This window comes from Microtus pennsylvanicus, chromosome 8 (assembly GCF_037038515.1).
Source record: "Microtus pennsylvanicus isolate mMicPen1 chromosome 8, mMicPen1.hap1, whole genome shotgun sequence".
Classification (NCBI taxonomy): domain Eukaryota; kingdom Metazoa; phylum Chordata; class Mammalia; order Rodentia; family Cricetidae; genus Microtus; species Microtus pennsylvanicus.
The window spans coordinates 62,548,074-62,783,928 of NC_134586.1; the positions used below are offsets into that span (position 1 = coordinate 62,548,074).

Consider the following 235,855-nt stretch of genomic DNA (forward strand, 5'->3'; position numbering starts at 1 on the left):
ATGTAGATAAGATCCATGTATGTCTCTCTTTGGGTCCTCTTTGTTGTCTAGGTTCTCTGGAATTGTGAATTGTAGGCTGGTTTTTCTTTGTTTTATGTCTTAAAGCCACTTATGGTGATTATATATTATATTTGTCTTTCTGGATCTGGGTTACCTCACTCAATATGATGTTTTCTAGATCCATCCATTAGCCCGCAAATTTCAAGATGTCAGTATTTTTTTTCTGCTGTGTATTACTCCATTGTGTAAATAGACCACATTTTCCTTATCCATTCTTTGGTTGAGGGGCATTAGGTTGTTTCCAGGTCCTGGCTGTGACAAATAGCTGCCGTAACATAGTTGAGCACATGTCCTTATGGTATGATGTAGCATCTTTTGGGTATATACCCAAAAGTGGTATTGGTGGGTCTTGAGATATGTTTTTTTTTTTACTAATTTTCTGAGAAATCACCATACTGATATCCAGAGCAGCTGTACCAGTTTGCATTCCCACCAGCAATGCAGGAATGTTCCATGTACTCCACAACCTCTCCAGCATAAGTTGTCATCAGTGTTTTTGATCTTGGCCATTCTTACAGGTATAAGATGGAATCTCAGAGTGGTTTTGTTGTTGAAATAGGGGTGGCGGGCTACGTCCCTGGCACCCGGCTGCCCGCACGGCTAGCTTTACAGTTTGTCCCAGTTGGGATCTGCAAATATTTTTAGAAGTAGGAAGAAGAAAGTAACAATTACTCAAAATTCTTCCCTCCATCCTACGTGCACTTGTCTTGTTTTTTAGCTCCTCTCAGCTTGAAGTTAGGGGCACTGAGCCCTATCTGTGTAGGATGAAGTGTAAGTTCCACATGACTGCAGCCCACCTCAGCCTCTCCCCGCCTGTTTCCCTGTACCACAACTCTGTAGCTCCGTGTCTACCAGTGCACAATCCCCAGCTCGTATACTTTGCTCCCTTCTCTGTCTCTAGTCCTAATGATTCTTCATTCCTAACGTAAGCCTAAGCTCCTGAAGCCTGCTTGGCCCTTTCCACAGAGTCAGTGTCCCTTCTCCGTTAACTGTGTATTTTACAGGGACAGCTGTTCTAGTACTTTCTGTTTCCCTGTGTTTTTTTTTTTATTTAACTTTATTATGTTCGTTGGTGTGAAGGTGTCAGATCTCATGGAACTGCATTTTTCAGACAGTTGTGAGCTGCCATGTGGGTGCTGGGAATCGAACCCGGGTCCTCTGGAAGAGCAGTCAGTGCTCTTAACCGCTGAGCCATCTCTCCAGCCCCTCCCTGTGTTTTAAATACAGTGGTAACTGAAACTGCTAGAGGCCAAGCACATCAAGATAACAGGGAGATGTGAAGACTTTCTGAAAAGCACAGAAAATAATCCTAAGAATTAAAAATGAAGTTTCATGAAATTGAAGTTTCTGTTCTCATAGCAAAGAAAGAAACATCAGCAGAGTGAAGAGATGGCTACAGAATGGAAGGAAATCTTTGCTGTTGTATATCTGACTTAGTTATATTTTTGTTGCTGTAAGGAACAAAGGGTTTGTTTTAGCCTATAGTTCCAGGGGGATAAGGGCCATCTTAGTGCCAGGCAGCAGGGAAGCCATGGTGACAAGGGCGGGAGGCTGGGTGACCCGTCACATTGCACCCCTCAGGAAGTAGGTCCAAGCTCAAGGCTCATCCCTTTTGATGATCCACATCTTCCAGTGAGGTTCCACAACCTTTCTAGACAGTGCCACCAGCTGGGGACCCAGTGGTCAAACATATGAGACAAGAGTAACGTTTCATAACACCATGCGACACAGGATTATTACCTGAAATCTAAGAATAACATTTCATAACACCATGCAACACAGGATTATTACCTGAAATCTAAGGAAACTCTAAAAAGATTAAATACGTTAAAAGAGTCATCCAACCATTAAATAGGCTAATGAACTAAATAGACAAGTCACAACAGGAAAATCAGATGGCCAATAAATACTTGAAAATGTGTTCAACATCTTTAGCTATCAGCGAAATGCAAATCAAGACCCTTCTTGAGATTTCGTCTCCAGTCAGAATGAAATGTTTCTGAATTTTTCCAGTCAGGAAACAAATGACAGCCGGTGAGGGCTTGGGGAGAGGAAGTGCACTGTGGGAGGGGGTGTAAACCACTACAGCCACCGTAGACTCAGTATGAAAACTATCATGTGACCCAGCTATACCACCTGAGGATGTACACCTGAAGGGCTTTATTCAACATATCACAGAAATAATTGCATGCCCATGCATATCACAGTTCACAGTAGCCAGCAAATGGAATCAGCTCCAGTATTCATCAGCAGATGAGTGGGTAAAGAAAATTGGGGCATATATACAATGGGGTTTTTTTTCAGCTGTAAAGACAGATAGTATATTTCCAGGAAAGTGGGTAAAACTAGAAATCATTGTGTTAAGCAAAATAAGCTATACTCAGACAAATGCGGTATTTTCTTCATATGTAGAACATGAAGTAGAAAGGCGTACTTGAAGAATGGGGAGACTACAAGCTAAGGACTGTGAATGTCATGAAAACAGAAAGGGGGAGCTATTTTGGAAAGAAGGGGACCAGCAAGAGGAGTAGAGAGGACGAGAAGGGCAAATGAGAGAAGCAATGATACAGTGTGACGTGCCACAGTCCAGTCCATTTCTTTGTACGTTAACCAAAAAGGTTTTTAAAGATGCAATAATAAGCTGGATATGGTGTTGCATATCCATATAATCCCAGCATTTAGTAAACTAAGGCTAGACTGAGTTCTAGACTAGTCTGGGACACCTCGGCTGATCCTGATATTGCATACATAGGGGTGTGTGTCTGTGTACTCTGTGTATCTACTTAGTTCTACCTTTTTGTTATATTGAAACTATATAGTTTTGCAGATAGCATGGAAAACATAATTTTACCTTTTTCCTTTTGAGGAAATAAGCAGTATTATCAATGTATGATATTTTCATTCATCTCTCTTCCAGATTGAGGGCACCCCAGGGCCAGACTCCACATCCATAGACATGGGTGCTTATCAGGGGCTGGCTCTGTGCACAGGCTGGATGCCTGGGCAGCATAGGACCAGAGGTGTTGGGAGAGCCATCATGTACCTTCACGCCAAATAACTGTGCTGCTTTCTGTCTTCTCATGAATGCCATTTCTTAGGATTTATGAGCGGCTTCCAGAAGTGAAGAAGAAGAGAGAAGAGGAGAAGAGGAAATCAGAATATAAATCCTACCGACTGCGAGCTCAGCACTTTAAAACGGTTAGCTGGGTTGACGCTCTGTCCATGAAGGGATGGATCAGGCCTATAGCGGAGGGAATAGAAGCAGCCTGACTGACACTTGAATACAGCGGCTGAGTGCTGAGACTTCAAACCTAGGCATTCTTCATGTGTCCGCAGCTAAACCAGACCTCACACAGGCGATTTAGCCCTCATGGCTGAGCTGCATTTCCAGTGTAAATGACAATGTCTATGAGTCGGCAGGGAGTTAGAGGATGGAGCCCGCCAAGAGCCTCCTAGGGCAGGGTACCAGTTAGTTTCCTTAGACGCCACACTGGACACTGCTTAAAGGGTCATGTTCTTCACAGCTCTGATTTTTCTCCCAGGCTTCTCACTATGTAGAGGGCTCTGAAAGGCAGAAACTAAAGACCAGACCATACTAATGTGAGACTTGCAAACCGTGTCTCGAGCACCCAGGAGCCTGGGCATTGGGGAGATCCTAGGAGCTACATGGCCTTCCTGCTGTGTTAGCATCCCATGGGCCTTTGCTGTGCTGGGTGTTGTCAGCCCTGGTCAGTCCATCACCATCCTAGCATCTGTTTCTATAGAGAAGGTGTGCTTATTGACATCTTTCCAAAGCACTTTAAGGAACACAATGTTCCTAATTTCCATATGTCTATAAATGAGTAACATACACAAGATGTAGGAGTCTCCTCAGCAGTGTGCCGAGGTGGGGATGGCCAGCCGCCCAGTGACTGCGTCTGACTTCAAATCCTGTGTTTTCTTCCACAGAAAGTGACCAACCAGCTCCTGGGGAGAAAAGTGCCTTGGGACTGACATAAGACTACTTTCCTCAGAGCCTAGGAATACTTTTTTATAAGCCTAAAGAAGCCTAATTTATTCTTTAATGAGTGATTTAATAAAGCTTTCTCTTTGTCTGTGTGTAGCTTAGTACTCTGGGGTATGGGCAGTGGTGACTGGAGCAACTGTAGTTGGGAATCTGCCCTCCCTTTCTCCGTCGAGGCCATGCCCACAGGCCCTTCCGCAGGGTGGACTCTGGGTTCTAGCCAAGGAGGAGTCCCTGTTGTGTGTGTTCTATACTTTCAGAAAGCAAAGCACTACCGGGTGGACTCCTAGGGGACAAGCAGCACGAGGTCGTTTCTTCCGCATCGGGAGAGGAGCAGGCAGCTGGGCAGCATCTGGCCTGCTGTGTGGAGGGATGTGGGTCTCAGAACATGAAATGTGGCTTCTTTTTGAATCACAGCATAGTGCATAAGGTCTGCTCATCACGGGCTTGTGTGAAATCTGCATCACCAGAGGCTCCCAGCAAGGCTCCCAGCCTTCTCCAGCAGGTCTCCCTTCACTTGCTCATTTTTCTGTGAAATTGAAGCCTCAGACCATCCATCATCTCATAATAGAAATATGAAACAATATTTACAACACAGGACAGTTTTTGGAAAAGAAGTGTTGATAAATGATTCCCACTCTGGTCTTAATCCAGTACCTGGGCAGAATACAGGAAGCTTTCTTCCCCTTATAACTGGGAATCGCAGCTAAATCGCAAAGCCAAGGAAAGAATGTGCTGTACTTTCAGCAGACACCTCCCAGCCCCTGCAGAGGGAGCGGCAGCATGGCCAGTGGCTACCTCAGAAGACTCCCTGAGAGTTTAGGAAGGCAGGTCCTGCCCCCAGTGCCCCATGAGCCCGAACTTGTGCTTGTACCCTTAAGATATCAGAAGATGCAGGGGAAGGGTGCTCGGCCACCTATAAATTGAGAACATCAATACTCTTAAACCCTTTTCAGCTCCAAAATGCTGTGACTTGTGGGTTCCCATTCATAATAGAATTCCTTTGCAAGGCAACTTAGGCATGGTGGAAATCATGATTGCTTGGGCCCGATACTGGGTTGTTCGGATGTCTTCCAAGAGCATTCAGATCTAACACCCCAGGGTTCATGGAAACAGGACCAGGGAACAGTTCTCAGAGCTGAGGTCTCCCTGCTTTTCTATGCAAAGGTCTTTCGTAGCCGCCACCTTGTGGGCAGTACTTTGTACCGCCTGCAGACTCTTCTGCTCCCAGAGCACAAGATGGCTTCCCTGCTGTTTATAGCTCCAGTTGTGCTTTGTACTGGGCAAAAGCCAGAGTCCCCACTTCAGGCCTCATTCCTCAGGTGATGAAACTGGCCTGCCCCTTTCCCACCACCACACACTTGCCCTAACCGTATTCTGCTGCTGCTTCTGTGTTACTGTGATTTGCTTAACACAGCCCAGTTTTGCAGTGATCACCAGGCCTACAGTTTGGAGTGAGGGTTTGGGCAAAGAGGACAGAATTTGAATGCAAAGCCAGGCCTGGTGGAGTGGAAGTGCAGCTCTCAAAATCAACAACAATCATCCCTGGCCTCCCAAATACTGGGATTTCAGGCATGTCAAACCATGTTTGTGTCTCAAGTGATTGTTCTGTCTAGCTATGAAATTAGACCACTCTGAATCATTATTGTGACCTGCATCTTTGCTTGCTAGGAGCTAGGTGATTTCAGCCTATGTAGTTTGGTTGCTTAGAGCAGTCTACAGGTGGTCACAAAACACTTGCCAGGGGCAGCTGGTCAGAGAGCTCACAGGGAAAGGTTTTACAAAATAATGTTGCCCTCCAGGGGGCACTCTTGTTGTTAGGGGATTACATTTCTTAGGAACATGAACATGCACTCAGTTCTCTTAGTCTGAGCAGCACTAGCTCTGAGTTCCTTCCCTAATTTTCAGAGAGCTAAGGTATCCAGAAATACCCAGGAATCCAAGCTGTCTCCTAGACTCTACGGTCAAATCTGCACAAGGGTGCCTGCTCTCTCTGTCCAGCACCATTTCTTGGTCAGCCTAGGTTGCTAGGTTTCTCTTCTACAGAGGACCCGTGGCCAAGTTCCGAAGTGGGCTTGGTCAAATGTACATACACACTCCTCCAATTCCTTGCCCAGTCTATCAGTATTCATCCTCATCTTTGCTCCCCAAATCCAGAATCAGCTTAAGACAGATGGAGCAAGACTGAAAAAACCCTCCACTTGATTCCATGATTTAAGACCTGAGAAATAGTAAAAGGAGCTTTAGGACATTTCTGCTGCCTTCAGAACATGGAGACCAAGCACCTTGGCCAGACTAGATAGTACTATCACCCGTGACAGGCACAGGAGTGCTGTCACCTAACAGGAAGGCTCCAAGCAAGCTCAGAACAGAGCTAGAAATATAAAGCTTGTTGCTTCGGAAGTTGTTGCTCACTTTTTTTGTTGTTGTTTTGTTTTCCTGAATTGCCCACTAAAGTCTCTAGAAAGGCAGGGGGCTGGAGAGATGGCTCAGAGGTTAAGAGCACTGACTGCTCTTCTAGAGGTCCTGAGTTCAATTCCCAGCAACTACATGGTGGCTCACAGCATCTATAATGAGATCTAGTGTCCTCTTCTGGCCTGCAGGCATGCATGGAAGGAATGTTGTATACATAATAAAAAATAAATGTTAAAAAAAAAGACTATGTTCGCGCTCTCCCCTGAAAGAAAAAAAATTAATTAAAAAAAAAGACTCTAGAAAGGCAGTCAACGCCATTGTCTTCTTGTTATTGGCTCTCGTACACCTGTAACTTATGGTTGGCTCTGTGCGAATCTGCACAGTGCTTCACAGAGAGTGATCAATCCAGATTAGAAGTCAGGGGCTTTGGAAAGAGGGTGATGGTGAAGGAGATTTATGACAGTTGGAGATCGAATAACCAATAAATATACAATGAAAACAAAAACCTAGGGGAAGAATAAGGAACTAGTTTTACTATGTAGCTCAACTTAAAACTAAACATACTATATATGTTTATATATCCTTGTAAAATTGACTGGCTTTGGAATCCAGGAGAAACATCTTGGGCATGTCTTCTTCAGAGGCATTTCCAGGGAAGCTTAAGTGAGAGAGAAATGTAAATGGAATTTTTCTGTCCCATAGTCACTCTCAAATAAGCACTCAGAGGCTTAATATAAATTATAAATGCTCAGTCAATGGCTCAAGCTTATTGCTAACTAGCTTGTACATTTTAAGTTAACTCATATTCCTTATTTACACTGTCACATGGTGGGACCTTTATTAGCATGGCATGTTTATCTCTGCATCTGGCTGGTGGCTTCTGACTCTGCCCTTCTCCTTCCCATCATCCTTAGGTTGGTCACCCTGCCACTACTTCCTGCCTGGCTACTTGTCAATCAACTTTTTATTAAACCAATTCTAGTGACAAATCTTTGTAGTGTACATGGTCCTCCTCTGCCTCCCTGATCTTTCAAGGTTTACCCTGATATCTAACTCCTGGTTTTTACTGATAAGATTAATTATTTTACATTTCAAGAAATCCCACTGTGAATGTGGATGATACAATCCCATGGGCTGGAGTTCCAGCAGAATAAAAAGGAAGTGAGCTGAATACCATGACTCATTTTATCTGCTTCCCACCACAGCTGAACCCGTACTTACCACCCTGCGTTCCTCCACATGATAGACTGCACCCTCAAACTCTGAGACCAAACAAGCCATGATACTGCTTTTTTGTCAGCTCTTTGATCACAGAAATAAGACAATAATACCCCAAATAGCACTCCCTGTACAGGGGACTGGGAGAAGGAATTGTGCACATGCGTGTGGATACTTGACACTTATTCTCAGCCTTGCTGATGAGGAAGCAGCACAAAGCCATGACTGAACAGCAGAGGAGTCACAGAAATTCTTTACAGGAGCACGGGATGTCCTGCACAACAAACCCACAGATTTCGTTATAGGTATATGTATTTTTATAAAAATCAAAACTAGGGCTTGGTATATTGCTCATTTAGTAAAGTACTTGCCCTGTAGCATGAGAACCTGAGTTCAAGCCCCAGCACTTAGATAAAAAGCCAGGGCAATGTTTGCTGTAATCCGAGTGCCAGGAAGGTGACAGGTTTATCCCAGGAACTTGATGGGGCCAGCCTCAATTAGCTCCAGGGTGTAGTAAGAGATCCTTTCAGAAATGAAGTGGAGGTCTGGAGAGATGGTTCGGTGGAGAGGACCCGTATTTCCTTCCCAGAAGCCACGTGGCGGCTCACACTAACTCCAGTCCCAGGGGGTTTGAGGCCCTCTGGCCTCCTCAATCACTGCCTGTCCATGCTGTACAACATATAAACATATAAAACATAAAAAAATAAAAGTTACACATAAGAGAGTCATGTTTATACCTGAGAAATTAAGGATGAGACAATTCCAACATGTTTGCTTTTTCATTAGTTTAAAGTAATGATAACTATAACTCAACATAAAAATGTAAAGTTATGAGTTGCATGTTATAATAAATACTTTTAATAAAAGGATGCATTTTTCAAAAATAAAAAAAAAAGAATGAAGGTTAAAAATGTTTTTGAGTATCAAAAGTTTATCTAGCAAGGCTTCATATGGAAATGTACATGACCTGATGCTATGTCATAGTCAAAGGACAAATCAGTCTGATGGATGGGACTGAAAGGTTTGCATTGTATGCCAGTTGGCAATGATGGGCCACACAGGGAAAGTCCCTAATCTTTAACTTCTGATTGGTGAAAATTGGGATTTTTGTACTTATAAACCTGCTTTTGCCCCTGCTTGGGACTGTCAGGAGAAACAAGACCCCAAGTCCTTGTCCTGCCGCCCTGATCCATCAATGACTCTGCTTATGTGGAAACTGTTGTCTCTCTCCTTCCTCACGACACATAGGGGGCTTAGTGTAACAGTGGTATTCCTTGTGCACGTCTGTCATCATCTGATGTCCACTAATGTCTTCAGGTCTGGAGGGGGGTCTTGCTCATGGCAGGAGCAGGTGGCCTCACCTCTACACACATGGCATGTTCTTTAAAAGTTTTTTTAAAGCCAGGCGGTGGTGGCACACGCCTTTAATCCCAGCACTCAGGAGGCAGAGGCAGGTGGATCTCTGTGAGTTCGAGGCCAGCCTGGTCTACAAGAGCTAGTGCCAGGACAGGCTCCAAAGCTACAGAGAAACCCTGTCTCAAAAAACTAAAATAAATAAATAAAAGTTTTTTTAAATGAAGTGGGAAGCAACTGAGGAAGATACCTGTGCATATACACATATGCCCTCCGAGGTAGTTTGAATGTACTTGGCCCCCATAATCTCATAGGGAGTGGCACTATTAGGAGGTGTGGCTTTGTTAGGGTGGGTGGGGCCTTGTTGGATCAAATGTCACTGAGGGGCAGGCCTTGAGGGTTCCTTTGCTCAGGATACCATCCAGTGACTTGTTGCCTACAGGATATAGGACTCAGCTGCTATTCCAGCACCATGTCTGCCTGCATGCTGCCATGCTTCCCATCCTGATGATAATGGACTGAACCTCTGCAGCTGTAAGCGAGCCACCCCAATTAAGTGTTTCCTTTATGGGAGTTGTCATGGTCATGGTGTCTTTTCATCCTAATTTAGACACCTCCCCCACCCCCAAAATTAAAAAGAAATACTAAAGGTTAAAAGAAAACATTTTGGGAGAAAATAAGAATTTCTCTAGGAATTTAAATGTGCACCACACATATACCTGGTATTTGTGAATGACAAAAGAGGACATTGAATTCCCCAGAACTGGAGTTACGGATAATTGTGTTGATGAAAGAAGCAACTCTCACCTCAAAAGGAATAAAGAACATAGCTTATTCTGGAGTGTATGTGAATGACCATGAACACAGACTCAGCTTACTCCAAAATTTTGTGCTCCCGTGTGGAAGCAGTTTCATGAAGATTTTATAGTCTTACAGAACAAAAAACGTGCTGTGGGATAATGCTCTTGAACGTTAAAGATTTGCCCCTTGTATTGGTTTAATAAAATGCTGGTTGGCCAGTAGTCAGGCAGGAAGTATATGCGGCCAGACTAGGAGAATTCTGGGAAGAGGAAAGGCCAAGATGCAGTCACCAGCCAAACGCAAAGGAAGCAAGATGAGAATGCCTTACTGAGAAAAGGTACAAAGACACGTGGTTAAACATAGATAAGAGTTATGGGTTAATTTAAGTTGTGAGAACTAGTTAATAATAAGCCTGAACTAATAGGCCAAACAGTTTATAAATAATCTGCAGGACCAGGCGGGACAGAAACTTCTGTCTATAAGACAAGTTTAAAATACATTGGTGGGTACACTAAAGAGCAGCTACAGCGAGATGGGAGGACCTATTCCATAGGTCTAGATGGTACTTGATGACAGATGACACCCTTAGCTTTGGGGTTGATGGAAGTTGTTTGTCTGCTATGTTAACAGATTCTAAAAGGCTTTTTTTAAAATCTATTGTCACAAGATGTTAGTTCCCGTACAGAGGGGTCAAGGAATGGCTGTTCCAGAAGCTAAAACTAGCCCAAGATAAGGTAATTAGCTTCTGAACCCGCAACATTCCAATTTCTCCAAGACTGGAGTGCCAGGCTGTTGATCAGTGTCTGCACACAGACTCCTTCCAGGAGCTTTTTCATTTGCCGTCACACAGCTTCTTTTCAGGAATCTTTGTTCACGATTATGAACTGTCGTGGGGTCACTGGGATCGCCCGGGTCCTCTGTAAAAGCAGCAAATGCTCTTAATCATGGAGCCACCCTTCCAGATCCCTTGTGGGAGCCAAAGTTACATTTTAAGTTTTAATTACTATGCCTAAGAGATTCGTGAAACAATACAGTTGAGTCCTAAGGCTGCACTCTGGGACAGTGTACCCTACTGCCCACCCAGGAAGGTTAAAGGCAGCATCTTCACACCAGTGCAAAGAGCAGGAGCAACTCAAGTTTTTGCATGGGAGAATAGGTAATGATTTATTTACATAAAAGAATTTTAGATAAGGGAACATGGTTAGCAGTCACCCGCTTCCACTGTGGATAATCTTAGAAACAACACAGAATTCATTCAAAATCTGGGAGACTGAGATAGGAGAATCTTTAATTTGAGGTTATTCTGGGCTATAAGGATAGATAACTTTTCTCAGAAACCAATATATATATATTGTCATATATATATAACAGGGCTTTTAGAGACAGGGTTTCTCTTTGTGCTGGGATTAAAGGTGTGTGTCACCACAGCCCCACTGACAAGATTGTCAATAGATTAAATAAAGTTTAAAAAGCTAAAATAAATGTATTGCCTAGGAATATGTGGACTCAAGTAGATAGACAGATAGATAGATGATAGGTAGATGGATGATAGAGACGGATAGATAACAGAGGTACCAAAGTGGGGGAGGGATTGGAGCAATAGGGCAATGTGTAAAAGTACTGAGTGTTCTTGTACAAGACCTAGGTTTGGTTACCAGAATCCACTTGGCAGCTCACAACCATCCATCCATAACCCCAGTTCCAGGGGTTTCAGTACCCTCTTTTGGCTTCTACACACATGATACATATACACATACCCAGGCAAAACTCTCATACACATAAAAATAAATTTAAGAGTTTAAAGATATGACATAAAGCTAGAATGGTTAAGTTAAAGCCTTTAGAGGGATGAGAAATGAGAAATCAGGAATTCCAAGAGATCATAAATCAAACAAAAACAATGAAAAAAGACAAAAACATACTTGTGAATAATGAGAACATAAATCTAAAAGTTTCAAAAAGAAAGCAAGATAGAAATGAGAAATGGGGGAAAGGCGGTAGAATGGGAAGAAAGGGAGGAAAAGATAAGGGAGGATATGCATGGGGCAGTCAGGGAAGGGGTAGCTGTGTGACTGTTGACAGAGGTTTCTGTCCCACAGGGTCCCACAACCATTCAGTTGCAAAGAAACACAGAGGTCTACATTAATCATAGGCTGATTGGCCTACTAGCTCAGGCTTCTTATTAACTCTTATATCTTATATCTTATTATATTAACCCATAATTCTTGTCTGTGTTAGCCACATGGCTTGGAACGTTTTATTAGTGAGGCATTCTCATCTTGCTTCTTCTGTGTTTTAGTGATAACTGCAGACTGAACCTTTCCTCTTCCAAGAATTCTCCTATTCTGGTCTCCCTACCTATACTTCCTGCCTGGCTACTGGTCAATCAGCGTTTTATTAAAATACAAGTGAAAAATGTTTACAGTGTAGAAGACCATGGTCCCACAGCATGTGACTCTCCCAGACACAGAATGGGCACAACATGTATATTGGGAAGAACCCAGTTCACACTTTGTTTTTTACTGATGGAAGGTGGTACATGCCTCAATCTCAGGCTGAGACAGGAAGAAAGCGAGTTTGAGGAATAGGATCCTCTGCCCTTTTCTTCCTGCTTACCTTCCTGTCTCTCACCAGGGAGGCAAGGGCTGCAGATTCAGCCTCATCTGCCCACTCCAGAGCCCCTCATATCCATCCTACATTAAGTCCAAGCACATCCAGGTTACTCAACATAGTCACCACGCTCCCTGACTGCTTCTGCATGTCTCCCAAGTAGAGCCTCTCACATCTGCAGTATCTGGGGGAAAGTACTCCGAGTTGTTCAGGGTCACACCCACTCCCTTCTCAGAATGCTCCCAATCTCATGCACCATATGAGTTCCCCAGGCACCATCTTTCTGCCAAGCCATGCTTTCCTGAAGGAGCCACCGGTTTTTAAGTTAAGGCTGAGACTTCTCTGCCTCCCTGTTTCTTAGTCCCCACAAGCTTGGGGCATGCTCACCTAATTCTGCTTATCTCTATGTGACAGGCAATGCCCCTCCCTCCTTCACACAGGGCTGAAGCAAGATGTGACTGACAGGAAACATTAACTGGTAAGAAAAATGCCCCCTTAACCTTCTCCTGCAACATCTGTGCTTAACGCAAAGAAGCCTTAACCCACTGTTTTGTCTAGTCAGGCTAATTCTAAAACTCAAGCCTTCTACTGGTCATGAGTCTCCATTAAGTCTAAATAATTGTTCCTAAAACAACTTGATTTAACAATGCCCACATTAGATTTTATTTTTGTTTTTGAGATAGCCTTTCACTGTGTCGCTTAAAGTGACCTGAAACTCGCTATCTTCGTGCTTCAGCCTGGGATTATAACCATGCCCAGCCATACTGGCAAAATTTAAACTGGATCCTCCCTACAGAATACTTTCACATTGATTTTATTGGAAAGGTTAACCAGGGCTGGAGAGATTGTCAGCAATGAAGAGCATTTGTGGTTCTTCCAGAAGACCTGGGTTTGATTCCCAGCACCCACATGATGGCTCACAACAGTTCCAGTGGATCTGACACCCTATTCTGATCTCCAATGGACACAAAAACCACAGCTCTCATCTTAAAGGAATCAGAGATTTATTCTGGAGTCATTTTGGATGACCATGGCCTGGGAGCACAGATTTAGGTTACCCCAAATTCCATATTCCAATATGGAAACAGTTTCATAAAGTTTGTATAGTTTTCCAGAATAAAGAACATCAAGAATCAAAGCATGTTTAAAATGTATAGGAACTAAGCCACAGAGAAAAGGGTCCTGTAGTCAGACTGATGATTATCTTAAATATCACTATAGAACCTTCATCCAACAACAGATGGGAACAGAGGCAATGACCCACATCGGAGCTTAAGAAAGGGAGGAGTCACAGACCCATGAAATTCTCCCCCTAGCCAAATGGTGCCAGCAGCCGGCTTACCTGCTAACAGGTGACTGCACTCCCATACCAGCTTGACTGTCCCCTGGCACCCAAGCCACCTGTCACCGGGCAGGTGGTCAGGCAGAGGGACTGTCACCCGGCAGGTGGTCAGGCAGAGGGACTGTCACCGGGCAGATGGTCAGGCAGAGGGACTGTCACCAGGCAGGTGGTCAGGCAGAGGGACTGTCACCGGGCAGGTGGTCAGGCAGAGGGACTGTCACCGGGCAGGTGGTCAGGCAGAGGGACTGTCACCGGGCAGATGGTCAGGCAGAGGGACTGTCACCGGGCAGGTGGTCAGGCAGAGGGACTGTCACCGGGCAGATGGTCAGGCAGAGGGACTGTCACCGGGCAGATGGTCAGGCAGAGGGACTGTCACCAGGCAGGTGGTCAGGCAGAGGGACTGTCACCTGGCAGGTGGTCAGGCAGAGGGACTGTCACCTGGCAGGTGGTCAGGCAGAGGGACTGTCACCTGGCAGGTGGTCAGGCAGAGGGACTGTCACCGGGCAGGTGGTCAGGCAGAGGGACTGTCACCGGGCAGGTGGTCAGGCAGAGGGACTGTCACCGGGCAGGTGGTCTGGCAAAGGGACTGTCACCTGGCAGGTGGTCAGGCAGAGGTATACACAAAGGCTGCGTACTGTACACGTACAAGGCTGTGGCGGCCTTTGTGCAAGGGTTGCTCTAGCAGGATTTTTGGTATTTCTTGCTTTAGGGCACACAACCTTGACATGTTTCTGTCATAACCAACCAAATTTCTTTATTGACTTATCCATTGGTAACAAATAGACTTAAGTGATTCTGTTTTTTGTTTTTCTTTTTTGACACCAGATACAGAAAAGCTGGGGTTTCCTAGCACAGTTCAGCAGGGTAAGGACATTCCTAACACTGGGATGGGAACCAGATTCCATGTCTGCTGTCTCAGTCCAGCCCTGGGATTGGAGGCTTCCATCAAACTCCAAGGAAAACCCAGGACTCAGAGCTAAGATCAGGACATAAAGCTGTCTGGATGAAGCTGACTGAGCAGGCTTCTCTGCCTCTGGACAGAAGAGAAATCCTTCTGAGGTGATAGTGATTCGGGTGTGGAGACAAGTGTAGTGTGGGAAGAAACTGGGAACTCCAGAACCAGTTTGGGGGAGTTGGAATTTCCAAGCAGAGCAGAGAGAATACAGGGGACTTTGTGCTGAGGGTAGCTTCAGGCTCGGCTTCCTCTGAGTGTTTCTGGTAATGTGGGCTAGCCTAACTTTGGACAGATTCCACATCTCTAGGGAAGTTGCTGGTTTGCCTGTGCCAACCTGGGTTAATTTTCTACATACTGGATTTTTCAGATGTTTATGATTAAAAAGTTGAACTTTTTCTATCTTTTAGACATTTGACACCCCCATGTGTCCTTTTAGACACTCAGAATTGCTGACCATTACAAAGGCTGTGTACTGATTAGACAACAAAGGCGACATGTATTCTTGGCCGGAGCAGAAGTGGAATAAGTTCTTTGTCCGTGTTGATCTGGGGACAATGGCTGTAGAGTAAAGAGGAAGGGAGCTCTAGACTAATGAAGAGGTGGAATTCCATGTCTCTGGGAAGGTAGAGGCCTTGCAGGATTTGGCATGTCACTGCCTTTTGCTTGTTGTACAGTTCTTTTGTCACCATGGCAATGCCAGCTGTCTTGGGGATGGGTGGGGGTATCAGTAGAATGCAGATTACAGTGAAGGTAGAGACAGTCTGGTGAACATTCTGATGGCCTCCTTTAGACTCAGCTTGTCTCAGCCAGCCCACCTAAACTAATGCCGCCTTAGGAAGCAGAAAGTACGAATAATCTAGGACCTTATGCTATCTCAGCAAGTTTACTCTCTCAGACCTATGATTTCTCTGAATGAACATATAGATTTATAAAACATACCAACCATGCTCATTGTTTCAGTAATTTAGAGGAGAAAGCTTCATTCACAGTCTTAGTGTTGGGCTGGTATAACAGCTTAGAACTGGAGCGTTCCTGTGTTGGCTTTGTCACCAGCTGGCGACACTATTGGGAGGTTGTAGTTTTTTAGGAGGTAGGAGACAGTGGTTGACTATACTAGCTCTCTAATCTGTTCCTTTCTCTTTCTATTTTTGGACCCAGCAGTTTACACTGCCACTCGTTGCTGGTGCATTAGCGGCATCGCTGTTATGAAGGCTACAAAGCACCCTGTGTTTGGATCTAGATGTACAATAACCAGAGCTGCCCCACCATAGCAGTCTCCCTGCCACAGGACACATTGAAATCTCTGGAACTGTGCACCAAGGTCACTCTCCTCCTCGCATGTTGGTAGAAGCTGAAAAGAAACCTATCTCTGAAGTTCTAGATGTCTGAAAGAGAAGTCTAGAAACATTGATCTCAGAATCCGGGTAAGTAAAAGAGAAAAAGAAAACTGTGGACACCTCCATTAGGTTTTGAAAGGTAAAGAAGGAACATTTGTTCGTTGTCCTTTTTCTTATGACAATTTTTTGCAAAGACTGCTTTATTGGTGGCAGTTAGTGCTCATCAATAAATACCGGTGCCCACAGAAGAGCTCGTTCATCAGATTCTGGTCCATCGAGCACCGGATGAAACTGAGCCACATGAAGACTGGGGTGATGAAGTCAGTTCTGCTTCCTGGGCCAAGAAGATGAAGCCACAGCTAACTGATCAATGGCTTACAGTGTTCCATGGACTGTCTAAAGACTGGGATGATGAAATCAGTTCTTCTTCTTGGGTAATGAAGATGAAGCCAGAGCTAACTGATCAATGGCATACAGCATTCCACGAACTGTCTAAAGACTAGGATGATGCCGTCAGTTCTGCATCTTGGGTAATGAAGATGAAGGAAGAGCTAATTGATCAGTCACATACGGTGTTCCATGATCTGTCAGAGCCGCTGTGAGCCTGCAGAGGAGGACATCAGGTGCCCCACTCTTCAGATGCACTAAGATCCCATTATTCTCCTGAAACAACTTTTGTTTCTCTAGAACTTTGCTTTCAAAATGCCTTCGTGAAGTAGTGCTGATGGTTCTTTGGGGAGTCTGATCTCTGGATGGCCAGTAGATTCCGCAACTTCTTTTTTTTAATGTTTATTTTTTTATTATGTATATAATATTCTGTCTGTGTGTGTGTGTGTGCAGGCCAGAAGAGGGCACCAGACCTCATTATAGATGGTTGTGAGCCACCATGTGGTTGCCGGGAATTGAACTCAGGACCTTTGGAAAAGCAGGCAATGCTCTTAACCACTGAGCCATCTCTCCAGCCCCGATTCCACAACTTCTTGACTCAATTGCTGACCATCGTATAATACAACTGAACACCAAAATTGGAGACCACTAAGCCAGAAATGATAACATTGCCTTTTTTATTTCATTAAGTTTTTAAAAGGATATAAAACTGGATTTTGTTATGACTTTTTAATGCATGAGTATCATTATACTCTTTGCTAATATTTGCTTCTCATAACCCTTGGCTCCTGAGTGTTGAAAATTTCCATTTCTCCTTAGAACTATGCATTAATCGTAAGAGTCAACAAAGCCTCTTCTAACTGAATATCTGCACTGTCCTCCTAGGGATCTGGCTAGTTAGAGAGAAACACTGGGGATTGAACTCTGAGAAGGATATGTTTTGCAGGGGATTGTGACACTGTCCAAGATCCTGGGGTCTCCCTCTGGGGCCGGAGGAGGATGACCATGGGGGAAGAATATGTCATTTTCCTCTGTGTACCTCATGGAGGAGGAGATGTGATCAAGAAGTCCAGGAACTCATATCACCAATTATTAAACCTCTCACATGCCTCAACTAGTGGGCTCACACGTCACACCCCACCTCACATAGAATTTTACTCTGTCAAACCTGATTTGCAAACAAGACAAAAGTTACAATCAATGGCAGGGTCAAGCTGAACAGCGAGAGAGTCTCAGAGTTCCTTCTTCATCTGCCCAGCTGGGCACAATTCTTGGGGACACCTGTGGGCCTCCACAAGGAACAAAGGCCTGAGATCAGCAAAGGCTCTGGTGTTTGTGACCATCCTCAGAAGAAGACCTCTATAGCACCTGGACAGGCATTGGACTAGACCCTACGCCAGGCTAGCTAATACTTGGCTCTAAACATTGTTACCTACCTTTTCCTAGTTCTCAATGAACCCATGCCATCTGCTTAGCTCCTTTGGGTAATGGAAAACGGCACCTCCACTCCTTGTCTTAGTATTCGTTCAGACATGAATTGGAGTCAGCTCCTGGGGTGGTTACTATTCTTCAGTTGTTCGTGAACAGTTCAGACCTCACTGTGGCTGTAACTGGAACACGAGGCCCTGGAATCCAGTGTGGCCCCACTAGGGAAGGTAGAGAAGACCTACATAGTGGCCTCTCCCCTAGGATTATCTTTGCACGTGTGTGTTTTTATGGATGTATGTGGTGTATACTCACATTCATGGACTTACAACATACTACATGTGTATGTTTGGTTAGACTCCAGATAGATGACAGATATCACTCCCTGATTAGTCCCGGTTTTAATTTTGAGATAGGATATCTCTGTGAACTTGAAGAGGTGAACTTGACTAGTTTGGTTGGTCAGTAGGTTGTAGTAATCTATGTTCCTCTACTCCTGCTTCACCAACCTCCATGGTTGGCACCTCCCCTGAATTTTGAAAGTGTCTCCTAATCCCAAAACTGTTACAGACACAAGTTTGGCCTCTTTGGTAAGCTTTTTAGGTCTTATTGTGATTTTAGAGTACTCTAAATGCTTTTCTTATTTCCTGATGAAATCTGTTTAATGTGAAATTGCCCTTTTACACTGTGAAACTTTGCAGCATTTGGCCTGCTGACAATATTTTGGTAGCAGCTGCTTCTCAAATCCTAAATGTTCTTCAGACAGCTCTCTACATGTTTACTGGCAGCTGTGGCTCCTTGGTTTCCGAGTCTGTAAACCTGGACTAACCTGGTCTGCCCCAAGCTCTCAGCATGCTCTGGTCTGGGTCTCCAGGTTTTGCCTCAACTCTCCTGGCACAATTTCTACCAACCACATGGAATTACGGCAGTCTGCGGTACCAAAGAACCTTCCTACTGCTCTAAACACGTGGTGTGACATGATTTGAGGTCTCTTGTTTGTTTCACTGCTGCCTGGCAGCTCAGACTCAAAATAATTACACAAAAACTTTATTAATTAAATCACTGCTTGGTCCATTAGCTCTAGCTTCTTATTGGCTAACTCTTACAGATTAATTTAACCCATCTTCCATTAATCTGTGTATTGCCACATGGCAGTGGCTTACTGGCAATATTTTGGCATATCTGTCTCTGGTGGTGGCTCCATGGCTCCTCCTCACTCCCCTTTCTTCCTCCCAGCATTCCTTTTAATTTTTTTCCTCCTAGCTCTGTTTATACTATCAGTACAAGCCAGTTTTCTTTATTCATTAATGGAAACCACAGCATACAGAGGGAAATCTCACATCAGTGTGACTTTAACACAGTATCTCTGTGCACACATGAATGCAGGTTCCCCACACAGCCTCTCCTCTGCACTCTCTTGGAAGATCTGAACTAGCCTTAACATTGGAGTATGTGGACCTGGCCTCAGAGAACACAGTACAAGAGGAGACTGTCTCTGGCTCTCCCTGCAGCTTCTCCACATAACATCTTGGACACCTACCCATGTTTCTGAACATGGAACTTTTGAGAAAAAATGTACCCATGTTGTTATTTGCTTTGTGACAGAAGTTTGTGTCCACTCTTGTTTTAAACATCCCCCCATCAAAGTCCCTGAAAATGTACTTCTGCCCTCAAAGGGAGCACATTTGGGACAGGCACACCTGCTGTCCACCTCTGGCTGGAAAGACTGGTAGAAATGATTATAAAGGAACTGATGGTGATCGTGGTATTAAAAGCCCAGTCCTCTGAGCGGATGGGGCTGTGTGCACCAGAGAGTTAAATAAGAAAGTTAAGGGCTCTATTCTATTTAGATTCTAACCATTGGAGGCCTGAGTAACTTTGCCGTGCCCAGTGTGGGGCATGAGCATTACAAGTGGGAACATTGATGGATCTGACTGACTGGACTAGCCTGTGAATGGTGCTGAGTTTGAGAGAAAGGGAAACCAGGTTTGTTTTTAAAGGCTTGTTCACTTGAAGACAAACGTGACAGGACTTGAGTTGAGAAATAATTTCCATGACAGACGGCCAAAGTAGATACGCTTGGGAGCTTCTGATGACTTTCTGCCTGGAATGTCTGCTCAAGAGAAGGGGTGAAGACAGGGGGATGGTGGTGATCCCCATGACACCTGCTGCTGCAGAAAAGATGTCAACAGCTCCCTGGATAAGGTGGCCAAGGCTGCTTGCAGGGGAGGGCTGTGCAGGGCAACTGGAGGTCCTGTGTTGAACTGCAGGTCTGTTGTGCCCTCACTGATGGCAGAGCGGACGGACATTGGTGGATGCTGGGTCAGTGTGTGTTGACTCATGGGAACTCCCCAAATTACCAAGGCAACAGAAGCAGTGTGTAGATACAGAAACAGAGCTGTGGAGGTGAAAAGGAGCCAGCTAGCCCCAGCAATGGATAGCTGTCCCTGACTGTGAGCGTTCCTTCCCAACAAGAGAACATACCCGGTGTGCGGGTCATTCCTGGAACTCAAGGGCCCCTTTAAAACCCAGGTGCAGCCAGTGGGGAAACAGTGGCAACGGAGCCAGCTTGGATCCTGTCACATCTGGGAAGACTGCTCAAGCAGAGGGCAAGACAGGCATGAGAGCAGGCTTCCTTCTTGGTTCTGGACAAAGCCACGCAGTTTAAGCCCTTCATTCCAGGCTCAGTGGGGTAGAGATACAAGGCATCCCTGAGTCAGTGCGCCATGGTAAGAAAGCCATATGCGCTTGGAGAATGACGGTGGGTGGGAGAGGGTTAAATAACAAACAACATGGTAGCCCTCATCCATGAGACACTGTTCCCAATGTTCCTCGTGAGGAAACACGTAATAAAAACAATGGGAAGAAAGGTCATACTGTATTCGAACCCATTAACATTTTTTTTGCTATCTCATTAACTGCTAAATCCCAAGACCAACTGAAACTGTTTTTCCTTAGGTAGAAGGTTTCATTATATAATGTGAACATGAGACCGTCTTACAGATCTGTAACAGCATCTAGGAAAACTGTAAAAACAGAAGTTCAATAATTTGAACCTAGGAACATCATAACGTGTCTGATATCCCAGAACCTAGAGGCAGAGGCAGGAAGATCACTGCAAGTTTGAGCCAGCCTGGTATACATAGTGATTTCTAGGCTAGTCTGGAGTACAAAGTGAGATCCTGTCTCAAAAACGTAAGAACTTGAAAGAAGGTACCTATATGGGTATAAAACATGATTCCCAGGCGTCATAAGGCTGTTGGGTCAAAGCCTCATTGTGAGATGTGGTTTGCCTCCTCCTAGGTGCCAGGGAAGCACCTGTGTCCTCAGTGTGTGGCCACGGCTGCTGGCTGCACGGGAAATACACTGCTGTGCGTTGAATTCCCTCTCAAGCGGTAGGCACTGACAGAGCTGGAAAGGGCTACCTGGGCCGCTGAAGGAAGAAGTGTTACCAACAGAGCCGGATTGTCACACACAATACCTCTCTGGTCAGACTGAAGGCCTTCCACAGAGGAGAAACTCGTGTTTGGTGCTGTAAGTGGTCAAACATCTACGGGGAAGCAGCTCCTAGTACTGTTTTCTCAAATGGGTGTCACGTGCCCGACAAAGTGCCTTCTGAACATTTGTGTTTACACCCACAGACTGCGACTGCTCACCAGGACAGTAGACATGTCTTTTTCACAATGGGCAGCAGTTCTACAGGGATTCCTGCCTGGTTAAACTGTGGAAAATAAGCATCCAGTGCTGTGGGCTTGAGTGTTAGAACTGATATCATTCCATCCATGGCCTGGGGGACACTGAGGAAGAAGCTTAAGCACCGGAAGCGGGTGAGGAGTGTAGTGGAGCTATCTCTTCCAGACGGAAGCATTTCCGTGTGGAAGAAAAGGGGAGGCTCATGGACTCCTAAGAGAGCTTGAAGGTTCAGAAGGCCATCTCTAATGTTCACAATTGCCAAGGTGATGGACTCTTGGGGACGCTGTAGCCTGCTAGTTGTGCAAGACATTCCCGGGGAAACATGCCCACCAGTCATTGTCCTTGTCAGTGTTGATTTTGAGTATGCAGCTGCCCAAGCACCCATGGTGTTAGAAGCAAAGCCAGTGAGCGCATTGGCTCATCAGATAGCATGGAAGGAATCGTTTCTTTCAGCTATCATGTTCAGCTATGGTGAAAGATGTCACTACATGTGTGCACAGGAAGCTTCACATCAGCAGCGGTGCCCTGATCCTGGCTGGAACGGCAAGAGCTGTCCTCCAGTATTCAACTCTCCATCATCTCACTATGGAAGTTTACGCCTTGCTGACCTTCCCATAGCTGCCCTTTGGTCCCCACTATCCGGGGCCCATGTGCATCCTAAATGTTTAAGAGTTCTCCCTTGCTATTGGGTATGTGTTTCAAAGAATAGGGACCATTAGACCATGCCTGGTGCCCATGGAGGAGAGAGCACCAGATGCCCTGAACTGGAGTTAATGGTGGTAATCCACTGTGTCCATACTGGGAATTGAACCCAGGGCTTCTGCAGGAACAGCCAGTGCTCTTAACCACATAGCCAATCTCTCTAGGCCCATCTTTCCATGATTTTGGAGCTGTTTGTGGAAAACCTGGTCTCACTGCATGAGGAAAGCAGGAGACACTTGAGGGAGCAAGTCCTAAGCATCCCCGACACAGGGCTATCTGGAGAGGCCCACGGTTGCATGTGAAGCATCAACAAGTTCCTTGGTTTGGGCAGTGGCCTGGGTGGAATGACTCGGGAGCAGATGTGGATGGCTGAGTTGTCAGAGGAGCCTAGGGGGGCTGGCCAGAGGGAGATGGACCTCAAGAGGAACTGTGGGATTGTTGTAGGCAATGAAAGGCAGAGCACTGTACAGGAGGCCCAGAGTAGGGGGCCACAGTCACAGATGATACATGACTTGGGATTGGAACCACTCCATGTGGCTATGAATGGGCCTGTGACAAGGCCAGTTGGCAGGATGACAATCACCCGTCAAATCCCTTGGAACGAAATGACAGGCTGAACAGTAGCCCTGGATCTTCCTGAATGTCACAAGTGATTGTATGAGGGAAACCTGGACAACTGTGTCCAGCAGGACTCTCGGAGCTGGGGAAATGCAACTAGGGACTCCAGACAGCTAGGGTGGTAGAGATGAAAGACACAGAATCTGGACGGAAACACATTCTATTCGCCAGAGTGCTGGAGACTTGTGTGAAGGAAAGATCAGGCCTATGGCACCTGTTTCTTGAGCCCCCAGTTCTTGCCATGCATGATGGGTGCAGCTAAGTTGCAAGAAGTGGTAGGAGTGAAATTGCTCTCCAACCACACTGCCTCTTTCTGGATCCACAAAAACACTCCACGCATGGCCTGCAGAGACTCACACGGTCCATAGATTGAAGCTAGCCAGTGCCAGTGGCAACTACACAGGCTAGTCAGGCCACGTAAGTTACCCAACTGAATCACTGGCCACCACAGCCCTTCTCTAGGAAGGAAAATAGAGCACAAAGGAAATAGAGCACTTCCTTGCCTTAGTTCTTTATCTACAGCAAACAGAGAGGAATACAATGAAAATGACAAAGGAATTTTGTGATTTGTCCACTGCAATATCAGGGCTGTTTGTTCCACAGCACAGTGAGCTGGACTGACAGACACACAGAGGAAGAAGGTCACAGCTCATGTTCGGGAACAGAAGGGAATGAGTATGTGAAACAAATTACAGAGAGATCCAGGAGCCACAGGAGTGTGTCCATAAAATATTCACGTGTCTTCTGGAAGCCCATGCTGTAGTAAAGGGTCACAGCACCTTGCTGGATGGCACCTGTTCCAAGGACAACATCACTGTAACCCTGGTCCCGTGCAAACTGGAGGACAGTTCTGACCAGTGCTTTCGCTATCCCCTGTCCACGATGCTGTGAGGACACAGACAGGCGAAAGAGCTCCAGCTGCTTCCTCCCTAATGGGGGATCCTTGACTGGTAGACCACCCACGATGCCCACCACCTCTCCCCCAGACTCAGCCACCCAGAAGCAGGAACCACGTGCATTCAGGTAGAACTTGGGGATGTCAGCCATGTCTGTGTGCAAACTGTTGGACACATACTTGTTCCAGGCATGACTGACAAGGAACCAAAAGAATAGAAGCATGAAGAAGATGCATATAACAGCCAGGAGCCAGGAGTCAGACAGCAGGACTATGGCAAGAGGCACCCCAACTAAGACCAGGAGGGTTCTGGGCAGTGTCAGCAGGTGGCGGAAGGAGGCAGGGATGTGCTCCTTCAAGCCCCTGGAGAACAAATCCACGACTTTTTCATAGTCTCTCTCCTGGAACTGGCGGATGTGAAAAGAAGCCATTGGAGAACTTCGTCTCAAATCTCAGCATCCACAAGACATATCCCGGTCTGCTTGCACTGCTTCCTTACAGCCCTACAGGAGTCAGAGAGAGCCTCGTGAGTTTCCCCAACCTCCACTCACCACCCAGATCCCAGCCTCCAGACTCACAGGTGCACATTGCCACTGCCACCGAGGAGGAAACAGAACACCAACAGTGGGAGATAGCATTAGTTTCCAGAACATTGCACCCCTGACCCTTCCAGTGCCAAGTCATGTGAACCTAGGCATGCCAACCTCTCTGAGGCTGTGTACACTCATCTGTGGATCAGTGTAAAGCAATACCTGGTGTCTAGGGTAATTTTGAGGACAGCAAGCTTGATACAGCACAGGCAATTGCGGTCTCCTTTCCACTTCTCCAGTCTTCAGTACATTGAGATGGTTCCCCATGGAAGGAAGATGGGGTGTCCCCAACTGTGTTTTCTCTTCAGGATTTATGGTTTCAGAACCCCATGTTCCCAATGGCAGTTGTCAGCAAGTATTTCCTTAGTTAGAAATATCTAATCCACGAAATAGCAAAGGCCAAGCCCCAAAGCTAGTGACTCTTGAACACCCAAGAAGGATATGGGCCTTAGAGTGAGAGACACCGACTTTGCCTCTCTGTCCTCTTAGCTGCCTCCACATCAGAGTGTCCAGGATGACATCCGGAACCTGCCAGGGTCTGTCCCACTCTGGGGAACAGAGCTGGGCTGGTGCCCTATAGGCAGGCTCTTGGATAATCATAAACCAGAGGTCCAAAAGCTGGAATGGGACAGAGGAGAGAGCCTGGTCCCTTCACTGTGTATTTCCTCACAGCTTTAGCACAGAGAAGCAAGCCCTGGGATGGTCCTTACCCTTATGGAAGTCTGCTATCTCTCTTCCTGATTTCTTCATGTTATACCATCTCTCACCCAGGATGCTTGATCTTGTCTCAAGCCCAAGACACTGCTGTTAGGAGAACCATGGGACAGTGTAACTACCCTTGGACTCACTTGGGTAGAAGTCTCATTGGCTGGCACCTGCATGTTTGATAATCATAAACCCGGGGTGAAGAAGCTGGGTTATTACAAGGCAGGGCCCAAAGTCCAGCTAATTTTGTGATTCCCACTGAATTAACCTGGAAAGGAAGGGGGACTCTAGATGACTCAGGCTTCCTTACCCTCATGGTAAGCTGCCACCCATCTCCTTGTCCCTTTCAACCTATAACCTTTGTCCTGTCTCACTTGTCCTCACTGATGCCACCTTGGTCTCTACAAGTTCCTCCTAGGAGGAACTAGAAACTGAACCACTCATTTTGACCTCACTTGTCACAAGCAAGAATCCAGGTCTAAGGGCTCGGGAACAAGAGCCTCATTACAGAGTGTCTCCCTCCAAGCTCTGCCTGCTCCTTGACAGAGGGTCTGGGTGGTCCTCACTGACTTCTGCCCCTTTCTTACCAACAGGCTCTCACTCAATCATCCATCTTTTTAGGGACATCAGGGTGGGATGCTGTGAGACAATGATCTTGTTCCCTGTAAAGATTTCTCACTTGTATTGGTTTAATAAAATGCTGGTTGGCCATCAGCCAGGCAGGAATATAGGTGGGGTGACAAGAATAGGAGAATTCTGGGAAGAGGAAAGGCTCAGTCTACAGTCATCACCCAGACCAAGAGGAAGCAAGATGAGCATGCTCACTGATGAAAGGTACCAAGCCCATGGCTAACACAGACAGGAATTATGGGTTAATGTAAGATGTAAGAGTTTGTTAATGAAAAGTCTGAGCAACTAGGCTAACCAGTTTATAATTAATGTAGGCCTCTGTGTGTTTTTTGGGGACTGAGTGGCTGTGGGACTGGATGGGACAGAATCTTCTCTCAACAGTGGTAGACCTGGACGAAGGATATTTGCATGAACTCTAGGGATTGCTTCCAGGTGAAGCATCACACACCATCCCCACCCCTGCTGACACACAGCAGTTTCAAATGTAGACTGTATAGAGGTGCTGTACAAGTAAGGATTTCAGATATTTAATGTGCAAGTTAAAAAGTTCCAACAACTGGGGGCTATTCTCATTCAAACCAATCACATTTGATGATTTTTTTGTTTTGTCTTAAAGGAAATTAAGGTTTATTAGGGAAAAAAAACAACCAGAAAACGAGGTCAGGCTGAAGGACAGGAGCTTGTGTGCTTTCCCTTCCATCTATGCGCACTGTGCTCACTGCGGGTTTCTCAAAACCCAGTAGTCTAACTCCCAGGTGACTTGAATGTGTGTTGGACTATGGACTTTTCTGCTGTTCTGAGTGCAGGGTGAACCTTCTTCTACCAATGCTCTCCTGACACAAGGCTGTAGCCTCCTAGTTTCCCTCTGATTCAGCTGCTCAGTTCAAGTTCACCTGTATTTTCTGAGGACAGGAAGTGTGGATCTGCCATTAAGAGCCAGTTCCTTGCCATCTTGAAAAGGTTCAGTCCCAGGGACACCAGGTTGATGGAGATTCAAGCCATTGCAATCTCAGGTAGCTGGTACTCCAAAGACACTGATGACTTCTAATAATGGGATTACTAGTGACTCTCAGGGATGTTTATGGTGGCAAGAGCATACACACTCCACAAGGATGGAGCTCCTCAGGGAGGACAAGGGCCAAAGCAGCCCAATGCAGAAGGGGTGGTACCACCAAGGCCCCCAGAGACCTACCATCATAATTCAAGGTTCGTACCTGAAACAGGGTATGGACCACTACTTGTCCAATAACCTAAGCACCCCAAGAGATAAAGGACCCCGGGAACTCAGGAAACCTACATAGAGATGTAGATGTAAGATATACTGGAACCCCAAAAGAACGAGAGATTACAATGCATTAAAGGGTACAAACACCCTGATAGGGATGAAGGACCTCTGTGTATGCAGGACTGAGGGGTGAGTCATGGGTGCACATCACCTACTCTAAGCGCCACAGTACTGTTCGAGAGCCGGGCAAGGACCTAGAGATTGAAACACACAGAGAGAGACACGGGTAACGCCAAGAATGCCCTATTATTGTGTTCCAAAGCAGCTTATATAGGGTCTCCTTGACTAATATCCACACCCTAACTCTCAGCTATAATCCCACCAGAAACCACTCCCCTGCCATCAGGTACTCCTCAGGGTCTCGTGCCCAGAGCAGCTGCAAAACAAGTTGTTTGCTCAGAGCAGCTGCAAGCATAGGAAAACAAGCTGTTTACTCTGACAGGCAGAGAGTCACAGGAAATTCAGGGTCTGGGGTCCACAGTCCCCGACAGGTGGGCTCTAGCCACCATGAGGGTAACAGTGGAGATACCATGGGGGTGTGCAGAAGACCCAGAGGCTTACAGTGGAGACAGAGACTGTATAAAGTAGGTAAGGAGGGCTGCAGAGACGGCTCCGTGGTTAAGATGCTGGCTCCTTCGACCTCCGTGGGGGCTTTATTCACACGGCACATAGGCACACATACACGGCACACAGGCACACATACAGGCAAAGCACCCACACACAGAAAATCATATATTTCTTTTTTTTTTTTTGGTTTTTCGAGACAGGGTTTCTCTGTGGTTTTGGAGCCTGTCCTGGAACTAGCTCTTGTAGACCAGGCTGGTCTCGAACTCACAGAGATCCGCCTGCCTCTGCCTCCCGAGTGCTGGGATTAAAGGCGTGCGCCACCACCGCCCGGCTCATATATTTCTTTATAAAGTGAATTTTCAAGGATGATGAGGCTCCAGAGTTTGTGTTTTGAGGGTTCTGTTCCCTTCCTATCCTGTTCAGCTGATTATGGGATGGACAGTTAATAGAATTCTAATTTTATCCTGACTTCCACAGATACCTTCCTGGTAGATTATGATGCTCAGACAGGTCCTGAGATAGAGGCAACAGAGGCCTCTGTCTCTCCTTCTGGTCTGCACTAAACATCCCACCCGTGAGCCCTAGCATCCCTTCCTCACTCTCACCATGCGGCCACCCTGTTCCAAGTTCAAACTGACAGCAGTGTCTACAGTAAGAAGTGGTGGGAAGGTCTAGACTAGGAGGGCCCTTCCTCTCGCGCGTGGTGTTAGAATGACAAGCAGAGGCTGCGTCTCCAAACACAAGTCTAGTGCAGTGGGGACTCACAGAGCATTGCAATGGTGTGTGTGTGTGTGTGTGTGTGTGTGTGTGTGTGTGTGTGTTACGGCACACACTGCCTGCTTTCCAATGGCTGCTGGAAATTGAGAAGGAGGACTACATAACACTCTTACATAACCTTTCTTGGCAACAAAGATGAAAATTGAGATGGATCAAGGATTAGCATCCAGAACAGTACCACACCCACAGTGAACTACGTAGAGGCAGTACCAGATTAAGGTGATCTTTTGGCAAGATGTAGCTCTAGTTGAGTCTCTGCTGCGTATTACTAGCTTGGGGACACATATCTCTTCTATGCAACCAACCAGCTTTCTTTGCTGAAGCATCATCTGGTGAGGAATTGCCCGAAGTGAGTCTGGGTAGATTGGGACAACTCACACAGAGGCTCTGGGGTTTGCCAGCCCGTCTGTGTCTTTGGAGTTCAGTGGAGTAGAGAACATTCAGTGGTGTGGGCTGTGGCTTTAGTGCTTGTCCTGTCTGGCCCTTGGTCTCAGTTCCTAGAGTGGAAGCTTCCAGACAAACTCCATCCAGGATTGGGACAGCATCCATCTGGAAGAAGCTAGCTTGACTGGCTTCCTGCCTCATGGGAGCTGATGAATTCTTCCTGGTCTTTGTTTCTAATGCTCTGGAGTTGAAGTCAAGTGTGCACTGGGGAGAACAGAAGTCCCACATAGCCAGCCCTGGGGAGTTTGGAACATCCAAGCATAGCAGAGAGAGTACAAAGATCTTGTACTTTCTTACTGCTGAGAGCAGCCGTACCGCCCCCCCCCACTCTGCTGAGTGCTGAAGTCCACAGTTCATATCTTCAGGTTGTTATGGACTCACCCAACCCTAGCAGATTCCACATCTCTAGTGAAGTTGTTATGTCAAATTTTGAGGTTCATTTTCTCTGTCAATCTTTGAGGTCTGTGATACTAAAAAGGCTAAATCCTGTAGTAATAAGGGTGGTGGGGCTGCGTCCCCAGCAACCCGGCTGCCTGCTCGGCTAGCTTTACCTGAAATAACAACACACAAACTGTATTCATTTAATCACTGCTTGGCCCATTAGCTCTAGCCCTTACTGGCTAATTCTGATATCCCGATCAACCCATTTTTAATAAACTGTAGCACCAGTCTTACCGGGAAGATTCTAGCCTAAGTCCATCCTGGGTCAGAGCTTCATGCGTGCATCTTCCCTGGATCGGGGAGCATGGCGTCTCTCTGAGGCGTCTGCTCCCGAGAGGAGAGCTGTTGAGTCTGAGCTCACTTCCTTTTCCTCCCAGCATTCTATTCTGTTTACTCCACCTACCTATGTTCTAACCAATAAAATGGGCCAAGGCAGTTCCTTTATTAGCCAATGACCTTCCTCCATCAAAATCCTTTTGATCTTTTACTGATTTTGACCCCCAAATAGGTGGAGTTTTTTGTTTGTTTGTTTGTTTTTCTTCTTGGAATTGTGGAACAGCTGTGTGTTCAAGCTAAGGAGACTTGTATTCTGAGCATGTGCCCTTCTGAGAAATCCTATTTGATTTCCTGTTTATAGTTTGATGGTAGGACCTAGGTGGCCTATGCCTCAGGCCACACAGCCAAAGGGAATGCTGAGGGTGGAGCTTCGAGTGGGAAGAGGTGTTACACTGTAACCCATCAGGGGTCATATCCTAGTTCTACCTCTGGGGAATATCTTCAGCTCTTGGTCTCCTTTCCTACAGTTGGGGAAGCCACACCCCACCCCCAACCCTGCTCTGGGTTCTCTTTCCCAATCCCCAAGAACTTTGCACACACGGGTTTGGTCTCTTTGACTTTTTTAAGTCTTATTGTGACTTTAGACCTATTTAAATGCCCTTATTTCTTGGTGAAATGTATTTAACATAAAATTAACCTTTTACACTGTGAAAACTTGCAGCTGCTGACAACGTTTTGGTGGTAGATATTTCTCAAATGCTAAATGTTCCCAGGACAGGTCTCAACCTGTGTTCTGACAGCTGTGGCTCCTTGGTTCCTGTCTCTGTAAACCTGGGATAACCTGGGCTACCCCCAAGCTCTCAGCATGGGCGGGTCTGGACCTACAGGTTTTGTCTCAGCTCTCCCGGCACAATTCCTGCATACCACATTCTGAGTACCACAGTCTGAGGTACCACGGAACCTTCCTGCTGCTCTTTGCCCACCATGTGATCCAACAACAGTCTCCCCGTGCTTGTAGGGTGCTAGAGCTGCGCAGCAGAGGCTCCTTCTATCTGCTCTTCAGCTGGCACACTGGACTATAATTTGATACCAGACCTCTTCCAGGATGCGCCACCCCTACAACAACCTGGAAACTGATCTCATATTTCCAGAAAAACTTGAATCATGTTACTTGCCTTGGGCACTGAAGATACTTTGGATCCACTTCTGAGCTGAATAGACTTTAGGCAATATAGCAGGTGGTTGGGGAAAGAGGCTCTCAGGAACACAGGGCTAAATCTCCGTGATCGCCACGATGCAAGTATTTGTCTGGATTAAAGAGCTGACAATTCTCCTCTTTTAGCCTTGAAGAGTCCGTGCACCAGAGAGGCAGTCTTCACACTCGCCCAGCTCTAGGGACTATGAAGCTCGTTCCTTGGCCTCTGAAGTTCCCAGAGAACTTCACTGAGGATGAAGAGAAGGTCACTTTGTCCCAATCAACTCCCAGGAACATGCGAAGCTGTGATGGCCACCTTATACTTTAAGGCTCAGCAGCAGGGACGCTGCCATAGTCAGCGTCCCCTCCCAGGAGGGTCTTGCAGGTCTCCTGGTGTATATATATATAGTGAGTTCTAGGCTAGTCTGGAGTACAAAGTGAGATCTTTTCTCCAGAACTTCCCTTCCGACCAAAGATTCCTGGGATACGGGGGAGTCGCCTGCAGTAAGAAGTACTCAACTCATGGTGGCGCTCTTCCCAAAGAAGACGCTCTTCCTGCTCCTGCTCTGGGACGCTGGCGTGGGAAGAACTGTTTGTTTCCTTTCTTATTTTTCTCAGAAAATGCCTTTAATGCTACTTTTATTCCCAGACTAAGAATAGTCTTTAAGATTAAAATAGAGAAGTTATAAGAAAAAAAAAAATCAAGTTACTGATAGGGGTCCAGCAGGCCAGTAGTGACTTCACCTTCACAGCTTCCTGTAGAGAATGGGTAGGTGTTGTGCTGGGACATGACATCACCAACGGAAAAAGTTGGAACCAATAGGGAGTAGCTTAGAATCGCAGATGAGCCTGCAAGTGGACTTGCAGAAAGAAGGTTGCTAGGAAAATGTGATATGGATGATGAAAGAGTTGAACATTATTATAGACAAAGACCAGCTAGCAAATGAATGTGGCATTATGGTTTGGGAGACCACCGCAAAAGCAATATAAACAGCAAAAAGGTGTCCCTTACTTGAGCTGAAACTATCCTTCCAAAGACCCCTGTAAAAGAGTCCCAGAGTGAACATGTAGACAGAGCTGTGGACAGGGTGTGTCTAGATGTGTTATAGCCAAGTTCTTATCCACACCAGACCTGTAACAGTCATTCAACCCTGTTCTGCAGGTTGTGTAGGAATAATTGCAGGGACTAGGAGATGGCTCCGTGGATAAAGTGTTTGCCACGCAAAGTGTGAAGACGGGAGTTTGGATGCCTAGAATCCACGTGAAAGCAGAGCAAGCGTGCTGACTGACTAAAATGGGGTCAGGAACCCTCAGAGCAAGCTGACCAACCAGTACGGCCAAATTCATAGGTTCCAAGTTCAACCAGGCACTCTGCCTTGATAAATAAGAGTTAAAGAGATTGAGAAGGCTCATGTCAACTTCAAGCCTCACATGTATGCACACACATGTGCACCTGTGGCAAGCACATGCATACACATGCCAGGTGAGCTTTGATAGTTCACCTGTAATCCTGGTGAGTAGCAGAGATAGGCTCCCCAGGTTGAGCTAGCTAGTTGTACTCCCCAAACCAGCAAACTCCTGGTCCAAGTGACAGAGTCCGCCTCAACACACATGAGAGTGTTATGGAATAATCCTTTTGTACACTGTGAAGAAGTGACATTCTGGTTGGTTTAATAAAGAGCTGAACAGTCAATAACTAGAATTTCCAGGCATTGAAGATGCCGGGAAGAAGAAGAAGGACAGAGATGTGAGAAAACACGGAGGATGTAGAGCAAGCAGGATGGGCACTACAGAGATGTGGTACTAAAGCCACAAGGCAGGAAGTAAATTAATAGAAACGGGTTAATTTAAGGTATAAGATCTAATTAGAAAAAAATCTAAGCTATTGGCTGAGTTTTCCTAATTAATAATAAGTCTCTGTGTTTGGGAGCTGGCTAGCAGGACAGAGAGTAATTGAAGGAGACAGCTAATGATGTCAGCGTCTGGCCATGCGCATACGTGTGGATATGCATGTGTGCTTGGATGCACTAGACATACAAAAGTAAAACACAACACAGATGGCTCTGGATAAACTCCGGGGGTCACAAGATAAGCTAAAAAAGTCGTGATTCTGGGAAAGGGACTTGTGGGAAGGAGGGCAGTTTGACAGAAACTGAAGGAAAATAAAAGAGGGTAGGAGGAAAGAATAAACATAATAAACCACACACTTGCAAGAAAATTGTCGAGCTGGGTGGTGATGGCACACATCTTTAATCCCAGCTCTCGGGAGGTAGAGACAGGCAGATCTCTGTGAGTTTGAGGCCAACCTGGTCTACAGAGCGAGTTTCAGGACAGCCTCCAAAGCTACACAGAGAAACCCTATCTCAAAAAAAAAAGTCAAAAAATAAGTCTAATTAATTTAAAAAGCACAACATAAAACTAGAGCACAGGGGGCTGGAAAGATGAAAGATGACTCAGCAGTTATGATCCCTTGCTTCTGCAGACAACCCAAGTTTGGTTCCTAGCACCCACATGAGTGCTTATAACCATCTGTAACTTCACTTATAGGGACTCCAAAACTCTCGCAAAACTCCACAGACATTAGGCATGCCTGTGGTGTGTGTGTGTGTGTGTGTGTGTGTGTGTGTGTGTGTGTGTGTGTATAGTTCAGGCCACACGTTAAAACACATCAAATTTAAGAAGTAAGTTATAAAATTAAAATTTAAGGCATGCCCTTTTATGAACAGAAACAGAGGAGGAGTGGATGGGGAAGGGGCAGTGGGGAGACAGGGAGGGGATGGGAGGAGAGAAGGAAGGAGAACTTCGGTAGGGATGTAAAATAAATAAGTGCAATTTTTAAAAAGATAAAAATGAAGAATAAAGCAAATATGTTACTCAGAAAAAAATACTTTTAAAGCAGGAAAGAAGAGTGGGTTTTATTAACATGTTTCCAGGTGTATTGAGATTTGGCCCCGGAAGAACACTTGTTTTCTTCTTCTTCTCTCATACTGACCACAATTTCCCCTCCTTCCACTCCCCCCTCCCAGTCCCCCTGAACCTCCCCTCTCCCCCGGATCCATTGCTTCTCTTTCCTCCTTCAGAGAAGAGCAGGCCTCCCAGGGATATCAAGTGAACATAGCATCACAGATTACAGCAAGACTAGACTCAAACCTTCATATCAAGATGGAAGGAGGCAACCCAGTGGGAGGAGAAGGGTCCCAAGAACAGGCAGAGCAGTCAGAGATAGTCCACTCCCCCTGTTAGGAGTCCCACAGGAACACCAAGCAACACAACCGTAACATACACAGATGGTCTGGCTCAGGCGCACACAGGCTCCCTGACTGTCACTTCAGTCTCCACGAGCCCCTATGAGCCCTGCTTAGTGGACTCTGTGGGTCATGTTCTTGTGGTGTCCTTGATCCCTCTGGCTCCTACAATCCTTCCTTCCCCTCTTCCGAGGGATCCCCCAAGCTCCATCTAATGTTTGGCTGTGGGCCTCTGCATCTGTTTCCATCCGTTGCTGGATGAAGGCTCTCTGATGATGACGGGGCTAGGCTCCAGTCTGTGAGTATAGCAGGGTATCTGAAGAACACTTTCAATGCTGCCTTCACCTTAAGATTTAGAAATACTTGGCCTACTTAACTGGCTGTAGTGCTGCACACCTTTAGGTGAATCTGTGTTTGAGGCCAGTCTGGTCTACATAGTGAGTTCCTGGACATCCAGGCTACACAGAGAAACCCAGTCTCAGGCCTTGAACCCGCAGAGATCCACCTCCTGATTGCTGAGTTTAAAGGCGTGCGCCCTCACCATGGCCCAGCATCACAGATTTTTTAAAAGGCCCACAAAGGCTTCTCGTGCACGGTTGGAACCTCTGACTCTTTCTAATCCATCCCCCATCTTTCTAATTCAGCTTTTTTGCTTCCTTTAGGGCTTGGGTATTTTGCTAAGTTGCTAGTGTGCCAAGAGGAAACCTTTAGGGAGACAATTGTGAATAGCACAGTTCATTCCAAGCAGTGGTTGAGTTTAGAACAGCAGCTTCCCTTGAAAAGATTTCTGCATCATGACTTGCATTTTAATGACCTCTCGGTTTACAAAAACAACAGCCCAGGGAGTTTTTCAGATTGCACCCTAAAGACAACTTTGTAAGCCTCCCCTGTTGAATGGAGCTGCGGGTTGCATTCCTGCCACCCAGCTCCCAGCCACCCGGCTACCTTATGCCCCGAAATAACAAGACACAAACTGTATTCATATAAACACTGCTTGGCCCATTTCTATTAATGTGTGTAGCGCCATGAGGCAGTAGCTTACTCACAGGAGCTCTGTGAGTCTCTATACAATACGGTCATTGTCACTGCGTTTGGTTGCATGTCAGAACTAGATAGCGAAGATTTTGCATGTTTCTTGTGATAAGACATAGGAAAATGTGCTGAGTTGAATACTCTGTTCCTATCAATTAACATTTCCAGTGTCAGAAAAGGGCTGCTCAAGGCTCTGCAGGAGAATTGTTTCACTCTTGGTACCAGCACATGCCAGGGTAGTTGGTTCTGCTGGTAATGATAGTGGTATAGCTATGAGCACAACTAACTGCTTTCTGGTTGAATGCAAAGCCAACTTCACAGGGCAGAACCTGGGGTTGGTACTATAGTGAGCAAATCCCATGGCTTTGGAGGGGAGTCTACTTCTAGTGTGTCTAATTGATACATGTGTCTATCAAATCGCCTTCCAAGCACGTGTATCCATACCCAAAGAGTGCAGCTTCTGTGAGTCCCTGTTGTGGAGAGGAGTTTCTTCTCTTTCAGTGGGCCGAGGTTACTGTGGAGGCTCACAGCTAACCAAAGTGAGTGTGTTACTACAGTCTACTATTGACAACTCTTTTTCGGTCCATGGCTCAGGGAACATTGCGAGAGCTGTGTGGATGTAAGAACTGGAGGAGGAGGTGGAATGTTGTGTAATTATTTACTCCCGATTAAAACATTCTCTCGCTGGAGAGAAAGAGACATTTCTGGAACTCTCAAGAAAGCTGAAGTCCCAAGAGTTCCCTCCCCAGGGTTACACAAACAGCTAATGATTACTTGTGCTTAGGAACACTTTGATAACACAGCTTCTCACAGGTTGTTCAAAGAACCCAGTGATGCAGCCTCCATAGTCATTGCCATGTCGAGGGGGTTTCCGGTGACACAAGCCAAGTCTCCCACAGTGATGTAAGCAACCCATCCCTACGCTGCTCTAAGCAACTCAGATGAACTCATTGCCTGATCAAGATAGACTAGGGGAGTTTGCTTGTTTACTCTGTCTTTGGTGTGATAGCTGGAGGCAAAGATGCTATTGTTTCAAGTCTCCCTCAAAGCAGAAACCCTGGCCCTAATGGGGCTCACCAGTGACAAGCTGGAGTTTGCACATGTTACCATGAGCTCAGGCCTCCCATAACCTCACAATGAAATGTTTCCATTGTCCTGATTACCCTTTCCATCATCATCACCATAGTCATCATTGTCATTGTCATTGTCATCGTCATCATCATCCTCATCATCATCACATCATCATCACCATCATCATCACCATCATCATCATCATCCTCATCACATCATCATCATCATCATCATCGTCATCATCATCATCATCCTCATCACATCATCATCACCATCATCATCGTCATCATCATCATCATCCTCATCACATCATCATCATCATCATCATCGTCATCATCATCATCATCCTCATCACATCATCATCGTCGTCATCATCATCATCATCATCGTCATCATCATCATCATCCTCATCACATCATCATCACCATCATCATCGTCATCATCATCATCATCCTCATCACATCATCATCATCATCATCATCGTCATCATCATCATCATCCTCATCACATCATCATCATCATCATCATCATCATCCTCATCACATCATCATCATCATCATCATCCTCATCACATCATCATCATCATCGTCATCATCATCATCATCCTCATCACATCATCATCATCATCGTCATCATCATCATCATCCTCATCACATCATCATCATCATCATCATCGTCATCATCATCATCATCCTCATCACATCATCATCATCATCGTCGTCATCATCATCATCCTCATCACATCATCATCATCATCATCCTCATCACATCATCATCGTCATCATCATCATCATCCTCATCACATCATCATCATCATCATCATCATCATCCTCATCACATCATCATCATCATCATCATCGTCATCATCATCATCATCCTCATCACATCATCGTCACCATCATCATCTTCATCATCATCATCATCCTCATCACATCATCATCATCATCATCATCGTCATCATCATCATCATCCTCATCACATCATCATCATCATCGTCATCATCATCATCATCATCGTCATCATCATCATCATCCTCATCACATCATCATCACCATCATCATCGTCATCATCATCATCATCCTCATCACATCATCATCATCATCATCATCGTCATCATCATCATCATCCTCATCACATCATCATCATCATCATCATCATCACATCATCATCATCATCGTCATCATCATCATCATCCTCATCACATCATCATCATCATCGTCATCATCATCATCATCCTCATCACATCATCATCATCATCATCATCGTCATCATCATCATCATCCTCATCACATCATCATCATCATCGTCGTCATCATCATCATCCTCATCACATCATCATCATCATCATCCTCATCACATCATCATCGTCATCATCATCATCATCCTCATCACATCATCATCATCATCATCATCATCATCATCATCATCGTCATCATCATCCTCATCACATCATCATCATCATCATCATCGTCATCATCATCATCATCCTCATCACATCATCATCCTCATCACATCATCATCATCATCATCATCCTCATCACATCATCATCCTCATCATCATCATCATCCTCATCACATCATCATCATCATCATCATCATCATCCTCATCACATCATCATCATCATCATCATCGTCATCATCATCATCATCCTCATCACATCATCATCATCATCGTCATCATCATCATCATCCTCATCACATCATCATCCTCATCACATCATCATCATCATCATCATCATCATCGTCATCACATCATCATCCTCATCACATCATCATCATCATCGTCATCATCATCATCATCCTCATCACATCATCATCATCATCATCATCGTCATCATCATCATCATCCTCATCACATCATCATCATCATCGTCATCATCATCATCATCCTCATCACATCATCATCCTCATCACATCATCATCATCATCATCATCATCGTCATCACATCATCATCCTCATCACATCATCATCATCATCGTCATCATCATCATCATCCTCATCACATCATCATCATCATCATCATCATCGTCATCATCATCATCATCCTCATCACATCATCATCATCATCATCATCGTCATCATCATCCTCATCACATCATCATCATCATCCTCATCACATCATCATCATCATCGTCATCATCATCATCATCCTCATCATCATCGTCATCATCATCATCATCCTCATCACATCATCATCATCATCGTCATCATCATCATCATCCTCATCACATCATCATCATCATCGTCATCATCATCATCATCCTCATCACATCATCATCATCATCATCATCGTCATCATCATCATCATCCTCATCACATCATCATCCTCATCACATCATCATCATCATCATCATCCTCATCACATCATCATCCTCATCACATCATCATCATCGTCATCATCATCATCATCCTCATCACATCATCATCATCATCATCATCGTCATCATCATCATCATCCTCATCACATCATCATCATCATCATCATCGTCATCATCATCATCATCCTCATCACATCATCATCATCATCATCATCGTCATCATCATCATCATCCTCATCACATCATCATCATCATCGTCATCATCATCATCATCCTCATCACATCATCATCATCATCATCATCGTCATCATCATCATCCTCATCACATCATCATCATCATCATCATCATCGTCATCATCATCATCATCCTCATCACATCATCATCATCATCATCATCGTCATCATCATCATCATCCTCATCACATCATCATCATCATCATCATCGTCATCATCATCATCATCGTCATCATCATCATCATCGTCATCATCGTCATCATCATCGTCATCATCATCATCACATCATCATCATCATCGTCATCATCATCATCATCGTCATCATCATCATCATCGTCATCATCATCATCATCATCGTCATCATCATCATCATCACATCATCATCATCATCGTCATCATCATCATCATCGTCGTCATCATCATCATCATCATCATCGTCATCATCGTCATCAAGTTCTGTCAGTTTCAGCGGTCAACTTGGCATTGCCTGGCTGCATCTTCTGAAGGCGTCTCAGCTGAGGTATTGCTCAGATCAGACTGCTCTGTGGGCACATCTGTAAGGGACTGTCTTAATTTATGATTGATGAAGGAGGACTGAGCCTACTGTGGACAGCACAAGGAACCAGCCAGCAAGCAGCAGCCCCTAGGGTTCCTGCTGTACCTCCTTGTCTGTGAGTGAGTTCTCTAGTCAGAGCGAAGGCCCTGAGGGTCAGCAAGCCATCAGTCTTGCCTTGAGCTGCTGGCCCGACTTCCCTCCGTTGTTTGTGATCATTCTTATTATGGCAGCAGAAAAGCACACTAGAACAGGTTCACAGAACCCAAAGTCCATGTGTGTTCTTTTAGGTGAGGAAAAACCATCTCTCTGCTTTGTATGCACATTACAAGGACAGCAACAATCTTGAATCACCCCTGTGTCCTTCCCCGGGGCCCCTGGAAGTGCTCCTGGAATTGCTGCATAAGGAGAGCCTGGGCAATCGGAGCAGTAGAGGCTTGGGAAGGGCAATTCTTGTACTTCCCTGACTCATAAAGCAGTCTGAGGGCCTCCATTTGAGAAGGAACTGCTCTAGAGATCAACAGTCACAGACATCTTTGTAGCTGTAGCTTTGTGGGTGAGCAGGAGAAAAATGGTGGACTGTTGTGCCTTAGAGAGGCATGGGGGGAGGAAAAAGATAGGCCTGAGGATGGGGGTGGGTCTGAAGAGGGGGCTGTGGGCACACTGCAAGGTCTGAAAATACACCTAGTCATAGAGTTTTGCCTTACTGTACCAAACCCAGGCTCTCTCTATGGAGTGATCCTTTTTTTTTTTCTTTTTCTTTTTAAACAATCTTTTCTCACTTTACACAGTCACCCCCGTTTCTGCTCCCTTCCCTTCTCCTGCTCTATCCTTCCTTCCACCTCCCCCCATTCCACTCCTCAGAAGGGGTAGGGGAGGGGAGACAGCCTTGGTCTTGTCTCCAAGTGAAGTGTCAGACTTTGTTGATTCCCCCATGGAGTGATATTAAATCCATTCAGAAAGTTGGCTGTAGCTATAGCAACCATGACACTATCACACCAGCAAGAATATCTTGCCTGATGTGATAAAACAGCCCTCCCTTCTACCCCTGATAGCCTCCATAGCACTTTCCAACGTTGGACATGCCACCTAGTAAGGAGAAAGCTTTTGTGTTGGTCTGTGTGGAAGTTCCAGAGGGAGGCACATGTTCCTGGGAAACAAGTCGCTTTAGTTTGGAGCCACTTTAGGATTTACCAAAAAGACACCATGACAATATATGAGCCTGGGACAAGACTAGTCGGCAGGTTGGCAGAGAATTGCCTTTTGGGTCCCTCAAAGACAGCTGTGAGCAGAATGCAATGCCAAGGGTAGGCAGTAGTTCCAGGGCTGACTGGATGAGGACACCCTCGACAGTTGTGATCTGTGGGTCCTCCTGGGTTGGTGATGTCCAACGTGAGACGGTGTCAGACCTATGTTAGTATGTCAGGGCTAGAGATGAAGCTGCAAACAGTCTTGCAAACATCAGACCATAGCTGAAGCACCTAAGTGAAGGCATAAGTCACAAACAATCCCACACCAGTTTGGAATTATGATTAATAGGGTGGTATTTATTTAAAGGGGAAAAAACTTAGAGATCACCGTCCCAGACAACAGCCCTCTGTGCAATCAGGAAGGAGTCTAGTCGCCAGAAACGGAGCAGGAAGCAAAGAGAGAGAGAGGAGGGAAGTGGCCACTTTTTTAAAGAGAGAGACCACGCCCCAATGGGCTGGTATCTCAGTGGCTATTGGCTGGAGGAGCAGAAGGACCTCCCACAACACCTCCCCCTTTTGTTTAAGTAAGAGAGTTCTAAACCTACTACGAAATTATATACAATAAGTACAAATATCCTATTCTAACTAGCTTAGGTCTTGTATAATAAATAGCTTGGCCAAGTCATGAGAGAAAAGTAACTACATTTATATAGTCTTCAACCCCATCGAAGATCTGAGAAGGGAAATAATGTTACTTGGGTAATTAGGAAGTTCAGTAAAACAACTTCCAAAACATGCAACAAATCACAGAGACAACTAGCAAACTGGGCAATCACCCAAAGTCACGTTTGCAGCATTGAAGCAACCAACTTTGGCTAAGGCCTAACATAACTGACATACCATTTTCAAAGGCAAGCAACTTTTCAAAACTATCTTACCCTGTCTTGGCAGGATATGACAATCCTGTTTTATCTATTGATGCACGCTCTGTATCTCTGTCAGTGGTTGAGGTATGGGCATTTCTTTGCCCAAAGGCCAGTTCTGCCAAAAAGAAAGGCTCCAGGTGGAGTGTCTTTGGTGCTCAACATTCTCTCGGGAATAGAGTGGTGCTGCCAGGAGCAATAGTGTCTCACTATCACAAAACTCTGAGTTAGATTAAAGGCCATTTTCTACAGCTCTTTGAAGAGGTTGAAGATTATCTATCTATACTGAGTATAATCTCTATGTATCTAAAGAACCTGATTAGTCTAATAAATGACAAACTTAGACGACTATTGATCTATATAATTCTCAATATCTATCTAACTTAAAGACTAAGACAATAAACAACTGTGTAACAAATGAGGATAATGACCTCCAAATATAAACAATGTACAAATATACATTGCAATATGGTAAATATATATCAATACACAAACAATATATAAGTATCTTAATCAGAGGTAGAAATGTGTCACGCCCCACCTCGTCCAGCAAGGATGACGCGCGACACACCGGAGCTCTTCTCATTGCAGTTTATTCCAGGACTTTATTCACTTTCTCTCTCTCTTTCTCTCTTCCCCTCTCTCCCCGGGCAAACCTCTCCCAGCCCTTAAGAAGGCAAGGGCTACCAACCCCGGATTGCCAGGTGGGCACTGCCCATAGGTCCACGCATACACAAGCAGCTGATGATCATTGCATGATCATAGCATAGGTCAGGCCTTAGCCATCTCAGGAGCTGATTATACATCTCCATCAGGTGTGACTCCACGCAGCTCGCTACAGAAATGTACACTGCAATATGGTAAATATATACAATATATATCAATACAATATATGTCAATACATAAAAATGTTTTAAACAGAGGTAGAAGCATGCATGCATACAATAGTCAATATAATTTAACTTTGTATCAATATATAAGAATCAATACCAATATATTTGTCTAAAAACAGTAACTCACAATTACAAATCTATTATCCCATCATCCCTCTTTTTTTTTCAAAATGATCTCTGAGCTTATAAAATTCCTCCCCCAACATCCCAACCCCTAAATGATATCCCTAAACCCAACGGCAAACTTTACTGGGAGAGGGGACGTCGTCCTCTAGAATTACTTCCAGCTGTCATGGGGGCGACATTCTTTCTGGGGGATTCTGTGAAAGTAAAATGATGGTTAAATTTCAAGATCAATGTCTTTTAAGATTGCAAATAGTCTCTGAGTATTTTGTCCAGGTCTGGCCAGAATGTTGTACAAGATGTGCACCATTTCAGCTAACCAAGTGGGGATCGTCTTGTGCAGCTGGTACCCAAAACGGGTCTTGTAGTAGCGCTATCAGTATCATGACATCATATCAACCAGGTGGAGTTGTTGTTATGGGGCCCCATCTTCTTCCTGGGAACTTCAAATGTCACTTCAGGAAAAACTCATTGTTCATTGTGAAAAACTTAAACATTAATCATATAGACATATATAGGCATATATATATTCAATGAAAGGCATGAGATATATATATATATATTCAATGAAAAGTATGATAGATATGAAGAAAAGCAAAGATGTTTTCTAAACTCATATTTCTTTTTGTCCCATATCATGGCTCTTGACATGAGACAGAAACTCCAGAAACTCTGGGTTTTTCTCTTACCAACAGGCTTGGAATTGGAGAGGGACTGAGCCAGAGTCCAACTTCAAAACCAGCTCTATATATTTATAAATAAATACACATTAATACATATTTAAAGATAAGAGTAGAATAAGTTTACTTACGAGACCTGTTTGATTTTCTTGCTGATTCTTATTGGGTTGTAAATAGTTTTCATCTGTCAGTATTCAAACATCCAGGGTCCCTTGAATTTTCTGAAGATGAGTGTTTTCCTGCAGAGATAAGAAGAGAACCCTGCCCCCATTCTATATGTTTTTCTTACCACCTGTATAAATATCATCATTGTGGATGAGCTGTTATTTCTCCTTTCCAAGAGGTTTCTCCTCTTTAAATCGAAACTTTATTAATTTTGATGGTATCCACAATTTTTCTTCTCCTGTGAAAACAAGAGCAAAACCCCTTCCCCAATGTAGCACATCTCCTGGCTTCCATTGAGAGGTCAGCACATTTTTGAAATAAATTGGTTGATTTAGTTCAGCAGACTTTTCCATTATCCAATGTCTTTCTGCTGCTGTCATTCCTTTCTCATTAGCATTAAGAAAATTCAAGGTTAATAAAGCATTATGTAATCTGTTTCTGGGGGGTATTTTCTGTCCCTTTCTGTTTGTTCAGCATGTCCTTTATAGTACGATTTGATCTTTCTATAACTGCCTGACCTGTAGGATTATTTGGTATACCTGTAATATGTTTTATATTATAATAATCAAAAAAGCATTTCATTTTCTTAGATACATATGCTGGACCATTGTCTGTCTTTATTTGTGCAGGTATACCCATGATGGCCACAACTTCCAATAAATGTGTGATTACTGAATCAGCCTTTTCTGAGCTCAGGGCAGTAGCCCATTGAAAACCTGAATTCGTGTCTATGGTGTGGTGTACATATTTTAATTTACCAAATTCCATAAAGCAGTAAAGGAACTGACAATGATTGAGGAAAAATTACAGGAGGCACATGTGGATACGGTGAACCCAAATCTTAGCTGCATCCTAGTCATATTGCCTTCCAGAATTTCTCCTACAGGGATTCTAATGCAGAGGAAAGATATTATTTTAGAGTGGATATTTATATCCACATCCATCTGCCAGATTTCATTTTTCTTAGTACCCTTTGGGTTACTCCCTGCGGGCAACAGTGTTTGATTATAGAAAGAACAAGTAGGACATCTCTTTATAATGTTCTTAGCTTGTTGCCATGTAATGGAAAATTCTTTCTTTAGGCCTTTACTATTGACATGATGCTTTTTATGAAATTCTGAGGCCTGCAACACACTTCCAAATAATAATTGATCAATCTCAGCGTTACCTTGAGCTAGAGGACCAGGCAGACCTGTATGGGACCGGATGTGTGTTATGTACATCAGACAAAGCCTATTACTGATTATGTCTTGTACCTGGATAAACAATGAAGTCAACTCTGTGTCATCTGGTATAAATTCAGCTGTCTCAATATGCAAGATAACTCTTTCTGCATATTGTGAATCTGTAACTATATTAAGAGGTTCTTTAAAATCCCTAAGCACCATAAAAATGGCATATAATTCTGCCTTCTGGACAGAATTATAAGGGCTTTGTTCCACCTTACTCAATTCATCTGACTTGTAACCTGCTTTCCCTGATTTATTTGCATCAGTATAGAACGTACGGGCTCCAGTTATTGGAGCATCACGTACAATTCTAGGAAGAATCCAAGAAGTTCTCTTTATGAGGTTAAGTCTACCACTTTTGGGATAGTTGCTATTAATTTCTCCCAAAAAATTAGCACAAGCTCTTTGCCATGGTTCATTGTCTCTCATAACTTTTTTATTTCTTCAGTAGCAAAAGGCACTATAATTTCTGCTGGGTCTATACCTGCTAGTTGACGAAGTCTCAGCTTACCTTTTATAATTAATTCAGAGACTTTTTCCACATAAGTTTTTAATTTTTTTACTTGGTTTATTAGGTATAAATATCCACTCTAAAATAATATCTTTCCTCTGCATTAGAATCCCTGTAGGAGAAATTCTGGAAGGCAATATGACTAGGATGCAGCTAAGATTTGGGTTCACCGTATCCACATGTGCCTCCTGTAATTTTTCCTCAATCATTGTCAGTTCCTTTACTGCTTCAGCTGTCAGTTTTCTTGGACTATTCAAATCTTTATCACCATCTAAGGTTTTGTTTAAATGAACTATTAGATCAGATGTTATCCCAACAGCTGGTCGTAGACTGGAAATGTCTCCTAACAATCTTTGGAAGTCATTAAGAGTCTTTAACCGGTCTCTCCTAATTTGTGCCTTTTGCGTTTTAATTTTCTCTAACCCTATTCTGTAACCTAGGTAATTAATAGAATTTCCTCTTTGAATCTTTTCAGGGGCAATTTGTAATCCCCACCTAGACTTTCTTTACTTCTTCAAACATCCTTTCTAAAGTATCTTTATTTGAATCAGATAACAAGATGTTATCCATGTAATGATAAATTATGGACTTGGGGAATTGTTTATGAATTATTTCCAATGGTTTACTTACAAAATATTGGCACAATGTAGGACTATTGAGCATACCCTGTGGGAGAATAGTCCATTGATATCTCCTATTGGGCTGAGAATTATTATAAGTAGGCACTGTGAAGGCAAATTTTTCTCTATCCTTTTCTTGTAACGGTATAGTGAAAAAACAATCTTTCAAATTAGTAAGTATAAGAGGCCATCCTTTTGGTAATAGAGAAGCAAAGGAATTCCAGATTGTAGTGGGCCCATAGGTTGAATTACCTTGTTGACAGCTCTTAGATCTGTCACCATTCTCCATTTACCAGATTTCTTTTTTACAACAAACACAGGAGAATTACAAGGGCTGGTTGATTCTTCAATATGGTGAGCATCTAGTTGCTCTTGCACCAGCTGTTCCAATGCCTGTAATTTATCTTCAGATAGAGGCCACTGTTTGATCCATATTGGCTTCTCAGTTAGCCATTTTAAAGTTAAGGCTATTGGTACCTCTAAAGGTTTGGTATTTGCTGTATGTTCTTGTACAGCCTGAATGGCTGGTGACCTTTTTCCATAATACCTCATCATCTCCTTCCCAGAATTATGAGTTCCTGGAACTACAGGAATGTTAATCTGGGTATTCCATTGCTGTAGCAGGTCATGGCCCCATAAATTTATGGCAATATTGGCTATATATGGCCTTAGTCTTCCTATCTGCCCTTTGGGCCCTATGCATTCAACCCATCTTGTGCTTTGTTTTACACGATATAGGGTTCCAATTCCCAGGAACTGAACATCTACCTCTTGAAGAGGCCAATTCGGATGCCAAGATTCTGGAGTAATGATACTTACATCCGCACCTGTGTCTAATAAGCCTTCAATAAAAGTGCCATTTATACAGACTCTTAGCTTTGGTCTTTGATCATTAATAGAAATCTGCCAAAATATACGTTTACTCTGTCCTACTGGGTTTTTTGACTCATCCTCCACGCATAATTCATCATTTAGACCAGTATTACTTTTTACAACAGAAATTGGAGCTTTTAATTTTCTTGGTGAGGAACGTTCTCCACTGTGACTGGGAATGACTGAGCCACTGTTAGCTTGGGGGCCTGAGAGAGGCCCCTCAAGGAGTTTCCCAACGGTATCGGATTGCCTTGTCTGTCTGTTGTTGACCTGCATTCGTTAGACCAATGTCGGCCTTTACCGCATCTCCTACATATATCTGCAGCACCTTTGGCCCCTCCCCTTCAGCTGCCCTGTGGCTTTACTTGTTGTGCAGCCTTTTCAGCCCCAGAAGTGATGCCTTCCCGCTGACAGACTCTGGATGAGAGCAGGGAAGACTCCTCCATCTCACACTTTAGCTGCGGGGCAAGAGCAAATCCGAGGGACACCCAGCTCTACGGAGCTGTCCCTGGTAGAAGCAATGCTCCTCTGCCCCCCAAATGTGACCAGCAGACTTGTGAAGGTCCTATTGTCCCCTCCCATGACTCCCTGTGCAGGTGGAGTTTCATGGGAGCTTTGGGGCTAAGGAAAAGTGGGACACCCTCACAGTAGTGACAAGAACCACAGGAGGAGGCTGCTGAGAAGTCAGGACAGAGGACGGATGGTTGGTCTCTGAGCAGTGAAGGCAGCTGGTCAGGGTGAAGGGGCAGAAGTGGGGATGGATGCTCCTGAGGATAGTCGAGTGACTAGTGCTAGTAGAGACCTGGGTATACTGGACCCATATCCCTGCCGAGTAGTATAGACATTACATTCCAGATGGGCAAGGCTAGGGATGTCCTTTCAGCTGGGATACTGAATGACAATGAAAGACCCCCAGTGTGGGGAGACTCTCACTCAAGTCTCAGGATAACACGACCCCCCCCCCCCCAGTAACTCATGAGAGACCATCCTTGCTGCAATCACACGAGGTTTATTTGACAGGTACCAGTGCACTGGGGCCGAGACTCATAACCCACGCAGGGGAGGAGTTCGACCCCGAGTAACAGGGAGAAGGGGTTTTTAAGGGAAGAAACCACAGCCCAGTAATCCAAAGGGGTAAGGGGGGGACATCATAGAAAATTCCAAAAATACCAATGATAATCACTTGTGGGCAACTCCCTGTTTCTCAAGATTATTCTCAAGATTACAGTCTAATTTTATCTTCAGCTAGTTCCTGAAACTGAACCGGCTAATCCTAGATTTCTGGATTCTTTTCTCCCTGCTTAGATTTTTGGCTCTGTTTTTTCCTGCTGGGGGCAGGGGGTCTGGATTTATCCAGGTCTTTCAACAAGTGTTGTGGTGAAGCCACATTTGTCTTTATTCACTTGGAACAGGAGTCAGTCGTGGCAGGACGAGAAGCTGTGCATAGGGGTGTCTGGATGGCCTTGGCAAGACAAGGGTCCCCCCAGTGTGCAGGCTGCACGCTGCAGAAGCCTGTGCTCAACGAGATGTCCTGGAAAATAACACGCAGAGCTGGCTTCCAAGAGGAACCCGCACACAGCTGGGTTGGGGATGTCACGCCCAAATCTGTGGGTCCCCACAAAAGCCAACAAAGGAGACCCGAGTCTCATATGTAAAAGCAAAGAGCCTTTATTTTAATCAAGTTTGCAAACTTGGTCTCTCTGCATGTCCAACATATTGGAATATCCGGAGAGCCCCAAGCTCAATTAGAATTGGGTTTTTATAGTAGTAAAGGTGGGGGTGATGGGTCTCTGGGGTTCAGGACCCCTGATTGGCAGACATTTGTCTAGGGGTGTCCTGGTGAAGTACTGGCAGGTGTTTCTAGCTACAGTGCTTGGAATGCCAGGAATTTTCTTTGACTGGTCTGCTCTTGGGTGGGGGTCGGGTAATCTCTGCCTGCCAGCCATTGTCTCAGGGTAAACTATTGAGACTCTAGACTCCATTTAAATTTCTCGGTGGCCTGAGTCCCAGGTGATAATGGTTGGAGGAAGTAAAGACCTTCCTTCCTGCCCAGACTTAGATTATCATGGCTGGCCCTCACAGGGACAAGTTCAAAGTATATTTTTTTAATTGCTAAAAGATCTTATTTGCCTGCAATGCTGAGGACCTAGTGGCTTTATTGTTTCCAAGGGATCATTGTTCACTGTTGGCTAAGAAGATAGCAGCCAGAACAGCTGGCCTTTTAGCCTGTCCAGCAAGTCACAGGCCAGACAGTAATCTGCACCACCTTGAGGTGCATTGGGGGTAGAAAGCGAAGGTCAGCACTGCTCAGCCAGCAGTGAGCAGGAAGAAGGCTTCAGAGATGCAGAGAGGGCTGGGCAGAATGGCTAAGCTCCTGTTGGGAGAGGCTAGTTTTAGAAAGCTCAGGGAAGGTCTGTAAGTGATATCTGCAGATTCTTCATGACCAACCAGAGGCTGGAACTCAGGTCCTGGAGGAGGCTGTGGCAATTCCAGATGCCAATCTTCAAGCTAGGGTTCCAGGTTAACCATATTCATAATTGTTAGGAATATTTTTTAATATTAGCTCCCTGACGACACAAAAATTCCCAATCAAGCCAAATGAAAACAAGCCAAATTAAGAAATATCCAGGTTTAATGGGAGATCTGTGCTCTCCGGTGGCGCCGAGGGGGAAACCGGGAAGCCGAAGGAACGCTACCCTCGGGAGGAAGAAAGAGAGACCACGTGTTCTTCTTTTGGGGTATCACTTAAGTACCCTGGGGAGTGGTCCTGGCGGTCAGGACCAGGCCTGCTGGGATTTGAAGTCCAGACCAGGCCTGGGGGCTGGGATAGATGCGAGGGGCTGGGGCCTACGCTCCCAACTTAGCAATAATGCTCGTGAGAAAATAGGTGTTATGTAGCAGCTTCCAATACAAGATGTTTATAGGAAGGCAGAACAATGAAATGTTGCAAGAGGAGGAGAATTACTTCACTTGCTAGAAGCTTCTTAAACTTAGAAATTAAGCAACTCAAGAACTTCAGGAAGCCCCTGAAACTGACCAGACTGACCACAGTTTCCTTCTTAAGCATATAAGTATATACGAGCAGTGGGCAGACTGCTGGGAGACAAGATGCACTTCCTGAAAGAAATGGAGATCAGCCACATTACCCAGAGATTTAGACCTACTGGACCTACAATATAGGACAATGAAGGACACTCTCCAACCTGCTGAAGTGGTGGAGTACAGTTTGCTCAAGTTTTCCTGTATTTGTTATCTGTCACACACGATGGGGTGAGTTTTGATGATGCAGCTGTTTCTGAATCATTCCTGCTATGGTAAGGGACTATGAGCCAATAAAACTCATTGGTTCGCTAAGCTGGACTTTGATGGTTTCTGTACTTTGGTCTGCCATCAGCCCTATCTGTGGTAAGTAGGTGTGTGTGTGTGTGTGCGTGTGTGTGTGTGTATGTGTGTGAGGGACTCTAGTCAGTCTGAGCATGACAGACATGACTTGGCAGACCTTGCCCTTCTCCTCCATTTCCTCTGTCTTGCTAAAAACTGTTAGATTGTATCCCTATAGCTAGCCACCAAGGTCTAGTCCCTTCTTTGGCCACTTCCTTCTCCCTAGACTGATTTCCAAAATCCAGCTATCAAATATGAGCAATCAGAAGCCCCCTTTGGCACACCCAATTAACATGCCCAATTAAAATGAAAGGCACCCATCCTAATATGAGATCCCCCCTTGTACCTTTGTAAACTGCCATTTTCCCATGGGCCATGTCTGTTTCCCCTCTATCCAGAGGCGGTCCTTTGTTCCTGTCTGGGACAGATATCCCCGCCCCCTCCCCTTGTTCCCTTCCCCTTCTCTCTCATCCTCTATCTCCTAGTTTTCTCTCTTATTCCCTGCCCTTTCCTCCCACCCAACCTGTGGGTTAGGGGCCACTCTCCAGCCCTAATGGAAGTTGTACCTGTTGTTGCCTGCCAGCGGAAAGGGGGAAGCTTATGCCTCACAACCCCTAGGGCCAGGATGTCTTAGAGGGTTTTATCCTATGAAGAGACATCATGATAATGACTACGGCAGCTCTTTATTTTTTTTTATTGAGCTATACATTTTCTCCTACTCTCCCTTCTTCCTCTCCTCTCCTGTTCACCCTTGTCCCCATCCCTTCCCTTGTCCCCCATACTCCCAATTTACTCAGGAGATCTTGTCTTTTTATCCATGCATGTCTCTCTTGTCTAGGTTCTCTGGGGTTATGGACTGGAGGCTGGCTATCTTTTGCTTTATGTCTAAAAGCCACTTATGGGTAATGCATACTATATTTGTCTTTCTGGATATGGTTACCTCGTTCAGTATGTTTTTGCTTAGTTCTGTTCATTTGCTTGAGAATTTCAAGATAGTGTGAGATGCCATGTGGAGAATGGAATTGAACCTGCTCTGGATGAGCATCCAGCACACTTAGTCATGGAACCATCTCTCCAGCCCCTGGAATAACCCTTAAGGTAGCACATGACGGCACATGTCCACTCTTTCGTTCAGGAGGCAGTGGCTTTTCCTTGGTGGTTCCAGTGCTACTGTAACATTGCCTCTTCCCAAAGCAGCACTGTAGAAAGAGAAGGCTGGCATTAGAGGCACGAGCCGCCACGCCCGGACTCACTTCTTTTCACTTTGTTTACGGGGAGGAGAACAAGTGTGCCTCGGTGTGCACGTGGAGTCAGAGCACAGTTCTGATCATCAGTTCTTTAATGTCACTGGGGCTGTAGGGTCCTGGCATTCAGCTTAGCTTCCCTTTAATGGAGAGTGGGATGAAGAAAGGCACAAACGCCCAGTGATTGATTTTTCCATATTCCAGACTGATGCTGTCTGTACTAACGTCAGAGCAGAGATGAGGGTTCCCACAACCCTCCTAATGCCAACACAGGGGTGAGTCTGCCCCACAGGGCTACTAATGCCAGTGCAGGGGCAAGGCTGCCCCACAGCAGTCTTGCAAGCAATGCAGTTACTAAACACGGTTTTGAAAATACAGTCACTATGAATTGTGGTGATGTAAAACAACAGGATTGGAGTGCACGGAGCGCAAGTGTGCTCTGTTTATTCTCTGGTAGATCCTGTCTCAGTGAGGGTAGGGGGTGACGGAGAGGTGGCTCATAGGTCAGGAGCACCACATGCTATCCAGAGGTCTCAAGTGCAATTCCCAGCATCCACATGGCAACTCACAACAAGCTAAACTCTAGCTCGTGGAGCTGATGGCTTAGACAAGTCAACGGTGCACAGACATGAATTCAGACCAAACACCCATCACATAAAAATAAAAATAAAGCGAAGCCATGAATGTCCTTAAATATTAAGCATGTGTTGGGGGCTGGGAATATAGCATAAAGCACTTCCCTAGCATATGTGAGGCCTTTAATACTTTAATAATAATAATAATAACAATCTTCTAAGGTACATTTAGAATATACTATGAAGTTAGTATCTAGATATGTGTTTTTAAACTTGTCCTCTTCCCCATCAAGATCACACAGACCTGCAAGAAACCCACTGGACAAGTGTTCCTGGTTGCCATGAGTGTGTACCTTTTGGTCTTTGTGAAGATCAGCTTGCCTCAGCAGATGGGGGAGGGAGTGGGCGTGGCTTGTCTCTTAAAGAGTTCATTACATTCCCATCTCTTTTTTATAATAAAAAGGTGGGAGGTTAGGCACCACAGGTTAAAGGAATTGGGATGACAGATTCTTAAGACTTCTTCCTGCTTATTTGTGGGTGTTGTCTTTGGGGGAACCTGAGAAGGCTGGGTACTGGTCATATCCTGGCATAGTTGGTCTCTTTGCTCCTGTCTGGTGTTTGTGGTATGGAAATATTTGGTATCTCTTACACCTGTTTAAGGTATTGGCAGAACAGAGGACAAAGTTAAGTTAAGGAAAAACAATTTTAGGACCAGGGAATTGAGGGGGATGTATCTGACCTGTTTAAGGTGGTCTGTGATTTTAGAGTTTCATCAAACAACCGTGTATTGTGTAGCTGTGTCCTCCAGACTGAGACATATCCTAGAGAGAGAAGGGCTCACATGACTCTGGAAGCTCTCAAACCCTAATCATGCCCATGAGGCTCTCTCTAGGGTTATATAGACAGTAAGCAGTTGTTGGGGGTGGTGAGGGAACAACCTGCTGTTCAGGGGCTTTCGGTGATGCTATTTTCACAAATCATTCTCTGTGCTGATGTGGGCACCAGTCCACTCCCTGATTCATTGTGGTACTTGTGCTTGTTTGAATGAAAGTGGCCCTCATAAGCTCATAGATTTGAATGCTTGGTTACTAAAGACCAGCACTATTTGAAAGGATTAGGAAGTGTGTCTGCAGGTCCCTTGGGTAAAAGCCGTTTTACAACCCACACTTTCGGTATTTACCATTTTATTAAGTCTGTTTGGGGCGCCAATTATAGGGAGCCTTACTCCACATATGTTGGTGCAGCGAAGAAACTATGACCACCCATTTCAAACAAGTGGCTCCGGATAGCTTGGACCGTTTTTATAAATAAAATTTCAATAGTTTGTATAAACAGTTTTACAATCAAATTTATTTTCACTTGTATTTAATAATGTCTGTGGGATAATGATCTTGTACACTGTAAAGATCTGTCAATTATTTTGGCTTAATAAAATGCTGACTGACCAGTAGCTAGGCAGGAAGTATTGGTGGAGCAACCAGACTAAGAGAATTCTGGGAAGAAGAAAGCCAAACACAGTCATCAGCCAGAAGCAGTGGAAGCACGATGAGAATGCCTTACTGAGAAAAGGTACCATTCTACGTGGCTAAACACAGACAGGAATTATGGGTTTAAGTTGTAAGAGTTAAAAAATAATCCTGAGCTAACAGTTTTATAATTTTTTTAAAAAATGCTGCAAGATCCCCGGCGGCAGTAGGCAGCAGAAATGCTGTAGGTCCCAAATGGTGGTAGCAGGCCATGTGGCAGCAGACAGGGGGCCCTGGAAGCAGCCAGTCCCAGGCTGAGACTGCTGCCAGTCCCAGAGTGGTGGCCCGAGCGGTGGTGGTGGGCCATGTGGTGGCAGGCAGTGGGCTCTGGGAGCAGCCAGTGATGGCTGCCGGTCCTCGAGCAGTGGCTGGTCGCAGGCAGGGCGATACATGGCAGGCAGGAAGGAGACAGAGACATGGATAGACACGACTTGCAGAATGAGGTTGAATATTTATTCAGGGGGTTGTGAAGGGGAAAGGGCGAAGGGGGGACAGAGAGAGAGAGGGAGAGAAGAGAGAGAGAGAAGAGGAGAAAGAGACAGAGAAGGGGGGAAGCGGAGAAGTGGGGAGAGAGGCAGAAGTGGAGCTGCCTCTCTGAGAGGAAGATGGAAAAGAGAGCGAGCTCAGGCAGGAAGCTGAAGATCAGTCTGCCTCAGTGGATGGGGGAGGGAGTGGGCATGGCTTGTCTCTTAAAGGGACCAGGGGCCAAAACCATAACAAACAGGACAAACAGTTTGTAATTAATGTGAGCCTCTGTGTGTTTCTTTGGTACTGAATGGCTGTGGGACCAGGAGGGACAGAAACATCTATCCACAAATAATGATTATGATAATTGCCAGCTGTCTCTTTACCTCATTCCTGTCTGTCCCCCGACTTTCCTACCAGTAACCATTGAAGTAAGCTACCGGATTCACAGCACTATTGTTAGAAGCAGAAGCAGTGTTGCAAACACAGGAGGAAGTTGTCTAACTAGGCACACCTACAGGTAGAGCAGTGTGCCCAGTTGGCAGCATTTGCAGTTACAGCATTATGCAAAGTGAAAGAGATTTTACCTCTAGTGATTCATATTTACTTCTGGCAAAAATCTAAGTTCCCACAATCAACTCACTAGCCAAGGCTAGATCAATTGTTCTTTATTCTGCTCCTAAGGGGACTCTACCAGGCTTTTTCCTATCATCTTGTAAACTACATAACTTAAAAGCTTACTCTCAATAGTTGGCACCGCTTATCTCTTGTTCTCATATCCCCTCTCTCTCAGCTTCCTACTGTATTGGCACAAATGAGGGCACTGTGGGTTTCTAAGATTCTGCTTCATTGCCTGTACCTAGACTGTTCCTATTAACATCTGACATCATCTGCTATTAGAATTTCTTCTCCTAGACTCTTGTGGTTAAAATCATTCTCTCCAGAACAGTTAAGTGTTGTTGGTAGTTGTTTTACCTTTTTGGCTCTTTTCTCTTTTGGGGGGCTGCCACCCAGCTCCCAAATAAACACACACGGAGACTTCTTCTTACTTAGGAATGCCTAGCCTTAGTTTGGGTTGTTTCTTAACAGCTTTTCTTAATTAACCGGACTACCTTTGCTTCTGGGCTTTTTCTTTTTTTTTAATTCTGTATCTTACTTTCCTTCTTACTCAGTGGATGGCTGGCTGACTGGCTGGCTGGCCCCTAATATTGTCTCTCCTTGTTCTCCTTGTTCCTCTCTCCCTTTCTGATGCCTTCTTCTATTTACACCCTCTGCCAGCCAGCCCCGCCTATCCCTTCCCCTGCTTCACTGCTGGCCGACCATCAGGTGTTTTAGACAGGCAAAGAATCACAGCTTCCCAGAGTTAAACAAATGCAGCATAAATAAAAGCAACAAGTTTTTACATCGTTAAACAAATGTTCCACAGCATAAACAAATGTAACACACCTTAAAATAATATTCTATGACAGTTATGCAAGTTTTTAATGTCATGAACGGCTGTGATTCTTTTATACTAGTTACAAGATACATTGGAAAGGCAACATCCTATTCTTGAGAATACTGAATTTATGGTCAAAGTTGAAACATCAAAGGTATTATAAGCCGAATTTGGTCCACTGTATATTTTTAACAGCATCCTCTCTGGCTCATCCAAAGAAGAGTCATCAGGAAGACGTTTTCCTTATACAATAGCCGTTTCATCCATAGCTCTAAGAAAATAAAACTAGAGGCAGCCAGCAATATGATTTGTACAAAGAAAGCAAGAAGAGCAGGTAGCACATATGCTCCTGGGTCATGCCAAGAGTTATCCGGGGAACTATCCATCAGTCTTGCCTAAATGGGTTAGATTCTCCAGGGCCTTGCCACAAGGAGAATTCGTTCTGTTGTGCCTGAGTCCTAGGACCCCCCAAGAAGACCACCCCAGAGCCATAAACAATTGTGGGCTGCAGTCAGCAACTATGTAACTTAGGTCTCTCCATTAACTACTGCTTCCCCTAAAGAGGGGTCCTACAGCCTTCAGTTTATCCTGGGCACTTGGGGGTGGGGTCGGCCTTCAGCTCTTCTGCAGCCTTCAGCTTATCCTGGGTCCCAAAAGGGCCCAACATAGAAATGGTATCTCATTCATGCTATTCTCAGGCCTCATACCCTGAAGAAGTCACATGACTGCCGACACTTAAAACCTCCCTTGGAGCTGGAGAGATGGGAGGGTTGTTAAGAGAACTTGTGGCTTTTGCAGAAGACCTGGGTTCAGTTACTAGCACCCACATTGTGCCTTACAACCATCTTTAATTCCAGTTACAGGGATCTGACATCTTTTGACCTCCATGAGCACCAGGCATGCATGGAGTACGAAGAATCATATAGGCAGAGACTCTTACACAAAATATGTTCTAAACAATTTTGACTGAGATTGAAACATTCCATCCTGCAGGGATGCTCCTTAACCAGGGAGGTAAACAACTGATAATAGCTTCAGAAAGTCCCTGAAACCTATGGAATTCATTCCTCCCACACCCACCTCCAAAGAGTAAGCAATAAAGCTGCAAAAACAGACTCAAACAACCCAAGCCACAAAGAAAACTGAGACCAGGCCAGCAGTTGAGAGAGCGCAGAAACCAGCAAGCTGCATGGAAGAGATTTACACAAGACTCACTTGGCAAGGACTCTCTCCAATCTCTTGGATTGCCGGTCTGCGAGTCATTTCTGCTCCTATAAGTGCTCCTCACCCATAGAGCTCACAATAAAATACTCATTAGTTCATCGGGTTGGACTTGGGTGGTGTCTGTACTTCATCCATCATGGACTCCATATCTGGGGCAAGTAACATGTGTTGCATCTCCCCAGAGAAATGTTTCTCACACAACAAATAAATCCAACCTTGTCCCTGCCTCCACCATCGGAAGCACGGTTTGGCCCAGCACACGTGTACTTTGCCATTGAGAGAGTTAAATTCCTCACCTGGATCTGGCTGACTTCCGTGTTTGCTAAAGGATTGCTTGAATCTCCCTAAGTAAAGCAAAAGTAAAAACATTTGCCTTAGGAATTATAAAACATGGGATTGTAAAGCCTGCCCCAGCAGGGATGTGATCTTAGCGATGGCTAAGTGTGAGGTGGTAAAACCTGCCACACTGGTGATTAACACACGACACTGAATGTGAACTAATCTCGGATTATAAAGGTGCTGCCTGTTCTAACGGGCTGGCCCTTAGTTAAACTCTTTTGTAAACGTGCAGTTCCTCTCTTGTGACTTTTGTGTGCTGTGCCCAGATTACGACCCCCAGAGAGAGACCACCAGAGAGGCCCAGACTGTAATAAGCAAGGTTTAATCAGCATAATACAAACATGTTTGGAACTCATCTCCATCCCCATTACAGCGCTACCCTCTGTGGGGTAAGCTTTTAAAGGCATAACTACAAAAAGAATCTTTGTCACAGGTGCAAGGACTTTTGCTTCCTCCCATTCTGCTAAATCAGCTTTTTCCTTGATCTTAGAGTAAGGCCACTGTTTCTGGGTCAGGCCATCTTTATCAGCCTGTACCAGGTGGCTGGCTGGGCTGAGCTAAGTGACCTTGTGCTTGGAATCTCCCAGGTGGGAGAGGGGAAGGCCGCTATCTTTCTGGGAAAACATTTTGCTAGGAAATTTCTTCTCGCCCCTTTGAGAATAAGGGGTGAGGGTTCCACATTCCCCACTCCTCTTGGTCCTAAGTTTAATCATGAACTGGCTTTGCTAACTTTGGCCAAATTGTCTCTTAAAATTACAGAGTCTTTTTATGTTTCTTTTGACTTAGCATTTTAACCAGGGACTATTGGACAATGTATTCTTTTAAGTGCTTCTAGCTGACTTTGGGTCGTCATTGTCAAGAGTTAACAAAGGTGAAATACTAGTCAAAAAGAGAAAATTTTAGGAACATTTGGTTTGTGGACTTTGTTGAAGAGCCAGGGAGCATTTACATTGGCTAGACTGGTCCACGTCAGATTTTTAGCAAGTCCACGGTCCACAGTCATTTGGAGCAGGTTGTAGTCAGCAATTAATGTTTGTTTGTATCCACCAACCAAGGGGAAACCTGTTGAGACAAATTTAAACTAGGAACAGAAGTTAATGCATCTGAAACTTTTAGGCCCATATTAAAATCTATATTATAGAAATAGCAAATAACAGATATCTATAAAACAGTAAAAATAGACTCATACCTTTGAGTCCCAGCAAAAACACAGAAAATCCTGAGCTTGTAACCCAAACAGTATATCGTCATTGTTTTATTGTTTATTAGAACTATCTTCAATTATTTTTTAGACCCTTAATGTTAATGAACTTTTATATCCTTAGACCTTTATATATAATGAGCTAACAAGCTGGCTATAGCTTTGTGGAAGGATCTGAATATCCTTTTTGCTCTTAGGCTGATATTATAGCTGGCCTAGCCATTAATACAATCAGAGATCTTAGAAGGATAAATAAATTATACTTAAGTACAGACAAAACAGAAAAATGACAGAGACCAGCCCATATACAGTCATACCCAGGTCTCCATAGCATTGGAGGCAGAAGTATCAGAATAGCAGGCTTTACCAGACCCACAAGGTGATTGGTTTCTGCGGAAGAGGGACATGGAAAAGACTGACCTTATTTTGTCTAGGCAAAAGTGGTGCGATTAATTCTCCAAGATCCTACTGTCCACAGTCTGGGCTGGGTCCTGGTAGCAGGGTCGTAGCATTGGGGCATCTTGCCCAGTGGTCAGCATCGTCGTTATCCAGGTGGAGACATTGTGGTGTCCCATAGTCTTCTTTGGAGACCTTGGGTCACTGTTAGGATCTCAGAGTCTCTGAGCTAAGTGACCTTGTGCTCCGAATCTCAGGGAATCTTCCGGGTGGGAGAGGGGAAGGCCATTATCTTCCTGGGAAAACAATTTGCTAGGAAATTTCTTCTCACCCCTTTGAGAATAAGTGGTGAGGGTTCCACATTGTGAACATTTTGTCTGTCCTAATTGGTTGACCTGTGGTTGAACCCAACACCTCTGTATTTCCTGTGTGTTGCCTATGTTCCAGTCTTGCCGCAGCCCCTCTCCTGTGCCAGTGTGGAGGGAGTAGCCCAGGTGTCGTGACACAAAATTTTTTACTTTTGGAACACTACTGCCTCTGAGAACTCTTTGATCTAAAATTAGGGCTACAACAGCAATGGTCGGTGGCTCCTCACGAACTTCACTCATCTTTGGAGAATATACCTTTCTTGCTGGTTTACCAAGATGAGAAAAAAAGAAACAAACTCTTGGGTTAACCCTTTCTGAAGCATCTCACCACGACAGCACTGTCACGGTCTCGGAACTGGGTGGTGACAGTGAGGAAGGGGCCTACCAAAGGGATGTCAGAAATCATAGACAGGACATGTGGTCAGGGTTAGAAAGAGGGACCTAGGTCCTAACGCCCCTGGCTCTAAGTCTTGTCAGAGCTTCATGGCCTCCCAGGAAGCCAGAGTAACCGTGGAGTTCAAGCAAGCCCACATTGGGGCCCTATTAACAGGTGTATGGCTGTTCTCTGGAAATGAACAGGATGAGGGACACGAACTGGACACCAGACCATCAAGCATGTGGCAGGCCTTGCCCCTCTCTCCCAGGCCCTCTGCTGCTGGGGAATATTATTTCCAGGTGTGTGACATTCGTTTATGCTGCATTTGACTAACTGTGAAGCTTTGATTCTTTTCCTGTCTAAAATGCCTGTTGGTCATAATAAAGAGTTGAATGGCCAATAGTAAGGTAGGAGCAAGGATAGGCAGGGCTGGCAGGCAGAGTATAAATAAAGAATGAGGCACAAAGAAAGAACAAGGGGAGGGGGACAACAGGGGACAGCCACCCAGCTACACAGCAAGTCACAGAGAAGGAAGGAAAGAAAGCTATACAGAAATAGAGAAAGATAAAAGCCTAGATGTAAAAGGTAGTCAGGATAATTTAAGAAAAGTTGGCAAGAAACAAGCCAAGTTAAGGTGAGGCATTCATAACTGAAAATAAGTCTCTCTGTGTGATTTATTTGAGAGCTGGGTGGCGAGCCCCTCAAAAAGCCAAGAGTAAAATACCCTACAATAGTCTGCCTTGCTAAAACTGTTAGACTACATTCCTAAAGCTAGTCATCAAGGTCTAGTCCCTTATTTGGCCACTTGCTCCTCCTGAGCTTGACTACCAAGGTTCAGCTATCAAAGCATTGAAGTCCAGCAATCAAAAGCCCCTTTGGGCTCGGCTAATTAATATGCCCAATTAAAATTAAACACCTCGCCGGGTGGTGGTGATGCACACTTTTAATCTCAGCACTTGGGAGGCAGAGGCAGGTGAATCTCTGTGAGTTCGAGGCCAGTCTGATCTACAAAATGAGTTCCAGGATGGCCAATACTGTTTCACATAGAAACTCTGTCTTGACAAGCCAAAAAAGAAGAAGAAGGAAGAGGAGGAGAAGGAAGAAGAGGAGGAGAGGAAGAGAAGGAGGAAGAGGAGGAGGAGGAAATAAACATTAAACACCTCATCCTAGCACAGGCTTTCCCATTTTACCTTTATAAACTGCCATTTTCCTATAGGCCATGCCTGTCTCCCCTCTATCTAGAAGCAGTCCTTTGTTCCTGTGTGACAGACACCCCTTTCCCCTTCCCCTGCTCCTTTATCACTGCACCCCAGCCCATTCTAACAGAGACCTCCCCTTCTTTTCCTTCTCTTAAAAATTTCACCTGCAAGGTCATTTGCTGCTGTTTCCGCCTGAGTCAGAAAGCAGCCACTTTAGCTTGCCTTTCTGGCCTAATATTAAGGATCTCTCTGTGAAAACAGGATTTTGGGTGAGATTTGTACCTATTCTAGGGTCCGGAGGAAGCCCCTGCTGTGCAGGAATCCTCTTCGCCATCTCTCTCCCTTATTTCAGAAATCACCGAAGAATGCATTGAAGTTGGTTAGTTTGCTCTTCATTCTTTCTGAGCATCTATCACTATGACCTTCCTTCTCTTTGTCTTTTCTCTTTCCTGTGTTTAATTTAACAAGAGAGCTGAGCAGCAGGACTCAATATTTGGATCCCAGGGTCCTGCTTTTGTCAAAGCTTCTTCCCATATGCACATATAGACACTATATAGCACTCATTTCCTTCTGGCTATGGGCACTAGGACTCTCGCTATAGGTACTGTCAACCCCTGGAGTCTCAGTAAAAGCACACACATGAAATGTGTGTGTGTCTGTGTGTCTGTGTGTGTGCATGCGCACGCGCTCATCTGTGGACATACATGTGTAGAGGCCAAGAGTCCATACCATATGGATGTACTCTTGAGTTACTTCTCCACTTGCTGAGACAGTGTTTCTCACTCGCTGATTGGCTAGACTGATTAGCTGGTCTGCCTCAGGGAGCTGCCTGTTTCCATTTCCCTGACATACACTGTGCTCCAGCACCTGACTTCATATGACTACGTAACTGAGCTCAGGTCTTCACGTTTGTGCCAACTCAGTCATCTCCTCGGTCCCTCCTGCACTTCCGGTGAGGACCAGATGAGTGCGTACCACAGTGGGAGCCAGAATGAACTGGGTTTTCTTATGGGCACCCACATCAGCACAGAGCGTGACTTACCAAAGCTGCATCAAAGGAAACCCCTGAACAACAGGCTGATAGCCCCATCACAGTCCCCTCTTCACCCCCAACAATTTGCTACTCATAGAATCCTAGAGGGAGCCCCACCGGCCTTGTTAAATTTAATCTGAGACATCTAATCCCGCAGATTTCAGGACCCCAACAGAAATACAAAATATCTTTCAATGCATTGAGAAGCAATGAGAGAGCCACTTGAGTCCAAAGACACTTATGCTTCATAGACACGGTGCTAGAAATGGAACTGCGAGAACAAGTTCTTTTAACTACTCAGCCATCTCTCCAGCCCCATGGGAGGTTTTGAGGATCATGGGAACTGTTATAAAGCCTTAGTGATCAGATGCCCGTGACCACAAATCATAAAATCTAAGTAGTTCTCAAGTTCAGCTATCAGAACAAGGCCACTCCCACCTTGAGCTAGCAGTCACTGGCAGGTGGCCAGGCAGAGGAATTCACTGTGCAGGGTGTGGCTTTAGGAGTCTTTGCTCATTACTTCATGCTTTAGGATGCTCATTCCTGAACTCTTTTCAGGACCAACCAGCTTTCTACACTAAGGTACTTGGTTAGGGACTGGAAAATGACTGGTCTGACTCTTACCACTTGCACAAAACAGCTGGAATCTACTAAATGACCATTTTTTGCTTGTTGTTTATTATATTTTGTTTTTAAAGTGTATCACATTAATTTACCTGGTGTGTATGTGTGTGTACGTGAGCACATGCATGCACACATGCATGAGTACATGCAAGCGCCACGATGTGCAGGTGAGGGTCAGAGAAAAACTTGCTGGAATAGGTTCTTTTCTTCCACCCTGTGGGTCCTGGAGAGTGAACTCAGGCCATCAGGCTTGGCCACAGGAGCCTTTTCCTGCTGAGCCATCTTGCTAGTCCTACAGCCATTTTCAAGTACATAGTCCCACAGTATGAAGGGTGTCTGCAGGTGGGGGGAACTGGCTCTTGAGCCTTCCCTTCTTCAGTCCCTCAGTTCAGCTTTGAGTCTATGTCATGGTCGGAAACTTGCAGCTGAACTCCAAGGAGGCCAGGACTCAACAACATAATTTGTACTTCTCAGGCTTTGAAAAAACGACACAATTTATGTGAGGAATAGGCTCAGTGGGCTCTCATGCCTCTGTGGAGGGGACAAAATGCTCCGATTTATTCAACCACCCACTTCAAGCTACAGAGTTGAAGCTTCAGGTCCCTCTCAGGCCTGCACCGGTTCTTTCAGCGAACCCTGTCTGAATTTGTAAGTTATTCTCCTTAACATAGAATCCAAACTATTAATGCCTCAAGTTCCACAAGTCTAATATAGATGCCGAGGACAGAGACTCTGTTGAGAAAAGTAGGCTAGGCTTCACAGCCTGGCTGGTGCTCCATTTGTGTCTTCACCTCTGTCCCTGGGGGAGGGGGGTGGAGTCATCCAGTCGGAGCCAAAGTGGACATTCCATGATAAAGAAAACTGTGCCCACAGTTGTCTTAGCCCACTCTGTCTTAGAGGTGCCAGTCCCATGCACACATACACAGCCATCAGCACAGCATGGCCCCACGTTTGCATCGTTTTGGAAGAGATGGAGAAGCCTTATGTGGATGTGGTTCAAGACCACTAAGAGAGGGCTCTTTGGCCCCTGCACAAGGCCCTGTTCAGGTGGACATGTAAGGGCTGGTATTAGCCTTGGGGAGTAAGGAGCTCCATGTCCCCTCTTCTAATCAGCAGGCAATGCAGCAGCTGATGGTCGTGGAGCAAAGAAATAACTCTCCATGGAAGCCAGGATACCTAAAGGACAGGATTCTTCTCTGCTCACAGGCATCCTTTTGTCTGAGCTGAAGTGCAGTTGCTGAACCCATAATGATCATGGCAGGGGAGTGGGAAAAGAGGAGAATGTCAGTGGTCAGCAGTGTAGCTTGTTTGGAAGCTGCCCGCCCTGGAGCTGCTGTCGTGTCCCTAGAGGAGAGGCAGGAACTGGGGAAGGGAGGTCAAGGTGCAATTCTGATGGTGTTTTTCAGGGAATAGAGTCCATAAGCAGGAGAGATCCCCAGAAGTGAGCTGGAGAGTCACAGAGCTTTCCCAGGAGCCAGGACTCACTGATTTCCTACTCTGGCAGGCTTTCCATCCTGGATCTGCTTGGCCTCTTTGCTCCAGTCATTTGGATCAAGTATGGCTTACCCAAGGGGGTACAACACGAAAGAAAACCCATCCTTTTTGTACCAGTGTAAGAGTTTTTGTCTGATTTCCCCTGGGGATGACAACAAACATCTACTCACACTGGACAGGGCACCAGGAGAGACCAAAGGAACAATTTGGCCCAAGCCAAGTTTGATGAACCAGTTTATTGGAGGTACTTGCAGGAACATGGGCGAGGGATTATTTACAGGAGCAGGGGTGAGCCAGGCAGCTGTAGTAATTGAAAGGCCACCATTGCATGGGTAACAACACACGAAATCCACAACAGTGGGGTTCCTAAGAGTCTTTTCTTTGCTAGGAAATGTTTACTGCCTAGGTGACTTTAGGGAGAGTTCACAAGAGCCCTTTCATGAGTCTGTTGCATCTCTGTTAGCCCTCCATTGGAGAATGTTCCAATTCAGACCAAACACTCTGCCCACTCCAGATCTTAAATGTTTCTGTGCCCACACCGACAGCTCTCCTAAGCCTTGAAACAGATGATATATACATTAATTTCATCCATTTCTGACACAATACTGGGCTATATCAAAGGAAAGTATTCTCAGCAATTTGACAATTATGAGTTTCTGAAAAAAACACCACCCACTGTGAAAAGTCTCCTTTCATACTGAGGCTGGCACAGCAGCCACCTATGGGCATAAACACAAATGCTTGAAGGCAAGTTGACACGTTATACTTGTCTAATAACAAATAAACAATAGAGGAAGTCTCCTTACTGGGCCTATAACCTCCACAGACACAGGACTTGATCTTGGCTTAGAGTACTCAGGAGGAGTCCGCCCTGTAGAACAGGCCTTACGTTTAATCAGAAAGCAGCTGTCTGCACTCATAAGGGCAGCATTGCTGCACTGTGTACATCTTCCTGGCATGTAATAGTACGGCACGTGGATTCCAGAACCAAGCAAGACTGTCTGCAACAGTTCTCCCTCAGCCGCCTGCCTTGTCCTCTTGGCACTAGAAATTCAGCCAGCAGAGACCCTTCAGCTCACTCCCTGTTGGACTCCTTTAAGTCTGAGACAGAGGCATGCAATGTCTTCCGGAATGAGTCTCTAGGTCAGGCATTCTACCAAAGGCAGAGGCAACAGCATTTATGTTGGACCTCAGCGCTTCTCCTTACAACAGCTCAGGGAGGCTCCCTCATCCAGCATGGAATTTCACCCAGCAACCTCACTATTGTGAGAGTGCATTTGTTTCAGCTCCTGGACTGTCATTTTATCTGTCTTTCTGGGGGTTTCTCTTCTCTGTAAGACACTTGGGGTTGGGCTTCTGAAATCTTTTTACAGAGGATAACCAGGATCCCTGGAGGCCACTGCTGAACAACTCAGCCAAGGGCCACTTGGTTCTGGGATTCTTCTCTATGGTGACATATTCATGACACTTCCTGACTCCTTACCCTTCCCCTGCATCCATAAGAGATCACCACACCCAGGAGAGGCCCTTCAAGATTGCTCTCGCTGCATCAGAGGGCCCCTCCTCCCCTGGGCACAAAGGTGGCTTAGCAGTAAGTTAGGTGCTTCGCTGCTCCAGTTCTCACAGAACAACTGCCACCCTGACTCCTGACTGTGCCACACCTCTGGAGGAGGCTCCACTTCTGTGCGGTCTTAGATTTTCCCCTAAGTGACAAGTTCAGGGTCCCAGGAAGTACTCTGCTCCCTCTGGGTTCAGTTTCGCCTTTCTGCAGATGCTGAATCCTGACTGGGCTGCTGGAACTTGAGACCACCTAGCTGAAATTGAGAGCTAATGTTTCAACGTAAAGTGTGTGCAGTATGGGCTCGGGTTGGCTTCGGTGCTATATCATCACGGCACCAGGAAGGAAAAGGTGAAACTTCAAAAGACAGAAAGGAACAAGGAGCCAAAACTTACAACTCACCTCCAGCAAGACTGGATCTGAGAGGAATGAAAAACGAGCTCGTGTGATTGGCAGCAGTAAACTACCAGGGTTTGCTGGTTCTTGCAGCAGAGTAAACTGGAGCCTCACAAAGGAGAAGGATCACATCTGTGGTTCCCAATCAAAAGGGAGAGAGTAGGTGAAACGAAGGATAGAAAAAGACATTAACCTTGTGAATATGCTAACAAAGTACTCATCTGTCTTCCTGAAGCCCATGGCCTGGTAGAGAGCCAAAGCACTATACTGCACAATGCTGGTCTCGAGGACAACATCACTGTAGCCCTGGTCCCGTGCAAACTGGAGGACAGTTCTGACCAGTGCTTTCGCTATCCCCTGTCCTCGATGTTGTGAGGACACAGACAGGCGAAAGAGCTGCAGCTGCTTCCTTCCTAATGGGGGATTCTTGACTGGCAGACAACCCACGGTGCCCACCACCTGGTCCCCAGACTCAGCCACCCAGAAGGAGCCACGTGCATTCAGATATGACTTAGTGATGTCAGCCATGTCTGCTTGCAAAGATGTAGACACATAGTTTCTCCAAAAAAGCCAGTCAAAGAGCCTCAGGCAAAGGAGTAGAAAGAGGCAGCACACTGTGGCCAGGAGCCAGGAGCCATAAACCAGGACTATGGTCAGGAGTATCCCAAGTAAGGTCAGGAGAGTCTGGGGCAGTGTTAACATACGGCGGAAAGAAGCAGAGGAATGTTCTATCATGCCCCTGGAGAACAATTCCAGGGCCCTTTTGTGGTCCCTCTCCTGGTACTGGCGGATGTGATAAGGAGCCATGGGAGATCTGTGGCTCTCAAATATCAGTGATCACAGGAACAGCGAGACCTTCTTGCACAGCTTCCCTGAGCCCTGCAGGAGACAGAGGAAGCCATGTCAGTCCCCAAACCTTCCCAGCCTCCCAGAAACCAGGGAGAATCTACAGATGGCTGTACCTCTGTCAACACCTAGGGTGAAGAAGCACACTGCTACCTGGAGAAGCATCAGGTCAGTGTCATCTAACAGCCCCTCTTCTTCCTCTTCCTGCCATGTGACCCTGGGACATGTCCCTTGACCTCTGTGAGCCTGTGAGTCTTCATCTGTAGACCATGGTAAATCATCACCTGGTCTCTGGGTTGCTCTGAAGATTTACTACAGTAAGCTATGTGCAGACCTTCCCAGTCACACTCCTTATTTGATTACAAGTTATCTCACCTTGGATATTGGGGTACGCTGGAAAACTATGTTGTTCTGAGGGCTCTGTTTCCTCTTCAGGGTCCTGACACTGAACACTCCTGTGTTCCCAGGCACAAGTATCAGCAGATCCTTTTTCCAGCAATTGGAAAGACTCAGTCTACAGAAAAGCAAAGCGTCAAAACAAAAACATTCCACTCATGGGTCCTCAGCAAGGGTGTGGGGCTCAAGACCCATAGAGATCCCAGTCCCAGCCCTCTGTCCTCTTACCTGCTACCACAGTTGCAAGAATATCCTGGATGGCCTCAGCGTCCAATGACACCCAGGAGAATGTACAGGGGCTGATGAGGCTTAGGGAGCTGATCTGGTCTGACACTTCATTAGCTGACTCCTAGTCAATCATAAACCAGAAGTCAAGGGCTGAACTGTGACACGGGAGGGGATCCTCATTTCCTCATCTCCAGATCTGCATGAGCTTCACCTGCAGAGGAAGCTGGCTCTGGCTGGCCCAGGGTTCCTCACCATTGTGGTAGCCTCCCTCTCCTCTCTGTCCCCTTCATATCACAGCATCTTTCCTCCCAGAACACTCTGCCACCTTTGGCTCCCAGCCTGGTCCTTGACACACAGCTGCTGAGAGAGGTGTGTGCTCAGGACAAGCTGGCCCTCTCTTCTCTCTGAGCGCTGGCTGTTTTAGGACGCGGGATCCTGATGGTCCAAACTGACTTGCTGCCCCCTTCTATCATGCCCTCACTCAGCCACCATGTTTTGCTGGATGAGTCCTTCTCAGCCCCTGCACTGCTTGTCTAGATACCAGGCCCCACACAGTGCTCAGCTTTGTGAACTTGGAACCAAGACATCATACTCCTCATGCAGATTAGCTGAGGATGCACCTCCACAAGTCAGGCAAGCACACACAGAGGGGCACCCTTTTCTTGCAAGATCTCTTCAGGTAAGCTAGAGGGTTTTAGCTTGCTCAGGTGCAGTCCTGACTCTTTTTCCCTGGCTCAGACCAGAAGCTGCTTCTACTGATATTCACCCTATCCCCAGCACCCCACTCCTCAACACACACACACACACACACACACACACACACACACTAGTCAACTCAGTTCCCAGAAAAATGTCTCCCTTGGATTCGTGTGCTTTAGAATTGAGTCCATGCTGTCTAATAAAGAGATTCGGGACCCGCAGAGCCAGGTCATTGTCTCCCATTCACTTCCCCGTGGCCACCCTTTCTTAAGAGTGGTATCTTGGTCTTGTGTCACTCACTTCCCCCACAACGCCAAAGGCCCCCCGGTTTGACTCTAGGGTCCTCCCTTGGAAAACTCACTATATCAGGAATGCTTGTCATTGCTGAGGGTGTTCACATGACCCCAGACTCCAAGCACCTGAGGGGTTTTTTCAGTGTAAAACAATGCCACCACTCCCCCACGTGGCTGCCTCCGTTCCTCCTCACGAAAGCCCCCACTAGACAGAGTCCAGAAGGTTCTGGAAAAGGACAGTGAATCTTCCCTTGGTGAATACTATTCTTCATAAGAAGAACCTGAGGGCCTCTAATGAGAACCAGGAGAACGACTAAGAACACAGGCACCACTCAGAACCTCATCTCATCGTCCACCTGGTTCTCTTCCTGCCATCATCAACCCTGGCTCCGCTGTGAGGACGACTCCTCCCAGGGAAGGTGCTCTACCTGGGGGGTGGTGGGGAGAGGGAATTGGAGGCTTCCGGAAGTAGCGACTTGTTTGGCGGGGATGATCTTCCGGGGCTGAAGGTGAGTTCCACTCTCAGGGCCTGGCGGGAAGAAATGCTCCTCCCGTCACGCTGACACTTTTCTTGTGTGACAGCGCACAGCTCTGGCCTGTTTGCAGCGCTCCCTCCAAGGCAGGGCTAGGGAGCAGTGGGAGGGGTGCACGGCACAGCGCCTTCCGCTCCGCTCGCCTTCTCGCTCCGCGGCGCCCCCTGGAGGCAGTGCTCGGCTGAGGCAGGAGGACGGTGTCCAGGGCAGCCTGCAAGAGACACAGACAACTGGATCAGTATTACCCACTCACCTAGCGCACGTTCATGTGTGTAAATGCGTCAGACCCACTGTAATTCTATCTACTCTCTTGGGTAGACTGCTGAACCGTGTCAGATATCTGTGGATACCCACAAAGGGTTTTGTCACTACAAACCGGGAAATTGCGATGAAAAGTCTACTGAAATTGTGTTCGACCATCATCTGAAGGGAAAACTAGTGTCTGAAAAAGAGGAAGAACGTGGCTGAGGAAGAAGGCAGCGTGGGAGTTGTTTCAGACATAGTAAACCCTAGTGCCTTGTTTTGTTTTGATATCAGGGATTTTAAAAACTATCTCAGCAGTCAACACTTCAATTCTGATAGCACTGAAGAGGGTGGGAACAAATGCTACCTAAGATCTCAAATGGAAGGCCATCGGGTTTCCCTGAACATCCTTCCGGAAATAACAAGTATAAGAAATCAAAAATATTGCGTTCTGGGGGCTGGTGCGGTGGGTGAAGTTCTTGCCCAACAAGCACAAGCACCTGGGCATGGATCCCCAGCACCAATACCAAGCTGAGCCTGTGGGAGGCAGAGTTTCAGATTCCAGAGCTAGATGCCTGGCCTAACTAGCAGAATTGTGAGCTCAGATTCAGCAGGAGACACCCTGCCTTAAAATACAAAGTGGGAAGTGTTGGGAGAAAACACCTGCCGTTAACCCCTGGCATCTGTGAACATGCACCCCTCTACACACGCCTGCACATATGCTCATGTGCACACGCACACTGCACACAAACCCCAAAAGCTTTATAAATCTGTATTTTCATAATAATAGAGAAGAAAGGATGCTGTGTTGCTTATTAATAACCAGGCACTTATTTTTGGACTCTAATATTTACTTAGCCTGCAAGGTTAATCAGCTGATGGCATTGTCATACATGTTTATCACTGGATTTTGTTCATATTCACTCCCTATGAAATTAAGAAATATTAATGCAATATTCAAATTATATGGGAAAATTAGTATGGGAGTGTTTATTGAGAAAAAAGAATCAGGAGGTGCAAGTTTGTGCAAAATATAACAAAAAATGGTAGATGCAAGCATTCTGTCCATTTTTATTAAATTTGGGCTGTGTAGTGATATAATATGAGAATATCTCTTACTTTCTAAGAGAATGGAACTTTTGCTGGGCCTCACAGAGTTAATAATGTACCTCGAGGTCACTCAGGACCACCATTCTACTGTGTACTCAAACTGTTTCACCTGCCTTTAAGAGAACAGTGTGTTTCTAAGCCAGCACTCCCTAAGGATGAGGCTATGTTCAGCTCAAACACCAAGACTGTGAAGAGCCTGGCATCTCTCAGCTGCTGCCCGAGCTGGAGATGAACTCAGATCTCAAGGGGCAGCTGGCAGAACTCAACATTACCATGGCAAGAAAATCAAAGTTCGTGCTGGCCAGGAAGCTATTCTAATTTTTTTTCTTTGCCAGTTCCTTAGCTGAAATCGTCCCAGAAAATCCAAGTTGGGCGAGCTTGTGTATTGGAGAAAAGGTTTAGCGGGAAACACATTGTCTTTGCAGCTCAGAGGAGCAGTCTGCCCAAGCCAGCTCAAAAAGCCATACGGAAAATAAACAAACGCTCCCAGAAGCCACACACTGACAGCAGTGCATAACACCATCCTTGAGGACTGGGTCTTCCCACGTGAAATTGTGGGTAAGAGGATCCCTGTGAAGTTGGATGGCAACTGGCTCATACAGGTTCATGCAGATAAAGTTCAGAAAAATATGGCAGACAAGGTGGAAGCTTTCTCTGGCGTGTTTAAGAAGCTCACGAGCAAGGGTGTTAATTTTGAATCCCCAGAGTTTTGCTTGCAAAGAAAATGACTGGGGTCCCTGCTCCTGTGCTGAGAGGATCCAGACAGGTGAGTGAGTGGCCCCATGGCCCGTCAGTCCCAGGGAACTGAGTACAGGCCCCCTCCAACTCACTAAGCTCTCTGGCCATCCAGCAGGGTGTTTTCTGTCTGCTGGCTCTCTTTAGCATATTACAGCTTCTCCCCAAGGACCCCATTTTCATCTGTGAGGTCCTTGAATCCCCCAACTCAGCCTGCTCCAGTACTGAGAGGTTGGGGAGCCAGTGGGAGGGTCCTTGCCACTGGAGCTTCTTTATACTCCCCCACCCTGTGTCCCAAGCCTGCCTTTTTGTCTGTGGGGTCCTTGGAGCCAGGCAAGAGGTACCTGCTCCTGTACTGAGAGGATCCAGACAGGAAGAGATGGGCAGGCACCAATGCAAGAATTCCTCCAACAACCTGAAAAGCAATATGATAACAGCAGAATCCAGTGAACATGAAACAGGAAGACTCGAACACCCTAACCCAGAAGTAGAAGATATCGACTTTAAACGTACCCTTATGAAAATAATTGAGACCTGGCTGTTTTAGGACGATGGATCCTGATGGTCCAAACTGACTTGCTGCCCCCTTCTATCATGCCCTCACTCACCCACCATGTTTTGCTGGATGAGTCCTTCTCAGCCCCTGCACTGCTTGTCTAGATACCAGGCCCCACACAGTGCTCAGCTTTGTGAACTTGGAACCAAGACATCATACTCCTCATGCAGATTAGCTGAGGAAGTACCTTACCAAATCAGACAAGACACAGAGGGGCCTCCTCTTGTAACCTATCCCTGTGAGATATGTGTTCTTTGCCCCAGTTGTTCCCTATAGATCAGTGAGGACCCTGTTATCTCTTCTCAAGGCTTCCTCAACAGGGTCATGCTGGAAGTCAGCACTTGTCCCCTGCAGTTTGCTTGGGCCTATTGGAGGCAAAGACAGTGCACTCTCAGTAGCAAACAGACAAGCAGGTAGGGTGGAGTCTTACATCATAGACGCTCCTCAGGAGTCATGTGTGGCAAAGGAGGGGAGTCTTCGGACTTGGGACTAGGTAGCATATGTAGGGCCACAAAAACAGGACTGATGGGCATAGCACAGGGTCATCTGCAAGCCAGCACTTTTCTGTAGCATTTAGCCGGGCCTATGGTGAACTCTAAGGGGAAAGATAGGAGGCAGCCTTGATGGGATCTTACATTGAAGAAGACTCTCAGGATCATTTTGGGCTTGAGAGACAGGGAAAACTTTGGAATTTCAACACGGCAATAAAGACCAGAAGATGTGGGGAGGGGATGAGAGGTAGTGAGGTAGAGGTTTTTCCTGGGAAGTCTTGAGGTCAAGACTCTAGGAGAGGTAAATTAGCTTCTGCCAGCAGAGAGGGAAGCTTCTCAGGCCGAAGAGAGAGTAATTGGGATTTCCTTGAGCAGGGCTAAGGAACAGCTTGGGGAAAATATGGTCACAACTTTTGAGGAAAGACATCTTACATGGATTCTAGGTGGGGAAGGGTAGGATGTAAGGAGTAATGTGGGACGGAGGTGAGGGAGAGAACAGATAGATAGTCTTTTAACTATCTATTTATTTATTTAGTAAGATGCATGGACTCTGTGTATATTTATGAGACGATATATATGTAGGAATCAATCAGTGGAGAAGATTGTAGCTGACTTTCTCAAAGGTGGGTGTAGGATCTGAGCTAGGGAAGTGAAGGTGTGCAATTTGCTCACAAAACAGCTGGTTACATGGAGCGACCGTGAGTGAAATCAAGCTGCCCACCATTGTCACCACTTGAGTCCCAGCTACTAAGTGAGCCTGGCTAAAAGAAATGTTGTTATCGCTAATTCACTCAGAGGTGAGGCTTGTCTTGCATTTCATGGTCTGCCAGCACCTTAGAGTCTATATTATTTGTAGGAGAGTCTTGTCAGGGTTGACAAAGAAATCATCGGGTTGGCTGAGACCCAAGGAACATGGAGGTAGCTAAGACCAGAGTAAAGGTATCAAGACCGCTAAGCCTCCACCATGTGGGCATACATTTTGGAGCTGCAATAGCAGCAAATTTAACATGATTCAGATGGGGATGAACACAAGTCTTTGACAGAGCATCGAGGGTCATGCTAGGGCAAGGCCACATTTGGAAATCTCGTTGCTTGCCTGTCAATGATTCTTTAACTTCCTCATGGCAAACCAGAAGCTACAACCCAGGTCCTGGTGGAGGCGTCTGTTACAGCCTGAACACCAAATATTCCCCACAGGTTTATGTGTTTGAACATTTGCTGTCCAGATAGTGCCATTGTTTGGGTAGGTTATGGAGCTTTTGAGAAAGAAGGAAGGAATATTTGCCCATGTGGGACAAAGGACTGAAAGAGGGAAACCCTGTCTTAGGATGAGGCGCTTAACTTTGATTGGGCATGTTAATTAGGGCAGCCAAAGGGGGGCTTTTGATAGCTGGACTTCAATTCTTTGATAGCTGGACCTTGGCAGTCAGCCTCAGGAGGAGGAAGTGGCCAAATAGTGAAATAGACCATGATGGGAAACTTTAAGAATGCAATGGTTTAGTAAGGTAGGGGGAATAGAGGAGAAGGGTACTCTCTCTGGCTCTACAATGCCAAAGGCACCCAGGGTTTTAAACCTTTGCTATCAACATGATGTTTCTTAGGAAATTCTGAGGCCTTCAACACACTTCCAATCAATAGTAGTTCAATTTCTGCATTACCTTGTGCTAGAGGACCTGGCAGACCCATATGGGATCAGATGTATTGTGTGTGTGGGACAAACCCTATTCCTGATTGTCTTGAACCTGTATGAGTAATGAAGTCAATTCTGTATCATCTGGTATAAATTTTGTGGTTTCAATATGCAACACAACTCTTTCTGTATATTGTGAATCAGTAACTATAAATAGAGGTTCTTTAAAATCCCTTAGTAACATGAGAATAGCATATTATTCTGCCTTTTGGACAGAATTATAAGGGCTTTGTTCCACCTTACTTACACCTTCTAATTTGTAGCCTGCCTTTCTTGGTTTTCTTGCATCATTATAGAATGTATGGACTCCAGTTATTGGTGTGTCATGTACAATGTGGGGAAGGATCCAAGTAGTTATCTTTATAAGGTTAATTCTGTCACTTTTGGAATAATTGCTATTCATCTCTCCAAAAAAACTTAGCACAAGCTCTTTGCCAATGTTCATTGTCTTTGCATATTTTTTCATCATCAGTAAAAGGCACTATAATCTCTGCTGAGTCTATTTCTGCTAGATGACAAAGTCTCAATTTTCCTTTTATGATTAATTCAGAGACATTTTACACATAAGTTTTTAATTTTTTACTAGGTTTATATTGTAAAAAGATCCATTCTAAGATAATATCTTTACTTTGCATTAGAATTCTTGTAGGGAAAATTCTGGAAGGCATTATGACTAGAATGCAATTAAGATTTGGATTCACCATATCCACTTGTGTTTCCTGTAATTTTTCTTCAACAACAATCAATTTCTTTTCAGGTTGAGCTGTTAATTCCCTGGGACTATTTAAGTCTTTGTTACCATCTAAGGTTTTGTTTAAATGAGCTATTGGATCAGGCGTTATCCCAACACCTGGTCATAGACTGTAAATATTTCCTAACAATCTTTGAAAATCATTAGGAATTCGCAATCAGTCTCTCCTAATTTGTGCATTTGTGTTCTGATTTTATGTAAACCTATTTTTTTATAACCTAGGTAATTGACAGAATCTCTATATTTTTTCAGGAGTGATTTATATTCCCCATTTTGGCAAAACTTTCTTTACTTCTTCAGACAATCTTTCTAAAGTATTGACATTTGAATCAGATAGCAAAATGTCACCTATGTAATGGTAAGTTATAGATTTAGGAAATTGTTTAGGAAATTATTTCCAATGGCTGACTTACAAAGTATTGGCACAGGGTGGGGCTATTGAGCATTCCCTGTGGGAGGATGTCAGGAGCCATTTTCCCCCCAAAATTATTACAGGAACCATTGCCCTGAGGATTAGCAGAGAACCCCACTCACTCCTAACAATAATTAGAATTGTTCTACTGGCAGAGCCTATCCCACACCCAATTATCTGTTAACAGAGAGCTGTCTGTTAGCGGAACCCACCCGCCTCACATTCCAAACTATCTAGAGAACTAAGGTGTGTCAACTTGTTACTTCCTGGCCGAGGAATCGTGACCTGACCTTTTGTAACCTCCTGGCCTATGTGACCAACGTGAACCACGTGGCAAGAGCCCAGGCCCCTGTGTCCCCCCCCCAAATTCCTTATCTTATATAAGCTGTAACCCTGACTCTAATAAACAAAGGCTTCGACAAATCTGCCTGGCCTTCTTCCTCTCTCTTGCTCATGTCTTTTCAGATAGTGCCTCTCGGGGACCCTGGAATAACTGATCAGCCAGGCAGGTTACACCCCTAGACTGAGTAACCCGCCAAGGCAGTCTACAGGAGGACGTTCTACTGAGATTCAGGAAGTACTCATCTAGCATCTGTTACTCCTATTTGTACAGCCTTAGTTCATCTTTGTAAAAAGTCACTAAAGGGTTCTCTCTGAACCTGTTTAATCTTGGCATATGAGTCAATTTATTTTCCCATTCTTGAATCCTGTCCCAAGCATTTAATGCTGCTTTGTGGCATGGGGACTAGATTTGTTCATCATAAAGATCTTGAACCTGTGGGTCAGCATAAGTGCCCTTGCCAAGAATTTGATCTTAGGAAGTCTCAAGTCCTTTTGCTTTTCCCTCTTGTTCTAAAATTTTTACCTCTTCTCACAAATAACATTTTCACAGTAATTGTGGCCCATCATCCAGGACTGCTGAAACTAATTGACACCAGTCATATAGGGTATCCTTAGTGCTAGAAACCCATGACTTTACCATCTCCCTAACAAATGCAGAATGTAAGCCATAAGATAATTAAGCTTGCTTAATTTCTTTCAGATCATTCATTTTTATAGGTAACCAACTAACTTCTCTGAATCCTTTTGGGCATTTAGAACTTGATGCTTTTTAGATTACAGGGTAGGAAGCTAAAATCCTGGTAAGTCATCTCTGACAGGTACTGGCGATGTTAAATTCTGTCCTTGTACCTTCTTTCCCTGCTCATCAGCTCCAATAATTTCTTCAATCATTTCTAATCTTTTTACTACTGTCTTTTGGCTTGTATATATTTCTAGTGATTTCACTGAGGCACCTATCCTCTGGTACTCCTTCTGCACATGTGATTCCAAGGTCTGAAGTTTTTCCTTTAAAGATAACATCTTATCTGTGGACATTATTTGGATAGTGTGCAGATTGCCTTCCTGGAAAGATACTCTATCTGCTAACCTATCATAATTTTTAACAGATTTTTATTGTCAGTATGAATTCTTTCTGATACCCTTTGACATGGATTGAATTTTGATGCCAAACTAATGTTATCTTTTTCAATAGCATTAAATTTTTCAGGTAACTTTGATTTTCGATGGCATTAATCCTGTCAGCTAGCTGTTCATTATTAGTCCGTAAAGATTGCATTATTTGTAAAAGTGCCTCATTCTTGGCTCTGCGGTCAAACCATTTTCTTAAGGATATAATGTCGATTGCCTTGGCGGGCCACTTAGTCTAGGGTTAGTAGCCCGCCTGGCAGTCAGTTATTCCAGGGTCACGGAGAGGCACTACCTGGAAGATATGGGCTAGGAGACAGGAAGAAGGCCATGCAAAGTTTGTCAAAGCCTCCGTTTATTACAGATGGGGTATAGCTTTATATAGAGTAAAGAGTTGGGGGATGGACACAGGGTTCTGGGCTCTTGCCGCATGGTTCACATTGGTCACATGGTCCTCGTTGGTCACGTAGGCAGGAGGTTATCTTCGGTCAGCAACTAGGAGTTGACACACCTAGTTCTCTAGATAGTTTGGAATGCGGGGTGGGTTCCGCTAACAGGTAGCTCTCATTAACAACCAATTTGGGTGTGGGGTAGGCTCTGTCAATAGAACCATTCTTAACACAATTAGGGGTGTGGGGTTCTCTGCAGACTCCCCAGGGTGATGGTTCCTGTAATGATTTTAGGAGGAAATTGGCTCCTGACAGATCCCCCTTTCTTTTATAAAGACAGGCAGCTATTAAGTGAAGGGCATCAGGTCAGAGTCCAACCAAGGTGTCAGATCTAAAGGAGAAGTGACTGGGACAAGGAGAGACCCTCCTCTCGAATGGTGAAGCAATTTACCTCTCCTGGGAACAGAGGGGTGCCTTATGATTCTTAGGTCTAGTGGGGACCAGGTCTTTATCCCCCTTACCCGTCTTAGGATTCCCAGTATCCTGTCTTAGGTTGGGGGATTTCCTGCCACAAGTCACCCGTCCTTGGAGCTCCTCAAATGAAAGGTATCTAGCAAGATTTAAAATAAACAGATCACAGGTCACCCTGTCTTAGGCCATGTGGAGGGCACTCCTCGTGCCTGGCACCATGCCATTGTTGAGCCGGCCAGTACAGCCTCTGTATGGTGTGCTGTTCAGGCGAGGATCCACACTAACTCCCGTCATTGGGCCCCTGTGTCTATCACTAATGAAAAGACTGTGAGTAGCTCCTCAAACAAAATATAATGATATAATTTTGGGCACCAATAACTCCATCTTCCAGACAAGAAGAAAGGGCGTTTTCCAAACCCAGTATTCACCTTTTAATCTGGCCTTAGGTATCCTCCTTCCTAAATGCCTACTCCACAATAAGATTATGAGTGCTGCCTGCCAACAATTAGGGCAGTGTAAAAGGGATCTAAATCTAAAATTTTTAACATATGCATTAAACCCAAACATTTTACAGCGTGTGTCAATCCTTTTCCAAAATCTATAAGCAGTTATAAATATCATTAGATCAATTGCAGTAAGAGTACAATGATATACATTGTTGTTATCAAATACCACCAGTTCCAGTCTCTGAGCAACAGTGACAGGAACCCTAATCTTCCCCCCTTCTTAAGTGAAGAGAGGTTAATATTTTAATTAAAATGAGTTTTGTGTCCCAAAGATTAAAACTGTCTGATGTTTAGTCTGCATCTTAGTTTCAAAGCAAACCAGAATTCAAACTGCAGAAGGAGCTCAGCATTAGTGATTCAGGACAGGTGGGATTCCTGGGTGAGGTGAGTTGGATTCAGCAACCTGAAGCACATCCTAGCACTTATCTCAGGCGAGTCTCCCTGGACTCTCTAGGGGCAGAATTGACACCCTGCAGAGTGGGGTAGCAGGTTGTGTTATCAGGCACTCCTCTCCTTGGGGGCAGGAAAGGCCGGACCAAGGACCTCTCCCCAGTCTCCTCTGGAACTCCTCTGTGGGATGTCCGCAGCCTCCACAGCATTAGATCCAGCTTTTCTTTTCTTTCTGTGAAAAAAGCATAAACATATCCTCGACCCCAAATATATATAGGTCGGGTTTTTTCATAATGCATTGCAAGGGCTTTTCCACCTTGCCTTAGCAAAGGTTAGCTTGGTGTTATCACACCAGATCCATTTGCATCAGGATCTGTTGGCAACTTTTATGAGTTGCTTTCAAGGAGCCTTGTTACGCTCCACAATTTCTTTTTTATTAGCCATATATGCAGCTCTTCCATTGGAAAAGCCATTTGTAAAATTTAGCATAAAATCCTTTAAGGGATTTTTTTTGCTATAACATTAGCAAAATACAGTTGTGTGAATTGTAGCAATGATCATCTGGGAAAAGATTATTGTTTTTGCCTTTGAATTGAGCAAAGACAATTGTCCAGGAATTAATCTTAAAATTATCAATGAATCTATTGTTTAGTATAAGAAGTATTGATCATAGTCAATATTTTGTCAAGCCATTTTTCAGCTTTTATCCTGCCCTTTTGTATTAGACAGGCTTTAAATTAAGAGTTTAATATCTTAACTAGCAAAACTGTGAAGGTTTAGCCATAAACAGCATTTTTTATAAAACTGTTGTAGAATAAGTTTTACATTTAATATACACATTTGTCATAGGTGAATTATAATTAATATACTGTATCTGTTGATTATTGTATACTTTACCTGTTGATTTATATTTTTTACCTGCTTGAGTACCTGTTAGGCAGCTTTCTTTAAGCTCTCTATTGGAAACTGTTTTTTGTAAGAATTTTACCTAGCGGCTCAAGGTCTTCCATAAGAATATTATAACTAGGGCTTTAACCATTGTATATCTAATTAAAAGTTTGTAAGCTATCCTCCTCTTAAGTTTTAAGTCTGCCTTGCAGATAGGAAAATGGAAAAATGAAGCATTTTTTAACTAATAATGCTGGCCTCATTAGACACCAACATGTAGAAAAATGAAAATAAATCTACATCCATCTCCATGTACAAAACTTAAGTTTAAATGAGCCAAAGGCCTCAGCATATAAAAATTATGTTGAACCTCACAGAGAAAAATTTTTGAAGCACACTTTGCCACATCTCAAACACAGCCTCAGTGGCATAAACATTTGGAGAAACCATAAATCTCCTGAACTGAGAAACTTTTGTATAACAAGGCTATAGAGTGGGAAAAGATCTTTACTTATCATAAATCCATTCCAAAAATATATGAAGAACTCAGGAAATTAGTTATTAAAAATTTTAATCCCAAAAAATATTTGTTATAGACCTAAACTGAAAACTCTCAGACGAACTTAAAAATGACTGAGAGACACTTAAAAAATGCTCAAACATAACAACCTTTAGTCCTCAGAGAAATGCAAACTAAAACTCTGAGATTTTATCTTATCCTTGTAGAAATGACCAAGATTAAAAATTATTATTAACAATTTATGCTTAAGAAAATGTGGGTAAAGAAAAAACTCCATTGCTGGAAGTGCAAACTGACACAGTCATCTTTGGATCACACATAGTATTGAAAAACCTGGATGAATCCAGACTCTCCCAGCAGGAAGAGAAGAATCAAAAATCCAGGGCTAGCCGCTTCAGCAACCCTGCACCAGAAACCAGCTGAAGACAAAGCCTTGACCTGGAAAAACAGGTTTTCCAGCTGCAATTATCACAGTACTGTTTTAGGAACTAGGGGATTAGGACCTTGGGAGTGGTCCCGAGGCAGGAGAGCTGTCCTCCTGCAACCACCACAGGATTTTTGGAATTTACGACCCTCCCGGACCACTGGGGTGTGGCCCCTTTCCTCAAAAAATTCTTTCTCCTGGTCACTGGGGGTCGAACTCCTCCCCCACCAACCAAGGCCACGTGTGCGACCTCAGCAAGGATGGTCTCTGGGCCCTTGCCATCCAGAGACCCAAGTGAGAGTTTCCCCAGCATTGAGGGACCCTCATTTTGTCTATTTTTTAAAATTAGGCAAATATCTACCTCAAAACTTAGCAATACCCCTTTTGGGCCTAAATACAAAGTTTTTAACAGTAAGAACATGTGCTCAGCTATGCTTGCAGCAGAATTACTTTATCATAGCAAGAATCTGAAAATAACCCAGATGTACCTCTTTTACACCTAGGATAAATGAGACATCATCCTTTTAAATATCCATGAATACCATAAAATATCTTGGAGTAACTTTAAGCAAGCAGGACAGAAGTTTTGGGTCCTGTCATCTCTGCCTGTGAAGGCGGAAATGTTTTTTATTTTTAACCATTATCATTTGTTAGAGTATAACTCTGGCCCTTGATAAAGTTAATTAAGAGGCCTGAGTCTCAGCATTCCACATTGAAGCCACACCTGGCAGCAGGAAAGGACCTCAAGCTGAAACGATACAACTCCTACCCAAGAGCGGGCCGTACAAATGGAAAAACTTGTAGGATAAGAACTTTAAATCTTGAAAGATCCCCTACTTTCTTGCGAAAGCAGAAGAAACACAGCAAAAATGACAATTTCACTGAAAGCAGTTTACAGATTCAGTGTAAATGTCCATTAAAAATTATAGCAACATTCCTCACAGAACTTACAGATTTAATGTAAATGTTCATTAAAATTATAGCAAAACTTTTCACAGAACTCAAAAGAACAATATAGAACTCAAAAGAACAATCTCCAACCTTATACGAAAGAAATAAAAACTCAGGATAGCCTAAACAATTCTAAAAATCCTCTGAATATATCACAATCTTTGATTTTAAAACTTTCCTACAGAAACACAGTACTGAAATTAATCTACCTTAGATAAAAACTTATACATCTACAAACTAAAGATTTTTGACCAAGAAGCAAGATTTTTAAAATGGAAAAGAAGCATATTTACTGTCCTAAATGAAGCTGCAGCTTTTTGAGTCTAGATTCCTGTATAGCAAACCTGTCTGTCAGCTTTCGCTCCATATGGCAGGGGGTTAAAGACATAGGCTCTCTAGCCCTAGCAGCCAGCCTGCTTGGCAGGCGTAGCTGTGTGGATTGTACCCTAACTTCTTGCATCTCGAGGGACTCCCTTTTGAGTCCTCAAGCAAACACATTAAGCAAACACATGAATCTCTGTTTTTGACTCTTACTCCTCTCTCCCTGAGTGATTGATTAAATTCCTGTATGAATTTTTCTTCCCTTGAAAGTCCCATATCTTTTTGGACGACGGTGAGCCTGCGCCTACCTTGTCCTGCAGATCTGTCCGAGTTCTACAGCCGCAGAACCTTCTGTTTTCTTCTTGTTGTCCCAGGACTGCGCGTTGTCGTCCGATAGTTGACCGTGCTCCGCGTCGCTGGTTCGGGCGCCACTGTCGATTGCCTTGGCGGGCCACTTAGTCTAGGGTTAGTAGCCCGCCTGGCAGTCAGTTATTCCAGGGTCACGGAGAGGCACTACCTGGAAGATATGGGCTAGGAGACAGGAAGAAGGCCATGCAAAGTTTGTCAAAGCCTCCGTTTATTACAGATGGGGTATAGCTTTATATAGAGTAAAGAGTTGGGGGATGGACACAGGGTTCTGGGCTCTTGCCGCGTGGTTCACGTTGGTCACGTAGGCAGGAGGTTATCTTCGGTCAGCAACTAGGAGTTGACACACCTAGTTCTCTAGATAGTTTGGAATGCGGGGTGGGTTCCGCTAACAGGTAGCTCTCATTAACAACCAATTTGGGTGTGGGGTAGGCTCTGTCAATAGAACCATTCTTAACACAATTAGGGGTTTGGGGTTCTCTGCAGACTCCCCAGGGTGATGGTTCCTGTAATGATTTTAGGAGGAAATTGGCTCCTGACAATATAACATGAAGAAAGAAACTGAGTCCCAATATCCAATAAATATATGTATCACAATAACCATATAAGCCTTGCAGAATACAATCCATAGTATCAGCAAAATGATTATTAAAATTTTGCATGGAAATATTGTCTGCAATTATATAACTTTCAAGTTTATTGATTTATTTATTAATCAAATAGTTACCTTTGTTATGAGATTCGGTAAATTGTTTTAGGTGTAATAATCTTTATTGTCCAGCAGGTGTTGCGGTTGCAGCCACATGGCAAAGAGTCACCCTGGTGGTGGCAGGGCAGTCCTACGCTGCTTTGGTTTTTCACCTTGAGGCATGGTTAAATACCAACAAATATGCTTTGCTTGACAAATTAAAATTGATTAAATCAATTCCATACAAGGAGCAAGGAGCCTAGAACTCACCAGAAGGGAACACAAACTGGAAGTTGCACAAGTTGCTGCATGGCAGGGAATGCGGCACTAGAGAGGGAAAAAAAAATGTGTGCCAGCCTGGGAAATTTCCAAGTCACTGTGCTTAGCCCCACTGTTGCGGGTTTTACAAAAAACCACTTAGTAGATGAAAGCAAGACAGGCGGGTAGGAATAGAAGACCTTCTGGGCCATGGACTGTTTGGGCCTTTTAGACTGGTCCACCTGGTAGGGGTGAAGTGTGGATCCATGTGGGGTACCAGATGAAGGTGGACACTAAAAGAAATCCCAAACTAGCTCAGAATTGAGTACAATAAAGGGTTATTTATCTAGGGGTAGACTCACAGATCACAGTCCTCTGCTCAAACGGGAAACAGCAACCGAATCCTGGAGCCGGGAGAGAGAGGGAGTGTGTGCTTTACATCGGCATTTCTATTATAAGAGGCCATGCCCAAATAGGCTGGTAACTTAGATGCTACTGACTGAAGGAGTTCCTACACATAACTATCCCTAATCCCAGTTCTTGGGAATCCAACGCCCTCATTTGCCCTCCATGGGCACAGTAGGCACACTTATGGTATACACACATAAATGCAGGCAAAACAACACTCACATATATAAATTAAAACATATATGTCTTTAAAATAAACAAATATTAAATTTATAAAGTACTTGTAGAATGTGGTTTGAACTTGGTATATAAATCTGTTTTAAAATGGAATCAAATACAGTTTTTGTTTTGGTTTTGAGACAGAAATTGAGGTAGACAAGCTCACCTTAGACTCACTATGTAGCCACGGATCAGGCCACATTTGGTTTCTGTTTTCAGAGAATTCAGTTTCTTATGATTATAACTATACATAACAAATAGAACATTTGGATGAGTAATGGATTGCCACCTGCTTTGAATACGTTTAACTTACATTTATTTATCTATCATTTATAGTATATTATATTTACTATGTTATATGTATATCCTTGGGCATTTGTGCTCCAGAATCCAGGTGTAGATATGGACTACAAGTTGCCACACCCTGCTCTTTCCTTGTACCACGTGAGTCACAGGAATAGGTGATCAGGCTTGGCAGCAGTGACCATAACCTGCTGAGCTGTCTTGCTGGCTCTCCTTTGAGCATTTTGATCACTTTTAACTTTATACCATTAAATTAATGGTTAAATTATTTCACATACAAATGCTTGTATAAAACAATTACCACATAAATATATCAGCAAGCCATAAATTACCATTTATCCTCACAGATATATAAACTCTCATCACAGAGACGGTACTGAGAAATTATTTGATGATGTCATTTGTAGAATGTCAACAAGAGGTTTTATGAAATCTCTGAAAATCTCCACATTATAAAATCATTAACATTTTCCATCCCTGGTTATAAACCTAACATATGTTCACTGTATAAAGGTTTGAAACAAAGAATAGTATTTAAAAGAATGATTACTCTTAGTCCTGCTTTTACTGTAAAGGTTATGTTGTTTTTCTTTGTGTGTCTGTGAGCTAATGCCTTGGTGTGTGCAGATGCTGGCAGAGGCCAGATGAGGGCATCAGGTCTCCTGGAGATGCAGGCAGGTGTGAGCCCACATGGCAGCTTACAACCTTCTGTAAATCCAGTGCCAAGGAGCTGAATCCCTCTTCTCACCGCACCACCAGGCACACAATCCACACACATACAGAGATGGAAGCAGAACACTCGTTCACCACCAGGCACACAATCCACACACATACAGAGATGGAAGCAGAACACTCGTTCACCACCAGGCACACAATCCACACACATACAGAGATGGAAGCAGAACACTCGTTCACCACCAGGCACACAATCCACACACATACAGAGATGGAAGCAGAACACTCGTTCACCACCAGGCACACAATCCACACACATACAGAGATGGAAGCAGAACACTCGTTCACCACCAGGCACACAATCCACACACATACAGAGATGGAAGCAGAACACTCGTTCACCACCAGGCACACAATCCACACACATACAGAGATGGAAGCAGAACACTCGTTCACCACCAGGCACACAATCCACACACATACAGAGATGGAAGCAGAACACTCGTTCACCACCAGGCACACATGAACAATCCACATACATACAGAGATGGAAGCAGAACACTCGTTCACCACCAGGCACACAATCCACATACATACAGAGATGGAAGCAGAACACTCGTTCACCACCAGGCACACAATCCACACACATACAGAGATGGAAGCAGAACACTCGTCCACTTCATATAAAACAAGTCTTTAAAATAAGCAGTGTGGTGCTGGCACACGCTAGCAAGTGAGAGTCCTAGGGACTCCAGCACCTGCTCAGGTTACCTGCAAGCTTCCTGTGCTCCCTGCTCGTGCTAGGCACGCTATGTGTATAGTTTAGTCTTCACTGTAGCTCTAGGATACTAGAGGAAGGAAATGGGTTTGTTTGCTCTTTCTTGACTTCAAAATAAATTTTAAACTAGGATTGGTGGAGGACACCTCTAATTCTAATACTCAGAAGCCTGGTAAGAAGGAGGATTGAGACTTTGAGGCCAATATGGGCTATGTAGCTACAGAGGGTCTCAAAAAGATTATTGTCCCCCTGCTGAAAAAAGCTACAGAAAAAAACAGAAATGAAACATTTAATGGTATGTCTTGTGCCTTCCATACAAGTTCACCACTACCTACAGCTTGCTGTCTGCTCTCTGGCTCTTCCATTTACCTGCCTGCATGTGCCCCTTAAAGTATTTGAAATAAGATGTTCACGTCATGACACGTCTCTCTACAATGCCTATAGGTGCCTTGTCTCTTAAAACTATCCTTTTTAAAATGATAGAAAAGGATCAAAGTTGAGATTTTTTTTTAAAGATAGCCCTGTCTTTCAGGACTCTGTGTATTGGTTTATTCAGGATTATTTGGAACAGTATTCATGAGTACAATCAGTGGTAATGTCTTCGGACCACATCACACTTCCTCCTTTGGCCTCTAATCGGAAGTTTTACATGCTGGTCCCATTACGGAGGAATGAAGTTTTAGACTGTTGATTGAGGGGAGCCTGGTCTCTCTACTATAAAGATATCCCATGGCTGTAAACAGACTTGAAAACTCTCTCCGAGTATTGTGACAGAAAAATGATTCAGATCTAAGCAATTCCTGAATCCAGTGACAACACCACCACCCCTTCACTGACTAAAAACCATTAAAGTTGTGGGGTTATGGCTGAGAACCACCACACCCAGATTCCACTTTTTAAGAAATTTCTTTGGGGGAGGGGCTGGGTAGGGAGCCACAGCTGGCAAGTACATTTCAGAGGACAACTTTTGTGAATTGGTTTTCCTTCCACTGTGGGATCCTGCATTGAACTTGGCTTCTTCACAGTAGAAAGGATGAGAGGAAGAAAAGGCACTAACTTCCGAGTGGATTTTGATATGAACTTTTGTTTGCACTCAAATGCCAGTGCACAATTTAGCCTACTCAACAGTACTCTCAATGCATGAACACAGGAGAAGTTGTCCCACAATCCTCCTGAGCCAGTGTAGGCTACTCAACAGTACTCTCAATGCATGAACACAGAAGAAGTTGTCCCACAATCCTCCTGAGCCAGTGTAGGGTGGGCCCGCTAGTCAAGGAGAGCCCTATATAAGCTGCCCTGGAACACAATACAATTGGTTTTCTAGTTTCAAGAGTGACCCGTGTCTCTGTCCGTGTGTGTGTCTGTGTGTGCATGTGTGTGCGTGCATGTTTCAATCTCCAGCCCCTTGCCTAACTCGTGAACCATCCCATTGTAGACAGGTAGAACTGTACAATGGGGCTAGGTATTTGAAACACAGGCACCACAGAAAGCAAGAGTGTATTAGAACCCTCAAACTCCCAACTCAGTCATCACATGAATTAGAATCTGATGTGCACCAGCTAGGAGCTTTTATTGTTCATTATCTCACATGACAGGGTTCACTGACTCCTGGAGAGTGGATGGGACCTGTTTGCTGCAGGGGAACATAGGACTCAATCCCACTTCCTAAGCAAAAGGGAGGGGATGCTTTAATTGAATTGCAGGAACACCCACTAACCTCCAGAACACACTTATGAAGGACTGTCCTGTCTTCTGGAAGCCCATGCTCATGTAAAGGGCCTGAGCACCTTTGGGCAAGATGCTGGTCTCAAGGATGACATCACTATAGCCCTGGTCCCGTGCAAACTGGAGAATAGTTCTGATCAGTGCTTTTGCTATCCCCTGTCCTCGATGCAGTGAGGACACAGACAGGTGAAAGAGCTCCAGCTGCTTCCTCCCTAATGGGGGATCCTTGACTGGTAGACCACCCACGATGCCCACCACCTCTCCTCCAGACTCAGCTACCCAGAAACAAGAACCACGTGCATTCATGTAGGACTTAGTGATGTCAGCCATGTCTGTGTGCAAACACTTGGCCACATACTTCTTCCACGGCTGTCTTGCAAGAAGCTTCATGAGAAGGAGCACAAAGAAGATGCTCATAGCAGCTAGCAGCCAGGAGCCAGACACCAGGACCATGGCAAGTGGCACCCCAAGTAAGAGAAAGAAGGTCCTTGGCAGAGTCAGCATGTGGCGGAAGGTGGCAGGGATGTGCTCTTCCATTCCTCTTATGAACAAATCCAAGACACTTTTCTGATCGCTGTCCTGGTACTGGCGGATGTGATAAGGAGCCATGGGAGATTTCTGGGTCTCAAATCTCGGCATCCAGGAGAGACAGGTATACCTGTCTGGCACTTTGCCTAAGGCCTGAGAGGAGAGAAACCATGTAAGTCCCCTGACCTTCTGCCTCCCAACATCCTAAGACCCATATAGGCCCTTTTCAAGGGTGTATCTTTCTGCTGTCACCAGACAGGAAGCAGACACAAACACTGGGAGAAGATCTATTCAGCAACACCTGACTCCATCCTTCTCACCCTACAGAAGCCTTGTGCAGCTCCGGGTACATAAACAAGCCCAGCGCTGCAGATGGACCCATGCACCCATTAGGTCACTGTCTGCAGCTCCCGGTACATAAACAAGCCCAGTGCTGCAGATGGAGCCCATGCACCCATTAGGTCACTGTCTGCAGATGGAGCCCATGCACCCATTAGGTCACTGTCTGCGGACTGCGCATTACAGGCACGTGTTTCCAGGTGTTTCCTGCAGATCTCCTACCCAAGGATTGTAAAACTTTAGATTACAGAGCTGGCAGAAATAAACTCACAAAACCACCCTTTGCTGCAAACCCTTATCCTTGAGCCCTCGGGCAGTTCTAGGACTCCAGTCCCACGCTGAGACCCTCCCCACAGTGCTGCCAGCCTTACCTGCTACTGCACAACCAAGAGTGTCTGGAAGGGCATCAGCCTCTGGTCGCATGCAGCACAGGTAGCCTGGGTCTGCCCAACAACTGGTGAGCAGACCTGAGTTGGCACCTCACCGGTTGGATACTTGGTATTTGTTAATCATAAAGCCCAGGGTCACAGAGCTGCAAAGTGAATGTGAGGCCACCCCCATTCACCTTGTGATTCTGGGTTAATAATTTGTAGAGAACAGTGGAATGTGGATGCTCAACAGTTTTCACCCCCATGGAAAGCCTGTCACCTGCACTGTTCCCTCAGGACTGCAGCCATCTCTGTCCTCTCAGGGCCACCCTGGCCCTGCACATAACTGCTCAGAGCAGCCTGATGTTGGGACGCGCACACACTGGGCTCCCATGTCCTGCCACATCAACAGGTCCTATAGCTAAACTTTTCCCTGTCCATGCTGTGCCTGGTCCTGTAAAATAAACCCTAGGGGACCACACTGCCCTTCTGCCTCTGCTCCTCACCACCAGCCTCAGTCAGCACTAGTGTCCTTTCCAGCCCCAGCTATGGTGCCATCCAGATGGCGGGCACTAGACAGGGCACAGCTGCCGGAGTTCAGGACCTGCTCAGAGCTTGAACATCATACTTCCCTCATGAGTGAGCCGAGGTGTTGCTTTGGTGCTTCCCTACAACAAGTGAGAGTTACATCTGTCTCTACAGAGTGTCCCTGTGGAAGGTGTTTTCTGTCTCTGTCTCCAACCCTGACCTGAAGGCCAGTGGGAGCTCTACTGGCGCCATTTCCCCCAGAACCACTGTAGCCAGAGAAGGAGGCTCTGAGCAAGGTGGAGCTAAGGCTATGGCAGGATGTTACTTTGAGGAAGTTTTCATGCCAGCAAAGAATCGGACACTCTCAGAACTGTGACAAGGTCCAGGGGAGAAGATGCTGGGATGTCAGCACAGTGAGGCTTCTTAGACGGATGCCAGAGCAGAGCCAACACCTCAGAAAACGTTCATCTCCTGAGCAGGAAGGGGAGAGAGGCAGGGAAGCTCCTGAGACAGCCCTTGGGAAGGGGGCCCTTAAAGGCACACATGGCTAACACCAGCAGGGACCTGGCTGTACAGGACCCAGAACACAGTCATGTCGTGCACATATCCCATTCCAGATGCAGGTGAGGCCATGAGGATGCATGTCAGCAGGGAAGCAAAGTGACAAGTGTAGTAGTGGGGACCCGTGGGTGGTCCTGGCTAAACAGGGTCCCAGGTGTGCAGGTGGCATGCTTGCATGCTGCGGAAGCCCCGGGCCAACAAGATGTCTTGAAAATTCATTCTGGGCTCCCAAGAGAAACCCTGTCCAATAGCTGAGAGTTAGGCACAATGAGAAGCACTTTGTTCCCTAATTGCTTAAAGATCTTGTTTGCCCAAGAGACTGTGGACCTAGTTGATTTAGTGTTTGCAAGGGAGCCTCGTTCAGTATAGACTGAGGAGATATCAGCACTGTGTGAGGAAGATTCGTGTGCCCTGTCCATTAGGACACAGGCCAGACAGGGACATCTGCACCACTTGAGGGCATTCAGTGCAGACATGACCCTGGGTCAGCTAGGGATAAGCAGGGCAGCTTCACAGCCTGCAGCAGAGCATCTGGGCTCATGCTTGACTCTGGGTATGACTCAGCAGAAAACCCTGGCTTCCCTCCCCAGCACTGCCTTCCCTCCCCAGAAGAGAGCTGTGATGCTGACAGCAATGGAAAGAGCAAGGACAGGTTACATCATCTGAGCACAGAACACACGAAACACAGCTAACCGTGGAGTTTTTCTTTATATATTTAGCAAAACTGAGAGAGAGAACTTATTAAGCAAAAAAAAAAAAAAAAAAAAAAAAAAAAAAGGAAAGAACGAAAGTTCTTGGTCACTGAAAGGTGATGCAAAAGTGTCAACTCTTTTGTTGTTATAATTATTTGGGTTTCTGGAAGGTTTCATCATGTAGCCTAGACTGTCCTGAAACACACAGACTCTTGCTCTTCCCTCACAAGCACTGGGATTAGAGGCATCCAGCACTAAATAGTGTCTATTTAAAACCATGGACAAATTATATATATATATATATATATATATATATATATATATGTATGTATGTATGTATATTAAAAAGAACAAATACCACAAAGTTAAATTTCATTTCAGATTTGCTGGAATTGTCTAAGGTTTTTAACAAAAGGGGGGACGGGTTCTTGATACACATTCAATTGTTAGTGTTGCTAATGTCATATAAGAGGGTACAGAGAGCTATGGCCAAGAAGCTGTCAGTTACAGAGGTGTGCTCTGGCAGCACAGCTGTCTTGTGCACTGAGATTATCGCTGTCCTCTTAAAGTATTCTGTGCTCTTCATTCTGGTCTTTGCACAGTGAGCAAACACAATCTAAGATTTCCAAAAGGGAGGAAAAATGTGTCTCCCCCCCCCAATGGTTTTTGTTTTTAACAATGGGGAGAAGACCCCTTGGCATGCCTGAAGACAGTTTGCTCTCAGTTTAACTCATTTACAAAATCTTACAAGAGTTAGACACAGCACCCATTTTCACCATGAAATTCATATTGAAGTTTATCAATATCAGATATTTTAAACATAGTCCATTTACAACGTAATGTGGACTTATCAAAATTTGTTTATCTCCAAAGTGAGTCTGTTTTTAAAGCTGGTTTGGCTAGATCTATCTTGCTACCTATTTGTTGCTAATTTAGTTCCAGAGTCTCAGACCAAAATCCCTAACCAAAATGAGCCATTCATAACAAAACACCCAAGAAAACCCAAAACACAGAAGGTGGTCTAAGGCCTCTAACACCACGTCCAATGTCCATATACTTGACTACCTAGAAGTCTAATTCTGATTCCCCGCCCCATCAATAGCACCCCAGGAGCGTCCTCCCCGAGCCCTGTCCACCAGTAATGCAATTCTAACCTATCCCAATGGTCACAGGATCCTTCATAAGGAAGTTAGGGTTGAAAGAAAGCCCTAACTCTGCAGCATGGGGTCCTGTACATGCATCTGAACCCTGCCTGACTCCTCTCCCGCCCAAAGTCCTGTACTCAGCTTCTAGAGGCCATTCTTCCCCAAGGGGAAAAGGGAGGCCTGTCCTTGGTCCTTACTGCCTCAGTCCCTCTCACAAAGGTCGCTTCTCTGGGCACAGGCCGGGCTGCTCTCCAAAGCGCCTCCCTCCCAGCACTGGGCCGCGCGAGGACTGTGAGGTTCGCACACTCCTCCTCCTGCCATCAGCCTCGGGCAGCGCCTGTAGGGGGCGGCTCCGGAGGGCTCTGGTAAACACAGGGGCTGGGAGAAGCAAGCAGAGCCCACAAACCTGTGACCGCGAGGAATGAGGCAACGTTCGCGCTGGCGGAACTCACTATCAGTCTCTAGTCCGTACAGGAAGACTTCCCCCTCGGAAACTAAGATCGCCACTTCCGGAAGAGCCCAATCTCCTCCAAAATAAAGCGGGTGATGATTCTGAGTGTGCTTCTGCAGACTCCTCTCCCGTGTGAGGGCAGCTTGTGGATGTGAAGGGGAGCAGTCTTGTAGGAACCTACCTGTTAGAAGGGTCCAAGCCATGGGTGGAGGCTGGAAATTGATGTCAAGTTTTGAATCTACTAAAGGTTTATGTTGTGGCTTTTGAGAGATGTCCCCATTTCCTGTGATAAGAGGAGTATTAACCTAATGAAGCAAGCACACCTTTCCACTACTAGAGACCCCCCACTATGGGGACTCTGCCTTGTGCTGTTCCGGCAGCCACGGGGAGCAAGCCTGGACCCTACAGACCTCAGTGGTTTACTTCCAAGACTTAGTTAAAATAAAATACGGTCCCTTTATCTAGAGTAGTTTAGGAAGGTGATGTGTAATCCCTGAGCCTTCCAGCTAGACTAAACGTGCCATAACTTGTTTTCCATTTCCCTTGTTTGGAGTTTATCTTCATGGTTTTCTTTGCATGGAAGGTGTATAGTGATGTGTGCAATGAAGACAAGCGGAAGTGGAGGAACGCTAGGCTGCTGCCCTTACTCTCCTATTTAGGATAATGAAGAAAGGACATCAAAAGCACAGCTTGAATCAGTGACTGGAGAAGGTCGAAAAGGAAATCCTGTGTGTATCTGGACAACAGTTTAAGAATTCCAGCACTCAGGAGGCATGAGCAGGCCTCTGTGAGGTTGAGGCCATCCTGGTCTACAGAGCATGTTCAACCAGAAATCCAAAAAAAAAAAAAAATTCATTTAAACAAAACCTTAGATGGTGATAAAGACTTGAATAGTCCCATAGAATTAACAACATAAACAGAAAAGGAATTGACAATTGCTGAGGAGAAATTACAGGAGGCCCATGTGGATAGTGTGAATCCAAATCTTAATTGTATTCTAGTCATATTGCCTTCCAGAATTTCTCCTACAGAAATTTTAATGCAGAGGGATGATATCGTCTTAGAATGGATCTTTTTTACCAATAAACCAAATAAAAAATTAAAAACTTATGTAGAAAAAGACTTTGAATTAATTATAAAAGGTAAATTGAGACTTCATCAATTAGCAGGTATAGATCCAGCAAGATTATAGTGTCTTTCACTACTGATGAAATAAAAAAAGTTATGGAAGACAATGAATCATGGCAAAGAGTTTGTGTCAATTTTGGGGAGAAATTAATAGCAATTATCCCAAAAGCTATAGACTTAACCTTATAAAGAGAACTTCTTTGATTCTTCCCCAAATTGTACATGATGCTCCAATAACTAGAGCCCACACCTTTTATACTGATACAAACAAATCAGAGAAGGCAGGATACAAATCAGAAGAATTAAGTAAGGTGGAACAAAGCCCTTATACTTCTGCCCAGAAGGCAGAATTATATGCTATTCTCATGGTGCTAAGGGACTTTAAAGAACCTCTTAATATAGTTACTGATCCACAATATGCAGAAAGAGTTATCTTGCATATTGAAACCACTGAATTTATACCATATGATACAGAATTGACTTCATTATTTATCCAGGTGCAAGACATAATCAGGACTAGGCTTTGTCCTGTATACTTAACACACATCCAATCCCATACAGGTCTGCTGGTGTAGGAGGATCTTCTGTTTGTGTGTTGCATTCATTGGTTGAATAAAGAGACTGCCTTGGCCTTTTGAGAGGATAGCCCTTAGGTGGGCAGAGTAGACAGAACAGAATGCTGGGAAGAAGGCAATGTGGCAGACGCCATGCTTCTCCTGCCCAAGATGGACGCTGGTTAGACTCATGCCAGTAAGCCGCAGTCAAGTGGCGATACACATTAATGGAGATGGGTTAAATTAATATGTGAGAGTTAGCCAATAAAGGGTTGGAGATAATGGGCCAGGCAGTGTTTTGATCAATACAATTTCCACGTGGTTATTTTGGGGCTAAGCTAGCCGGGCGGGACAGATGCATTCCCCCTCCTACAATAGTCTGCCAGGTTCTCTAGCACAACGTAATGCAGAAATTGATCAATTATTGATTGGAAGCATGTTGCAGGCCTCTGAATTTCATAGAAACATCATGTCAACAGCAAAGGTTTAAGGAAAGAGTTTTCTTTTACATGGCAACAAGCTAAGGATATTATAAGAAGATGCCCTACTTGCTCTTTCTATAACCAAACACTACTACTTGCAGGGACTTAGCCAAAGGGCACTCAAAAGAATGAAACCTTTGCAGAATTTGGAAAATTGAAATATGTACACCACACCATTGACATTCAGGTTCCCGTTGGGCTACTGCTTTAAGCTCAGAAAAGGCTGATTCAGTAATCATGCATTTATTAGAAGTTGTGGCCATCATGGGTATACCTCCACAAATGAAGACAGATAATGGTCCAGCATATGTCTCTAGGAATATGAAATAGTTTCTTGCTTATTAAAATATTAAGCATGTTACAGGTATACCACACAATCCTACAGGTCAGGCAGTTATAGAAAGATCAAATCAAACAATAAAAGATATGTTAAATAAATAAAAATGGGGTAGAAAATGCTCCCAGAAATAAATTACATTATGCTTTATTAACCTTGAATTTTCTTAACACTTATGAGAAAGGGACAACATCAGCAGAAAGACATTGGATAATAGAAAAGTCTTCTGAATTAAATCAACCATTTTATTTCAAGGATGTCTTGACCACACAATGGAAGCCAGGAGATATGTTACATTGGGAAAGGGGTTTTTCTCTTGTTTCCACAGGAGAAGAAAAACTATGGATACCATCAAAATTAATAAAGATACAGTTTGTAAGGGAGAAACCTCTTGAAAAAGAGAAATGACAGCTCATCCACAATGGTGACAACCATACAGAGGGTAAGGAAACTTCATAAGGGTTGGTGCAGGGTTCTGTTCTTATCTTTACAGGAAAATACTCATCTTCAAAAAAATTCAAGAGACCCTGGATGTTCGGATGCTGACAGAAGGAAAATTAACTATTCCCTAAGGATCATCAAGAAAAAGGAATCTGATTTATGAGATCAGGTAACTGATACAAATACATTTACAGATATGTGTGTATGTATGTATTTATGAATATTTAGAGCTGGCTTTGGAATTGGACACTGGCTCTGACCCTCTCTAAATCCAAACACGTTGTTAAAATAAAAATTCAGAGTTGCTGTCTCATGTCAGGAGCCATGATATGGGACAGAAAGAAAAAAACATTTAGAAAAAAAATTTTACTTTTCTTCATATCTACTTTTGTCTCTATCATACCTTTCATTGAATATACATATGTATATGTATATATAAAGAATGTTTAAGTTTTCCACAATGAACAATGAATTTTCCTGCAGTAATCTTTGAAGTTTCCAGAAAGAAGATGGGGTCCCACAACAACTCCACCTGGTTGATATGATGTCATGATACTGATAGTGCTACTACAAGACCTGTTTTGGGTACCAGCTGCTCAAGATGGTTCCATCTTGGTTAGCTGATTTGGTGCATTTTTTTTACAATGTTCTGGCCAGACCTCCAGCAAATACTCAGAGACTATTTGCAATTATCCCAAGCAGTAATCTTGGAACTTAACCATCATTTTACTTTCACAGGATCCTTTAGAAAGAACATCACCCTCATGACAGCTGGAAGTAATCTAGAAGACGATGTCCCCTGTCCCAATAAAGTTTGTCCTCAGGGTTAGGAACATCATTTAGGGGTTGATTATAATTGGGGATACAGGCTCAGGGATCTCTTTGAAAAAAAAGAAAAAGAGGACTGGTGCCGCGGCAGCAGGCGGCGGGGACCGGCGCGCAACACCGAGAGCAGATCGCCCCACTACAATTAAATCAAAGAGGTAGGCCTTTGGTTGGCGAGGTCCCTGGCAAACGGGGAGACTGGTCCTGTTCCTGAAGACCCTTCTGAGGGGTGACAGGGATCTTGGCCCCCGGCAGGAGCCAAGAAACAGAGCGAGGGCATTTTGTAAGAGGAGCCCCTGGCTAGCAGGGAAACCTTATCTGGTGTTAAAAGACCCATTAGATAGCATCGATAGGAGGAGATGGGCAGGCGCCAAGGCAAGAATTCACCCAATAATCAGAAAAGCAACATGAAAACACCAGAACCCAATGATCTTACAACAGAAGGACTTGAACACCCTAACACAGAAGAAGTGGAAAAAAATGACTTTATGAAAGCAACAGAGTCCTTTAGACAACATGTAAAAAATGCCATTATAGAAATAGATGGGAAGTATAACAAAAAGTTTGAAGAAATGAGTAAATACGTACATGATACCCTGGGAAACCAAGAAAAAACGATCAAACAGGTAATAGAAACAGTTCAAGAATAGAAAACTGAAATGGAAGCAAGGAAGAAAACACAAACTGAGGGCCAGCTGGATGTGGAAAATCTAGGTCAACGAACAGAGTCTACAGAAACAAGCATAATCAATAGAATACAAGAGATAGAAGAAAGAATCTCAGATTCTGAGGACACCAGAGAGAAAATAAATGCACTGATCAAAGAAAACAGCAAAGCCAACAAATTCTCATCACAAAACATTCAGGAAATATGGGACACAATAAAAAGACCAAACCTAAGAATAGGTTTAGAAGAAGGAGAAGAGTCACAGCTCAAAGGCCCAGAAAAGATTTTAACAAAATTATGGAAGAAAACTTTCCCAACACAAAGAAAGATATTCCTTTGAATATTCAAGAAGCATACAGAACACCAAACAGACTGGATCAAAGAAAAACATCCCCTCGCCATATAATAATCAAAACACAAAATATACAGGTTAAAGAAAGAATATTAAGAGCTGCAAAGGAAAAAGGCCAAGTAACTTATAAAGGTAAACCAATCAAACTTACACCTGACTTCTCTATGGAAACCATGAAAGCCAGAAGGTCCTGGATAGATGTACTGCAGAAACTAAGAGACCATGGATGCAAACCCAAACTACTATACCCAGCCAAGCTATCATTCACTATCAATGGAGAAAACAAGACATTCCAGGATAAAAACAAATTTAAACAGTACGTAGCCACAAATCCAGCCCTACAGAAAGTAATAGAAGGAAAATCACAACCCAAGGAATCCAACATAGCCAACACTGCCTACAATAACTCAGGCAACTAGCGACCCTTCACCAGCACAACTCAAAGAAGGGAGACACACAGACTCTACTATCAAAAACAATAAGAATAACTGGAGTAAACAACCACTGGTCATTAATATCACTTAATATTAATGGTCTCAATTCACCTATAAAAAGGCACAGGCTAAGAGATTGGATATGAAAACAGGATCCAACATTCTGCTGTTTGCAAGAAACACATCTCAACCACAAAGACAGGCATCTACTCAGAGTAAAGGGTTGGGAAAAGGTTTTTCAAGCAAACGGTCCTAAGAAAAAAGCAGGTGCGGCCATACTAATTTCTAACGAAACTGACTTCAAACTAAAATTAATCAGAAGAGATCGAGATGGACACTTTATACTCATAACAGGAACATTTCATCAGGATGAAGTCTCAATCCTGAATATCTACGCCCCTAATACAAAAGCACCCACTTATGTAAAAGAAATATTACTAAAACTCAAGGCAGACATCAAACCACACACACTAGTAGTAAGAGACTTCAACACTCCTCTCTCTCCAATGGACAGGTCAATCAGACAGAAACCTAATAGAAAATTAAGAGAATTATTAGAGGTAATGAAGCAAATGGACTTAACAGACATCTATAGAACATTCAACCCAAATAGGAAAGAATATACCTTCTTCTCTGCAGCTCATGGAACCTTCTCGAAAATTGACCACATACTCGGTAACAAAGGAAACCTCCACAGATACAAAAAAAATAGCAATGTCCATCTGTGTCTTATCAGATCACCACAGACTAAAGTTAGAAGGCAACAACAATGCTATCCCCAGAAAGCCGACAAACTCATGGAAACTGAACAGTCAACTACTGAACCACACCTGGGTCAAGGAAGAAATTAAGAAAGAAATTAAAGTCTTCCTTGAATTCAATGAAAATAAAGAGACAACATACTCAAACTTATGGGACGCGATGAAAGCAGTGCTAAGAGGAAAGTTCATAGCACTAAGTGCCCACTTAAAGAAAACGGAGAAAGCATACATTAGGAACTTAACAGCACACCTGAAAGCTCTAGAAAAGAAAGAAGCAGACACACCCAGGAGGAGTAGAAGACTGGAAATAATCAAACTGAGGGCTGAAATCAACAAAATAGAAACACAGAAAACAGTCCAAAGAATCAATGAAACAAAAAGTTGGTTCTTGGAGAAAATCAACAAGATAGACAAACCCGTATCCAAACTAATTAAACGGCGGAGAGAGAACATGCAAATAAATAAGATCAGAAATGAAAAGGGGGACATAATGACAGACACAGAGGAAATTCAGAGAATCATTAGATCTTACTACAAAAGCCTGTATGCCACAAAACTGGAAAATGCAAAAGAAATGGACATTTTTTTAGATAAGTACCATATACCAAAGCTAAACCAAGACCAGGTGAACGATCTAAATAGACCTGTTAGTCGCAAAGAACTAGAAACTGTTATCAAAAATCTCCCTTCCAAAAAAGCCCAGGACCAGATGGTTTCAATGCAGAATTCTACCAGAACTTCCAAGAAGAGCTAATACCTATACTCCTTAATGTATTTAACAATATAGAAACAGAAGAGTCATTGCCAAATTCCTTTTATGAAGCTACAGTTACCCTGATACCAAAACCACACAAAGACCCAACCAAGAAAGAGAATTACAGGCCTATCTCACTCATGAATATCGACACAAAAATTCTCAATAAAATACTGGCAAACTGAATTCAAGAACACATTAGAAAAAATTATCCATTATGATCAAGTAGGCTTCATCCCAGAGATGCAGGGCTGGTTCAACATACGCAAATCTATCAATGTAATCCACCATATAAATAAACTGAAAGAAAAAAAACATATGATCATTTCATTAGATGCTGAAAAAGCATTCGACAAAATTCAACACCCCTTTATGATAAAGGTCTTGGAGAGGTTAGGGATACAAGGGTCATACCTAAATATAATAAAAGCTATTTACCGCAAGCCGACAGCTAACATTAAATTAAATGGAGAAAAACTCAAAGCCATCCCACTAAAATCAGGAACACGACAAGGATGTCCACTCTCTCCATACCTCTTCAATATAGTGCTTGAAGTTCTAGCAATAGCAATAAGACAACATAAGGGGATAAAGGGGATTCGTTTTGGAAAGGAAGAAGTTAATCTTTCATTATTTGCAGATGATATGATAGTATACATAAGCGACCCCAAAAACTCTACCAAAGAACTCCTACAGCTGATAAACACCTTTAGTAATGTGACAGGATATAAGATCAACTCCAAAAAAATCAGTTGCCTTCCTATACACTAAGGATAAGTAAACAGAGAGGGAAATCAGAGAAGCATCACCTTTCTCAATAGGGACAAAACAGCATAAACTCTTGGGGTAACTCTGACCAAGGAAGTGAAAGATCTATTTGACAAGAACTTTAAGTCTTTGAAGAAAGAAACTGAAGAGGACACCAGAAAATGGAAGGATCTCCCTTGCTCTTGGATTGGGAGGATCAACATAGTAAAAATGGCAATTCTACCAAAAGCAATCTATAGATTCAATGCAATCCCCATCAAAATTCTTCACAGATCTAAAGAAGACAATAATCAACTTTATATGGAAAAACAAAAAACCCAGGATAGCCAAAACAATCTTATACAATAAAGGAACGTCTGGAGGCATTACCATCCCTGACTTCAAACTCTATTACAGAGCTTCAGTATTGAAAACAGCTTGGTATTGGCATAAAAACAGAGAAGTCGACCAATGGAATCGAATAGAAGACCCTGACTTTAACCCACAAACCTATGAACACCCGATTTTCAATAAAGGAGCTAAAAGTATACAATGGAAAAAAGAGAGCATCTTCAACAAATTGTGCTGGCAAAACTGGATGTCAATCTGAAGAAGAATGAAAATAGATCCATATCTATCACCATGCTCAAAACTCAAGTCCAAATGGATTAAAAACCTCAATATCAGTCCGAACACACTGAACCTGATAGAAGAGAAAGTGGGAAGTACTCTACAACACATGGGCACAGGAAACCACTTCCTACGTATAACCCCAGCAGCACAAACATTAAGGGCCTCATTGAATAAATGGGACCTCCTGAGACTGAGAAGCTTCTGTAAATCAAAGGACACTGTCACTAAGACAAAAAGGCAACCCACTGACTGGGAGAAGATCTTCACCAACCCTGAAACAGACAAAGGTCTGATCTCCAAAATATATAAAGAACTCAAGAAACTAGACCATAAAAGGCTAATCAACCCAACTATAAAATGGGGCACTGAGCTGAACAGAGAATTCTCAACAGATGAAGTTCAAATGGCCAAAAGACACTTAAGGTCATGCTCAACTTCCTTAGCAATCAGGGGAGTGCAAATCAAGACAACTTTAAGATACCATCTTACACCTGTCAGAATGGCTAAAATAAAAAACACCAATGATAGCCTTTGCTGGAGAGGTTGTGGAGAAAGGGGTACACTCATCCATTGCTGGTGGGAATGCAAACTTGTGCAACCACTTTGGAAAGCAGTGTGGCGGTTTCTCAGGAAATTCAGGATCAACCTACCCCTGGACCCACCAATACCACTCTTGGGAATATACCCAAGAGATGCCCTATCATAACAAAAGTATATGCTCAACTATGTTCATAGCAGCATTATTTGTAATAGCCAGAACCTGGAAACAACCTAGATGCCCTTCAATGGAAGAATGGATGAAGAAAGTATGGAATATATACATATTAGAGTACTACTCAGCAGTAAAAAACAAGGACTTCTTGAATTTTGCATGCAAATGGATGGAAATAGAAAACACTATCCTGAGTGAGGTAAGCCAGACCCAAAAAGAGGAACATGGGATGTACTCACTCATATTTGGTTTCTAGCCATAAATAAAGGACATTGAGCCTATAATTAGTGATCCTAGAGAAGCTAAATAAGAAGGAGGACCCAAAGAAAAACATATAGGCATCCTCCTGAATATTAACCTTCATCAGGCATTGAAAGGAGATAGAGACAGAGACCCACACTGGAGCACCGGACAGAAATCTCAAGGTCCAAATCAGGAGCAGAAGGAGAGAGAGCACGAGCAAGGAACTCAGGACTGCAAGGGGTGCACCCACACACTGAGGCAATGGGGATGTTCTATTGGGAACTCACCAAGGCCAGCTGGCCTGGGTCTGAAAAAGCGTGGGATAAAACCGGACTCGCTGAACATAGCGGACAATGAGGACTGTTGAGAAGTCAAGAACAATGGCAATGGGTTTTTGATCCTACTGCACGTATTGGCTTTGTGGGAGCCTAGGCAGTTTGGATGCTCACCTTACCAGACCTGGATGGAGGTGGGTGGTCCTTGGACTTCCCACAGGGCGGGAAACCCTGATTGCTCTTTGGGCTGACGAGGGAGGGGGGCTTGATTGGGGGAGGGGATGGAAATGGGAGGTGGTGGCGGGGAAGAGACAGAAATCCTTAATAAATAGATAAATTAAAAAAAAGAAAAAGAAAAATTGGTGGGATAATAGATTAGTATGAGCTTACTCACACTAATAATAATAGTTATTAATAGAGTGAAATCTTGTGAGTTATTATTTATAGGCCATTACATTGGTATAGATTCTTGCATATTGATACAAGGCTAAATTATATTGAATATCGTATGCATGCATGCTTCTACCTCTGCTTAAAACATTTTTATATACTAATATATATCTATCATATTATGATGTACATTTCTACATCTGATCAAAATACTTATACATTGTTTATATTTTGAGTTCATTGTCCTCATTTGTTGCACATTTGTTTTTTGTATAATATTCTAATATGAAGTCTTTAAGTTATATAGGTATTAAGAGTTATAGTCATCTATGTTTGTCATGCTTAAAGTTAGACTAATCAGGTTCTTTAGATACATAGAGATTATATTCTGCATAGACAGGTCATCTTCAACCACTTCAAAGAGCTGTAGAATATTGCATTTAAATAACTTAGGGTTCTGTTTCAGTGAGACACTATTGGTCCTGGCAGCACCCGATCTATTCTTGAGAGAATGTTGAGCACAGAAGATACTCCACTTGGAGCTTGTTTTCTTCTTGGAAAAAAACTGGCCTTTGGGAAAAGAAATGTCCATGCCTCAACCACTGATAAGATACATGATGTCCACAAATGGATAAGCAGGACTGTCAAATCTTGCCATTACAGAGTAAGATGGTTTTGAAATTTTTCCTGCCTCTGAAAATGGTCTATAAGTTATTCTAGGCTTTAGCCAAAGTTGGTTGCTTCAACATTGCAAATGAGACTTTGGGTGATTGCCCAGGTAGCCAGTTGTCTCTGTGATTTGTTGCACATTTTGGAAGTTGCTTGATTGCACTTCCTGCATACTCAAGTAATATTATTTTCCTTCTTGGATCTCCAGTGGGGTTGAAGACTAGATAGTTGTATTTACTGTCCTCTCATGACTTGGCCAAGTTATTTATTATACTCGTTAGGATAGGATAATTATTGATTATATTTGTTCTTATTGTATATAATTTTGAATTAGGCTTAGAACTCTCTTATTTAAACAAAAGGGGAGGTGCTGTAGGAAATCTTACAGCCAGTGGTTATGTGCCCACTGGGACATGGCCTCTTATACTATATAATATGATGTAGAACATACATCTGCTCTCTTTCCAGTTGCTGGATTCAGTTTCTGTTGTCCATTAAAGCAGAGGATTCTGATTTGTGAGTTTACCCCTAACAAAATAACATCTATTTCTCAATTCTGAGCTACTGTGCAATTTCTTTTAAGTGTCCTTCAATATTTCACTGCATAGAAAATAGCTGCAGCTACACAGAAAGTTTAATTAAGACAGCAACGTGGTTATCTGAAATGATAAAAGGAAAATTTTCTAATGTCCCTGTAAGGAGACTCCAGTGACTGCTTGCACAGGTATGTGTGTTTGTATGTGTATGTGTGTGTGTGTGTGTATGTGTGTGTGTCAGGGGCAGTGTTCTGGGTGTGTGAAGACCCATATTCTATTTCTGAGAAAACAGATCTCTCTACATGAAAACAACAGGACTTTTGATCCGCAAACACAGGGGGTGCTTAGAAATTTACTTTCCCCGAAGCCTGGGGTAAATGAACTTTCTTATTATTTTGTATAAATCTGCTTTTCTCTTTAATGGAAGTCACACTCTGAGGACACGAACATGAGCTAAAACAGCTCAAGGAACTGGGATGTTAGTCGTTTTCCCCAAAGGCCTTTGATACTTGAATCAGTCTCCAGCACGTGGGAGCTCCTATCTTGTATCTGGACTGGGCTTAGCTGAAATGAAAACCTATGTGGGTGAAGACCAAGCCACAGAAAACTCAGTGCATACATGTATAAAACTGTCAAAGAGTTTTTAAAAATGGGCTCAAAGTATCAGCCACTAATCTGAGAAGGTCAATGACCACAAGCCAGTGACTTCCTGGGACACAGGAACAGAGAGACTTCCATGTTCATTCCCACATTTACATTAATCAGCAAAGTGTCCTTAGGCTCGGGTGAGCTGCTCCTCCTGCCCGACTGAAAATTCTAGTCTTCAGACTCAACAGCAAAATGGATGCATTGTTTTTCGCATCGTTCCTAATGCATCCGTAATATGGGGTATTGGGAGCTGCAGACGCTCAGACCCTGAATTCTCTGTGAATCCTTGCCTGCTGGAGTAGACAACTTCCTTTCCTATGCTTGCTGCTGTTCCGAGCACGAGACCCTCATGAGTTTCTGATGGCAGGGGAGTGGTTTATCTTGGGCTTCCAGCTGAAAAATCCCCAGAGCTAGAACAAGGCCATTACTCAAGGAGAGCCTTATATAAGCTGCCTTGGAACAGAATAAAATTGGCCTTCTTAGCATTCTTGTTTCCAGGGTGACACCCCCCTTTGTGTGTGCATGTTTCAGTCTCCAGCCCCTTGACCAACTCATGAACCATCCCATGGTAGACAGGCAGAACTCTACAATAGGGGTAGGTATATAAAACACAGGCACCCCAGAATCCAAGTGTGTGTTAGAACCTTAAAACCCCCAACTCAGTCATCACATGCATTAGAATTTGATGTGTACCAGAAGGAGCGTTTATTGCTCATTACACTGACATGACAGGGATCACTGGTTCATGAAGAGTACATGGGATGTGCTTCCTGCACAGGAACAAAGAACTCATCCCACCTGCTAAGCAGAAGGAAAGGAATGCTTAAATTGAATTGTTGGAATATCCACTAATCTCCAGAACGCACCCATGAAGTACTGTCCTGTCTTCTGGAAGCCCATGCTCATGTAAAGGGCCTGAGCACCTTTCTGCAACATGCTGGTGTCAAGGACGACATCACTGTAGCCCTGATCCCTTGCAAACTGGAGGATGGTTCTGGTCAGAGCTTTCGCTATCCCCTGTCCGCGATGCAGTGAGGACACAGACAGGTGAAAGAGCTCCAGTTGCTTCCTCCCTAATGGGGGATCCTTGACTGGTAGACAACCCACGATGCCCACCACCTCTCCCCCAGACTCAGCCACCCAGAAACAGGAACCACGTGCATTCATGTAGGACTTGGGGATGTCAGCCATGTCTGTGTGCAAACACTTGGCCACATACTTCTTCCACGGCTGTCTTGCAAGAAGCTTCATGAGAAGGAGCACAAAGAAGATGCTCATAGCAGCTAGCAGCCAGGAGCCAGACACCAGGACCATGGCAAGTGGCACCCCAAGTAAGAGAAAGAAGGTCCTTGGCAGAGTCAGCATGTGGCGGAAGGTGGCAGGGATGTGCTCTTCCATTCCTCTTATGAACAAATCCAAGACAATTTTCTGGTCGCTGTCCTGGTACTGGCGAATATGAGAAGGAGCCATGGGAGATTTCTGGGTCTCAAATCTCGGCATCCAGGAGAGACAGGTATACCTGCCTGGCACTTTCCCTGAGGCCTGAAGAGGAAAGAAACCATGTAAGTCCCCTGACCTTCTGCCTCCCAACATCCTAAGACCCATATAGGCCATCTTCAAGGGTGTATCTTTCTGCTGTCAACAGACAGGAAGCAGACACAAACACTTGGAGGTCTGTCCAGCAACACCTGACTCCATCCTTCTTCACCCTACAGAAGCCTCCTGCAGCTCCGGGTACATAAACAAGCCCAGTGCTGCAGATGGAGCCCATGCACCCATTAGGTCACTGTCTGCAGATGGAGCCCATGCACCCATTAGGTCACAGTCTGTAGATGGAGCCCATGCACCCATTAGGTCACTATCTGCAGATGGAGCCCATGCACCCATTAGGTCACTGTCTGCGGACTGCGCATTACAGGCATGTGTTTCCAGGTGTTTCCTGCAGATCTCCTTCCCAAGGATTGTAAAGCTTTAGATTACAGAGCTGGCAGAAATAAACAAACAAAACCACCCTTTGCTGCAAACCCTTATCCTTGAGCCCTCAGGCAGTTCTAGGACTCCAGTCCCACGCTGAGACCCTCCCCACAGTGCTGCCAGCCTTACCTGCTACTGCACAACCAAGAGTGTCTGGAAGGACATCAGCCTCTGGTCGCATGCAGCACAGGTAGCCTGGGTCTGCCCAACAACTGGTGAGCAGACCTGAGTTGGCACCTCACTAGTTGGATACTTGGTATTTGTTAATCATAAAGCCCAGCGTCACAGAGCTGGAAAGTGACATCCAGGAGTCCACCCCCATTCACCTTGTGAACTCTGGTTAATAATTTGTAGAGCACAGTGGAATGTGGATGCTAACAGTTTTCACCCCCATGGAAGGCCTGTCACCTGCACTGTTCCCTCAGGACTGCAGCTATCGCTACCCTCTTTCAAGGCCAGCCTGGCCCTGACATAACTGCTCAGAGCAGCCTGCTGTTGGGATGCACACACTCTGGGCTCCCATGTCCTGCCACACCAACAGGTCATGTAGCTAAACTTTTCCCTGTCCATGCTGTGCCTGGTCCTGTAAAATAAACCCTAGGGGACCACACTGCCCTTCTGCCCCTGCTCCTCACCACCAGCCTCAGTCAGCACTAGTGTCCTTTCCAGCCCCAGCTATGGTGCCATCCAGATGGCGGGCACTAGACAGGGCACAGCTGCCGGAGTTCAGGACCTGCTCAGAGCTTGAACAACATGCTTCCCTCATGAGTGAGGTGTTGCTTTCCCTGCAACAAATGAGAGCGACATCTGTCTCTACAGAGTGTCCATGTAGAAGGTGTTCTCTGTCTCTGCCTCCAACCCTGACCTGAAGGCCAGTGGGAGCTCTACTGGCCCCATTTCCCCCAGAACCACTGTAGACAGAGAAGCAGGCTCTGAGCAAGGTGGAGCTAAGGCTATGGCAGGATGTTACTTTGAGGAAGTTTTCATGCCAGCAAAGAATCGGACACTCTCAGAACTGTGACAAGGTCCAGGGGAGAAGATGCTGGTATGTCAGCACATTGAAGCTTCTCAGAAGGATGCCAGAGCAGAGCCAACACCTCAGAAAATGTTCATCTCCTGAGCAGGGAGGAGAGGAGCAGGGAAGCTTCTGAGTCTGCCCTTGGGAAGAGGGCCCTTAAAGGCACATGTATCTAACACCAGCAGGGACCTGGCTATACAGGACCCAGAACACAGTCAAGTAGTGCAGATATCCCATTCCAGATGCACGTGAGGCCATGAGGATGCATTTTAGCTGGAAAAACATGGGTCCTAGGTGTGCAGGTGGTATGCTGCAGAAGCCCTGGGCCAAAAAAAGATGTCTTGAAAATTCATCAGTCTGGGCTCCCAAGAGGAACCCTGTCCAAGAGCTGCGTTAGGCACAATGAGAAAGAATTACTTTGTTCCCTAATTGCTTTTTTGTCCAAGAGACTGTGGCTTTAGCTGGGTTATTGTTTGCAAGGGAGCCTCGTTCAGTATAGACTGAGGAGACACCAGCACTGTGTGAGGAAGATTCGTGTGCCCTGTCCATTAGGACACAGGCCAGACAGGGACATCTGCACCACTTGAGGGCATTCAGTGCAGAAATGACCAGAGTCAGCACCAGTCAGCTAGGGATAAGCAGGGCAGCTTCACAGCCTGCAGCAGAGCATCTGGGCTCATGCTTGACTCTGGGTATGACTCAGCAGAAAACCCTGGCTTCCCTCCCCAGCACTGCCTTCCCTCCCCAGAAGACAGCTATATTGTTGACAGCAATGGAAAGAGCAAGGACATGTTACATCATCTGAGCACAGAACACAGGAAACACAGCTAAACCGTGGAGTTTTGCTTTATTTAGCAAAACAGAGAGGATTTATTAAGCAAAAAGAAAAGTTCTTGGTAACTGAAAGGGGATCCAAAAGTGTCTACCCTGTTGATGTTGTAATTATTTGGGTTTCTAAAAGGTTTCATCATGTGGCCTAGACTGTCCTGGAACTCACAGACTTTTGCTTCTCTCTCACAAGGGCTTGGATTAGACACATCAGCACTAAGTAGTGTCTATTTAAAAACGTGGAATATATGTATATGTATATTAAAAAGAACAAATACCACAAAGTTAAATTTCATTTCTGATTTGCTGGACTTGTCTAAGGTTTGTAACAAAAGGGGGGATGGGTTCTTGATACACAATCAATTGTTAGTGTTGCTAATGTCATATAAGAGGGTACAGAGACCTATGGCCAAGAAGTTGTCAGTTACACAGGGTGTGGTTCTGGCAGCACAGCTGTCTTGTGCACTGATATTATCGCTGTCCTCTTAAAGTATTCTGTGTTCTTCATTCCTGACATTGAGCAAACAAAATCTAAAGATTTCCAACAAGCTGGAAAAATGTGTCTCTCCCCCCACCACGTGCCTGTTTGTTTTGTGTTTTTAACAATGGGGAGAAGAACCCTTGGCATGCCTCAAAAGAGTTTGCTCTCAGTGTAACTCATTTAAAAAACCTTACAAGATACAACTCCCATTTTTCACCATGTTGAAGTTTATCAATATCAGATATCTTAAACATAGGGTTAAGTGCTTGCCTTGCAAGTCAGAAAACTGAGTTGGATCTCTCCATTGCACACTTAAAAAGAAAACAAAAAAAGAAAGAAAGAAAGGCTGTGTGGTGTTGCATGTTTGTAATCCCATCTATAATTTACCATAACATGGATGGCATTTTGTTATCTGACTCAAATGCAGATACTTTAGAAAGAATGTTTGAAGAAGTAAAGAAAGTTTTACCTAAATGGGGATTACAAATTGCTTCCGCAAAAATACTGAGAAGAGATTCTGTCAATTACCTAGATTGTAAAATAGGTTTACAGAAAATTAGAACACAAAAGGCCCAAAAGAGGAGATAGCGATTGCGAACTATTAATGACTATCAAAAATTGTTAGGAGGCATTTTTAATCTACAACCACCTGATTTAATAATTCATTTAAACAAAACCTTGGATGGTGACAAGGACTTAAATAGTCACAGGGATTTAACAGCTGAAGTGTAAAAAAAATTGACAGTCATTGAAGAGAAAGAATAGGAATATGAAAAAGTAAATCACCCCCAGTGATTTACTTTTTCATATTCCAGACTGATGCTGTCTGTACTCCTGCATCAGAGCAGAGATGAGGGTTCCCAAAACTCTCCTGATCCCAGCGCAGGGGTGAGTCTGCCCCACAGGGCTACTAATGCCAGTGCAGGGGCCAGGCTGCCCCACAGTGCTACTAATGCCAGTGCAGGGGTGAGGCTGCCCCACAGCACTACTAATGCCAGTGCAGAGGTGAGGCTGCTCCACAACCCTTCTAATGCTAGTGCAGGGGCCAGGCTGCCTTGCCCCACAGCGCTACTAATGCCAGTGCAGGGGTAAGGCTGCCCCACAGCACTACTAATGCCAGTGCAGGGGCGAGGCTGCCCCACAGCAGTCTTGCAAGCAGTGCAGTTACTAAACACACCTCCAGTGTGGACGGTGGCACTGCTGCTGCAGTCAATGTGTACTTTTATTAATGCGCACGTTACAGAGATGATTTGTGAAGCCTTCTTTCTCTCCTTGGGATGTGTTCCATCCTCGTGAGCCTCTGACCACGAAAATGAATAAACTATTGCCGTTTTCCAGGAAGAAGTTAGTGGAAGCGCCCGACTCTCTCATAGGGTAGTTTTAAGCCCATTTCAGAGCAGTGTTCTCTACATTAAGAGTTAAGTCCAGAACCTGTGTAGTTGTGGCAAAAGCTTCTCATTTCTAGCTGGAATGTAGTCCTGGGGACAGGCAGTGTGGGGGCCGGGGATATGGCTCAGTCAGAGAAACCTTGCCACACAGGCATTAGGACCTGCGTTGGATCTTCACCTTCCACGTTAAAATGCCAGGTATGTTGGCCTGCCCTTGTCATCCTGGCTCTGAGGAGGAGGGACAAGAGGACCCCTAGGGCTGTCTGGTCAGCCAGTGTGGTCTAATAGGTGAGTTCCAGGTCCTAGGGAGAACTCACAACAAGATGTTGGATGGCCCCTCTTGAATGACATCAGAGGTTGACCTCTAACCTCTGTACCCATGTGGGTGTGCACCTACACAAGTACAGCAGCCTACACACACACACACACACACACACACACACACACACACACACACACACACAGGGGTGTGGATGGACGAGGGAAGAGAAAGACAGAAAGTGGTTTCATGGGTCACATGTATTTGACCCTTGGCTGAAAAGCCAACAGGGGTAAGATGGATGAAGAGCTGTGAACCAGTGGGCATTCTTTCTCCCCAGGCTTGAGATGCACAAACAAGTCTATGAGCCAATGTGGAGGAGGTGTCTTTGGCACAAAACCATCCGCCACTCAGAACCCAGCCTACCCTGAGCCTCCAACTTCATTTGAGAAGAACCCAGTGGCTCAGAGGTTCTATGACCTCCTGCTGCCAGCCTCCTAATTCACCCCTTCCCAATCTGTGCCTGCTCAGCACCCTGGAACTATGCTGGCTCAAGACCACTCCTGGCTTTGTTGCTCCCTTTTTCTGGCCTCACTGCAGCTGAGTCCAGACACCATAGAGAGCAAAGCATGGCCTCCTGGGTCAGTCGCTTTGGGACAAAATTTAGATGCATCACGGCTGCCTGTCCTAGATGCCTTCCCAGCCCTCTGTACCAAGGCCAGCACTTTTTCTGCCCTTCCACCTCTGTGCTAGAGACTGGCCTTCTGTCTGCCAGGGCCAGAGCAGCAAGAGGCCACTTTCCAGCCTTCACTTGGCTATAGGGTGTTGGGAAGGGGTGGGAGGGCTGGAAGAGATTGGGGAATGGAGGAAAAGTGAGCTGGTGCTGTGCCCAGGACATGCTTGAGGACAGGGTCTATTCCCAGCTGTGTGCATTCCCCAAACCTTCCCTCCTTTTCTATCCTGATGACTTCAAACTTCTGCCCATGCCCTTCAGCCCTGTAGCCAAACATGCAGGCTTCAGAGCAACCTGGGTATGAGTCCTGCCTCTTCTCATCGGTCATTCACTTTCTGAGATAATTCACTTGCAAAGTGAAAGGTTTGCTTTGGCTCTGAGATTTATTGGTTCTAGACCAGGACTAGTCCAAGCTGCACTAGGGGCTTTAAAGGGGGGGTCTCCAGCAGCCTTTACAGGAGGGACACAGGTGGCTCAGAAACTGGTTCAGGAGATTGTCCTTAAAATTCTGGGCTGAATGGGCTGGAAGGGAAGAATCTCAGGTGGGTGGCCTCGGGATTTCTCTCAGCAAAACACCAAACTAGGTTCAACCTGCATCCCAGCCAGGGCTGAACAGTCCAGAGCTGGCTGAAGGGCAGTGGCTACAACAGGTACCCTGTCCCTGCAGTAGGGATGGACACCTTGGTGGGAAGGAGCTAACATGCTGTCCTCGGTCCCTTAGTCAGAATGGAGTGGGGGGAAGAACCTGCCTGAGAAGTCCTGGGTCAGTGTGCAAAGGCAGCTCCTATACAGTGACCACCCTCAGGCATGGCTGCATGTGCACGTGGTCATATAGACCAGAGCCTTCCGAGGGCTTCAGCAGAAAGAGCACAAAGAAGATGCTCATAGCAGCCAGCAGCCAGGAGCCAGACGCCAGGACCATGGCAAGCAGCACCCCAAGTAAAAGCAGGTGGGTTCGGGGCAGCATCAGCAGGTGACGAAAGGTGGCAGGGATGTGCTCTTCCATGCCGCTTATGAACAAATCCAGGACACTTTTATAGTCTCTGTCCTGGTACTGGCGGATGTGATAAGAAGCCATGGGAGATTTCTGGGTCTCAAATCTCAGCACTAGGAAGAGACAGGTATACCTGCCTGGGCAAATTCCCTGAGCCCTGCAGAGGAGAGAAACCATGTAAGTCCCCTGACCTTCTGCCTCCCAACCTCCCAGGACCTGCTTCTAGGGTGTCTCTTTCTGCTGTCACCAGAGAGGAAACAGACACTAACACTGGGAGAAGGTCTGTCCAGCCACACCTGACTACATCCTTCTTTACACTACTGAAGCCCTTTGCACATCTGAGTATACATAAACACAGCACAGTGATGTAGGTGGATCACATGCACCCATTACTTTTCATTGTCCGTGGACTGTATGCTGTAAACATCCTGTGTTTTCAGGTTTGGATTCCTGCAAACCTCCTACTGAAGGATTACGAGAGTTCAGATGGCAGAGTTGGCAAAAACAAACAAAACCACCCTTTGCTACAAACCCTTGTCCTTGAGCCCTCGGGCAGTTCTAGGACTCCAGTCCCACGCTGAGACCCTCCCCACAGTGCTGCCAGCCTTACCTGCTACTGCACAACCAAGAGTGTCTGGAAGGGCATCAGCCTCTGGTGGCATGCAGCACAGGTGTCCTGGGTCTGCCCAACAACTGGTGAGCAGACCTGAGTTGGCACCTCACCGGTTGGATACTTGGTATTTGTTAATCATAAAGCCCAGCGTCACAGAGTTGGAAAGTGACATCAGATAGGTCACCCCATTCACCTTGTGAACTCTGGCTAATAATTTGTAGAGCACAGTAGAATGTGGATGCTCAACAGTTTTCACCCCCATGGAAGGCCTGTCACCTGCACTGTTCCCTCAGGACTGTAGCCATCTCTGCCCTCTTTCAAGGCCAGCCTGGTCCTGACATAACTGCTCAGAGCAGCCTGCTGTTAGGACGCACACACACTGGGCTCCCATGTCCTGCCACAGCAACAGGTCCTATAGCTAAACTTTTCCCTGTCCATGCTGTGCCTGGTCCTGTAAAATAAACCCTAGGGGACCACACTGCCCTTCTGCCCCTGCTCCTCACCACCAGCCTCAGTCAGCACTAGTGTCCTTTCCAGCCCCAGCTATGGTGCCATCCAGATGGCGGGCACTAGACAGGGCACAGCTGCCGGAGTTCAGGACCTGCTCAGAGCTTGCACATCATGCTTCCCTCATGAGTGAGCTGAGGTGTTGCTTCCCTGCAACAAATGAGAGCGACATTTGGACCAGGAGGCCCTGTTTAGGTACTGAGGAGCTCCATCTGGTTGGGTGAGTGTGTGCTTTCCAGGGGCGGACAGTCCTGAAAGAGAGCACAGGCCCCCCCTCTCCCAGCTCCTTCTGCAGGGCTGTCTTTCTTACACACGACCTCCCACTCTCCCCACATAAGCCTGCATTTTCTGCTAGGGTCTCTGCTCAGGAACAGTTTTCTGCTCCTACACTAAAGCGACCCACCCAGAGCAGTGAGTGCCTGCCTACCAGGCAGGCCTCAAGGACACCACCCACCCACCCAACCCCACCCCCCCCCCCCCCGAAAGGGAGCCGGGCACCTTCAGCTTGTGCTCCAGGGGTGCTTGTGCACTCCTGGATCTCGTCCCGCCTGCCCGGTTTCTTCCTTTTGTCCCCGGATCATCGGGCTACCAGGCAGCCCTGTTTAGGTACTGAGGAGTTCCATCCGGACAGGTGAGTGTGTGCGATCCAGGAGCAGATTGACCAGGAGGAGACCACAAACCCCCCCTCCCCCAGCTCCTTCTGCAGGGCTGTCTTTCTTACACCCGACCCCCCCCCCCACAAGCCTGCATTATCTGCTAGGTCCTTTGATCAGGAACAGTTTTCTGCTCCTACACAAAGGCTACCCACCCAGAGAGGTGAGTGCCTGCCTACTGGGCAGGCCTCAAAGACCCCCCCCAAAGGGAGCACGCGCACCTTCAGCTTTTGCGGCAGGGTGTCCTGTGTTCTACTCCTCCCCACCCTGCCCCCCAAATTATCCCTTTTGTCCGAGGGTCATTGGACTACCAGGCGTCTATGTTTCGGTGCTGAGAAGTTCCATCTGGACTGGACGGTTCCTGCTTCTACACTGAAGAGTTACAACCAGAGAGTCAGTCACAGCAAAGACTGGACCAAGACACCAGGCCTCTCCTGGCTCCATTTGAAGGAAGAGATGGGAAGGCGCCAAGGCAAGAATTCCTCCAACAACCTGAAAGGCAACATGACATCACCAGAATCCAGAGATCCCGAAATAAGAAGAATTGTACACCCTACTCTAGAAGAATTAGAAGAAATCGACTCAAAAGTGAAGTATATGAAAATAATAGAAGGCCTTAAACAGGAGGTGAAAAACTGCCATAAACAATTAGAGATCACAAACAAAAAGGTAGAGGAAATGAATAAAGCACTCAAAGATACCCAAGAAAACCAAGAGAAACAAGAAAAAGCAATCAAACAGGTAAGGGAAGTGGTTCAAGACATGAAGAATGAAATGGAAGTAATGAAGAAAACACAAACTGAGGGAAGAATGGAGATGGAAAATCTGGGTAAACCAACAGGAACTACAGAGACAAGTACTACCAACAGATTACAAGAGATAGAAGAAAGAATTTCAGACACTGAAGATACCATAGAGAAAATAAACACACTGATCAAATAAAACAGCAAAGCCAACAAATTCTCATCACAAAACATTCAGGAAATATGGGACACAATAAAAAGACCAAACCTAAGAATAATTGGGATAGAAGAAGGAGAAGAAGTACAGCTCAACGGTCCAGAAAATATATTTAATAAAATTATAGAAGAAAACTTTCCCAACCTAAAGAAGGATATTCCTTTGAAGGTTCAAGAAGCATACAGAACACCGAAAAGACTGGACCAAAAAAAAAAATCTCCTCGCCATATAATAATCAAAACACAAAACACACAGAATAGAGAAAGAATATTAAGAGCTGCAAAGGAAAAAGGCCAAGTTACTTATAAAGGTAAACCTATCAGACTTACACCTGATTTCTCTATGGAAACAATGAAAGCCAGAAGGTCCTGGATAGATGTACTGCAGAAACTAAGAGACCTTGGATGCAAGCCCAGACTACTATACCCAGCCAAGCTTTCGTTCACTATAAATGGAGAAAACAAAATTTTCCAGGATAAAAACAAATTTAAACAATACGTAGCCACAAATCCAGCCTTACAGAAAGTAATAGAAGGAAAAGCACAAACCAAGGAGTCCAACAATAACCACAATAACTCAAACATCTAGAGACCCTTCACCAGCACAACTCAAAGAAAGGAAACACACAAACTCTACTACTAAAATAGTGACCGGAATTAACAACCACTGGTCATTAATATCACTTAATGTCAATGGACTCAACTCACCTATAAAAAGGCACAGGCTAAGAGATTGGATACGAAAACAGGATCCAACATTCTGCTGTTTACAAGAAACACACCTTAACCACAAAGACAGGCACCTACTCAGAGTAAAGGGATGGGAAAAGATTTATCAAGCAAATGGACCTAAGAAACAATCAGGTGTGGCCATACTAATTTCTAACAAAGTTGACTTCAAACTCAAATCAATCAGAAGAGATGGAGAGGGACATTTTATACTCATAACAGGAACAATTCATCAGGATGAAGTCGCAATCCTAAATACCTATGCCCCTAATATAAAAGCAACAACGTAGGTAAAAGAAACATTACTAAAACTCAAGGCTGCCATCAAACCGCACACACTAATAGTAGGAGACTTCAACACTCCTCTCTCACCAATGGACAGGTCAATCAGACAGAAACCTAACAGAGAAATAAGAGAATTAATGGAGGTAATGAATCAAATGGACTTAACAGACATCTATAGAACATTCCACCCAAATAGGAAAGAATATACATTCTTCTCTGCAGCTCATGGAACCTTCTCAAAAATTGACCACATACTGGGTAACAAAGCAAACCTCCACAGATACAAAGAAATATTCGTAACCTCCTGTGTCTTATCAGATCACCATGGATTAAAGCTAGAATTCAACAACAATGCTACCCCCAGAAAGCCTACAAACTCATGGAAACTGAACAGTCAACTACTGAACCACACCTGGATCAAGGAAGAAATAAAGAAAGAAATTAAAGTCTTCCTCGAATTCAATGAAAATAAAGAAACAACCTACTCAAACTTATGGGACACTATGAAAGCAGTCCTGAGAGGAAAGTTCATAGCACTAAGTGCCCACTTAAAGAAAACAGAAAAAGCACACATTGGAGACTTAACAGCCCACCTGAAAGCTCTAGAAAAAAAAGAAGCAGACTCACCTAGGAGGAGTAGAAGACTGGAAATAATCAAGCTGAGGGCTGAAATCAACAAAATAGAAACACAGAAAACAATCCAAAGAATCAATGAAACAAAAAGCTGGTTCCTGGAGAAAATCAACAAGATTGATAAACCCCTATCCAAACTAATCAAACGGCAGAGAGAAAATATGCAAATTAATAGGATCAGAAATGAAAAGGGGGACATAACCACAGACACAGAGGAAATTCAGAGAGCGACATCTGTCTCTACAGAGTGTCCCTGTGGAAGGTGTTCTCTGTCTCTGTCTCCAACCCTGACCTGAAGGCCAATGAGAGCTGTACTGGCCCCATTTCCCCCAGAACCACTGTAGCCAGAGAAGCAGGCTCTGAGCAAGGTGGAGTAAGGCTATGGCAGGATCTTACTTTGAGGAATTTTTCATGCAAGCAAAGAATCAGACACTCTCAGAACTGTGACAAGGTCCAGAGAAGAAGATGCTGGGATGTCAGCACAGTGAGGCTTCTCAGAAGGATGCCAGAGCAGAGCCAACACCTCAGAAAAGGTTCATCTCCTGAGCAGGGAGGAGAGAGGAGCAGAGAAGCTTCTGAGTCTGCACTTGGGAAGAGGGCCCTTCAAGGCACATGTGTCTAACACCAGCAGGGACCTGGCTATACAGGACCCAGAACACAGTCAGGTAGTGCAGATATCCCATTCCAGATGCACGTGAGGCCATGAGGATGCATTTTAGCTGGAAAAACATGGGTCCTAGGTGTGCAGGTGGTATGCTGCAGAAGCCCTGGGCCAAAAAAAGATGTCTTGAAAATTCATCAGTCTGGGCTCCCAAGAGGAACCCTGTCCAATAGCTGAGTTAGGCACAATGAGAAAGAAGTACTTTGTTCCCTAATTGCTTAAAAGTCTTGTTTGTCCAAGAGACTGTGGCTTTAGCTGGGTTATTGTTTGCAAGGGAGCCTCATTCAGTATAGACTGAGGAGATACCAGCATTGTGTGAGGAAGATTCGTGTGCCCTGTCCATTAGGACACAGGCCAGACAGGGACATCTGCACCACTTGAGGACATTCAGTGCAGAAATGACCAGGGTCAGCACCAGTCAGCTAGGGATAAGCAGGGCAGCTTCACAGCCTGCAGCAGAGCATCTGGGCTCATGCTTGACTCTGGGTATGACTCAGCAGAAAACCCTGGCTTCCCTCCCCAGCACTGCCTTCCCTCCCCAGATAAGAGCTGTGATGCTGACAGCAATGGAAAGAGCAAGGACAGGTTGCATCATCTGAGCACAGAACACAGGAAACACAGCTAAACCGTGGAGTTTTGCTTTATTTAGCAAAACAGAGAGGATTTATTAAGCAAAAAGGAAAGTTCTTGGTTACTGAAAGGGGATCCAAAAGTGTCCACTTTGTTGTTGTTGTTGTAATTATTTGGGTTTCTAAAAGGTTTCATCATGTAGCCTAGACTGTCCTGGAACTCACAGACTTTTGCTTCTCTCTCACAAGGGCTTGCATTAGACACATCAGCACTAAGTAGTGTCTATTGAAAAACGTGGAATATATGTATATGTATATTAAAAAGAACAAATACCACAAAGTTAAATTTCATTTCCGATTTGCTGGACTTGTCTAAGGTTTTTAACAAAAGGGGGATGGGTTCTTGATACACATTCAATTGTTAGTGTTGCTAATGTCATATAAGAGGGTACAGAGAGCTATGGCCAAAAAGCTGTCATTTACACAGGGTGTGGGTCTGGCAGCACAGCTGTCTTGTGCACTGAGATTATCGCTGTCCTCTTAAAGTATTCTGTGTTCTTCATTCCTGACATTGAGCAAACAAAATCTAGAGATTTCCAACAAGCTGGAAAAATGTGTCTCTCCCCCGCCCACCACGTACCTGTTTGTTTTGTGTTTTTAACAATGGGGAGAAGAACCCTTGGCATGCCTCAAAAGAGTTTGCTCTCAGTGTAACTCATTTAAAAAACCTTACAAGATACAACTCCCGTTTTTCACCATGTTGAAGTTTATCAATATCAGATATTTTAAACATAGGGTTAAGTGCTTGCCTTGCAAGTCAGAAAACTGAGTTGGATCTCTCCATCGCACACTTAAAAAGAAAACAAAAAAAGAAAGAAAGAAAGGCTGTGTGTGGTGTTGCATGTTTGTAATCCCATCTATAATTTACCATAACATGGATGGCATTTGTTATCTGACTCAAATGCAGATACTTTAGAAAGAATGTTTGAAGAAGTAAAGAAAGTTTTACCTAAATGGGGATTACAAATTGCTTCCGCAAAAATACTGAGAAGAGATTCTGTCAATTACCTAGATTGTAAAATAGGTTTACAGAAAATTAGAACACAAAAGGCCCAAAATAGGAGATAGCGATTGCGAACTATTAATGACTATCAAAAATTGTTAGGAGGCATTTTTAATCTACAACCACCTGATTTAATAATTCATTTAAACAAAACCTTGGATGGTGACAAGGACTTAAATAGTCACAGGGATTTAACTGCTAAAGTTTAAAAAAAAATTGACAGTCATTGAAGAGAAAGTATAGGAAGCACATGTAGATAGAGTGAATCCAAATCGTAATTGTATTCTAGTCATAGTGCCTTCCTGAATTTCTCCTACAGGAATCTTAATTGAAATGGAAGATATTATCTTAGAATGGATCTTTTTACCACATAAACAAAGTAATTAAAAATTTATGTGGAAAAAGTCTCTGAATTAATTATAAAAGGAAAATTGATAGATATTTTTCAAATCTTTGAGAGACCGTCAGAATATGGCATTTATAATGTTTTAAGAACTTAGTACTTTTCATGACAATGAGACACATCTGCTCCTGGCAGCACCAATTACTTCAAGAGGAAGATGGGCATCAAAGAGGCTACTTACGCAGTTTGTTAGCAACTTGGACAAGTAACTGCTCTTGCCTGGACTGTTTGATATTATGTTGTATGAACTGGATATGCAGGACCCAGAGAAATGACTCCTGAACTTGCCTAAAGATGAGACAGTCCTTCGGGGTTCCTGCTTCATGAAAAGTATGCCAGACATTCTGCAGGACACAAAAGAAAGCAACAGATAGACTTTGCTATGACAAGGTAAAACAGATCTTAAAATTTCCTGCTTCATGGCGAAGTCTGATGGATACTATGGGTCTGTAGGCTCAAGATGGATGCCCCAATGTTACAGAGGAACTTTGGGTGACTGTCCAGGCAGCAAGGTATCTCTGTCAATTCTAGAGTTTTGGAAGTTGCTTACAATATAACTTCCTGTTTACTTAGGGAATATTATATCCTTCTGGAGTTTTTGATGGAGTTAAAGACTAGATAGATATGATTTTCCTACTTATAATAAAAATAGATATAAATATTTAAACTATAATTCTTGCTTGATAGCTGTTTTATTGTACGTAATTTTACTATGTCAAAGTTAAAACCTTTCTTTTTATTTAAACAGAAAAGGGGAAATGATATGGGAAGTCCTTTTCTATATGTGTTGCTTTTATTGGTTAATAAATAAAGAAACTGCTTTCAGCCACTAGCAGGGCAGAACAGAGCTGGAAGGGGAAACTAAATTGAATGCTGGGAGAAACAAGGCAGAATAAAGGAGATGCCATGAAACCACAAGAAGAGAAGGACACAAGCTGCTAGCAAGAATCTTTGGGTAGGCCATAAACCTTGAGGTAAAATATAAAATAATAGAAATCAGTTGATTAACGAGATAAGAGTGAGCTAGAAATATGCATAAGCTAATAGGCCAAGCAGTGTTGTAATTAATACAGCTTCAGTGTGATTATTTTGGTTCTGGGCATCCAGGAACAAAGAAGCATACAACTGCAGGCCGCCTAGCGTAACTAGGTAAGTTTGTTTTGGCACAAACAGCTTTCCTACAGGCTTCTCCTGCTCCATGCATCGGGTTACCTTTAGTCTTTACTGCAGCACCAAGATACTAGGATGGAGGAAACCCACTTATTCTGTTTACTTAAAAAAAAAAAAAACCTAGCCAGGCAGTGGTGGTGGATGCCTTTAATGGCAGTACTCTGGAGGCAGAGGCAGGTGGGTCTCGCTGAACTTGAGACCAGTCTGCTCATAAAGTGAGTTTCAGGACAGCCAAGGCTATACAAGGAAAGCCTCTCAGAAAAAAAAAAAATTTCAAAATAGGCCTGGTGGAAGACCCTTGTAATCTGGTGTTCAGAGGCCTGAGAGAGAAAGGATTGAGAATCAGAGGCCAGTCAGGACTATGAAGCAAGATGCTGTCTCAAAGGGGAAAAAAAGAGAATCTTATTCAATTGTACAGATTAAACATACTGATGTGGGAAATCTGTGGTGTTGTTGAGAACCATAGAGACTTTTTTGGTTTGGGGGACTAAGGTCCTGGAGAAGTTGATAGTTACAAAAGCAGCTCTAGCTGTGGCTACTGGGTGCTCATCCTGAGAATTCAAAGACTGAAATGCATGGACCCCAGAGGCTGAGTTTAGAGACACCATTATCATAGCCTTCTAGTTAGACGCTTACGAGGAAGATAGACGTACACGGCATTTGAGTTAACCCGGTGTGGAGGGCAGCCACATGGCAGACAAGCAGACACATGCTGGGACTGGGGCTGCACAGACAGAGTGAGGGAGCCCAGAACACCAGCGCAAGTGGACTTAGGCACTGGTCAGCACCCTAAAGGGACAGAGGGGCAGACACAAGGAACCTCATGGCTCCCACAGAGACTGCTTTCAGGGCCAAGGATTCTGGGAAGGAAAGGTATTGGCTTTTTAAAGGGCTAAGTAATTATTCCTCTCATCTCTTCTGTGTGCATTAAGGTAAATCCACCATCCTGAGGGATGATCTCTTGGACAGGAGATTGACAGGTACAAATGGATTAACTCCTTTTAGAGGAAATGTTTTATTTTTAGTAATAGTTTGTGGAGAGGTGTTTTGCCTTCATGCGTGTCTGGGTATCTGACTGTGCAGAGGTCAGAAGAGGCTATTGCATCCTCTGGAACTAGAGTTACACATAGTGTGAGCTGCCATGTGGAGAATGGAATTGAACCTGCTCTGGATGAGCATCCAGCACACTTAGTCATGGAACCATCTCTCCAGACCCTGGAATAACCCTTAAGGTAGCACATGACGGCACATGTCCACTCTTTCGTTCAGGAGGCAGTGGCTTTACCTTAGTAGCCTCCAGGGCTTCTGTAACATTGCCTCTTCCCAAAGCAGCACTGTAGAAAGAGAAGGCTGGCATTAGAGGCACGAGCCGCCACGCCCGGACTCACTTCATTTCACTTTGTTTACGGGGAGGAGAACAACTGTGCCTCAGTGTGCGCGTGGAGTCAGAGCACAGTTCTGATCATCAGTTCTTTAATGTCACTGGGGCTGTAGGGTCCTGGCATTGAGCTTAGCTTCCCCTTAATGGAGAGTGGGATGAAGAAAGGCACAAACGCCCAGTGATTGATTTTTCCATATTCCAGGCGGCTGCTGTCTGTACTAACATCAGAGCAGAGATGAGGGTTCCCACAACTCTCCTGATGCCAACGCAGGGGAGAGGCTGCCCCACAGCGCTACTAATGCCAGTGCAGGGGAGAGGCTGCCCCACAGCGCTACTAATGCCAGTGCAGGGGCCAGGCTGCCCCACAGCGCTACTAATGCCAGTGCAGGGGTGAGGCTGCCCCACAGTGCTACTAATGCCAGTGCAGAGGTGAGGCTGCTCCACAATCCTTCTAATGCTAGTGCAGGGGTGAGGCTGCCCCACAGTGCTACTAATGCCAGTGCAGGGGAGAGGCTTCCCCACAGCGCTACTAATGCCAGTGCAGGGGTGAGGCTGCCCCACAGCACTACTAATGCCAGTGCAGGGGTAAGGCTGCCCCACAGCACTACTAATGCCAGTGCAGGGGTGAGGCTGCCCCACAGCACTACTAATGCCAGTGCAGGGGCGAGGCTGCCCCACAGCACTACTAATGCCAGTGCAGGGGTGAGGCTGCCCCACATGCTACTAATGCCAGTGCAGGGGCGAGGCTGCCCCACAGCACTACTAATGCCAGTGCAGGGGTGAGGCTGCCCCACAGCACTACTAATGCCAGTGCAGGGGCGAGGCTGCCCCACAGCAGTCTTGCAAGCAGTGCAGTTACTAAACACACCTCCAGTGTGGACGGTGGCACTGCTGCTGCAGTCAATGTGTACTTATTAATGAGCACGTTACAGAGATGATTTGTGAAGCCTTCTTTCTCTCCTTGGGATGTGTTCCATCCTCGTGAGCCTCTGACCACGAAAATGAATAAACTATTGCCGTTTTCCAGGAAGAAGTTAGTGGAAGCGCCCGACTCTCTCGAAGGTTAGTTTTAAGCCCATTTCAGAGCAGCGTTCTCTACATTATGAGTTAAGTCCAGAACCTGTGTTGTTGTGGCAAAAGCTTCTCATTTCTAGCTGGAATATAGTCCTGCAGAGAGGAGAAGCTGATGTGAATCCCCTGAGCTTCCCCTCCCAACACCCATGCAGGCCCTGTTCCTTTCTGCTGTCACCAATGAGGAAGCAGATACTGACACTGGGAAGAGAGACTGTGTTAGCAGCACCTGATCACTCCCCTGCCTCCTCCCAGTTCCACCCCCAATCAAGGCATCCTGGATGTGCCCCTTTCCTCTGAGTGTGTGTCTCCATCCACAGAGCAGGAAGAAAGAGCACCTGGTGTTAATGCTCCGGCTTGTATGTGGCACACATAGAAACTTTTCCTTCTCTGTTGGTACCCAGTTGCAGGCTCTTTGGTCTTCTGTTCTGAGATGGCACCACTGAGCACGAAGATGCGATGTCCCTAGACCTGTGTTTCCTCTTCAGGGTCCCTGCATCACAGAGCTGTGTTCCCATGCTCACGTTCTAGAAAAGCCTCCTTCCCTACTGGAAAGACTGGATCCAGGGAAAGCAAAGGGTTAATCCCAAACACCCCACTGTTAAATACTGGGGTAGAAACCCCAGCCTCGCCTCTCCTTCCTCTCACCTGGCGGGACAGTCAGGAGTGCCTGCAATGGTTCCTGCCTCTGAGGAGCATTTAGACATTGACGTCTGCCCTTCCTCTGGACAACACACCTGGAGAGGCAGCTCCTTGGTGGCCCCAGAATAATTGTAAACCAAAGGCCAAGATCTGGGGTGGGTGACAGTGGAGGTGGCACACATCGCAATCTCCCATGACACACTGGGCTCCACCCTTGGGAACCCTGCTCTCTGCTTCCTGTTGCCTTCACTTCCTAGTGTTTGTCTCCAGTACCCGGCCTCATTGCCTGAATAGGCCAGCTAGGACAGTGGTTCTCAAACTCTGGGTGATGACCCCAGGCATACTGCATGACCCTTTCACAGGGGTCTCCTAACACCACAGGAAATATCAGATGTTTACATTATGATTCATAACAGTAGCAAAATTACAGTTAAGAACTATCAACAAAATTAATTTTATGGTTTGGGGTCACCACAGCATGAAGAACTGTATGAAGGTCACAGCATTAGGAGAATTGAGAAGCCCTGCACTAGGAGGAACCTGGGGTCTGGCCGCTCGCCATGTGCTCACCCCGCCTGGCTCAGTTAGGGCCTTCATAGCAGGGCTCGTCCCCGCCTCAGCTGCACCTGCCCTACTACAATGGATCTGTAGTCCACACTGGCCTCCCCACTCCTTATCCATCCCGTGGAAGACGCGACTGTTGTGCCTCACGGGCCCTTTGCAGTCCCAGCAGATCCATTTTCCAAATGACAGTCCCCATGCAGGGCAGGTGCTGAGCCATGTTCATGTCCAACCATCTTCTCCCTGCAGCCAGCAGCAATACCACCTGACCCTTATAGGCAAGCGGACTCAACTGGTACCCTTCTCCACAGAAACATGAGAATGGACTTTAAAGAAGTAAGAGAATATTTATTTTCAGGAAAAATAGAAAGGACAATATTTTGTTTGCATTATTTATTTTCTAAGATAGGGTCTCTTTACATAGCTACATAGGTGTTCTGAACTATGTAGACCAGGCTGGCCTCAAACTCACAGAGATCCACCTGCCTCTGCCCAGTGCTGAGATTAAAGGTGTGTGCCATCATGCTCAATGAAAGCCGGGTATTTTAGATACTGGAGGATTTTGTATGGTAAAATGGATTTTGCCCTGGATAAAATAACTGCATTTTTCCAAAATGAAAAAGAAAGAAGAAAATATGAGGGCTAAAGCATGAAGCTGAAGTGAGTTGCAAATGGGAAAAGTGGATGTACAAGGTCTGCCGCCACCGTTACTGGGTCCTTAGTCAGAGGGCACCGTGCTCCCACAATGTTACTGGGGTCCTTAGTCAGAGGCACCGTGCTCCCACAATGTTACTGGGTCCTTAGTTCAGAGGGCACCATGCTCCCACAATGTTACTGGGTCCTTAGTTCAGAGGGCACCATGCTCCCACAATGTTACTGGGTCTTAGTCAGAGGGCACCATGCTCCCACAATGTTACTGGGTCCTTAGTCAGAGGGCACCGTGCTCCCACAATGTTACTGGGTCTTAGTTCAGAGGGCACCGTGCTCCCACAATGTTACTGGGTCCTTAGTCATGGACACTGTGCTCCCACAATGTTACTGGATCCTTAGTCAGAGGGCACCGTGCTCCCACAATGTTACTGGGTCCTTAGTTCAGAGGGCACCATGCTCCCACAATGTTACTGGGTCTTAGTCAGAGGGCACCATGCTCCCACAATGTTACTGGGTCCTTAGTCAGGGGGCACCGTGCTCCCACAATGTTACTGGGTCCTTAGTCAGAGGGCACCGTGCTCCCACAATGTTACTGGGTCCTTAGTTCAGAGGGCACCGTGCTCCCACAATGTTACTGGGTCCTTAGTCAGAGGGCACCGTGCTCCCCCAATGTTACTGGGTCCTTAGTCATGGACACTGTGCTCCCACAATGTTACTGGGGTCCTTAGTTAAGCACATCCACACAGTGATTCTAAAACAGTGAGTTCCTGTAAGATATTAATCTGTTCTCAGCATTTGCAAAAATTTAATACTTTAAAAAGTGTTTAAGATTACTTACACTTTTTTTGTCAGAATTTAACTACTTAGTGTGCCCAGTCTTAAGTCAATGTTCATTAAATCTAATTTGTGTATGTTTACTTCTTTAAAGAAGCACTTAAAAATAACCCCTTTTATGAATAATTAGTTCCAAGTAAATTCAATACCTATGTATCTGTGTATAAAGATCTGTGTCTGAACTTACTTACAGTTAAAGACATTTAATTCATACAGAGCAATCCACGATTCCACTTTTATATAAAATTCATCGCGGCCAATATAATTCTTTTGATATTTATATTATTTTAGTCAGTACCACTCAGAATTACAACAAAAGCAAATCACAATGTTGCCATTTATGAGTCTTGCTATTTCAAATCCTGTCCTAAATGTCTTCACCTTGACAAATGGCATACCTGGCTGCTGTATACATAATCCACTTGCTACATCTATGTGGGCTCAAAAGTTGATTTTAAAATAATCAGTACTGTGGACCTATTACCCTACACAGCCATATCAATTTTGCTTTAAAAAAGACTAAACCACTAGACAGATTGATATAGATAAACAATGGGGGGGACACTTTGGCTTTGTGTAATTCTTCCCTGTGGTGATGCTGTTGATGACTCCTTTGTATAAATTTATGCCTCCTATATTATATAAACTTCCTAAACCACAGCAGGTAGGAAGCACTTTAAAAACTGTTGTCCTCCAAATCAAAACTGTTAGTGCCACTTAGGCTTGTGTTCACGTGCTCCTAACTGTATCGACTATTCTCTTGAAGGACCCAACAGTGCACATTCTGAGCAAAGCTTCCTAGTGATTAACAGGCATTACATATTGGGATTTAAATACAGAAGTGATGAGCAGATTTTAAAGCATCTACAGACAAATGTTTAAGTTTTCTTTGTTATCACTGTTACAGTGTGTGTGCCCTGGCCTAGTGTGGAGGACAGAGGACAGGTCTGTCGAGTTGGTTCTTTCCTTTCATCTTGGGGCGGGAGGGGGGGGTTCAGGAGATTAAATTCGCATTTCAGGCTTGCTAGGTTAGCTCCTGAATCAAATTCCTAATTTTTAAGTTAACATTCCTTAAATATTTGCCCATTAGTTCTGCGCTGTGTTCGCCTTAAAGAATTGTGTGGCTACTGTGTGCAGACACTCTGCAGAAGCACAGCCTTGAATGGGAAACCCCAGTCGTGTTTTTAAAGATGCTAAAACATCATCAACAAGAAACATAAAATGGATAGAACAGACTCCAGCTGGGCCTAGGAGTATTCCTTCTATCCCTCTTAGTTGCCTAAAACTGGACATAAAGGGTTTTATTGGCACTGATTCTTTGACACCTGTCAATATCCCCCCCCCCCACACACACACACATACACACACAACACAGAATCAGATCAAACCAACTGAGGCAGATCGAATCCCAGGGATGAGAGAGAAGATAAACCATTCTAGTAAATCAACAGTATCTTTCGAGAACATTCTTCAGAGATGTGGAAAGGTGTCAGAAGCACATCCCCCGGGACAAGATGTTGCTTGTTTGCCATCCAGCCCTCGGGAAGCAGGAATAGGCAGAGTGACAAATGGAGAAGAGTGTCCTCATGGGGGCTGGACACAAAACCAACAGCAAGAATGTAGTCCCAAATCCCAGTGCCGTTATCATTGGCCCCTCAGTCTGCCCAATTGTCAGCCACATTCAGAGGGTCCACTTTGACCCCATGCTCGTTCAGTCCCAGTCCAGCTGGAGTTGGTGAGTTCCCATAAGCTTAGGCACACTATCTCAGTGGGTGAACCAACCACTGGTGGTTCTGACTTCCTTGCTCATATTCTCCCTCCTTCCACTCTTCAACTGGACCTTGGAAGCTCAGTCCGGTGCTCCAATGTGGGTCTCTCTCTCTCTCTATCTCCATCCATCACCAGAAAAAGGTTCTATAGTGATATTTAAGATAGTCATCAGTCTGACTATGGGACAAGGCCAGTTCAGGGAGCCTATTCTCTTTGGATGCCTTCCTAAGTCTGGATGTAGGGGGAAGGGCCTTGGACTCCCCACAGGGCAGGGTACCTTGCCCTCTCTTAGGTCTGGAGAGAGGTGGGTGAAAGGGGGTGGGGGGAACAGGAGGGAAGTGGGAGGAGGGGAGGAAGTGAAAATTTTATTGGTATTATTTATAAAGTAATAAAAAAAGAATGTAGTCGCTTGTGACATACTCTCCAGAGGTAAAGCCAAAAAGCTAAAGAGAAACAGTTCTGTTTTCCAATGCTGGTTCAAATTTTTATTGTTTATGTTTCTTTCAGACAAAGGCATATTTCAGAAATGTTCACTCCGAGTCATAGCTGCTCCTGCTACCCAGAGTGAGCTCTCACGTACATCGGTAACATGCCAGAGAATTCCTCTTACAAGTAAGAAGCCATTCTGACAATCAACCAGGTGCATGGTGTCAAGAGGTCGTCTTTTGTATGACACAGATCTCAGAGTTAGTACTAGCATAGAAGAAAGACTGGGGACAGATGGGGACACTTTCATATTCTGTACTATGAAGACACACGTACTCCATACTGTAGGAAGGAGTCAAAATGCGCATATTAGCTTAGCATGGACACACTCTCATTTGTTTTGAGTTAACTTCCCACCCTAGCCCAGATGCCTCTGAAGGAGTATAAGGTTAATACCATTAGAAACCACCAAGATTCAGAGTTTCAAGAAGTGCCTGAGTCCAAACATCCACAGACAAGGAAAGAGTGCAAGGATAATAAAACAAACACAGACATCACCTCTCAGAAATGGGGTAACCACCTGACCAGGGAGGCAACACGGAGCTCCAGAATAGTTGGCTGCCTCTGCCTCCAGCTCTGTTTCCTCTCTTTATAATGTGCTGGCTGAGGATGATGGAATACATGTGTCTAGGATAGTTAATCTGCTCTCTCCGCATACTGCAGGCTCTCTGGATAAACCGTAATGTTAAAATTCAATCCTTTCTCTATTTATTGGGTTCTATGGCAGGTAGCACGAAGCAAAATCAGGTTTCACGACCCTTCGCGGTCATCCTTCCCCAAGAGTAGTAGTGCTCTAGTCTTGCACAAATTGCCTAAGGCAGGTGGCTCCCGGGATCTTGACCCCAGCATCCTTTCAGAGAAGCCTCACTATCTCAGGTCTGCTCAAAAGATATGCCTCTTTCCTCTGTCAGACTCCGAGCACGAGAGGAGCTAGCTCCTTCAATGTGAGACTCCACCGCATTGCATCTCCGCTTCCTACCGAGACTACACTCAGTAAACTGAGCCTCAAAATCTCTGAAAAGCTGTGACTCTCGTCCTGGTGGATAATTTTCAGTTCACATGAAGAACTTGAGGACGTTAAACACAGGCTGAGAATAAAGCCGACACTCAACGCCATACCTCAACTTTTAGGTCCTTTGTAACTCCCGACAAGGGGACGGAACAGAACCAGTTCTCCTCGGCGTCGGCAAGTAGTGGCAAGTAGTGGGGGAAAGTTCAGAGCAATTCAAACAGATTTAAGCTGACTACGCCCACCAGGATCCGGAAACAGGGTGTCTCGGAACCTTTTTACCCGATAAACTTTTGGGAACTTCCGGGAGTGGGAGATTTGTTTCCGAGGGGACAGTCTTCCTGTACGGACTGACGACTGCTGGTGAGTTCCGCCTGCGCGAATGGCAGCTCTTTCTCCGCCGTCACAGTTTTGTTGGCGTTGCGTGAATCTCCTGTCGCCAGTGTTTGTCGCTAGCCCTCTCAGGCCTCGGGTGGAGAGCAATGTAACTCCAGAATCGCCGGTCGTGCCGGAAGGCCGCTCGGTTCCCCGCTCCTGGGCGCCCCCCACCGGCGGTGTCCGAGGCTGCTGCAGGAGGAGCCCCGTGCAGACCGCGAAGCCCCGGGAGGCCCCAGCACTGGGATGGGAGGGAGGCTCGTGGGAGAACTGCCCGGCGGTGCCCTGGACAGGGACCTTGGCGGGAGGGACCGAGGAAGGAAGACCCCAGGACAGGGACACCCCGTTGGGAAATCTGGCCTCTGAAAAGAGTGGCAGGACATCGGGAGGGGGAGGACTCAAGCAAGGTCCAGAAGCTACCTGTGGAAACCGGTGCCATAAAGTTAGGGCTTTTGCTTCAGCTTTGATAACTCCCGAAGGACCCAGTGACCATCCTGATAGGCTAGGATTTCATTACTGGTGCGCAGGCCCCTTGATGAGAACGCTCTTGGGGTGCTGTTGATGGGGTGAGTCAGAATTGTGTTTGGAGGTAGAGTCAGGACACGGGCATTCGACCTTGTGTAACAGTTTGAGGCATTTACATTGAACTACCTTCTGTTGTTAATACTACAATTTTGCTAATACCTCATGGGGTGAGGTGTTTTGTTGTTCGTTTTGTTTTTTGGGGCAGGGTCTCTCTTTGTAACCAAGAGAGTTTTGGAACTTAAGTCTGTAGACCAAGCTGGCCTGGAACTCAGAGATCTGTCTGCCTCCTAGTCAGGGAGCAGGTTAGAAGGCTAGGAAAACTTGCATATATAATAGAATCTCTCTGGAGATATAAACCATTATTTTGATAATATTACTGGTTAAAGAATTTTTGAGTGCAAAGTTCTAATAGCTCTGGAGATAAATCATTAACTTTATAGTCATGAGTAGATAGGATTAATGATTTTTGACATCTGAAGTCTCCACGTAGCCCCACTTTTTAAGCTCTCATATTGGGAGCTAATTTCAATATTAATTTTACAGGCGTCAAACCAGATGAAGATTAAATGGTTCCATGTTTCTGACCTAAGTGACTCTTACACTAAACCAGAACAGAATATTCTGAGTTCTTCTCCCATACTGTGAGAAATCAGGGTTTGATTCCCAATGCCCACATTGCAGTTCACAAAAGTCTATTGCTCTAGTTGAATTGAATCCTTTCCTCTGGCTGCCACAGGTACCAGGCAAGAATCCAGCAGCCAAACACTCAAGTAAAATGGTTTTGTGAAATGGATATTTAAACAGGGAATATCATTTTTCCCCTGATTATACGTACTTGGGTTTTGTTTGATGACTATAGAAAGTTCATAACATGTACAACATAATATTTTAAGAGCACAATAAAAATCACCTAATAATTTCAGTACTCAAGATGTCTGTATTTTGTTAGGTTTCCTGCAGTTTTCTGTTCATGTTTTTGCATGACAGATCATACTGATCATATCGTACCATATCCTTCCTTAATTCGATGCCAACATGGAAAAACTCTCAGGACATTATTCACAAAACTCTGCTTTTTTATAACAGAAACCCTCAGATATAATTCTAGAAAAACAGAAATAACTTTCTATTGTGTTTATGTTTTGTGGTTTTTAAATATTTCATATATATGGATGTTTTGCCTGCATATATCTATGTGTACTGTGTGTCTGGAACCAATGATGATCAGACGAGGACATTGGTTGGGACTGGAGTTACAGATGGTTGTGAACCACGACGTGAGTGATGGGAATCAAACCCTTGACATCTTCAAGAGCAGCAGATGCTTTTAATGGCTGACCAACTCTCTGGCCCTGTATTGTTGCTTTGTTTTCTGAGGCCGGATCTCCTGAATCTCAAGCCAGCCTTTGTAGTTGAGTGTGACTTCAATATTTTTTCAGATGAAAATGTAACTTGATGCACATTTAATGGGATAAAATAGGATGGGTGTAAACAAGGAAAATATTCAGGAGGAAGGGCCGGTGCCGTTTTGTTTGCAGGGAGGAAGGAGTCAGAAACTGGAACAAACTGGGATGTTGAGGAGGACATTCCAGGACTGCCCCCAAAGTAACTAGGGACATAGTATAGGATTCGGGTGCCAGAGTTAACTATGACCCACTTAATCTGCGCATGTAATGGTGCAAAATTGTGTTTAGTTTAAGAAGTTTTGCATTCAATATATACGGTTGTTTGCTTTTCAGAAAGTGACTGGGCAACTTTTAGAAGTGATTTCTGTTGCCAAATACTAGAAACTGTCAAGTACTGTTAACTAGCTGTGCTGTGCTCAGCACCAGTAAGCTGCTTCAGGAAGTGCACCATTCAGTATAACACAGAAGTAACATTTTAGGTTTTGTTGTTTTAGTTGTGGGCTTAGATATGTTGGCTAACTCATCTCTACAGCCAAAAATTCAAGCTTTTCAAAGGTAGTAGTATTTATATTTTGGGTTTTATTCTAGATGCTCATTGTAGTTTTGCTTTTGTTTTTTGTGACAGGATCTCACTGTGCAGCTCTGACTGTCCTGGAACTCACTGGACATTTTTTTATGTTAACAGTTGTGTAGTTTATAAGATTATCTTGTTACTCTAACCGCCAGCTTGACAATAGCCTTCAGAGTCACCTGAGAAGGGAGTCTCAGCTGAGGGATTGTGCAGTTCACACTGGTCTGTTGACCTGTCATGGTGGACTGCCTTGACTCTTGTGATGTAGAAGGGCCTAGCCCACTGAGGGCAGCACAATCCCCGGACCGCATTAAAACCGCTAACTAAGCAGAAGCTAGTGAATGAGTCAGCAAGCAGTGTTCCTCTGTGGTGTCTGCCTTTGGGTCCTGGACGTGTAAGCCAAATAAATCCTTTCCTCCCTCAGTTGCTTCTGGTCAGAATGTTTCATGACAGCAGCAGACATGAAGCTAGGACAGAATCAGGAAAGTAGAATGCAAGGTTACAGATGAGTGTATGTTCACAAGCATTTCTAGGTCCTGGGGGATGGAGGTACAGAGCAAGTCTAGGACGGTGAGACTGTCAGGAGAGAGACGCAGAGAGGAAACCAGTGGGGAAGATGGATGCTATCTTTGACATGTAACAACCTGCTGTGGTCTTTTCCTCTTGTCCAGTAGTGTCCTCGTTGTCGAGGAAATGCAGTTATCTCAGCAGTTGGACCTGTTTCCTGAATGCAGAGTGACCCTTCTGTTATTTAAAGATGTAAAAAATGCAGGGGACTTGAGAAAAAAGGCCATGGAAGGATCTCTCAATGGCTCATTGATAAACCCTCATGTGGTAAGTACAAAATATGAGAATGAATTAACCATGCCAGGCATTTAAGAATATGTAATTTTACCTTAAATTTCTCTTATATTGAGGTAGAAAATATTGGATTAAGTCACACTTGGTGTTTTAAGTTTGAAACGACATATAGTCTGAAGGGCTCAGTAATACTGGCCTCTTCTTAATCACTGCGAATTTCTCCTTTCCAGCCAACCAGCGTCCATCGTCCCAGTGCCTCAGAGGTTTCTTTGAGTAGTGCTGGTCTCTTAATCACAGCTGACTCCTCAGTCCCAGCTTCCAGATACCACAGAGCTTTCATACAGAAGGCCCTGTAGAGCCTTTGCTTCCTCTGAAACTTCACAAGCCGGGCCGCCATCTTCTGTATTGCTCTCAACTTCTCTCCCAAGATCCCACAGAACAGCGCACTGAGCTCTTAACTCTTGGTGGATTTTCTAGGCCACAGTTAGAGAGTCTTTGTCCAATCCTCCACGACGAAACAGCATGACCAAGCAGCCTGGGGCGGAGAGGGTTTATTTGACTTACATTTCCATATTACTGTTCAGTGTCAAAGGACTTCAGACAGGAACTCAAAGGGCTGGATCCTGGAGGCAGGAGCTGACACAGAGGCCTTGGAGGGGTGCTGCTTAACACTGGTTTCCCATGACTTGCTCAGCCTGCTTTCTTATGGAACCCAGGTCACCTGCCCTGGGGTGCTACCACCCACCATGAGCTGGACATCAACAACTGGTTATGAAGATGTCTGCCGATAGCCTGATCTTACTGAGACGTTTTCTCAATTGAGGCCCCCTCCTCTCCAGTGACTCCAGCTTGTGTCAGGTGGACATAAAACTAGCCAGTGCACCCCAAGTCCATCCTGAACAATCCACCAATGAGAACCAAATATTCAAGTATAGGAGCCTATGGGAACCATTCTCATTCCAACCAGCACAATGGCAGAGTGGTTAATAGCACACATTAAGACCCGAGCTTCCTACTGTGACTGAGAAAGACACAGCCATCTTTGTTTGGCACGTAAAGATGTGTGCTGTTGTGTCCGTGGTGCATATCCCAACATGATCGTCAGTATTCCTTCAAGGGGATAACTGCATTGTTTTCCTCTGCTATGTAAGACAGGTACCAACTTGCCTGATTCCCACATGGTAACAACAGGGCTGGGATTGAACACGAAACCCAGCCATGACTCTGCACTCCCCCTTCCCCCCCAGGCATCTTTGCCTTGGTGACCTTATCTGTTACACAAGTACACTGATTTTATTGAATACTGTGAAGTTTAGGATTGGGCCTGTTCCGTATTAGGCTTCAATAATCTTGCAGCTTTGAAGTTTTGTATTTTACACAAGTGAAGGGGCATAAATGATCAGCAAATAGGAATAACCTGGCTAGCTTTAATATCAGCTTTATTAAGGGGAAGAAGGGGAGAGCTTACAAAACCAGGGTCCCAGGGACGAGCAGGAAATAAAAAAGGGAAGGCAGGGAGCACACCTGCCAGATTTATAGGTAACCATTCTTCTAAGGGGTACCCACCCTTCAAATATGGTGATTGGCTGGGGCTTCCCCTACACACAAGGTGTGTGTGTGTGTGTGTGTGTGTGTGTGTGTGTGTGTGTGTTGCAGCAGCCCTTTTTATACAGACCATCTGAATGGTGATCACTATTGCTGGACTAGAGTTTCCTCAGTCAGGACACATGGTGCAGGAACCTGCGGATTCTCTGTGCTAATCCTTGTTTTCTCTCTGGTAGATTGTCCATCCATTTCAGATACTGGTGGCAGCAAACAAAGCCATTCATCTCCACAAGCTGGGAAAAATGAAGACAAGAACTCTGTCCACTGAAATTATCTTCAACCTCTCCCCTAATAACAACGTAAAGTGGTGACTCTTTATTTCTGTTGTCTCATCAGGGAAGCAGGTCCCCCTCCTGCAGTGTAGCCCTGGGGTCAGAGTCTCCAAGACAGATGTTAGCACTGAGCCAGGGTAGTTGTGTAGAGAGGTGGAGGCTGCCTGCCGTTTACTGCTGCAGCCAGAGTGGAGTCAGTTTCCTGGTCATCAAAGTTTAAACTACATGAGCTTGGTATTTCTGCCCTGCCCACGTTGTCTTAAGTAGACCCCTTGAGCATTTTTGCTTAAGAAACTGGTAGAAGCGCACGTGCTAAACGCGTGAGGTGTAGATGCATTTTGTCACTCTCCCTCTAAACTAGAGATGGAATGTGTGTTTTTATCTTCAGTACCAGAAGCTTCTGTAACCTGGTAGAGCAGTTGACACCTACTCACTCACACAGCCAGGGCATAGAAAAACCCATGGTTTGAAATCCTCATGGGGATGATCCCCACCCCACACATGTGAGTGAATGCATGTCTGTGTGAGGTGTGCACATTCATGTGTTGAGCTCCACAGTGTTCTTGTGGAGCTCTCGAGGACGACCTCCGGTGGTCCTTGCCATCTTCCAAAGGTCCCTATCTTTCTCCACTGCGTACACCAGGCTATCTGGCCTTCAAGCTCTTGGATTTTTGTATCCCCAACTCCTATCTTGCTGTAGGAGCACTGGGGTTTCATACAACTGCTATTGTGTCTGGCTTTACAGGGGAGCTAGGGATTTGAACCACAATCCTCCCACTTGTGTGGTGTGTGCTTTACCCACTGAGCCATCTCTCCAGTCCAAGATTGATGTTCAAATGCAAGTTACTGAGGTGTTGACATTCTGTGTGTGACATGACAAAGACGTCTGAACTCTGCTGATGAAGTTTCCGTATTACTACTGCTGTTAGTAAGAACCACGTGCTGATATTATCAAGGGGAAGGTTAGGAAGCCTGTGGCAGAATTAAACCACAGTTGGTTGTAAAGTTTATAAAATGCAGTCAGCACGGCAGCAGAATCACCATTAACAGAGTCACTGGAAACAACTGAAGACATCATATTCCTGCACAGGACAGCTGTAGGGGCAGAAGAGACAGGTGCAGTCAGAGAAGCAGATGCATAAGACAAAAGTTGAGCGTCCCCGAGAGAAATGACAGTAGGAGTACAAATGATGACCTGGAAGGTCACCTGGAGGAGAGGCACAGGTGGTTATGTGCAAAGCCCAGAAGTCCAGAGGAGCGAAGTGCAGCTGTGCACAGGGACAGCCATGGGAGGGGCTGGAAGGGAGTGTTGAAGGGCAAGGGGTGCATTAAGAAGAGGGACCCCGACTGAGCAGGCAGGGACTGGGCCACACACAAGACACTGCCTCATTTTATTTTCTTTGTTTTTTTTTTTATCATAGATTTCAGAGGCTTTGAAAAAATTTGGTATCTCAGAAAGGGACACTTCGGTTCTGATTGTTTACGTTGAAGAGGGAGGTAAACAAATACACCAACAACACCTAATATCTCAAGTGGAAGGTGAGCAGGTGCCTTTGGAAAGCCTTCCAGAAATAACAAAGCTCTCAGAAGTCAGAAAGGTTTGTAGTGCACATTTTTATGAGCTCAGTAGATGAATTACACCGATGCTGGTTGCTCATTACTGTTATGAATTTTGAACTATTAACTCTTTAGTTAGCATGCAATAATGGTGTTCATTCCATTTTCACAAATCCTATTGCATTTACTCATCGCTGCCTCCTCTCATTCCCATTACGTTTTGAACGTCTAAGAAATAGTGTGGGACTGGAGAGGAGACTGAGCAGTTAAGACCACTTGCCATTAATCCAGAGGGCATTGGTCTGATTCCCAGCATGCTCATAACCTTCTGTAACTCCATTTCCAGGGGATCTGATGCCATCTTCTGTCTTTCATGGGAACTGCACATGCAGTACTCATACATTCATGCAAAACACCCTTACAAGTAAAATGAGGTTGAGAAATACTAAAATAACCTTACAGACCTTGGAAAGTATTTGTGGATGAGAAGAACTGGGACATACAAGTTTGTGGAACGAATTCAGAATGGAGTCACTGAGAACTGTAAGAAAAGGGATCTCTTCCAATATGCAGTGACCAGTGTGGGCCGTTTGATAGAATTGTGATTTGTGTGTTCAGGAGATTTGCTTTTTATATTAATAACTACAACTTTTAAAAATGATATTTGATATGAGTGAGTACCACCTATTTTGAACATTTTAAACATATATGTAATTTCAAATCATTAATACCATAGTAAAGTGATAATGCCACATATCAATGTGTGTAATAACAGTGACTGGACATGCCAGCACTCACAGATTGTCATTCACTTTACAGGCATACAAACTGTCACCACAAGAAGAGAGCATTGGGACATTATTGGATGCAATCATTTGTAGGATGTCAACAAAGGATGTTTTATAAGATGCCGCAAAATACTAAGACATGATCTCAGAGTTAACCACTAGCTGTTCTTTCGTGGTTATGAAATTAACATATTCATCACTGAAAAGGGGAAAAAGAAAACACATCAGCCTGCTTTTTTACCTCTTAGAGATAATTCATGTTGTGGTATTTGTCATTGTCTTCTAGTCTTCTGTTTGTACTTGAGCGTATTTATTTTTATACAATTGAAATAAAAAGTGTAAGCACCTAATTACGGCTACAGTGTCCTTGGTTCTTGCTCAGTGAGTCATCCTTCAGTTTGTATCTCCCCTTGGACTGCTGGTTTGTCCACGTGGATCCTCTCAGCTTTTGGATCCTTGGTATTTTATGTGTAAGAATTTCTCTACCTCTAAACCTGGTGTGGGACTCCATCCTCCATCCCAGGTACTCAGAAGGCTGAGTCAGGAGAAAGCCAAAAGTTTGAGGTCAGCCAGAGATATGCCACAAGTTCCAGAACATTGCCATGGAACATTCCCATGGTTTGGTTCTGGGGTTGTTCTCTAGGTATACCATACCCAGAATCCCCTTCTCAGTGCACCTGACTATGCTGGAGGCAGGTGGCAGAGGATGATGCAGAACAAGTGTCAAAGGAAAGAATTCTTGATTCTCTTCAAGCTATGATTGAGAGATGCTGCATGGTCTCAGCATTCTGCGTCATGGGCTGTCACAAGTTACCACATTGTTTGTGCACTGGAACTTTAGCTCAGGGGTGTGCAGGCCCCTCTTGTGGATACTAGTGGTTGTTGGGTGATATAGAAGATCTCCCAGAAGCCCAAGGAGGCTGTCCTGGGTGAGGATGGACAGAATTCCTACTGTGGTGACCATCAAAGCCAGAGTCAAGGAAAGGCACATAGCAAGAAACAGTGAAACATATAACCCCAGTAATCAAGTCACCTGTGTTTGGAGTGATGTAGCAAGGGATCTTTGTGTAGTTGAAACTGGTCTATAACAAGGTTAATCAGCAGGGCAGGACAGGCTGTATTTGGCTTACTCCTCGAAAGTTAAGTTGTATCAGACGTAAGGCCATAGCCACGGGGTGGTGGCACATGCCTTTAATCCCAGCACTCAGGTGGCAGAGGTAGGCAAATCTCTGTGAGTTCAAGGATAGCCTGGTCTACAAGAGCTAGTTCCAGGACAGGCCCCAAAGCTATAGAGAAACCATGTCTTGAAATAAAAAACAAAAGTAATGCCAGGATGAAAAAGCAGCACCAGTATTGCCCAGTGACACAATTTACTGGCTCACGGGTGCTGGGAGCTCTGTGATCAGCAGTCTCTAGCCTAGGCTGGGAGACATGGCAAGATACCCCCACCCACATCTCTAACACCCCAGTGTTACAGATGAACTAGCTGAAAGAGCCACATCCCAGCACAGCCTGTATCAGGGTTGTAAGATGGCACAAGCAGGCATCTGAGTCTCTGAAATCCCTGGGCCTTTGAACTCAGACTGGGTCCAGCCTAGATACCAGGAGTGCGCAGATATAGGGTGCTTCCATCCCCATATCCACTTGGAAGTGCAGAGCTGTATGCTTGGCCTCCCTAAAGTGGTGCTGCCCCGTGAGACTGCCCACAACAGCTCTATGAGCCTGGCCACCATGAGGTGTCAGTTACATCCCAGTCTTCCCCCATAGAAGCAGTCCTCAGCTGTCCTAGCCAACTTCTCACCCTGCCATGACAAAATACCTGTTGGGTCTTCTCTCAGTTCCACGCCCAGCTTCTGGTCTGGGACCCTGAAAATCTTGTAAGCACAGACTACATTTGTCCCCGAGTCTAGCATGTCCTCAGCTGACATCTGCAGTGCTTGGAAATCCTTCGTTTGTTTCTGCCTTGCCTTAGCATGTCTGCTCTGCCCAGCCCCTGACCTTGCCCAGCTGACCTGCTGGGACAGGACAGCACACAGATGTCTGGCACTTTCAGCCAACTTAGATGCTCCCACATGTGTGCTGAGGCTAGGTGAGCTGCCCCCTCCAGCCCTACGAAAACTTCTGGTCCACAAACTCAAAAGTGAAATACAAGCATTAGTATTTTACATTGTCCATAATGCATCATTAATATGGGACTAGGTATATGAAACACAGGCACCGCAGAAACCAAGAATGTAGCATGTTGAAGATATGGAGCCACAGGCTATGTTCAGGCCGCCCGGCTCCTGCACGGCTAGCTTTACCTGAAATAATTACATGGAAAACTGTATTATTTAAACACTGCTTGGCCCATTAGTTCTAGCCTCTTATTGACTAGCTCTTACATATTGATCTAACCCATTTCTAATAATCTGTGTAGCCCATGATGTGGCTTACCAGGGAAGATCTTAACATGTGTCTGTCTGGAGTGGGAGAATCATGGTGACTGACTGACTCGGCTTCTTTCTCCCAGCATTCTGTTCTGTTTACTCCACCCACCTAAGGGTTGGCCTATCAAATGGGCCAAGGCAATTTAGATGCTTTTTTTTATTTAATTTTTTATTAAATGAAAGTAACTCCTCCATCATTTCCCCTTTTTCTGTTTAAACAAAAAAGAAAGGCTTTAACTTTAACATAGTAAAATTACATATAACAAAACAGTTATCAAGTAAGAATTACAGTTACAATATTTATATCTATTTTATCTTTTATCATAACTAAGGAAAACTATAATTATCTATCCATTCTTCAACTCCATCAAAGACTCCAGAAGGATATAATGTTACCAAAGCAAACAAGAAACCAAAAGCTCTAGAAATGACAGAGACATTTTGCTGCCTGGACAGTCACCCAAAGTTCCTCTGTACCGTTGGGGCATCCATCTTCGGCCTATAGGCCCATAGTATCCAGAGACATTTCCATGAAGCAGGAAATTTCAAAGGCTGTTCAGTCACTATCTGCTGTGTCCTGTAGAATGTCTCGCAGACTCCTTCATGAATCAGGAACCCTGAAAGATCATCTCACCTCTAGGCAAGTTCAGCAGTCCTCTCTCTGCGGGTTCTTTGTGTCCAGTTCATGCATCAGTCCAGACAAGAGCAGTTTCTTGCCCTAATGGCTATCAAACTCAATAAGGAGCCTCTTCGATGCCCATCTTCCTCTTGAAGTAGATTGGTGCTGCCAGAAGCAGATGTGTCTCATTGTCATGAAAAGCCCTAAGTTATTAAAACATTTAAATGCCATATTCTGTAGCCTTTGAAAGATATGAAGAATGCCTATCTAACTGAAATATATCTCTATATAGCTAGAAAATCTAACTAACATGACTGCAAGCTTGACTATTATCAATGATTTTCCATTAACAACCTATATTTCCTAATTATACATTTTTAAATGAACTACACAATCACAATACCTTAATCAATATTAGAAATATATATACATATAACAAAATTGACCTTAAAATCTATACCAATGCAAATTATTCATATCTATATCATATCCCCCTTTAAATGTAAAAGAACATTTATAAACAATATTTGGAATATAAGCACAGTTATTTCTCTCCAAACTGTTTCCTGCTGAATGGGGGCGCTGTTATTTAGGTCTTTTATGGTGTAACCTGTGTGCCAGGGTCATCTCAGTCGGCAGTTGAGTGAAGTAATTTTTTTAGGGTCTTCACAGCAACTTTTCGGGAGGGCATGGCCTATCATACTATATTGGGATAGACGCAATCCACAGGGTCTCATCCTCTGTGAAAACAAAAGAAGAAACTCCTTTCCAAAGTATCATATCCTTAGACCCAAATTCTGAAGTCATTGTACCCTTATGAAATCCATTCTGGTTCAGCTTGGCAACCCACACAATAAAATGTCTCTCTGTATTTAGCTCCTTTACAGTCAAAAAATTTAAAGAAAACACAATGTACATAATCCACACTCTCTGTGAATCTTCCATTTTTACATGGCTTATTTTTACTCTATCACTTTACTTTATTCTGTCTCTTTAAAGACTTTACCCTTTTTTTAAAGGCATTAACTTTATTCTCTATATTTTTTTTCTTCTCTCTCTCAAGCCTATGTACACTCATCCAACACTGTGGTCTTTTATGCCTGAATCTGTTTTATTGTGAATCTGTAATTTTTTTTACTATCCAGGAACATTTCTTAAAATGTTAAGCACTTATTAAAAACTTATGTTGCATAATTAATGATACTAGAGAAGCTAAATAAGGAGAACCCAAAGATAAACATATAAGCATCCTCCTGAATATTAACCTTCAGCAGGTGATGAAAGGAGACAGAGACAGAGACCCACATTGGAGCACCGGACAGAAATCTCAAGGTCCAAATCAGGAGCTCAAAGAGAGAGAGCATGAGCAAGGAACTCAGGACCGAAAGGGGTGCACCCACACACAGAACTCACCAAGGCCAGCTGGCCTGGGTCTGGAAAAGCCTGGGATAAAACCGGACTCTCTGAACATAGCGGACAATGAGGACTACTGAGAACTCAAGAACAATGGCAATGGGTTTCTGATCCTACTGCACGCACTGGCTTTGTGGGAGCCTAGGCAGTTTGGATGCTCACCTAACTAGACCTGGATGGAGGTGGGGGTTCCTTGGACTTCCCACAGGGCAGGGAACCCTGATTGCTTTTTGGGCTGAGGAGGGGGGGGACGTAATTGGGGGAGGGGGAGGGAAATGGGAGGCGGTGGCGTGGAAGAGACAGAAATCTTTAATAAATAAATAAATTCAAAAAAAAAAAACCAACTAGCCGGGCGGTGGTGGCGCACGCCTTTAATCCCAGCACTCGGGAGGCAGAGGCAGGTGGATCTCTGTGAGTTCGAGACCAGCCTGGTCTACAGAGCTAGTTCCAGGACAGGCTCCAAAGCCAAAGAGAAACCCTGTCTCGAAAAACAAAAACAAACAAACAAACAAAAAACCAACTTATGTTGCACCATGTACAGGTAATACGGTAGCACCTGTGTCCTGTCCAGTCTAAACCTTAACTACGCTATTTTTATGGCAATTACGGTAGTTCCTGCCCGTGACCAGCACAGTTCAGCATGGTGGAGCTGAGCCACTCCTGCGAGAGAGCCATTTGGTGTCCCTGAGCCACTCACAGTTCCAGGCACACAGCAAGTCCACATTGGAGCCACAGTCAGCAGTTTAACTCTGAAACTGAGCATGCGGCACAGAAACTGTTTTCATCCAAGTTACAGCCAAATCTGACATGCAGAGTACTGCGCAGTCTAAAAACATCTCTCTGTATGGTGGCTCTTCCGCCTGCCTAAGCCTGGTTCTGCCGGCTGCCCAGGTGCAGGCAGGGAGCGCTGAGCCATCAGCACGGTCTCCGATCCCAAGCAGGAACACAAACATCCAGTCCCATAAAAGCCATTGAAATGCTTTAAAGTCCCAGGAAGCTGCGCTTTAAAATGACGCAGCTTTTTTTCTGCTGCTGTTGCTGAATCAGGAAATCTCTCTACAGCATACCCTAGCAAATAGCAAAATCTGTGTTAAACTCTCTCTCTCTCTTATTTTTAAGCCTTCTAAGGTTTTTAAGTAGATTTAGTCCATCACGTTGGATGCCACTCTGTTGAAGATATGGAGCGGTGGGCTACGTTCAGGCCGCCCGGCTCCTGCACGGCTAGCTTTACCTGAAATAATTACATGGAAAACTGTATTAATTTAAACACTGCTTGGCCCATTAGTTCTAGCCTCTTATTGACTAGCTCTTACATATTGATCTAACCCATTTCTAATATTTTGTGTAGTCCACAAGGTGGCTTACCAGGGCAGATCTTAACATGTGTCTGTCTGGAGTGAGAGAATCATGGTGACTGACTGAATCGGCTTCTTTCTCCCAGCATTCTGTTCTGTTTACTCCACCCACCTAAGGGTTGGCCTATCAAATGGGCCAAGGCAGTTTCTTTATTAAATGAAAGTAACTCCTCCATCAGTAGCAGAACCTCAAAACCACCGTTCTAATACAATCACATGCACTAGAATCTGGTGTGCACCATCAAGGAGCTTTTATTGTTCATTACACTACATGACAGGGTTCACTGGTTCCTAGAACATGAAGCAGGGCCTGTTTGCTGCACAGGAGCTAAGGTCTCAGTCCCACTTACTAGGCAGAAGGGAAGGAATATTTGAAGAGAATTGTTGGATTATCCACTAACTTCCAGAACATACTGAAGAAGTACTGCCCTGTCTTCCTGAATCCCATGCTCAGGTAGAGGGCCATAGCGCCTTTCTGAAGGACGCTAGTCCCAAGGACAACATCACTGTAACCCTGGCCCTGTGCTAACTAGAGGACAGTTCTGAACAGTGCTTTGGCTATCCCCTGTCCATGGTGCTGTGACGACACAGACAGGTGAAAGAGCTCCATCTGCTTCCTCCCTAATGGGGGATCCTTGACTGGTAGACAGCCCACGATGCCCACCACCTCTCCTGCAGACTCAGCCACCCAGAAGGAGCCAAGTGCATTCAGGTAAATGTGGGTGATGTCAGCCGTGTCTGTGTGCAAACACTTGGCCACATACTCTTTCCAGGGATGTCTGGCAAGGTGTTTCAGCAGAAGGAGCACAAAGAAAATGCTCATAGCAGCTAGCAGCCAGGAGCCAGACACCAGGACCACGGCAAGCGGCACCCCAAGTAATAGCAGGAGGGTCCGGGAGAGTTTCAGCAGGTGGTGGAAGGTGGTGGGGATGTACTCCTCAGTACCCCTTACGAACAAATCCAGGACAACTTTCTGGTCGCTGTTCTCATACTGGCGGATGTGATAAGAAGCCATGGGAGATTTCTGGGTCTCAAGTCTCAGCATCCGGGAGAGACAGGTATACCTGCCTGACACTTTCCCTGAGGCCTGAAGAGGAAAGAAACCATGTAAGTCCCCTGACCTTCTGCCTCCCAATCTCCCAAGACCCATTTAGGCCCTCTTCAAGGGTGTATCTTTCTGCTGTCACCAGACAGGAAGCAGACACAAACACTGGGAGAAGATCTATCCAGCAACACGTGACTGCATCCTTCTCACCCTACAGAAGCCTTGTGCAGCTCCGGGTACATAAACAAGCCCAGTGCTGCAGATGGAGCCCATGCACCCATTAGGTCACTGTCTGCAGATGGAGCCCATGCACCCATTAGGTCACTGTCTGCAGATGGAGCCCATGCACCCATTAGGTCACTGTCTGCAGATGGAGCCCATGCACCCATTAGGTCACTGTCTGCAGATGGAGCCCATGCACCTATTAGGTCACTGTCTGCAGATGGAGCCCATGTACCCATTAGGTCTCTGTCTGCGGACTGTGTATTACAGCCATGTGTTTCCAGGTGTTTCCTGCAGATCTCCTTCCCAAGGATTGTAGAACTTTAGATTACAGAGCTGGCAGAAATAAACACACAAAACCACCCATTGCTGCAAACCCTTATCCTTGAGCCCTCAGGCAGTTCTAGGACTCCAGTCCCACACTGAGACCCTCCCCACAGTGCTGCCAGCCTTACCTGCTACTGCACAACCAAGAGTGTCTGGAAGGGCATCAGCCTCTGGTCGCATGCAGCACAGGTAGCCTGGGTCTGCCCAACAACTGGTGAGCAGACCTGAGTTGCCACCTCACCGGTTGGCTCCTGGATATTAGTTAATCAGAAAGCCCAGCGTCACAGAGCTGAAACGTGACATCCAGGAGTCCACCCCCATTCACCTCTGTGAACTCTGGGTAATAATTTGTAGAGCACAGTAGAATGTGGATGCTAACAGTTTTCACCCCCATGGAAGGCCTGTCACCTGCACTGTTCTCTCCAGACTGCAGCTATCTCTGGCCCTGCACACAACTGCTCAGAGCAGCCTGTTGTTGGGACGCACACACTCTGGGCTCCCATGTCCTGCCACAGCAACAGGTCCTATAGCTAAACTTTTCCCTGTCCATGCTTGCCAGGTTCTGTAAAATAAACCCTAGGGGACCACACTGCCCTTCTGCCCCTGCTCCTCACCACCAGCCTCAGTCAGCACTAGTGTCCTTTCCAGCCCCAGCTATGGTGCCATCCAGATGGCGGGCACTAGACAGGGCACAGCTGCCGGAGTTCAGGACCTGCTCAGAGCTTGAACATCATGCTTCCCTCATGAGTGAGCCGAGGTGTTGCTTCCCTACAAAATGTGAGAGCAATATCTGTCTCTACAGAGTGTCCCTGTGGAAGGTGTCTCTGCCTCTGCCTTCAAATCTGACCTGAAGGCAGTGAGAGCTGTACTGACCCATTTCCTCCAAGACCAGTAGGATACTTGCAAGGTGGAGCTAAGGCTATGGTAGGATCTTACTTTGAGGAAGTTTTCATGCCAGCAGAGAATTGGACACTCTCAGAACTGTGGCAAGGTCCAGTGGAGAAGATGCTGGGATGTCAGCACAGTGAGGCTTCCCAGAAGGATGAGCAAAGCAGAGACAACACCGCAGTAAAGGTTCATCTCCTGAGCAGGGAGGAGAGAGAAGCAGGGAAGTTCCTGAGACAGCCCTTGGGGAAAAGGTCGTTAAAGGCACGTGTGCCTAACACCAGCAGGGACCTGGATATATAGGACCCAGAACACAGGCAAGTAGTGCAGGTCTCCTTCTCTGGATGCACGTGAGGCCATGAGGATGCATTTTCGGTGAGAAGCAAAATGACAAGTATGGAGAAGCGAGCCACTTGTTCATCTCGGCCACCCAGAACCAAAATAATTACACAGCAACTATATTAAATAAAACACTGCTTGATCCATTACCTCTAGCTTCTTATTAGCTAACTCTTACATCTTAATTTAACCTATTCTATTAATCTATATATCCTCACGAGGTCGTGGCCTATCAGCAAAGTTCCAACATGACTGAGGCTCGGGGCGGCTTCAACACGCCCCTCTCCACCTCTTCTTTCCAGCATTCCATTTAATTTTCCCCATCTAGCTCTGTTCCCTGATAGCTCTGCTATAGGCCCAAAGCAGTTCCTTTATTAACCAATGAAAGCAACACATAGACAGAAGGATCTCCCACATCATTTCCCCTTTTCTGTTTAAACAAAAAGGAAGGCTTTAACATAGCAAAATTACACATAACAAAACAGGTATCAAATAAGAATTACGGTTATAATATTTATATCTACTTTATCTTTTATCATAAGTAAGGAAAACTATAACTACAAATACTTCAACTGCATCAAAGACTGCAGAAGGATATATTATTACCTAAGTAAGCAGAAAGTACATTATAAGTAACTTTCAAAACTCTAGAATTGACATCTCAGCATCTTCTCCGCTGGATTTTGTCACAATTCAGAGTGTCCCATTCTTCCCTGCCTACTTGACTGTGTTCTGGGTCCTGTATAGCCAGGTCCCTGCTGGTGATAGATACGCATGCCTGATGGAGGTGGGTGTTGTATCTTATCTGTTGCTTTCATTGGATAAGTAATAAAGAAAACTGCTTGTCCCTCTGATAGGGTAGAATTTAGATAGGTGGAGTAAACAGATAGAATGCTGGGAGAAAGAACCTGAGTCAGGAGTCACCATGATTCTCCCACTCCAGGCAGAAGCAAGTTAAAATCATTCCTGGTAAGCCAGCTCGTGGGTTACACAGATTATTAGAAATGGGTTAGATCAATATGTAAGAGCTAGCCAATAAGAGGCTGGAACTAATGGGCCAGGCAGTGTTTAAAAGAATACAGTTTCTGTGTAATTATTTAGGGGCATAAGCTAGCCATATGGGCGGCCGGGTACCGGGGACACAACCCTGCCCCTGCTATTTACAACACATGCCTTTAAGGACTGTCGTCCCAAGGGCTGTCTCAGGAACTTCCCTGCTTCTCTCCCCTCCCTGCTCAGGAGATGAACGTTTTCTGAGGTGTTGTCTCTGCTCTGCTCATCCTTCTGAGAAGCCTCTTGTGCTGACATCCCAGCATCTTCTCCACTGGACCTTGCCACAGTTCAGAGAATGTCCCATTCTCCCCTGCCTATAGCAGAGATAGGCACAATGACTAGCATCCTCTTCCTTGTCTCCTAATTACTTAGTTATGAAACTTTCTCAAAGTAAGACTCTGCCATAGATAGCCTCCTCTCCGCCTCGCAGAGAGCTTGCTTGTCACAGTGGGCCTGAAGAAAATGGGGCCATTACAGCTCTCACTGGCCTTCAGGTCAGGGTTGGAGGCAGAGGCAGAGAACACCTTCCAAAGGGACACTCTGTAGAGAGGGATGTCGTTCTTGCTTGTAGGGAAGCAACACCTTGGCTCACCCATATGGGAAGCCTAATGTTCAAGCTCTGAGCAGGCCCCTGAATCTCTGGAATCCCTGGGCCTTTGAACTCAGACTGGGTCCAGCCTAGATACCAAGAGTGCGCAGATATAGGGTGCTTCCATCCCCATATCCGCTTGGAAGTGCAGAGCTGTATGCTTGGCCTCCCTAAAGCGGTGCTGCCCCGTGAGACTGCCCACAACAGCTCTATGAGCCTGGCCACCATGAGTTGTCAGTTACATCCCAGTCTTCCCCCATAGAAGCAGTCCTCAGCTGTCCTAGCCAACTTCTCACCCTGCCATGACAAAATATCTGTTGGGTCTTCTCTCAGTTCCACGCCCAGCTTCTGGTCTGGGACCCTGCAAATCTTGTAAGCACAGACTACATTTGTCCCCGAGTCTAGCATGTCCTCAGCTGACATCTGCAGTGCTTGGAAATCCTTCGTTTGTTTCTGCCTTGCCTTAGCATGTCTGCTCTGCCAAGCCCCTGACCTTGCCCAGCTGACCTGCTGGGACAGGACAGCACACAGATGTCTGGCACTTTCAGCCAACTTAGATGCTCCCACATGTGTGCTGAGGCTAGGTGAGCTGCCCCCTCCAGCCCAACGAAAACTTCTGGTCCACAAACTCAAAAGTGAAATACAAGCATTAGTATTTTACATTGTTCATAATGCATCATTAATATGGGACTAGGTGTATGAAACACAGGCACCGCAGAAACCAAAAATGCAGCAGCAACTAAAAACCCCCAATACAGCAATCACATGCGCTAGAATCTGGTGTGCGCCATCAAGGAGCTTTTATTGTTCATTATACTGACATGACAGGGTAAACTAGTTCCTGGAAAATGAAGCAGGGCTTGTTTGCTGCAAAGGAGCTAGGGTCCCAGTTCCACTTACTAGGCAGAAGGGAGGGAATATGTTAAGTGAACTGTTGGATTATCCACTAACTTCCAGAACATACCGAAGAAGTACCGTCCTGTCCTCCTGAAGCCCATGCTCAGGTAGAGGGCCATAGCGCCTTTCTGAAGGACGGTGGTCCCAAGGACGACATCACTGTAGCCCTGGCCCCATGCAAACTGGAGGACGGTTCTGACCAGTGCTTTCGCTATCCCCTGTCCACGGTGCTGTGAGGATACAGACAGGCGAAAGAGCTGCATCTGCTTCCTCCCTAATGGGGGATCCTTGACTGGTAGACAGCCCACGATGCCCACCACCTCTCCTGCAGACTCAGCCACCCAGAAAGAGCCACGGGCATTCAGGTAGGACTGAGTGATATCAGCCATGTCTGTGTGCAAATACTTGGCCACATACTCCTTCCAGGGATGTCTGGCAAGGAGTTTCAGCAGAAGGAGCACAAAGAAAATGCTCATAACAGCTAGCATCAGGAGCCAGACACGAGGACCACGGTAAGTGGCACCCCAAGTAATAGCAGGAGGGTCCGGGGCAGTGTCAGCAGGTGGCGGAAGGTGGTGGGGATGTACTCCTCAGTACCCCTTATGAACAAATCCAGGACAACTTTCTGGTCGCTGTTCTCATACTGGCGGATGTGATAAGAAGCCATGGGAGATTTCTGGGTCTCAAATCTTGGCATCCGGGAGAGACAGGCACTTTCCCTGAGGCCTGAAGAGGAAAGAAACCATGTAAGTCCCCTGACCTTCTGCCTCCCAACCTCCCAAGACCCATTTAGCCTCTGTTCAAGGGTGTATCTTTCTGCTGTCACCAGACAGGAAGCAGACACAAACACTGGGAGAATGTCTGTCCAGCAACACATGACTACATCCTTCTTTACCCTACAGAAGCCTTCTGAAGCTCCAGGTACATAAACAAGCCCAGTGCTGCAGATGGAGCCCATGCACCCATTAGGTCACTGTCTGCAGCTCCAGGTACATAAACAAGCCCAGTGCTGCAGATGGAGCCCATGCACCCATTAGGTCACTGTCTGCAGATGGAGCCCATGCACCTATTAGGTCACTGTCTGCAGATGGAGCCCATGCACCCATTAGGTCACTGTCTGCGGACTGTGTGTTACAGGCATTCTGTGTTTCCAGGTGTTTTCCTGCAGATCTCCTTCCCAAGGATTGTAAAACGTTAGATTACAGAGCTGGCAGAAATAAACAAAACCACCCTTTGCTGCAAACCCTTATCCTTGAGCCCTCAGGCAGTTCTAGGACTCTAGTCTCACGCTGAGACCCTCCCCACAGTGCTGCCAGCCTTACCTGCTACTGCACAACCAAGAGTGTCTGGAAGGGCATCAGCCTCTGGTCGCATGCAGCACAGGTAGCCTGGGTCTGCCTAACAACTGGTGAGCAGACCTGAGTTGACACCTCACTGGTTGGATCCTGGGTATTTGTTAATCATAAAGCCCAGCATCACAGAGCTGAAACGTGACATCCAGGAGTCCACCCCCATTCACCTCTGTGAACTCTGGTTAATAATTTGTAGAGCACAGTGGAATGTGGATGCTCAACAGTTTTCACCCCCATGGAAGGCCTGTCACCTGCACTGTTCCCTCAGGACTGCAGCCATCTCTGCCCTCTTTCAAGGCCAGCCTGGTCCTGACATAACTGCTCAGAGCAGCCTGCTGTTAGGACGCACACACACAGTGGGCTCCCATGTCCTGCCACAGCAACAGGTCCTACAGCTGGACTTTTCCTTGTCCATGCTGTGCCTGGTCCTGTAAAATAAACCCTAGTGGTCCCCACACTGCCCTCTGCCCCTGCTCCTCACCACCAGCCTCAGTCAGCACTAGTGTCCTTTCCAGCCCCAGCTATGGTGCCATCCAGATGGCGGGCACTAGACAGGGCACAGCTGCCGGAGTTCAGGACCTGCTCAGAGCTTGCACATCATACTTCCCTCATGAGTGAGCCGAGGTGTTGCTTCCCTGCAACAAATGAGAGCGACATTCCTCTCTACAGAGTGTCCTTGTGGAAGGTGTTCTCTGCCTCTGCCTCCAACCCTGACCTGAAAGCCAGTGGGAGCTGTACTGGATACATTTTCTCCAGGATGAGGATAGCCTGACAAGAAGGCTCTCTGGAGGTGGAACAAAGACTATAGTAGGTTTTTACTTTGAGGAAGTTTTCATGCTGGGGGAGAATGTGACACTCTCAGAACTATGACTAGATCCAGGGTAAAAGATGCTGAGATGTCAGCTTTTCAGGAGGATGAGGAGAGCCAACACCTCGGAAAAGGTTCATCTCCTTAGCAGTGAGGGGAGAGAGGCAGGGAAGGCAGTGAGACATTCCTTGGGAAGAAGGTCCTTAAAGGCACATGTGTCTAACACCAGCAGGGACCTGGCTATACAGGATCCAGAACACAGGCAAGTAGTGCAGATATCCCATTCCAGATGCATGTGAAGCCATGAACATGCTTTTTAGCAGGGAAGTAATGTGACAAGTGTGGAGAAGCAAGCCCCTTGTTCGTCCCGGCCACCCAGAACCGAAATAATCACATAGAAACTATATTAATTAAAACACTGCTTGGCCCTTTAGCTCTAGCTTCTTATTAGCTAACTCTTACATCTTAATTTAACCTATTCTATTAATCTGTATATCCTCACAAGGTCGTGGCCTATCAGCAAAGTTCCAACATGACTGAGGCTCGGGGTGGCTTCAACGCACCCCTCTCCACCTCTTCTTTCCAGCATTCCACTTAGTTTTCCCCATCTAGCTCTGTTCCCTGATAGCTCTGCTATAGGCCCAAAGCAGTTCCTTTATTAACCAATGAAAGCAACACATAGACAGAAGGATCTCCCACACCATTTCCCCTTTTCTGTTTAAACAAAAAGGAAGGCTTTAACATAGCAAAATTACATATAACAAAACAGGTATCAAATAAGAATTACAGTTATAATATTTATATCTACTTTATCTTTTATTATAACTAAGGAAAACAATAACTATAAATTCTTCAACTCCATCAAAGACTCCAGAAGGATATAATATTACCTAAGTAAACAGGAAGTACATTATAAGCAACTTCCAAAACTCTAGAATTGACAGAGACATTTTGATACCTAGACAGTCACCCAAAGTTCTTCTGTACCATTGGGGCATCTTTCTTCAGCCTATAGGCCCATAGTATCCAGCAGACTTTTCCATTAAGCAGGAAATTTCAAAGGCAGTTAAGTCATTTTCTTCTGTATCCTGCAGAATGTCCCACAGACTCTTTCATGAATCAGGAACCCAGAAGGATCATCTCACTTTTAGGCAAGTTCAGCAGTCCTCTCTCTGCGGGTTCTTTGTGTCCAGTTTATGCATCAGTCCAGGCAAGAGCAGTTTCTTGCCCAAATGGCTAACCAACCCCATAAGGTGTCTGCCTCTTTGATGCCCATCTTCCTCTTGAAGTAGATTGGTGTGGTTAGGAGCAGACGTGTCTCATTGTCATGAAAAACCCTAAGTTATTAAAACATTTAAAATGCCATATTCTGTAGTCTTTGAAAGATATGAAGAACGCCTGTCTAGATATCTTGAAAATCTAAATAACATGACTACAAGCTTGACTATTATTGATGATTATCCATTAACAACCAATATTTCCTAATTATACATTACATTTCCAAATGAACTACACAATCACAATACCTTAATCAAGATAAGAAATATATTTACATATAACAAAATTGACCTTAAAATCCATATCAATGCAAATTATTCATATCTATATCATATTCCCCTTTAAATGTAAAAGAACATTTATAAACAATATTTGGGAATGTGGACGTAGTTATTTCTCTGCAAACTTCTTCCTGCTGTATGGGGGCACTGTTAATCAGGTCTTTCATGGTATAACCTGTCTGCTAGGTTCATCTCAGTTGGCAGTTGAGTGAAGTAATTTTTTGAGAGTGTTCACAGCAACCTTTCAGGAAGACGTGGTCCATCATACCATATTGGGACAGAAGCAATCCTCAGGGTCTCATCCTCTGTGAAAACAAAAGAAGAATCTCTTTTCCAAAGTATCATAACCTTAGATCCAAATTCTGAAGTTATAATATTTTTAGAACATATATGTAGTTTGGCAGACCACACAATTAAATGTCTCTTTGTATTTAGCTCCTTCACAGTCAAAAAATTTAAAGAAAACACAATGTACATAATCCAGACTCTCTGTGAATTTTCCATTTTTACATGGCTTCTTTTTATTTATTTCTTTTAATCTATAACTATCTGTACTCTGTCTCTTTAAAGACTTTACCCTTTTTAAGTCATTAACTTTATTCTCTATATTCTTTTTCTTCTCTCTCCCAAGCTTATGTAAACTCATCCAACATTGTGACCCATTTAGAGGTCTTTTATGTCTGAATCTGTCCTATTGTGATTTTGTAATTTTTTTATTGTCCAGGAACATTTTTTGCTTTGTACTTTTAAATCACTAAGCGCTTAAGAATCTAAGCTGTGACATTCCTAGGTCAAAAACAGGTACTGCGGGCTTTCCCTGCCCAGTCCAACATGGCAGAGCTGCTTGTGCCTCTGAGCCACAGCACGCAATGACCCCCTTTTAGGCACACAGCCAGTATAGCTGCCATCAAACAAATCATAGCATTTTACTCCAAATGCTCCGTCTCCCAAAAGAGTCAGAGGTCGCAATGGCAGCACAGCCCAGAAAGCCGGCGTTTTAAAACTGCGTGGCTTTTTTTTTTCGCCTCCAGGCAGGAGCCACACTCAGCACTTTAACTCTGAGAATGAGCTTTTTATCTCAGTTACAACCTGATCTGCCAGGCAGAGCCCTGTGCAGCCTGGAAACATCTCTCTGTATGGCGGCAGAATCTGCTGTGCTCTCCCGCTTGCCTAAGCCTGATTCGGCTGTCTGTACTGGTGCAGGTGGGGAGCACTGAGCATGGCGTGGTCTCAGCTACTTTCCTCCCGATCCTGAGCGGGCACACAAACATTCAGTCTCATAAAAACCATTGAAATGCTTTAAAGCCAGAGTTTGCACTGGCGGCACAGCCCAAGAAGCTGTGTTTTAAAATGGCGCAGCTTTTTTCTTGCTGAGGCTGCTGAGTCAGGAAAATTTCTCTGCGGCACACCCTAGCAAACATCAAAAAGCTATGTTAAACTCTCTTTCCCTTATTTCTAAGCCCTCTCAGGTTTTTAAGTGGATTTAGTTACCATGTTGGGTGCCAATCTGTTGCAAATGGAGCGGCAGGCCACTTCCCACCACCCAGCTCCCGGCTATCTTTACCCAAAATAATTACATGGAAACTGTATTCATTTAAACACTGCCTGGCCCATTATCTCTAGCCTCTTCTTGGCTAACTCTCACATATTGATTCAACCCATTTCTAATAATCTGTATGTCACCACGAGCTCGTGGCTTACCAGGAAAGATTCAGCATGTCTGACCTGGCAGCTGGCTCCAAGGTGTCTGCCTCATTGGCTTCTTCCCAGCATTCTGTTCTGTCTACTCCACCCACCTAATTTTCTGCCCTATTAAAAGGCCAAGGCAGTCTCTTTATTAACCAATGAAAGCAACACATAGACAGATGACCCTCCCACATCACCATACTTCATAGATCTCTGAAGTATTTAGGGCTGTCCAGGTATCTCTGATTAGACAAATTTTATTTTAAATTATTTGTGTTAAGCTTTAAAACATATACAGGGGACTTATCCCTGTACTTATATCAGTACTTTGAGATGACCGATTATTAACTTGTATTTCTAACAGTTTGTATCTTTAAGAGGACCAGAACTATATACCATATTTTTTGTCAGATTGAACATTTAAATTAATGATTTTAGCAAAGGCAATGAGACTAAAATCTAAACATTAACAATATAGCTGACGCTTTTGGTGACTATCACCTGACATTGGTGGTTTTTTCTTGCAACTGTTTTTTCTTTGAAAGTGTAGTCTCAGCTGTTCTCGGTGGTAACTGACATTTTTGTGTATTACATTATGTCAAAAAGGCATTTACATTTTTGCTAACCCAAATATAATGACCAGAGCTCAGAGAAAAATTACAGGTGCAGAATTTATAATTACCATAGACTAACTTTTTAAGCATACATAATTTTTAAGGAAATAACCATGACCCTTTAACAAGACAAACAAGGCTTTTTAAAACCAGATTTAACCATTAGACATTTAGGTACAAGAAATTATAGCAAACATCTTTTGGCCTTTTACAACTTTAAGTCTGGCTCTCTTTCTATCTTTGTTTTCTTGGTTTAGCCAGACATTTTTAGTCTTTTACCTTTTTTATCAAAGACCTTTTTTGTCTCTTATGTAAATTTTATTAAACTCTTTTTTGTGATTTTGTAACCCATTGGATATAAATGACTAAAACCCATATATATATATTTCCCCCTATGGAAACAAAAGCATTGCCAAACAAAGATTCTCTGTTTTTTGTTTATTTAGTTTTTTTAGTTGTAAGCAGTCAATTCCCTGTCACCCGCGAGCTGGCCCCTCTCTCCTGCCCAAGGCAAAGACCCTTAAGATACAGAGAAAGGACATGGGGGCGGGGCTGCCTTGGTCTGCAGCAGGCAGCCTCTCTCAGTCATTTGCTCCATGTCTGTCTTCTGAAGAGGCATCCTTCTGCCCTCAGCCGGGTGTGCGCAAACTTTACCATCCATTTTATTCTAGGTGTCGCTGCTCCCTGGCCTTGGAGCCCCGCAGGCCCCACCGCAAAGCTCTGCCCGAGTCATCCGCAGAGGAACCTCAGGGCTGAGCGCGGGGCACGTGTCCAGCATGCATGGAGCTTGTCACTGCTGAGCCCCACCTAGGTTCTCTGCCACATTGCATTCTCAGGGCTTGGTTCTCAGCGCCCAGGCAGTGTGTTCCTTGTGATGTATTCCCTACCCTCTCTGAGGGCTGCAGCGCCCCTACGCCCATCGCCCGCCAGCTGCTACAGGCCTTTCGCTCCCCCGCGCCCTGGGTCTCGCTGCGCTGGGGACGCCGGTGGCTCTCCTATCTCAGCCCCTGACGGCTGGGGCGCTGGGCGCGCGCTGCGCAGCCGCTGCTCTCCCCCGCCCTCGGGGGCCAAACCCCGGCATCTCCGCGCAGCTCGGGGAGACTGAGCGAAGCTCTGTCTCGGTTGTTTCTCCCTCCTATAGGAAACCTTTTTTGATTAACCCCGGTGGGACAGCTGCAGAGCCAATTGCTCCGGAGAGGCCCAGCGGGCCAAGGTGAAGTGGAGGCTGACACATTGAGGCACAGACACACAGAGGGCCTGGCGGCCACGCCCTCCTATCCCTCTCCCTCCGTGAGAAAAGTCGGGCAGTGGCTGGGGTCAAGGCTGTGCTGGGAAACGTAGGAGAAGGCACGCCCCGGCTGCAGACGCCCGAGGATCCTGTGTGCAGGCGCGGCTCCTCCCCATCGGCCCCACCCGATTGGGAATCGACTGAATCCCCTGAACGGCTGGCGCCCGAGCAGCCGGCTCCGCGCCTCTCACTGGCCTTGCTAGAACAGGGGAACGACGGAAACCGAGGTGAGAGCGGGCCCTGGGTGACTCTAGGAGTCCCGGAAGGACCGCGGCCTTCGCCTGTCAGGGCCTTCAGCGTCTGCATCCTCCCTCACCCGGACCCCTGCCAAGGCCGCCCCCTCCCAGGCGCCGCCGGAGCCCGCCTTAGCATGAAGGTGCCCTCTAGCCTCTCCCGGGAGCCGGGCTCTGCCTCCCTCAGCTCTAGCCTGGGCTTTCCTGCTGGGACCCTGGCCCGGCATCCGACAGGGCTGCCCCGGAGCCGCCACCTGAGGCAGCTCCGGACGCAGCACCCCCTACTCTATTTGCCCCCTCTAAGTAACAATATAGAGGACTTGGTCAGGATGGCCACCGCGGGAGTGGAGGACCATCCTTTCTACCCGGTGGATGGCTGCCACATCAAAGGTTTTGCCTGCTGGCCACCTACATACATTTATTTGTTTGTTTGTTTTGTGAGCAAAAGTTAAATTTAGGGGTGTTATGGAGTATTCCCCAAGAGAGAAAGAAAACAAAGCAACAATTAGCAAATTAAAACACAAAAGACTGACAAATTCCCCGGACAAATCGCTCCGCTCCCCAAAGGAGGTCTCTGAAACCAAAAGGCTGCTTCTGAAGTGGCCACAAATGACCCAGGATCAGATGGTCCCTGTCTACTGACCCGGGAGCAAACTCCCTGTCTCCAAATGATCTGGCCACAAAGGCCCCTGTCTGGAAATGACCCAGGACTGGGAGAACTCCAGTCCCTGTCTAAAAATGGAAGACAAGGCGTCCCTGCTTCTTCCGGTTCACTGTACAAGCACGTCTGCTTCAGAAAAGCCTGTCAATTTCAAAATCCTAAATCGGTCGAAAGTAACAAAACAGCCATAGTCACACAAACAAGACAAACACAGAGACAAAGAGACACGCTCTCGTACCAAAACAGCCATAGCCACACAAACAAGACAAACACAGAGACAAAGAGACACGCTCTCATACCAAAACAGCCACAGTCACACAAACAAGACAAACACAAAGAGACAAAGAGACACGCTCTCATACCAAAAGATGCTAATAAACCTTTGGATTCTAGTCCTGGTGAGATCCCTGCGATTCCCGGCCCGCAGCACCAAATGTTGTACCCAGATTATGACCCCCAGAGAGAGACCACCAGAGAGGCCCAGACTGTAATTAACAAGGTTTATTTAGCATAATACAAACATGTTTGGAACCCATCTCTAACCCCGCTGCAGGGAGGCAAAGAGGAGTTGAGCTGCTTCTGCAGGGTAAGTCTTTTAAAGGTTCGACTACAAAGAGGCTTTTTGAAGCTGTTTTGGCACAGGTGGAAGGACTTTTGCTCTATCTCATCCTAGGAGCTCTGTCAGCTAGCTTTTTTGTTTTTTAGAGCAAGGCCACCCTGTTTCTGAGTCAGGCCATCTTTATTCTGTTTCTGGGTGGGAGCGGGAAGGCCACTATCTTCCTGGGAAAACATCTGCCAGGAAATTTCTTCTCGCCCCTTTGAGAATAAGGGGTGAGGGTCTTACATCCCGATACACATTCAATTGTTAGTATTACTAATGTCAAATAAGAGGGTACAGACAGCTATGGTCAGCATGGCGTCAGTTCCAGAGGGTGTATTCTGGCAGTCATCTTGTTTACTGAGATTATTGCTGTCCTCTTAAAGTACTTTGGGATCTACAATCTGGTCATTACACATTGAGCAAACAAAATCTAAAAGCTTTTCAACAGAGAGGAAAATGTGTCTTCCCCCCTCCTCCGTTGGTTTTGAGGGTTTTTGTTTGTTTGTTTGTTTTTGGATTTTTTTCTTTTTTTTTTTGTTAAATATTTATTTATTTATTATGTATACAATATTCTGTCTGTGTGTACATCTGCAGGCCAGAAGAGGGCACCAGATCTCATTACAGATGGCCATGAGCCACCATGTGGTTGCTGGGAATTGAACTCAGGACCTTTGGAAGAGCAGGCAATGCTCTTAACCACTGAGCCATCTCTCCAGCCCCTTTGGATTTTTTTCGAGACAGGGTTTCTCCGTAGCTTTTTTGGTTCCTGTCCTGGAACTAGCTCTTGTAGACCAGGCTGGCCTCGAACTCACAGAGATCCGCCTGCCTCTGCCTCCCGAGTACTGGGATTAAAGGCGAGCGCCACCACCGCCTGGCTTGGTTTGGGGTTTTTAACAATGGGGAGAAGAACACTTGGCATGCCTCAAGAGAGTTTGCTCTCGGTGTAACTCATTTTAAAAAACCTTAACAATAGTTAGACACAACTCCCATTTTTCACCATGAAATTTATGTTGAAGTTTATCAGTATCAGATATTTTAAACATAGGCCCTTTACAAAGTAATGTTAACTTTGCTCTCATAAATACATTAATCCCACAAAACAATTATCAAATTGTTTATCTCCAAAGTGAGTCTGTTTTTAAAACTGGTTTGGCTAGGTCTATCTTGCTACCTATCTCTTGCTAATTTAGTCCCAGAGTCTCAGACCAAAATTCCTAACCAAAATAAGCCATTCAAAACAAAACACACAAGAACCCCAAAAACATAGAAGGTGGTCTAAGGCAGACGCCTCTAACACCATGTCTGATGCCTATACCCTGACTACCTAGAAGTCTAATTCTGACTCACCGCTCATCAATAACACCCCAAGAGCATCCTCATCAAGGACTGTGCACCAGTAATGCAACTCTGTCTTATCAGGATGGTCACAGGGTCCTTCAGGAGGAATCAGAGGTGAAGCAAAAGCCCTAACTTTATGGCATGGGATCCCACATGTTGATTCTGGACCCACCCTGACTCCTATCTGGCACCAATGGCCTGCCCTCAGCTTCCAGTGGCCAGGCTTCCCAATGAAGAGGTGTGTGTGTGTGTGTGTGTCCTTGTTCTCAGTTCCTCCCGCTGAGGTCACTGTCCCAGGCACCCCAGGGAAAGTTCTCTGATGCACTTCCCTCCCAACATTGGGCATCCCTGTGGCTGTGTGGTCGGCAAGCAGCTCTTCCTGCAACAGCCTAGGGCATTGCTTGAAGGGGGAGACTCGGAGAAGACAACCACACAGCAGAGCAGCCTTTGACCCTTGCAATCCCCTGGATACTACATTGTTTTCCACCAGCTGCAAGAGGCATGGCAAGTAAGAGCAGGATGGTCCTGGGCAGGAAGTGGTGGGATGTGCTCTTCATGCCCCTTATAAACACACCCAGGACACTTTTATGGTCAGTGTCCTGGTACTGGCGGATGTGATAAGGAGCCATGGGAGATTTCTGGGTCTCAAATCTTGAAATCCAGGAGACGGGTATACCAGCCTATGCACCATCCCTGAGCCCTGCAGAGGACAGAAGTCATATGAGTCCCCTGAGCATCCCCTCCCAACACCCATGCAGGCCCTGTTCCTTTCTGCTGTCACCAATGAGGAAGCAGATACTGACACTGGGAAGAGAGACTGTGTCAGCAGCACCTGATCACTCCCCTGCCTCCTCCCAGTTCCACCCCCAATCAAGGCATCCTGGATGTGCCCCTTTCCTCTGAGTGTGTGTCTCCATCCACAGAGCAGGAAGAAAGAGCACCTGGTGTTAATGCTCTGGCTTGTATGTGGCACACATAGAAACTTTTCCTTCTCTGTTGGTACCCAGTTGCAGGCTCTTTGGTCTTCTGTTCTGAGATGGCACCATTGAGCACGAAGATGTGATGTCCCTAGACCTGTGTTTCCTCTTCAGGGTCCCTGCATCACAGAGCTGTGTTCCCATGCTCACGTTCTAGAAAAGCCTCCTTCCCTACTGGAAAGACTGGATCCAGGGAAAGCAAAGGGTTAACCCCAAACACCCCACTGTTAAATACTGGGGTAGAAACCCCAGCCTCGCCTCTCCTTCCTCTCACCTGGCAGGACAGTCAGGAGTGTCTGCAATGGTTCCTGCCTCTGAGGAGCATTAAGTAGACACTGACGTCTGCCCTTCCTCTGGACAACACACCTGGAGAGGCAGCTCCTTGGTGGCCCCAGAATAATTGTAAACCAAAGGCCAAGATCTGGGGTGGGTGACAGTGGAGGTGGCACACATCGCAATCTCCCATGACACACTGGGCTCCACCCTTGGGAACCCTGCTCTCTGCTTCCTGTTGCCTTCACTTCCTAGTGTTTGTCTCCAGTACCCGGCCTCATTGCCTGAATAGGCCAGCTAGGACAGTGGTTCTCAAACTCTGGGTGATGACCCCAGGCATACTGCATGACCCTTTCACAGGGGTCTCCTAACACCACAGGAAATATCAGATGTTTACATTATGATTCATAACAGTAGCAAAATTACAGTTAAGAACTATCAACAAAATTAATTTTATGGTTTGGGGTCACCACAGCATGAAGAACTGTATGAAGGTCACAGCATTAGGAGAATTGAGAAGCCCTGCACTAGGAGGAACCTGGGGTCTGGCCGCTCACCATGGGCTCACACGGCCTGGCTCAGTTAGCAGGGCTCGTCCCCGCCTCAGCTGCACCTGCCCTACTACAATGGATCCGTAGTCCACACTGGCCTCCCCACTCCTTATCCATCCCGTGGAAGACGCGACTGTTGTGCCTCACGGGCCCTTTGCAGTCCCAGCAGATCCATTTTCCAAATGACAGTCCCCATGCAGGGCAGGTGCTGAGCCATGTTCATGTCCAACCATCTTCTCCCTGCAGCCAGCAGCAATACCACCTGACCCACAGAGGCAAGAGTGGTCAGTGGTGCCCTTCTCCACAGAAACATGAGACTATTTTTTTTAAAAAGGAAGAGAATGTTTTTGTTGTTGGAAAAATAGAAAGGACAATATTTTTTACATATTTATTAAGCTCTACATTTTTCTCTGCTCCCCTCTTTGCCTCTCCCCTTCCCCTTCAATCCTCCCTCAAGGTCCCCATGCTCCCAATTTACTCAGGAGATCTTGTCTTTTTATACTTTCTACTTCGAAAGGACAATATTTTGTTTGCAATATTTATTTTCTAAGATAGGGTCTCTTTACATAGCTACATAGGTGTTCTGAAGTATGTAGACCAGGCTGACCTCAAACTCACAGAGACCCACCTGCCTCTGCCCAGTGCTGAGATTAAAGGTATGTGCCACTATGCCAAATGAAAGGGAATATTTTATATACTAAAGGATTTTGTATGGTAAAATATATTTTGCCTTGGATAAAATGTCTGCATTTTTCCAAAATGAAAAAGAAGAAAATATGACGGCTAAAGCAGGAAGCTGAACTGAGTTGCAAATGGGAAAAGTGAGGTGTACAAGGTCTGCCACCGCTGTTACTGGCTCCTTAGCCAGAGGGCACCGTGCTCCCACATTGTTACTGGGTCCTTAGTCAGAGGGCACCGTGCTCCCACAATGTTACTGGGTCTTAGTCAGAGGGCACCATGCTCCCACAATGTTACTGGGGTCCTTAGTCAAGGGCACTGTGCTCCCACAATGTTCAAACAATAGTTTTTTTGTATATTAACCAATAAACGTTTGTAATCAGCCCCTATAAATGATAATAGATATTTATTTATAACCCAGACCTTGGGGCCAAACTTGATCAGGTTTGACCAGAAGTTTGAGGCATGCAGTCCCCCAGGGCAGGTGGAGGGAACTCATCCACCAGCATGAGAGGGGCAGGATGGTAGGCAACACTGGGGAAAAAGATTGTTAACCTCTTTAGGCCATAGCAATTAACCTCAGATTCTCTGTTTAGTGTTTGAAATCCTATTGGGGTACATTCGCCTCCTACAACTGTGCCTGGCAGCCTCCATACCTTGTAACAGCAAGGCTGCATAGCCCAGTCACTCGTCCATACAAGCATGCTGCCCCACAGCCATGTGCTTGGGGCCAAGGCTGACTCTTTTTTATGAAATATACCCCTATGCTTATGGACCTATCTCTAAAGGCCTGTTAGTGATCACAATATCAAAGTCAAATAAGTCATGATTTGAGTCTGTCCTATATCATCAGCGCAGTATAAGTCAGTACAAAACACAGTAACACACAGACACACAAGACAATGGACAGGACAATGACGCTGGACTAAACCAAAGACACAGCTTCAAGCTGTTTTGCGGGTGTGACCCACCCCACTATGGAAATGAGACTGCTATCCATGTGTGTCTCTATAGAGAACTGGCCACGCCACCCGCATGTCACACCACAGAATTGAGAGGCCACTACCTGCCTGCCTCCCCAGAGGGAACCACCCTCTGCAGAAGGGCTCCCCAGGAACGTCTTCCTGGGCGCTCTGCCTGTGATTTTTTTTGTGCGGCTGCAGATCGTCTTCAGGCACTACTGTTACTGAGCCCACACATAAACAAAACACAGAAAACTTACTGACATGAAACAAAACACAGAAAACTTACCGGCCAGTTGAAGACTCTACAAGTGGTAGTCCTAGTAGGCTTTGGGGGGTCCCAGACAAGCGCCCTGTTAAGTTGGAGACATAGCCCCAGCCTCTGGCCTGGGAGTTGCTTTGCTCTGGACTCCAAATCCCATCATGCTAGGTCCTGACCGTGGGGGAGGGGGGGTTAGGACCAGTCCCACCAGGTATTTAAGGGGCCTCCTAGAGGAGGAACATGTGGTTTTTCGGGTCTGCGTGGGCTTCCTCCTGTCCTGTCTCTCCGCCATGTGCTCGTCCACCCGAGAGCGTCTTACTTAATAAAACAATGGGCATTTTGATTTGGTTTGATTTGACCTAATTGGATTTCTTGCACCAGTGGGGCTGCTCTTATTCTTAACACCCCCAAATGTCATGATGCCCAAATCCGTGCAATCCCCACAAGCCAACAAAGAAACCAAGTCCCATATGTAAGAGCAGAGAGCCTTTAATTTAGTCAAGTTTGCAAACTCGGTCTCTCCACATGTCCAACGTATTGTAATAACTAGAGAGCCCCGAGCTCAATTAGAATTGGGTTTTTATAGCAGTAAAAGTAGGGGTGAGGGGTCTCTGAGGTTCAGGACCCCTGATTTACTGACATTTGTCTAGGGGTGTCCTGGTGAAGTGCCCTGGCAGGTGATCCTATCTACAGTTGTTGGAATGTTAGGCATTGCCTTTAAATGTTCTGCTCTTGCATAGGGGTCGGGTTATCTCAGCTTGTGGTTTTTTCCTGCTACCAGGCATTGCTTCAGGGTAAACTACTGAGCCTTGGGCCTCTTATTAAACTTATCAAGGGCCAGAGTCCTACTCTGGCAGGTGATAATGGTTGGAAGTAAAGAACTTCCTTTGGGTGAACTTAGCTTATAATGGCTGGTCCCCACAAACACAGTCAGTAAACTGAGCCTCAAAAACTCTGAATGGCTGTGACCCTTGTCCAGGTGGATAGTTTTCAGTTCACATGAAGAACTTGAGGACGTTAAACACAGGCTGAGAATAAAGCCGACACTCAATATCATACCTCAACTTCTAGATCCTTTGTAACTCCCGACAAGGGGACTGAATAGAACCAGTTCTCCTTGGAGTCCGCAAGCAGGGGCAAGTAGTAGGAAAAGTTCACAGCAATTCATACAGATTTAGGCTGACTACGCCCACCAGGATCCGGAAACAGGGTGCCTCGGAACCTTTTTACCCGATAAACTTTTGGGAACTTCCGGGAGTGGGAGATTTGTTTCCGAGGGGACAGTCTTCCTGTACGGACTGAAGACTGCTGGTGAGTTCCGCCTGCGCGAATGGCAGCTCTTTCTCCGCCGTCACAGTTTTGTTGGCGTTGCGTGAATCTCCTGTCTCCAGTGTTTGTCGCGAGCCCTCTCAGGCCTCGGGTGGAGAGCAATGTAACTCCAGAATCGCCGGTCGTGCCGGAAAGGCGCTCGGTTCCCCGCTCCTGGGCGCCCCCCACCGGCGGTGTCCGAGGCTGCTGCAGGAGGAGCCCCGTGCAGACCGCGAAGCCCCGGGAGGCCCCAGCACTGGGATGGGAGGGAGGCTCGTGGGAGAACTGCCCGGCGGTGCCCTAGACAGGGACCTTGGCGGGAGGGACCGAGGAAGGAAGACCCCGGGACAGGGACACCCGGTTGGGAAATCTGGCCTCTGAAAAGAGTGGCAGGACATCGGGAGGGGGAGGACTCAAGCAAGGTCCAGAAGCTACCTGTGGAAACCGGTGCCATAAAGTTAGGGCTTTTGCTTCAGCTTTGATAACTCCTGAAGGACCCCGTGACCATCCTGATAGGCTAGGATTTCATTACTGGTGCGCAGGCCCCTTGATGAGAACGCTCTTGGGGTGCTGTTGATGGGGTGAGTCAGAATTCTGTTTGGAGGTAGAGTCAGGACACGGGCACTCGACCTTGTGTAACAGTTTGAGGCATCTGCATTGAACTACCTACTGTTGCTAATAACAAAATTTTGCTAATACCTCATGGGGTGAGGTGTTTTGTTGTTCGTTTTGTTTTTTGGGGCAGGGTCTCTCTTTGTAACCAAGACAGTTCTGGAACTTAAGTCTGTAGACCAAGCTGGCCTGGAACTCAGAGATTTGTTTGCCTCCTAGTCAGGGAGCAGGTTAGATGCTAGGAAAACTTGCATATATAATAGAATCGCTCTGGAGATATGAACTATTATTTTGATAATAATATTACTGGGGTTAAGAATTTTTGAATTCAAAGTCCTAATTGCTCTGGAGATAAATCATTAACTTTATAATCATGAGTGGATTCATGGTTTTTGACATCTTTTGAAGTCTCCACGTAGCCCCACTTTTAAACCTCTCACAGCAGGAGCTGATTTCAATATGAATTTTAAAGGCATCAAACCAGATCAATATTAAATGATGATTCCATGTTTCTGGCCAAAGTGACTCTTTTTTTTAAAAAAAATATTTATTTATTATGTATATAATATTTTGTCAGCGTGTATGCCTGCAGGCTAAAAGAGGGCACCAGACCACATTACAGATGGTTGTGAGCCACCGTGTGGTTGCTGGGAATTGAACTCAGGACCTTTGGAAGAGCAGGAAATGTTCTTAAATACTGAGGCATCTCTCCATCCTCTTGAAGTGACTCTTACACTAAACCAGAATAGACTATTCTGAGGCTTTCTAAGACTTCTTCTCCCTTACTGTGAAAAGTCAGGCCAGGGTTTGATTCCCAATGCCCACATTGCAGTTCACAAAAGTCTGTTACTCTAGTTGCATTGAATCCTTTCCTGTGGCTGCCACAGGTATCAGGCAAGAATCCAATATACAGACATATGTGCAGGCAAACACTGAAGATAAACGGTTTTGTAAAATGGATATTTAAACAGGGAACATCATTTTTCCCCTGATTTTACGTACTTAGGTTTTGTTTGATGACTGTAGAAAGTTCATAACATGTACAACATAATATTTTAAGAGCACAATAAAAATCACCTAATAATTTTAGAACTCAAGATGTCTATGTTTTGTTGTTTCCTGCAGTTTTTCTGTTCATGTTTTTGCATGACAGATCATACTGATCATATCGTACCATATCCTTCCTTAATTCGATGCCAACATGGAAAAAACTCTCAGGACATTATTCACAAAACTCTGCTTTTTTATAACAGAATTCCTCAGACATAATTCTAGAAAAACAGAAATAACTTTCTATTATTTTTAAGTTTTCTGTTTTTTAATATTAATATTTTATTTGTATTGATGTTTTGCCTGCATATATGTATGTGTACTGTGTGTCTGGAACCAATGGTGGTCAGAAGAGGACATTGGTTGGGACTGGAGTTACAGATGGTTGTGACCCTCACGAGAGTGTTGGGAATCAACCCTGGTCCTCTTCAAGAGCAGCTGCCAACTCTCTGGCCCTGTATTGTTACTTTGTTTTCTGAGGCCGGATCTCCTGAATCTCAAGCCAGCCTTTGTAGTTGAGTGTGACTTTAATATTTTTTCAGATGAAAATGTAACTTGATGAACATTTAATGGGATAAAATAGGATGGGTGTAAACAAGGAAAACACTCAGGAGGAAGGGCCGGTGCCGTTTTGTTTGCAGGGAGGAAGGAGTCAGAAACTGGAACAAACTGGGATGTTTAGGAGGATATTCCAGGACTGCCCCCAAAGTAACTAGGGACATAGTATAGGATTCGGGTGCCAGAGTTAACTATGACCCACTTAATCTGCGCATGTAATAGTGCAAAATTGTGTTTAGTTTAAGAAGTTTTGCATTCAATATATACGGTTGTTTGCTTTTCAGAAAGTGACTGGGCAACTTTTAGAAATGATTTCTGTTGCCAAATACTAGAAACTGTCAAGTACTGTTAACTAGCTGTGCTGCGCTCAGCACCAGTAAGCTGCTTCAGGAAGTGCACCATTCAGTATAACACAGAAGTAACATTTTAGGTTTTGTTGTTTTAGTTGTGGGCTTAGATATGTTGGCTAACTCATCTCTACAGCCAAAAATTCAAGCTTTTCAAAGGTAGTAGTATTTATATTTTGGGTTTTCTTCTAGATGCTCATTGTAGTTTTGCTTTTGTTTTTTGTGACAGGATCTCACTGTGCAGCTCTGACTGTCCTGGAACTCACTGGACATTTTTTTATGTTAACAGTTGTGTAGTTTATAAGATTATCTTGTTACTCTAACCGCCAGCTTGACAATAGCCTTCAGAGTCACCTGAGAAGGGAGTCTCAGCTGAGGGATTGTGCAGTTCACACTGGTCTGTTGACCTGTCATGGTGGACTGCCTTGACTCTTGTGATGTAGAAGGGCCTAGCCCACTGAGGGCAGCACAATCCCCGGGCACGAGGTCCTGGACCGCATTAAAACCGCTAACTAAGCAGAAGCTAGTGAATGAGTCAGCAAGCAGTGTTCCTCTGTGGTGTCTGCCTTTGGGTTCCTGGACGTGTAAGCCAAATAAATCTGGTCAGAATGCTCAGTTGCTTCTGGTCAGAATGTTTCATGACAGCAGCAGACATGAAGCTAGGACAGAATCAGGAAAGTAGAATGCAAGGTTACAGATGAGTGTATGTTCACAAGCATTTCTAGGTCCTGGGGGATGGAGGTACAGAGCAAGTCTAGGACGGTGAGACTGTCAGGAGAGAGACGCAGAGAGGAAACCAGTGGGGAAGATGGATGCTATCTTTGACATGTAACAACCTGCTGTGGTCTTTTCCTCTTGTCCACTAGTGTCCTCGTTGTCTAGGAAATGCAGTTATCTCAGCAGTTGGACCTGTTTCCTGAATGCAGAGTGACCCTTCTGTTATTTAAAGATGTAAAAAATGCAGGGGACTTGAGAAAAAAGGCCATGGAAGGATCTCTCAATGGCTCATTGATAAACCCTCATGTGGTAAGTACAGTATATGAGAATGAATTAACCATGCCAGGCATTTAAGAATATGTAATTTTACCTTAAATTTCTCTTATATTGAGGTAGAAAATATTGGATTAAGTCACACTTGGTGTTTTAAGTTTGAAACAGCATATAGAGTCTGAAGGGCTCAGTAATACTGGCCTCTTCTTAATCACTGCGAATTTCTCCTTTCCAGCCAACCAGCGTCCATCGTCCCAGTGCCTCAGAGGTTTCTTTGAGTAGTGCTGGTCTCTTAATCACGGCTGACCCCTCAGTCCCAGCTTCCAGATACCACAGAGCTTTCATACAGAAGGCCCTGTAGAGCCTTTGCTTCCTCTGAAACTTCACAAGCCGGGCCACCATCATCTGTATTGCTCTCAACTTCTCTCCCAAGATCCCACAGAACAGCGCACTGAGCTCTTAACTCTTGGTGGATTTTCTAGGCCACAGTTAGAAAGTCTTTGTCCAATCCTCCACGACACGGTCAGGTCTGTGGCAGCAATACTCCACCATCCTGCTACAGGCTTCTTCCTAGTTAGGTTACACCTGCTGCCATGAAACAGCATGACCAAGCAGCCTGGGGAGGAGAGGGTTTATTTGACTTACATTTCCATATTACTGTTCAGTATCAAAGGACTTCAGACAGGAACTCAAAGGGCTGGATCCTGGAGGCAGGAGCTGAGACAGAGGCCTTGGAGGGGTGCTGCTTAACACTGGTTTCCCATGACTTGCTCAGCCTGCTTTCTTATGGAACCCAGGAGCACCTGCCCTGGGGTGCTACCACCCACCATGAGCTGGACATCAACAACTAGGTATGAAGATGTCTGCCGATAGCCTGATCTTACTGAGACGTTTTCTCAATTGAGGCCCCCTCCTCTCCAGTGACTCCAGCTTGTGTCAGGTTGACATGAAACTAGCCAGTGTACCCCAAGTCCATCCTGAACAATCCACCAATGAGAACCAAATATTCAAGTATAGGAGCCTATGGGAACCATTCTCATTCCAACCAGCACAATGGCAGAGTGGTTAATAGCACACATTAAGACCCGAGCTTCCTACTGTGACTGAGAAAGACACAGCCATCTTTGTTTGGCACGTAAAGATGTGCACTGTTGTGTCCGTGGTGCATATCCCAACATGATCGTCAGTATTCCTTCAAGGGGATAACTGCATTGTTTTCCTCTGCTATGTAAGACAGGTACCAACTTGCCTGATTCCCACATGGTAACAACAGGGCTGGGATTGAACACGAAACCCAGCCACGACTCCGCACTCCCCCTTCCCCGCCAGGCATCTTTGCCTTGGTGACCTTATCTGTTACACAAGTACACTGATTTCATTGAATACTGTGAAGTTTAGAATTGGGCCTGTTCCATATTAGGCTTCAATAATCTTTCAGCTTTGAAGTTTTGTACTTTACACAAGTGAAGGGGCATAAACGACTGGCAAATAGGAATAACCCGGCTAGCTTTAATATCAGCTCTATTAAGGGGAAAAGGGGGAGAGCTTACAAAACCAGGGTTCCAGGGACGAGCAGGAAATAAAAAAGGGAAGGTGGGCAGCACACCTGCCAGATTTATAGGTAAACATTCGCCTAAGGGGTACCAGCCCTTCAAATATGGTGATTGGCTGGGGCTTCCCCTACACACAAGCTCTGTGTGTGTGTGTGTGTGTGTGTGTGTGTGTGTGTGTGTGTGTGTGTGTGTGTGTGTGTGTGGCAGCAGCCCTTTTTATACAGACCATCTGAATGGTGATCACTATTGCTGGACTACAGTTTCCTCAGTCAGGACACATGGTGCAGGAACCTGCGGATTCTCTGTGCTAATCCTTGTTTTCTCTCTGGTAGATTGTCGATCCATTTCAGATACTGGTGGCAGCAAACAAAGCCATTCATCTCCACAAGCTGGGAAAAATGAAGACAAGGACTCTGTCCACTGAAATTATCTTCAACCTCTCCCCTAATAACAACGTAAAGTGGTGACTCTTTATTTCTGTTGTCTCATCAGGGAAGCAGGTCCCCCTCCTGCAGTGTAGCCCTGGGGTCAGAGTCTCCAAGACAGATGTGAGCACTGAGCCAGGGTAGTTGTGTAGAGAGGTGGAGGCTCCCTGCCGTTTACTGCTGCAGCCAGAGTGGAGTCAGTTCCCTGGTCATCAAAGTTTAAACTACATGAGCTTGGTATTTCTGCCCTGCCCACGTTGTCTTAAGTAGACCCCTTGAGCATTTTTGCTTAAGAAACTGGTAGAAGCGCACGTCTAAACGCGTGAGGTGTAGATGCATTTTGTCACTCTCCCTCTAAACTAGAGATGGAATGTGTGTTTTTATCTTCAGTACCAGAAGCTTCTGTAACCTGGTAGAGCAGTTGACACCTGCTCACTCACACAGCCAGGGCATAGAAAAACCCATGGTTTGAAATCCTCATGGGGATGATCCCCACCCCACACATGCGAGTGAATGCATGTCTCTGTGTGAGGTATACACGTTCATGTGTTGAGCGCCACAGTGTTCTTGTGGAGCTCTCGAGGACGACCTCCGGTGGTCCTTGCCGTCTTCCAAAGGTCCCTATCTTTCTCCACTCTGTACACCAGGCTATCTGGCCTTCAAGCTCTTGGATTTTTGTGTCCCCAACTCCTATCTTGCTGTAGGAGCACTGGGGTTTCATACAACTGCTATTGTGTCTGGCTTTACAGGGGAGCTAGGGATTTGAACCACAATCCTCCCACTTGTGTGGTGCGTGCTTTACCCACTGAACCACCCCCCAGTCCAAGAGTGATGTTCAAATGCAAGTTACTGAGGTGTTGACATTCTGTGTGTGACATGACAAAGACGTCTGAACTCTGCTGATGAAGTTTCCGTATTACTACTGCTGTTAGTAAGAACCACGTGCTGATATTATCAAGGGGAAGGTTAGGAAGCCTGTGGCAGAATTAAACCACAGTTGGTTGTAAAGTTTATAAAATGCAGTCAGCACGGCAGCAGAATCACCATTAACAGAGTCACTGGAAACAAGACATCATATTCCTGCACAGGACAGCTGTAGGGGCAGAAGAGACAGGTGCAGTCAGAGAAGCAGATGCATAAGACAAAAGTTGAGCGTCCCCGAGAGAAATGACAGTAGGAGTACAAATGATGACCTGGAAGGTCACCTGGAGGAGAGGCACAGGTGGTTATGTGCAAAGCCCAGAAGTCCAGAGGAGCGAAGTGCAGCTGTGCACAGGGACAGCCATGGGAGGAGCTGGAAGGGAGTGTTGAAGGGCAAGGGGTGCATTAAGAAGAGGGACCCCGACTGAGCAGGCAGGGACTGGGCCACACACAAGACACTGCCTCATTTTCTTTTCTTTTCTTTGTTTTTTTTTTTTTATCATAGATTTCAGAGGCTTTGAAAAAATTTGGTATCTCAGAAAGGGACACTTCGGTTCTGATTGTTTACGTTGAAGAGGGAGGTAAACAAATACACCAACAACACCTAATATCTCAAGTGGAAGGTGAGCAGGTGCCTTTGGAAAGCCTTCCGGAAATAACAAAGCTCTCAGAAGTCAGAAAGGTTTGTAGTGCACATTTTTATGAGCTCAGTAGATGAATTACACCCATGCTGGTTGCTCATTACTGTTATGAATTTTGAACTATTAACTCTTTAGTTAGCATGCAATAATGGTGTTCATTCCATTTTCACAAATCCTATTATTGCATTTACTCATCGCTGCCTCCTCTCATTCCCATTACGTTTTGAATGTCTAAGAAATAGTGTGGGACTGGAGAGGAGACTGAGCAGTTAAGACCACTTGCCATTAATCCAGAGGGCATTGGTCTGATTCCCAGCATGCTCATAACCTTCTGTAACTCCATTTCCAGGGGATCTGATGCCATCTTCTGTCTTTCATGGGAACTGCACACATGCAGTACTCATACATACATGCAAAACACCCTTACAAGTAAAATGAGGTTGAGAAATACTAAAATAACTTTACAGACCTTGGAAAGTATTTGTGGATGAGAAGAACTGGGACGTACAAGTTTGTGGAACGAATTCAGAATGGAGTCACTGAGAACTATAAGAAAAGGGATCTTTTCAATATGCAGTGACCAGTGTGGGCTGTTTGATAGAATTGTGATTTGTGTGTTCAGGAGATTTGCTTTTTATATTAATAACTACAATTTTTAAAAAGGATATTTGATATGAGTGAGTACCACCTATTTTGAACATTTTAAACATATATGTAATTTCAAATCATTAATACCATAGTAAAGTGATAATGCCACATATCAATGTGTGTAATAACAGTGACTGGACATGCCAGCACTCACAGGTTGTCATTCACTTTACAGGCATACAAACTGTCACCACAAGAAGAGAGCACTGGGACATTATTGGATGCTATCATTTGTAGGATGTCAACAAAGGATGTTTTATAAGATGCCGCAAAATACTAAGACATGATCTCAGAGTTAACCACTAGCTGTTCTTTCCTGGTTTTGAAATTAACATATTCATCACTGAAAAAGGGAAAAAGAAAACACATCAGCCTGCTTTTTTACCTCTTAGAGATAATTCCTGTTGTGGTATTTGTCATTGTCTTCTAGTCTTCTGTTTGTACTTGAACGTATTTATTTTTATACAATTGAAATAAAAAGTGTAAGCACCTAATTACGGCTACAGTGTCCTTGGTTCTTGCTCAGTGAGTCATCCTTCAGTTTGTATCTCCCCTTGGACTGCTGGTTTGTCCACGTGGATCCTCTCAGCTTGTGGATCCTTAATATTTTATGTATAAGAATTTCTCTCCCTCTAAACCTGGTGTGGTGACTCCATCCTCCATCCCAGGTACTCAGGAGGCTGAGTCAGGAGAAAACCACAAGTTTGAGGTTAGACGGAAATATGCCACAAGTTCCAGAACAGCCTATAGTACCATGTCAAATTCTGTCTCAAATAAATAAACCCCTTCTCATACCAGCCTTAGGTGTGTATGTCTTAGGGCACTACAAGTAAAATAGTATAGCAATATTAACTAAGTCTCAGAATCATGTAACTAGTATTTAACCATATTTGATGGTTTTCTTTTTCTTTCGCTTTATCTTTTATTTTGATTGTATCAGTGAAGATAAGCTTGTTCAACAGTTAGCAATGCCTTGTGAAGAGCCAGAGTTCTCTCCTCCTCAAAGGCCATCTGGCTCCTGCTGCACTTACTCAACACCACCCTTGTTGTCTGACAGCTGGCACCGAGGACATGCCTCTCTCCAGTAAACCTTGATTTGATCAGGTAGTGTGTGGTGCTGGAGTGGAGGCGTGGTCTATGGACTGGGGGTTGGTTAGGCCACAGTGACAGCCAGTCCAAAGTTCACTGGCTCTTATCTCCATGGCACTGGGATCAGAATAAAAACCCTCAACAGGGGTCTAGGAGCCCTGTCTGCTGGAGGCCTTCTGGCCTGGGCTTTTAGGTTGTTAAATAACTGAACGGGTTCTCTGGGGATGGAATAGTAACTTAAATACATGGAAGTGGCAGATACTATTCACCTCATTTCATTCAAAAACGGTGACTCCATGTTCTTCCCACATGCGGGCAGTTCCACCTTTTGTTCCCCCCCTTGAAAGCCTTGGTGGCCTCTCACAGTTCAGTTCTGGGTTGTTCTCTAGGTACCCCATCACCCAGAATCCCCTTCTCAGTGCACCTGATTATGCAGGGGGCAGAGGATGAAGCAGAGCAAGTGACACTGGCCCAGGATTGTCCAAAGGAAAGAAGTCTTGATTCTCTTCAAGCTATGATGGAGAGATGCTGCATGGTCTCAGCATCCTGTGTCGTGGGCGCTCACGAGGGACCACATCGATTGAGCTCAGGGGCGTGCAGATCCCTCTTGTGGATACTGGTGGTTGTTGGGTGATATAGAAGATCTCCAAGAAGCCCAAGGAGGCTGTCCAGGGTGAGGATGGACAGAATTCCTACTGTGGTGACCATCAAGACAGAGTCAAGGAGAGCCACGTAGCAAGAAAGAGTGAGACATATAATCCCAGTAATCAAGTCATCTGTGTTTAGAGTGACATAGCAAGGGGTCTCTGTGTAGTTGAAATTGGTCCATGACGAGGTTTGCCAGCAGTCCAGGGCAGGCTTGATTTGGCTGACTACTCTGGGGTTTAGCTGTTATCGGTAGTAATGCCAGGATGAAAAAGCAGCCCCAATATTCCCCAGTGGCACAATTTACTGACTCACGTGCCTGGAGCTCTGTGATCAGCAGTCTCTAACCTAGGCTGGGAGACATGGCAAGATACCCCCACCCACATCTCTAACACCCCAGTGTTACAGATGAACTAGCTGAAAGAGCCACAGCCTTGCATGTATAAACTCAGAGCCACATCCCAGCACAGCCTGTATCAGGGTTGTAAGATGGCACAAGCAGGCATCTGAGTCTCTGAAATCCCTGGGCCTTTGAACTCTGACTGGGTCCAGCCTAGATTCCAGGAGTGCGCAGATATAGGGTGCTTCCATCCCCATATCCGCTTGGAAGTGCAGAGCTGTATGCTTGGCCTCCCTAAAGTGGTGCTGCCCCGTGAGACTGCCCACAACAGCTCTATGAGCCTGGCCACCATGAGTTGTCAGTTACATCCCAGTCTTTCCCCATAGAAGCAGTCCTCAGCTGTCCTAGCCAACTTCTCACCCTGCCATGACAAAATACCTGTTGGGTCTTCTCTCAGTTCCACGCCCAGCTTCTGGTCTGGGACCCTGCAAATCTTGTAAGCACAGACTACATTTGTCCCCGAGTCTAGCATGTCCTCAGCTGACACCTGCAGTGCTTGGAAATCCTTCGTTTGTTTCTGCCTTGCCTTAGCATGTCTGCTCTGCCAAGCCCCCGTCCTTGCCCAGCTGACCTGCTGGGACAGGACAGCACACAGATGTCTGGCACTTTCAGCCAACTTAGATGCTCCCACATGTGTGCTGAGGCTAGGTGAGCTGCCCCCTCCAGCCCTACGAAAACTTCTGGTCCACAAACTCAAAAGTGAAATACAAGCATTAGTATTTTACATTGTCCATAATGCATTATAATGTATGAAACACAGGCACCGCAGAAACCAAGAGTGTTAGAACCCTCAAAACCCCCAATACAGCAATCACATGCACTAGAATCTGGTGTGCACCATCAAGGAGCTTTTATTGTTCATTACACTGACATGACAGGGTTCACTGGTTCCTGGAACATGAAGCAGGGGCTGTTTGCTGCACAGGAGCTAAGGTCTCAGTCCCACTTACTAGGCAGAAGGGAGGGAATACTTTAATTGAAATGTAGGGTTATCTACTAACCTCCAGTATATACTCAAGAAGTACCTATCTGTCCTCCTGAAGCCCATACTCAGGTAGAGGGCCATAGCGCTTCGCTGCAAGACACTGGTCCCAAGAACAACATCACTGTAACCCTGGCCCCGTGCAAACTGGAGGACAGTTCTAACTAGTGCTTTCGCAATCCCCTGTCCACGGTACTGTGACGACACAGACAGATGAAAGAGCTCCATCTGCTTCCTCCCTAATGGGGGATCCTTGACTGGCAGACAGCCCACGATGCCCACCACCTCTCCCCCAGACTCAGCAACCCAGAAAGAGCCACGTGCATTCATGTAGGACTTGGTGATGTCAATCATGTCTGTGTGCAAACACTTGGCCACATACTCCTTCCAGGGATGTCTGGCAATGAGCTGCACGAATAGGAGCAAAAACAAGATGCTGATAGCAGCTAGCAGCCAGGAGCCAGACACCAGGACCACGGCAAGCGGCACCCCAAGTAAGAGCAGGAGGGTCCGGGGCAGCGTCAGCAGGTGGCGGAAGGTGGCGGGTATGTGCTCCTCCATGCCGCTTATGAACAAATCCAGGACACGTTTGTAGTCACTGTCCTGGTACTGGCGAATATGAGAAGGAGCCATGGGAGATTTCTGGGTCTCAAGACTCGGCATCCGGGAGAGACAGGTATACTTGCCTGGCACTTTCCCTGAGGCCTGAACAGGAAAAAACCATGTAAGTCCCCTGACATTCTGCCTCCCAACCTCCCAAGACCCATTTAGGCCCTCTTCAAGGGTGTATCTTTCTGCTGTCACCAGACAGGAAGCAGACAAAAACACTTGGAGGTCTGTCCAGCAACACCTGACTCCATCCTTCTCACCCTACAGAAGCCTTCCGCAGCTCCGGGTACATAAACAAGCTCAGTGCTGCAGATGGAGCCCATGCACCCATTAGGTCACTGTCTGCAGATGGAGCCCATGCACCCATTAGGTCACTGTCTGCAGATGGAGCCCATGCACCCATTAGGTCACTGTCTGCAGATGGAGCCCATGCACCCATTAGGTCACTGTCTGCAGATGGAGCCCATGCACCCATTAGGTCACTGTCTGCAGCTCCGGGTACATAAACAAGCCCAGCGCTGCAGATGGACCCATGCACCCATTAGGTCACTATCTGCAGCTCCGGGTACATAAACAAGCCCAGTGCTGCAGATGGAGCCCATGCACCCATTAGGTCACTGTCTGCAGATGGAGCCCATGCACCCATTAGGTCACTGTCTGCAGATGGAGCCCATGCACCCATTAGGTCACTGTCTGCAGCTCCGGGTACATAAACAAGCCCAGTGCTGCAGATGGAGCCCATGCACCCATTAGGTCACTGTCTGCAGATGGAGCCCATGCACCCATTAGGTCACTGTCTGCAGATGGAGCCCATGCACCCATTAGGTCACTGTCTGCAGATGGAGCCCATGCACTCATTAGGTCACTGTTGCGGACTGTGCATTACAGGCATGTGTTTCCAGGTGTTTCCTGCAGATCTCCTTCCCAAGGATTGTAAAACTTTAGATTACAGAGCTGGCAGAAATAAACAAACAAAACCACCCATTGCTGCAAACCCTTATCCTTGAGCCCTCAGGCAGTTCTAGGACTCCAGTCCCACGCTGAGACCCTCCCCACAGTGCTGCCAGCCTTACCTGCTACTGCACAACCAAGAGTGTCTGGAAGGGCATCAGCCTCTGGTCGCATGCAGCACAGGTAGTCTGGGTCTGCCCAACAACTGGTGAGCAGACCTGAGTTGGCACCTCACCGGTTGGCTCCTGGATATTTGTTAATCATAAAGCCCAGGGTCACAGAGTTCTGCAGTGACAGGAGGGAGGCCACCCCCATTCACCTTGTGAACTCTGGTTAATAATTTGTAGAGCACAGTAGAATGTGGATGCTCAACAGTTTTCACCCCCATGGAAGGCCTGTCACCTGCACTGTTCTCTCCAGACTGCAGCTATCTCTGGCCCTGCACATAACTGCTCAGAGCAGCCTGCTGTTGGGACACACACACACTGGGCTCCCATGTCTTCCACATCAACAGGTCCTATAGCTAAACTTTTCCCTGTCCATGCTGTGCCTGGTCCTGTAAAATAAACCCTAGGGGACCACACTGCCCTTCTGCCCCTGCTCCTCACCACCAGCCTCAGTCAGCACTAGTGTCCTTTCCAGCCCCAGCTATGGTGCCATCCAGATGGCGGGCACTAGACAGGGCACAGCTGCCGGAGTTCGGGACCCGCTCAGAGCTTGCACATCATGCTTCCCTCATGAGTGAGCCGAGGTGTTGCTTCCCTACAACAAGTGAGAGTGACATCTGTCTCTACAGAGTGTCCCTGTGGAAGGTGTTCTCTGTCTCTGCCTCCAACCCTGACCTGAAGGCCAATGAGAGCTGAACTGGCCCCATTTCCCCCAGAACCACTGTAGCCAGAGAAGCAGGCTCTGAGCAAGGTGGAGCTAAGGCTATGGCAGGATCTTACTTTGAGACAGTTTTAGAACTAAGTAATTAGGGGACAAGGAAGAGGATGCTAGTCATTGTGCCTATCTCTGCTATAGGCAGGGGAGAATGGGACATTCTCTGAACTGTGGCAAGGTCCAGTGGAGAAGATGCTGGGATGTCAGCGCAGTGAGGCTTCTCAGAAGGATGCCAGAGCAGAGCCAACACCTCAGAAAACGTTCATCTCCTGAGCAGGAAGGGGAGAGAGGCAGGGAAGCTCCTGAGACAGCCCTTGGGAAGGGGACCCTTAAAGGCACACATGGCTAACACCAGCAGGGACCTGGCTGTACAGGACCCAGAACACAGTCATGTAGTGCACATATCCATTCCAGATGCACGTGAGGCCATGAGGATGCATGTCAGCAGGGAAGCAAAGTGACAAGTGTAGTAGTGGGGACCCGTGAGTGGTCCTGGCTAAACAGGGTCCCAGGTGTGCAGGTGGCATGCTGCGGAAGCCCCGGGCCAACAAGATGTCTTGAAAATTCAGTCAGTCTGAGGTCCCAAGACAAAACCTGTCCAATAGCTGAGAGTTAGGCACAATGAGAAGCACTTTGTTCCCTAATTGCTTTAACGTCTTGTTTGTCCAAGAGACTGGGACCTAGTTGGGTTTTTGTTTGCAAGGGAGCCTCGTTCAGTATAGACTGAGGAGACACCAGCACTGTGTGAGGAAGATTCGTGTGCCCTGTCCATTAGGACACAGGCCATATAGGGATATCTGCACCACTTGAGGGCATTCAGTGCAGAAATGACCAGTGTCAGCACCAGTCAGCTAGGGATAAGCAGGACACTTCACAGCCTGCAGCAGAGCATCTGGGCTCATGTTTGACTCTGGGTATGACTCAGCAGAAAACCCTGGCTTCCCTCCCCAGCACTGCCTTCCCTCCTCAGAAGACAGCTGTGATGCTGACAGCACTGGAAAGAGCAAGAACAGGTTACATCATCACCTGTGAGCAAGCAGGGGAGACAGGGCTAAACCGTGGAGATTTTATTTTGCAAAACAGAAAGGATTTTTTTTTTCAGCAAAAAAGAAAGTTCTTGGTCACTGAAAGATGAACCAAAAGTGTCAACTCTTGTTGTTTTTATAATTATTTGGGTTTCTGGAAGGATTCATAGTATAGCCTAGACTGTCCTGGAATTCACAGACTCTTGCTCTTCCCTCACAAGGGCTTGGGATTAGAGGTACGCAGCACTAACAGGTTTTAAAAAAAAACACCTGAACATATAGAAAAAGCATTGAAAGGAACAAATACCACAAAGTTAAATTTCATTTCTGATTTTTTGGAATTGTGTAAGCAGTTTGTTTGTTTGTTTGTTTTAAAGGGTTGGGGGAAAAGTTTCTTGATACACATTCTATCTTTTTTCTTGCTAATGTCAAATAAGAGGGCACAGAAAGCTGTGGTCAGCATGGCGTCAGTTCCAGAGGGTGTATCCTGACAGCATACTGTTTACTGAGATTATTGCTGTCCTCTTAAAGTACTCTGTGATCTACAATCTGGTCATTGTACTGTTTTTCAACACAGAGTTTCTCTGTAGTTTAGGAGCCTGTCCTGGCACTAGCCTCAAACTCAGAGATCCGCCTGCCTCTGCCTCCCAAGTTCTGGGATTAAAGGCGTGCGCCACTACTGCCCGGCTTAGAAAACAAAATCTTTCCAACAGGTTGAAAAAATGTGCTGTATCCCCCCCCCCCCCTTCTTGGTTTTGTTTTGTTTTTAACAATGGGAAGAAGAACCCTTGGCATGCTCGAGATAGTGTAAGCATTTAAGAAAAAAACCTTAAAATAGTTAGATACAGCTCCCACTTCTCACCATGTTGAACGTTATCAATATCTCTTGCTAATTTAGTCCCAGAGACTCCGACCAAAATCCCTAACCAAAAGAAGCCATTCAAAACAAAACAAAGCACACAAGAACTCCCAAAACACCTCGCCCGGTGAGGTATTAGCAACAGGAGGAGGAATCAGAGCTGAAGCGGAAGCCCTAACTTTATGGCACAGGGTCCCGCAGGTAGCGTCTAGACCCTGCCTGAGTCCTCTCCCGCCTTGATGTCACAAAACTCTCCACCAGGAACCTTGGAGGGATCGCGACTAACTGCTGAGGGAAGAGGCACAGAACGCCAACAACGACGTGGCTGCGCAGAAGGAACTGCCCTTCGCGCTGGCGCAACTATCAGTTTCCCGTCCGTTCAGGAAGACCATCCCCACTGAAACAAAGCTCGCCACTTCAGAAGTGCCCCATCTCCACGCAAGTAAAGCGGGTGATGATCCTGGGTGTGCATCTGCAGACCCCTCGCCCATGTGAGGGCAGCATGCGGATGCGAAGGGAAGCAGTCTTGACGGAACCTTCCTGTGGGAGGGATCCATGCCATGGGTGGAGGCTGGAAATTGATGTCAACTAAAGGTTTATGTTGTGGCTTTCGAGAGGTGTCCTCCACTTCCTTCCTGTGATAAGAAAAGTATTCCTAATGAAGCGAGCACACCTTTCCACTCCTAGAGACCCTACTATGGGGACCCTGCTGTTCCGGCAGTCACAGGGAGCATCCCTGGACACCACAGCCCTCAGTGTTTTGCTTCCAAAACTTAACATGAAGTATGACCTCTTTATCTAGAGTAGTTGAGGAAGGTCATGTGTAATCCCTGAGCCTTCCAGCTAAAATAAATGTGACACAACTTGTTTTCCATTTCCCTTGTTTGGAGTTTATCTTTATGGTTTTCTTTGCATGGAAGGTGTATAGTGATGTGTGCAATGAAGACAAGCGGAAGCAGAGGAACGCTAGGCTGCTGCGGTTACTCTGTTGGACTCTAGCGTCCAAACACCGAGGAGGAGTCGCCCCCCAGAGACCACTTCACACACTACAGCCGATGCAAAAGCATGAGGATTTTAATTCTGTCTAGACAGGGTCCCTCAGCATTCGGGAAGCCTAGAGACCTTGAATAGCTGGCACAGGCCACTTTTAAAGGAGAAGGCCACAGAATCAAGGGGGGGGGGGTGTTCTTTGACTATTATGATTGGCTTATTCAAAAGGGCTATTACCAATAATTGACTGGAGAGCTGTTGCCAGATCAGATGAGGTAAGAGGTCATTTTGACCCTGTTTCCCAGGGGACCGAACCAAAGCATACGTATATGGGTAATTGTTCAGGAACTGAGTACGTGCGAGTGTAGCTGTTAGGTCCTTGGTTCCCAGGGGAGGAGGGGAAGCACTATGGCACAGAGGCTGAGAGGATTCAGAATTGTCAAAAATGGTTTTAGGATTGTCTTAAAGTCTTACATTACAACTCTATTTAGAATAATGAAGAAAGGACATCAAAAGCACATTTTGAATCAGTGACTGGAGAAGGTCGAAAAGGAAATCCTGCGTGTATCTGGGAGAGCAGCACTTCAGACAACAGTTTAAGAATTCCAGCACTCAAGAGGCAGAGCCAGGCAGATCACTGTGAGATTGAGGTCAGCCTGGTCTACAGAGCAAGTTCCAGGACAGCCAGAAATCCAGAGAAACCAGATAGCCAGAGAATCCCGTCTCAAAATCAAAGTTTTCTGTATGTAAAATGACACAAGCACTTTATAAGAGTTTACTGCCTTAAAAAAATGAAGTGAGCATGGGGATATAACCCAACTGATAAAGTTCTTCCCTTGCAAGTTGGAAAACTGGGTTGTATCTCTAGATACAACTTAAAAAAAACCCACACTTAAAAAAAAAAAAGCTCTGTGTGGCATTGCATGCTTGTAACCCCAGCTCAAGGGAGGCAGAAACAGTGGCATCACCCAGCTCACGGGCCAGCTGGCCTAGCTTACCTGATGTTTTTTTGTCGTTGTGTTTTTTGTTTTGTTTTGCTTGTTTTTCGAGACAGGGTTTCTCTGTAGCTTTGGAGCCTGTCCTGGAACTAGCTCTTGTAGACCAGGCTGGCCTCAAACTCACAGAGATCCTCCTTCCTCTTCCTCCTGAGTGCTGGGATTAAAGGTCTGCACTACCACCGCCCAGCACTTGATAAAATTCCAAATTACTGCAAGACCTGTCTCAAAAAGAGATAGATTGGACTCGGTGTCCACACCTTTAATCCCAACACTTAGAGAAGAGGCAGGGAGAAACAACAATGGGTGGTTCTGAGGAATGCCACCTGAAGCCGTCCTCTGGCTGCACAAAGTGGAAACACCCCAAGGCAAAGCTCGTGCGAAGCAAGTTCACTGCACTGGTTACTGAGTTGTCTAGATCAAGAGAACAGAATAGAGAACAGAATATCCCCACATATTTACAAACAAGCAGACGTGCCACAGGCCTGGAGTCCATTGTGAGCTGCCCTCCCAAGACTCAGGAAAGTTGCCCAAAGTGGAAGAAACATTGTCTACATTTGCTCCACTTCCACTGTAGCCGAGGAGACCCAGAAAACACACCCTGGGTTTTTATAATTGGTGTATATGGCAATATGCTCAGTGGGGCCAATATAGTAAAGGGCCTTCTGTTACTGAGGAAGTCTGGACCAGAAGTTAGACTGTTCTGGCACCCCAGGCTGCTACAGTACTGCTTCATTCTGTGACAGGGATAAACCCAATGATGTTGAATGACCAGCATCCAGACATATGAAGAGTTCACATTGATTCTATTTACATAAAACAAATTTATAAGGCCATTTCAGATAGGCAATTCTTTGGAAAAGGTTACAGATATGTTCTAGATTCATTGTGGTCTCAAATATAGATACGCGTACAGATACACCAAAGCAATTTTAAACATGTATAATGAATGCCAATTGTATCTTTAAAAATATTTTTAAAAAACACACTGAGACAGGGGTGGTTAAGAGCACTGACTGTTCTTCTAAAGGTTCAGAGTTCAATTCCCAGCAACGACATGGTGGCTCACAACCATCTATAGTGAAATCTCGTGCCCTCTTCTGGCCTGCAAGGATAGAAGCAGACAGAACACTTTATGCAACATAAAAAAAAAATTCAGTGAGACAACACATTTTTTAAAAATCAAAATTGCTAAAAATTGCTCAGTGCTTAAGGGGATGGAGAAGTGGGGACAGGTGGATCTCTGGGAAGCTCTATGCCAATGAAACACCATCTTAAAAACAAAACAAAATGCCAGGCGGTGGTGGTACACGCCTTTATCCCCAGGACTCAGGAGGCAGACGCAGGTGGATCTCTGTGAGTTTGAGGCCAGCCTGGTCTACAAAGAGTCCCAGAACAATCAGTGCTACACAAAGAAACCCTGCCTCCAACAACCAAAAAACAAAACAAAACAAAACCCCAAACCAAACCCAAAGTGGACATATCTCTGAGGAACAGTAGACAGTGCCTCTGAGTTGTCCTTGCCCTACGCACCCACTGACGATACTAATTGTTAGTGAGGGTGTAATCGGGACACTCACATCTTTTTGGTGGGATACAGAATAGTACATCTGTTTTTGGAAAGTTTTAGTTTATTATAAAGTTAAACATACATGGCCGCAATCCCACTATCACACTCCAAGGGAAAGAAAAGTTGTTCACATAAAACCCTATACAGAGTTGGGCAGTGGTAGCGCACACCTTTAATCCCAGCACCGGGGAGGCAGAGGCAGATGGTCTCTGTGAGTTCAACGCCAGCCTGGTCTACAAGAGTTCGTTCCAGGACAGGTACCAAAGCTACACAGAAACCCTTTCTCGAAAAACCAAACCCCAAAAATTGTATACATAAAATGTTTATGGCAAGTTTAAAATAAAAAACATTAGACCTTAAGTATCTTTTAGTTGGTCAGTGAATAAGCAATGTGTAAGAAAACTATACAATGGAATAACTTAGCAAGAGTGACCAGCAAATCCATTCTGTAGCACAACCTCGAAAGCAACATCTAAATGAAAGAAACCCTACCCAGAGGTCTACACACTAATTCCAATTGCACAGCATTTTAGAAAAGACGAGAGAAAGAAACTAAATCAGCAGTTGCCAGGGGCTGGGTGGATGAGAGGAGCTGTGAAACCAGGAACTGGGAGGATGGAGTTTGGGGCTGCTGGATTTTCCTTTGTTGGGAGCACTGAAGTGTATATAGAAAGAGATGCATTTTAGTTTTCTTTTTAAAGTCATCTCAGAGCTATGACCTGGCTTCCTTCAGATGCGAGAGACCATTATATAGCATGCATAAGTTGGTTCAAAAGGCTTGGCAGAGTGTCATACTGTGAGATGAACTTGCGTAAACTCACGACTGTTCTTGTTTTAAATTGAATATAATCTTAATCCCCATGCCATGCAAATATAAGCCCGAACAAAAAGTTATTGATAAATTGTTACCTTCAATGTAACTGATATTGGTGTTCTCAAAGGACTCAAGTAGTTGTAGTAAGTCGTCAGTAGAAGAGACCAGGTGTATCAATCATGTGTTAAACAATTTAGGAGTTCATGACTGCCGGATCTATAAACACCTGAGACCTTAAGAAGGCAGACCCCGAGGCAAGAATTTAGGTCACTGGTATTTTCTTTGGGGTACATATACGAGTGGTGAGGAAAAGGTCTGAAGCAGGGAACAAAGCCATGTGATATAATGTGTTGGGCAGCATTAGGAAGCCAAGAAGACAGCTGGTAGCCTGGCACGGTATTCCTAGTCCGGACTTTCTCTGGAAGGCTCTTTAAATGACACTATGCAAGTAATCCACAACAGGACAGGAAGAGCGTTTGCTTGCTAGGCTCTTCCTATTCTCCCCAAGGGGATTGGATTTTCCACCTTTCTGGATCATCACTGCATCCTCTCTACCAGTGGCTCAGAAAGCCTGATCCCATGGCCTATTGTGTACCATTCCCCCTTATTTGAAATTACAGTCATGAATGTCGTACCCTGGGAACCAGGAGCCTTAAAGAGGGTTCCAAGACAAGACAAGAGGAAAGAGCCAAGGTCAGGAGCTGTCCCAGGTGTAATGAATCGGCAGTGTGCTTCCTCTGGACACAGTTGTTTCCTCAGATCCTATGTTAAAGCTCTAAGCTCCAGCATCTGAAATACCACTGCATTTGGAGACCAAGACTTTAAAGAGGCAAATTAACATTAAAATCAGGTCTCTAAGGTGAGCCCTGGTCTAATGACTGACATCTTTAGGAGAGAACTACAGAGCATCTCAGCCTCACAGCATCTGAGCTGGAGGGAGGGAGGGGGAGAGAGGGGGGAGGGAGGGAGGGAGGGAGGGAGGGAGGGAGGGAGGGAGGGATGTAGGAAGCCAGTGACCACATGGAAACAATTCTTGCTGACTCCTCCATTTTCCCCAGCATCCGGACTATGAGAAATAGAACTCCTGCGCACCGCATTGCCCATCTGATACTCCATGACGGCAGCCCTACCAACCAAACTTGGCACCTAACCTGAACATTTTAAGAAGTTTCAGGAAAAGAGTCAAAGAGCGCATCACTCACAGAGACTGTTTACAGTGCCACTGGATATAGAGGATGAATTTGTGACGTATCAATGAAAAATGGCCAAATGAGGCAAACATGTGAAGCAAAGGGGAGACTTGAACCTACAACCATGAACACCATGGCTCATGTAGACTAACATTTACCTAGTAACGTGAATGTCATCAAAAGCTGGGAAGTGCTATGGGGTGGGTAGGCTGAGGGCTAAATGCTCATATGCCATAGGAAGAACTCATCAACACATATTATCACAAATTGGAAAATCAAGAAATGGTGATCTGTAAGAGTATTCCTTAAACAACAGAGGAAGACACAGAATAAGGCAAAAATACTTGAGCTAGCTACTGCTAGGACTTTATAATAGGAGAGCATGGAAGATGCTTTTTAAGCGGTAATCTCAGGAAAGCTACCTGAGAAAGTATTCATGTGTGCCTTTAAAATAACAATATAATTTAAAACACTACATAGATAGACCACTGGAAACTAAAAAGATCTGGCTGCTTCCTTTCACTAGGCCTTTGGATGGTGTGACATGGACAGAAGCCAGACCAGTGTGTGTAAGAATGAAAGCTGAGTAATCCAATGGTAAGTGAGGCTTTTAAAGGTGTTGGTAATCCAAAGGCAGAGAAACAGGACAGGTGGCAGAAACAGTTCCTGAAGGCGGCACTGTCCTCCACAGAAGCTGCTTTTCCAAGCTGTTCTACACCTCCAAAGCTGGATGTTCTCTACCTGCCCCAGCTTTGTCCTCTTATTTCACAACTGCCTGATCCAGTTTCTTACAATGCTGAACCTTCAGATATATTCTGGGGAAGAATTCTGCAGGGGGAACCTTGTAGCAAGAAGCACTTTGAATCTCTGTTAAATGTGGTAAGTAGAGAAAAACTTTAAGAGCCATCACTTGAGCGTGGAGCAACCTCACAGAGCAAATTAGTCCCACTAGGCCAGACTAGAAGAGCTGCTGAAGCTTCCTCAGGGTCACACTCCACATGTCCACACGATGGAGAAAATAGCTACCGTATGTGGCATCAGTGTTACAAATCCTCAAAATCAGAGACTTTAAAGACAGAAGCCAAATTAATTGCCCAGGCATTCATCAAACGCTTGCTGTGGACTATGATGTGTCACGATGAGCACGAAGTAATTAGCACCTCCAAGTAGCTTGAAGTGTGTCCCAGAGGAAGAGCACCATTGCAGTGTGGGAGGCCTCTGGACAAATCCTGAACAGAGGGCCGCAGGGTCAGCACCACCCTGTCTTCCAGGATAACCAAGGATGGATGCTCAGTCCTAGTCTGTTCGACCTTTAAAATCTACAGAGGTTTTTAAGCTTTCTGGACAGTTCTACCCTATTGGTAGTAGTGACTCTGCCAGATAAATTATAATTTAAGCAGCATTCTGGTTATTGGTTAGTTTCCTCTTGCCCAACTTAACAATCAGTCCCTAAAAATTTACACTTCTCTGGGTTAGGTGGTTAACCTGGCAGTTCAGTAAGAAGTTGGTTAAATTCTGACCCCGATCACCAAGGAAAGAACGCTGAACAGAGTCCCACAAGTAAAAAGACACCCCCGAAGACTGTTAGTAACAGAACATGGTAAGACACTATGAACCTTTGTACCTACACACAGTTACAGGCATGGACAGAGGAAATAGACAGGGAAAATAAAAGGCAAGTTACTAACAGTTTACCCATTCAGAAACCTTTCAGAAAAGCTGAGCCTAGAACGAGAAGTGTTCTGGATGGTTATCATCTCACTGTGCGGCCATCAGTAATGCAAATCTTTAAACTTAATACACACAAAGGAATAATAAAACATTTTAAAATGTTAAAAAATGTTAAAAATTTTTAATTGCCTAGACCTGATTTTATTTAAAGTAATCCAGCTGTCCTCTGTCCAGCTCTGATTTCAGGTGGCCCCTGTAACAGCCCATCCACGTGTGCCTCACTGGGTCCACCCCCAGTAGGCTGGGTAGAACTGCCTCTGGTAACTACCGGAAATCCACTTCTTATTCTGGGTTGCTTGACTACCATTTGGCTTCCCGTTCCAGAAGAATCTTCTCTGTAAATAGTACTCTTCAGCCGGACCAGGAAGAGGGATAAGGCCTCTCTGGTAAACACTCTGGTTGTGTTTTCTTAAACAAGAAATAATAAATCATTGTCAAGATTAACATTTTATAATAGACTTTATAAAATAACAGATATTCTGATTTTACTCTTGCCTACCTAGATGACTTGAGCAGATAATCACTTATCTTTCTCTCTATTTTTTGTAGAATGGAGCTAGGACTAGGGAGATGGCCCAGTGAGTAAAGCTCTTGCCACACAAGTGTGAGGACTCGGGGCTGGATGCCCAGAACCCAGAGAAAACTGAGAAACACTAGCATGTGTCTGCAATCCCTATGATGAGATGAGGGCAAAGCAGGGGGATCCCTGGAAGCTCGAGGAAAACTGGCTTAGCATGTGCAGTGGAACACAGGAGGCTCTATCTCAGACAAGGCGGAGTGTGAAGGGTAATAGCGGAGGTTATCTTCTGGCCTCACATGCATGCCCTCTACACACACACACACACACACACACACACACACACACACACACACACACACACACACACACAGTCAAATGTGATTAGCTGTTTCTTGGGTCTCTATACCTTTTGATCTTTCTGATTGTTGTTTACAGGAAGTTGTGAACAGCCACGTGGGTACTTAGAATCGAACCTGAGTCTTCTGCAAGCCAGTACGCTTAACTGCTGAGCCATCTCTCCAGCTACTATATTTTACTACTATAAACAAGCTTTAATTTTAATGGCTTTATAAAATGTCACAGTATGATTATGGTTACTTAATTATATCACCACTGAGAATCATAGGTTACTCCCAGTTTTCCTACCATCATTAATTTGGTGATTAGCATCTCATATACTACAGTATGCTGAGCACCTAGCTCTGTCTGAAACAGTAGGATTTGAGAAGTATAGTCTCAATACGGAATTGGCCAGGTATGAGCATCTTTATGGCCATTAAAACTGATTCATTCAAAAGGGTTACTCCCACTCTCAGGGTCACCAGCAGCATCTTTTTGATAGTGTAACAATGTACCAATTTGCTTTAACAGATGTAGCAGGCAACAGCCATAGTTATGGGTTGTTTTAAAATCTCCATCTCAAAGAACAGATGTGGTCTCACCCAAGATTGCACACGGTGTGAATGGTAGAGTAAGGAAACAAATTCACACCCAGCCTGATAGTCACGACCCTCAAGTGCTCATAAAAACCACAACTAAATTAGCAGCTAGGAGTATACACAAGCTGTGATAGTTATCTTAGGTGGCATCTGGACTAGAGTTAGTGGGGCATTACTGCTGCATCTGTCAACAAGAATGTCTCTGAAAAAGGCTGATGTACAAAGAGCAGACTGTGTAAGGAAGACCTGCCTTCCATGTCACAGGCACCACCGCCTGGCTGGGACTGCAGGGAAACTACAAGGGCAGAGGAAAGGCAAATTTACCTCTTTCCTGACCTTCCACCCCCTCCCTCATGGTTTCTCAGGTTTTTCCTTAGGACTCTTGACAGAGAATTACCATGTTCCCTGGGTCTGGATCACACTACTGGCAACCTTGGGTCTCCAGCCTACAGAGGGCTTGTTGAGGAACTTTTCATCCTACAGTCATGCATGCCAATCACCCTAGTGAAGGTCCCTTCTCATCTACCTGCCCATTCTCTCTCTTCCACTTCTCTGGAAAATCCTAATAGACTATTTTAACTGAATTAAGAATTTCCCCATTTCCCATGAAAATACTTGTATGATTTAATCTGTTCAAATCATTTGTAACTATCTCTATTAGGATATTATTATCCTTCAAAACTTGTTCTCTTTCTCTCTTTGAGACAGAGTCTCATGTAGTCTAGGCTGACTCTGTGCTCAAGATATAGCCAATGATGAACTCGTGATCTTCCTGTCTCTACTTCCCAGTGCTGAGATTCCAGGCACTGACTACCCTGCCTGGTTTTGTATTTGTTCTTTAAACGATAGCCTTCTTTATTTCAAAAGCTATGTAGCCTAAAAATTCAAGATTCATAAAGCCTAAGGATATAGGAACATACCTCAGTGGTCAAATCTTGGATCTGATTCTGTGTACAAGTCTCTCTCTCTCTCTCTCTCTCTCTCTCGCTCGCTCGCTCTCGCTCTCTCTCTCTCTCTGGCTCACACACACACACACACACACACACACGTGAAAGATTTTATTTCCCAGTAACAACATCTAACTCTTCCTGGATTAAGCTAAATTTAAAAATAGTAAAATAAAATTTCCATTCTCAACTGCCTCTGAAGCACATTTCCCAAGTACTTGATTCAGTATGAGCCCTACTGGCTGACAATAGAAGAAAATACCAACTGCTGGTCATTGTTACAATGTACTTTCCTGGTCTGAAGTAGTTTCCATCTCAGTTCTAAGAAAGGGGGAAGTCCAGGTACCTGAACAATTGCTGGGAGTACTGGGACTGGGTGTGAAAATGTCGGGCAGCAGGCCAATGATTCCGAGGTCCTTGGTTCACGGGCTTCTTAGTGCTGTGGACTTCTTCGGTAAGATGTGCTGAGTCTTCAAGATCACCTGACTTAGATGTGCTAGTATTCCGCTTCCTAAAAGAGAAGTGTCCCACGGTGTCACCAGATTACAGTTCCAGTGGCCAGTTTAGCAATTATGTCCTTTGGTGTGTGAACAGAGGCCCTCAACTCCCCTACTCCTGTTTGTTTAATGCTCAGCAAGTGGACAGGATGCCTGGAATATGTGCTACTTGAATTATACTAAAGAAGTTTCCCTAACCAAAATCTCACTTAGCAAAATGGAAGACTTACTTTTTGACACGACGATTCTGCAGGTTTTCAATGTAGTTCTGTCTTTCTATGCAGTGCCCCCGGCAGCTGTTGAATACTGAGGAGTGGATGAAGATGAACTTAGAAATAGTTGCACAGAAAGAAATCTTACCCAGGAAAGCAAACCAACGCTCGTACTCACTGACTGTCATTAGGTTGCTGTATCTCACATATCGCTTGCAGGTATGTTCCTTCATAAGCTGTTGGCAAGACTACCTTATAGTGCTATTATTTTTCTTTCTTTTGGTACTGGAGATAAAACTCAGGGTTCCACACACGCTGAGCAAGTGCTCTACCATTGAGCCACATCCCCAGCCCCAAGAGGTAGCTTCCTCCCTTCTCTCTCCACTGTCTTTCTGGCAACATATATTGGATCATATGCATTTTGTTCTCCAAAAATTGAAAAGTGGCTCTACACTTCCACCTTTAGCTTTTATAGGAAGGGAAAAACGGTGACACCCCCCCATACTTACATTCAATTGCATCATCTGGCCTCATGCCTTCTACATCAATCAAATATCTAACAAAACAACATAAGTCGGGTCACTTAAATATACCAAAAGAAAACAAAAATCAAAACAGGTCCAATTTCACTTACAAGTGGAGACATAAATCCTAGGAAAATACTACACATCTAATCCAACAGTTACAGAATGGCATGCCATGACCATAGAAAAAGACTACCCCAAGATTGACCAACTTTAAAAAAATCTATTAATAAAGGTACTTACATTAGTATAATAATATAAACATAAAGGAAATTCATGACCAAACTGGCAAATGCTTAAAAGGCAGATTCAGTAGTCACTTTCATCAAAATGCTTTGTGAACTAAAAAACAGGAGGCTTCCTTAATATTACTGTGTATTCATCAGGAACCAACAACACATAAAGGAACTGGGAAAAATAGTAACATAGCTAGAAATACTGGGAAGCCAATTGGATGGGTCAGAAACAGGAGCTACCATCACTGTCACCCACTCTTCCCTCATCCTCACTTCAATCTACCACCAGGGTCCTGACAACCACATCCTTCCACCAAAATGCCCTCAATATCTTGGTCCAAGAAACTGTTATACTTCAATTCAAACAAAAACCCAATGACTCCTTGCCCCTACCTCTCTAGAGCATTCTTTACTCAGCCGAAATAGATGGATTCAATATACCCAAAAAAGGTTCAACAACAACAAGAAGAAACAAACAGACCAAAACACTGCTCTGTATGGCCTAACTCTGGCTCCTGCCTGCCAGAAGAGCTCCACTTGTCTGCCGCACTTGCTGCGCTGCCCAACAACCTCCTCCAGAGAAGCGTATGCTATACTACTCTAGGCTACCGGCTGAGCCTTCATTTACAGTCTCTTCAGTGTCTCTACACAGCTAGTACTAGTTCAGCCTTCAGATAGTCTCTCAAACCTTCCATACAAATGTTCTATCTTCTTGATGAGTTAGGTCCAAGTCTCCCCATCATGGTATCATGTTCCTATCCTCCTCAGAACTTGACAGTGATAGTTCTAGAGTCTTCTTGCTATTATCTTCATTATTATAGTCTTCCTTCTTTCTTCAGAGGCAAATTAAATATCTTTACCAGCAGCTATACTGCTCACATAAACTAGATCTCAGCAAAGATCTTCTGAATGGACAAACATAATGTTGCACAGCACAGCAATTCCTTAAGAACCATCAGATCGCACCCTAATTCAGCATCTGCATGTCATGTGACATTATTGTTGAGTCAGTGGCATGTGGATTCAAAGATGCACATACCACTTTGATGTTTTATTATACCCCAAACTTATGACTTGCATGTTTGTCAGTGTGCAAAAAAACAGTATAATCTTTAAAAAATAAGGTCTCCAAATACTTTCACAGGGAGGTACCTACCACATATTAAATTGTAACTCTGGATGGTTACTGTACTCTAAGCCATACAGATGCACTCTCTCTGCATCTGCAAAGTCTACAATGGTAGTCTCTGGGTGGAGATAACACTGCTCTCTATTTCATTCATTTCTATGTACGCTTACATTACCATTGTAACCAGACAAACACACTAAACACTATTTGCTTTTGAGTTGGCAACTCACCTGCAAATGAGGTAGCCAGTCCTGTTTAAGCCATGGGTACAGTGGACACCAATAAGTTTGTCTATAAAACAGGAAATGCAGATTTAAGTACAGGAAGCAAGATATACCAAAAGTAAGTTAAAGACAATTTTCTGAAGAGTAACACAAATTAGTGAAATATCACTGCTATGTTGGAAAGTGGCTTTAAAACACATCAAGAATCACCTACCAAAAGCTCATTGTTGTGGAAATCTTGAAAGTCCTGGTTAGATACAATAATGCAAACTGCAGAAGCAGCCATCTGGTCAAGCTGCCTTACACAAAGCCATTTGTCTTACTATGAAGAGGAAACTAGAATGTGTTTCTGTGTGTGCAACACTGAAGTTTGAAACTGGGCTTTGTAAGCCAGGCAGGTGCTCTGTACTTGAGCTACCAACTTCATTCCACCTTCATTTTGATAATAAATAACAGTGACAATTGTACTCAAAATGGAAAACAGCAGGAACACCTGAAGTACACGTGGCAAAGATGAAATTTTACTGGCCTGCCCGTGTTCTGTTCTCTTGGAGACTACTTCACTCCTAACTTTGGTCTTCTGTTGTCTCTATGCAACTTGCAGACCCTAAGATTCTTAATCCTCTACATCTCACCCTTTAACTACAGGAAAAGGTAAACACTTTCATTATATTACACATTTCTCACTCAAGTTTTGTTTCTGTGTGGCCAACAAAAGGGAAAACACTTTATTACTACCAGCTGCCATTTTCAAAGGCAACATACCTAATATTAGAATGTTAACTATATCAAAAATCTGAACTATCAAAAGTCTGGAGACTGTGCTGGAGAGATGGCTCAGTACTTGAAAACAAATCTACCCTACAGGGCCCAAATTTGGTTTTCCAGCACCTATGTCAGAAGGCTCACAACTCTAGGTGGAGGGATTCTGAAGTCTCTGGACTCTGTAAGTACCTGCATTTATATACACATAGCAACAAGCACACACACATAATTACAATAAAAAGATTTTTAAAAGAGTCTCCAAAGCTATTTGAAACACACAACAGAGATCAGACAGAAAAGAAAAAGAAACCACAAGGACTCACCATTGTCTTTGTTTTTCTTTAAAAACTCTTTAACTGCACACTTGAACTTAAGAATAGTGCCATTATCAGGTACCTGATGGCCAACTGTAAGAATTTTTATGTAAGAAATAGTTTCTGGCAAATCCTATAAAGTAAAACAAAAAAATGTACATTATTTCATTTGCATATAATGAAGATTTGAGGAGCATAAGTGTAAGTTGATACTAATAAACTTACTATCACTAACTCTGACTAAAGAGCCACTTCTTACAAAGCTGTTCCAACCAGGAAACAGCACTTGATTTTCATTAAAACTATAGGACAGTCACTGGGTATACAAAACACACCAAATTCCACATGGATGAGGGTATATATGGTGAGACTAAAAAGTATGTGGACAGTTCTAATTATTTCACCTTGCTGTGTCTTCACAAAATAGTAATGAGCTGAGCAAAAAGAGCTGTAAATAAGAGAAAGAAGCAGGAAGGGTAGGCGCTGGAGAGATGGCCCAGAGCTTAAGAGTGCTTGCTGCGCTTCCAGGACGTAGTTCAGTTCTCAGCACCCATGTCTGATGGCTCACAACAGCCTGGAACTCCTGCTGCAGAGGATCCGGAGCCCTCTTCTGACCTCAGCAGGCACCTGTACACATGTGGCAGACACAGACAAGCAGATACAGCCACACACACAGCCACCCCCAACACACACACACACACACACACAAATTTTAGAAAAAAAAAGATAGGTTAGGTAAAAAATATGTAACTTGGATTTAATTGGAAAACACTATCATGATTTCTACAGAGTTCCTAGCTCTGTCCACAGGAAAAACTTCCGAGCAATGTCAATCTATTACCTGACACTCACATGCCTGAAACCCACCGAAAGGAAACAAAGCCTTCTGAAAAGGCTGAGTCAGGCTGGGGCAGGAAACAGTTAAGATGAGTCCAGAATTCTTTCATGCAGAAAAGTAATCAGAGATGATCAGGACTAAGAAGTGGTTTAATCTAGCTGAGGAGCTTTGTCAGCTAAGAGCTACCTGGGAAAGGAGAATCAGTTTTCTTCAGGACTGCGGCCCTGGTTAGTTGGCCATGTTCCAGAAGATGGTATGACACCCATGTGCACTTGGGCAGCACTAATTCTGAACTCAGTGGCGTTGGGCCTTTAATCCCAGCACCCAGGAGGCAGAGGCAGAGGCAGGCGGATATCTGTGAATTCAAGGCCAGCCTGATCTATAGAGTTCCAGGACAGGCTTCAGAGGTTACATGGAGAAACCCTGTCCCAAAAAGCAAAAGTGGTGTCGAGGTAGGGCAGAGAAATGGCTCAGGGGGTCAGAGCTGAACGGAGCTCTAACAAGAGCAGTACTTGCTGCTCTTGCCAAGGACCTGGGCTGGGTTCAGGTCCTAGCACCCACATCAGGCAGCTCACAAATACCTGTAACTCCAGGTCTAGCAAATCTAGTACCTTCTTTTTCCACCGCCCACAGGCACCTTCAAGCATGTGGTGAACATCCATATAAAAAGGACATGACATTGGGGATGCAACCCAGGAGGCATTAGCTGTGGTGTGGGGTAACTGTGATCAAAAAACAAATTATTCATGTGTGAAATTCTCAAGAATATTTTTTAAAAAGTTTTAGGGGCCAAATGGAGAAGCTCCAATTATCTAAAGAGAGGCCTTCCAGTGGTGCTCCAACTGGAAAAAGCAGCCGCAGAGGAGTTTGTAATGAGAGAAAACATTGAATAAATTCTCACTAGTCAATATTGGCAGGTATTAGGGATCCAGGAGATTACTTTGATGAAAGCTGTTACAAAGAGGAAAGAATCCTATTGACACCACTGAGTAAATAAACAAGCAGAAACTTCATTAAATGAACATGAATGGTAACGTTCACCTTGTACAGCCTGGTATGGTGGCAAACACCTGTAATCCTAGACAACTGGGAGGTTGAGGCAGGAAAATCTTGAGTTTGAAGTCAGCCTGTGCTACACAGCAAGAGCCTGTCTCAAAAAAGAAAAAAGAAAAAAAGAAAATCAACTTTTGAAGCTTCAAAGGAATTAACAGGTTAGTCATCAATAATTACTAATAACTTAAGAGACAACCACTGATTATATGCCCCTTAATGGAAGAACACATGACCACCTATGAAAATGTCTCATATCAGGCATGGTGGCACACCCTTATAGTCCATGTGTCCCAGTAGGCTGGGCAGAAGGACCACTTGAACACAGGAGTTCAAGATCAGCCTGAGTAACACAACAAGAACCCATCTCAAAATATACAGAAACACTGGAAACTGTCATGTTAAAGAAATCAAGGCAGCCAGACCAATGGTTCACAGTTAAGAGCCTTTACTGCTCTCACAGAGAATGAAGTTCTGGTTCCCAAAACTCATATAGCTCCTCCAGCCACCTGTAACTCCAGTTCCAGTGGATCTGACACCCTTTTCTAACTTCTGTAGGTGCCAGCATGAATGTGGTGCACATAAACTCATGACAGCACACAAACATACACATTAAAATGAATAAAGACTTCTAGAAAAGGAAATCAATCTGGGTGTGGTGGTCCATTCCTGTAATCACAGCATTTGGGAGATAGAGGCAGGAGGATCAGGAGTTTAAGGACATCCTCAGCAACTGAGGACAGTCCTGGCTATATGAGACACTATCTCAAGTTTAAAAAAAAAAATCAAGGCAGGTGGAATACTGAATATCTGTAATTCCAGCATTAGAAAGACTGAGGCAGGAAGATCATGAGGTCAGCGAGGGCTACATATTAAGACTCTGTTTCAAATACCAAACCCAAAACCAAACAGAATGGAAGAGAGGGAAGGAAGGTAGGAAAAAGAAAGAAAAGGGAAACCAAGGGTTAGGGGAACAGAGGGAGGAAAGAAAGGAGAAAGGAGAACACAGTCCTAAATCTGGTTGTGCTAGACCACTGGCAGAGAACAAAGGACTCTACCAGCACGTGGAGGCACACAGCTAACAGAGCACAGCTGGCTGGCTCTCCAAGACAGAACTCAGGAGAGGGACAAAAAGAAAGTAAAAGAGACATGGACAGCAATCTCTAGACTAACTAGACTTGACAGACAACCAACTTCAAACTGATAATTTTGATGACATTTAGGAACGATCAGATTGCAAATCTGACGTCAAAGAACTGATATTAAGAAAAAAGTATTGTATTTTGCATATATATAAATATCAAAAAGTAGAGATAAATTCTATGATATTTGAGGGTTCCTTTAAAATAAGACAGAACATGCTGGGCCTGGTAGCGCATATAATCAATCCCAGCACATAGGAGGCGAAAGTAGGTAGATCTTTGTGGGTTGAAGACCAGCCTAGTGTACATAATAAATTTCAGGCCAGTCAGGGCCACATGATAAGACTTTTTCTCACGAAAAAACAAATAAATCCCCCAACACACACACACACACACACGGGGGATAAGGAAGGCACAAAGAAGTGAAGTAGATAGGGGCCATAATGAAATACAGCATATATACATAGCTGAAATATTGAGCCAGAAAAGAAAAAGATTCTGGTATATGCTTCAATAAACATTGGAAACAAACTTAGTAAAATAATTCAGACACAAAAAGACAAGTATTACAAGATATTAGGGCTGGAAAGATGGTTCAATAGTTCAGAGCACTGGCTGCTCTTGCAGAAGACTCATGTTCAATTTCCAGCACCTACACAACAGTTCACAACAATCTGTAATGTCAGTTAGGGGATATCATGCCGACTTCTGGCCTCCACAGCCTCCAGACTATGTCTGCAATGCACATACATATAGGCAGGCAAAAACACTCATACGAAAAGAAAAAAAAAAACACCTTAAAAAAAAATGTACTTGATGGGTGGTGGTGGCACACGCTTTTAATCCCAGCCCTTGAGAGGCAGAGGAGGGGGAATCTCTGAGAGGTCAAGGCCAGCCTGGTCTATATAGCTAGTTCCAGGACAGTCAGAGCTGTCCCTGTCTCGAAAAAAAAAAAAAATTTCTCTATTAATAAGTATAACTCTCACACAAAGATACTTCCTTTTTTCCTCCTACAGTACACAGATTATTACACAAAGCCACAACTAGTCAAACGCAGAGAACTGCCTGTGAGCTGCCCAGCCCCAACTGATACATCGCAAACACAATCCTTCCATCTCAGACTCAGAGAACATCTCAGACGAGGAAGGTAGAAAGGTAAACGAGTCCAAAAACTAGGGAGTCAGTTGCAAGATTATATTTTAGAGCTGTGACAGAAAAGGCTCCACCCATGAAATTTCAACAATATGGGTGCTCACACAAGACCTGAACAATAACACCAACTGACATGCCAACATGGATGGGAGAAATTGCAGAGGGCCCTACCCTAGATGAAGAACTACAGGTAATTAAGAACAACCGAGAGATGGAGAATTAGTCTTCAGATATAAAAGCATCCTAAAGTGGTCAGCCCTAAAAAAATACATATAAGCAACAGCAAGCTACATTTGTATAGCTATTTGCATATACATGTAGCAATAATTAAGTGTTAGAGGCTATGAATTTGAAAAGGAGGGTTAGGAAAGGTTAAAGGAAGGAGGAGGGAAATGATGGAATACTTTAATTAAATTTAAAAATTTAAATATGCTACATTACGCTACTTGAATGAGATACTAAAACTGAGAAATTCATACTATAAAGCAGGCAAGAGGTTACTAGGGGTCTGGAGTGTGGGAGACGGGTGAATTAATGTTCAGTGGTTACAAAGCTTTTGCTAATGAAAGAGACTTAAGTGACAACCACTCAATATTACAGTTCAATTCATGTCTCCGATCTAGTGAGTGTGTCTATGTGTGTGGTGCTGCTGCTGCTGCTGCTGCTGCTGTTGTTGTTAAGACTTAATTATGTAAGTCCAAGCTGGCATTGAACTTGTGATCCTCCTGCCTTAGACTCCTAAAACCTGGATTATCGTCATTCACTACCACGCCCGTCCTCCAGTCTCATTTCAACATGAAATTAGGGAAACTTTGCTTTTCCTTTAAAATTATTACTACCCATGGATGAAGCTTAGTTTTCACATCAGCACAGGATGGAAGCTATTAAATTACTATAAATTATTTTTTTCATTTAGAGGTTCTACTTACCTCTGCTTTATAATAGCGGTGAGTATATGTTAAATCAATTATCAATCCAAGTTCTTCATTTTGTTCTTGAATTTTATTAAAAAGATCCAAAGGAGAAAAGTACTCTTCTGGCATAAGCTCTGCTTCAAATTTCTGTCAGAGTAAAGTAAGAGAGAGCAAACCTGCTTCAAGTCCTGCACACAGTTTGTATTTATTCCAGCCCCATGAGATACACACACAATGAGAACAAGGGCAGGTTCCTCTCTTCCAGTGAGGGGGGAAGAACTCACTTTGATATACATATTTCTGTGTTTGTGTCGCTGCCTGAATGACTTCAGAATGTCCTAGTCAACATTAACGAGGTATAGAAAAAGCAAAAGCCTGTTCCTATCTGTCTAAGCCTCAGAACTAAAATTCATTTCACAAACAATTCCCCACAAGTTCTACTGGATTCCCAGCGGAGGAACTGCCCTATCAACACAGTGGCTACTCAACTACTGGTTCAGTCAAGTGGACACAAAACACAAAACGGTTACAATTATTCTTCATATTATTGTTAGGGCATTATACTGTCTTTTCCTTAAAATGAGATACGGATGTAGACTTTACTGCTCTCTAAATCTCATTTCATGTTAGTAGTGACATAAGATGGGAAACTAAAGTCAACCAGGCTGAGAGCCAGTGTTCTACATGGGGAATTTAGACTTCTGAAAAAACCCCGCAGTAGCTTTCACTTACCTTTTGCAAGGGAACTTTGAAAGCAATGAAACGGGTCCCAGGCATCCGCTGTCCAACTGGGAGATAATCTCTCCACCTATGACAGAGTATTTGTTACTCAAACTGAACGTAGCCTTGCCTCCCAACACAACAATGGGGCACCTAGCACACACACAAAGTCCCTTTATGAGAATGTCTGCTCTGTCCTTCGCTACTCAACCTATTCTCTTTCTACAAATAACAACCTACACTTTCTTCTTTCTGTCTCCATCTTGAAAACAACACAAACAACACAAACAAGAAATTCCTAAAACCAAAATGGCCAGAACTTTCACGCCCCTGATAAACACAGCCCAGCATCAATTACCAAGGTGATATATCAGACAGGAAGGCAGAAGGGGATTGTGTCAGAGGAAGGGGACTAAAGGGGGAGGAGGGCACAAGAGGGGAAGGTTATGTGTGGGGATCAGTGTGAGCAAAGAATAATGACATGCATGTAGAGTGTCACAATGAGACTCACATTTTGTGTGGTAACTAGAAATATTAAAATCAGCCAGGAGTAATGAATACCTACACTCTGGCTGTGAGCTCAGATTCAGTGCGCAGTGTTTGCGGTTTCCACGCGAGTGACAATTCAACATGGAGAAGTTTCCTAGTTCTTACACGAATAGACAACCTGAACTTCAGGCATGCCGAGGGGCAACCTGGAGACTCACAGCTGAGTTGGTCTCTGTCTATAATTACAAATAACCAGGGTTCATCCAGTATAGAAGATCTGAAAGTGAGGACTGAGCGCAAGAGATTGGGCTGGAGACACTGAGAACCTCTGAACCGTGAAACCTAGTGTGTAGGCCATGACAAAGAGTAGGCATTTTATTTTATTTAAATTAATTAATTTGGCTTTTCGAGACAGGGTTTCTCTGTGTAGCTTCGGAGTCTTCCTGAACTCACTCTGGAGACCAGGCTGGCCTTGAACTCACAGAGATTCACCTGCTTCTGCCTCCAATCCCAGCACTCGGGAGGCAGAGGCAGGCGGATCTCTGGGAGTTAAAGGCCAGCCTGGTCTACAAGAGCTAGTTCCAGGACAGGAACCAAAGCTACAGAGAAACCCTGTCTCGAAAAAAAAAAAAGAAGAAGAAGAATGGGTTAGAAATAAATAAAAGTAGAAAAATGGACACCTGTCTTCTGCAACACGTCAAACAAGTTCTGCACTGGGGCGACGATGGAGGAAAGCTGACAGACTTTGAAAATTATTCAGTGCTTACTCGAGTCTGGGAAGGCAAAGAGGGCATTACGTCCATTCTGGACGTCAGGTGACGCTCCTCAGTGGAGATAAATGCTTACTGAATCTGGGAATAGGGAGAGGACAGTCTGTATATCCTGGGTTTTATCTCCCAATTGCTTAATTGTGGAGATAAAAGATTTGTTCAATTCTAGGAAGAGGAGAGGCCACGTTGACCACACCTGACTTCAGCTATTCCGTATCTGTGGAGATAAAACAACTGACTGTTGAAATACGGGAAGGGGAGCCGGCAGTGGCAAGAAGAGTTCACACCACCTGTGAGCAACATCGTACACCTAACGACTGGCACGGGCAGGGAAGCCTCCCTCGAATGACAGCGCCGCCTCCAGAGTCCTGGAAGCCACAGAACCTCTCCAGCCAGGAAAGAGCGCAGGGTGTCTACAGCTCAGACCGGATGCTCACACTCTCAAGACCGCCACTCCCAGGGATCGAGGGACGACTCCCAGACCGGCAGCCGCGCCCCGATGCGCACTTCCGCGCCGGCCCGAGCTCCACACACAGAGCCCCGCCGGAACGAGACTGAGACCTCAGAATGCGGGGGCCGGGGAGGTTCGGCGCGGAGGACTCTGGGAGGCGGAAGGGAGCGAGGCCGCGGCGAACAGGACACTAGGCCGCCACGGCAGCCGGAACGACTCAGCCCGGAACCAAAGCGCCATACCTTTCCGGGACGTGGTTTTTGCCCTTCTTCTTCGGTGGGGCACGGCCAGCGAAGTCTCGGCTCCGACCGCGACCATTGCGGCCGTAATGCCGCTGGTTCATGTGGGCGCAGCTATGCCGCCCACCCAACGCCAGACGGGCCAGAGCGGCCAGGGTGGCGACCTCAAGGCCGCCAGGAGACGCCGAAGGATCCAGAGCGCACTCGCAGGAACGCGCTGTGGCCGACGCCTTGCTACTTCGCGTGCGACGTGGCCCGCCGTGATGACGTCACACGGCGCCAGTCCTCGGTTCCAACAGTGCCGCCCGTAGCTGGAGACCGGTATCGCGCGTACTCATCTGCCGACCTGCCCCGCCCCCATCCCTGCTTCTTCACCCGTCCTCAAACATACGAACGTTTTGTCTGTTGTTCATGGTTTTTACTTTCTCACACAGGTGTGGCCTTTTGCCGCCGAAAAGAAATATATCAAAGGTTTTATACAACATATTTCTCCTTATTTAAATATATGTTTTTTCTAGTTTTAAATGGCATAGGGCATTTAATTGATCATAATCGACATAATTCAAAGTACCAGCATTTAACCATTCCAAAACTGAAATACCTCCACCCGTTTGGAGTTTTTTATTTGTTTGTTTTAAGGCAAAGTCCCACTATGTAGTGCTCTCTGATCTGGAACTTTCTCTTAGAGTAGTCTGGCCTTGAAATCCTAGAGATAGACCCTCTCCTACTTTGTCGGTTTCAGAATTAAGGGAATGGGCCACCTTGACCTGATTGGAGTTTTTGTTTGTTTGGACTGTGGTTTTGATCTTCTGTTACAGAAAAGTCTGTGGTGTGAATATCCCTATAGGTGTATAGTATGTCTAAATTCCTAGACAGGAATGAGGGAAGCACATGTAAACACTTTTTTAAAATTGATACTCTCTAATCGTTAAAGATGGTGTCGGCCCATTTTTCCATTCCCAGCCGGTTTTTCTGGTATCACACATCAGGTGTCACAAAAGCTGTGGGCAGCATGGCTTTATATTTTAGTAAACACCAAAAATAACCCAGGACCCGTGCCTACTGGGAAATCTCTGAATTCTACAAGTGGGAGACCAAAGTACAGGACATTTGTAGTCAGAATAGTGGACTAGTCCCACGTTCGACTGTAGAAATTTATGATAGCAAATTTTTAAATAAGTTTTAACGTTTTGTTTGAAATTACTGAAAGTAGCTAATATTCACTGCTATTAATATTCACAATGCTTGTAGATCTGAGTAAGCTGACAGAAAAGTCAGAGTTATTGAAAGAATGAGTAAATTAATGAGCAAAAGAACATTTGACATTTTGAGAACAGTCATATTCTAAACAATTTTAAATACGTCTATATCTACAATTCTGAAAACTCTCCCACAATTAAAAAATGGGCCAATATTAGTAAATTTCTGAAAAAGAAAAGTGAGAAATTAAAAGAGTGAAGTTTGCAAACATATTTAGATACATTCCAAGTTGACATTAAACTATGAAATGCCTGTTCGGAGCTCATGAAGAATTTTTTATATGTAGCCTAAAGAACAAACAGGACAAATGCCTATAAAGCAAAATAATACACAAAAGTGACAAGTTTATCTGGAATACAAAAGCCAAATTGGTCTTTTAATTTAGAGTTGCCTAACTGCACACACTTTGGTGAGAACAAACTCACCCTAAACTGACCCAAGAAAATTTAGGCCTACTATGAACACAGATGCAAAAAAAAAAAAAACTTTTTAAAAAAATATTATTTTACATACCAATCTCAGTTCCTGATTCCTCCCCTCCTTCTGCTCCCTCCATCTTTCCCCCCACCCCATCCTCCCATCCATTCCTCAGAGAGGGTGAGGCCTCCCATGTGGAGTCAAGAAAGTCTGTCACATCACTTGAGGCAGGACCAAGGCTCTCCATCCTGTATCTAGGCTGAGAAAGGTATCCCTCCATAGGGAATAGTCTCCAAAAAATCAGTTCATGCACTAGAGATAAATTCCGGTCCCATTGCCAGTGGCCCCACACACTGCCCAGGCCATACAACTGGTCACCCACATTCAGAGGGCCTAGCTTGGTTATATTCAGGGTCCCAGCTGTCAGTCCAGAGTCAGTGAGCTCAGGTCAGCTGTTTCTGTGAGTTTCCCCATCCTGGTCTTGATCCCTTGGCTCATATTATTGCTCCTCCCTCTCTAGGACTGGACTCGAGGAGCTTGGCCCAGAGCTTAGCAGTGGATCACTGCATCAGATGCAAAAAAAAATTCTTAATAAAATATTTGTAACGTGAATTCAAGAAAATTACATCAAAACTGTAGTTAACCACCATGATCAAGTAGGCTTCATCCCAGAGATGCAGGGAATTTTTAGCACATGCAAGTCAATGAATATAATAAATCAAAAATGGACTGAAAGACAGAAATCACAAAGTAATCTCAGTAGATGTAGAAATGGCTTTGGATGAAATATGTTTCAATATGTTAATGACTATATACAATAAACCAATATTACACTACACGGGAAAACTCAAGGCATTTCCACTAACATGAGGAGAGAAACAAGGGTGTCCAGTTTCTCTACTCTCACTTGGCATACTGCTTGAAGTCTTTGCTGTAACAGTAAAGCAAGAAGATAAAATGTAGGGGATACAAATAAAAAAGGGAGAAGTTAAAGTGTCCTTACTAGTAGAAGACAGGATTCTCTACCTGAACTCACACTCCATCAGGAAACTCTTATGTCTGAGAAATACCTTCAGTCAGGCAGTAGGACACAAAATGAATATAGAAACCAAATGCACCTAGAATTAGGTGCCGCAACTGTGGAGAGGAAATCATTGAAAAGCCGACTTCAGAAACTGAGGACCAGGGTCAGCCATGATTTGTTTAAATGGAATTGAACACAGGAAGTAGATATTATAATGTGTCATTATTGGATTTCAGTGAAAATGATGCTACCACAATGCCCAGCTAACATTTCTTATTTAAATTACCGCACACATGGAGTTGTGGGAGCATTCTGCGGTGTGTGTCTTTAATCCCTGCACTTGGGAGGCAGAAGCAGAAAGATCTTTGTCACTTCAGGGCCAACCTGGTTTACACAGTGAGTGAGATCCTGTCTCAAAATAAGTAAGTAAATTAATTAAAATAAAAAATAAATGACAAATATCCCTCATTGTCTCAGTCATTTGAACATTTGGCCTCCAGTTGGTACAGGAGTTGGGGGAAGACTTGGAGGTGTGGCCTGGCTGGAGGAAGTATGGTACAAGGGGAGGATTTGATATTTAAAAACATCTCCAATTCCAGTTCACTCTCCACTTCATGCTGTGGTTCAGAATATGAGCTCTCAGCTTCCTGTTCCTCACCCCATCCTGCCACTTGCTACCATGCCTCTGCTCTGCCATTATTGACTCCAACCTTCTGGAACTGTGGTCCAGCTAAACTTTCTTCCATCATTGCCTTGGCTGTGGCGTTTTTACCACAGCAATAGAAAAAGTAACTATCATGGTGTCTTTCAAGCTTAGTCCCCAGTTGAGGTTTGCTACTAGGTGATGGAACCTTTAAAAGTGGGTCAGGGCTTCCAGTCATTGGGAGCACATCATTGCAGGGATAGGGAGAGCCAGCCCATCCCCTCCCCCACTTGTCTCTCTTCCAATATGGGGTCTTACTGTGTAAGTTTGCTGACCTGAAATGTGCTACGTAAACCTGGTTAGCCTAGACTTCACTCCACCTGTGTCTGCATCCCGAGTGCTGGAATGAAAGGCACGCACTACCACACCAGATCACTCTCATCTTTTTAAAGGCTAGGACCCTCGCAGCCCATTGAGCGCCGAGTTGGCTATATAGCCAAGAATGTCTGTACTTCTGATCCTACTGCCTTCACCTACCAGTTAATGGGATTACAGGCATCTGTCATCACACCCCCTGGATTATAAAGAGCTAAAGAGGGATCCCAGGACTTCATGCATATTAGGCAGCCACTACCAGCTGGGCCACATCCCCAACATCACTTCCTGTTCTTTGTCCAGTCTCGCGGTGAGCAGCTTGCTCTACTGAGTTCCCTTGCCATGACATCCTCCCGTAACTGCCTTGATGTGAAAGTTCCAGCACTAGGGGAGCTTTCTCTTCATAAGCTAGCTATCTAGATGTTGCTTATGATAAGAACATGATGGATACCACGCCACAGTCCTCTCATTCTTATTATAGTGCCCCCTTACCTGTGGTGGCTGGGGATTCTCTTGATTCCCATGAGAATGTAGATAAAATAGAGACTTGTTTGGCTTATAGAAGTATACATATATGTGTCTATATATTCTATAGGTATAATATGGAAGTGGGCTATCTGAAGTGGGACACTAAGCTAAAAGGAAAGTGAATACTTTCAAACATCCACTGATTTAGGTCATATATCCATACGCTAAATCTTCCACATATAGTCACAGAAAAAAATCATATTTAAAAGTAAGGGGACAAGGGCCTTCAAGGTGTGCCTTTTTTCACTCTATGCACCCCGGAACCCTGCATGCAGAGGTCATGTCTCAGGGCCTCATGTTGACATTTTCTGTACATCTGTCATTCTGACTTCTTTCCTTAACTCTTTACTGAGAAAGTACTGAAATGCAGCAGATGTTGAACAACTGCCACCGCTGCGGTGAGAACAAGCATCCTCAGCGTGGGTGTCCTGAACACTCCAGTGCAGACAGAGCTGCTCAGACAAAATCCACAGATCCTGAGCACCTGGTGGGAGAAGAGCAGCAGCACCAGGTGGGAGAAGAGCAGCAAAGAGGAACGGGATGGCAGGTTTGGGGTCAGGTCGTGTGTGGCACGACTGCCTCTCCCCACCTGTCTTCTTTTTCTTTCTTCTGACGTTAAACCATTCTATTTCTCCATCTTGGTTTTGTAGCTCAGATTATAAATGTCATGTCTCCAAAAGCAGAGAACCTGAAGAGCCACTTCCTACAAGAGGTCCAGCAAGGAGTATGAACAGTGCCTGCCAGACAAGGCTGGTGTGAAGAAGAGAAAGAAAGGAGAGTTGTGTGACAGCTACTCGGCCTGTGCCCGGGGACTGCGCTGTGGTTACCAATGGAAGTCGCTCACTTTAATGGTCTAGGTCCTTTTGGGGACATAAAGGTCAGTGACTCAAAAATGTCAACCACCAATAGTGATGTGAAGGATTCTTACAGGTTGACCTTAGTGTCCAAGAAGGTGACTTAATGGGACCTTTATGCCATATTTACAGCAAGAGACCTTACCAGAGTAACCGTTTGCACCAGAACACAGACGGGTGTTTCAGACCTCAGATGTGGGAAGTTTAGATCCTGTGCTTCTCTCTAAATCTTTCTGTGCTCATTCATCTTCCTAGTCATATGCAGCAGGCCTTGCTGGCATAGTTAGCTTTGGCTCATGGAGATAAGCCCAGGGCTCTGTGGTGTTGTGGCATTGGACTGAAATGTACACTGGAGTCACACACACACACACACTGCTGTCGGGTTGTTGTGTATGCTGGTGGTGATGGTCTGCAGAGAGCTGAGCTGCTCTGTTCCAAACGTTTCTCTTTTTAAAAGATTTTATTTGTTTTTATGTGCATTGGTATTTTGCCCACATGTATGTCAGAGTGAAGGTGCCAGATCCACTGGAATTGGAATTACAGACAGTTGTGAGCTGCCATGTAATTGTTGGGAATTGAGCCCGCACCCTCTGGAAGAGCAGTCAGTGCTCTTAACCGCTGAGTCATCTCTCCAGCCCCCAAACATTTCTAAAGTACCAAGGAAAAGGAATTTATTCCTTGGTATTTTGTGTTAAAATGTCACTGAATTCAGGTGATCTTCAGAAACAAAACTGAAGGCTTTATTATCAATTCAAATTCACTAGAGACTGCTGATCAACAGGGATAATGCTTACTGCCAGCCTTGCCTGGGATACAGAACATATATGTCAGCATACAGACAGAACTTAGATGACGGTTATCTGAGACAGACAATGAAGGGGCACCAAGACTTCAGGAAAGAATAAAGTGCAGGCCTGAGAGACTCTCAGTCCATAAAGTTCTTGTCAAACAGTGTGAGGACCTGAACTTTAGGCACTGGATCCAAGCTTTTATAATAATATTAATAAAATAATAATAATAATAATAATAATAATAGACCAGGTATGGTGGCACATGCCTTTAATCCCAGCACATGGGAGGCAGAGGCAGCCAGATCTCTGTGAGTTCGAGACCAGTCTGGTTTATAAAGTGAGTTCCAGGAGAGCCAAAGATACACAGAGAAACCCTATCTTGAAAACCCAAAATAATAGTAAAAGTGTAGTAGGAGTTGCGGGCTGTGTTCCTGCCGCCCGGCTCCTGGCAGCCTGGCTAGCTTATGCCCCGAAATAACAACACACAAACTGTATTCATATAAACACTGCCTGGCCCATTATATCTAGCCTCTTCTTGGCTACCTCTCATATCTTGCTTAACTCATATTTAGTAATCTGTGTAGCACCACGAGGTGGTGTCTTACCAGGAAAGATTCAGCATGTCTGACCTGCGTCCATCTTGGGCTGGAGCTTCATCGCATCTGACCAGAGAAGAGAGGCATGGCAATTGCCTCACTTCCCTTCCTCCCAGCATTCTGTTCTGTCTACTCCACCCACCTATGTTCTGACCTATCAGGCCAACCAGTTTCTTTATTAATTAACCAATGAAAGCAACACCTACATCATTTCCCCTTTTTCTGTTTAAACAAAAAAGAAAGGCTTTCATTTTAACATAGTAAAATCACATATAACAAAACAGTTATCAAGCAAGAATTGCAGTTACAATATTTATATCTATTTTATCTTTTATAATAACAAAGGAAAACTATAACTATCTATCTATTCTTCAACTCCATCAAAGACTCCAGAAGGATATAATATTACCTAATTAAAAAAGAAGTAAGCAACTTACAAAACTCTAGAAATCACAGAGACATCTCGCTGCCTGGACGGTCACCCATAGTTCCTCTGTACCATTGGGGCATCCATCTTCGGCCAACAGGCCCATAGTTTCCAGCAGACATTTCCATGAAGCAGGAAATTCCAAAGACAGTTCAGTCACTATCTGCTATGTCCTGCAGAATGTCTCTCAAACTCTTTCATGAATCAGGAACAACAAAAGATCATCTCACCTTTAGGCAAGTTCAGCAGTCCTCTCTCTGAGGGTTCTCTGTGTCCAGTTTATGCAACAGTCCAGGCAAAAACAGTTTCTTGCCAAATGGCTATCAAACTCCATAAGGAGCCTCTTCGATGTCCATCGTCCTCTTGAAGTAGATTGGTGCTGTCAGGAGCAGATGTGTCTCATTGTCATGAAAAACCCTAAGTTACTAAACATTTAAAATGCCATATTCTGTAGTCTTTGAAAGATATGAAGAATACCTATCTATGCACATCTAGAAAATCTAACTAACATGACTACAATTTTTACTATTATTGATGATTTTCCATTAACAACCTATATACATTACATTTTTTTTAAAAAAAAGATTTATCTATTTATTTTGTATACAGTGTTTTGTCTGCATGTATGCCTGCAAGCCAGAAGAGGGTACCAGATTTCATTACATCTGATGGTTGTGAGCCACCATGTGGTTGCTGGGAATTGAACTCAGGACCTCTGGAAGAACAATCAGTGCTCTTAACCTCTGAGCCATCTCTCCAGCCCCTATACATTACATTTTTAAATGAACTATACAATCACAATACCTTAATCAAGAGCAGAAATACGCATACATATAACAAAATTGACCTTAAATTTAAATCACTAAAGCAAAATCCATACCAATGCAAATTATTCATATCTATATCATATCCCCCTTTAAATGTAAAAGTACATTTATAAACAATATTTGGGAATATGGGCGCAGTTATTTCTCTCCAAACTGCTTCCTGCTGAATGGGGGCACTGTTATTCAGGCCTTTCATGGTATAACCTGTCTGCTAAGTTCAGCTCAGTTGGCAGTTGAATGAAGTAATTTTCTGAAGGTGTTCACAGCAATCTTTCAGGAGTGCATGGTCCATCATACCATATTGGGATAGACACAATCCACAGGGTCTCATCCTCTGTGAAAACAAAAGAAGAATCTCTTTTCCAAAGTATCATATCCTTAGATCCGAATTCTGAAGTCAAGGTATTTTTAAAATATCTATCTTGGATTAGTTCAGCAGCATTTTTAAATAAATATCTTTTAGCAGTTGTTGCTCCTTCCTCAGCATTCAAACAATTCAAAGAGAGCATAATAGCATACAGTATCAAGATTCCCTGTGTATTTTCCATATTTGTGCAGCTTTATTTTAACCTCTATTTCTTTTATTTTTACTTTTACTTTTTTGAGACAGGTTTTCTGTATATCTTTGTCCTGGAATAACTCTGTAGACCAGACTGTTCTTGAACTCTCAGAGTTCCACCCGTCTCTGCCTCCCGGGCACTGGAATTAAAGGCGTGTACTACCACACCTTGAAGTCACAGAGTTCAACTCCTGGGGTCAATCTACCTCTGCCTCCCAAGTGTTGGGATTAAAGGTGTGTACCACCACAGCCAACTACTTCCTTTTCTTCTTTTTTACTTTTAAGAACTTTAACTTCTTTTTCAAGCCTGTATATATATATTTAGTTTTTCGAGACAGGGTTTCTCTGTAGCTTTGGAGCCTGTCCTGGCAATAGCTCTTGTAGACCAGGCTGGCCTCGAACTCAGAGATCCGCCTGCCTCTGCCTCCCGAGTGCTGGGATTAAAGGCGTGCACCACCACTGCCCGGCTAAGCCTGTATATATTTTTAAACATGCTGTAAACCATTTAGAGTTTTTTTTTTGAACCTCTCTTTACTGTATATCTCTCTTTTTCTGACTACACGAGTCTTTAAGGAAAGAATTAAAGCTGAGGCTTTGATGGCTGGATCCAGCCCATTCCTTAGCTTTCCAACCTCATGGCAGAGGTACTGCTGGAGCCATTTTTATTGCCACAACTCTGTGGCGTTTCAAGGTCCCTGCCACCCCTGACTGCTGTGTAAAAATGGTGTTTAACTTAAGCCAGGTCAGTTTGCTGAAAATTTGGAAGTTAGACCCCTCGCCTTTTAAGGGTTCTGTAGAGATCTGAAGTATCCTGTGAACTAGAGGTCAATGGCTGCACTTCCTTGGAAGTTTTAAAACGCTTAGTACTCCATGCAAAGCAGTGACTGACTTTTTAAAAAGGTCACTGAATCCTCGTCCCTGGATTAGGAATCTGTAAGGAGCTTGGTCAGCGTGAGTGCTGTGCCTAGTAGATGACTTGGTCATTCATAAAATCTAGCGACCCACCTTCAAACACCTGTAAGAAATGGAGTGCTGCATTGTGAAGTATTTCTTTAACATGTAAAGGTGTGTTGTATTTGTTTATGTTGCAGAATATTTCTTTAACTATGTAAAACTGTGTTGCTTTTGTTTATGCTGCATTTGTTTATTTATGTAAAATGTGTTGTTGTTTTACCTTGCCTGCCTAAGGCACCTGATTGATCTAATAAAAAGCTGGACCCCCAATAACTAGGCAGAGGAGAGATAGGCAGGCTTGGCAGACAGAGAAATAAGTAGGTAGGAGGAGGAATCTAGGCTCAAAAGGGAGAGAGAATGAGGGAGAAAAAGAGGGAGACACCCGGGGCCAGTCAGCCAGACGTGGAGTGGGACTTACAGAATAAATGAAATGCAAAAATCCCTGAGGCAAAATATAGATGAAGAGAAACAGGTTAAATTAAGTTGTAAGAGCTAGTGGGACAAGCCTAAGGCCAGGCACTCATAATTAATAATAAGTCTCTGTGTCTTTATTTGGGAGTTGGTTGGCAGCCCAAAGAAAAATGCAACTATAGAGCTGTGCTCCGAGGCTTGGCCTTCAGACCTTCTCCCCATTCCCAAGTCCTCTCTCCCTGCACTGCTCCTTCCTGCCTGTCCTATGCTCTAGGAAACACGTTCTAACATCTTACCCACAGCTTTGTCAGCTTCCATCTAGCCCGAGCGTCTGCCTTCTGCTTTCCTTGAGGCTTCTCCAGCTCCTGTCCAGTCAGTCAGATTGATTCAACCCCCATAAAACTCCCAGAGATCTTCTTATCCTCAATATTTTTGAAATCACTTCTGATAGTGCCATCATTTGTCAGTAGCTAGATTCTAACTTCCTGCAGGTGGGACCTTGCGTCTTTCTCATTTTGTGTCCCCTGTGGGCAGAGACACACCTCTGAGAATGGACGGAGCGATCGCTGGACTGGGAGGGAGGCTGTGCCAGCCTTAACCCATCACACACAGATGCAGTTGTCACACTGCAGTGGCTCTGTCCCCCTGACCAATCAGGTCTAGCAGACCCAAATGCTGATGTGGCACATCTGTTTACTGTGCTCTTAATATGATAACACACAGCTTCTCTGTGGAGCTCACAAAAGGATCCACTCTCTTGGCATCCTAGATAGGTTTTACAAGCTAGATGCTTTAGTAATACCTTCTTAGGGGACAAAATTGTATTTTCTTGTGGAGGAGCTTGGCATATACACTGACTTCAAAAAGACTAAATCTACAAGTAAGAATCTACTCAAATCATCCCACTCCATAACAGTCTGAAAGCCAGACTGTTGAATAATCTTATGACATAACAGGAAGACCTGAAGGTAAGAGAATTTCAGTTTCATGGGATTATGTTCAATACTTTGGTAGACCCTTATATGAAATTTTGAGATATAGTCAGGGAGCAGTGGTGTGTTGGGGAAATACCCACGGATGGGAAGTGCTCCTGTGTTGGTAGGAATACAGCTGGCAGCTACACACTAATTAATTTGTAGCTGTCTGCTGGGCTGTTTTGTAAGATAGTGTTGATGGTCAGCAGGACTGAACACTCTGCATCATACCTCTCCAAACCCCCAGTGAAAGGAGTTTACCTGATATTTTGTGTTGTTTAAAATGTCACTTAATTCATATGCTCATCAGAAAAAAAACAGAGGCTTTATTTTCAGTTCAAATTCAATGGGGACTGCCAATCAGCAGGTACAGTGTTTCCTTCAGCCTTTCCTGGGATACAGAGTATACATGTTGGCAAAGCTACTAAATAGAGCCGTAGGTGACCGGTTACTGGGTACAGACAATGAAGGTGCTTCAAGATTCCAGGCCTGAGAGATCCGCGGTCCATAAGGTGCGTTCCAGGCAGCGTGAGGACCTGACCTCTGGGCCCAGAACCCAAGTATCAACAATGATGATGGTAGTGCTGGTGATAAAGCAGGAGGGTGGCGCACACTTGTCGTCCCAGCACAGGGAGGGAAGAGACAGCCTGGTTGCTGGCACCTGCTGGCCAGCAAAGCTCACCCAATCAGTGAGTTTCAACACCAATAAAAGACTCTTTCCCAGAAAAATATAAAGTAGGCCACAACTGAAGATGGACACTTGAAGCTGATAGTTATGCTCCACACTCACATACACACACACAGCACACCAAAGAGCAGTAGGGTATTGGGGGTCTTAGGCTTAGCTATTCCCAAAGACAGCTATATGCTAATTCAATAAGGGTGTGGTGACTGTGCTCCATGACTCTCAGGGTATGCAGGGGAGCACAGAAGTCTAAATATTTTCTTTCTCTGCACAAGAACCAAGAATAGGAGTTGGCCCAGAATATTGCCTTCTGGCATGAGTTGAAAAAGTTTAAACAATTGTCTATTGATATCATTGAGGTGGACTCTGGTCTAACTAGGTTAGTGGTGGCTGTTGCAGAAAAATCCCAGTGAGGAAATGACCTCCAACACACCAGAGTCATCCACAAAGACTGAAGCCTAGTAAATAGAAACCCTACCCACCAAGCCACTACAGGTGCGTGACCTAGAAGATGCCTATGAAGATGAGACTCATGCTGGGGCACATACCATTAGGAAAGATGTGGTCCCAGTGCGTCAGCATCAGTCACTCAGGGTAAAGAACTATTATTCTAAAATATTTGGCCTCCAGCATACGAACATCATCCACTCAGGCTGGAAATGTGCTGTGCTCACAAGGCCAGGTAAGTCACCTCTGGTTCCCGAGTTGGAAAGGACTTGTGTGGAGTGGTCCTCATTTCATCTTCGAGGCTGGGAAATCCACTAATGGAAGCATAAGAGAAGGTATTGAGTTCCATTTCAGAGGGGAGAGAAAAATCATGAAAAGGATGACTGTACCTGTGTCCAAAGCCTTCTTGCTACGACCTTGGTGGGCGAGTCCAGCAGGCGCTCATATTTGGAGTCTCAGCACCGCAGCTTTTCCAGGCTGCAAGTGCTCATTGATCACCCTGCAGTCCGAGGTTCTCAAGAGGTCTCTTATGCCTACACTTCCATAGAAGGGACTCTGTGTAGTTCTCCCCTTGAGACAAGTCTCTGCATGGCTCCACAGGATGACAGCAACATTCTTTGACACCTAAACTCAGTTCTTCGGGGCTGCATGTAGAGCGATTGGCCCACATGGCTGACCGTTAACTTCTACAACAGACATCTCCAAGGTGGGGACTCTGGAACACTGGTAGCCTGGCTCGGTCTACCTCTGAAAGGTGGAGGCCAGAGACCAGAGGACTCAAGGAAACTTAAGTCCACAACAAGTCCAGGAGACCCGGAGTTCTGATGTCTAAGGACAGAGGAATACATGCCAGTCCCAGGAGAGACCCAGAGGAAATTTTTCAGCCTGTTTGTCCTGTGTAGTTCTCAGCTGGCTTCATGGTACCCACCCATGATGAGAGTGGGTTCAGCTGGGTCAGAAAACAATGCCACAGTACTCAGTGAAGGGAAAATGAAAAGCCACTTGTTTGGGAATCAGCATCCTACATAGTGGCATAGATTTGTGGAAGAATACATAAATAACTTTCACTCATTTTCTGCAAAGGAACTTTGCAATCAGCATCATGAGCCCTAGGTATCCTCTGTGATGATACCTTTCCACTTGCTACAAAGGATTGTGGTTAGCCAGATTTTATGTCTCTGATAAAACTCAGCCTGGCATGAAATACTAAGGGGACATATAGGACATGAAGTAGGAGGGATTATGTCAGAGAATAAAAGGGTCTTCTTAAACAAGGGATGTTACTAGGGACACAATAGGTCATGTAGTATTTCACATATGTGGAATCTAAGGTTAAATATATACACACATATACATATAAATATGTGCATACACATATGCTTGCTATGAACACATAATGTGAAGATTTGGGGAATGTGATCTAGTGGTGTGCAAAGGATGAGAGGGGAACTGTGGAGGAATGAGCATGAATTACAGTAAGCAGGGTTCATTCAGTATATGAAAGTGAGGGCTGAGAAGCAAGGACCCAGGCTGGAGACATAGAGGACCTCGGAAGACTGGAGTCTGTTACAACAGGCCATGAAAAGGACTTGGCTTCTTATTCCTTTTTCTCTATATTTGAGTTGTCTCCCCACGGCATTTCAAAGTGAATTTTAAAGAATTCACTATATTTAGGGTTTGTGTGTGTGTGTGTGTGTGTAAAATGCATCAGAGGGAAATGAGGGTAGATAAATGGACAACACACGGAGTAGGACTCTGTCTGTCTCAACAGGTCAGGCCAGTTCTGCACCAGGGTGTGGAAGGAGAGATGCTGCCAGACCCTAAGGACACCCAGGACATAAAACGCAGGACTTACTAAAGTCCGGGGACGGGGAGAGGGCAGTCTGTCCATCCTGGGGTTTAGGTATTGCTCATTTGTGGAGATAAAACAAAGAATTTGATGAATTCTGGGGTGGAGAGAGGCAGGTCTGGCCATGCTTGGCTCGGCTATTCCTTTCTTTTGGATAAAATTTGGGAAGGGGAGCAGAAGGTCGCGAGAACTAAAGGGTTCACCAGCACTTGTGAACAAAATCGAACATTCACCCAATGAAAAGGACAGGGAAACTCCCTCAAAAGACACCTCCGCCTCCAAGAAGTCCCGGAAGTGACGGAACATCTCCAGCTGTGACAGAGGGAAGGGTGGCTGCAGCTCGGACTGAATCCCTCCCTCACACCGTGTGCAGCTAAATAGCAACCTGAGGACTGCGGGTCCCTGTTAATCCCACAGGACAGAACTCGACTGCCAGAGCGTCGACCTCCGGACAACCAGAAGATACCCCTAATTCCACAGCAAGGAACTCCCTAACCCATCATCGCTAGTGTGCAGGTATATGACTCACTGTGATGACGTGAGTGGAGGTTGCGGAAGAGCTTGATTTGTCAGCCTGGCTTTGGTCCCAACAGCGCCCTCTGTAGCCCAAATCAAGCAGTGCAGGTATGTTTGGTAGCGCTCCCTCCTGCAGTACAGGGACAAAGGTGCAATCCTCCTCCCACCCTGCCACAGATGCCTGTGTGTTCTTTACAATATAGTCAAATGTAGACATTTGTTCATACTACTTACTTTCACACATGTATGTAATCATTTTGTGCAAATTATAAGCACTACACTTTACCCAAATTGTGCATATATACTAATATTGCATACATATCTTATACACACATATATACATGTTATATACACATTAACATCCATATTAGTTTTAAAAGCATAAGAGTATTTCATTGATATTGATTATAAGTCAACGTATCATAGTTCATTTAACCTGTCCAATAGTTATAGACATCTGTCTGTTTGCAAGGTGGGCTTTTTTGTTTGTTTGTATGGTTTTGATCTTCTGTGATAGAAAATGCTGTGATGTGAGCATCCTTCTAAGTGTATACAGGGAAGAAAGAAGCACATGCTAGTGTTTATAACCATCCCATCAATTATCAAAAACTGGGTCAGCCCACCTATCCACTGGTATCACACGCCAGGTGCCATGACAGCTGTGCACAGCACGGCTCTATGTTCTAGCAAACAGCAGAGAGACCAGAGAAAAGAGGAACTCGAATGCAAGATTCCCACAGCTCCTGGGCCTGCTACGGAATCTCTGGTTCACCTACAAGTGGAACCAAAGGACAGGGCATCTGACATCAGAGCAGTGGAGTGAGTCCCAGAGCAGAATGGGGAAAATTATGCTCGCCACTAGCAGTAAGTTATAGACCAGTCTGTAGTTCCTGAAAGTGCCTCCCATCCACTCACGGTGATATCCACAGCAACTTAGATCTGTGCAAGCTGAATGAAAGGCCAGAATTGTTTTAATAAACGACTGGCAGTGAATTCATTCAGTGAATGACTGGGCAGATGACTGCTGGCTAACACTTCTGGCTGATGGTCAGAACACTGGGATTCTGGAGCACATGTCATCACACCAAGCATTTTAAATCGAAACAGAGCCCAGGGCTTTGTACACACTAGGCAAGCACACCACCAGCTGAACCACACACCCAGGCCCCTCTCTCCTGTTTGTCCAGGCTGTGGAGAAGGGCCTTGCTCCACTGAGTGTCTCTTGCATTAGACACCCTCCCTTGTCACAGCACAAAAATGCACAGGGCCAAGTGACCGTGAGGCAATAAACCTTGCTTGTTCTGAGATCTCTCAGTGTTTTCATGGCAGAGCTGACTGTCAGACCACACTGAGTGTGGTCTTCATGGCAGAGCTGACTGTCAGACCACACTGAGTGGGGTCTTCATGGCAGAGCTGACTGTCACACCACACTGAGCTGGGTTTTCATGGCAGAGCTGACTGTCACACCACACTGAGTGTGGTCTTCATGGCAGAGCTGACTGTCACACCACACTGAACTGGGTCTTCATGGCAGAGCTGACTGTCAGACCACACTGAGCTGGGTCTTCATGGCAGAGCTGACTGTCACACCACACTGAGTGTGGTCTTCATGGAAGAGCTGACTGTCACACCACACTGAGTGGGGTCTTCATGGCAGAGCTGACTGTCACACCACACTGAGTGTGGTCTTCATGGCAGAGCTGACTGTCACACCACACTGAGTGGGGTCTTCATGGCAGAGCTGACTGTCACACCACACTGAGTGGGGTCTTCATGGCAGAGCTGACTGTCACACCACACTGAGCTGGGCCTTACTATCCCACCCACCCTGACCCGGGCAGCTGTGCGTTCTCCTGGTCTCCATGAGAACACAGGAAATAGAGATGACTCTGACATACAGAGACACCGCATAAAGGAGGGTGTGTTCTCACATGCTTTAATCCCAGCACCCAAAAGCCAGGAGCAAGTGAAGACCTGTATGAGTTCAAACCCAGCCTGGGCTACGTGGAATCTTTGTGGGTTTTAGCCACAGGCATCTGAAGTGTGGCGCTGAGCTAAAAACAAAAACAAAGTTTGGAATTATCACAGCGCTTCAGGCCCTGTACTGTGCTGCCAGCTCTCCACACACAAACACACTAGGAGTCCTACTTCATGATCAGCACGAGAAACCTAACTAGAGCAGACGGATGAGGGTCTACGCATGCGGTACTCATCTTCATGGGCCCTTCCGTGAGTACGCAAAGAACGTGAAGCCAAGACTCAGCCATGGAACAATTGCTCCAGCTAGGCAGAAAAATAGAACTGATAAGAAACAGATGGGAGGATGGCCTGATCCGGCCCAGCCAAAGTAAGGCAGAGCTCAAGGAGAAGAAACAAGAGACCTGCAGACTGGAGGCTTGGACCCTGGACAGCACATCTAGGGAACTTCTCTCTCCTCAACTGAGCTCCCAAAGGAGCTCCCCCACCCTTTTCTCCTCCCTTTATGTTTAGAGGGGTTTTTTTTGCATACATATGGATGTGCACCATGTGACTGTTATTCAAAGGGCCTAGAAGGGGGCACTGGATCCTTTGGGACTTGTGGATGTGCTAATGGTGGCTGGCATAGGAACCCAGGTGGCATGGAGGAGCTGTCTGTGCTTTAACTGCTGAGCTACTCCTTGGGCCACTAAAAGAGCTTTCCAACATGGCCTCTGGGCCATAAAAGTCACCGTTGGTTTGAAAATCAGATTGAATGACAAGCTTTCAGAATGGCTGTTTTTACTCAGCGTGGAGGTCCCCTCCTTCCCAGCAAGGACATTATCTATCCATATAACATATACTGCTGTTATCTATATGAATGTGACTATCACGGGTCAATGACAAATGACTTGATCAATGACCACTTGTAAACATGTGACACTCTCCCTAAGAGTCTTGGAAACAGGAACTGTCATGTCTGGGTTGTGTGCTTTCAGTTCCCCAGATGGCAGCCATGTAGGCCTACTCTAGCCTTCCTGCAGAGTGTCCACTCTGTCCCTTTTATACACGCTTCTGAGATTCCTATTGGCTTTCACCTGCTCCATCACATCATTCCGCCTCTCAGCCAACAGCACCTGATAGTCTTGGGGTTTCCCTGGAGCTGACTAACAAAATTTGCCTCGGTGTTCAGTATCTCTGATCCTGGACACATGATTTTATTTATTTATTTACTTACTTACTTATTTATTTATTTATTTATTTATTTATTTATTTATTTTCGAGCCAGGGTTTCTCTGTGGTTTTGGAGCCTGTCCTGGAACTAGCTCTTGTAGACCAGGCTGGTCTCGAACTCACAGAGATCCGCCTGCCTCTGCCTCCCGAGTGCTGGGATTAAAGGCATGCACCACCACCTCCCGGCCACACATGATTTTTGATTCTGAACCCAAGAAACCATATTCCACCCCATTATCCAAATTCTAGTACGGAATTCATATCCCATCCTGACGATGTAAGGAAGGGAAAGAAACTTTACATTAATTTATTAGGCAACCCCTACACTTGGAAGAGTCAAAACAATGTGGGATTAAAGGGAAAGTTCTGAACCACAGTCTGGGGCCCAACTGTGGTCTTGGCTCTGACATTTCTTGGGGCTGTCACAGGGGAAAGAGTGTTTCCTCTTTCACTAAACGTGTCTTCACCTTCCTTGGTGAGATGACATGCTGGAAGGCTTCGGGGCTCTCTGAGGTACTGAGTCTTTAGGAGCATGGAAACCACATCTGCCACTGTTCAATCAGAAGCTGAGCCTGGCTGACTTTTACCAGATATGAGACCCTTCCTGCTGCATGGCTGCACGTGTGTCTTCCCTGACACTGTGGGGCAGAGGAAAGTCTCCTTTCCCTGACAGAGCGGGACTGTTGGCCGCAGTCAAGGGCACAGGAGCAGCTGCGCTCCCTCTGACGCTGCGCACTGGGACAAAGACAGGCCCCTTCCTGGTAGAGGAGCTCACCTGTTTTTTAGTGAACAGTTTACAGATAGCTTCACAACCCTGGAGACTAACTTAAAGAGGTTAGTCAGAGCCCGGCGACACACCTGGCGACACACACATCTCAGGCTTTCAGAGCCAGAGGCAGGAGAATCAAGGAGATTCAGGAAATAAAGCAACATTGCCAGTGTTTGGCGTCCTCCGTGTAATTAAAAAGAACTAAAGAGGGAGGAGCAGCTGGCAGCAAGGAGGCTGATGCTCTGGGAGAAGCAGTTTGGGCTGTTCACAGAAGGCACAGGCCTCCTGGACCTGGAAACTATAGAGAAATTACAAATATGAGGGAAGAAAACATTAGAATACAAGGAATGGAGAACATGGAGCATTGACGTGTTACCATGGTGATGGGGACTGAATGCTGAAGGAAAAACATGTGGAGGGAGTGGGAGGAAGGAAGGGAATGGGAATTTGGATTGGTATGTATGATTAAAAAAAAAAAGACAGCTTTCTTTAAAAAATAAAAATAAAAAATAAATTAGAAAAAAAGACTCAGGGTGGGAATTTCACAGTGCAGGGCAAATGAGGATTTAGTGAACACGAAGGTTAATATACTAGGAAGTAAACTGAGCTGGGACAGGGTGTGACTGGGAGGACCGGCTTATCAGGAAAGACACCTTTAGTGTTTGCTTTTTCTCTGACTCCTTGAACACTGGTGAAGCTCAGCAATGACAACAATGAGCTTCCATAAATACATTACAGCGACATATAGCTGTCTTAATGTCAAAGGAACCAAGCAATTACATCCTGAGTTGGTGCTTACTTACTTAGCTGAGTGTCTGGGCTCACGGGTGAAACTCCAGCTCCCAGGTGGCTGGAGCAGGAGGATTGGTGCTGGTTCATGGCAGTTCTAGGATGGAATGTATTTTCTGGCTCCATTAGGGACAGAGTGGGCCTGTACATTCGGCCTCGCTAGATGTGTGATGGCTGGACACCTAGTGCTGAGCCTCAGGGAGGAAATCTCTGTATTCCCACCTATCTCCCTCCCCAAGTAGACACACAGCCTGAGAGGAGGCTAGAAAACTACTGCCTGCAGAAAACCTCCCACCAAGGTCCATAGTTATAAGGAAAACAATAGCAATGTTGGCTAAATCCCTCCTCATGACAGCAGGGACCACTCATGCTTGGGAAGACTTGGGAACACCAGTGTTAATTATTCAAGACCAAAAGTTTCAAACCTTAAGTAATGGAGTAGACCAAGTGTGGAGGCCAAAGAATGGAGGCCCACTCTGTCTGATGATCCGAGAGTTTGCACGTACCAACTCAGGATGTAATTGCTTGGTTCTTTGGACGTTAAGATAGCTCCATGTCATCCTGACAGGTAGTCAGAATACGCAAGTATACTTCTGCTCCTTCTTTTGTAACATGAGGTCACCTGGGGAAGGATGGTCTTCAGGATGCGTGATCTAGAGCACCTTAGCTACCTAGACTACAGAATGCTAAGGATTTGGTGTCTCAAAAGTGATAAAGCGATTGACTGTGTGAGTTGTCCTTTGTATCATGTTAATAAAGTCTTTTGTTACCTTCTCTCTCTGCCCCCCCCCCAGTTTACACTGGGTATAAAAACTGTGGGAAAAATAAATGCAGGCAGATTTTGGGGTTTCGGTTATCACTGGAATACCCTCCTGGTATTATTCTATGTTTTCTGTCTTATTTTTATGCGTCTTCATATTCTTTACTTACATTTCTAAAATTCCCATGCCCCTACCCTGGTAAGAAGTGTTTTTATTGAGGCTGGTCCTCGATAATCAAGCTCTACAACACCTCATGGATTCTGTAGGACAGCTCAGAAAACAGGGGGCTCTGCTCCCCTGACAGAGACAACTTTACAAAAACATTGAAGATGGAGAGTTGTTATCCCAAAAAGAATGAGGTCCCATGTCACTTAAGGTGAAAAATGTTTGAACGCCAACAGCTCAAAACACATTAGACATGGTTCAGAAGAACTTAGATACAAGCGCAAAGGAGCGTGCTGAGACCTCTAATTGGTACCAATTTATGGCTTATCATCCTTTTAACTGCCATAGCTAGACCTATTATTTTACTCCTCCTTGGGGTTGTAATCAGCCCCCACATTTTATTTTTTATTTTATTAAAGTTTCTGTTTATTCTTTCTTTCTTTCACATCAGGCATCTCGATCCCTTCCATTTCCTGTCCCTCCAATCAGCCCTCTGCCGTTGCAACCACCACCACCGCCCCCAAAATAAAATAAAACTTAAGAGAAAAAAAAGGAAAAGTTTTATCATGGCAGCTGCAGTGTGACACAGCGAGTCACTCAGTAAACACTTTGTCTATGTAGCTTTACTTGCAAGTGTTCATTGCAAAAAGTCATTGGTCTGGTTCAAGGCCTCCTGTTTCTGCTACACTATCGATACTGGCCCCTCACTGGGACTCCTCTTGGATATCCTGCTGTTGTCCTGTATTGTGGGGATCCTGCAGCTTTGGGTCTGCAGGACGGGCCACTTCATGTGCTCCAGCAGATCACAGATGGGGTGGATGTTAGGGTGGGTCTACTCAGAACCCCAGTTCTGGGCCTGGGTATTTGCAGGGTTGGTCAGTCTGCCATCTCTCCCTTGTCCTCACCACCAACATTGCCCCAGCTAGTTCATCCCTTGCATCAATGAGTAAGGTAGCCCCCAAATTTTAAATTCATTTCTAATTTACATTAGAAACAAATTAGTTCCATTAAAATATTAGTTCTATATGCTCAGTACCAGTCTGTACCTAGGCACCAATCAATAATTTAAATCATATGATCTAGAGGCAATGGAGACCGCGACAGCTAGAGAAACTTCATTCTGTGCTAGGTATCTATCTTGGCTCCTACTAGACACTTGTTTCTCACTCCTGTCTTTGGAAGAAAGGTTCCAAGTAGTCCTGACACCAGAACCCCACCCAGAAATGTAGAGGCATGAATGTCTGCTTCTTGAGATATGACTGCTTTTTTTGCCTTCTGTGATCTGCTTGTACAGATATTCAAGGACTTTTTTGAGGTTGCTTTGACTTTACCAGCGTTTCATTTCTATTTTAATAAATAAAGTTTGCCCAAGGATAGGAAAAGTAAAACAGCCACACTGGTCAGCCTTATAGACCAGGCAGCGGTGGCACACACCTTTAATCCCAGTAGCCACACTAGAACCCTGGCGGTAGAGGTACAAGCCTTTAATCCCAGTCCTAGAGAGGAATATAAAATGGGAGGAGACAGCTCTCAGACACAGTCTCATTCTGATATTCCTGGAGGCTGGATCACCATTTCAGATGGAGGTAGAGGTCAGAGCCAGTGATTGACTGTCTTTTCTGACCTTCAGTTGAATCCCAATGTCTTTCTCAGGGTTTTTATTAATCATATCTAATCTTGACAGAACAGAACAGCTCTAGAATTGCTTGGGCAGATACTCCAGGTCTTCTTGCAGCTTTCTCAATTAAGAATCCCTAGGTAAGGATTGGACAGACCAGAGGGGTTAAGGATGTCACAAGGAAATCCACAGAATCAAATAACCTGGCCTCATAGGAGCCCACAGAGTCTGAGCCAACAACCAGGGAGCCTGCGTGGGTCTGACCTAGGCCCTCTACATATATGTGACAGTTATATAGCTTGGTCTGCTTGTGGGACTCCTGACAGGGGGAGCAGGGCTGTACTGCTTGGCTGGCTTTGGGGAACCTGGTCCACATACTGGATTGCCTTGCCCAGCCTGAATACAAGGGGAAGAGCTTAGGCCTACCTCAACTTGATAGGTCATGTTGTGTTGATATCCATGGGAGGTCTGCCACTTTCTGAGCACAAACGCAGGAAAGTGGACAAAGGAGAGGAGAGTGTCTTGGAATATTTGCTTACACTGTGTGAAGGTCTGTCACTGTGATCAGTACCTGGATGGGAGAGAATAGGCAGGACTTCCAGGCAAAGAGAAGTGAGAGGGAAGAACCTAGGTGCGGGGCTTTCGGCAGCAGACTCGGAGCATGGTGGACACACCGTACTGAGGAAAGGCAAAAGTCACATGGCAGAATGGAGATTAATAGAAGCAGGTTAATTTGTGTTACAAGAGCAAGTTGGAGACAAGCCTAAGCTAAAGGTCAAGCTTGCATATTAAGTCTCTGTGTTGTTAATTGGGGGTTGGTGATCCAAAGAGAGTCTGACAAGAAAGTTTACTACAGGAGGGAGGAGAAATCATGGTTAGGATGTAAAATAAATAAATATAATAAGAATCCTCTCCTCACCCATATCATACAGCATCCTCTAGTTTGGCTCAGAGATGTTTGTCCTGCTAGCAACTTCAATAAATTTCACTATTTATAATCTGATTTGGGCCTGTAGTGTTTTCCCAAGGGTTTTGAACTCCATAACATCACCTTCTACCATGGAATAACCAGCAGGCTGTGCTCTGCACTCACTGGGGTAGCGAGCATTTAGGAGCACAGAATAGAAGGAAACCAGGGGCTCCCAGAGCACCTCAGCAGAAGCAGAGAAAGCGCTGTGTGTAGACAGACGCCCTCAGAGCATCTTGGGATGCTTCACTGCAGTGGCAGCCCCCACTCAGTTCTCCTCAGCAGCATTTCCAGGTTAGTGCTGTTCCGCAGTGGCGCTGGGTGTGAGGGGAATTGGCTGCCACATCTGTCCCCCCTCCACGAGCAGGGTTGTCTTGGCTGGCATGGATGGAGAGGCACCTGTGTCCTACTCAGGGCTCAGTGTGCGACCCTCCTGGACCTGGGGTTTACGATTAGAACTGGACCTTCAGGAGAGAGAAATGGGGCTGTGTTTGATGTCTAGGGAACAGGAGCAACTGTGTTCCCTGCTGTGAGCCTCCAGAGAGACTCTAAAGTGGTGTCAGTGCCAGGACTGTGTTCAGGTGTGTTATCTCAGCACTTGGGGGCTGAGGTAGCTGGTCACTGTCTTCTTATTCCTATCATTGGGAAAAGACACCATGACCACGGCCATTCTTATAAAGGAAAGCGTTTAATTGGTGCTTGCTTACAGAGGTTTGGTCCATTTCGTCATGGAGGGAAGCATGGCAGCATGCAAGCAGACGTGGTGCTGGAGAGTTTTACATCTGGATCAGCAGGGAGTGCGAGTGAGCCATTAGGCCTGACTTGAGTTTCTGAAACCTCAAAACCCACTCCCTAGTTACACACCCCCTCCAACAAGGACATACCTATTCAACAGGACCACGCTTCCTAACAATGCCACTCCCTATGGGCCTGTGGGACCATTTTCATTTAAACCATCTCAGTTGCCACTAGTTCCTGGCTAGTCTCTGCTGCATCATGAATTCCTAGCAAGCCTGGCCTAGGAAATAAAACCCTATCATGTTTTAAAGGATTTTCTTCGTGGTGTAAATATTTATTATAAAATCATGTTTAAAGAAAGCATTGATTTAATCCTCTTTTCCAATGAAAATTGTTTTAAAGTGTGTCATTGTGCCATGAAGTCTGTGGCTGCTATCCTGCCTCTGCCACTGAATTACAGGATGGCAAGCCTGTATCCCAGTGCTCACTGTGGGCATTACTTCAGCAACGCATTGCTGACAATCTTCTGGACACACAAAGGAACTTGCTGGCATAACCCCTCGTTTATTTGGTGATGGGAAAGATAGCGACATTAAATCCTGGAGCTCAGGCCCCCAGCGCCATCCAGGTACTACAGAATGTTTGACCTCTGGAGATCAATGAGGAAAGTCTCACTATCCTTGAAAAGAAGGGTACTTTGCACGCAATCATATGTGGCAAATTTAAAAGTCCTGGTGCCCTTTTCTGTGTTTATAACAGTTAACGTCACACCTTTTGCCCAAGTGGTAACCTCTCATGTTCTCCCACATGGAGTGGGGTCAGAGCAGACAGGTCAACCCTGTGGCCAGTTTGCCTTCACAGTGCATCACACGTTTGCAATTCAACACCTGACTCCTGAGCAATGTCCAAGACAGGCGTGTGCAGAGCTGGGGACATGGGCTCATTCGGGGCTCTCAGAAGAGTGCTTCCTTCTCCTGCCTCTCGGCCCTAGCCCTAGACATCCTTAGACAACAGGGACTGAGCTTGCCTTCCTCGCTGTCCCTCAGGTGTGCCTGCACACATCAGCACGATAGATACTGAGTTAATGAGCACTGCCCGCCATCACAATGCCTCTAGCATTGTTTGGCTTCTAGCAGGGACTGCACTGTGGAAGGCATGAGCTGTGCTCCCTCCAAGCTTAGGTGCTCCCTCATTACCTCAGTGACATCGGGAGAAGCCTGTGTGGTGACTGCTGGGTTAATGTTTAAGCAAAGCCCTCTGATGTGTGCACAGCCACTAATAGCTGCTTCCAGTCTTCCGGGGCTAATCTCAATTAATAGGCTATTTGTAAGGTCTGCTCCTTACGTTAAATGCTCCCCACGAGCTCCTTCACATTACGTTTTCCAGGGGCACAGATACCCCGAGTCCCTACTTTACTATCATATGGGTATGCCAGGCTTGGGAATTTTCCATTCTTGGGCAGCAATATGTCAGTCTCCTGCCACAAGAGAGAGTGTAAATTTTAAGTGCTCCTAGCCAGAATGTAGAAACAAACAGTAAACTTTCCTGTTCTATATCAAACTGGGGGAAACACTCTAGAAATGGAAGCAACCATTTAGGAACAAGGACATGAGTAAGAAGCCTTCATGCAATGTTACAAGATTTTAACGAGAGAACCTGAGTTTCCATCTCCTGTCCCGTGACTGGTCCCTCACTCGACCTGCCCTCCTGTTCATGCTTCACTTTTGCGGACAGTACGGAACTTGACAATGCCATCTTATTAATCGGGCTTCTGGCAACTCACACAAGTGCTTGTCCTTGTGTGGGGATAGCAAAGTTGGTGTTGTCATGACTCAGGAATTTCCTAGTAGGCAACTTGGTTCTCGAGCCTGCGCTCACTTGACCCAGCTGTTAGACACAAGCTGGCAGGTAAGCAGAGTGTCTCCAAATCGGTGAGCATTTCGACTGCTTCTTCTCCAATCAAGCAGTCAGCCATGGTTTATTGCTGGTATGTGACAGAGCCCAGATTCCTATTCTCTTCATTCTATAGCTTACTGAGTGATACAGCAAAGAGCTTAGCTTTCCCTGTAGCTACAGAGTCACCAGAGGTCTGTGGACCACCTAAGGAGATGTGTATGGCTCTCCATAGCTCAGGCCCTGGGGAAGGGTTTCCTGGCCATGACGATTGTCACAGGCTGTGTGTGCTGAGTAGGCGCGTCACCTTCCTGTTCCACAGGTTCAGGAATGAGCTCAGGTCCCACACTCTGCATTTCCTAGGCTGTGCAGTACCTATATCAGGGGTCATCTAGAATATGGGTTCTTTTTGTTTTCCATATTTTGTATTCTGTAAGGTGAAGACATTCCCTCAAGATCATAATAAAACTTCCTCAGCTCCTCACCACTCCAAAGACAAGTCAGTCTTAGCAGGAACTCAGGTGTCCTCCCAGATATCAATTTGTCACACGGGGCTTCTGAGCACACCCTCCTCTCGAGCAGTTTGTGACACAGTCGTGAATCTTTCCTGGTTCTTGGACTGATGTGTTGAGGCAGGTTAGCAGCATCCCTGGGTCCAGCATCCCACTAGGGTCTCCAGGGCACACCCCCTCCTACCTCTGTCATCATCACTTGATCTCTAAGGTGAGGCCGTGTCCTGATGACAAACAAACACCATGTTGCTCTGCGTGAGCAAAGATCCATATTGCTATTGGGAGTGGAAGAAAGAGACCGCTGTTTTGATTTCCTGATTTGAAGGTGAGCAGTATGGCCTGTTTCTTCAAGGTTCTAGGGATCACTATTCTGTGCTCAGTCTCCCGGGTGCTGGGATGACAAGCGCCATGTCAGCTTAGCTATACTTCCTGATGGCTGCTGTTTGCCGAATGTGCCGATTGACTGAGGAGTGTGAACCTTTCTGCGGGAATGAGGATGGAAGGGAGTTGGGATTTCAGGGTGTGCCTCCTCTCACTCCAGGTGTCTCTGAAACCCTGTGTGCAGAGACCACACTTCCTCAGGGCCTCACATAGACATTTGGAAACTTTCTGTACATCTTAGTCACTCTGCTCTATTCCTTTAGATGCTTTGTGGAGAACAGAATAAGGACAGTAAATATGAAATCACTGTTGGCACTGGGACAAGGACGGTGGCCTTACGTATCTCAGTGGCCACCCTAAAATCTCCAGAGCAGCACAGAGCTCCGCAGACAGAAGCCTCGGGTCCTGAGCACTGGGCAGAGGGAGGAGCTGGCGTCTCCTCTGCAGAGGGGTACAGACAGGCAGCATGGCAGGGCAGGGGTTTTGAGACACGAGAGACACGGCTGCCTCTCCCGATCTATCTTCTTTCTGTCACTTCTGACATCAGAACTGTTCACATTCACCATTTCAGTGCTGTATTTCAGACTGAAAAATCATTTTCCCAAAGCCAAGAGCCTGAAATGTGACCTAAAGCGATACACCAAGGAGTATGAACAGCATCCGACAGCAAGGTCAACGTGGAGATCACAGAGACAGAGGACTGTGTGCTGGCTACTCAGCCTGTTCTGGGCTGCACCAATGGAGTCTGTGATTTTAACAGATTAGTTCATTTGGGGGACATAAAGGCCAGTGACTCAAAATTGTCAACCTCCAACAGTGTCTGGATTCTCACATTCAGCTTCTGGGCCCAAGAGGGTGACTTGAGGACAGACGTCTGTGAACTTTCTGCCACATTCACAGCAAGACACCTGACCACAGTGAACTTCCTCACTAGAACAGAAGGTATTTCAGACCTCAGGTGTGGAAAGTTTAGATCCTGTGCTTCTCCCTAAAGCCTTTTAGACTCATCTTCCCAGTGGTATGCAGCGGGTCTTGTTGGGCATCGTTAGTTTTGTGTCATGGAGATGAGCCCAGGGCTCTGCGGTGCTTCGGGGTTGGGCAGGAATGTATGCTGGAGTCACACACACCGCTGTGTGTGTCTGCTGGGCTGTTCCGTGTGCTGGTGCTGATAGTCAGCAGAGGGCTGAGCCGCTCTGATCCAAACATTTCTACAGCACTGAATGGTGTTTATTGGTGGTATTTTGTGTTTTTTTACCTGTCTCTGAATTCAAGTGATCTTTAGGAGCAAAATCAGAGGCTTTACTTCCAATTGGAATTCACCTGAGACCCCAAGACAGCCGGTGCAACTGTGGAGCTGGTTCAGCTGTGCAGCCTTGCTCGGGATGCAGTGTACACAAGTACTAAGTGGAACTGTGGATGACAGGTTACAGGTCACAACCAATGAAGGGACACCGAGGTTAAAGAACAGAACTGTAGATGACAGGTTACGGGGGACAGACAATGCACCAAGATTATAGCAAAGACCTAAATGAAGGCTGGAGAGTCTCAGTCCATAGTGCTCGCCAGGCAAGCACGAGGACCTGAGCCTAGTCCAATAACCCAGCATTCGTAATAATAATAAAAAGTAATGCGGGGCTATGAGAGCTTGCAACCCAGCACCAAGAAGGCAGCTACAGTTTGACCCCAGGGCTCACTGGCCGGCCATCCAGGCCAACTGTGCAAGTTTACAGACCAATTATAGACCCTTTCTCTGAAAAAGTAAGATAGACCACTCTGGAAGAGTTCACAGAAGATTTATGTCTAACATCTGCAGTCCTGAATATGTAAGCATGCAAGACAACAGACACACAGACAGACAGACAGACAGACAGACAGACACACACACACACCAAGTCCTGAGAGGACTGATATTTATCTATTACTGAAGACAGCTAGCAACTGTGTGTGGGGGGGGGGTGTTTGGGGTGGGTGGGTGAGTGGGTGTCTGTGTTCACTGTCTCACTGTCTCCAGGGGTATCGAGGCAAGCATGGACTCTGTGCTAGCATGTCAGACCTAAAGAGAACTACACTTTGGACATCTCCATGTTGACAAGGCCTTTTCTGAGACATGAATTATTGGCCTAGATCTATTTCTCTTTAATAGAAGAGAAAAGATAAGGAAGTGGTACATAATTTTGCCTTCTGCCAAAAGAAAAAAACCTTATAGAAACCATCTAAATACTTACCAAGGGGGTCTCTGGTACAACTGGGCCAGTGGATGGTGGTGAAGAAAGTAAGAGTGGGGTGGTGGACCCCGGTGCAGCATGGTCATCTCCAACGGCTGAGTCCTTTGCTGTAGGAACCACACCTTTCAAGCCCACACTGGTATGGCCTAGAGGAAGCCTCTGATGAGTTAGTCCCCAGCACATCAGCGTCACCCACTTGGTCTTGAAGAAATATGGCCTTAACAAGGCCTGGTAAGTCACCACATGTTCCAGACTTGAAAAAGACTTGTGTAGAAGTGGTTCCCATTGCATCTGGGTCAGCCACACAGGAGGGAGACCGGAGCTCCTGGTAGAGTAAGGCAGTGCTGGTGGACAGATGTCTGAAGTCTGGAGCCTTGAGCACCACAAAGAATGCTGTGCCCCCTTTCCATGTCCTCAGTTTCTTGCTTACAGGGACTCACTTACTCTGCCATGGTAACAGACCCTCTTGTGATGATTACTATGTGTGTCCTGCTGTCCTGATTGTCTTCTAAAAATGTTCATTGACATAGGTTAATCCAGGACATCATATTTCTTCAAACATGTTGCAAGTTAGACCCTCCCCCTTTAGGGGTCTCTGTAGAGATTTGAAGAATCACAAGTTAGTATCTACTGAAATCACTCCCTTCACAAGGAATATATTGTTCTGCACTGTTTATCTTGAAAAGCTGGACTCTCAGAAAGTCTTGTCGCATAGACTCTCATAGGAAATGCTCAAGAACAGCCAGGGAGACGAGGACTCACTCCATGGATGAAGCATGGGCCGTGACTGTGCTAGGGCCTGGGCAGAACCCTCAGAAAGCACACGAGCCCCGGGTAGGGCTGGCCACCTCCATGTGCAGTGAGAGTTCTCTTCAGGTGGGGGGATGTGGGGACAGGAGAAGCCCTGGCTTCTGACAGCACAGCTACCTGAGCAGACACAGCAGCACAGAATAGAGTGCTTGACCAAAAGCCCAGGAAAGGAGAGCATTCCCGGCGGTCTGCTCACCTCTGCAGGTGTGCTGAAGTACCTGTGTGTCCTTGCTCACACATGAACATGCATTTTCAAAATACCCACAGATCCTTAGCACACAGAGATAATACAAAACACACACATGTCTCAGAAAAAAGAAAGCTGTCAATGTCAAGTACCTCAGCGAATTTGTTTTCTCCGACTTCTTAGCCTGAGTAGGCCTGACTTGAGATCCTGCTGCCGTGTAGATATCAATAGGCCTGGCTATTTGGAGCTTTCTAAAGGAGTGGCTGATCCTTGTCTTACTTTGCATGAGTCAAAACCTCACTTTGAATGATGAAGATCTTTACACTGCAATGCTCTGTCTCAACCGGTGAGTCAGTCAGCCTCCCCCAGCTGTGGGCCTGTGCATTCGGGAATCTACACACTTGCAAAATATAATGAAGGAGCAGGAGTAAGCTGATTATTCTTCTGGACTAATCAGGAAAGGGGTGGCTGGTCCCAGCTAGATTGAAGACCCTGTCACTGTGGCTTAGTGCACCATCTCCACACATAGTTGGAGACTTGGGCTTCAGTTACATGAACACACTGATCATTCTGGGGTCTCAAGGGAATCCCACATCAATGCAGCATTGCCCTCAGCATTTGGGGATTTATATAATACCCCAGCAAAACACAAGAAAGCCAAGGTTGTGAAGCACTCAGATGAGGGAGAAAGATGAGAGTCATCCACAAGGGAGCCAGGGTGAGCTCCATGTGTGTGCTAGGAGAGCGCGGGACTGGGAGCCCCACGGAAATGTGAAGACTTGTCTTCTCTTAGCAGGTGAAAGAGGAGGAAATTGCAGCACATGTGACTGCCCTGGAGCAGAACAGAAGGCCTGAGTATCGTCGTGGGGAGTGAGGAAAGGCTGTTTTTATAGAGGAGGAAATGGAGTTGGGCTGTGGAAGCAAATGTGACCTGCTCGAGAGCAAGCCTCCTCTTCTCCACATCTTAGAAGGACTGGCTGAGTCTTTCCCTCAGCAGAGTCAAGCCATTCCGTCTCTTTTGTCTCTGAGCACACAGGACTGCTTGTGTCTCAACATTGAGGACTTTAGAAACATTTCTAAACTTTATGTTATTAAAAGTAATTCTTCACAGTTCCAGTTCCTTTTGAGGTTGGGGTGAAAGTCAGCTGTCATACGACAGATGCAGACATGCTCTCGAGACCATGGGCCTAAAAGCTGTATATATGAAGAATCGAAAGGAGCCAAGAGAGTTCATTTTGACGGCTGCATTTTCCTTCCTCGACTTTGTGTGCACCCAGAGAGCTCTCCTCCATCACATTTTCAAGTGTTTGCACACGCTGTGCACACTTACGATGATCTTCAAGGAAATGCAGTTCCTTCCCTAGAGAGTACTTCTCAATACTTTCTTGTTTCGAGGCCTGACGCTCACAGAGCAGTTGCTTTCCTTGGGATGTGACAGATGCAGCTGCAATCAGGTGGCTATTGCTCCATTTTAAGAGATCACAGACGCCTGAACTCAGATCTCGGGAAGTGCTGACGGGTGAGGCAGGCTCCTGTGCCTTCATCCTTTTCTGTTCAACTCTATAAATCCTTTCTGGTTGGCAGGTGTTTCTGGGGACACAAACGGGAGATCACACAGAAAGTGAGCCCCTGTTCACATGAGGCAGCATGTACTATGTTCTTCAGGAGGTAAAGACAGGACACTATGGGGCTCAGAGGAAGAGGGGTCACACCTGGGGTGATTTGGTGACTTGTAAAGAGGGACCAATGCATCAGTGAGCAGTCCTGTTGGCTGGGATTTGTGGTTGGCATCAGAAAAGGATGCAGATATCTGTAAACATGACCCACCAGAGCCAAGGCCTCCATTGTCAGTGTGGGCAGGAAGAACAGTGGGGCTTCTGAGGAAACGGAGCCCTCTTCAGGTTATTTTGGGCAGAACAATGATATGACCAGAGCAGACTCCAGAGGTCAGAAGGAATGGGTTGCAAAACTGGTTGAGGTGGGGAGGTCAGGTAAGGTTTGAAGCTGCTAACTTCCAATGGTGGTGAGAGGGTGAGGGCTGTGTGTGTGGGAATGTGGGATTCAGAGATGCTGGGAATGAGGACCTAAGGGTGACGAGCCTGTGACAGGGCAGGCTTGGCGCTGGGCTCCAGGGGACGGCAGTGACCCTTCCAAAGCATCAGTAGTGTGTCTAGAGAAGGACTGACTTTGGAAAGGTTCACTCCTAGCGTGTGGAATGTCACATCCGTGGGGCCATTGCTGGCAGCTGGAGGGAGAGGAAGCCAGATGAAGGCAGGTGTGGGACAGGGGGGCTTCTGCACGGAGCTGACCCAGGAAAACTGGAAAGTGAGAGAGCTGACTACAAGAGAAGCAATTCCCTGGCAGCTGAGGAGGAGCTCTTGAGGGATGAGAGAACAACGAGGCTGCAGGGGAACTGGTTATGGGGTTCATAGAGGCCACACAGTAAGGACAGTGGGAAAAGGAATTCAGGGTGGGACCAGAGCCAGGCTCCAGCAGCAAGAGGATTTAGATCTCCTGCTGGAGGTGGAGCTCATTGAGGATGCTGGTTTAATGAATTTTAGGCCATGGTGGGCAGAGGCTGCCACGTTTAAAGAAGACAGGAATCTGGGAGTACTGCACACTCCTGCAACATTTGAGGATTGCACCAACCTCTTCTAGACAGGAAGACTTTGTCTCAAAAAAGTAAAAACAGTTAATCTGATGGGTATTCCTGTGGCATAGTCTATGACAACTAGCATATTGAGGCATGGATCTAGGGGAGAGGAGAGTGAAGGAGGAGCCCTTAGTAGAACTGGGTTAACAGAACTGACATACATGAGACTGTAAGATGGTTTGATCATGTTTTTTTTCTTTTTGTTTTTTTCTTTGACTTTAGTTATCCAAATGCTTGATATTTTACAAGATAGCTTACTTGTGAGTGTACACAGACTAACAGTGTAGTTTAATGAATTGCTGAGCAAGCATCTCTCTGCTGAGAAGGAAACAGGAGCCTGCCAGGAGCCTGGTCCCCATTTCCCACTTCCCTCCTCTGAGACTGATCCTCATCTTGCTCCCACCATCCCCTCCTTCCTCTCTTTCTTTAACGTTCACCTCCTAAGTGTGCCTCCCTCTGTGCTGTACTTCAGCACTGCTTGGGCTCACCATGAAATGCAGACTTAGGTCTGGAACTCTTACACCTGGATCCTCAACTTCACCTCTTTGAGGTTCAGCCCACTCTGGCGTGCAGGTATCCTATGTGATTCTGCACCTGGTGGGCCAGTGGGGGGGGGGCTAAGACAACGTGACAGTAGGGACAGTACCACATCAGAGGGCAGAGGGCTCCTTTTCACACAGGAAGACATCAATCACACAGGTCTCAGAGGCAAGATCGAAGACAGGGAGCTGGAGACCCAGGGAGATGGTTGCGCTGATGTTTGAAATAGTCATGGAAACGCTTGGTGAAGCTGGAGTTAGAGTCTGCTGAGGGCAGGAGGGAAGCAGAGGGGTTAGAGGCTGGAGAACAAAGCTTGAGAGGTTAGTGTTTAGACATCAGGGGAACTGAGCATGGATGGATAGAGGGATCCGGTACTAAGGAAGGACCAGCTAGGAAGAAACTGAGGGAAGTTCAGCTTATTTTGAGCTCCATGAATCAGGAGGACAAAGCAGATTGTCCCTCTTCTTCACCTAGCAGACCTGAGTGTTTCCATGGTATGACTTGGGGAATCATGGTAGAGCTAGTTGCTGAAGCTCCTTGGGCCTACCTACCTGAGTTTATCAGGTGTGGCTGGCTGGCTCACTGGGAATTGTTGGCTTGTTTTGTCTTCTCAGACCCATCCAACTTGAACAGCCTTGTCGAGTGTTGATATACACACATATTTTTGCTACCAAAGAATGCTTCCTGAATCAGTGGCAGTTTCCCCAAATATAATAAGTACGTATGTGGAGTTCAGGTCTAGAAGGTATAAGAACAAGATACTCAATGACTCAGAACTGTTTTAAAACTCAAAGTGTCCTAACTGGTTACCATAATAGCTTCCTTTAAGGCACATATTCTGATTAATATCAGTTGCTCTTAAAAGATATGGTGATACCATTGCTGAATTTTTAAGACAAACCCTCCAGAAGAGACCTCAAGAGCTAGAGGTAGAAGAAATTCCACAGTGAGCACTGCATACCAGTGTCATCTCTCTTCATTCCTGATGTCTTGCTTACTCTGAATTCCCCAGAAGAGCTAGTGTAGGTAAAGCAATAAATATCCTGCTTTCTTTTAAAAAATTTTGTGCCCTGGACATTGTCCCACAGGGACTAGTGGGCTCTGGTTTTAGCATTTTTCCCTTTCTTGTTCCTCCTTGATTGATCTAAACAAACCTAATTCTTTGTTTGATTTATTTTCCTACTCGTTTCTACTGTTGACTTCTTCTGACAGGTTAGATCATTGTGCAAGAAATGTATTTAGAGAAATGGAGCCAGACCGAAAGGGAGGAAAGACATACAGGGGGAAGATGGAAGAAGGAGGAGGAGGAGGAGGAAGAAGAAGAAGAAGGGAAGGAGGAGGATGAGAAGGAGGAAGAAGAAGGGGAAGAAGGTGGAGGAGGAGGAAGAAGAAAAAGAAGGAGAATAAGGAGGAGAAGGAGAAGAAGAGGAAGAGAAAGAGGAAGAAGAGAAAGAAGAAGACGAGAAAGCGGAAAAGGAAGGAGAAGAAGAGGAAGAAAAAGAAGGAGGAGGAGGAGGAGGAAGAAGAAAAGAGAGGAAGAGGACAAGGATGAATGATTAAGCTTTAGGACAAAGAGGACAAGGCCTAGGAGGAGGACAATGGTGACTATGATGACTAGAAATTGGAGAAGGAGGTCCATAAGTCCTAGAGGAGGGAAGAAGTGTTGTGCAGAGATGAGGAGAAATGGGAGGAGAGGAGAAGAGAGAGAGAAAGTGAGAGGTGGAGGGAGAGGGGTCTAGGAGAGGAGAAGTGAGAGAGGAGGAAAGGACAGGGAAAGGGGGAGAGAAGAGGAGAGGAAGATCAGAGGGGGAGGAGACTCGGGGACAGAGCTGCTGACTGTGAGTCTGCTTTTCCTCATTCCAGAATTGCGATTTTCACACCGACCCCTTGGATGGGAAGAAATATCGTTCTGCCCAGCGAGGGGTTCCCTCCCCATAAACAGGACACACCTCTCTTCTGTGTACAAGAAATCAAAGCCATGTTTGCAGGCAGGACTTAGAGCTGATAATTGCCATCCTTTCTGGCCCACTTGCAAGTTCAGTCTCGGCACTCACCTTCCTAGAAGTCCGTAGTGACCATGAGTCTAGGAAGCAGTGGGCAGTGGAAATGGATTTGCTCAGACTTGAAACCTGGTTATTTGCTGCCTTTGGGGTTGCTGACCCTTTCTGTTCCCTTTTCCTGATATCTGCGCATACTAATACTAGGTACCTTACAGGCTGTTGAGAGGTTAAAGGGTTAGGACTGGGGTGTAGCTCAGGGGCAGAGTGTGAGCTCAGCACACTTGAGGCCAGGACTCTATCCCCGGTAACTTGGGGAAGGAAGTAACCAACAAAGTATGGAATATATTAGCTTATTCAATGCTTATTAAATGTTACTTTGTTCTTCATCAATGTCATATAAGATAGGTAAATTTATAGCAACTCATAAAGAAAAGTGTTTAATTTAATTGGGGCTTGCTTAAGTTTGAGAGGTTTAGTCCATTACCGTCAATGCGGGGGCATGCTGGCATGCTAGCACGCAGACAGACATTGTGCTGGGGAAAGAGCTGAGAGTTCTACAGTTGGATCCACAGGCAGCAGGAAAAGGGAGACACTGGGCTTGGCATAGGCTTCTGAGACCTCAAAGCCCATTGCTAGTGACATACTTCCTCCAAAAAGGCACATCTTGTATTCCTTCTCAAGTAGTGCCAATCCCAGAAGACCAAGCACTCACATCCATGGGGGCCATTCTCATTGAAACCGCAACAGTGAGCTATCTGAATAAAAAGGGAAACTTAAGCATATTTGATTCTGGAATTTTGCCTAGAAAGTAGGTCTCACCTGCCTAGGAGGTGGTTTCTTCTCCCAGGCTGTGTCCATGACAACACACTTAGTTTGATCAGACCTCAAAGCATCAGACCAGCCTCAGATCAGTGAGATTCTGCCACTTTACTCCACATCAGCCTGGACTTTTCCATTCAGTTTGGGTTCAGAGGAAATGCAGCAACACAGTGAGTGTATCAGAAGCCTATCCCATAAAATATGTAAGAGCCAGGGACGCAGCTGCAGAGACCCAAGAAAGGCTAAGATCCTGGGATTGAAGCGCTAGTTCCAAGAGGCAGAGCTCCGGCATGTGCGTATACATGCTACTCTATATACGAGTGTGGTGTAAGTATCTATCTGTGTATATGTTCAACCTGTGTCATGTATGTTCACTGGTATGGATGGAAGGCATGCTAGGCTCATTCATAGAGCCCAGAGGGAGGCGCTGGTGTGTCCTCTATTAATGAAGCTTATTTCAGGGTAGAACAGTACATTAGGAGTTCATAGAGACTGGAAACTGATTCTTTTAAATAGTATATTTGCTACCAGGTTAAAATGATATTTTCTAGCCAGGAACCAGTATGGCTGTGAGGGCCCAGTTCACCTGCTGCTGGTCTACCTCATCTGCCTCACAGTGCCTAGAGGACAGGTTGTAATGCCAACACTCACAACTAACTGTAGAGGGAGGAAGGCCTCAAAGGTCCCAGACACACACCTACATGCCTGACTCTGCTCCGAGGGCTTCTTCTGTGAGAGTCAAAGGTTTGTTAAAGAAGGAAGGCACAGAGCTTGAACCTAACTGATGACGTGGAAAGTGAACTTTCTGACTCAGGTGAGCTTGCTTTTTGATTGACTGTAAGCCCGGATGAGGCTTACCACCACCGTGCAATTTCAGGTAGAAACGGCAGTTCCTGGTGCAGACAGCACAGTATCTCCCTCGGTGAGATGCTTGCTTATAGCCTGGTACCCAACACCATGGAAACTGAGGAAAGATGTCAGAGCTCTCAAGAGAATATCCTACTGATGGCACTGGCTGGGCTCCCACCGAAACCTGAGAGGGTGCTGTTTGGGCTTAAACTCTTCACGCCTTGTTCCTTTGGGTTTTTATGGTCACTGACAATTGAAGCTCCAGATTACATGTGGGATAAGGACTTCCGGAACAAAGCGGACACCTCACAAGCTCCGCGGGACAAGAGGAGATGACCGCAGCTCCCTGGATGGTGTCACCGCTGTCTGATGTAGAACAGCACAGGGGAGCCCCTTCCCCGCCTCATACTCATGCCAGCGCCTCCAGATCATCCAGACCTGCAACCCTGTTGTCCTCCTGACCATCCTCCTGACTGCACTATGGCCACCCAACAACACACCACGAAAGTCTGTCTGGCCTAGAGAGAGTAGTCTGCTTGCCTGAACATGCTTCTCTGAAGTCTGGAATTGCTCTGAGGCTGTAATGACCTCATCATTGAGGGTGTGCTGCTTCTGTCCGCCAACAAAATTGGGGTGCTGCGAAGGTATGACAGGGCAAACTCACTGTCAGCGGCAGACCTGCAAAGGCTCTCGCCATGAGCTGTGATGGGGTGCATTCTCTTCGCTGCTCTGCTAATGCTGGCCCTGCCTAGACGGGAAGCTCCCCAGAACACATCATCATTCCCCAGGAAGTTCACAGAAACTCATATTTTATTTAATTTAAGTGTATTTTAAGCAGATTTGTAATTTCTAAAAAATGTGCTATTTAATTCTACAATAAAAGTTAGCTTCCGTATTGTGTTCTTGAGTCTTTTCTCTGAGCAGGCGTCACATAAACGGTAAGTGAGGCTGTGATGTCAGCAAATGGAGCTGGTAGGTGCTGGAGAGCAGCCTGGCCTACCTATTTTCTTTTCCCTCCTTTTTGCTTTTAACTTTCCCTTTTCTGTCTTTTTTGGGTTTTTGTTTATTGTTTGTTTGTTTGTTTTCATGTGGCTGAATCTCAGTGTGAAGCAATGTGTGGCACTATGTAGTCCAGGCTGCCCTAGAACTTACAAAGATCCACCTGCTTCTGCCTCCTGAGGGCTGGGATTGAAGACTTTTGATTCATGTGGCTGTAATTTTAAAACTTATTCTCTGACATTGTTCTCTATGTCTGTAATGTATCTCAATCATATTTACTCCTCGCTGACTTCTTGCATTCTCCTCCAGCTCCTTCCAGAAGTCCTGTTCCCAAAGCCTCTTCCCCACCTTTGTTTTGAAAATCTATGTTTATTTACTCTGTGTGTGAGAGAGACAGAAACACAGAGACAGACACAGAGCTAGAGGCTCTGCTGAGTTCAGGACAACTTGCAGGAACTCGGCTTAAAATTACAGTCCACCATGTGGGATCCCAGGATTAAATTGTGTCAGGATTGGTGGCAAGGGTCTTGTCCTCTGCCCCATAATCTCTTTTTGAACAAGCCGCTCACTGAATCTAATCAGGGTCTCTGCATGTGCATGTTTTGGGGTCCTCTTGGATCCTGGGCAACTTCCCAGTCTGGGCACCCTAAGGAAAAATGACCCCCCCCCCATGGAACAGTTGATTACCAATAGCTGCTCAGCTAGGGGTGGACTGGAGCGCTAATCCTGTGCATGCTGGGACATGGAAGGCTCAATTGGGAAAAGCTTTAGTGGAGGTAACCTCAGCTGCTGGGCTTTCCTCAGTGCAATGGCCTTGTCCTGTCCAGGAGGGAGGTTTCCAGCCTCTGTGTCATTTTACACCATGCCCCCTGAGCAGTGAGGTAGAGTGGTGTGTGTCTCTGTGTGTGTGATGTCTCATTCTGGGGCCAAACATTCAACACTTGCTCCCAAACCTTTGATGAATAACGGGGCTGCCTTTCTTTGCATTAACCACTCCCCGTGCAAGAGAAGATTCTCTGGCCAGCATGGGAAGCAGCACGGATCCATGGACATAGACATTTAGGAGTCAGTTTGACAATGTGTCCACTTAGAAAAATGATGGTAGCATGTTTCTTCATGGGCCTTTATGACCTAGTATCTGGGCTTAGGACCAGACTTAAAGCACCAGGCGTGAATTCTATCCTGTGAAGTGACCAAAAACTCAAACAGAAAGTGGCTGGTTACTGTCATAGCAGTAGTGCCATGACTGCACCTGGGGACACATCATCCCCAGCAGGTCCGCATTAGTAAGTAGACTCCACTGCTGCTCAGAACACTGATGACTGTTTTCTCCCAGCACCAGGCATAGCCCCACCCTGCACAAAGAAAGCTAGGTGCAAGGAGAAAGTTTGCCAATCAGTTTTAGCTGATTTCGCTATGTGCCAAGACCAAACTGTGATTTCATAAATTTAAAGCCGTATTCCGCACTCCCAAATCTCCCATGCAGAATCATGGAAAGAACACTTCTTAAAGGACTATATGTGCAGTATTTATCTGTAGAGGCCGGTCCCATGTCCCTACCGCCTGTGGTCCTTGGAATCATATGTCACATATTACCTACTCACT

At 45.2% G+C, this 235,855-nt stretch overlaps 9 protein-coding genes and 2 pseudogenes across 25 annotated transcripts in view; 3 read left to right on the top strand and 8 right to left on the bottom strand.

Moving 5' to 3' along the window:
• Positions 1 to 4,160, top strand: part of Alms1 (ALMS1 centrosome and basal body associated protein) — a 127,689-nt gene extending 123,529 nt beyond the window's left edge. For all 4 annotated transcript variants that reach the window (XM_075983694.1, XM_075983696.1, XM_075983697.1 and 1 more), the window contains 2 exons: positions 3,159 to 3,258; positions 4,009 to 4,160. In XM_075983694.1, coding sequence (XP_075839809.1) covers positions 3,159 to 3,258; positions 4,009 to 4,053 — 145 coding nt within the window. In that variant the 3' untranslated portion in view covers positions 4,054 to 4,160. The remainder of the gene's footprint in view (positions 1 to 3,158; positions 3,259 to 4,008) is intronic.
• A 19,254-nt stretch (positions 4,161 to 23,414) lies between these two features.
• LOC142855549 (N-acetyltransferase 8-like) lies at positions 23,415 to 25,223 on the bottom strand. The gene is made up of 2 exons (XM_075982030.1): positions 25,115 to 25,223; positions 23,415 to 24,317 (listed from the first exon to the last, which is right to left on the bottom strand). The coding sequence occupies exon 2, from the start codon at positions 24,243 to 24,245 to the stop codon at positions 23,562 to 23,564; it is 684 nt and encodes a 227-aa protein (XP_075838145.1). The 5' UTR covers positions 24,246 to 24,317; positions 25,115 to 25,223; the 3' UTR covers positions 23,415 to 23,561.
• Positions 25,224 to 63,494: 38,271 nt separating this feature from the next.
• LOC142856338 (N-acetyltransferase family 8 member 2-like) lies at positions 63,495 to 68,352 on the bottom strand. Its single transcript, XM_075983698.1, has 4 exons — positions 68,113 to 68,352; positions 66,693 to 66,813; positions 66,444 to 66,582; positions 63,495 to 66,101 (listed from the first exon to the last, which is right to left on the bottom strand). Exon 4 carries the CDS (start codon positions 66,027 to 66,029, stop codon positions 65,349 to 65,351), a length of 681 nt encoding a protein of 226 aa, XP_075839813.1. The 5' UTR covers positions 66,030 to 66,101; positions 66,444 to 66,582; positions 66,693 to 66,813; positions 68,113 to 68,352; the 3' UTR covers positions 63,495 to 65,348.
• A 17,413-nt stretch (positions 68,353 to 85,765) lies between these two features.
• On the bottom strand, positions 85,766 to 90,593 carry LOC142856339 (N-acetyltransferase 8F1-like). Of its 2 annotated transcripts, none has more exons than XM_075983699.1 (2): positions 90,520 to 90,593; positions 85,766 to 86,633 (listed from the first exon to the last, which is right to left on the bottom strand). In XM_075983699.1, exon 2 carries the CDS (start codon positions 86,589 to 86,591, stop codon positions 85,893 to 85,895), a length of 699 nt encoding a protein of 232 aa, XP_075839814.1. In that variant the 5' UTR covers positions 86,592 to 86,633; positions 90,520 to 90,593; the 3' UTR covers positions 85,766 to 85,892. The 2 variants fall into 2 exon arrangements, with proteins under 2 accessions (XP_075839814.1, XP_075839815.1); XM_075983700.1 differs by lacking the exon at positions 90,520 to 90,593 and adding an exon at positions 87,191 to 87,466.
• Positions 90,594 to 102,833: 12,240 nt separating this feature from the next.
• LOC142856340 (N-acetyltransferase 8F1-like) lies at positions 102,834 to 160,568 on the bottom strand. 7 transcript variants are annotated; one of them, XR_012911625.1, is made up of 3 exons: positions 126,588 to 126,847; positions 120,863 to 121,051; positions 107,898 to 107,931 (listed from the first exon to the last, which is right to left on the bottom strand). XR_012911625.1 is itself a non-coding variant. In XM_075983706.1 (2 exons), the coding sequence occupies exon 2, from the start codon at positions 103,650 to 103,652 to the stop codon at positions 102,954 to 102,956; it is 699 nt and encodes a 232-aa protein (XP_075839821.1). In that variant the 5' UTR covers positions 103,653 to 103,694; positions 160,453 to 160,568; the 3' UTR covers positions 102,834 to 102,953. The 7 variants fall into 7 exon arrangements, 5 of the variants coding, with proteins under 5 accessions (XP_075839821.1, XP_075839820.1, XP_075839817.1 ...); XM_075983706.1 differs by lacking the exons at positions 107,898 to 107,931; positions 120,863 to 121,051; positions 126,588 to 126,847 and adding exons at positions 102,834 to 103,694; positions 160,453 to 160,568; XM_075983705.1 differs by lacking the exons at positions 107,898 to 107,931; positions 120,863 to 121,051; positions 126,588 to 126,847 and adding exons at positions 102,834 to 103,694; positions 141,916 to 141,985.
• LOC142856341 (EKC/KEOPS complex subunit Tprkb-like) lies at positions 126,744 to 134,727 on the top strand. 3 transcript variants are annotated; one of them, XM_075983709.1, is made up of 5 exons: positions 126,744 to 126,840; positions 130,026 to 130,188; positions 131,937 to 132,059; positions 133,454 to 133,630; positions 134,409 to 134,727. In XM_075983709.1, exons 2-5 carry the CDS (start codon positions 130,048 to 130,050, stop codon positions 134,493 to 134,495), a joined length of 528 nt encoding a protein of 175 aa, XP_075839824.1. In that variant the 5' UTR covers positions 126,744 to 126,840; positions 130,026 to 130,047; the 3' UTR covers positions 134,496 to 134,727. The 3 variants fall into 3 exon arrangements, with proteins under 3 accessions (XP_075839824.1, XP_075839823.1, XP_075839822.1); XM_075983708.1 differs by having other exon boundaries at positions 126,824 to 126,949; XM_075983707.1 differs by lacking the exon at positions 126,744 to 126,840 and adding an exon at positions 126,871 to 127,418.
• On the bottom strand, positions 140,543 to 141,238 carry LOC142855550 (N-acetyltransferase 8F1-like; annotated as a pseudogene).
• On the bottom strand, positions 145,475 to 146,275 carry LOC142855551 (N-acetyltransferase 8F1-like; annotated as a pseudogene).
• A 108-nt stretch (positions 160,569 to 160,676) lies between the features above and the next one.
• On the top strand, positions 160,677 to 168,940 carry LOC142856342 (EKC/KEOPS complex subunit Tprkb). 5 transcript variants are annotated; one of them, XM_075983714.1, is made up of 5 exons: positions 160,677 to 160,704; positions 164,135 to 164,294; positions 166,144 to 166,266; positions 167,663 to 167,839; positions 168,622 to 168,940. In XM_075983714.1, the coding sequence occupies exons 2-5, from the start codon at positions 164,154 to 164,156 to the stop codon at positions 168,706 to 168,708; spliced, it is 528 nt and encodes a 175-aa protein (XP_075839829.1). In that variant the 5' UTR covers positions 160,677 to 160,704; positions 164,135 to 164,153; the 3' UTR covers positions 168,709 to 168,940. The 5 variants fall into 5 exon arrangements, with proteins under 5 accessions (XP_075839829.1, XP_075839825.1, XP_075839827.1 ...); XM_075983710.1 differs by having other exon boundaries at positions 160,686 to 160,704; positions 164,132 to 164,294; XM_075983712.1 differs by having other exon boundaries at positions 160,692 to 160,813.
• A 2,525-nt stretch (positions 168,941 to 171,465) lies between these two features.
• On the bottom strand, positions 171,466 to 172,264 carry LOC142855552 (N-acetyltransferase 8F1-like). Its single transcript, XM_075982031.1, has one exon. It carries the CDS (start codon positions 172,223 to 172,225, stop codon positions 171,530 to 171,532), a length of 696 nt encoding a protein of 231 aa, XP_075838146.1. The 5' UTR covers positions 172,226 to 172,264; the 3' UTR covers positions 171,466 to 171,529.
• An 11,005-nt stretch (positions 172,265 to 183,269) lies between these two features.
• Dusp11 (dual specificity phosphatase 11) lies at positions 183,270 to 197,504 on the bottom strand. Its single transcript, XM_075983716.1, has 9 exons — positions 197,253 to 197,504; positions 195,313 to 195,388; positions 194,596 to 194,727; positions 189,494 to 189,617; positions 188,412 to 188,472; positions 186,802 to 186,848; positions 186,311 to 186,386; positions 185,930 to 186,094; positions 183,270 to 183,586 (listed from the first exon to the last, which is right to left on the bottom strand). Exons 1-9 carry the CDS (start codon positions 197,351 to 197,353, stop codon positions 183,397 to 183,399), a joined length of 972 nt encoding a protein of 323 aa, XP_075839831.1. The 5' UTR covers positions 197,354 to 197,504; the 3' UTR covers positions 183,270 to 183,396.
• Positions 197,505 to 235,855: the final 38,351 nt, after the last annotated feature.

Excerpts from the sequence above, each read along its gene's own strand:
- LOC142855549 (XM_075982030.1), bottom strand. The coding sequence starts at position 24,245 with ATGGCTTCTTTTCACATCCGCCAGTTCCAGGAGAGAGACTATGAAAAA.
- LOC142856338 (XM_075983698.1), bottom strand. The coding sequence starts at position 66,029 with ATGGCTCCTTATCACATCCGCCAGTACCAGGAGAGGGACCACAAAAGG.
- LOC142856339 (XM_075983699.1), bottom strand. The coding sequence starts at position 86,591 with ATGCCGAGATTTGAGACCCAGAAATCTCCCATGGCTCCTTATCACATC.
- LOC142856340 (XM_075983706.1), bottom strand. The coding sequence starts at position 103,652 with ATGCCGAGATTTGAGACCCAGAAATCTCCCATGGCTCCTTCTCATATT.
- LOC142856341 (XM_075983707.1), top strand. Across the intron at positions 130,189-131,936 it reads CATTGATAAACCCTCATGTG|ATTGTCCATCCATTTCAGAT; the intron begins GTAAGTACAAAA and ends TCTCTCTGGTAG. Across the intron at positions 133,631-134,408 it reads AGCTCTCAGAAGTCAGAAAG|GCATACAAACTGTCACCACA; the intron begins GTTTGTAGTGCA and ends TTCACTTTACAG.
- LOC142856342 (XM_075983714.1), top strand. The coding sequence starts at position 164,154 with ATGCAGTTATCTCAGCAGTTGGACCTGTTTCCTGAATGCAGAGTGACC. Across the intron at positions 166,267-167,662 it reads ACCTCTCCCCTAATAACAAC|ATTTCAGAGGCTTTGAAAAA; the intron begins GTAAAGTGGTGA and ends TTTTTATCATAG. Across the intron at positions 167,840-168,621 it reads AGCTCTCAGAAGTCAGAAAG|GCATACAAACTGTCACCACA; the intron begins GTTTGTAGTGCA and ends TTCACTTTACAG.
- LOC142855552 (XM_075982031.1), bottom strand. The coding sequence starts at position 172,225 with ATGCCGAGTCTTGAGACCCAGAAATCTCCCATGGCTCCTTCTCATATT.
- Dusp11 (XM_075983716.1), bottom strand. The coding sequence starts at position 197,353 with ATGAACCAGCGGCATTACGGCCGCAATGGTCGCGGTCGGAGCCGAGAC. Across the intron at positions 188,473-189,493 it reads AAAGAAAAACAAAGACAATG|ACAAACTTATTGGTGTCCAC; the intron begins GTGAGTCCTTGT and ends CCTGTTTTATAG. Across the intron at positions 186,095-186,310 it reads CAGAATCGTCGTGTCAAAAA|GAAGCGGAATACTAGCACAT; the intron begins GTAAGTCTTCCA and ends CTTCTCTTTTAG.